The 274,059-nt window shown below is 43.6% G+C and overlaps 9 protein-coding genes, 1 long non-coding RNA gene and 1 pseudogene across 18 annotated transcripts; 5 read left to right on the plus strand and 6 right to left on the minus strand.

Moving 5' to 3' along the window:
* Nucleotides 1-215: 215 nt before the first annotated feature.
* Nucleotides 216-5,295, minus strand: LOC143444044 (uncharacterized). The gene is made up of 3 exons (XR_013113558.1): nucleotides 5,171-5,295; nucleotides 1,260-1,337; nucleotides 216-1,152 (listed from the first exon to the last, which is right to left on the minus strand). It is a non-coding gene; the product is annotated as an uncharacterized LOC143444044 (long non-coding RNA).
* Pigz (phosphatidylinositol glycan anchor biosynthesis class Z (Gwada blood group)) lies at nucleotides 4,002-15,730 on the plus strand. 3 transcript variants are annotated; one of them, XM_076942789.1, is made up of 3 exons: nucleotides 4,002-4,098; nucleotides 11,720-11,913; nucleotides 13,902-15,730. In XM_076942789.1, the coding sequence occupies exons 2-3, from the start codon at nucleotides 11,796-11,798 to the stop codon at nucleotides 15,458-15,460; spliced, it is 1,677 nt and encodes a 558-aa protein (XP_076798904.1). In that variant the 5' UTR covers nucleotides 4,002-4,098; nucleotides 11,720-11,795; the 3' UTR covers nucleotides 15,461-15,730. The 3 variants fall into 3 exon arrangements, with proteins under 3 accessions (XP_076798904.1, XP_076798903.1, XP_076798902.1); XM_076942788.1 differs by lacking the exon at nucleotides 4,002-4,098 and adding an exon at nucleotides 4,414-5,488 and having other exon boundaries at nucleotides 11,717-11,913; XM_076942787.1 differs by lacking the exon at nucleotides 4,002-4,098 and adding an exon at nucleotides 4,414-5,488.
* A 1,137-nt stretch (nucleotides 15,731-16,867) lies between these two features.
* Ncbp2as2 (NCBP2 antisense 2 (head to head)) lies at nucleotides 16,868-17,722 on the minus strand. Its single transcript, XM_034514976.2, has one exon. It carries the CDS (start codon nucleotides 17,720-17,722, stop codon nucleotides 17,258-17,260), a length of 465 nt encoding a protein of 154 aa, XP_034370867.1. The 3' UTR covers nucleotides 16,868-17,257.
* Nucleotides 17,681-26,553, plus strand: Ncbp2 (nuclear cap binding protein subunit 2). Its single transcript, XM_034514975.2, has 4 exons — nucleotides 17,681-17,821; nucleotides 22,260-22,441; nucleotides 24,366-24,504; nucleotides 25,009-26,553. Exons 1-4 carry the CDS (start codon nucleotides 17,744-17,746, stop codon nucleotides 25,078-25,080), a joined length of 471 nt encoding a protein of 156 aa, XP_034370866.1. The 5' UTR covers nucleotides 17,681-17,743; the 3' UTR covers nucleotides 25,081-26,553.
* A 1,215-nt stretch (nucleotides 26,554-27,768) lies between these two features.
* On the minus strand, nucleotides 27,769-64,288 carry Senp5 (SUMO specific peptidase 5). Of its 3 annotated transcripts, none has more exons than XM_076942786.1 (10): nucleotides 64,058-64,288; nucleotides 54,022-54,500; nucleotides 49,150-49,255; nucleotides 48,885-49,023; nucleotides 48,651-48,698; nucleotides 44,684-44,761; nucleotides 36,280-36,417; nucleotides 33,977-34,060; nucleotides 32,516-32,566; nucleotides 27,769-31,602 (listed from the first exon to the last, which is right to left on the minus strand). In XM_076942786.1, exons 2-10 carry the CDS (start codon nucleotides 54,467-54,469, stop codon nucleotides 31,492-31,494), a joined length of 1,203 nt encoding a protein of 400 aa, XP_076798901.1. In that variant the 5' UTR covers nucleotides 54,470-54,500; nucleotides 64,058-64,288; the 3' UTR covers nucleotides 27,769-31,491. The 3 variants fall into 3 exon arrangements, with proteins under 3 accessions (XP_076798901.1, XP_034370934.1, XP_076798900.1); XM_034515043.2 differs by having other exon boundaries at nucleotides 52,975-54,500; nucleotides 64,058-64,272; XM_076942785.1 differs by lacking the exon at nucleotides 64,058-64,288 and adding an exon at nucleotides 56,418-56,659 and having other exon boundaries at nucleotides 52,975-54,500.
* A 12,522-nt stretch (nucleotides 64,289-76,810) lies between these two features.
* On the minus strand, nucleotides 76,811-140,064 carry Pak2 (p21 (RAC1) activated kinase 2). Of its 2 annotated transcripts, none has more exons than XM_034514977.1 (15): nucleotides 139,803-140,064; nucleotides 115,012-115,219; nucleotides 104,853-104,953; nucleotides 102,234-102,381; nucleotides 101,529-101,560; nucleotides 100,449-100,556; nucleotides 98,881-99,013; nucleotides 96,551-96,614; nucleotides 94,033-94,081; nucleotides 93,142-93,254; nucleotides 90,650-90,767; nucleotides 86,555-86,654; nucleotides 83,282-83,478; nucleotides 80,794-80,931; nucleotides 76,811-79,217 (listed from the first exon to the last, which is right to left on the minus strand). In XM_034514977.1, the coding sequence occupies exons 2-15, from the start codon at nucleotides 115,196-115,198 to the stop codon at nucleotides 79,131-79,133; spliced, it is 1,575 nt and encodes a 524-aa protein (XP_034370868.1). In that variant the 5' UTR covers nucleotides 115,199-115,219; nucleotides 139,803-140,064; the 3' UTR covers nucleotides 76,811-79,130. The 2 variants fall into 2 exon arrangements, with proteins under 2 accessions (XP_034370868.1, XP_076798905.1); XM_076942790.1 differs by lacking the exon at nucleotides 139,803-140,064 and adding an exon at nucleotides 139,349-139,368.
* LOC117718325 (small nucleolar RNA SNORA17) lies at nucleotides 127,667-127,786 on the plus strand (annotated as a pseudogene).
* A 3,945-nt stretch (nucleotides 140,065-144,009) lies between the features above and the next one.
* Pigx (phosphatidylinositol glycan anchor biosynthesis class X) lies at nucleotides 144,010-164,198 on the minus strand. The gene is made up of 9 exons (XM_034515268.2): nucleotides 164,029-164,198; nucleotides 163,478-163,640; nucleotides 160,896-161,112; nucleotides 159,058-159,121; nucleotides 155,008-155,149; nucleotides 150,333-150,546; nucleotides 146,713-146,813; nucleotides 145,969-146,108; nucleotides 144,010-144,626 (listed from the first exon to the last, which is right to left on the minus strand). The coding sequence occupies exons 1-9, from the start codon at nucleotides 164,196-164,198 to the stop codon at nucleotides 144,521-144,523; spliced, it is 1,317 nt and encodes a 438-aa protein (XP_034371159.2). The 3' UTR covers nucleotides 144,010-144,520.
* On the plus strand, nucleotides 161,227-171,054 carry Cep19 (centrosomal protein 19). 4 transcript variants are annotated; one of them, XM_034515721.2, is made up of 4 exons: nucleotides 161,227-161,533; nucleotides 164,650-164,727; nucleotides 165,630-165,826; nucleotides 168,958-171,054. In XM_034515721.2, exons 3-4 carry the CDS (start codon nucleotides 165,697-165,699, stop codon nucleotides 169,317-169,319), a joined length of 492 nt encoding a protein of 163 aa, XP_034371612.1. In that variant the 5' UTR covers nucleotides 161,227-161,533; nucleotides 164,650-164,727; nucleotides 165,630-165,696; the 3' UTR covers nucleotides 169,320-171,054. The 4 variants fall into 4 exon arrangements, with proteins under 4 accessions (XP_034371612.1, XP_034371611.1, XP_034371614.1 ...); XM_034515720.2 differs by having other exon boundaries at nucleotides 165,663-165,826; XM_034515723.2 differs by having other exon boundaries at nucleotides 161,227-161,472.
* A 30,593-nt stretch (nucleotides 171,055-201,647) lies between these two features.
* Nrros (negative regulator of reactive oxygen species) lies at nucleotides 201,648-220,079 on the minus strand. Its single transcript, XM_034515322.2, has 3 exons — nucleotides 219,879-220,079; nucleotides 206,590-206,710; nucleotides 201,648-203,858 (listed from the first exon to the last, which is right to left on the minus strand). Exons 2-3 carry the CDS (start codon nucleotides 206,695-206,697, stop codon nucleotides 201,888-201,890), a joined length of 2,079 nt encoding a protein of 692 aa, XP_034371213.1. The 5' UTR covers nucleotides 206,698-206,710; nucleotides 219,879-220,079; the 3' UTR covers nucleotides 201,648-201,887.
* A 21,185-nt stretch (nucleotides 220,080-241,264) lies between these two features.
* Nucleotides 241,265-241,764, plus strand: LOC117717492 (protein BEX4-like). The gene has a single exon (XM_034514702.2). The coding sequence runs from the start codon at nucleotides 241,435-241,437 to the stop codon at nucleotides 241,762-241,764; it is 330 nt and encodes a 109-aa protein (XP_034370593.1). The 5' UTR covers nucleotides 241,265-241,434.
* Nucleotides 241,765-274,059: the final 32,295 nt, after the last annotated feature.

The raw sequence follows: 274,059 nt of genomic DNA on the forward strand, positions 1-274,059 counted from the left end.
TTCTCTGTGTAGCTCTGGCTGTCCTGAACTCACTCTGTAGACCAGGCTGGCCTCGAACTCAGAAATCCTCCTGCCTCTGCCTCCCAAGTGCTGGGATTAAAGGCGTGCGCTACCACTGCCCGGCTTCTCTCTCTAATTTTTAAAAATGCATTTTTTCACATTTCTTTATTGTCCTAGTTAGGGTAAGTATTGACTATTGCTGTGATAAAAGACCATTGACCAAAATCAACTTGGAGAGGAAAGCATTTAATTCCGCTTATAGTGAGTGGTACAGCACAGTCCATCACTGGAGGAAGTCAGGACAGAAACTCAACAGGGCAGGAGCCTGGAGGCAGGAGCTAATGCAGAGGCCATGGAGGGGTGCTGCTTACTGGCTTGCTCCTCATGGCTTGCTCAGCCTGCTTTCTTATAGAGCCCAGGACCACCAGCCCAGGAGTGCTACCACCTACAAATGGTCTGGGTTGTCCCACATCAATCAGGAATTAAAATGTCCCACAGGCTAGCATACGGCCAATCTAGTGGGGATATGTTCTCAACTGGTGTTGTCTCTTCCCAAACAAACCTAGCTGCATGTGTATTTGGGGGTGAAGCATTTGACACAGGGCACAAGCAGAGGGCAGAGGACAACCTGCATGAGTCAGGTCTCTTTTTCCACCATGTAGATTGAACTCAGGTCACCGTCACCTGTTGAGCCATCTTGCTGGCCCTGCCTGCCTTTACCCCTTTCTTTTTGACAGGGTCTCATGCAGCTGATAACATTGAATGCTTCCTGATTCTCCTGCCTTCAGCTCCCAAATGCTGGGATTACTGGTATGCATCTGGCTCATGGTGAAATTTAATCCCCTGTGTAAAGTATTTAATCCCACAAGATTAGTGAGTTATAGAGCCATTAGTAAGAGAATAGAACTCAATAGCAACATCAGGTTCACACACTGCCTGGAACTCACTGTATATCCCAGGCTGGCCTTGAACTTGTAGCAGTCTTCCTGTCTCCAACTTCTGGGATTATGGGTGTGAGCCCGTAAACCACAGATGCCAGTGAGTCTGTAAGGAAATGGCTGAAGCTGGGTTTGGGGATACAAGCCTGCAACCTCAGGGGCAGAGCAGATTGTCACAAATTCACGGCCTCCGAGACTACTGCAGAGTGAGACCCTGTTGCAAGAAACCAAAAAGAAAATAAAAGGAAAAAAGGGACTATTACACCTCCCCCTCCCAATCATCTCTTAATGACATCTGAGGGCATGCACGGTGGCACTCACCTGTAATCTCAGCACTTGTGAGTCTGAAGCAGATAGGCTAGCAAGCTGCAGAGCCGGCCTGAGCCACATAGCCAGACCCTGTCTCAAAAAAAAAAAATACCACTTAGCCCAGATGAAAAGATTCAGTGAGATTAAGCGAGAAACATGCTTGGCCCCTTACTAGTCAGCACGCCTCCTTCTAGTCTCCAGCCTTTGCCTGAAAGGAAAACCTGGCCAAGCCATTGTCCTGTTGATGAAAGCATTTCACCAGCCCTTCATTGCCCCGGATAAAATATACACTTCATAGCAAGACACACCCCACACCCACACAAGTTAACCTACAAGAGCATAAGTCATTGTACTAAGATGCCAACAGGCCTCCCGGCCTCTGGCACAAGTAATAGGTGTCCAGAGGCCATGCCTGGGCTAACAGCGAGGGAGCCTGACAAGGTTTTCGATGTCAGTCAAACAGTAAAAGAAGGTCTTTAAACTGGCAAACTGCATATCCACATAAATAAATGAGACCTGAGATCCGAGTATATGGAGAAGTTGAATCTATCAGAAATCCAGAGTGATAAATTTACTTTAAATTTTCCTAAGTTTTTGTCTGTAATTGGAAATGTTTTATCACTACACACACACACACACTCATGAGCGTACATACATGAGTATACACAGTACATACATGAACACACAAGTGTGTGCACACACACACAAACACCCCCGACCACCCCACATATGTACACGTTCATTTTAAGGGATAAGGGTAGAGTACTTGCCTAGCAGGCTCAGAGTCCTGTGTTCAATCCCAACACCAAACCCACTACGACCCAGAAATGAAAAACAAATTATCTTGGGTGTTTTGCAAAGGGGTATCCCCATGTAGTAGTCCCCAGGCCACTCTCAAGTGTGTATTAACCCCCATCTCTGCTTCCACCTCACAAAGTACTGCAGGTGAGTACCACTATACCCAGCTTGGGAGATTTTTAACAAATTAGATGCTGTCACACCTAGAATCTGGTTTTTTGAGAGTTACTGTTGAGAAGATGCAAAATGGGAGCCTGGGAATGTGTCTCAGTGCTGGGTTGTTTGTCTAGCATGCATGAGTTCCCAGGTCCTGTCTCAAGCACTGAGACTTTTTACACAGGAGAGATGGGGGAGTGAGCTGGGAGTTGAATGCCAGTAACCCTATACTTAGGTGGAGGGAGAGGGGAAGGAGGGAGGGAGGGAGAGAGAGAGATACAGAGGGAGACTCAAGCCAAGCTATAGATTACCACGGACTTTGATGGGAAGAGCAAAACTGCTCTGCAAAACATTTGCAAAAAAAATTGACAGCCTCCTACAGAGGTAGCAAAGGTCTAGCCTGCTCTGGTCTATTGGGCCAAGGCTGTAATTAGGATCACAGGGAGTGCACGAGAGGCTGCAGGATACTAACTCGGTTGAGGCTAGCCTGAGCTACAGAGTTTACATTCAGCCTGGACAACTTGGTGATACCCTGTCTCAAAAGAAAAGTTAAAGGGGCAGAAGTGGAGTAGGTAATAGGTCAGTGACAGAGTCACTGCAGAACTGTGTGTGTCCTTATTCATCCCTCAGCTCCTGAAGCAAACCACACCCTCTCTCAAGCCAGCCCACACACTTCTAGGTACTTTTCCAAAAGAAATGAAAACAGATGTGCACACAGCGGCTTTTATATGCACATGAAAGTCATTTTTATTCATAGTATTCCCAGCTGAAAACAATCCAAATATCCCACCTTGGGGCTCTGAGAGGGTGCCTGGATGCCAGCCCGAAGTGTTTAAATGGATAAGAGTGTGTGGTGTCTCCATGCAGAGGAAAACCCCACTGACAAAGGAGAAAGAATGGAGACACAGTCCAGCAAGGGTTAAAGATTGCATGTTGCCCTGGATCCATTTTGAGTTCAGCGCTGACTTCTTCCAGAGCAAGGCTTAGTCATCTGTGGGTTTCCAGCCCTCTGCCTCTCCAGCAACTTAATACAGTGGTCCAGACATCCAACCCTGCACTGTTCCTGCTTCTTAGCCATTGCACTCAAGCCTGCTTTGTTTAACTAAACAAATCGATTAGACGTCGCCTAGGGATTCTTCTTGGCTCTGGTGAAGGGCTTGGCCTACCTGTCCATGTGTCCTACCTGCCCTGGATCACCTCAGTCCTCCCTGGGATCTATAATACACCAACCATATTCAATGTGTTCCATTGAGCTATCTGCTCTGCAGCTCACACACCTACCACACCAGACCTTTTGTTTTTGTTTTTGTTTTATTTTTAAGGGGGAGCATCAGGTTTCTTCTAGAGAGAGCTGTCTTTCTAGGAATAATTCAGACCCTAACCAGAGAAGAGCACTTGTCAGTATGTTCAAACTTCCTGTGAAGGGGACAAATGGTCACAGGTCATACATATACCTAGGCAGCTGGCTGCCCTCCACTGTCCTGTGGGGGTGGGGGTATTGTAAATATCCTGGCCAAAGTTCCTGGACCTCTGTCAGGCTAAGGCTAGGTATGTAGCTAGTCTCTGTCCTATGACAGAGCTCAACACAGAAGAGCAGACAATGCATCTGTTGTATTCAGCTACTGGGGTGGATTTTAAAGGCATGTGAAAAGAGCCAAGCACAAGAGAACACTGGCTGACTGCTTCTATTTAGACAACATTCTGGGAACCACAGACAACAGTAATAGATATCAGAACAGTCGATATCGGGCAGAGGTCGAAAGGCTGCAAAGAGGACGGGAGAGAACTTGTGGAGGGATGAAAATGTGGATTTTGAGCTGGAGCAGTAGCTCGCCCCGCCTTTTATTTGTCAAAAGCCTCAGGACTCAGAGAATATGAAGAATTTCTGGCATTTATTGTATGTAAATTATACTTCACTACAATCGTTCTTTCGTTTCTTTGCTGGTTTTGTTTGTTTGTTTATTTGTTTAATGTGAACACTGTTGTAGAGCATGAAGGGAGCACAAGTAGGCGACTCTGATCCAGAACCTTCCAAAATCAGGATTTAGAAGAGGCGAGCGGGCCTCCTCCCTGCCAGTTTAGAGTCGGGCTTAGACCTCGTGCCGCCAGGGGGCAGCGTCACAGCCCTCAGGCCGCACGTCTCTCCAGCTGTAGGCGGGGATTCGAGGGACCCGGGAAACAACAGGCTCTGGAGTGGTGCATAGATCTGCGGAGGGGGGCTGTGACGCGTCCCTGCGTGGTGGGCACCGCGCCGCCCGGCTCCCTCTGCTCGGCGCACCGCCCTCCTCGCATAGGGCATCGGTGCTAGTCGCCCCGGAAGCCCCCCGCCCTGCCACGCAGGCGGTGCCAGGACTGCGGCGACCCTTGGCTGGCTCTCTCTCTCTCCAGCCGGCTGTGAAGCAAATCGCCTGTCCCCGCCTGCATCATGCACAAAGGAACAGACAGGACCTGTGTCAGCATAAAAGGCGCTGCCCCTGACAGCTGCCTGGAGGGCTCAGCATCCCCGAAGAACCGAACCAGCTGCAGAAGGGCCACATCCCCACCCCCGCTGTGCATGGAAAGCAGGGCGTGGCCGCCCTTAGGCGGTGGCCGCCCCTGACTCTGGAACCTCAGCGGCTGTCAGTTTGGTTTGGTTTGGTTTGAGTGGCGTTTGCTATTGTTAGGGGCTAAAGAAGAGCGCAGGGCCTCATACATGCTAGGCTAACTCTGTGCCACGGAGTTCACCCCCCAGTCCAGGGTGATTGTTTCGAACGACAAAAGATGTGTGACCAAAAGCTGGTGGCACACGCCTTTTATCCAGCTCTCGGGAAGCTGAGCCGGAGAAAGGCGAGTTCGAGGCCACCTAGCCCCTGTTTCAAAACAAGCAAAACGAAAGGCGAGAAACGCTTTGGCGTTAACTGTGCTAGTACTAAAAAAGGAAGCTTATCGCGCATGGGTTTACAAGGAGGGGCTGCTGACAATGCACTCACAGAAAGGCAAAGTAGAATTAGTCACAGTCCGCCTGGGTCCCTCAGGAGTCCCCACAGCGACCACTGCAGACTGCGGGACTGGGGGCGGGGGCACTCACACTTGTCCCCATCCTTCTCCTCTCCGGGTAGCTAGTTCTGCCTGATCCCTTGGCCTAATTCCCTGGTTGAAGTCCAGAGCCGGCTGTGGAGAGGGAAGGCCATCGCCCCACCCCGCCCTGCAGCCCTCTGTCCGGCAGGCGCAGGGCTTTAGGGCCTCGGATGCAGGCTTTCGCTCCAGGCGACCCCGGTAGCCAGCGCGGCAGGTGCAGCACAGCTCGGGTGAGTGGCTGGGGACGGGATGAGGGCGCAATGAGGCAGGCAATGGTGTCCACCTTTATCTTTGCTCGCAGCCCATGGACCCGCAGGAGAGCTAAGGCTCTCACCCGCAGCTGTCCCCAAACTGCTCTGCAGACTGTAAAAGCAGCGACCGGCAAGGGTCTTGGGGGAGACGGGGACTTGTGATGACATTTTCCAGGGAAGAGAGGCTCAGGGTACTTTCCAATTTAGAGCACTGGCTTTGGGCCCAAACAGAAAAGCCTAGGTTTGTGTCCTCTCCTGGTACCAGACTTTGCCTGGGGTGGTTCCACAGACACACTGGGGCTCGGTGTCCCTGTCTATAACACAGCAGCAAGGTCCCATAAATTTTCAAATGCTGCAAAGTGTGGAAACCGTGTGGAAACCGACTTCTATGTACACCGGGAGATCCCCTAATTTTAGCTAGGGAAGTCAAACCAAGTCTGGTTTTTTGTTTTGGGGTTTTTTTGTTTTGTTTTTTGTTTGTTTGTTTGTTTGTTTGTTTTGGTCTGTCTTTCTTTCTTTCTTTCTTTCTTTCTTTCTTTCTTTCTTTCTTTCTTTCTTTCTTTCGAGGCAGGGTTTCTCTGTGTAGTCCTGGCTATCCTGGAACTCACTCTGTAGACCAGGCTGGCCTCGAACTTAGAAATCCGCTTGCCTCTGCCTCCCAAGTGCTAGGATTAAAGGTGTGCACCACCACCGCCGGGCAGTCAAACCAAGTCTGACTTTCCTGCTGGAAGTATGAGACACAGAGGTCCCATGAGGGCATGGCAAGAGAATGGGGACCCTGTGGGCCAGAGCAAAGCTTCCTTTTTGGTGGTCGTGTAGGTCTTTGCAACATACATTATCCTGACAGGAACAGTTGCTGCTTTCTGTAAAGAGGAGAGCTTCACCATATCCTCAAATGTCACTCATCTCCCAGACACCTTTACCCCAAACTACTGAGAAGCACTGTCAAGACGGCCAGGGCCTTGAGTCTTCCCGGTACAAAGTTGAGTTTCCATTTTATGGCCTGGAACTGTGAGGGTGTGAAGAGTTAAATGGTATGCTCTGGCCAATGGGGACCCATCGCTCTCTTCCACTCTCCTGGTGTGTTTAACGCTGGATGTTGTATTTCCGTGTTAATCAAAGAACAAACATTTCCCTTCTGGCAACCAATAAAGGAGGGAGCTGACCCCAATCTTGCAGCGCTTTAAAGGTAGAGACCCTGCACAGCTCAGTGTAGTCTCGGGCTTAAGGCGAGGGTGAATGAAATGCCAGACAAAAGGAGCAGGGATTTGGGAGAGTTGTTCTCATTCTATGCCCGATATGGATCCTGGAAACGGAGAGATTCCTGGCCTTGATGGGACAGGAGCACAGGATGGTCGTGCTGGAGTCCTCCGGCAGGGCAGCGTTAACAATTCCTCCAGACGCTAGGTCCAGGAGGAGGGAGCCTACGGATCTCCACTCATCCCATTGGCCAGGACCCAGCAGCTCTGTCAGGAAGACGCTTCAGTTTGAAGGTAGGGACTTTTCTTGGGCTGAGCCACACAGGATTGCAGCCCCCTGAGCGGGTATGGCGCTGCACATCATAGTCATCAGAGTCACCAGGAAGCAGACCCAGGCCTCTGACTCAGCTGGCAGTCTCTTGCTTCCTCTCTTCTCCCGTCCCACAGATGTGACCTCTTCCCCAGCCTCTCCCAACCCCTGTGCCACACATTTTGGTTCCTGCTTGCTGTACCCCTGCCACTGACTTGGTCTCTTCCTGCTGCCTGCCCCGCGCCCATCTTCTTGGTTATCACGTTCACTCCCCCGCCCCATAGTCTCATCTCTACATCCTGGGAGCGGTCCCTTTAACCCAACATGTCCTCCCTGCTGGGACATGTCCCAGTCTGAGAGACTCTCAGCCGGGGGACTGCGGATTTGGACCCGAGCAGTTGTGTGTTCAGTTGCGTGAACCAGGAGTCTAACTCCGGTTGGGTGATTTGCCACGCCCCCTGCATTGGCTCCTCCCCTTTGGATGTCTGCTGGAGACCTTTAAGACCACTTCTGTAACCTGTCATTGACAGATTGTAAGAGCCACTGGTCATCAGGAAGCTCACTTACAGCTGAAATATAAATGGGGGTTTTGAGACTGAATGCTGTATCACTCCCAGCAAGTGACAGAGGAGGGACTTGAACCCCAAGTTACCACAGCTTCCTTTAACCTCCATGCTATCGGTGTAACAAATACCGATTGTTTTTTGGCTCTGGGCTGTGCCCAACCTCTGAGTACCTGGACCTGGTCTCTAGCTACAGTGGAGAAGAGGACACAACCAGGGAGAAAGAAGGGAGCAGAGAGGTGAGGGCAAAGAGGTCGCCACAGTCTGCCTTGGCTCATTTCAATATCTTTCTCCTTACACATGACTGTGTGCCGTGGCAAGGCTGAGGTCAGCTACAGGCAACCAATCCTAGGGTTTCAGCCACCCAGAATCCTGCAGAGTCATCTCCAGGGCTGAGGGATGCCGGGCTACAAGCATGAGGCCATTGCTAGATTCAGATGATTCAGCGATGGTGGAATGAAGAATAGGAACCATTTTCGAGGAATGACTAAAGCAAAGTTGGTATGGCGTAGTGAGGGATGGGAAGGGGGAGAGCCAGAGTAGGCTCGTTTAGGGGAAGAGGAGGTATCAGTTAGCTGGCTGTGCCCAAGGGTGGTACAGAGAGCTGGCGGACTGAATACAGGCGCCTCTGGAGTCAACCAGATGTGGTCTATGCCCTTATTTTACCACCTTAACAGTTCTGTTAACTAAGGCTAAAAGCCCGTGGCTTCTCTATAAGACAGGAATGTCAAAGCTGGAGAGATGGCTCAGTGGTTGAGAGCTCTTGTTGTATTTGCTGCTCTTGCAGAAGACCCTGATGGCTCTAAGTTGGATCCCAGTGGATCCTAGTGTGGGATTTCTAGTTGGGGAATATTAGCCCAGCAAGGTAAAGAAATATCTGTGACCAGATAACTACGAAAGTATAGTGTACCCAGCACTCACATGGTGACTCACAACTGTCCATCACTCCAGTTCTGGTAGATCCTGCGCCCTCTTCTGGCCTCCATGGGCACTGCATGCACAAGGTGCACAGATAACACATGAAAGCAAAACATTCATACGTGTTTTTAAAAACACGTATGGATGTTTTTAAAGGGGCACAGAGGATAATAACAGGGCTAAAAACTGTGAGAATGAATGAAATACTGAGCATGGCATGGAGGCATGCATCTGTAGTCCCAGCTAGTTAGACAGATGAAACAGGACTCACAAGAGCCCAGCCTGGACAATATAATGAAACGCCATCTCCTAAAACGAACATAAAAGAGATCATTTAAGACTGGGGGTGGGGGTGGAGAGATTGCTCAGTGGTTAAGATCCGGGTTCAATTCCCAGCACCCACATGACAGCTCCTCATCATCTGTAACTCCAGTTCCAGGGGATTCAACATCCTCACACAGACAACTGTGTAGGCAAAACACCAATGCACATAAAATAACACTAAATACATAATTTTTTTTAAAACCTGTGGTTTGGTTACAGAGAGGTAGCTCAGTAGTTAAGAGCATTGGGTGTAATTCCCATCACCTCATGTCAACTGACAACATCTGTAAATCCAGTTCCGAGACAGACACACGTGCAGGCAAAATATCAATATACATAAACTTAAAGCTAAAAACAGTGGTTACACCTATGTGAATATTTTATTCTAACATATTCATGGATGAACTGTATGGATTATTAACTACATTCCAATAAAGCTGTGTTTAAAAGGAGACTGTCTAGCTGAGCATGGTAACACAGGCCTTTAATCCCAGCACTTGGGAGGCAGAGTCAGGAAGATCTCTGAGTTCAAGGCCAGCCTGGGCTACAGAGAGGGTTCCAGGCCAGCCAGGGCTAAACCCTGTCTCAGGGGAAAATATGAAGGAGGAATCAACTCTCTCTGGGAACTGCAGTTTTAGTTCTGCTAAGGAAGTGCATGCAGCACCCCCTTCCCAACGGGCTGCTCCACAGATCCGTATGTAGCCCGTCCCTATTAATGAGGTCTGTCACAATAAGTCTGAACATGCATTCTCTACTGTTACAATTCTCTATCACAGGACAGATGTGGGGACAGTAGATCTAGAAGAATAGAACTTTGTGGTTCTAGGGTTAAACCCAGGGTCTGTGCCTGCTAGAGAATTGTCCTCTCATGAAGCTACATTGCAAACCCTCAAAAAACATTTGGTTGGAGACAGGGAGGTCATAAGTTGCCCATGATAACCCAGAAATTATTGTGTAGACCTGGCTGGACTCAAATTTTACTTTCCTCCTGCCTCAGCCTTCCAAGTACTTAGGATGACAGTTATGTGCCACCAGGCTCTGCAGAGGGACAGAAGCTTAAGGGTGAGTTTTCTGAATGGGACCTTTGGGGAACTGGTTTTCTTGGTTGACTAGGTTTAAAGGCCATAGTGACTGTAAGCCAGTGCTCTGGAGGCAGGAGGACCATGAGTTCAAGGCAAGCCAGGACTTTCAGCTCCTTCTCCTGCCTGCATGCTACCATGTTTCCCACCATGATGATAATGGACTAAACCTCTGAACTATAAGGCAGCCTCAATTAAATGTTTTTCTTTCTAAGAGTTGCTGTGGTCATGGTGTCTCTTCATAACAATAAAACCATAACTAAGACACTCATCAAACTGAATCCCCAGTTTTGAAGGGTATCTATCTGATGTGAACATCTGAGGGGGCATCTAGTGTGAGTGTGTGAACGCTGATGGTAAAAGGATGGGAACCAGGCATTGGAATATTGACATAGGGGAAGATGTGGGTGCGTAGAAGATAGAAGATGGTTGTGAGTGAGCCATCTTTGCTGGGACTTTCCTCTGTTATACTGGCTTTTGGCCTTTTTTGAGACAGTATCACTATGCATCCCTGGCTGGCCTGGGGTCCACAGCCATGCATCCACACAGTGTAGATCTGTGTAACCACCCACTGCAGTCATGCTCTGGCCTCCACCTCCCATATGCTGGGATTACAAGCCTGTGGCATGCCCATCATGGTGGCACATGCCCTTAATCCCAGCATTTAGGAGGCAGAGGCAGGTGGATCTCTGTGGGTTTGAGGCCAGCCTGGTCTACAGAATGAATTCTAGGACAGCTGAAAACACAAGCTGTATCACCATACTTGGTATGATAGCTATTTCTGATGTCAACTTGACTCCATTTGGAATGAATTACAATCCAGAAATGGAGGACACACCTGAGATCCAGATGTTGAGACTGGAGGACACAGGCTTCTTACTGGGATCTTGACATGGGATGATGACATATGCTTTTGATCCAGATCTTGAGGCATAGTGGCCATGAAAGCTTAGGCCCGGGCAAGGTAAAATATGCCTTTAATCTCAGGAAACTGAGGCAAACAGATCTCTGAGTTCAACACCAGCCTAGAACGGAGCAAGTTCCAAATCCAGGTGTGGTGATACACACCTTTAATCTGAGCCACACTTTCTGCAGCTGAGCATCTGCTAGGGAAAGGATAGTGATGTTTCTGCCTGCTCCTGGAGGTGGGGCTCTTCCTCGGGGTGGCACTTTCTGGGATCCCCCAAGATCCTGCTGGGTAGAGCCCTATTCTTCCTAACTGGCCTGTCTCATACCAGCCTCTTATTTCTCTTCCTCAGTTTACCAGCCTTGCCGTTCTAGCTCCATCTTTCTTTTTTTCTACGTAGGTATTTTATTATTTTAGTGTATGAATGTTTTGCCTGCATGTGCATCATGTGCATGCCTGGTGCCACAGGAAGTCAGAGAGGTTGTTGGTCCCTCTGAAACTGGGGTTATAAGTGGTTGTGAGCCACCATGTGGGTGCTGGCAATCCAACCTTGGTTCTACCCACCCCTAACATTCATTTTAACTGTACTTTCTCCTGATCTGTTTACCTGGGTGCTGAGATTACTAGGTACACAGCCATAATCACGTCTTCTTCTCTTCTTCCTCCTCCTCCCCCTTCTTCCCCCTCCTCCTCTACCTTCTCCTTTTATTTTTTATTTAGTATCCTAGGCTGGCCTGGAACTTGAAATCTTTCTGCATCAACCTATCGACCTCTCAGATGCTGGTGTCCCAGACGTGTACCAATCCGTGTACTAATCACATCTTATCAATACCATTTTTATGTTGAGCGTCTTCAGATAGTGTGTAGTATGGTCTATGTTATAATAACTACTAAATGTCACTCCCAGCAGATGTTGATCTCCAGACTGACACCTGTGAGAACTGTGACAGACTTTTCAGTCCTGTGTCTGACAACGTGATGTGACGATGACGGCCAGGGTGATTTGGGGTAGCCTCAGCCTGCTTCGAGTCTTATGGTGTCTCCTTCCCCAGACTGGCTACATACACCCAGATGAATTCTTTCAGTCACCGGAGGTCATGGCAGGTAAAGCCCCAACCCCCTCACGCTGTTAAAGAGATTGGTAGCAGCAGTCCATATTGGGTGGGGAGGGAAATGCACGTGTGGACGCATGAATAGGCAAAGTTGCAGCCTCTCTGGGATTAGAACTTGAAGTGGAGAATTCAGTTTCCTCTCCTTCTGGATGCCGTTAATGAAATACCAGCCCTTTCCATGTTTCCTGCTTGGGCCAGCAGAACGATGGTTTCATTCAAGATGTGACTGACATAACGGAAGTCTGTAAAGGAATCGTAAAGCTCAGGAAGAAGGGTCTTATCCCTTAAGACTATGTTTATTAGTCACACACATACACTTTTATTCTTTCTTTTTCTTCTTTTTCTGTGTTTTAAGACAGGGTCTCTCTGAAACCTGGGCTGTCCTGAAGGTCATTATGTAGACCAGGCTAGACTCAAACTCAGTGAGATCCTCCTACCTCTGCTTCCTGAGTCCTGCGATTAAGCCTGATGTGATGAGGTACAACCACCATGAAGGCTTGCCCCCTTTTTTGAGACAAGTTTTCATGCAGCCCAGGCTGGCATTGAATTGGCTATCGCCACAAACCCCCGATTCTATGTATGGCTCCAACTTCTGGAGTGCTGTGGTCACTGGCAGGTACTACCATGCTTGGTTTATGTTGAGGAGTGAACCCAGAACTTTTGTTTTGTTTTGTTTTTTTGTTTTTTTGTTTTTTCGAGACAGGGTCTCTGTGTAGCCCTGGCTGTCCTGGAACTCACTCTGTAGACCAGGCTGGCCTCGAACTCAGAAATCCGCCTGCCTCTGCCTCCCAAGTGCTGGGATTAAAGGCGTGCGCCACCACCACCCGGCGTGAACCCAGAACTTTGTGTGCAGTGTGGCAGGCTTTTTTTTTTTTTTTTTTTTTTTTTTTTTTTTTTTTTTTTTTTTTGAGACAGGTCTCCCACTGCAGTCTGGGCTTGCTCTTAAACTCATGACAATCCTCTTAGTAAGCCTCCTGAGTACTGAGGGTTATAGAGCGCACGCGCGCGTACACACACCCCCCCACACACACACCCCCCCCCCACACACACACACCTGGCCCCATTATACACCTCTATCCCACTGGCCAGAAGGTATCACATGATCACATCTAGACACAGAAACAGCTGGGAGATAAAAATCTTTATATTCTGGCAATGTGCTGAGCTAACAGACTAAAGGAGAAAGATTCAAAGACACTTGACTTGTTTTGTTTTTCTTACTCTTTTGAGACAGTACCTCTCTCTACAGCTAAGGCTGGCCTCAAACTCACTGTGTAGCCCAGGCTGACCTCAAACTTTTAGCAGTCCTCCTGACTTAGCAACCCCCCACCCCCAATGTTACAAGTGTCTACCAACACACTCAGCCTGAGGACAGGAAGTACGCATGGGAGACCTCCACCTAACGGCCACAGGGTTCAACAGGTAGATTTGAACTGTCAGTTAAAAAAATTCAGTCTCCTGTATTTATTTTGAGATAAGTCTCTCTCACAACTAGGCTAGTGTAGGCTAGTCACAAATTCACGATATAACCTTAAACTCTTGATCCTCCAACCTCTGCCTCTCGAGCCCTGGGATTCCAGGCATGAGCCATCATACCTGGCTTCCAAGCTCATTCTTGTCGGCAGAATTGAATTCATTTAAGGGAACCGTGTTTGTTCTTTCCTTGCTGTTAGACTTTTCATCCTTAAACCAGCTGAAACACATAAAATCCTTTTCCTGTTTTGTGTCTTTGCCTGTCTCCTCTGCATCCAGGTGGAAGCTCTCTGCGGTTAAAGAGCTGGGGAGAGAGGACAGGCCACCTGAGACTCTCTCACATAAAGTAGCTCAATCAAAGCAGTAACACCCCCCAAGCGGTGCGATGGCAGGGATTGTGCGGGAAGTGTCCACTAGGGGGCCTTGCAATCCTGGTGCTAACACAGAACGCTAACCAGACACAAACCTAAGCTTGGAACTGGCTCACCCCTGCCTCTCTCTCTGCAGAGGACATCCTGGGTGTGCAGGCTTCACGGCCCTGGGAATTTTACCCCAGCAGCTCCTGCCGCACTGTGGTCTTCCCACTGCTGACCTCTGGCTCTACCTTCTGGTTGCTCAGGCTCTGGGAAGAGCTGGGGCTCTGGCCTGGTCTGGTGAGTGGCTACATGCTGCTGGTGGGGCCCCGACTCCTTCTCACTACCCTCTCCTTTGCCCTGGACTGGGCTATATACTATCTGGCCCCGTTTTGGGGGGCAGATCGTTGGAATGCCTTGTGCCTGCTGTCTGGTTCCTATGTTACCCTGGTTTTCTATACAAGAACCTTTTCCAACACCATCGAGGGACTGCTCTTCACCTGGCTGCTGGTGCTGGTGTCCCCTTATGTGACAAGGAGTCCCACATCAAAGAAGCCTACCTCAGGTCTACGGTGGCACAGCTATCTTCTTGGTGCCATCGTGGCTGCTGGCTTCTTCAATCGGCCAACCTTTTTAGCCTTTGCTCTGGCCCCCCTCTCTCTCTGGGCCATCCATAGAGCTTTGGAGCTTGGTGGCATCAAGGCCCTGATCCAGGAGGCCCTGGTGCTGTTGCCAGGGGCTGCTCTTGCTGCAATACTGTTTGTAGCCATGGACAGCTGGTACTTCTCCAGTCTCTCGAGATCCACAGGCGTCGTTCTCACGCCTGTCAACTTCTTGTACTACAACCTGGATCCCCAAAACCTTGCAAGGCATGGCACACATGCACGGCTCACTCACCTGGCAGTCAATGGCTTCCTGCTCTTTGGGGTATTGCATGCTCACGCTCTGCGGGCTGCCTGGCAGCAACTCCACACCTGCCTCTGTGCAGTTCCACAAACAGGCCTCTTGAGGGCGCCGAGCGCCCAGGGTCTGTTGTCTAGCTCCAAGTCTTATCTCCTACTCCTCTACTTCACACCCCTGCTCCTGCTATCCGCCTTTAGCCACCAAGAGGCTAGATTCCTGATTCCCCTCCTAGTCCCTCTAGTCCTCCTGTGCAGTCCACAAACCCAACCAATACCCTGGAAGGGTACCCTGGTCCTCTTCAACGTCCTGGGCTCTCTTATCTTTGGCTGCCTGCATCAGGGAGGTCTGGTACCTGGCCTGAAGTACCTGGAGCAGGTAGTCCATGCACCTGCTCTCTCAGGCACGAACACCCACTATACGCTAATCTTCACACACACTTACATGCCTCCCCGGCACCTCTTACACCTCTCAGGCCTGGGGTCATCTGTGGAGGTGGTAGACATGGGTGGGGCTGAGGACTGGGTCCTGTGTCAAGCCCTGAACAACTTCAGCAGACAACCCGCCTGCCAACTGGTTGGTGGGCCGTGGCCCTGCCGACTCTTTGTGGTAACTCCTGGGACCAATAGGCATGCTCTGGAGAAGTGCCATTTTCCCCTCAAGAATGAGACACTCTTGTTTCCCCACTTGACCCTGGAGGACCCTCCGGCCCTGTCCTCCCTGCTCAGTGGGGCTTGGAGGACGCATCTCAGTCTTCACATCATAGAACTGGAGAAGCCTGTTATGACAAAGCAGCCCAAGATTCAGCCATAGAAACCACTCCACCTTCTACCCAGCAGCGTGGCTGGGACACTGGAACAGGATCCCCGTTGCTGTGTCTTCTGGGCACAGCCAAAGATTGTTTTAGGCTAGCCCACATTCCTTTCCCTCAGATACCAAAGATCCGACCAGTCACAGTTTCAATGCCAAGGTTCCCAAAGTAATCTTGCATAACCACTGGCACCTGTCTGTTTCTATGCCGTTATTTCCGATCACTGTAATGTTTCAAATATATAATAGCACCTGGTTATGAAAGACAATCAACTGCTGATGACATTCCTGAGTGGCCTCCTGCAAACCTCCCACAATGCCTCACTTCTTGCTTCCATGACGATCGTTTGACTTCAAGCTGGCTTTCTAGATAGACAGTGTGGTGAATAGACAGCAGGTGGCTCACATCCAGCTTCAGCCAGTCTTCGACTCACAAACTGTGATTGTAAGAAAGCACCTTCCACTCAGCCAACCTACCACCCAATCTTACAACAGATCAGAGGGTCCAAAGATCAGTGTCATGGCTGGGGCCCACAACACATGTCCCCTAGTTTGATAAACATGTCTCTTTAACTAGGAAGCAGTAGTTGTGTATTTCACGGCACTTTGGTGCCTGTGGACTCAGTGTTTGGCTATTACCAAAACAAGCCATTCCAGACATCGTCTCCCTATCCCCCTCTGCTCCTCATCTTAAATGGTGGTGTTCTCCAGCCATTCTCTCCAAGACTGGGGAAGAGCTCAGTGCAGACTGTCTGTTCAGCATGCTCAAGGCTGTAGGCATGATCCCCAGAACCAAGAAAAAGATAGTCATTCTCCCAGAACAAGACACCTTCTCAGCACTGCTGGAAGGGCCTCGTAGCCTGCCCCAGTGGGAACTGAGAAAAGACTGGTCAGAATCTGGAACCAAGTGCAAAACCTTCCCAACAGCTCCAAGCCTTCTAGATGCTAAGATTAACTGAGTGATCTAAATACAAAGGTCCAGAAATCGGGCTAGGAGTCTCAAAATGACAAGGCAGGATACATGCATGGATCGCAGTTCAGTTAGCTGATCATGATACCCCAAACGGACCCTCAAAATGGGGAAGAAGAATAGAAACACCATGTGCTATAGGATCAGCAGCCTTAATGCTTAGTGGTGGGAGAAAAGGCAGTTCCTGAGTAGGATAAAAGTTGCAAAGTGTAGGGAGTGATCAATAACACAGTACCTGGGCTCACCACACTCTGCAAGGCTTTGGGTTACTTGGAAAGTGGCTTCCATTTCTTCACAGAATGGAATTTTAAGTCACAAGCCAGACAGATCACGAAAGCAAATATCAACACAGACGCTTAACGTGTTAACTATTATTAACTATTATTAACAGTCCCCCGCATTCCACCTTGTCCGAGAAATACCACATTCAGACTCATTAATCAGCTTACACATTTAATGAAAGATTTTGACAGCCTCGGGTTGTCATTCCATTTACAAGCTTCCCTGGCATTCTCCTGCACCAGTGCAGATGCAGCAGCATTTATTCCGCTTCAGTCCCGCTTGCAGAAGGCAGGCTTGCTTTCTGGTTGTTTGTCCATGACTCTCAGTCGTGCTACGTTATGGTCTAGACTCTTTATCACTGGTGGGCTTCGAGGTCTTTACGTCTGTAGGACTACCGGGCGCAAGTCCATTTGACCTGAGGCATCTGTACGTCCGAGTTAGGATTCGAAGCAGCGTGGCGTCCTGGAGATGACTCGTGAATGCTGAGGTCGGCGTAGATCAGTGAAGGGACAGTTCGTGACCTCGGCCCGTGAGAGTCCAGCCCGTGCTTACGCGTTGGCTCCCGGACCCTTCTGCTGCCCTGGACGGTCCCGGATGCTGCGGCGGAGTTCCTCGGTGAAAGTGTCCTTGAACCTCGCGGCGCGGCGACGCAGGGAACCCGGGGGCTTATCCGCGAGGGCGCGCAGACGGCGGGCGGCATCGTGGCCGCGCAGCTGTAGCTGTAGCAGCGCGAAGGCTGTGAGTTGCGCCGCCCGCCGGATGGGCCGCGACTCGGACAGCCGCTCCACTAGCTGCGGGTTGTGCAGCAGGGCCGCCAGCAGCCGCCGGAAAATCATCCTTCTCCGAGCGGCCCGGAACCCGAGGCACGGTGTATTCGCCTTCCGGCCGGCCACGTCTAACGACGGACTAGACGGCGCTGCATGATGACGACACACCTGTACCAGGTTCTGTAGCAGGCCGGTCACATTTCCGTTTCCGCCGCCGCCGCCCGGTTCTCCAGGCCGTGGCCGCATCGTGTTTCGGGTTTCTGCATCATGTCGGGTGGCTTACTGAAGGCGCTGCGCAGCGACTCCTACGTGGAACTCAGCGAGTACCGGGACCAGCACTTCCGGGTGAGGCGGGCTGGGCCACGAGAGGGGCAGCCCTTGGGCTCGAATGCTGAGAAACGGTTTATACTTGTCTTACTGTGTCTTCCATCCTGATTTGCTGGGGCCCAAAATGCGTATGACCCAGCGGTGTTTGGATATCACTGAAGCCACTTTATCTCCCAGGGAATCTGAGACTTACTTTCACAGTTTCTTGCTGCCACTGCGAATACCGGCACCCAGAGAGGTGTGGCGGCGACCCCTGTTTGATGGGCTTGTCTTGCTTGGGAAAGGGAATGGAATGAGGAGGTATCCCTGTGGCAGCTGATCAGACACTAGAGCGGGTTTTGGTTTTATCGTCAGCCAAACACCGCCCTTTGGTACTTCGGTCCTTTCTTCTGTAGGACAGTCCTACAAAAAGTTGGCAGTAAGTGGAAGACTTAGAATTGAAGCCCTGTTTGTGGCTGTCTGACGGGCATCGGGACAAGGCCACACGAGTCGCATAAAGGTTGTCTGGATGGCAAAATCCAGTACAGCCAGTGGCTGAAGAGAAGTCTTGTCACGAAAAACAACCAAAAAAATTCAAGTCAGCCTAATTTAAAAATGTTTGCTGTGTGTCTGGTATGAGTTTCACGTCTATCACTTTTTACAGTTCTCATTACTTTGAACAGTTCAACATCAATAACTAACCAGTTTGAATTTAAAGCACACTGCAAGATTAAAACCAGGGGAGGAGTCATTCATTTGTTGTCAAAAGCCTGTAACTCTCTTCAGACAGTAACAGTTTCTGTCATGTGCATTTCCAGTGTATTCTAAATGCAATATGTCAGTGCTGTGTTAAGTGTGAAATTAAGTTACAGTGAAGTTATAGACTGTATTTTACTTGTATATGAGGAAAAAGCAGAAAAGAGCGGCAGTGCAAAGTGCATCCGATAGCTAGGTGTTGTCTGGACATCTGTAGTCCTAGCAGAAAGATCACAAGTTTGAGATCAGCCTGCACAAAGTTCTAAAACCTTGTTTATTTTTTTAACTCGGTGTCTATTGGTCTGTAGATTTCACCTGTTTAGTCCTGTTGCAGTCGTAAAATGTGCAGTCAGAATAAGGCCAGAGTTTTATTCTGCTGCTGCTGCTGGTGGTGGTTGTGGTGGTTGGAGACAAGGTCTTACTATGTTGCCTTAGCTGCCCTGGAACTCAGCATGTAAACCAGGCTGGCTTTCAGGTCCACCTGCTTCTGCCTCCCAAGTATTGGAATTAAAGGAGTGCACCACCATGCTTAACCCAAGATTAAGTTTGAATTCTGGCTGGAGCTACTGTATAGTGTTCCACTCTAGGTGACTCCATTGTTTTTCTTCATGTGTAAAATGGGAATGATACATAAGGACCTACCTCATATAGTTCTGAGAATGAAATAAAACTCTCACACCTGCAGTCCTTTGTGCTTCCCTGGGGTGAATAAAATTACTATTTTCTTGTGTATAGCTGTATGTCCTTGGGTTTTAAAACTAACTTGGAGGGCTGGAGAGCTGGCTCAGAGGTTAGCACAGGCTGTTCTGGAGGACTTGGAATCGATTCCCAGAACCCAAATGATGGCTCACAACATCTGTAACTCCAATTTCAGGGGATTGGGTTCCTAGAGCATCAGGTGTCTCACAACCAGTTCAGGGACTCTGATGCTCTGGCCACCAAGGGTGTGCATCCCCCCTCCCCCCCACACACAGAGAAATAAACTAACTTTAAAACTACAGAGTCGGAAAGATGGCTTAGTGGTTAAGGGCACATACTACTCTTGAAAGGACCCAAGTTGCCAGGCAGTGGTGGTGCACACCTTTAATCCCAGCACTTGGGAGGCAGAGGCAGGCGGATTTCTGAGTTCGAGGCCAGCCTGGTCTACAGATTGAGTTCCAGGACAGCCAGGGCTACACAGAAAAACCCTGTCTCGAAAAACCAAAAAAAAAAAAAAAAAAAAAAAAAAAAAAGAAAGAAAGAAAGGACGCAAGTTTGGTTCCCAGTGTCCACACCTTTGGCTTAGAATTAATTCTAACTCCAGCTCCAGGGAGACAACCCCGTTGTCTTCTCTGAAGGCACCTGGATTCACATGCACATACCTGAAATGCAAACATAACAACATATGCATTTCATCTGACCCTTCATATTCTATGTTTCTTGCTTCTTTTACTTTGCACTCCATCTTGGAATGGCTCAGAGGTTAAGAGCACATGCTGCTCTTGCAGAGGACCAAGATTTGGTTCCCAGCTGCCACCTGGTGGCTCACAACCATCTATATAGCTCCAGCTTCAACTCCCTCTTACATGTCCATACATATAGGCAAAACACATATTAAATAAGATCCTAAAAGAGAACTCTAGTTCCAGAGTAGCCTGGGAGAAGTTTCTAGACCTGGAAGACTGGGGTTCCAACTGGGACAAGCTGTGGTGAAATACGCCAGGCTATTAAGTTTCTCTTTGGTGTTTCCATTTTTTTTTTTAATCTACTAAATGCGATCAGATAAAGCCTGCTGTCTTGAGTGTGTGCTGAGCATTCAGAGGTGATCAGTGCACTCATCTTCTCAGAATCAGCATTACTTCAGGAGTGCTAAATGAAAACTGGGAGACTGAGGGAGTGCCTGAACATGAGTCCTTTCAGCTACTCTCTAGGCTGGATTCCATCAGCTGGTTAATGTCCGTGCCCTCACTTTTACCCTCTGATACACTAGAGTAAAAGTATCATCAGCTGGCAGGTCTGTTTAATCACATCTGTACATTTGTGTCCTTTCCAGTGGAAATACTAAAAGCCATCTAAAATACCATGCTAACAGTGTGGTGATTCATTTGTGTAATTACAGCACCAGGAGGCTGAAACAGGATGCTCAAAGATCAAGACCAGTCTAGGCTACAATCTAAGGCCCTAAAGAAAAGGAGGGTGGGAGGAGAGGGGGCCTAGGGCTGGGGATGTTATTCGGCATGCTACCTTGAGTTTGTTCTCCATCACCACAATCAGATACCATGTCCCTGAAGATTGTCAGGTGTGTTCGTTGAAACCCACTTAAACTCTCATCTCCAGCTCTTTGGCTTCATCCTGTCTTTTAAAGAAAGTGACTTCCTGGACTTGGTGGTGCACACCTCTAGTCCCATCACTCAGAACCCTTGAGGCAGTTGAGTCTCTGAGTTCTAGACTAGCCAAAGCTACACAGTCCTCTTAGTAATCACTAACCCCTCTCTTACACAGAACAGAAACATAAGCATGAAAATCATCTCCAGGGGAGTATTACAAGGGTTACCTTGTGTTATATAGGGTAAGGGGCCTTTCTGATATGTTCTGTCAAAGGTGTAGAATTTAAACTTGGGCCATTAGAGAAGGGTCCAAGGCTGAGGGCGTGGACTGTGCAAGAAAAGGGTATGCCACTCCCGTATAGGAGGTATGGGAGGAGTTACATGCTTTGCCTCTCAATTAAAAGCAGTCTGAGCTGGGCGGTGGTGGCACACGTCTTTAATCCCAGCACTTGGGAGGCAGAGGCAGGCAGATTTCTGAGTTCGAGGCCAGCCTGGTCTACAGAGTGAGTTCTAGGACAGCCGGGGCTACACAGAGAAACCCTGTCTCAAAAAAAAAAAAAAAAAAGGCAGTCTGAACCTTACATAATTTAGAATGAAAATACTTCCAGGCTGGTAGAGTTCTTACCTAACAATCACATCCTGGTTCAATCTCCAACACCACCCAAAACAAACAAAAGAAATATCCACACTTTAAAAAATAGGTATTTTTATTTTATACATATGAACATTTGCTTGCATGTATGGTTTTATACCACGCACATGCCTGGTGAACAACCACAGAAACAAAAAGAGGGCATTGAATCCCCTAGGACTGGAGTTACTGACACTTAAAAGCTGCTAGGTGGGTAATGGGAATTGAACCAGTGTCCTCTGGAATAGTCGGCCTCTTAGCCTATGAGTCATCTTTCCATCCACCCCCACCGCCAAAAACAACACCTGAGGCACAGAAGAATGTGTCAGGAATTAGGATGAGAGTCTTTAATTTCCAAATCAGAATCATTATCTTAATTAGACTTTAAGCGGGGCTGTACATTGTTAGTTTTCAGATTTGTTCATTTGCTCTTGTAATGCTTGTTACACTACAAGAGGAGGGCACAGAAAACTTGAGAAATGGTTCTTTTAACCTCTCTGAGGATTTACTCATGCTTCTGCTCTGCACTGTGTACTCTAGGCTAGGCTGGCGCTCAGCCTTCCGGGAGATTCTCCCATCTCTCCGTCCTGACTCCTGTAGGAGTGCTGGGATTCCAGGTGTATGCCATCAAACCCAGCTTCTTGTGGATTGCAGGGATCAAACTCGAGTTGACAGGCTTGCACAACTAGTGCCTTTAGTGGCTAAGAATCCTCTATCTCCAGCCCTAAGCAAATCTCTTCTTTTAGGCTGCAGTGTTTAACTTAGTCTCTATTTGAATTTCTAGGGTGACAATGAAGAACAAGAAAAGTTACTGAAGAAAAGCTGTACACTGTATGTTGGAAATCTTTCCTTTTATACAACTGAAGAACAGATTTATGAACTCTTCAGCAAAAGTGGTGATATAAAGAAGATCATCATGGGTCTGGATAAAATGAAGAAAACAGCGTGTGGGTTCTGTTTTGTGGAGTATCCTTCTTGGGCATCTGATCTAATGTAGCTGTTGGGCCAGGACACAACTCAAGGGCCTTTTTGAGACAGGGTTTCACTGCATGGCCCTGGCTAGCCTGAACTCTAGCCATCCATCTCCATGTTTCTGCCTCCTGGTGTTAGGACTGAAGGTGTAACGTCTGTGCCACTGCACCCCCACTTGTTTTGTTAAGGTCTTACCTTGTTACAGTCTCTGTAGCTTTCTCTTACTCTTTTCTATGAGCCTGTGCACATACCTTTAATCCTAGCACTCAAGGCACAGGGAGATCTCTAGGGTTTGAGCTCAGTCTGATCTAGGTAGTAATTTCCACAACAGCCAGAGCTACATAGTGAGAATACTATCTGAGTAAGTAGGAAGTGCAGGCAGCAGCTTCTAAGACTAAGAATTAATGAGACATCTATCTGCCCTGGACAGTTCCCATTATTCTCTAAAACATTGGAGCATCATCTTCAGCCTTCTGGTCCAGAATATCTGATAGGCCTTATATGAATTGGGAATTATGAAGGAGAGACTCTGTAAAAAAAAAAAAAAAAAAAAAAAAAAAAAAAGGTGGACTCTCCTGTTGCTCCGACTAGGTCTAAACTCTTGGGCTCAGTCCCCTAGCAGCAGACCGATGCCATCACAATTTTGGTGTCTAGAGTCAAAAACACTTCCTTCATTTCTCCCCTAGACATAAAGGACCAACCAGATTTTCCAAAGTCTTGAATCCTAGGAGCAGTGGCATGAAAGAGCTCACAGGGGACACCGGGAGAACAATAAAAAGCCCCATAAGAACCAGAGTGTTTCCATTTTCCTTGCAAGTCACAGACCAACGTTCATGATAAGTGCACAAAAATGTCTCCCAGTGCTCAGTGATTCTGCTCTGTTACGCATATGGACCGGGCGGTGGGGGCGCACGCCTTCAATCCCAGCACTAGGGAGGCAGAGGCAGGCGGATATCTGAGTTCGAGGCCAGCCTGGTCTACAGAGTGAGTTCCAGGACAGCCAGGGCTACACAGAGAAACCCTGTCTCAAAAAAAAATAAAAAAAATAAAAAAAGTCAAGTACCTACTGCTTACTAGGCACCGTCTGTGTGTTGGATACTGTGCAACTGTAATTTCACCAAATGTTTCCCTGTCTAAAGACAAAGAAGAATCTAGACCAGCAAGTTCAGCTGCTAATTATAATTGCTTAAGTCAGTAATTAAGATTTAGTTTTATTTATATATGTATAAGCATGTCTCTGTTTATGCATGTATATGGGCAAGGTTTTCTTTTTTCTTTTTTTTTTTTTGTGGTGGTGGTGGTTCTTAAATTTACTTGTGTGTGTATCTGTGCACCTTGTACATACCACTAACTGTGGACTAGCACATAGGTTCTGGGAATGGAGTCCAGGTCCTCTGAAAAGCAGGTGCTCTTAACCACTGAGCCATCTCTCCAGCCCCATTTGGGTTTGTTGTTGTTTTGTTTTGAAATAAAATACAGAGTCTTGGTATTTAGTCCAGACTGTCTGTCAAACTCGCAGCAATCCTCCTGCTTCAGCCTCCTGAGTGCTAGGAGTATAACCTGAGCCACTATGTTCAACATGTTCTTGCATAATAAGTTTGTGGTCTAATATGCTGACCATATTTTCTATTTGCAAATCAAAACATGGGCCAAATAATTATTAGCAGGGATATATCTAGGGAATCATGACTGACTCCGGCCTGGACAAATGTTATCTACCTGTCCTTACTGCCCATAAGTATTGTTGGACCAACTTTAAACTGACTTCTACAAAATGAAGTTCTATGTAAATAATCTGGTTAGGTTAGCTTTTCTACTTTTATTTATTTATTTTAATCATGCATTGTATAGGTATATTGCTTCCTGTCTCCAAAATGTTTGAAGAAATGTTAGTGTTCCTTAATATTTATACTCTAAGATACTATTCAAGAGCAGATGCAGAGAATGCAATGCGGTACATAAATGGAACTCGTCTGGATGACCGGATCATACGGACAGACTGGGATGCAGGCTTTAAGGAGGGCAGGCAGTATGGACGTGGACGGTCTGGGGGCCAGGTATGCTACATGGGCACCTGAGCTGAATCTCTGCTTGGGATTCCAGTTACAATATATGTCTTTGCTCATTTTGTGGTTATTCTTTTGTAAGGAGCTCGTATTTGTTAGTTTTGACAGGGTTTGGGGTGGGGGACTTCCTGAAACAAGATCTTGTCGTGTAACCAAACTGGCATCACACTTGAGATCAGATCCTCTTGCCTTTGCCTCCTAAATATTGAAATTACAAATGGGTGCACACCAGGCAAGTGATAATAAAATCTGAGAGTTGGAAATAATAATCTGTACATTTCTTTAAGTAGTGTTATAAACTCATGCAGGGCCTTCCCCCTGCAACAATGTCTAGAACAAAAGCAACAGGCACAGAAATGAATTGTGCTCTAATGCTTATGCCCTGGTGGTTTGTGGACAGCTGAAATGGTTTAGCTATGCCTGGCGTGACTGCAGAGGCAGGTCTGTTGCATCAACATGTCCCACAGTGCTGTTTTATGTTTGTTTTCAATTAAGGTTCGGGATGAGTATCGAGAGGACTACGATGCTGGAAGAGGTGGCTATGGAAAACTGGCACAGAAACAGTGAGTGGGGCGAGCCCAAGTACACAGCGCATGGTACATCAGCATCAGCAGTGATGATGCTGGGGAAGGTTGCCCAAGGTCTCATCAGGGTCTCTGCTGTACTGGAAGTACTTCTGGGTTTCCTCTGAAATATTAAAAGACAGAATCCAAAGAATGCCTTTATTTCTAGTCTTATTAGGATGATTTTCTGTTATTAGGTAAAAAACTGTATACCTGGGCCACAGATGCAATCTGTGCTGATTAAACTGTCAGCTGGATACCACACTTTTAGGGAGATTGGACAAAATGTCAGAATTGACTTTACAAGTAGGTTGGTAATCTTCATGGGGACTGAGATGATTTTCTACATCTTAAATTTTCATGTTTCTCACTGGGGTTTTGCTAGTCTCTATAGCTTTGCTCTAAATTAGGAACAGGTGTTTGTCGACTGGATTTGCTTTTTATGTTTCAGTATAGTTGGCACAAAATTCAGCCTTAAATAGGTCTGGGGATGCCACCTGAACTGTGCTTTATGCATCAGGATACTTCAGGACTTTAGCTCACTAAACACATTTCTCAAAAGATGCAAATGTTTTACTGAACGTTTAAAACAAAACAAACCAAGGACTTTGTTATCCAGAGAGCCTCCGATATCCTACGTACAGAGGACACCATCAGTAGGGATGGGATGAGAACTCAAACACTGCCTTGATAGGGAAGCTGAGGTTGGAACCATTCAATTATTTCTTCCCATTTCAAAAGGACCTTAGAACAGAGTGGGCTTTAGACAGGGGCTTCACCAGGGCTGTGATCCCTGCTACTTGGGAGGCTGAAACAAGAGAATCAAAAGTTCAGTACCAGCCTGGGTACCTTGTGAATCTGCCTCATAATAGAAACATAAAGGGGCTGGCGAAGGTACTGGTCATGGAGGCTAAGGACTTCCTTATTGTGTAAGTGCCCCGGCTTAATCCTTGGGATTAAACAATAAAAGAGTCTGAAAATTGGGAGAGTATTTAACAACAGAAAGGCTCCTCTAGGAATGTCTGTTACAAGTGTTACAAATATTTTAGTCTTTTTTCCCTGAACTTGTTTACTGAGGTCCATGTATTAAGAGTAAGCTAGAGGTTAGTTTCTACAGGAGTCTAGAGATCTTTTTTTCTTTCTTTTTTTTTTCCATTTTCTTTGTATTATATGTAACTTTTTTGATACAAGAGAAGGAAATCTTCATGTTACTTTGTTACTAAAGCATCTTCTAATTCTTACTAGTTTTCCCAGGTTGGGGCAGAGCATCTTTGATGCTGTTTTAAGTGTGGTTCTCTTGAGAGCTGTAACAACTAGAATGCTTAGGAAGCCCACTTGCAAGCACCCAGTGAGGAGACACTTAAGTGTTAAAATAAAGCTTTTTTATACTGTTTATCATACATTCTTTTGTAGTAAAATATAAGTCAGTGGGAATTTTATCTTCTGTAACAAGTTTCAATAAAGTTAGACCAACTAGTGTCTGTGTATATTCCCTCGCCTATAAAGTGGGACATGCTCTGGTGCCATTGAGAAAACGACACACTAAGCAACCAGCGAACGAGTGGAGCAGAAGAGGCCAGACAGACTGCAGGTGATGGAGGGAGATGGGGCTGAGTTAAGAGGTGTGTCTTGGGCTTAAGGATGCTGATTTTTGTTATGCCCCTCTTTCCTATGTCAGAGTATCTGAACTACATCTCACTTTAATCAAAGAAAGTAAGATCTCAGGGAGAATATGTCAAGTTGGGTGTGATGACACATGCTGGTAATCCCAACGCTTGGGAAGCCAGGGGAAAAGATGGTAGGTTGCCAAGGTTACACAGCCAGCAAGAACCTATCTCAAAAGGTATAACCCATCTCTAGCCCAAAGAACAACAAAAACTACAAAGAAAAAAGAGCCAACAGAGATATGTAGGCTAAAATGTGTGAATGAAGAGTAAGAATAGCCATCTGGCATCTCTAAGATTACTAGCTTCCTATACTGTAAGCTAAAGTATAAATGTTGACACTTGGTTTAGAGCTCTGCCAACCAATATTGTGGCCAGACACCACAAATGGCTACTTAAAAATAATAAAATTGGGGGCTGGGGCTAGAGCAATGGCGTAGTGGTCCTTGCTGTCTCCCAGAGGACCTGGTTTACTTCCCAGCACTCATGTGGTAGCTCTCAACTCTGTAACTCTAGTTCTCTGGGATCCAATGTCTTATGAGTACTGCATGCAGCATGGTACATTTACATGCAGAACACTTCTAAGTAAACAGTATCAAATGACTTAGCTGACCTTGGTAGGGCACACTTCTCGTCCATCTAGGGATCACTAGGAGGCAGAAGCAGGAGGTTCTAGAGAATAAGTTCCATGGCAGCCAGAATGACACAAAGAAAAGACAAAACAAATGAACGATTAAGGTGTGCTTTACCACACATGGCAATAAAAAGAAAGCTGAAGCCTGAGTTTGTAGTCACACCAGGCCCATTTTCTACTCAATAGCTGCACATGACAAATGGCTGTGATAGCGGAGGAAGTGGAGCAGGCCCAAGAAGGGAAGGAGCTTTTGTTGCAGCACAGCTCTGTGGGTGGAGCTAGGGAGGGCTTGCAATGGTCACTGGTCTTCAGTGAGCCTTGTCACCACTGGATGACCTTAAGAAATACACTATCCACCACACAATACACGCTATTCAACACAACAGAACACATGTTTATAAAGGCATTTAGTTTTATTTTTCAAAAAAATATTTTGCTAGAAGGGTTGAGTACTGACTAATTTTACATGATCATAATCTTGTAATAAAATCTTTCTGACCAACAGGTATCATTCAAGTGAACAACTTGTCTAGGTCTGTTTTTGTAACCCCCAAATACAATAGCATTTCTTGGATGCTATTCCTCGGATCTTAGATATCTACCAGCCAGGAGGCAGAGCCTAGCACATAGCAAAACTATGTACTTTATAATTGTTGATTAACTTGGTCTCTTAACATAACGAAGCACAGCAGATAAATCAGTGTATTTAATTGACACTATTAACTCATGGTCTCTGACCCACTCAGACCCCCAATGGCTCCTAAGGCAGGGAAGAAGCAGTGAGCCCCAGCTGCAGAGGAAAGGGACAAGTCACATCAGACTAGTACCGGCTGTGTCCCTAGTTAGCTCTGTTACTGTTGCATTCCAACCATAAACTCACGATGACCATGTTACTCATGTTCAATAGTAAACAGAGAATACAGTGCAAAGCCAAAAATGTGCTGTGAAGTTACTGGCAGCAACTTTTCTCTTTCTTGAGAGGCCAAATGAAAGTTAAATCTCCATGATGCCTAAGGAAACTGAAAGATGAATTAAGTCTATGTTGATTGCTAGAGGCTTAACAAAAGGAAATGCTACTGGAAGACGCAACTACAGCCAGGTTAAGTTTGCCCATGAGGACTGGGCAGCTTGCTGAAGGCTCTTCATACATATATGAATAGCTCTAAGTCTGTGCAAGGCTTACATTCATCCCCAGTGACATAAAGTCTGTAGTACTTTATGGGTATCAAAATTCAGTGCCAAGCCAGTGACAGTAAAGCATTACTGCAAACATCAAAAGATTCTGCAATCTAGGATTTGAAAGCTAAACAGAGGTTTACATGTAATTACAAGAAGAGAAAGAACAATTGTGTGATGAAACCACGTCTAACTAATAACAGAAACAGGTATAGAACATACTGAAAACCCCCAGCATGGAGGCTAAGGCAAGCTGAATAGTACAACTGAAGGTGTCCTATCATGCTAGACAGGAAAGAGTGAACCTGGATGGCTTGAGTCTGTTCATTCCTGCATACCTCACAGCTGATATATCAGACAGCTTCTCAGACTAGAGAAGTGGCAACTCAGGCTTGGGGCATGATGACTGTCCCAGGCATTGGTCATGCTGATGCACCAAGTAATCTAAACATCTGGAACGCTGAGGCAAAGGGACTGCAAGTATGAGGCCAGCCTGGGCTAAACAAAAGACCCTGTTTAAACAAGAATCTCAAAGGAACACAACTGTAACTTGTGCACGAATTGTCTGACTGGGGAAGTGAGATACTTCCTTAAGACATTTGAATCAGTCATCTTACTATTGGCTATTTCAGTATAGGGACACCAACAAAATTCCACAGTAGCGTCTTACACATAAATTTTGAAGAAGCTCATGCTGGTATAATTATGTCTGAAAGTCTTAAGACTTCATCCTTAGGTGGGCATGGTGACAGAGACCTATAATCCTAGCACCTGGGAGAGGACTAGGAAATTAAGGACATCTTCAGCTTCACGGTGAGTTTTTTTTTTTTTTTTTTTTTTTTGAGGCTGTCTGACACAGAAGACCCTTCTCCCCAAACCCCTTCCCCAAACATCTTCAAACAGCCTGGCCTGTAATCCTAGTTACTTGGGTAACAGGAATATAGACTGAAAACCAGGCTCAGCCACTGAGCAAACTCGAGGCCAGCCTAGGCAATATCATGAGACCATGTCTCAAAATACAAATATATAAAGAAGGCTAAACTTGTAGGCCAGTGGTGGTGGGGCACTTGCCTAACATACAAACAGGCTGTGTCCACTCCCCAGTGTCCACTCTACAGAGACAAAGACATCTTCCCCTATCTAAATTCTCATCTTCCCTGGTGGTGACACAACCTTAACCTGTAGCAACATAAAGTGCCTCTACCTCAGTCTTTATAATGACCTGAAGCACAAAAAAATGCTGATCTGGTTTTATGCTAAGAACTCAGTCTGGCTAACTGAGGAGAGAAGAGTGCTATGGCTACTGCCCTGTGTCCGTGCTGCTGCTGAGAATCCTGCATGTAAACCTAGGTGATCCAGCCCTACTCACTGCCCCAGGCAGTAAGCCCTACTCAGCCATTTTGCCTTTTCTGTTTTACAAACATCTCATGCCTAACTAAGCTGTTACTCTTGTCATGTACTTGGTAGTTTTCTACTCAAGTTTCTTATGCTTCCCTCCAATTCTGGGAGAAAGAAAAATGGTTTGGCTTAATATGCATCTTACATTCCTTTCAAACATATCACAAAAGGCCAGATTAAAGATGCAAGCTCTACCACTTCAGTCCTAGTCCACAGGACAGGACTACGGTACAGCCTGTTCAATCAACAGGGCAGTTCTTGAGTACAGGATTCAGATTGTTCTTGTGGAAGCCAAAAGATCCCCCTGGGAGACTGAACCACCAGAGAAGACTGGAGAGAACATCCCTCGCCACTGTTCTCCCAGGGACCTCAGTGCTGCTTCCCTCCCCTCTTCTCCCACCATCTGCAAAAGACCATATGCCAGTCTTCTACTTTGAATGTTTGTATTTTATATGCCTTGAAGTAGGAACATTTTTGGTAAATCTTAAATGCCTTGGAGTACATGGGCAGTAACACAGAGAGATGATAACTAGCAAATTACTTCCATGAAAAGCCAAATTCTCATTTATTTAACTATGAGTTTGATGGATGCTAAGTTTTCTTTTACAAGTCAAACCCAGAAAAAAAAAAATATCCAAGAAAATTCAATGTCTCAGGAAAAGCCTTTATGAGATTTAATCTACATATTATAATTCTTAAAACCAAAATGGGAATCGTACTGTAGAGTGTATTGGTATGTACCTATATTACCAGCACTGGGGAGACAGACAGGTTTAGCTTGAGTTTGTGGCCAGCCTAGCTACTGTAAGCTCCAGAACAGCTTGGGCTACATAGTGAGACTCTGTCTCAAAACAAAACAACCCTCCCCCAGATTTTTAAAAAATAAGGTAACTGGCACCCAGGACACTGCCTTTTTTCCCCTCATACCTTCACTCTTCTCAAATCAGCACTGTGCTTGCAAGCACCATATCCCTAAGCAAAACAGCCCCTCTCACCTTCAGAAGGAATATGTCTCATGGTGGAGACTCTGAGGACTATCAGCAAAGCTGCTGCTGGTATAAATGAAATGTGACTGGCTTTCCACAGCACCCCTAGCTACCCTTTATGCCATAGGGAACATCTACTCTGAGCTATGCTGTATCAAAAACATCTTGCATTTTTAGGTTCTGGGGTTAACTTTTAAACCGGTATTCAGTTCATATCTAACTATGTTTCAAAAGCTGCACCAAATCTACTAGGCTTTTTTTTTTTTGTAATACTCTTTACTGCATGCTCTGTCTATATGCATGCGTTTGGATAATAAATATTAAATATGGGAGGGACATATGGAATCCATAAAGTTAAAAATGAAACTAAATTGAACATTTAAAAAAAGTACATGATAGCAGGAGAAATGAAGGGCAAAAATAAATCTGAGGTAACAATAAGTGGCCCAATACCACCAATCTGAAATATCTGTAAAGATTCAGTAAGTGTCTGGAGATTCAAGTAACAAACCATCTGCTCCAACATGGCGCCTTCTGGAGTCCCTGCTGAGTGAGTCTCAGTCCAGGAGCCGACACTCACACAACTCCTTATAGATCCTCTTCCGCACACGAGGCATATCTTCTTGAGAAAACTGAAAAGGCTGCTCTAGGGCGAGGCACTTGCAGTACTGCAAAAAAAGGAAAAAAAAAAAAAAAAAATACTGTCCCAGAGATACCTGAGAGGCATGCACAGCCCCACCCCACCCACGACCTTTCAGACACACACACAACCTAACAGTCTAAAACTGCAGAATAACATTTATGGGTCTCGGTGCTCAGCGGTTAAGAGCACTGACTGTTCTTCCTGAGGTCCTGAGTTCAATTCCCAGCAACCACATGGTGGCTCACAACCATCTATAATGGGCTCTTATGCCCTCTTCTGGTGTGTCTGAAGAGAATGACTGTGTACTCACATACATTAAATAATAAATAAACCTTAAAAAAAATTATGGGTCTTGTAAAATCATAGTGTTGTTTTTAATACAGGGCTTCTCTGTGTACCGGCCCTGACTGTACTGGAATTCGCTTTGTAGACCAGGCTGGCCTCAAATTCACAGACATCTACTGTCGCTTAAAGGAGTGCACCACTGTTTTAGAGCAATGACTTCCAAATGAGAAGTAGCTTTCCAGACAAGTGACTAGCTAGGTATCCTTCCATTCTCCCCAAGGGCACCTTGCTGAGCCTGCACCTAGAGACCTCACAGGGAGAGTAACATTCATGAGGCATGAGGTGTACAGTGGGGTGACCTTCCAAGATCTTTGTAAATCTCTTTTGAGTTCAAGTGTAAAATTATTTTCCCATAAATACATGTACTTCTCTGATGCACTCAGAATAACCTCCCTTAAGACATGGATAAGACCCCCTGTCCATTCTTGTCCCAGAAAGGCAGTTCTTCCTAGTGATTACATCTGCAAATACAGAAACCAGAGTATCCTAGCAACAAAGGGAAAGTGTTGTTTAATACTGTATACACACAGGACTATCATTTATTGTCTTGAAATAAAACAACCAACTCACACACTGTCAGAAGTAGTATTTACCTGGAGCACAAAGACTCCACAGTCACTGTCATTTTTCTGTTGTGGAATACACTGACGGGAAAAATAAGATGACCGTTAAAATAGATCGAGTATCTCTTCACAGAAGAAAACTGTCTCCATGAGTAAATGAGCAAGAGATGAGAAACTCCTCTGTCCCAGACAGCTTGTTTGTACCTCCAGTATTTAAATACCTTACCAAGGGAAGCCTATGGCCACATGAAAGCATCTTTCAAGTGGCAACCACAATTTAAATGTGGGAAACAAGAAAAGCAAATTATAAAACCTCTTACAACCTAATTAGTTGGGCTGATCATGGAAACAAGGGCCCCGTGGATCAGAAGGCATATGCTTGGACACATCGCTCACTCCTCTGTGCTTCCTGGCACAGCAGTGAGCAGCAGCTTCATGCCTCTGCTGCCATGCATCCCCACCATGACAGATGGCTCAGACTCTGAGCCACAGGAAGACCGTTCTCCCTTCATTTGTTAAGTATTTTGTCACAGCAATGAAAAAAATTACCTCATAAAGTTCTTGGAAGCCTTAACATTTCACCTCAGATTAAACAATTTTGTTTTATTCTTTGAAGTAACTCATAAAGACAAAGAAATGTTTCCCAAAGAACTGGTATCTAGACAGAAATATGAAAGACCCTGGAGGGGTGCAGAATACCTGAATGTGCTAGAGGAGAAATCAGTAAATCAGACAATTAAAAAATAAAGTTCCTTTCTGATGTGAACTAGTATGCAGGTGGTTAGAAACATAAAACAATGGCTCAATTTTAAAGTATTAATATTCAGCTCAGTTCAAAGGGGAACTAATATTGATCTTTTGGCCTAGGGTTTAACGTTTGTTTCAAGACCCTGCCTAGAGCATTGGGTCAATAATCTAGCAGACTTGAGTTCAAGGACCAGCCTCTAACAATAGTTCCAACGTCCAGTTTTGTTGTCTATAAAATAAAGATGTGGCTTATCCCTAAGGACCTGCCTGACACACAGGTTATGAGGGACAAGTGAGATCCTTACCAGGAAACAGAACAACGGGAGGGACTATGCATGACTGGGCCCTCTACCAAACAACACAGTGGGTCTGACCTATGTTCTTGGAAAGTAGCCCCCATCTTGGTCCCTTTGTGGACCCAGATAGGCATTTAGCACATGTCTGAGTCTATATGGATCATATGGAAATTACAACTACAAGGTAAGATGCCACTCTCCACCAAAACTCTGTTCTCCATAGAACACCAATGATTACTAATTATACCAAGTTACATGATGCTACCTGCTATCAGCAAGTGCTAGGACGCTGAGCCTGAAGATGAGAAGTGCTAAACAGGTTTGTTCTGAGTTACCTAGAGCCTCCTGGAGGCTCTCCTCATCCCATCTTCAAGCGTCCCAGCAGGCACCCACTCTTGGATCACTGCCTCCCATGCACAGGCTGGAGCTTCATTTGGACCATTCTTACCTTTGTGACAGCAGTCTGCCAACCCTGAAGAAATTCAGGTCTATTTTTTTCTCTGGCTTCAGTCAGCAAATACTTTCTTATATTCTGGTTAAAAAAAAAAAAAAAAAAAAAAAAAAAACCACAACACATATGTTGTTCTCTATTAGTTGGTGACAACATGGACCCTGTCCACCACCAATTAGGAGGTCTGTACAAGTGGGTGACGTCTATATTTGAGAGCTTCCAGCTGGAACTTTACTTCTGAGCTTTCCCTCATGCCTGTCCAGTGTCACTCAAGACTAAACACTGGATTAGAACACCTTACCAGTCAACTTCCTACATTTGAAACCTTGTATCTAAAGACAGAAAGCGAGCATAGCGGAAATCATTAGTAACAAGTTAAGTGAAGAACATCCCAGCTCTCTGTCCATTTCTCAGGCCCTTTCCCAGCCCTTACTCAGTTGTAGAGATTCAGTTAATTAAATATCACAAACATTTTTTTCAAGTCCATCACTTACCCGCTAACTTTATGACCTGTAGTTATTTCTTTAATGGCGGTGCAGATCACCATGTATATGGTAAACCTGGACTGGACCACTGAGCTACAGCTCCAAATCTGACACTAACAGATTTTATGATACATTTACATTTATCAAGCTGTTCCTTAGTGTTTTTTTCTTCTTCTCTGTAAGAAGGCCTTCCCTACTCTGTGAATGAATAAAACGCCAAAATGTAACCAGGTTTTCATGGTTTGTTTTTCTTTTGAGATAAGGTCTCACTATGTAGCCCTCACTGGGTAGAATTCATAGATCTTGTATCTGCCTCCTGACTGCTGGGATTAAAGGCATGTACCACCAAGGCCAGCATGTTAATGTTTTTTTTTATCTGTTCTTATAATTAATATAATGCAAGCCTATAACTTTTAAATATAAATATAATTTTATATTTATATAAATAACATTTTAATTGTAAACTTTTCATAACATGCCTTGACATCTAACAGATGAGTCTGCCTTCACTGTTTCAAGTTCATGCTCATAGTTCTGCAGTGTGAATTCTAGGAGAAGCTCATTGGGCCTTTCAAAGTCCTGTTAGTGGGCTGGGGATGCAGCTCAGTGGGTAAAGTGCTTGCCTAGCATGCACAAAGCCCTGGATTCAACCCAACACCATGTAAAGCAGGTATGGTGACACACACCTGACATCTCAGCACTTAGGTGGTAAGGGCAGGAAGACCAGGAGTTCAAAGATATCCTTGGCTACATAGCAAGTTGACAGTCAGCCTGGGCTATATATTAGACTTGGTCTCAACACCAAGCATGGTATTGTAAACTGTAATTCTAGGACTTGGGAGGCTGTAGGCAGGATGATTATATGTTTGATGCCAGTATGGGCTACATAGGAGACCTTTAATCAATAGAATAAAAAAAAATCTTGGCAAACTGATGTGATGAAAACTGCAATTTTTGTTTGGTGAGAACTGAACTCTTCTTAACATTGAGTCTGCTTGATTCTCCAAATAATTAAAGCTCTAAAGTCTTCACCCTAAAGGCTTTTTTGCACATCCCTACTACAGTACACCCAGATGACAGGCTCCATTACTTTAGTAAATAAATTCTTCTCCCCCGCCCCCTTTTTTTTGTTTGTTTTGCTTTCAGGGTTTCTCTGTGTAGCTCTGACTGACCTGGAGCTCACTCTGTAGTCCAGGCTGTCTTTGAACTCAGGGATCTGCCTGCCTCTGCCTCCCAAGTGCTGGAACAAAAGGTGTGCACCCCCATGCTTGACATAAGGCATACTCTTCATTATGCAGAAAACCCAGGAAAGCTGAATGTGCCTCCCATCTTGCTACACTCTTGCTGGTATCAGCTGAACTCTACAGGGTGTGAGGATGTAGAACTGTAATCCCAGCATTTGGGAAGCAGAGGCAAAACACCAACAAGTTCAAAGTTATCTGGCCAGTTTGAGAACAACCTGGGCTATGTAAGATCATGTCTTTACCTGAACTCTTTAGTATTTTGTGTTAACATATTTAGAAGATTTGAAGTAATATTAGCTCTAAAAGAAATGAAGAAAAAATAGTTTCTAAGCATACTCAAGCATTTTTTTAGGGAAAGGAAAAATTGTATTTTTCTGCATTTCCTTAAAAAATGCTGACCCCAAATAGAGCACACCTCTCCAAAGGGGGCCTCAGCCCAGACAGCTCAGTCGCCCTGCCCTGAACACTGTCCCCTAGTCACCCTCAGAGCAGCTGCTAACTTCTACTGCTATCTAGAGCTTTATCATTATCAACCACAGATAAAAATAAAACCAGCAGAATATTAACTTACCTCTACACAAAATTTAAAATGAATGCCTTGGGAATCATAAAATGAAATAATCCGACTGGAGAGTGTCACGGTAATGAGAGACCAGTGGACCTCCAGGTGGATGGGAATCAACAGGAGACTCTTTTTAAACAAGTCCACCTGGTTAAGAGAAAGAAAAGAAATAGAGCCATCACTACAGAACCAACAATGGTGTTCACATATTGCCCTTTGACCTGCTAAAATCATAAAGTGGGGAAGTGGTGAAACAGAACTTGAATCTATGTCTCACTTTTTTTCCCCTTGCTTTTGGTTTTTCAAGACAGAGTTTCTTTGTGTAGCCCTTGCTGTCCTAGAACTTGCTCTGAAGACCAAGCTGGCCTCAGACTCACATAGATCCTTCTGCCTCTGCTTCCCAAGTGCTAGGATTAAACGTGTGCACCACCAGCAAAATCATCAAGTTTCTTATGTCTCAATTTAAAGCCCATGTTGTAATTACTAAGTTAAAATATTAAAAAGAGGAGTGGAATAGAAAAGCATTACTTCTATTTTTAATCAACCCACAGAACCGAGGCTTGTCAACTGTTGGAAACGACTCAGCATAATTCTTATTCATATGTGGATGTGCATGCATAATATGTGTGTGTTCAGAGAACAACTCTGTGAAGTTGGTTCTTCCACCTTTATGGGGTTCTGTTTGTTTGTTTAAAACTATTTGCTTTAATAAAACATGCAATCTTATGTAAATCTGAAATTCAAAGTTTGGTTCTTCTACTTCTGTTTTGTCAGTTTTGTTTCTCCTTTTATGCCCTGATTTCCTAGAGTATAACATGTAGAAAACATGTTTCCTTATACAGTTCTAAATAGGAAGAAAACATGAAGCCAGGAGGTGATGGTGCCTGCCTTTAATCTCAGCACTCAGTCGGCAGACGCAGGTGGATCTCTGTTGAGTTGGAGTCCAGTTTTGTCTATAGAGTTAGATCCAGGACAACCAAGGCTATACAGAGAACCTGTCTCAAAGAGACAGAGACAGACAGATATGAAAACTCATACAAATGTGCTTCAGCATACTTTAGCCAGTCTTGGCTATTATTATCATTCCCACGTGTTCAATATTAAAATGGAGAGAATGTTCTTGATAATAATATATGCCCTTTAGCTCAAATATATCCTTAAAATCCTAGCATGCCCTTATTTCATAAAACATGTCTTCTCAATTTTCAAAAGGTTCTTTGAACTCCACACCTGTATCATGGCATTTGGGTATCCACACACTGACACACAATAAATAAATCGATAATTAAAAATTCCAAAGGATCAAAACAAAACAAAAGAATTAAAAAAATTTTCCAAAGGATAACAAACTTTAAAAACACTTGTAAAAAATGAGTTAGCTGGGCATCATAGCACTTCCATGTGATTCCAGCATTTGGGAGGTAATAGCAAGAGTTGTGGTTCAAGGTCATCCTGTGATACAGGCAGAGTTCAAGGAAAAGTGGACTGCAGGAGACCCTATCTAAAAGGCAGTGAATAAAAAGCCTGGCACGGTAGCTCATGTCTATAGTAAAAGAACTATGCATTCAAGGGATGTCTGTTTAACTCCATACAATCCTATCTTAAAGTAAAAGTTTCGGGGCCATAAAGATGCTCGCTGTGCCTGATGACAAGTTCTGATCCCTGAGAACCCACCTAAAAGTAGGAGAAGAAAACCTAGTCTACAAAGTTGTCCTAGGACCTTGCTGTGTGTGCTGTAACATGCAGGCACCTGCATACAGACCAACTAACACACTGAAACACATAAAGAAATACAATTTTAAAACTTAAAATGCTCTTTCATATTTTGTTATTACTTTTATTGTCGTCTTTTCCCCTATTTGTATCTTTTGTTAACTTATTTGCTTTCTGGAATTGCATTTGGTGACTACTTAGTAATAATGAGATTTGAAGACATTAGTTTTTTTCTCTTCTGTATTTGGGAAAAACCTTGAACTCACTGTGTAAATTCCTTGGATCCTCCTGCTTCTACCTCCTTAGAGTCAGGATTATTAGGTGTGACCCTACAAGGCTCCTTCAAAGCTTCAGTTGTCTTTTTGAAATTCATGTGATCTGTGTCTCAGCACATGTGTCTGTGTACACGTTGTATACAGAGCAGGGGCTCAGCCATGCGCACAGAGGTCCAGCATCAGCTGTCTTTCTTCCATTGCTTCTGACTGTGTGAGACAGAGTCTCTTCCTGAATCTGAAGCTCTGTAAAAGTCCCCATGCCTGCACTGTAGGGAACTTATCCACGCAGCCTCCCTGGCTGCCACCCTTGATCTTCTGGTCCTTAATTTTCAATTGGATTCATAGTAAGAGGAGAATGTTTCCACAACTTTCTAGTGGACAAGTATAAGATCAGTTCATACAAATGTCCCTTAGGTACAAAAAAGTAAACAGATGCAGCTGGGCTGGAAACAAGTTCAAGGCTAGCTTGGGTCCATACATACCGTGAATCTATATGGGAAATAAAGGGGAACCAGAGAAAAACATAGATTCTGTCTTTAAAAAAAACAAACAAACAAACAAAAAAAAAAAACAAACAAAAAAAACCCAAAAACTTTAAAAAATGTTTCTCCTTTTGTTCTGATTTTTGGAGCAGGGTCTCTATGTAGTCCTGGCTGTCTTGGAACTCAATACACACTCCATCTGCCTCAGCCTCCCCAGGGCTGGGATTACATGTGTTCTGGCACACCTGATGGCTTTTGCACTTTAAAATATGTATTTTTGTGTGCACAGACAGTGCATGTCACAGGACATGGTCAGAGGACATCCTGTGAGTCAGTTTTTTGCTTCAACAACATGGGGTCCAAGGACTGAACTCGGGTCCAAGTGTCAGGGCTGAGGATAACCATGTTACCAGCTGAGCCATCTCACTTTTTAGGGTATAATGTTCTACAGTGTGGCAATGCAATCATATGGAATGCTTATGTGTTGTCTACTAGGTTATTCAATGGGAGATGTCATTATATACACTTTATGTTTATTAGTGTGTTTCTGAAGGTGCTGTGTATACAAGCATGTAAGTGTAGCTGTCTGAAAGGGTCAGAAGAGGGCACTATGTAGACCAGGCTACCCTTGAACTCTCAGATTCACATGTCTCTCAGTTTGGAGCGATGGGATTGAAGGCATGTACCAGCACAGCAGCTTCACTTCGGTTGGCTTTGCACTTTAGTTAAGTATCAATTTATTTTCAAGCACCCATTTTCATATTATTTTGTTAGTTTCTTAGCATTTAACACATGGTTGGAATTTTTTTTTTTTTTTAGTTATCCTAATTTGAGAATCTAGAGAATAGAATAATTTATTTTCATTTAACAAAGTATATAAACAAATATATATTTTTCAAATACTTCCCATGAACATATGCTTTTTCCACCAAGAAAACCATTTATTCTGTTTATAGCATTTGCTCACCTCTATCTTCCAGAGCTGTGTAAAATTTCCAGCTGAAATACATCCACATATATGTGATATGCAATATATACATAAATACACATATGCTCTGTTGGGACAGAACCCAGAGCCTCCCACGTAGTAGCATGTCCTTTACTACTGAGCTGTATCCCAGGCCCCTGCATCTGTACTTTTAGTTCTACCAAATCCTAAACAGTGGGCTGCCCACCACAGCTCCTCTAGTGAGAACTCCTTCACACTTGCTCTCCTTCAGCCACACAGAGGACACCATCAAAGTGTGTGCACTTCACCCACATCACATTTATCTGTTCATGTCTTACACCTGTCCTGCTATCACTCTAGGTCCTACAAGCATCCCCACCCCCATCTTACCCCCATCAAGTCTGATATTCTTCAGGGTTCCTGGAACAAACACTGAATCTCACCCAGAGCTCTTTAAAAGATTCCTACTCCATTTACGGGAAAGTAAACAATGCAGCCTGGAAAGCTGAGGCAGAAAGATGGTTAGAGGCCAGCCTGGGCTATATAGTGAGAGAGAAAGTAAAGAATGGCAAGGGGGAAGAGAAGAAGAAAAGAGGGGAGAGAGAAAGAGAGAGAGAGAGAGAGAGAGAGAGAGAGAGAGAGAGAGAGAGAGAGAGAGAGAGAGAGAGAGAGAGAGAGAGAGAGAGAGACAGAGAGAGACAGACAGTATTGGGGTGGGGTAGGGGTGGGGAAATCAGAGAAGCAGCAAAAATGAAAGAGAACTAAATGCACTGGACTTAAGTTAATGAGGTAATTTAGGGGAAAGCCCAAAGGAGATGGGGACTGATTGCCAGGGAAACCACCTATGGCCAAACAGTAAGGACTCTCAATCCCAACCTTCTACTTCAGGAGCCAGGGAAGGGAGAATGAACAAAGTGAGAGGGTCACCAATGGCTAATGGTCTCTAAGCAATCATGCCTACATAGTGACCTTAGAGTTAGTAGTGTTTGGGAGCCAGGCATTATCCCAGCACTCCCTCAGGAGGCAGAGAGGGGCAGAGGCAGTGCTGCACAGAGGCAGAGAAGCAGAGAAGACAGAGAGGCAGATCTCTCAAGTTTGAGGCCAGCCTGGTCTACAGAGCTAGTTCCAAGACAGCCAAGGACATATATGTCTAAAAACAAACAAACCAAAGCCATACTCCCCTTCCTTCTTTCTGTTCCGCAGTCTTCACAAGCAAGCTCCATGAAGCATTCTCTCATTAGCTTTCATTTACTGGGCCATGAGACAGAGCAAAGCTGTCTTCCTCAGCTACCACCTAGAAAAGTGCTCAGCAAACCTCAGCTAGGGAAGGGCTCAGTGGTCACATGTTTGCTCTGGACTGATCCCCAGGCTAGAATGTAAAAAGCTGGGTGTGTAGGCACAGCTACAATCCCAGCTCAGGAGAGACTAAAATAGTTATATTCCTAGAGCATGCTGGCCAAACAGTCCAGCTTACATGTCAAAATCCAGGGCAGTAATAGACCCTGTTTCAAAACACAAAGTGGGCTAGGAACAAACATGCTTTTAATCCCAACACTGAGAGGTAGAGGCAAGTGGATCTCTACATACTGAGTTCCAGGACATCCAAGGTTATGTATAAACCCTGCCTCAAAAATAAACAAGCCAAAAAGCAATATAGATGGCTCCCTAGAAGAACAATACCCAAAACTGTCCTCAGGTCTCTACATACATGCGCGCACGCACGCACACACGCACGCGCACACACACACACACACACCCCAAAGGTAGGGGAATTTATTAAATGTTTAAAACCTGAATTTACTCTAAAACCAACTGAATTCCACAATATGGTTAGAACTAGAAACAGTACTAGAACAATAAGATCTTAGGTCTTATTTTTTGAGACATGATCCAGAAATCCTGGCTGGCATTGCATTTACACCACTCTTACACCTTGGCCTTCTGCATGCTAGGATTACAGATCCATGGCCTCCACACCCAGGTTCCTAGAGTGTGCTGTCCCCGTGTCTAGGTGTCTACCTTCACACCCTCACAGTCATTCACTGCTCTGGAATTACTCTATAAAAACAATGCCTCTCAAGAAAAGTTCACCCCAGTAGAGAGAAGGGACAAAAAATACATTCTACAAACCAGACAGTGAAGTATACTGGGAAGCAGAAAAAATAAAGGGTAAGAGGGGCCAGGAGCAATGGGACAGTTCTGTCCCATCATGGGACATGCACTGGGGAGCCAAGCCAAGATAATGATGAGTTCCAAGACCAAACTGGGCTACACACAAAGACCCTAGGTTTGCAGAAGAGAAAAGAAAACAAAAAAATAAGTGAGAGAGTGATTATAGAGAGGATATCATAATGCACACAGGAAATATGAGAGAGAGAAGAGAGAGAGACAGAGAGAGAAGAGAGACAGAGAGAGAGAGACAGAGAGAGAGACAGAGACAGACAGAGACAGAGAGAGAGAGAGGAAAAGAGAGGGAGAGAGAGAGGGAGAAATTATAGAGAAAGAGTATACTGCGCACAGGAACTTGGGTGTTGCAAGAAAGCAAACACACAGCAGCATATAACTGAAGGAGGGACAAATGGGGTGTGGTTTAACCTTTGGTTTTCAAATGATCAATCCCAGAAACATAACTATTGCCGTTCAACTCTGAGAAAGCTTAATAGAAGCTGGAGCTGAGCAGTGCTCTTGAACGCCTTTAGTCCCAGCACTCAGGCAGAGGCAGGCAGATCTCTGAGTTCAAGGCCAACCTGGTTACACAGCAAATTTGAGGACAACCAAGGCGACACTGAGAAACCCATCTCAGAAAAACCAGCACCAACACGGCGGTTGTAATGTGACTAGAGGGCAGGGACAGGAGCCACTTCTGCACAGCATCCACAGGGCGGATCATGACCACCTTACCTCCACCTCCAGAGCATCTTTGTTTTTATTAATTTGTTCATTCTTATTTTATGTGCTGAGCGTTTTACCTGCATAATGTAAATATTCTACATCTATTCCCAGTGCCCCAGGAACTGGGGTCACAGATGGTTGTAAGCAATCACGGGGATGCTAGAAACCAAGCCTGGGTCCTCTGCAAGAGCAGCCAGTGCTCTTAACCAGAGCCAGCATCACTCTAGCACCATTAAAAATATTAATAGAATTAAATTAAAATTCAGCCAGGCAGTGGTGGCGCACGCCTTTAATCCCAGCACTTGGGAGGCAGAGGCAGGCGGATTTCTGAGTTCGAGGCCAGCCTGGTCTACAGAGTGAGTTCCAGGACAGCCAGGGCTACACAGAGAAACCCTGTCTCAAAAAAAAACAAAAATAAATAAATAAATAAAAATTAAAAATCTTTAAGAAATTAAAAGCATGTCTTTAATTTTTGGCATTGTTAATATTTTATCAGTTTAAAATATATTTACTACAAGAAATAGTAACTAAAACCCATAAGGCTTATTATCAATGGCTTAAAATTCCACCTAGCTGAGGTATCAATTTATATAAAAGCTTAATTTTACTAAAATTAGCAATCTCATGAGCATCTTCTTACAAATCTTTCTTTTTCCAGGTTTCTTTAAAAAAAAAAAAAGAACCTGGTGATTGGATCATCAAAAACTGAAATGCATGCTTGGTGAGTTTCAATGTAAATCATGACAATTAGCATTTTACTATGTGTTTTAAAATATATTTAGTGGCTTGCTAAATATAATCTAATTTTTCTTCCAACAAAGTAAAGACCACAGGTCTCTTGTACAGAGAAGGGTTGACTTTCAGAATAATTAGGATGTTTGCTCAAGATATAGCTAGTTAAGTCACCAAACTAGCCAATGAACTCTAGGATTTGCAGATAGAGTCATTTCTAGGTGATATGGCTCACTTGATAAAGTGTTTACCTCAATCCACAAAGCCCTGGACTGGATCCCTAGTACTACATAAATCAGGCATCCTGCTCCTCATTCTGGTAATCCCAGAGTCCCATGTAGAGGCAGAGGGATCAGAACTCAAGGTTGCTCTCAGCTAGGAAGTGAATTTCAGGCCAGCCTGGGATGTCTATGAAGAAATGAACCTCATCCATTGACTTAAAAATTACCCTTGTTTTGGTTGGTTGGTTGGTTGGTTGGTTGGTTTGAGACAGGATCTTACTATAAAGCCCTGACTGGCCTGGAACTTGCTATGTAGGTCAGGCTTGGCCTTGAATTCACAGCAATCTACCTGCCTCTACCTCCTGAGTGCTAGGATTAAAGGCAAGTGGCACCTTGCCCAGCATCTTCTTAAAATAACATAAAACAGAAAGAGTTTCACATAGCCCGACCTGCCTTACACTTCTGCCCTTCCTACCTCTTCATAGGCTTACAGAGTCGAGCTAAGACTCAACTTCTCCAATCCTCCCAGCCACCTGGAAAAGTGAGAAGTATGCTAGCTGCTGCCTACCCAGTGCTCCAGGTCAACACAGGGAACATACTGAGTATGACAGCAGCCTGAGCTACAGGAGTCTGAGACCTTTTAAAACAAACAAAAACCAAAATTATTTCTACATTTATTATTTGAATTTGAGTTTATTGGTAATTCTGTCAAAATACCAAAAAAAAATTGACTCTAAGTCACTTGGGAGGCTGAGCAGGAGCACTGCAAGTTAGAGACCAGTCTGAGCTACATTAACATCTGTAGCTCAGTGATAAAAGCATTTGCAAAGCAAAGGTTCTCAGAGTGAGGGGACTTTAACTACTTGAGCATTGTATTACACCAGTCAGCAATTTAAAACAACTTGAATGTCTTGTCCAAGTGCCAGCAGGCGAATAGTAATGCTACAATCATCAACTCCTAGACTGGTGCTCCCTCCTTACAGTGTGTTCTAACCCACAGAGTTTACTAGTCTTAATTTCCAAATATTAAGACAGAAAATATTAAACACTCTCATGAAAGTTCTAACTGACACCATAATGTCAGTAAGTTTCATTCCTCCCATTAGTAGGTTATCCATTTCAAATGCAGTACAAAAGGAAACAGAATACCTTCTTAGTCCATCTCTTAACTCCATTATAGCCTTTGGTTACCAGCTGTCTATGGAAAAAGCTGTTGAAGAAGTGGACCTAGAACAAAGAGCAAACACAGTCAGCCAGATCACATGATGCTGCACCCACATTCAACTTCACAAGAAAATGGAAAGAGGAACCAAAAGTTTTTGTTGGTTTGTTTCTTATTTTTGAGATAATATTTCTCTGTGCAGCCCTGTCTGTCCTGGAACTCCCTCTGTAGACCATGGCTGGCCTCAAACTCAGAGATCTGCCTACCTCATGAGTGCTGGAATTAAAGGCATGAAGCACTATGCCTGGTGTTTTTTTAACATGTAACTTAGACTGACCTCAACCTCTACTATAGCTAAAGATGGTATTGACTTTCTGATCCTCTTGTCTCTACTTCCCAAGTGTTTACAGGTGTGTGCTGCCCTACCCAGTTTTTGTATGGCCTAAGGGATCAAATCAGGGGTTTGTACCTATGAGGCAAGTACTCTTCTAACTAATCTACATTCCTAGGCCGGTTTCATCCTCATTTGGTTTGTTTGTTTGTTTGTTTGTTTGTTTGTTTTTTGAGACAGGATCTTTCTATGCAGCCTTTGGGTATCATTCTGTAGATCAGGCTGGCCTCCAGCTCACAGAGATCCACCTGACTGTTCCTCCTGACTGCTAGGATTAAAGACATTCATTCACCCATATCTGGCCAGGCCTAGATTTTTAATTAAAAAAACAAAACAAAACAAAACAAAAAACCCAAAAACAACTTATTATTTAAAAAAAAAAAAAAAAGGGTGGGGTGGGGAGCTGGAAAGATGGCTCAGCAGTTAAGAGCACTGGCTGCTCTTCCAGAGGTCCTGAGTCCAATTCCCAGCAACTTCATGGGGACTCACAAACATCTTGTAGAGGATCTGCTTCTCTTCAGAGCATTCAGCCAGGCAGTGGTGGCGCACGCCTTTAATCCCAGCACTTGGGAGGCAGAGGCAGGCAGATTTCTGAGTTCGAGGCCAGCCTGGTCTACAGAGTGAGTTCCAGGACAGCCAAGGCTACACAGAGAAACCCTGTCTCGAAAAACCAAAAAAAAAAAAAAAAAAAAAAAAAAAAAGAAAGAAAGAAAGAAAGAAAACAGGGCATTCATATACATTAAATAAATAAATCTTAAAAAAAAAAAAAAAAGTGTGTGTGGCTAGAGAAATGGCTCAGCAAATGAGAATACTGCTGCTCTTCCAGAGGAACCAGGTTCAATTCCTAGCAACCACACGACAGCTCACAACTGTCTGTAACTCTAACTTCAGGAGATCCAACACCTTTACAAAGACACACATCCAGAAAAACACAAATTCACTTAAAATAAAAATTGAAAAAAAAATTTAAAAAAATATAGAAGAAGAAAGGAGGGAGGGAGGTCAAGAGAAAGAAAATACATTATACAGTTAACAGGAGATTCTGTTTCAGAGTTTCATTGGCATTATTAGCATGTCTTTAATTCCAGTACTCCAGAAGCAGAGGCAGGTAGATGAGTTTACAGGATGAGTTCTAGGACAACCAGGGCTACATAGAGAAACCCTGTTTTGAAAACCAAAAAAGGAAAGAAAAAGAAATGATTGTGCTTTTTCATGGTTGTTAAAGAGGAGAGAGTCTCCAAATTCACACCCTTCAGACTAGGTTAGTTTTACAATTCCTACCCTGGAGTTTAAGAGAATCATTAATTCATTTTTTCCTCTTCTTTTTGCTTTTTATTTTTTAAGACAGGTTTCTCTGTGTAGCCCTGGCTGTCCTGGAACTAGCCCTCTTGACCAGGCTGACCTTGAACTCACAGAGATGCACCTGCTTATGTCTCTTGAGTGCTAGGATTAAAGGTATTCGCCACCATTGCCTGGTTTGTATAATCATTTCTATCTATAAAAATTACCTTGGCCAAAAGAAACCTCAGGTCTTACATCCGAAGCTTAGATGTCTTGGTTTTATCTGTCATCTGACTTAGTGCTCCTATCGTTGCCACTTATCAGTGCTAGAGACTGCACACGGGTTCTTAGTCAGTGCTAGAGACTGCACATGGGTTCTTTCATAGAGTAGACAAGAACTCTAGTCCCACAGAGCATTCCCTCTAACTTTGACTCTCTTCAAGCATAAAACTTGTATTCCCTTGGTGCTTGTAAATCTCAGCTGTAGTCACCAGACCAGAATAACAACATCATCTAGGAATATAAAAATCAAAATTCTCATGTTCCCCACCCTCCTCCCACCCCCACCACAAGACCTAGCTAGTAAAGCTAGCAACCTGCTTGTATATGCCCTCAAGTAAGTCTAAAGCAAATTCTTTTAAGAACTATGTAACCTGCCATCGTAGCATTTGTCTTTAATCCCATCACTGGAGAAAATGAGGCAGGAGGATCCCAAATCCAAGGCCAATCTGGGATACATAATACACACTGTTTACAAAAGAGCTAGGAACCCAGTACTTGGGAAGCGGATACAGATGGATCTCTGAGTCTTCGGCCAGCCTGGCCTATGTAGTAAAACCCTATCTCAAACAAACAAACAACCCCAAAGAGCTGAGTGTAGTGGGCTACACCTCTAACCCTAGCATTTCCACTGGAGCAGGAAGCTGGCCTTAAGTTCAATGCCAGCTGACCTACAGCAGTGAGTTCCAGCACAGCCAGAGCTCTACAGAAGAGGCCCTGTCAAAAAAAAAAAAAAAAAAAAAAAAAAAATAAAAAAATAAGAATTGTGCTTATTATTGGAATTAATCAATTAATTTCATCTTTCAATCTCTGGCCTCCTGAGTGCTGGGATTAAAGGTGTTCACTGCCATGCCCAGCCACAACTGTTTTCTTAAGAGAATGATAAAGGGCTTTAATTCCAACACTCAGGACAAAGAGGCAGAAAGATCTCTGTAAGTTCAAAGACATCCTAGTCTACATAGCGAGTTCCAACAAAGTCGGGACTACATAGAGAGACTTTGTCTTAAGAAAGCAATAAAAACAAAATTAAAGTAAATTAAATTACTTCAAAGTTAAAGGGTCTAAATTTAAATCAAATACTCAAGGGTTTTCTTCACTTTTTTTTTTTTTTAAATTCAGGCACAAGTACAGGTGCCACAGTAAGCCAGTAGAAGCCAGAAAGCATGTAGTCTCAGGGATTGAACTCAGATTGTCAGGTCTTTGGAGCCATCTTGTTTAAAAAAAAAAAAGACAGTCTGGGGCTGGAGAGACAGCTCAGAGGTTAAGAGCACTGGCTACTCTTCCAGAGGTCCTGAGTTCTTAGCAACCACATAGAGGCTCACAACCATCTGTAATGGGATCTGATGCCCTCTTCTGGTCTCTCTAGCCCTAAGATTAAGTTTTATTTAAAAATCTGTAACACATCTTGTAAAAAAAAAAAAAGTAAGTTCTGTAAAAATAAACACAACTAAGTAAAGAAGAAAATATGAGCACTGTGATTTTTTTGATCAAAAAATGGATTTTTTGGTTTTTTGAAAACCAAAAAACCCTGTTCTTGAAACAGGGTCTCTTGTAGCCCATGCTGTCTGGCATTAAGCCCTTGCTATGTAGCCAAGAATCCTCACGCCTCATGCCTCCCAAAGTGCTAGGATAAAAGGGATATGCAACCGCATTCTGCTTCAACAGAAGTGATTTGATAGAAAACATAGCAGACTCTAATGCAGTCAAGACATAATCCAACCCATTTAATCTAAAGAATGTCAAATAATTAACATAGTGTTTAAAAGCAAATCAAACAAAAGAATAAAAACCACAAAAATCTAAGCACCACTTACTATCAATACAATATTATAATACAATATAATTATTGTATTATAATATATATTATATACTATAATTATATATTATATATTATATATTATAATATGTATATATAATATAATATAATATAATATATATTATATATAATTATATTGTATTATATAATATAATACAAGGATGCTCATCAAGAAGCTCCCACTTACCTTGTCTGGGACTGCATCCATTATCAGCTCGCCATACATATTAATAACCTGTAACAAGTAAAACCAGCTGATGAATCCTGCACACTTCAGAACACTCCAGCAGGATGAGGAGTAGATTGAATATAGTGAAGGTAATAAGACCTTGTTTCTAAAGATAAACGGAAAGCCAGCCCAAAAATATTATTGGCCAACACCATGTGCCAAGTTCTACCCTGAGAGCCCACATGCACTGACCTGGTCATTCAACCAGTTCTGCCCGTCCAAAGTCGCCAGGTCATCCATATCCAGCATGTGCTTGTTGTAGAAGATTCGGAAGTTACACTTTGGATGTCTGGCCCGGTAGTTTGTTATTTCCCTATTGATAAATGGTTTTCTAAAACAGATTTTGAAAGGAAAAGTTAAAATGAAATGCATTTTATTCAATGTATAATTAATTATCTCTTTTCTTTTAAGGGGAAAGTCATGTATGGCAGTAATATCTTTAGCATCACTGACATACCTATTAGAAAAGTCTTCATTAAAGACATCTTTTAATCTCCCAAGGACATCTTTTTCACTGAGTGGGACCAGACTTCCATACTTTTTCATAACCTCATCTAGGAATCCTTACATAAAGGAAAAAAAAAAAACATGGAAATTCTTTTCAGCAAAGTTGTTTTCATAACTTACATTTATTACAGAGAGCATAGAACCATAATCTGTAAAAAAAAAAAAAAAAAAAAAAAAAAAAAAAAAAAAAAAGTAACATCATTTTTAAAAAAATAGGTATTTTGAACCTTCATCATTGTAACCCATGAAGAAATGTTCACAGCACTTTTTGCTGTTTCAGTTGATCTTAGCCAAAAGCTGGGCAAGCAATTAGGGGGCATCAGAGGAGGGTGTTTGTGTGTGTGCGTGTGCATGTGTGTATAGACTGAGTCTAGTCTAGTCAGCTTCCTATACTCTGACATTACAGGTGTGTGCCACCATGCCTAGATCACAGTATTTTTAAACTACTGACACACTCCAAAGTGGCTAGTCACGAGTACTATTTCCATAGTGGGACCTTGAAGAAAAAACCTCTCCTTAGGAACTCCTAAAAACCCAAGCATAGTGCTAAACTCCTGTGCTTCCAGCTATTGGAGAGGCCGAGGCCAAGGATCACTTGGGCACAGGAATTCTGGGCTAGCAGGTGTGGTTTAAGAATGGTCCCTACAGCTGGGCAGTGGTGGCGCACGACTTTAATCCCAGCACTTGGGAGGCAGAGACAGGCGGATCTCTGAGTCCAGCCTGGTCTACAGAGTGAGTTCCAGGACAGCCAGGGCTACACAGAGAAACCCTGTCTCAAAAACAAATCAAACAAACAAACAAACAAAAAAGAAAAAAAGAATGGCCCCTTCAGGCTATTTGTTGGAGGAAGTGTGTCACTGTGGGTCTGAGGTTTCTAAAGCCTATTCCAAGCCCAGTGTCTCTCTGCCTGCAGCCTTCAGATAGGGGTGTAGAGCTCTCAGCTCCTTTCCAGCACCATGTATGCCTGCATGCCACCTTGCTGCCTGTAATGATGACAATGGACTAAACCTCTAACCCTGTCAGCCGCAGTAAGTGCTTCCGTTTATAAGAGTTACTTTGGCCATGGTCTCACTTCACACCAATAGAACAGTGACTAAGATACCAGGGGAACAGCAAAATGTTACCTCTTAGACAGGATGGGGGAGAAGATGAGCACTGATCATATAGTTAAATGTCTTTCCTTCCCCCAGTAGTTAAAAGAGTAGTTTCTTTATTAAAAAATAAAAGTAAAATTGGTAAGATTGTTATTGTATTATTGCAACTTGACTATTTTGTTTGTTTAGTTTTTTGAGACAGGGTTTCTCTGTGTAGCTTTGGCTGTCCAGGAACTAGCTCTGTAGATCAGGCCAGCCTCAAAAGATCTGATCTGCCTCTGCCTCTTAAGTGCTGGGATTAAAGGCATTCAACTCGACCACTACTCAGCAGCAATCTGATCAGCTCAGTGCACAGGCCTGTAATCCCAGCACTCAGGAGGCCAGTTTCATGACACAGTGAATCCCAGACTAATGGTGAGACCTTATCTCCAAACAAACAGTAAACCTACTAATGTCCCTCGTGACACTGACCCTGTGAGCTAACTGGTAACAGGGAGCAAGGCCTTTCCCCTCCATGCTGCCTAAGATGGCCTTATGGACCAGGTCCAGCTCTAGAGAGGCCTCTTTTAAAATTGGGAATAAAAATTTAAAAATAATTTTTATTGTTTATTTAGTTGTGGTACAAGAGATCAAATCCTGGGCCTGATACATAGTGGGCAGAGTTCTACCATTTGAGATATGTATGTATGTATGTATGTATGTATGTATGTATGTATGTGTATACACACACAGAGACACACACATATATTTGAGCCAAGAAGAGCAGAATTTCTAATGAGACCTTTCAGCCTGATTGAAGGCAGTCTTCAAGTCAACTTATGAATATAGTGATTTAGTGGTCTCCATGATGACCCACTAAGCAAAAGTCCCCAGGAAACAAACCCCAACATTATTTCTAAATAGTAACAAAGAAAGCAAATGCCTTAACAACAACTGAAACACCATTTGGGGATGATGCTGCAGAGTGAGACCAGCAGCCTATGAAGCTGACAAATGACTCTGGGCTACTACAGGAAACTCGCGACCAGTTCCTTCTGTGGCTCCACCAATGGTTTCTGCCAGGCCAGCAATTCAGAGTACTCTGTTGTACTGAGAGAGTTAAACTCCCATCAGAGGCTCCCAACTCTCTGTAATGCTGGGAACCCAAGTCAGGGCCCCAAACATGCTGGACAAACCACAGACTTGCCCCCCCAGCCCTTTATTATTTTATTTTGATTACATTCACTCATGGTGTATGTGCAGTGAAGTACACATGGAAACAGCATACAGACAGAGGCCAGAGGCCAGCATGAGGGAGATGGTGCTCTCCTTCCAGAGACTGGACGCAGGCTGTCAGGCTGGCCAGTAAGCGTCTGTACCCTTTACCCACTGCACCATTTCCACAGCCCAGCCCTAGGATTTTTGAAATCATTATCTCTGATGTTCCACCCAAGTCTACTTGGAGGTTCTAAGCTAAGAACAAAACACATAACATTTTTAAAAATTTTTATTATTTTATGTGTACGGTGTTTTGTCTGCATGTATGTCTGTATACCACATGTATGCCTGATGCCCACTGAGGTCAGAAGAGGGCATGAGAACCTCTGGAACTAGAGTTAACAGATGTTCCTGAGCTGTCATGTGGGTACTAGGAACTGATCCTGGATCCTCTGCATGGCCATCCAGGGCTGTCAACCTCAAAGCTATTTCTCCAGCTCCAAGGGTATACATTTTTGCCATATTCCCAGCCTTTACAGCTTAATAGTTATCTTGTTTCTATATGGTGGTCTTATTGACCATGAAAAAATGGCCCCAACAGAAGTCATGAAACCTTAACATTTGAAAAGACTACATTTAAGGGAGAAATTAAATATAGGCGGAAAAATACTGACTGTACAAAGTTGCCCTCTGATCTTCACATGGGCATGGTGACATGCACACCCACCCAGAAACGTCATGCATGTACATACAATAATAAAATTAAATTAAAATTTTAAATTGTTTTAAAATGTAATAAGGTTGAAGAGCTGGCTCAGATACCCAATCGTTTCTTGTTTTTTTGTTTGGTTTTTTTCAAGACAGGGTTTCTCTGTGTAGTCCTGGCTGTCCTGGAACTCACTCTGTAGACCAGGCTGGCCTCGAACTTCAGAAATCCACCTGCCTCTGCCTCCCAAGTGCTGGGATTAAAGGCACGCGCCACCACTGCCCGGCTCAGATACCCAATCTTAAAACCCAAAAGCATAAGATTCTCATTTGTAATCTGTAAGCCTGGTAAAACTTAAGTTTAAACCAGTTCTTCTTGAAAGGTAATTTGACCATCTTCTTAAAATGTTTTTTTAATTTATTTATTTTTATATATTTTTTATTGGATATTTTATTTACATTTCAGATGTTATCCCCTTACCCCATGCTCCTCCCTTAAAATGTTTAAGTACCAATATTCTTTTAGCAGCAATTTGAATGGTAATTTAACTTACAGGAACAACTGCATAAGAGGGTTCATTGCACCCTTACAGCAAAATCAATGCAAGTGTCTATCAGCAAACTGAGCAGAGAGCTAAGCAACAGCTATATATGGAGCAGTGTAAAAGGCATCATGACAGCTAACGATTTCAAGGAAAGCCATCTGTAGGAGATAAACCCAAGACTCTTCTGGAAAGGACAGCATATAGCAAGTGTGGGCAACAAAGAACAGTGCATACCAGAAAGGCAGGTCGAGAGCTGCTCATCATCCACTGGAGACGCTGTCTGGCTGCTCCTGCCACCTGCCATTTGGCTTTCTACTTTGAGGTCACTGCATACCAAGGGAGCGTCCAGTGGACTTTTACAGTAAGGGTGGTCCAGCAGCTTAGAACTAAGAATGTTCTGCTTGAGAGACCCATCCTCCTCCATTTGGAAGTTCTCATTCTGATCAGGCTCCTCAGACACAGGCCCATCTACACTACTCACAGATCTGTCTGCTCCAGACACTGACAGTTTCACTCTGTCGTCGCTGACAGCACTTGTCCCACTTTCCTGACCCAGAGTCATAAGTGCTCTTTCAGTTTCCGGAGTGAATTTGTCACTAGGATGTTCCATCAAAGGGATCTCATGAATCTGTTCTGTACACTCCCACTTAGGAGAAGAGGATGCCTGGTCCCAAGTGTATGTGGCACTGCCATTCTGCTGGTCAGGGAATGCTTCATCTAAACCATGCTCCTTGTCCAAGACAGGGCTTTCTTTAGTGTGGCCATCAGGCACATGACAGTTTTTTCCCTTCACCACAGCACTGCTGTCCATGTCTGGAAAGTATGGCTGACACCGACAAGGGTCTTTAGGTTCTAGGGAAGGAACTGAGCTGCAATTGCCACCCTCAGTGTTAATATCCCTAAGGTTCTCTTGATGGTCCCCAGTGACCTTCTGCACCCAGCTTCGCTGGGCTTTTCTTAGCTTGCAAACTCTGCTTTTCGTTCTGAAGTGCTGGGATCTGAAAATCCTATACCGAAATCTAATCATGGATAATTTCTCATACATCATAAGAGACACTTTGACTCTTCGATGTTGGTTAAGTTGGAACTTTTTTGGAATCAGGGGTCTCCTGTTCCTGTGGTGCTCTAGCCCTTGGTAGCAGCCATAACAAACTTGCTTTCTATGTTTGTTCAAGACCACAGTCTTGCCACTGTCACCTGGACTTTGGCTCTCCCCATTGAACTTCATGGGAAAGTCTGAAGCTTGTGGGTCTGTGCTAGGTTTGTGACCATTGGCCTTACCTAAAACAGTATTTGCTGACAAGCCAGTAACTGCCTTCAGAAGGCTTTTCTCTCTACAGTATTCATGGTCCAAGTTCTTTGTTGAAGACAGTAATTTATCTGTTTGGAATTTCAGGAGACTCCTTGAGGAGGAAATGAAGTGTTTAGTGTCCTTTCCTTTCACTTTGGGGAACAAAGTACTAACATTTTGAGTAGCCACTCCAGACTTCGTCTTTGAACAAAGTGGTACATCCTGGGTCCATGTTTTCTGGATGTGAAAACCCTTCTTATTACACTGGAAATGCTTCAACTGCCGATGCCAAACAACTGGCCTTCCCAGTTTAGCTTTCAGAAAGCACAAGTTTTGGGGAAAATAGAACTTCTTAAAGCTTCCAAACCCCGCATTCCATTTCTCAGAAAAGGCTAAGTGAATTCCTTTCTTCCATAGAATTTTCTTCTGTTTTTTCATTTTTCTGATGCATAATGAGAACTAGATGTACCTTTGAAAGAAAAAAAAAGTATAAAGAAAATTTAAATTTCAATGTAAGTATAATGTCATAAAGACATATAGCAATTAAGATCAAAAACTGAAAGAGAACCTGTGCACTTCAATTTATTCTGTCAGCTCTAAGGACATCCTACCTGACTGAGGTTCCCATTGCAAGGTCTGGGAAGAAGGAAGGCATGAACATTTATCACACCCCATTTTCTCTATTCTTGGTTCTGGTGGAGATGTTTCTAGAATCATTTCTGGCAAGGTGTGGTCACACATGCCTTTATCCCAGCATTCAGGAGGCCGAGGCTAGGTAAACCTCAATCTTTGTGAGTTCCATATCAGCCTATTCTATGGAGTAAGTTCCACGTCAGCCAGACACCTTGTAACAAAAAACTTTTCTTAATTCTGGGAATTTTTTTTTGTATGTACATGAATATATTTCACCTGCATGTATATAGGCTCACCACTTTTAAGTGTCTACTGCCTGTGGAGGCCAGAAGAGGATGTTGTACTCCTGGAACTGTAACTATGAATAGCTGTGAACTGCCATGTGGATGCTAGGAACTGAACCTAGGTCCTCTGCAAAAAGCAACACGTTAACTGCTAAGCCATCTCTTTAACCCACTGTATCAGTTTCTAATAGAACACGCAAGGCAAAAAACAAAAAACAAAAAAACAACAACAAAAAACAGAAGAGAATTTCTGGGGTCTTAGTACTTGAGCTACCTTGCCAGCCACAGAATTTCTAGCATTCACTCTGTGTTCTCAATTGTAAAGTGAAAGAAGAGGAATCAAATACCCCTCCAGAGGAATTTCATATCTACTAATTGGTCCATAGTCATCACCCTTAAGGAGACCAGGTTCCATTCCACTTTTACAGTCAGAGTCTGAGTGTCTATAAAGGAACAGGACTTCAACAGGTGCTCTTATATAAGGACCACAGACAACACAAGTACACACAGAATTTCAGGAATAGCCGATAGAGATAAAAGATGAGAAAGAATAAATGAAAATTAGACATGAAGTTGAAGGTGTAGTCAATGCCAGCCCTAGCATGCACAGGTCCTATGTTCAATATATTGACAAGATGGGGCTGGAGACAGATTATTTGCCTCGAATACATAAAGCCTTAGATTCAATCCTCAGCATAAAACCAATGATGAAGGTGCACACACATGCACACACACACTCTCTCTCTGCTCTCTCTCACTCTCTCAATCCCAACACTTGGGGAATGAAGAAGAAAGATCAGAAGTTCAAGGCCTTGGGGCTGGAGAGATGACTCAGTGGTTAAGAGCACTAACTGCTCTTCCAGAGGTCCTGAGTTCAATTCCCAGCAACCACATGGTGGCTCACAACCATCTGTAATGAAATCCAATGTCCTCTTCTGGTGTGTCTGAAGACAGCTACAGTGTACTCATACATAAAATAAACAAATCTTTAAAGAAGAAGACAAAGAAGAAGAAGAAGAAGTAGTAATAGTTGTTGTTCAAGGCCTGTGGGAGAAGGGTCATTAACAGTCTTACCCAGATATGACTCCTTCAAGCTACAACCTACTAGGCAAGATGTGCCCACTGGAGCAATAATGGCACAAAAGTTATGAGGACACCGAACAATTCCCAGTGAGGTTAAACCTGGTCAAAACTCCATGACTGGGAGGTGACAGGCCCTACAGGTAGCCAGACTTGGTGGTATACACCTTTAATCTCAGCAGAGGCTGGAAGATCTCACAGTTCAAATTGCTAATGAGCTCAAGGCCAGCCAGCTCTACATAGCAAGTTCCAAATCTGCTTAAGCTACATAGTGAGACCTTGTTTCAAAAAAATAAAAAGATCAATGAGTAACACACTTAACAGGTCAAAAAAGCTAAAACATAAGCTACATGACGTCAGAAAGGTCCTAAATTAGAAGTAACGAATACCTCTGATGGTTAGGAATATGGATGGCGCTGAGAAAGGGAGGTCATCAGAAAATCCGAACAACACCCCACACACGATATCCACCTCCTACCCCGAGAGAGAACCTGCTCTCTTTCTTGGCCAGGATGAGTCAGGAGTCACACCAGTAGGAAAACACAGTGGAGGGCAGGCCGAGATGAGTGAATTCCTCCAGGAAACTAACCCTCTCACCTTATAAGGATACGCTGCTAATGAGGAACCATTCCTTCAGGATGAGAGAAGGGCATATAAGAAGATTATAGATACTTAACACTCCCCAAAAAGGCTGAACAATTACTCCTCAGGGTGTTCTGAAGTCAGAGAAATGTCTTAGGCTCTGGATCCTAATCACACCGCCCCTTCCTTCCACCAGGGACTCTTAGGACAGTCTGAAGGAGAATGCTATACTCAATGAGACACACTTTTTGTTTATTTTTTTCCAGACAGGGTTTCTCTGTATAGCCCTGGCTGTCCTCAAACTCAGAGAGCTGCCTGCCTCTGCCTCACAAGCGCTGGGATTAAAGGCATGAACCACCCACCCCCAGCAAAACATACTTTTTTTTTCCAACTCACCCTCTTGAGATTGTGGCAATCTCTGATTCATCCTCTAAAATAGTTGATTAGTTTGTGTAAAAAAAAAAAAGCCATAAACATATACAGATATTCCCCCACAATGGCCTTGCATGGCCCATAGTGTACCCAAATTTGACAAGTCTCATGTATTCAAGATTTCCCATAGCATTTTAGTGCACACTGTTTGGGGCTGAACCCCAGACCTCATACTGGATAAAGATGTTCACCCACACACCTGCAGCCGCCCAATTCTAAAAATCAACAATCACCAGGTTATGGTGCCACCTCAGCACTCAGGCAGGTGGATCTCTGTGAGTTCAAGGCCAGCCTGGTCTACATAGCGAGCCCCTGTCCCTCCCCCAACTCTACCCCACCCCACCCTCACACAAAAAGGATTAACTACCAAGAATCACCAGACCTCTGAGGAAGGAAAGTAAACCAAAACAACGTTGCAGGAAAAAGCAAGATCCACAGACAGAGGGCAATGTGATCAGTGAACGAGCTACCGCATGCAGGAAGGGGTGCAGGCAGCCATCCAAAACTACTGCATGCAAGCAGGAGTGCAAGCAGGAGTGCAGGCAGCCATCCAAAACTACAGAAAGCAAACAGCTTCTCCCCAAGCACCTTCAAAGAGAACACCCTTATTTTGACTCAGTAAGACTAATTTTGAACTTAAGACCTCCATATCTGTGAAAAGGAAAAAAAGTTCTACTGTTTCCAAAAAAAGAAAGAAAGAAAGAAAGAAAGAAAGAAAGAAAGAAAGAAAGAAAGAAAGAAAGAAAGCAAGCAAGCGAGGGAGCTGGAGAGCTCAGTTAGTGGTTAACAGCACTCCGCTCTTGTCAGGGACCCAGGTTCAGATCCCAGCATCCATGATGGCTTACAACCACCCGTAACTCCAATTCCAGAGGGTCCAATACCCCTTTTGATGCCTCAAGACTTATGTACAGATGAGATGCACATACACCCAAGCATACATACATAAAATAAGTTTAAACAATCATTTTTTTTAAAAAGAAAAAACAAACCAAAACCTTGTGACTGGCTCAAACCAAAGAGTCATACATAGTTGCATACTCTAATCCCAGTACTTAGAAGATAAATGTAGGGAACTAGGGCTTTGCCTGGGGACATGAGACTCTTGTCTTAAAAACAAAATAACAAGAGTCAGACTGGTGGTTCTTACCTATCGTTCTAGCTCAAGAGACAGAGGCAGAATTACTCCAAGTTTGGATCCAGCCCAGTCTACATAGTGAATTATTGGCCAGCCAGAGCTACAAAGGAGATTCTGTACTGTCTCAAAGTAAAGGAACAGTAGCTGAAGTCTATGGCTTGTGCAGGAAGCCCTAAGGCAGTGGTTCTCAGCTGTCCTCACCTGGCAACCCTTGACTGCAGTCCCTCACATTGTACTGACCCCCAACCATAAAATCATTTTGTTGCTACTTCATAACTGAAATTTTGCTACTGTTATCAATTGTAATGTAAATATCTGTGTTTTTTTTCAAATGGTTTTAGGCAACTCCTGTGAAAGGGTCATTAGACCCCCCCCCAAGGGGTTCACAACCCACAGGTTGAGAACCACTGCCCTAGATCCAAACAAACAAACAAAAAAACCTCCACCAGAAACACAAAACTAAGAGGGATTGAGAGAGATTCTCTTTCTTCAGTGGGTCCAGAACTGCAGTCTGGAAGCTGAAAAGGTTCTGAAGACACAGTGTGGTGACTGCTACACTGCATGAGTGCACTCAACAGCTCTGCACTGGAAACCCAAGACAGCTGGGCTGTGGCAGACATTTGGGAGCTGAGGCAGGAAGACACAAGTTTAACTAAATAAGATTTTTGCTTAGAAAAACAAAAAAGTTAAATAGGCCAGGGGTGGGAGGAACAGCTCAGTGGTCCTGCACATGCCCAGCATAGACAAGGTCCTCGGTTTGATCCTAGTACCTCCAAATAGAGGAGGAAAGGCAGAGTGCACAATGAAATAGTACAAAACATACTCTGACAAAAATGAAGCAAGATATGTTTTATTTATTTTTTAAAAGAACAGCCAAGGGCCGGAGATGGCTCCAGAGAACTCACATTTGGTTTCCAGTACCCGTGTCTAACAGTTTACAACTGTCTATAACAGAAGCTCTAGAGGATCCAACACCTTTTCTCTGCTGGCACCTGCACTTATGTACACATAAACACACACACAAACAGTTTTTAAGTGAACAATCAAGAGACTGGAAGAGATGGCTCAGCAGCTAAAAGCACTTGCTATTCTTGCAGCGAACCCAGTTCAGTTCCCAAGACCCATTGGCAGCTTGCAAGCACCCCTAACTCCAGCTCTAGAAAATCCAAGGCCCTTTTCTGGCCTCTGCAGGCACCAGGCATGTATGTAGTGCACATGCATACATGCTGGCCAAAAAACCCTCATACATTTAGAATAAAAATAAATATATTTTTTAAAAAATGAACAAACATCTGAGTTTGAGGCCAGCCTGGTCTACGGAGCAAGTTCCAAGGCAGTGAAGGCTGCACAGAAAAACCCTATTTCAATAAACAAACAAACCCAACAAACAAAAAATAAAAGCTTGATAGCCTAATGAGAAAAATCCATAAGGAGGCAATTCACAAATATTTCCAAATAACTCTTAAACATAAAAAAATGTTCAACTTCACTCCCCCCACCAGGGTTTCTTTCTGCAGCCCTATCTATCATGGAACTCACTTTGCAGACCAGGCTAACCTGGAACTCAAAAATTTGCCTACCATGCCTCCCTACTGCTGGAATCAAAGGCATGTACCACCACCAGCCAGCTCACCTTCACTCTTAAGGAAAGAGGTCAATGGTCTAGGGTTATGCTCAAAGATAGTGTTAATTGCATGTGTCAAAGTCCTAGGTTTAATCAGCACTGCCAAAGAAAAAGAAAAGCTATAACATTCTGCTTCAGAAGGGAAGTTACTTTCTAACAGTTGAGCATATCATCCTGCCAACCAAAAGTTACTTTCTTCCTGTTCTGAAGGTATCACTCTGTAGACCAAACCTACCTCAAATTAAAAATCCTCCGGCCTCTGCCACCTAATTGAAAAAGGTATTTTCATACTTTGCTGATAGAATTCCAAACTGATGTAATCATCTTGGAAGAGAATTTGGGAAGATTTTATAATAACCACAAATTATTTATCTAAACTGGCAGCTCCACTTTAAGCAATTTAAACTAGAGACACAGCTGTGATACTAATGAAAAGGCTATCTGTTGAAACATTGTTTATAATAGCAAATACTCAACCAATGCCCACAGACAAGAGCATGGCTGAATAAACTATTTATCTATGTGATGAATGAAGCTTCACTGGATCGAGGATTCTCTAGCACCCAGCACAGTGATTTACAGAAGGCATCCTTAGAGGAAGAGAGCAAAGTTCACAGGTGGAAAGGTGGAATGAGGAGGGAGGGGAGGGACACTTCTCTGAATGTTCTTTTCCTACTGGTCTGGCCTTAGGACCAAGCTAATACTTCACATACTTTAAATGAACCTGGCATGCTTGCTTTCTTTTCCTTTTTGCAGTACTGAAGAATTAAACTGGGACTTTGTGAATGCCCAGCAAGTGCTCTACTGCTGAGCTACATCTCTTAGCCCCTGAATTTCAAATGACTAACACAATCATACATGAAAGCAGAAAATTAACAATTTTAGAAAACAATATTCTGACTACATGCTCAAGAGCTAAAGTCAAAGACTATATATAGGTATTGTACAATGCATAGAAAATCTGCTTTTTCATAGGAGTCAATTCTGATATTATCGGTATTCTAAAGTTGAGCAAATAAGTAAAATGTGTGGTGGATAATTAAAGCTAGACTTTCCACCAATAGAGAAACAATGAATCATGAATAATGATGATGATGAGGAGGAGGAGGGACAAAACTGGAGGTACCACTATGAACTCAGTGTACATATACATACATATTTTTGACTGTCAGTGAAGCAACACAATTCCAGTAAAAAGTGAACACACTAACAACCAGACCTTAATCTCTAAATATAATTGTCTACTGAAAGAAATTGCTAAACTCAGCATGGTGACTCAAGCTTGAAATCCCAGAGCTCTAGAGGCTGAGACAGGAACATAGGAAATCAACATCATCACTGGTTACGTAGCCCAATGGAGGGCCAGTCCGAACTACAGGAGATTGTCTCAAAAACAAAAACAAAATAAAAACCCAGAACTGGGAAGAGAAAGCAAAAGAAAGATGATCCTAAAATGTCATTGTGATGCCAGAACATACAGTGAGACTCAAAAATAATGTCATGTCAAAAAGACATACCAACGTGAAATCTCACGATGCCCAAATCCACTAAGCAACCAAATACGTGGCAGTTAGAATCCAAAAATATAATAAATACCCTGTGTGTACGTGTGTGTCTGTGTGTTTGAGACAGAGAGAGAGAGAGAGAGAGAGAGAGAGAGAGAGAGAGAGAGAGAGACTGACTCACTATATAACCTTGGCTTGCCTAGAACTTCCTATGTAGACCACAGTGATCCTAAACTCAGAGATTAGCTTGTTTCTGCCTCTGGAGTGCTGGGATTAAAGGAATGTATCACTATGCCAGGTATAATTTTGAAGGGTAGCAAAACAGGCAGTAGAAACATTCCTTACATAAAATTTCAAATAAAAATATACAGAATGAATTTAAGAAAAAGAAAAAAAAAATAAGAACCACAACATCTCTTATAAGTAACAGATGCAGCCAGGTGTGGCCACACTCCTGAAATCCATGTGGGTAGGAGGCTGGCACAGGACTATCACTAAGTAGCCAGACTCTTAGGGGAAAAGCAAGAGGAGGGAATATGTCTAGGAGACTCCTCAGTGGGAGAAATGCTTGCTGCACAAACATGAAGACCTGATTGTGGGTCCCCAGGACCCACATAAACACCCAGCACAGCAACATATTCTTATAATCCCAGGACCAGGTAGGGATAACTCATAGGGCTTGATCATCAACCAGCCAGCCAAATGGGTGAGTTCCAAGTTTAATGAGATTCTGTCTCAAAAAAAAGGCTGGAGAATTCCCACCATGCACTTCCACACAGGCAAGTATGCCCCTCTACACACAAGTGGAAATTAGAAAACAGTGGGGGAATATCTTTGAAGTTCTGAGGGAAAATTATTTTCAACAAGAGAATTTTAGCCCCACCTAAAAACTCATGAAAACAGAAAAAGGCTTTTCAGACAGGTGGTTTATCAAAGTACATACTTCCCATATACCCTTCTAAGAGCCACAAGACAAGTACCATGACAAAATGAGGGAGTGAATGTGTACACTCCACAGCACTTAAGATAGTAATAAAAGGTGGGAAGAAAGGCCAAAAAACCTAAAACCAAAGACAGGCATGGGGCCTGACTGCTAACAGAAACAAAAGTGGGCATGCTCAGGGATGGCTTGGGGGGAGGGGGTTAAGAGTACCTGCTCTATTACCAAACTTATAAAACCTTTGGTTAACATTAAAAAATTGTATAAAAGCAAAAATAAGATTGGTGCATGGGATAGGGGTTTTCTTGTTTTCTTTTTGGTTTTTTTTCGAGACAGGGTTTCTCTGTGTAGCCTTGGCTGTCCTGGAACTCACTCTGTAGACCAGGCTGGCCTCGAACTCAGAAATCCGCCTGCCTCTGCCTCCCAAGTGCTGGGATTAAAGGCGTGTGCCACCACCGCCTGGCAGAATAGGGGTTTTCTAGGGAGGGGAAATGGGGAAAGGGGATGGCATCTGAAATGTAAATAAAATATCCAATAAAAAATAAATTAAAAAAAAAAAGAAAGAAAGAAAAAAGAGTACCTGCTCTATTCTCTGCACACACACGGTGGGTGCTCACACCCATTCGTACCATCCAGGGGACCCCACACCCTCTCCTGATCCCCACAGGCACCAGACAAGTGGAGCACAAACATACAGGCAAAATATGCATGCACTTTCGAGGCCAAGACAAGGAGATCATTGCAAGTTCAAAGCCAGCCTAAGCTACACAGCAAACTGCCAACCTGAGCTACACAAGAAATGTTTTAGAAGCAGAGTACGGGATTCTGAGACATAGGTGCAAAGGCCTCCTAAATGGGACGTGACATAAATCAAGCGTCTCCCAGGCAGATGCTTTTCTAAAGGCTTAGCACACAAATACCATCTCATAACAAGAGAAACTGGGAAGTTACCCTTCTTATATCAGTGTTTTATCAATAAGCACAAAGCATCTGAGTGACTAGGTTTCTTGGATGCTGCACCCTCAAAGCACAGATTGCAGTTAAGTTCCAACTACACAGGATTTCGCTATCTCTCCTGGCAGCCTTCTCCATACCAAGCTTATTCTGGACAAAAGGCAAAAGCATAATTAGGAATGCGCCATGTGTCCTGAATATTCTTAAATGGCGTTTTAACCAGATCCTCAAAAAATTTCATTCAGTTATTTCAACTAATTTGTATTGGTATAAGAATATGCCTACTTCCAGGTAATGAACTAAAAACAAATACCAAACGGCAGGCTAGAGCTTCAACTCAGCTTCTCCGGACTCTTAAGTACAAACTCCCATGACCTTTCTGCATCCCACTTCTCCCAACGGAATGGCCCCACAGTGGGTTAATTAATCTCAGAATGGGGTTAATACTACCCAGCACGGACAGAATAAAAAAGTAGCTTCCCATCATCCTAAAGCCCAAGGGTACCATGTATAAGCAGGGTGGGAAGGAGCCAAAGGAAGGCGCAAGCAAGCAGAGCTGTCGGATCAACTCAAACCCCTCCACTTCCGACTCCACAGGAGCTGGGAGCCTGACAGCGATCTTCATGCAAAGCTTTCCCTGGCTTCGGAAGGAACGGCCCGGGGAGGGGGTTTCTGGCTGTCTGGATCTCAAGGCTCCTGCTGCAGAGGAAGAAGAAGGGCTGCGGTCCCTGGAGACCAGCGCCCACTAGGCGGCCTGCGTGCGGGCCTCAGGCGGCGCTGAGCTGGCGCGGGGAAGGGCTGGTCAGCAGTGCTGCGGCCGTCTCCTGGCCTGGGCTGCCCTGCTCCCGCTTACTTACGTTCTTTGCTCCCGGCACCTAACCTTCTGCCTGGACGAACGCTGCAGCGGCCCGGACCGCTGCCTCGCCCTCGCCCTCGCCCACGCCCACGCCCACACCCGGAGAAGCCAGGCCAGCGACCGGGGTTCCGGCCTGCTTTCGGCCGGCGAGGCGGCCGAGCTTCCTCCCAGCGGTAGCGCGACACGGGCGCCTGCTTTTCGCGTCACCTCCTTCCTTGCCCTTCCGCCAGAAGCTCCGCCCACGCCTTGTGGGAAGGGCGTGACTAGGGCGTTAACCTCTAGGCGCTGGGTGCACTACGGTTCCTAAATTCCTGGATGTACAAGGACAGGTATAGGGAAACTGCAATCTTGAGCGGCTCAGGGGGCCACAAAACAGGTTTCGGACTTCCGGTCATCAGCTCTCCTTAAGCTTTAACCGTCAGAAAGGCTAAAATTGACCACAGCTGATGTACGATCCACTGAGCCCTCACATTCCTGCTCTGGACTACAGTTTAAGGTCAGACCCACGCCACTTTCCCATTTGATCTTACCCCTTAGTAATGTAATTTACTTCTTTAATATTTTCCCAGGAGGATAGAGCCTTCGTCTGGACCGTAACTGGCCTACCCGACCTCAGGAAGTCTTCTCCTTCTGTTAGGGCACTTCAGCATCCATCCAGTGAGCTATTTGTTTAAAGACAAGGTCTCACTATATAGCACTGACTAGCCTCAAACTTAGATCCTCCTGCCTCAGCCTCCTGAGAGTTGGGGTTACCTACTGGTGTGCACATGCAACTCAATAAAACAGTTTCGGGAATCTTTCTAGAATAAGCACTCCCAACACCACTGAGAGAGGAAAAGGAGAGAAGTCCTCGGTGAACCTAAGCCAGGACAGCTCCTGAAAGGTTTTCATCCTAGGTCCAGTTTGTATACTCACTTTATACTCTAAAAACACAGGCTAGAAAGCAAGAAATGGCAGTCAGCAAAGCAGGTTCTTAGGGTGAGTTCTGCGACAGCCAGGACTACATAGAGAAGTCCTGTCTTGAAAAAAAAAAACAAAACAAAAGAAGGAAAGAAAGAGCCGGGCCTTTAATCCCAGCACTTGGGAGGCAGAGGCAGGCGGATTTCTGAGTTCGCGGCCAGCCTGGTCTACAGAGTGAGTTCCAGGACAGCCAGGGCTACACAGAGAAACCCTGTCTCGAAAAACCAAAAAAAAAAAAAAAAAGAAAAGAAAAACAATGAAAGAAACAAGATGTCAATCCAGATACCAAAGACATTTAGTACACCAAACAAACAAGACCAAAATAGAGCTTCCCTTCATCGTGTTACAATTAAAACATTAACTATACAGAACAAGGAAAGTATATAAAGTGGGAAGAGAAAAACACCAATTCACAAGTAAACCCTGTCCATCACAATAATACAAGATTATTTATCTGAAACTTAAAAGCCAGTATTTCAAGTTCTGAAAGCTAACAATTGGGGCTAGATAGTTGATTCAGTGGTTAATAGTATGTGTTGCTGTCACAAAGGACTCAGGTTCAATGCTCAGCACCAAAATGAAGGTTCACACGCAACCATCTGCAACTCCAGACCCAAGAGATCTGGTGCCCTCTTTTGACCTTCTCAGTCACCAGATACTCATGTGGTGCACACATATACCTGTGAGCAAAATACTCATACACACAAAACAATGGGGTAAGTAAATCTAAAAAAAAATTAATAAAATAACTGCCAACCTAGACTTAATATATCCAGCAACACTGTCATACTGAAGAGAAATAGAGACGTTCTGCAGTAAGTAGACTAAAGGAATGTATAACCAATAAACCAGTTATACAGAATATACTTGAGTGAATCCTTAGGACTAAAGAGAAAATCAGATTCATCTATGAGGCCACAGGAAAAAACAACCTATAGAAGAACATGAGTTAAAGGAAGACAGAAAAAAACCAAACAGGGCCAGCTCAACAAAATGGCAGGAATGAATAACCAGCTTTCAGTTATAACATGTACATTGATGGTCTCCACTCCCAATCAAAAGATTCTGACTAGTACATTGGATCACAGGGAAGGAACCATCTCTTTCTTTCTTCAAGAAACTCAACACACCACCAAACACACACACAAGACACACAGAGACACAGATGTACAAGGATGGAAAAAGATGTTCAAAGTAAAATGGATCTGGGAAACAAGCAGGTGTCACTGTTTGTTGCAGGATATTTGATCACATTGTGAACTGTAAGAATCTATGTCTAATTGTAGCTCAGCCTTTGATCCCAGAGCTTTCTGTTTACTGTAAACAAGTAGTTGTGGTGTGGCTCTGCCTTAGCACACACCTTCAATCCAAGCAACCAGCTGATAAGTAACAGAAAGGAGGGCCTTTGAGTTGAAGGTTATTTAAGACATCTTGGAGAAGGAGAAGGAGAAGGAGCTCCTTCCTTCTGGGACATCTGTGGAGTAGGAAGGTCAGCTGGGTGCTTTTTCTGCCTCAGCAGATTTTTACTCCAGCATCTGGCCCTGAGTCGTCATTGGTAAAATTAAATGGCCAGGATATTTGTTTTTTAAAACAACTGTTCTTTTTTGGTTTTTCGAGACAGGGCTTCTCTGTGTAGCTCTGGCTGTCCTGGACCTCACTCTGTAGACCAGGCTAGCCTCGAACTCAGAAATCCGCCTGCCTCTGCCTCCCGAGTGCTGGGATTAAAGGCGTGCCCGGCACAACTGTTCTTTCAAATACCTTAAAGTATAATTCTCAAAGCAAAGCTAGTAAGATGGGGTAAAGAAGGTCACTTTGTACTAATTACAGGCACGAGCCAATAAAAGAATACTAATATTCTAAGACCATATGGCCCAAACATAGGTGTGCCCAATGTCATAAAACAAATATTACTAAAGTCACAGGTTAACCCCAGCACAATAGCAGTGGGTTACTTCAGTAGATCTAAATAAGTCTAGGAAAGTTGGAATGATTCCAGGTATACTCTCTGATTGCAATGGAATAAATCTACCAGTCAATAGCAAGAGAGGCTGGAGCATAGAAACCTCAGGGAGATTAAACAGCACACTGATGAACAAATGTGTCCTTGACAGAATCAAGGAGACTTAAGTCATAGAATCAAACAAAAATATATCAAACCCATTGCATATGATGAAAGCAGTCCAAAGAGGGAGGCTCCAAGTGCCTACCTTAGGTAATCAGATAAATCTCAAGTAATTCAATGATACAATGTAACGCCCTGGAAACAGAACAAATGAGACCCCAAAACAGTAGAGGAAAAGAAAACATTTAGATCAGGGCACAGAAGCCAGGCGCACACCTTTAGTCCTGGTACTCAGGAGGCTGTGGCAGGTAGATCTCTGAGTTTGAGGCTAACCTGGTCTACAGAGTAAGTTCCAGGACAGCCAAGGCTACACAGAGAAACCATGTGTCAAAAACAAACAAACAAACAAAACCAACAAAACCTTAGTTTGATTCCTAGTACCCACATCAGGTAGTTCACAACCACCTGCAGCCCAAGCACAAAGGGACCCAGTGGCCTCTCCTCCCCCCAAGGGCATATCTTATGCACACACATAAGATGTACACTTATATAGACACATACATAGAAGTTTAAAAAAATCTTTAAAAAAAAAAAAAAGGTTAAGAGGAAGACAGCTCCAAGAGCATTGGAGACTTTTGAGTGCTAAGCATTAAGACTAGACCAGTCCTTTGATACTAAAAGTATTTGGACATGCAGGCTATCCCTTGGACATGCAGGCTATCCCTTGGACATGCAGGCTATCCCTTGGACATGCAGGCTATCCCTTGGACATGAAAGGCATTGTTTGGCCATGTAGGTATTGCTTGGAATGTCTCTCTGTAGAACTAAGAGAAGACCAAGGCTAGGTTATGGGAGGAATGTAAAAACAGGGTGAAAGATTGAGAGGGCTCTAGAATCTTTGGTGCTGTAGCAGTCAGAAGGGCTGCTTTGATCTTGGGGAGGGATGGTTGGCTAGATTAGGAGGCTCCAAAGATTCTGTAAGATGACCATGAGTAGCTTGGTTAAAAAGTTTGGGTAAGACTTCAAATTTGGGAAACCACACACAAAGATAATTTACTAAGCCAAGGAAGAGAAGAAGGTGCTGTTTAGTTTTTGTTTGTTTGTGGAGGGTATATCCTGGATTAGAGATTTGCAGTTTTGATATATGGGTGGGAAGCAAGGTGAGCCCAAGGTCACTTACACTCCGGAATGCTATTTGGACCTTAGGAGGGAATGCCAAGTATTCCAGGTCATCAGAAAATTAAGGGCAGTGGAAGTGTGTGTAGAGACAGTTTAAAGAGAGGCAATAAAAAAAAGGAGGCCCTCTACATTTTGGGGAACAGTGCTGGGTACAGGCGGCTTTGCAGGTAGCCCACAAGAATCTGGTCCCTAGAGCTGCTCCCTCCTTCTCCTCCTCCCCTTCCTCCTCCTCCTTTTCTTCCTCTTCCCTGCCCTCCTTCTCCCTTTCCTTCTCTCTGCATGACCACTTTCTCTTTCTACCCCTGCCCTCTCTCCCTTCCCATTATAACTTCTCTGGCCTCCTTCCTTGAGGCCAGGAACTCACCCACCTAAAAGCAGCTTCCCAATAAACTTGTGTACACACACACACTCACACTAATCTGGCTTGAATTGTCTCATTTCACCAGCAGAGAAATAACTTATCAGGTTTGAATGTCATCAGTCTCAGCTATTTACCCTTGTAGGACATTTTTAGGGTCCCTTTGAATTTGGAAGCCAAGTGTACCTCCTCTGACCAGTAGTCAGGGTATACTCATTGTCAAGGGTATACTGTGACTATGAAGTATTACAGTAGAACTTTAGCTATTAGCCAGGCAGTGGTGGCGCACGCCTTTAATCCCTAATCCCAGCACTTGGGAGGCAGAGGCAGGTGGATTTCTGAGTTTGAGGCCAGGCCAGCCTGGTCTACAGAGTGAGTTCCAGGACAGCTAGGGCTACACAGAGAAACCCTGTCTTGAAAAACCAAAAAAAAAAAAAAGAACTTGAGCTATTTTGACGTAATCGAGCCTTAGGCCTGTGGAAGATATTTCTGTGAGGAAACATGCCAAGACAGTTCCTAAGCATATTAGAGAGAGGTTTTGGTCCATGGCTGTGAAGATGGAATAGAAAGGAGATATTTCCTAGCAGGAGGTGGGCCAAAAGGAAAGGGCATCCTAGCTGGGCATGGTGGCACACATATTTAATTTCAGAACTCAGGAAGCAGAGGCAAGAGGATCTCTGTGAGTTCAAGGCCAGCCTCACCCACAGAGCTAGATCCAGGACCCTGTCTTGGAAAAAAAAATTAAATTTAAAAAGGACATCCACACCTCTGCTTGATGAGATGCCCACTGACAGGAGGGATGTGTCCCTGAGAAAAGGAGCAGCATGTCAGGGGAATTTCGGTTTGGCACCAAGGATTCAGAGCTGGCTACCTGGTGGGTGACTACCATGGTGAGTCACTGCTGGAGCTGCCTAAGGAAGGCATATGGGGCGCCAGGAAAGGATGGAGGAGGAGTGGAGGGTCCCCATGGGGGCCACCACGTGAAAGGGCAATTATCTCAGACAGTGGAGTGTTAGCCCCTCAGGGCAGGCAGCCCAGGCCCAGGCCAGATGCAGGAAGACCTGCACACTGGGCCTCCAGCATGCAGCCCAGGGCAGGGAGTAGCTGCAGGGCAGAGAGAAAAGGAAGTGGAAAGAGGACTAACTACCCCCATCTCTTTTTCTCTCTTCCCCCTCCCCCCATGGCTGGTATTGCTAGGGGTATCCAGGGAACCAAGATGAGCAGTGGGTTAAAGAATGTCAGGTAATAGACAAACATCTTCCCTGGGGAAGAATCTGGACAAACGAGTTACTGTAGTTTTGAGAAATGTCATTGTTTAATCAAAATGGAGGCACTTTACAAAATGGTGTTATTATGGCACAAGGGCATGAGCGAGCTCGAGTGCTCACACACGCATGCACAGATATACAGGGGTGGGGAATAAATTCTCTTTGTCAGTAAGTTTTCAGCCATCTTGTCACTGAGGGCAGGGGTCCTGAAACGTTTACAAGCTTTTGCCAAGCAGCACTGGTTACTTGTGCCAAAAAGCTAACTAAAGGTTGAAGGCAAGTTTAGCACATCTGTCCTTTGTTTTGGTCTGTTACTTTGACGGAGGCACAGAGGTCAGTTTCTTCTTGAGTCATTTTTAATTCCATGAGGAACAAAACCTTACAGAACAGGCTCACCTCCCTACCTAGATGAAAACAGCAGTTCTCACACTTCTAACGCTGCAACCTTTAATACAGCTCCTTATGTTGTGCTGACCTCCAACCATAAAATTATTTTCATTGAAACTTCCTAACTGTAATTTTGCCACTGTTATTAATTGTAACGCAAATATCTGTTTTCCGATGGTCTTAGGGGACCCCTGTGAAAGGGTTGTTTAACCCCAAGGTTGAGAACCAGTGATCTCAGAGGTTAGCACTGCCCCCTCACAGACTGATAAACAGGCAATTGAGCAATGGATCAGAGCACCTTGCAGGCAAGACAGGATCTGACAATAACAACTTTGGGATAGCCTCGATCCCACCTTGGCCTGGACTGTTTAGTTATGGCCTTGGACGATGAATGCTGGACTCTCCACTAACAGATGTGGGGTCACTGGGCTCCATTTATTTCTTACTGGCTACAGTAAGTCTCCTCTGCTTTTCACCACCCTACACCTCTGTAATTGGTGTACTGGAGACTGGAGGAATAGCCTAGCATTGAGGGGCTGCCCAGGCAAGATTTTGTCCTAAAAACTCCAGTCTTGGTCCCTTTTACAAGATCTTTGTGTCACAGACAAAAGATACTCAGAAGGAAAGTCAGGAAGGACAATTTTATTGCACATGGTGATACACACCTGTATACAATCCCAGATGGAAGCAGAAGCAGAAAGATCTAGAGCTTAAGGCCAGCCTATGCTACATAAGACCCTATCTAAAAAGGAAAGAAAAGGAAGAGAGAGAGGAAGAGAGAGAGAGAGAGAGAGAGAGAGAGAGAGAGAGAGACAGAGAGAGAGAGACAGAGAGACGATAGCAAGAGTTACTAACAGGAGTGTGGGTGAGGGGTTACTTACAGGAGCAGAAAAGACTTAAAGGCAGCTGTATCACCAGAGCCAGCCAGCATGGGTGACGACAGCTCATGAAAACTGGAAACCTGGAGCTCACTGCACAGCCTGCAGGCAGCCTGACAGGTTGCAGTGTCTCTTTTCAGGCAGCTCTGATCTGATGGTCTGAGCGTGTCTCTCAGCAGTCCTCTTTGCTTATATAAGTGTGGGCAAGGTGAAGCCTGACACGGCTGGCTGAATTGGATTTTTGTGGTATCCTTACTTTGGTCTGTCCCTGGTTACCGATCTGGGGGGAGGGGGGCAGTATATGTTTAGTCACATCTCTTTGGGAATGTGGTGACACATGTGCATATATACACACACCATCCTGGTTAGCATTGTTAACTTGACACAGTTTAGAGTCATCACAGAGGAGATGCTTAAATCGAGGAATTAATTACCTTCATTAGATTCGATTGTGGGTTATGTTCGTGAGGATTGTCTGATTGTTGATGAAGAGGGGTACAGCCCACTCCGAGTGGCACCATCCCTTAACAAGGGGGTCCTGGGCTGTATAAGAAAGCTAGCAGAGTATGTGTGCATCAGCAAGCAGTGTTACTCAGTAGTTTTTGTTGTACCTCCTTGGATTCTATAAGAAAGCAGGCTGAGCAAGACAGTAAGCAGTACCCCTCCATGGCCTCTGGCCTCCATGGCTCCTCCAGATGCTTTCCCTGTTAGAGTTCCCACCCTGACTTCCTTAGATGATGAGCCATAGTTGTGAAATGTAAGCCAAATAAGCCCTTTTCTCCACAACTTGATTTTGGTCATGTGTGTTTAATCACAGCAATAGAAACCATAACATGTTTGGCTACATTGACTGAGACCAGCCTAGGATACAAGTGATCTGAGAGTGAAGGAGAGGGGAGAGAGAAAGTAAAAGTCAAAACTCGTCAGACTAGATTCCCTCACACATCTAGAAGTCAATAGCAAAAGCACTCACCCAGTCTGTCTGACAGTCCTTGGTCAGCTTCTAGGTCCTCCTAGTCCTCTGCCTATATCCTCTCTGAAAGTCCAGTTGAGGCCAAGAAAATGGAGGCCTAGATTCTGTTACCTTTAAAGATGGCATCATGTAACTATAACTATGGTACCAGAGTTTGTGTTGCTTGTCACCACAGTAAGTCAGGAATTGAATCCCTGAGTTGTTCCTTTTTCATAGAGCTGGCGATTTGAGAAAGTGACACATAACATCTTTAAAACACTGCCTTATCTCGGACTAGCTCTGGGTAGAGCGCCCTCACAGTAAGTACACAGGAGGCTCTGGACTGGATCACTAGCACTACCAAAAACGCCAGGTGCAGTGGTGCACACATGTATGGCACCCAGAATTTGGGCAGTGGAAGCAAGAGATCAGGAGTTCAAGTTGTACTCAGCTACTTACTATGGTTATGGCCACCCCGGGCTCTATCAGACCTGCCTCAGAAACAATTGAAACCTTGAATGTTTCATAAGGATGGGAGCAAAGGCCGGCAGTCATGCCAAAGTTCCATCTGTCCCTCTGGTCGTGTAGTCAGCCTTGTCTCCGAGATTCTTGATGTTCACGTCCCTATTATCTTCTACGCCTTATCATAATGGTCTCTGCCAAAGAGTCTGCAGGCTCCCCGGGGCTCCAATTTTCTTGATGGTATGTGCACACATGAACACATTATTCCCCCCCCCCCCGCAAATAAAAGATCTGGTAAATTAGGAAGTCATTAGTAATGTTGGCAAGGGTGGTTTTGTGGAGAACAGAGGGGTAGATGTGACATTGAGAAGCACACAGTAAGTGATAAAATAGTTGCTATCAACCACTGAGGCACTTCTCAACTGTTCTAAGGCAAATGCATTGAGAGGTTTAAGAAGCTGGGCATGGTATGCTGTGTCTATGGCCCTGGCTAAGCAGAGTTAAGGGCTTACGGCCAGTCTGGGGAGCACAAAAAAGACCTTGCTTCAAGAAAAACAAAAGAAACAACAACAACAACAACAAAAAACCCAAAACTTTAGAATACAGAATTATATATGTACTCATGTATGTAAACAAGACTCATTAGTGCCCCCACCTCCAGGACTTGCAGTTAATGTTTGGTGAGGGAGACATTTTCTTCACGGTATAGCCACTTGGGCAAGATGCCCACGATCCTATAAGCAACCCTAATCAAGCTCATTAGGGCCCCCCCACCCCCCAATAAAACTAAACATGAACTAGAAGAGGGACATGAGAGAAGGTAATGGGGTATGTGTGACTAGGACCAAAGAGATTATACATATTAAAAAATATAATATATAAAATATAAAAATATAATAAAGCCATTATATATAGTATATGCTATACATGTGTGTGAGCTGTCATGTGGTACTGAGAAACCCAGATCATCTGGAAGAGCAGCCAGTGCTCTTAACTGCTGAGCCATCTCTTTAGGCCCCAAATAATGTACCCTTAAGTTCTTTGTGCTTGACAGAGATTCTGGCTAGATGCTTATCACCAAACCAACCAGGTTAGTTTCTGAGGTTCCAAACAGGTTTGAAGTGCTTCCCTCCAGCACAGGACAGTGTGTTACGTGAAGGCCACACGTGCATCAGGATGCAGAGGCTGACGTGGTTGTCTTCTGCAGCTACTCTTCACCTTGTATTTCCAGGGAGAGTGTCACTCCTGGATCTGGAGCTTACTTGAACTGGCTAGACTGGATGGCCAGTGAGGCCCTGGATCTGCCCACCTCTACACAACTTCATTGCTGGGGTTATACGTGCATGGCACCACACCCAGCTCTTTATGTGGGCACTAGGAGCTGAACTCCGTCCTCACGGTTGTTTGCCAAGTACTTTACTGACTGAACTGCTAGCTCAGCTAGGAGTAATTTAACAAGGTTGCTCTGAATCAAATTTACAACAGAGAAGAGTTGTGCTTTCTGCCCCAACCTTAGTTTATTTTTTTTAGAATTTTATGTTCATGAGTGTTTTGCTTACATGTGTATGTCTGGTGCAGAAGGATGTCAAAAGAAGGCATCAGATCTCCTGGAACTAGAGTTACAAATGGTTTGAGTCACTGTGTGGGTACTGGGAATTGAACCTGGATGCTCTGCAAGATTTAAGTACTCTTAACCCTCAAGCCATCTCTCTGTCCCCCTGCCTCAGCTTTATAGAACCTTTTTAAATTTGGAGCTTTGGTATAGAGTATGGCAGCACAGCTTGTACTCTCAGCACTTGGAAGGTGGAAGCCGGGGGATCAGAAGTTCAAGACAAACATTGGCTATGTATCAGATTCAAAGCCAGCTTGGGCTACATGAGACTATTTTAAAAAACAAATATGATACCGTGATACTATTTAACAGGTTTAAAACCCTTATCCTTTAAAATACTAGCAAACAGAGTGGGGGTATAGCTCAGTGAGTGAAGTACTTGCCCACCACTGTGAAATCCAGGGTGTGAGCATCTGTACTGCGTGGAACTGGATATGGTGGTGTGTGTGAGTGCAACCTTAGCAGCTGGGAATGGGAGGCAGGGAAGTTTGTCATCCCAGGCTGTACAGAAAATCTGAAGTCAGCCTGAGCTATGTGGAACCCTGTCCCTCCTGCCCCCTTCAAAATACTAGTATTTTCTTTGAAAACCTTGGTTTTTTTTTTTTTTTTTTTTTTTTTTAAAAGAACATCCTTTATTGTATGTGCACTGGTATTTTGTCTGCATGTATGTCTGTAGAGGGTGCTGGATCTTCTGCAACTTGAGTTACAGATGGTTAGAGCTGCCATGTGGGTGCTGGAATTTGAGCTCAGGACCTCTGAAAAAGCAGCCATTGATCTTAACCACTGAGCGGTCTCTCCAGCTTCCCTTTTATTTTCAGGATAGGTTTCTGTGTAACCTTGGCTGTCCTGGAACTCTGGAGATCAGGCTAGCCTCTGCCTCCCAAAGTGCTGGTATTAACGGTGTGCGCCACCAGCACCTGGCTGAAAATCCGTTATGACTTTGAAATATTTATGCTTTTATACTATTCTGACAAAAATGGAAATTTAAGAAAAGAAAATAGAAATGAAAGTTTATTTCTAGCCCTGAAAGAACAAAATTATTCAGTCATCAAATACAGCAGTTAATAGCAAAGTACAAATTGATTGTGTTAGATTAAATTAAAAAATAGAAGGCAATATAAAATTTGAAAACAATACAGAAACAGGCTACTTTTATCCAACTCAACTTCTACCTACCAAAACAAGGAAAGCCAAACAACAACAAAAAATAAATTAATTAAAAAGCGACTACTTTCCAAACAAATACTTAACTTCAACCGATTCTTTTTCTTGACACAGAATGAGCATGTTTGACAAGGTTATTTTTTTTTTCCCCCCCTGCTCTTCAGGTAGCACAGAGCATCGAATGAGAAAGACTTGAGTTCTTCCCAGGCCAGGCAGGCCAGTGCTTTAATCTGTTCCTAACTCTAACACCATCCAACACAGCATCTTTGCCAGAGCGGTCAGCGAAGGTACTGACAAGAGAGGGAATGTGTGTGGATGTTTCTTACACACACGCTAAAGAAAAACGACTTAAATATCTATCATAGAATAGTGGTGGGAGACCAATCTGTTTTGTATAGTGCTATGAGATTCTGTTAGAAAAACCAAAAAGAAATATTTAACAAGATTTTAGCAATTGTTTTTAATTCGAAATTATACAATACTACCAAGTAGTAGCCTATATACTTTGTATTTTTAGAGCAAGCAATCAAGCTTGGGGCTTTGTGTGTGATAGGCATGTGATTCACCACTGAGCTACACCCCTGGTCCCATTAACTACAGTCTGAATCTTTATTAGAAAAAAATTTAAACATAAGACACAATGGTGCATACCTTTAATTCCACTACTTGGGCAGCAGAGGCAGGAAGATAGCTGTGAGTTCCAGGCTAGACTCATCTAAACTAGCCAGGCCTATATAGCAAGACCCTGTCTCAGAAAAGAGCGAAAAAATTTGTTATCTATGAGACTGTGTGTATGTGGGAGTGTACATTGAGGTCAGAAGCCAACGAGAAGGATCAGTTCTCTCACTTTAGTGGCTAGGCTCAGCAGACAGTGCCCTTGTCCACTGCTCACTGGTCCCGTAACATTCTGACAATTTACTGATTACAGATCTCAGTATGCTTCTAAGATTTCCATATTCAAAACTGGATGCGGACTGTTTCAACACCCACCTTCTAATAACCGCGGTCTAATAAGGTCTGAAAGCATCCATGCAACAACACAGTACACACACAGGAGCCCATGGGGAAATATTTCTTGGCAGCTTATAGCTGCCTGTCAAGGCCCAGCCCTTTAGGACTGGTGGTCACGAGACATGTCAAGCAGCGTAATGTTCTCTGTGGAAGGGAATACAATGTGCTAGTCGTGGTGCAGCAGGCTGCACTCGTGCTTCTTTCCACTGTTCTAGGTGGGTATGGTGTTCTGTAAATGCAGCAGAGAAGATACCTTTGCAACCACCACAAAGTCTGTAATGTAATAAATAAGCAGTAAGGCAAACAGTTCCTAAGGACACAAGCGGACGACTAAGGGAGGCGCTGACGGGATCCTTACTCTAAGAGATGGCAAAAGAGGGAATACAGAGGTAATTACTAAAAAAAAAAAAAAAAAAAAAAAAAAAAAAAAAAAAAAAAAAAAAGAATCTCAATTCATACACTTGTCTTTCAACAAGATCTCAACATTTTAATTTAAAATTAACTAATAAATCACATTTCTATATTGCTTTAAAGATTATTTTGTTTAAAAATGACACATCTCAAAATTAACCGTTACTATTAGCTATTCCAGGTTAGTTTATCCAGGTCAGGAGAGAATAAACCACAGTGCAGCTCCCTTAACCTTGGAGTCAGGCTTGAATGACAGAGTCCGTCGCCAGCAATGGACATGCAAATAACCATCCAAGAAACTGTAAATACAAACCCCAGACTGCTTCTGTTGTGTAAAAGCCCTTGTGGAGTCACAGCATAAGTAGGGGCAGTGGCATGTGTCCCCTGTGCTCTCTATGACGTAGGATGGAGCACCTTCTTGAGCAGTCCCACCATGTAGCTGGCTTTCCACTGCACTGGCAGCACTGCCATCACTGCCATCACAATCTATGCAGACAGCTGCTTACAAACAAGGCTCACAGCCAGAACTCGAGGCAGCACAGCTTCCCACCACAAACCAACCAGGTTGTTCCTTTAATCGAGTGACAGGTGTAGGAAAATATAGTCCAGAGGAGAAAGAACTCACATGGACAACAGGCCAGTAAGTGCTCTAGATGTTGACTCGCTGAAATCTTTCTCTATCAAAAACCCTAGTGGTCTCTTCTTATCCCCAAATTCTAATGGGAACAACAGGAAATGAAACCCTGCCCCTTTCCCCAACCCAAAGAGCAAACTTAATTCATTCATGATTTGTACTCTGCAGAATGGCAAGCATGTGTCAAGTTCTTTGAAAGGGGATGGTGGGGACAAACCTGCACCAACCACAGAGATTTCTTTTCTATGGCTGCAGGACCGTAGAATAGACAGCAATACCTCTTCCACAGGCAAAACAACAAAGCAATACAGAGAAGCAAAGAACAGAAAAGACAGGAGGGGAGAGAGGGCAGCTAACAGCTAATACTATAGGTCACAGACCTTTTATTAAATCTTTAAAATAAAAAGTATTCCTAACAGTACAAACACTGCAGTTTTCTGACTCCAGTTTTTTACAATGAATACCCTACTCATTTGGAAACCAAACACTACAGTACCCACACCTCAAATGATCCATCAAGTACTGTGCCACTTCATCTTTCATGGACAGTAAAACATTGATCATGGGCTGGGAACACTGACGGTTAGATGAGTCTTTACAGTTCACTGCCATAAGCTTCACCTCTACAATATTGACATTTCATTATTGCAACTAGCCTAGAACTCTCCAAAGTTCAAATCTCACTTGGTTTCTGCTAGTCCCAAATATTTTTCCTTTTAAATAGGAAAAGCCTTAACTTTAAAATTTTGAAAATTCAATGGTTATTACTTGTCCTAGAGGGTGGAGGGGGTGTATGTGAAATAAGGGTTGATTCAAACAAAGAAGGGTTGACTCAAAACTGACACCTAAAATCATAACATATACAGACACTCATTTCCAAGGAAACACAGGGAAGGGAGCGGCACCAAAGTTAAAGCCTGCGAGAACAGCATCACTTTGGTTCCTAAAGCCAAATACAAGGAGAAACAGGCAGGAAAGAAGACAAAACAGTGAGAACATACAGTCAGTGGGATTTTTTTCTCTGTATCAATGATTTAGTTATAAATATAGATTATTAGTCCTCTTTCTATACATGTAACAAATGTCAAACTCACTACCATGAAATTTCTAAAGCTGACTCTTTCACATTTGTTAAAAAAGGTAAAAATCACATACTTTCCCCCTTTCAGTTTAAGCTCTGAACTGAAATACTACACGTACAACAGCTGGTCCTAACTTCTATAAAAAGTTAAAACATTTCAAGCTCCTTTCCCAATATAAAGAGCTACATAATTTTTATCACATCTGCCTTGAATTTAGGCGTAAGAAAAACTCAAAGCGACAACTCAAAAGGAATGGGTTAGAGGAAGGAGAGAGAAGACCAGCAGATGAAATACTCAGAAAAACTCGAATCTGACATTCAAGTATGGGAAATACCCCAAAGGAGACAATGGACAGGATCTACATACTAAGAGTCATCAAAACAGCATGCAAGCGTCACGCGCTGTCTGCTGGAAAATAAATGTAAGGCTAGCGATGCAGTCCACGATTCCTTTTGGACCCTAAAGCAGGGGCTCATTTCAAAGTCAACTCTCTTACTGCAATTTTCTCTTGGTCATCTTTAGAAAATAATAAGTTGCTTGTTTTTCTCCATGTGATTCACACTTGTCTCTTTACACCCTTCAGAGTAACAATTTCATGTATTAAAAGACTTCTTTTAGAAAATGAATAGGGAACAGGAGGCTTCGGTGACGACATTAGCGATTACTCTTCATTGCTTCTTTAGCTGCCAGGATCAGTGGCGTCAAGCTAGATAATGGTTTGGCCAGTTTCAGGAAAGGATGCTGCCAAATGGAAGGGAGAAAGGAAGCTTAGAAGTGTTACTCAGTTAGAAACTAAAGCCCCCAAATTACCTCTGAATCATCATTTAACAAACTAACCCCCCCCCACACACACACTCAGCACGTCACTTTTATAGCTCCAAGGAGGGGTGGCTGGTGTGGGGTGTGTGAGCTTATTTGTGTCTGTGCACTGCCATCCTATCTGTGTGCATCTGTGGAGGCCAGAGGTCAGTGTCAGGAGCTCTCCTCTGTCACTCTTCCCCTTATTTCCCTCAGCTCCAGGGTTTACAGACATACACAGCCACATGCAGCTACTTATGTGGGTGCTAGGGGTCAGAACTCAGGTCCTCATGCTGTGCAGCAGGCACCTCATCAACTGAGACGTCTACCAGTCTGGTTTTGGCTTTCTGAGCTAAGGTCTATAAAGCTTATCCTGGCCTCAAACTCATAGCAATCTTCTTGCCTACTACTTAAGAAGTCACCCTCTTTTTCTCCCTCCTCCTCTTCTTTTCCCTCCCAACTTTCTTCCCCCCTTCTTTACTTTTCTGTTTTTTGAGATAAAGTTTCTCTGTGTAGCACTGGCTATCCTTGAACTAAAAGATCCTTGAAGTGCGGGATTAAAGGTATGTACCATTACACCTGGATCCTTTTTATCTTCTTAAGTTACATTGATTTAGTGTGCAACTGTGTGTGTGTGTTCTAGGGATCAAGCTTAGGCATTTAGGCCTGGTGGCAAGTGCTTTTACCCAGACAACCATTTAACCAACACCAAATAAGTTTTGCTAACTGTTTAACATCTACAGATTTAAGGGGCCAGAGAGATAGCTCAGAAGGCAGAGTGCTTGCCTTATATGCATAAAAGCCTGGGTTCAAACCCTAGTACTGTATAGGCAGGATGCTCAAGATTATTCCCCATTTTTAAGCACATTAGTGAGCTGTAGGCCAGCTTGGATCACATATATAGAAATGAATAAAGAAATAAAAATTAAGCCAGGCGGTGGTGGCACACGCCTTTAATCCCAGCACTTGGGAGGCAGAGGCAGGCGGATTTCTGAGTTCGAGGCCAGCCTGGTCTACAGAGTGAGTTCCAGGATAGCCAGGGCTACACAGAGAAACCCTGTTTCGAAAAACCTAAATAAATAAATAAATAAATAAATAAATAAATAAATAAATATTAGTTCTTCAGAGTTAATAGTCATAAATATACTCATGATAAAAATGAACAGGTCCAAGAATTGATTAATTATTGAAACTTACTACTATGATAAAAAATTATGGAATTAAACATTCTTTTTAAGCGCCAAAGAGATGGTTCAGCAGATAAAGGCACTTGCTAACAAGTCTGATGACCTGCCTCTCTTCCCTGAGACCTACTTGGTGGAAGGAGAACACCAACTCTTGCAAGTCTCTTTCATGCATGTCTGTATGCACACACATACACACAATTAAATTTGGAAACAAACTTTACTAACAGAAATCAAAGCCTAAAATGCAGCCACAGCTGGACTCTTGGCAAGTAAATAGGGAAACAGGAACACCACCAAATTCATCTCCCAACAGTTACCTTCACCAAACTTACCTGTAACAGTTCTTTGGCTGAACCCCTTTTCTCCACATCCATTTCTAAACACCGATTTAAGAAATCCCGAAATATTGGGGAGAGTTTTTCTGGATTCTGAAGCTCAGGAGTTCCATTTGTTGCTATCAGGTATAATGCCTAAAAACACAACATTCTGGCATATTAAGGTCTCTCACAAAATGACAGTGCATCAAGTTTCACACTCTGGCCTCTAAAAGCCTGCACTCTCCAGAGGCAGTTTTTCTCTGTTCATACTCAGAGTGTTAGGCTCCTGGCTGTTCTTCAAGACCTTTAGCACCCGCCTAACTCATGAGCCTAACAGCCAGTATATGCCTCCTTTCTTGTTTCAGTGCCAAGGACATGCAGACGACTCTTCCTCACTCTGTCACTAGAGCTCTTTGCGCTGGGATCTCTAATGCGACTCCTGTCCCGATTTGTGAAGCAGTCACATTCCCCAACCTGTTCTCCCGATGCTTCTGCAGACATGCTTCCGGGCACTCTCCCTTCCTCTGTCAGGACGGTAGCTGCAGTAACAGATGTACTCTGCAGTTCATCCTTTTCACCTGTAGTGCCCCGACACCAGCAACTCTGGGACCCTGATCCTCCCAGTGTCTGTCATTTCTGTGTGTGTGTGTGTGTGTGTGTGTAGACCAGGCCTTGTTGCGCTTTCCACTGAGCATCACTGTCAGCTCATGTTACTTCTATGTTACTTCTTCACCTTCTTTACTTTCACAGTATTCTCTTGGATCAATGTGATTAAAGTTCTTACCACTTCTTCCCTAAGTCTATGCAGCTAAGTATGGTGATAGAAAAGGCAAAATCATACTGGCTAACATCTCTTAAAACTGACATCTGCTTAAACTGGGCATGAAATCTCAGCATTCCAGAGGCAGGAGAATTAGTTGGTCTCTGCATAGCAAGTTCTAAGTCAAGTAGGGCTTCACAGTGACTTACCACCAAGAAACAAAATAAAACCACAGCCCGAATAAATCATTACCTCATATGGGTTTAGTGTTTCCAACAACCACAAAAAATTTCCCTATTCCCATTCTCCCTTTCCTTTTGTGTGTGTGTGTGTGTGTGTGTGTGTGTGTGTGTGTGTGTGTGTGGTAAAAATTCAAGACAGTTTTTCTGTGTAGCCCTGTCTATTCTGGAACTCACTCTGTAGACCAGGCTAGCCTTAAACTCAAGAGATCCATCCGCCTCTGCCTCAAAGTGCTGGGATTAAAGGCATGTGCCACCACTGCCCAGCCTCTCCTTGTCTCTTGAGACAGCATTTTGGCTTTGTAGCTCTGACTGGCCTGGTACTCACTGTGTAGCTGACACTGGTCTCAAACTTGTAGGTCATCCTCCAGCCTTAACCTCTTGGTGCTACATTACAGGTCTGAGCTACTGTAAGGAAGTTTAAAGGAAGGAGTGGTAGAATCTCATCCTCTCAGCTGCTGGAATACTCAGTTCAATCTGTGCTTTTGTGTGAATACAGGCTTTAACATTACCATTTAGGCATATTATCTAAAGGATCTAACCTTTCTTCTATTCTTGGAACATAGGGGCCAAGGTTCATGGGTGAGAATCTTCTTGCTATACACAGGATACCTAAATGTGCAGGAAAAGGCACCAAATGGGCTGGTATGTGAATAAACTTCCTTCGCACTTATGATGCCGTGGGTTCAGTCTTAGCACCACAGACAACTGTGTGGCGGTGGTACACATCTCTATTTCCAGTACTTGGGAAGAAGAGGTAGGTAGGAAAATCAGAAATTCAAGATCATTTACAGCTAATAAGCAACCCCCGCACACTGTAACCAAAAAGAAAAAAAGAAAAAAAGAAAAAAAAAAAAAACCCAAAACCAACACCTATTTAGGGTACTTCTTTAGGCAATTAGATTTACAGACACACAAAACTATATAACTCACTACCCCAAATCTACAAATTTTGAACTCTCTACTCTGTGACTCAGAAGCAATGCTTAAATATAGAAAAAGAAAGATTAGATTTCATCAATCTAATATATTCAAATTCTTGTACAATAGTTGACACAACCAAGTGCAAAGTATGTTTTGAAGAGAAAAACTTTTTCTGGGTCCTGAGTAATGGCTGCCAAGCAGGACAACTTGAGTTAAACCCAAAAACTGACAAGGTAAAGGGAGAAACTACTCTGACACTTTTCCCCTGGCCTCTGTACATGTGCTGTGGGAAACAGAGATGCAAAACATTTTTTTAAAGAAGAAAGCAGGGGGCTGGAGAGATGGCTCAGCGGTTAAGAGCACTGACTGCTCTTCCAGATGTCCTGAGTTCAATTCCCAGCAACCACATGGTGGCTCACAACCATCTGTAATGGGATCTGATGCCCTCTTCTGGTGTGTCTGAAGAGAGCAATGGTGTACTCATATGCATAAAATAAATAAATAAATAAATAAATAAATAAATCTTTAAAGAAGAAAGCAAATTATTTCTTACAGTGAGACAGTGTTTTTTCAGTCTTACCCGTAAAGGATTCTCATTGAGGTATGGAGGCTCTCCTTCAACCATCTCGATGGCCATGATGCCCAGAGACCATATGTCAACTTTGGGACCATAGGCTTTCCGTGTAACCACCTCTGGTGCCATCCAGTACGGCGTTCCAACCATAGTACTGCGTTTGCTCTGTTCAGGGGTGATCTGGGCACAGAAGCCAAAATCAGCTACAGAAAAAGCAAAGCAGCAGGATTAATGGCTTCACGGGAACGTCCACATATCCCCTTCACAATAAAGCAAAGCCCCAGGATTAACAGGTGACGCGTCCACATATCCACATCAGCAGACATGGCTGTGCTTTCATCATTCAACCTCTTCTCTGTAAAAAATGTGAATATAAAGCAAAGCAGGCTAAGTTTAAAGTTTTTGAGGTTCTGATTTACTAATAATTTTCACATTCACTTTTCACAACAACATATAAATTATCAGGCTTTTATCTTCTGAGTAACTTAATTCTTTTTTTTTTTTTTTTTATTTTTAAAGAATTATTTATTTTATGTATGTGAGTACACTGTAGCTGTCTTCAGACACACCAGAAGAGGGCATCAGATCTCATTACAGATGGTTGTGAGCCACCATGTGGTTGCTGGGAATTGAACTCAGGACATCTGGAAGAGCAGTCAGTGCTCTTAACCACTGAGCCATCTCTCCAGCCCGAGTAACTTAATTCTTAAGAGTTAAAATTTGAAAGAGGTCTAAAAAATTATCTAAGGTGAACAATAAAACTAAATGCAGTGATTAAATCTCAACATGTTCAGAACATGGAAACTACATTTCTTTCTTTCTTTTTGGTTGGTTGTTGGTTTTTAATACTTTCTTTTAACATTTATTTTGTGTATGTAGGATGCATGTCTGAGTTTAAAGGACAATTTTCAAAAGTTCATTTTTTTCTCACTGTGTGAGTTCTGAGAACTGAACTCAGGTTGGCGGTCTTGATAGCAAATGTGTTTACTGGCTGAACCACTTGGCCAGCAGAAACTTACATTTGAGTAAAATAACCAAAGCCAGAATCACTATGCATCTAACTTAGCAGAGGCTTAGAAAAGACCACACTTAGCTGTAACTGCACAGAAGGTGCTCCAACATCTTACTTACATTCAAGGGACAATAGGACCTGATGCTGGCTGGGATGAGAAGTTACAATTTTTCCTTTCCTTCTGATGTTAAACCCATTTAACTCATTTTACTGTTTAGATTTTCTTCAGACAATTTCATGAACTCAAGACATACTCAAGAAAGACCCTGAAGGTCAGACATGGTGGCACATGCTATTAATTCCAGTGATTGACAGGGAAGCAGAAGCAGGCCTGTGCATTTGAGGCTGGTTTCACAGTGAGTGCCAAGACAGCTAGAAATACATAGTAAGTGAGACCTTGTCTCAAAACAAAAATAACAACAAAAACAAAACCCAAAAAAGAAAGACCTCGATCCAACTCTGGAGCCTCCAAACTCGAGCTTCTGAGTCCTAGGATGTGCTACCATGTCAATCTGGCATCTACTGACTCCTTCTGTAACCTGTTAACCAGTGTGGCCTTATAACCCTTAGACATTAATTATACATTTACTATTTATAAATAATATTGATTAACTGCTTGTTTTATTTTGTAACTTGTTTTTAAAAACTTTATTTTCGCCGGGCAGTGGTGGTGCACGCCTTTAATCCCAGCACTTGGGAGGCAGAGGCAGGCGGATTTCTGAGTTCGAGGCCAGCCTGGTCTACAGAGTGAGTTCCAGGACAGCCAGGGCTACACAGAGAAAACCTTTCTCGAAAAAACAAAACAAACAAACAAACAAACAAAAAACAACAACAACAACAACAACAACAACAACAAAAAACAACAAAAAAAAACCTTTATTTTCTTTATTTTGGAGATAGGGTCTTACTGTGTAATTAGATTGGCCTTGAACTCACTGGAATTAAAGGCATGTGCCACCAGAGTTGGCTTTATTTCTGGCTTTGGGAAGATAGGGTCTCCTACTATAGTCCTCAAATTAGCTAACCTCAAATTAGCAGCAATCCTTCTGCCTCAGCTTCTTGAGTGTAGGGATTATAGGCATGTCCCATTCCAAATTACTTTTAGATTATCTTTTCATTTTAGTATATTATCAGTTGAATTCTTAAAATTAAAAATACTAAATATCAATGTTCTGCTCAACACATTTAGTTTTCCCTTATAATGTTCTGGGACTCTTTCATACATCTATTCAGTAATTCTATAAATGAGACTATTAAAAGTATAACTGTTGGGTACACTAGCATTTATAGTGAGAATGAGCACTTATCATAAGCCAGGGACATCCCAAGTAATCTTTAAAAAGTTATTTAGTATGTGTAGGAGAGAGAAAAATGAATACACACACACACACACACACACACACACACACATCTTGAGGCTAGAGGAGACACAGGATACTGTCTCAAACACAAAGGGGAGTGCACAGCTTAGTAATCTAGGTTTAATCCTCAAACTGTATAAAACTGGGTGTGGTGGGACATCTTTAACTTGAGAGGCAAAAGGCAGGACTAGTGCAGGTTCATGGCCAGCCTAGACTGCACAGCAAGCCCCACAGCAAAAGAATAGCAATTTCTGATTATTAAATAACATTTTAGAAAACACAGCTGAGAAAGGAGGGTGGGGGTTGGGAGCAGGCCCTTTTAGCAGACCAGATTTAAAATAATCTTGGTTTCTTGCTTCACTGCTTTGAGTTTTAAAACTAGAGAATTCTTGGGTCTTGAGGAGTCCTCACTCCAGAGGGTTTTGTGGGATTATGGCTCTAGAGGAAACATGTCTGGCTGTTTCATGACCTTCCTGCATCTGACAGGTAAGGAGGGAGATTGTTTTCCACGTATCCCTGAGGTCAAGGTCATGCGGTCTTCCTCTAATTAGACTGTCTCCACAAAATTCTAAGAAGGTGAAGGGGGTGGCTGAGAAAAATACTCCAAGTAATTACAGACACCTAGTCACATTTCTCCTATAAGCAGAATCAGTATCAAGGTAGCCCAGACGTCCTCTGAATATTACTTGGTTTTAATCTCAAAAGTAATTCCCAACACTATTATTTTCCTTATTGTACATTTGCAAAAACAGACAAAAAAAGATCAAGTAACTTGCTCAAAATATTCATCAAGCAGTAGCTTTGCTATGAACACAAGTTGCCCAGTTCACAATGCACATTTAACAAGCCACCGACCTTTACACAATCACAGATATATTAATAAAACATCACTTCATTGCTACTCACTAAGTTTAACTGAGCCTTCCATTCCCAAAAGCACGTTGTCACTTTTGATGTCTCTGTGGATCACTTGATTAGCGTGTAAAAACTCCAACGCCTGTAAACACTGAATGAAGAGAGAAAACAGCTATCAATGAAACAGCTGAACAAGTCAAAGGGAGTCACATAGAGCTGCAATAGCCCGAGAACTGCTCTACATAGTAGGAGACTCTCCAAGAATTAACATTTGTAGAGAAAAGATAGCCTCTCATCTGCAAAGTTAAGAAATACAAACACACAACCTTGTGTGGACATGATGCAACGTTACTATAATCTAAGCAATGGGAGGCTCCAGGGCTGTACAAAGCAACACTATTCAAAAAAAAAAAAAAAAAAAAAAAAAAGCGCCTCAAAACCAAGATTTTCTTCCACAGTCTGCCCTTGAACTCTACTGTGTAGCAAAAGATGACCGGAGCTCCTGATCCTCCTGCTTCAACTTCCACAGTGCTGGTATTATAGGATGGGCTACTACACCAGGCTTATCAAATAATGCCTCATTTACTTTCTTGGTCACTGCTTTTGGAGGTCGGGGTAGGTAGGGTTTTTTCCTATACCTTAAGCTGGCTTGGAGAGCCTAGTAATCCTTTGCTTCAGTCTCACAAAGTACTGGGACTACAGATACAAGTCACTGAACCTGCAGATGGGTTCCCCACCCATTAAAAAAAAAAGCATTTTATTTTAATTGTGTGTGGGAAGGGTAATTTTGCACTCAAGTTCATTTCTTTCAGAAGCCAGAAGAGGAAAAGGGATCCCCTGTAGTTGGGAGTTCTAAGTAGTTGAAAGCAGCCAGATATGAGTGCTGGGAACCAAACCCTGGTCCTCTTAAGAGCAGGAAGCATTCTTAACCACAGAGCCATCTTTACAACCTCCACTTCCAACTGATTTTCAAAATGTAGTTTTGAAATGTAGTTTTCAGTGGCTTCACTTATAAAATGTTGACTGGGCCTATTTAACTTCTAGGTCTTTTCAGGGTTAAATGACTAAAGCTACACTGCACTTGGTAAATATACACAGGTTCCTGAGAAATTATGTCAACTAAAGTGCACTTGTGACCAGGCATACGGTAAGTGCACATCTTTAATCCCAGCACTCAGGAGGCAGAGGAAGGAAGGAAGGAGCATTTTTATGAGGCCAGACAGAGTTTCATAGTAAGACCTTGGCACACAGATATAAGAATGAATTATGATCATTCTCATTAGAAACTGAGATCCTTCAAAGTCTAATGTAAGCCATGGAACAAGTAGGTAAGATCTGGGTAGTTTGGCTCTGGTTCAAGGCTTCACTGTGTAAGCTGACACTCTCATACTTCCACTATTCGCACGGTCTGATGAGGGGAGGGCTGGCCACAGGGCTCAGTGGCACAGCACTGGCACACAGGGGGCTCTGGGGCTCAATGCCAGCACAAAAAGACAACTAAGAGCCCTTAGTATAAAAGAGTAGCTCTGCCCTGATGCCTCACACCAGAAAGCACTGAGTAAAAAAGACTAGGTTTTTCCCTTCCTTAAATACAAAAGGAGGGCTGGAGAAAGATGGCTCAGCTGTTAAGAGCACTGACTGCTCTTCCAGAGGTCCTGAGTTCAATTCCCAGCAACCACATGGTGGCTTACAGCCATCTGAAATGAGATTTGATGCCCTCTTCTGGTGCGTCTGAAGATAGCTACAGTGGACTCACATACATGAAATAAATAAATAAATCTTTAAAAAATAAAGTAAATATAAAAGGAGATTTTAGGAGGACTGGAGAGATGGCTCAGAAGTTAAGAGCACTGGCCACTTTTCCGGAGGTCTTATTGTCACAGGGGCTTCAGTCCAAGGGGAATCCAATGCCCTCTTCTGACCTTCTAAGGTACTGCATGCTCACAGTACACTGACACATGCATATAAAATGCCCATAAATACATCTCAACAAAACAAAACTGTTTGGTCCATTGCTCTTAAATGTCAGAGAAGATTGTAAACTGTGAATCTGAGAAAAGTCAGTTGTATTTTTTTTTAAATTGTTTCTATCAGAGTGGAACAAAATCTGCACACCATTTTTAACAACTAAAAGTCTTATTCCAAATATTCAACTCCTCACTTAAGGGGAAAAAGAAAAACCAGACACCCTGATTAGGCTCTCAAGAAAGGATAAAGAGTAGGAAAACGCGTCTACAAATGTTACAGTTCTAAAATGCTGGTACGCCGGGCGGTGGTGGTGCACGCCTTTAATCCCAGCACTTGGGAGGCAGAGGCAGGCGCATTTCTGAGTTCGAGGCCAGCCTGGTCTACAGAGTGAGTTCCAGGACAGCCAGGGCTACACAGAGAAACCCTGTCTCCAAAAACCAAAAAAAAAAAAAATGCTGGTACATGAAGATAAAGTGAATGGATGACAGCACTTCTTACACCTACTGTTCGATCAACTGAGAACTGCTGGGAAAAAAAACAACAACTAAACAAACACTTAAATTTTAGCCAGCTTTTAAGTGACCAAGCATAAACATGCTCTTAAAGGGATGTTGCTGTGTGGACTAGGAAAGAGCTTTGTTGGTAGGGTGCTGGCCAAGAATGGATAAGGTCCTGGGTAAGTCTCCAGTACTGTGTCACACTGGATGGTGGTGCATGCCTGTAATCCCAGCGCTCAGGAGGTGGACGGACTACATGAGGCCTTATCTTACATAGCAGTTGGTTAATATTTCCTAAGAATCATGTTTTAAACACCTTTAATAAAAGCTGAAAAAGAACAACCTTATGTATACAATGTTTCCAATTCATATATGCATTACTGTAGTTGCTGAAAGCTAAAGCCAAATCACAGAGAGCACAGAACGGTCCTGTGAACTTAGCACTTTTGCTTAAGCAAACAGCAGCCCAGACACTCATTAGTAAATATGAAGTGCAGGCCAGTGAGGTGGCTCAGCAGTATGTATGGGCCAAACCTAAAGATTTGAGTTCAGTTCCTCAGACACACATGGTGAAGGGCAAGAACAGACTCCCACAAATTTTTCTGTGACTTCCATGTATGTGTCATGATATGCACATGCTCACACATATGCATACACATACAAGTAAAAATGTAGTAAAAATTTTAAAATATACAAGAAAACAGTCTTTTTACTGTCAGTGGTCTTTCACTAGAGCCAAGGGCAATGCACAGATACTTAAGCAAATATTTCTTGTTTATCACACTGGCTCTACTTTTCACTACTGAATTACATATTTAAAAAAAATTTATTTATATGAGTACACTGTAGCTGTCTTCAGACACACCAGAAGAGGGCATCAGATCCCATTACAGATGGTTGTGAGCCACCATATGGTTGCTGGGAATTGAACTCAGGACCTCTGGAAGAGCAGCAGCTGTCTTAACTGAGCCATCTCTCCAGGCCTGAATTACACATTTTCTTTCTTTCTTTCTTTCTTTCTTTCTTTCTTTCTTTCTTTCTTTCTTTCTTTCTTTCTTTCTCTCTCTCTCTCTCTCTCTCTCTCTCTCTCTCTCTCTCTCTCTCTCTCTCTTTCTTTCTTTCCACATTTTCTTCCTTCCTTCCTTCCTTCCTTCCTTCCTTCCTTCCTTCCTTCATTTATTTATTTGGTTTTTTCGAGACAGGGTTTCTCTGTGTAGCCCTGGCTGTCCTGGAACTCACTCTGTAGACCAGGCTGGCCTTGAACTCAGAAATCCGCCTGCCTCTGCCTTCCAAGTGCTGGGATTAAAGGCGCGTGCCACCACCGGCCGACAAATTACACATTTTTAATGCTATCATATTTTGGAGAGTATCCTATCTGGATGATATAAACCATAATAGTCATGCTGCTAAAGTCTGCTTGTGACTTCCGTACCTCACAGAACTAAATCTTGTTCCACTGGAAAGAAAGGGCTAAGGTTCTTTTTATTTTGACTGGGGACAGGGTCACACTACGAAGTCCCGGCTGGACTCCATGACTAGCAGGCTCAACCTCTTATCTGATGAAATGATAGAGGAAAACCTTCCAGTCTATAAAGAAAAATTCTCTACCCACAAAACCCTTCCTTTTTTCATCCTTGCTAAGCACACATCTCCCTAATGTCCAAAAGGGAGGCAAACCCACCTCTCTGCATACAGCAGCAATCTGCGCTTCATCCATGCAGGTTTCTGTTACAACATCAGTGAGGGACCCACCAGCAAGGTACTCCATTACCACAAACAACTCATCTCCTACCAGGTAACTGAAAAAAAAAAAAAACGTATGAAATACACACGGCTTCTTAATTTTTTCTAAGAACATGGCTCTCTGCATTGTGGAATTAAAATGCCAAGCACAATAATAATAAAACCAAAGAGCCAACAGTTTGAGAACCTTGAACAGCACTTGACAGTCAGAAAAGCACAAACTAAGATATCCTTATCTGGGTGTAGTGGTGTGTACCTTTAAACCCAGTGTTTGGGAGGCATCAAGCCAGGCGGATCTTTGTGAGTTTAAGGCCAGCCTGGTCTACACAGTGAGTTCCCGAACAGCCAGAGCTACATGGTGAGACCCTGTCTAGAAAAAAAAACCAAAACAGAGTAAGATAAAAACAAACAAACAAAAAAATTAAGATGCTCTCAGCTGGGCGAGGACAATACCAACACTTGGGAAACAATTAAAAAGATCATTCTGAATTAGAGGCCAGCAGGGTAGGATACTTGTCTCAAACAAAGCAAAAAAAAAAAAAAAAAAAAAAAAAGCCCCCTCACCCACCCCCACCCCAAAATCTACCAGGCAGTGGTGGCGCATGCCTTTAATCCCAGCACTTGGGAGGCAGAGGCAGGCAGATTTCTCAGTTCGAGGCCAGCCTGGTCTACAGAGTGAGTTCCAGGATAGCCAGGACCACACAGAGAAACCCTGTCTCGAAAAACAACAACAACAACAAAATCAGTATCATTTTAAAGTTATTTGACTGATGAGTATATGTGTTACTGCAATTAGAATAATTCAAGGAAAACAGTATTTTATTTACAGTCACTTATGTGTGTGAGTGTTTGCCTGTGTATATATGTATGCACCAATGTGCATGCCTAAAGGCAGACAGCGAGTACTGGATCCCCTGGGACTGCAAACAGAGTTCTGAGCCACTTTGTGAGTGATTAGAAATGAACTCCAGTCCTCTGTAAGAGTAGCTAGTGCTCTTAACCACTAAGCCACCCTTCCAGCACTGTGAAATTAATATAGAAGACAAGAAAACGAGTAGCTGGAGAGATGATTCAGTGTTAGGAGAACTCCTGCCTTTTCAGAGGTCTGAGTCTGGTTCCCGGCATCCATACTGCAAGGTTCAAAAACACTTGTAACTCCAGTTCTAGGGTTCCGACCTACTCCTCTGGCCTCTACAGGCACTGTTATGCCAACTGGTGCATACACAGACAAGCAGACGCATACATACGCATCAGTAAAAAACATTCTTAAAAGGGGAAGAGTAAATGATGTAACCATATTATATATAATTAAAAAAAAAAATAAAGAAGATTCCAAAAGGAAAGCAAGGAAACAGACCTGAAAAATTTGTTTCTTTGAATATAGTCCTCACAAATAAGGCTTAAAGTCTCAAAATATATTATCTTTCCCCTATTCTAAGCAATTTAAATATAGAAAATCATCAGTAATCTATTATAGCCAATATAATCTGTCATTATTCACTAAAGTAAATGTGATTCCTTCTTTAAAATGTCATTTGTAATACACACAATTTTATATTCTGCCTTCTGTGGTTTTAACACAATACCTAAGCTCAGAGACCTTTTGAGAGCAACCTGAGGTAGAGACATGGAATGTAACATCTGCAATAGAACCAGCTGGGCAGGCATGGTGGCACAAGCTCTGTCCCTAGCCTCCCAAGAGGCCAGGAAGCTATGTAAAATAAAAACTAATCTCAGAGTTTAAAAACTGGGTGGCTGGTCATCTCTTGAGATCACGGCATGTATCACAGCCAGCCATTCCTTCCTGGTTCTGCTCTGATCATTTTAGTGAGTACGAGCACCACCAGCAGTCCTTCGGGGAGAGCCCTTTCTTTCACCTTCAAGTGAGATCCTTGAGAAAGGCCCTCAGTGCAGGAGACTGTTTCACCCCTGACTTCTCAGCACTGCCGTTCTAATCTCAAGTGCTATGCTTGTACCAAATACTCAAACCGCACATTTCTGCACTTTCTGGATGCTGGGACCACCCTGTGTCCTCTCACAGACTCTCAACTCAGCATCTCTCCAGCCCAACAGTTCCGTATTTTCATTCTAGTGTATGTTTGTTTCCTTTTTCACTTATTTATGACTTTTCATGCATTTTGCCTAGTGAGTTTATGTGTACATGTGAGTGTTAGCAGAAGCCAAAGCAGGCATGGCCCTTCTGCAGCTGGCTTGCAGGAAGGTGAGAGCTGCCCTGTGGGTGCTGACCTCTCCAGCTCTACTGTCTCATTTTTTTACTTTCTTTTATTCATTCTCATTTTTAAAGACAGGCCCTCATCAGGCCCATTCTGAACTCTCAATCCTCCTGTCTCAACCTCCAAGGCTGGGATTACAGTGCTGACTCACCACTCCTCAGTTGATCTCACTGTTAAAGAAAATACTCATATTTACCTGTCCAAGAAGTTAACTATGTTGGGATTCTTTAACTCTTTCATCACCAGAATTTCATTAATGATCAATTCCTTCTTTGGTTGTTTCTGTAAATTAATCTGCTTGATAGCAACCTATAATAAACATATTTGAAACATCAAGACAGCATTCCTAATTCCCTAACAAAATTACAAGCACCGATTAGTAATTCGCCATGTACAGCTCACTGAAGGCACAGCCTTGCTCATATAGATGTTTCTACATGTATATAAGTTACACAAAATGTTTGGTGATACAGATTTTAAATTATGCTTCAATTCGTACTTCAAACATTTTTTAAATGCTATTTTGCCTGTTTTACACGTGTGGGCTGCACATGTGCCATGGCTGCACGTGCTGAAACAGAGGGAATCAGCTCAGAAGAATGAGTGCCCTTTCCCACGAAGCCATCTCACCGACCAACCCTACATTCATCTTCAGGTTTACTAACTAACATAAGGTCAGTCTAAATCCAAAACTGGTAAATATTTAAAAAGGATTTCTTTATTCATGATACTAAACATACTCATTCTTTGTTCACCTAACATAATACCTGCTGTTAAGACTTAACAGATTAATTCTTATACTACATCTAGGGCTAGGGAGACAGCTCAGCTGGTAAAGCTCTTCTAACCATCAAGACCTGAGTTCCTTCCACCCCAAACCCTGCTGTGGTGGTATGTACTTATAAAACCCAGGGCTAGGGAGGTGCACACAGGCAGATGTGTTGGCTTCCTGGACAGCCAGCTTCAGTTATCTGGTGAAGACTGCCTCTGGTTACTACACATCCATGTATATAGAAGCAAGCTTTCATTTTCCTTTTACCTATACAAAGAACTAACATGCAAACATGCAGACTTGAGCAGTAGTTACCTCTTGTCCCAGGGCCACATCAGTTGCAGTAAAAACTGTTCCAGAAGCCCTGCAGGAAAAAAAGATAGAATGAAATCCGAGTTCTTATCAATTACAGAATTTACACAATTCAAAGACTTCAGACTTTGAAAATTAAAACAAGATTTAACATGTTAGACTCAAGAGTAATGAAAAACAAAGAAAAAATGAAAAAAGAGGAAAATGAAGAGGCAATCCTTATGGCCAAGATTTACATATGAAGTATTTCAGACCTATAGAAATATAGAAAAGCAGCACACACTCACAAATTTACTTCTGTGCTTAAGAAAAAAAAGAAGTGGCATGGTGTGGTGGTGCACACCTTTAAGCCCAGTGCTCATGGGGTGGAGAGAGGGAGTCTGAGGCCAGCCTGGTCTATATAGTCTATACAGTGAGTTCCAGGACAGCCAGGGCTATGCAGACAAAGTCCCTGTCACACAGAGAAACCAAAACCACAAGAAAAAATAATGAAACCAGAAAAAAAAATCCAAAATAGAAAACAAACAAACAAAAATAACCTTTTCTCTGCAAACAAAGAAATACGCAAGGTATACATGTCTATGACCCTGCTTAGAGTGCAAGGCAGGAGGCTGATGCTGACTCAATGCTAGTTTGGATGTCAGAGAGTTTGTCTTAAGAAAGCAAAACTCAAGCCAGGCGGTGGTGGTGCACGCCTTTAATCCCAGCACTTGGGAGGCAGAGGCATGCGGATTTCTGAGTTCGAGGCCAGCCTGGTCTACAGAGTGAGTTCCAGGACAGCCAGGACTACACAGAGAAACCTTGTCTCGAAAAACCTAAAAAACAAAAAACAAAAACAAAACAAACAAACAAAGAAAGCAAAACTCAAACCAACTTCAACTCAAACCAAATTCAAACAATGAACTATGACAAACTTCAAGGCAGGCTACTTCCTAGCCTTTGTAACAAGACCCTCTGGTCTCTGTTCTGTGTGTATCCTGGGTCTAGAAAGAATATCTATGTCTGTACAGATGTAGCACCTAACAACAATAAATTTGCTTAGGCAAGAAACAGAAGGTGGGACATCCTGGAGGAAAAAGAATTCTGGGATAGATCCAGGCAGGAGATTCACCTGGGAAGATGTGAGGAGACAGACGCATGTTATCTGAACACAGGTAACCAGCCATGTGACAAAATATAGGTTAAAATAACTGGGTTATCCAAGTTAAGATCTAGTCAGAGTAGAGCCTGGATATATGGTCAAGGAATTTGTAAATAAATTTTGAGTCTGAATCTTTTTCTGGGAGCATGGGGCTGGGAGGAAGAACCAGGCCTAATTTTATAGATGTGTACCATTCCTAAACATTTTTCTGAACTTCTAATCACAAAGACATGGGTATGTTTCTCAAGAAAATATATTTGACTTTATTTTTAAACTTTACAATGTTTTGTCTCTGCAATTTCAACACTGGATTTATGATTGTCATTCATACACATAACAATTATTCTAGTTCATTCATCATCATTATTATGTAACTATCTATTATTATCCAAAAATACAAAGGTTAAAAAAGGCTGGAGAGATGACTCAGCGGTTAAGAGCACTGACTGCTCTACCAGAGGACCTGGGTTCAATTCCCAGCAACCCCGTGGTGACTCACAACCATTTGTAATGGAATTCGATGCCTTCTTCTGGTGTGTCTGAAGACAGCTATAGAGTACTCATATACATAAAATAAATAAATAATTCTTAAAAAAACAAAAACAAAAAAAGGCTGGAGAAGTAGCTCAGTAGAAGAGCTCCTGCCTGGATACACAAAGCTCTAGGTTTAATCCTTAACACTGAAAAAAAAAAAAAAAAGGATGACTTTCGTTTTTTTGTTATTAAAACCAGTGCTACAAATAAGATTTGAAGAGAGAATAAAACAAAAACCCAATACTACCAAAAGCCTGCAATAAATATGTTAATTCTCTTTAAAATACATTTGAGTGTAATTTTTCTATCTGATCCCTCACCACCTATGGGAAATGACATATAGCAAAAAGCAACAAAACCTACACATAGTGACACACAGCTGTAGTCCTAGCACCAGGGAAACTGGACGGAGGATCACTAAGATTTGAATTACACAGTGCATATGGGGCCAGCCTGAACTACATAGGGAACCCTTATTAAAGAAGATGATGACGCAGAAAGTGAAAAGGAGAACAGGGTGAGGGAAAGAGGGAGACAGGGGGAGGGAGGACAGACAATGTAAAGCTACTATTAACCAGTGATTACGTTTATTTTTTTGAGACAGGTCTCACTATGAGCTAATAAGGCTATTCTCCAACCTGTAGCAATCCAGCCTCAGCATCTCAGGTGATAGGTTTACAAGTGTGTATCATTACAGCTAACTTAGAAGTGCAGTTTTATTTTAACATACATACATTATATACATAACAACTGTGTTATGTATTTACAATCTGCAGAACAGCTCTGTGCTTAGTGTCAGAGGGAAGTGTCATAATGAATATGATGTCAGAAGAGAGCAGCACTTACCCTTGACCAATTTTTTCATATCTTGTGTATTTTTTCTTAGGGTCACCTATGCTCACAATAGTTCCTGTTTTAAACAAAAAATCAGAAATCAGTCAAGCAAACTAAATGCAAACAAAATTTGACAATTATTCTTTTTAATATCTACACTGATTATAAAAGTGCTTTTCCATATGCTTTTCCATATTTTCCAAGCTTCAAAAATAAGTTGTTTTAAATAGTCAAAATTAAAAAAAAAAAAAAAAAAGTAGGAGCTGGAGAAATATCTCAATGGTTGAAAACACAGGATCTGGGTTCAGTTCCCTGCACCCATGTAGTGGTTCACATCTACCCATAACTCCAGTTCCAAGGGATCAAACCCCCACCTCTGACTTCTGCTGGCACCAGGTATGCACTCAGTACACACACAGGCAAAAGGTTTAATACACAAAATTTTAAAGCTGAAAAGAAATAAAAAAGAATAAGCAATAAAAGGTGGTTGCACGTTTCCATCAGTTATCTTTGTTTGTTTGCTTTTTGAGACAGGGTTTCTTTGTGTAGCCCTGGCTGTCCTGAAACTCCCTCTGTAGACCAGGCTGGCCTTAAACTCAGAGATCTGCCTGCCTTTGTCTCTTGAGTGCTGGGATTAAAGGTGTGAGTCACCATGCATGACCAGGTTAGACTTCTTAATCACCTTCTTAGAAATCATAACATTTTAGTATAACCAATTGTCTCAGTGAGCCTAAAACTCATGGGGTCCTCGGAATGTAGGACTATAACACTACTAAATTAAAAACCAAAACCAAAACCAAAACAAAACAGGGACTCATCTATCCCAGGCTAGCCTGGAACTCACTATGTAGCTGAAGATAATCTTGAACTTTTGACCTTCTTGCTTCTACCTCACAAGTGCTGGGATGCAAGTATCCAGCATCCTACCCTACCTCTGTAAATCTGGGATCTAACCTCTTAGTGCATGCTAGGCAAGCACGCTACCAACTGAGCTCCTCAGCTCTTTTCTTAGACTATTATTTGTTTGAGATATCCATGACTAACTCAGAACCTACTTTGTAGCCTAGGCTAGCCTTGAAGTCATACCAACATTCTGGCACAGCCTCCCAAGTACTGAGATTTCTGATAAGAGTTACCATGCCCATCTAGGACTTTGATAATCTATGAAATGACTATCAGACTAAATAATAAATAAATAGCTGAATAATCCTTAAGTGGCTGTTCAAATGCTTCTAGTCCATCCTGTACTTTCCTGTATCCTTATAAAAAAACTAAGTATACTAGAAAGAAAAAAACTTCAATATGCTAAGAGATAGTAAGTTCAGGAAATTGCGGAAAAGTCATAAATTAAACCCATATTTACTATTAGGTCAAATGTGAGAAAATGACACAGTACTGTCACTTGCTCAAGGTAAGACATGAACATGTGACATGCAGTCAGAGTAGTCTATACAAGTCCCCACCACAAGGCAGCCACTTCACTCTGAGCTACACAACACAGTAAGAGGAAGCTGCAGAGAATCACAGCAAAGAGGACGGGATCACTGAGCCGTAGCTTGATGGCGGCACCACTGCACTGGCTTACTGCTTGAAGTAGCAGCTTTCCTAAGAAAAGGACGATTATGTATTTCTACAAAATTCCAGAGTAAAAGCAGGTTCACACTTTAAAGTATTGAGGAGTAAGAGCAGTAACTAGAGCTTGAACACTATCTACACGGAATCTTTCCCTAACTACCCCTCCCTCATGACTACTATGACCATCATGACCATCATGACCACCATGACCACCACCACCATGACCACCACCACCACCACCACCACCACAACCAGCTCCTCCTCCTCCCCCTCCTCCACGCCAGTGCTCTTTGAAGCTGCTGAAGATTTGCAAGTAGATATTGTTACCTTTCAATGCTTGACCTAAACCAACAGTGGTGGGTTGTGGGTTAAAAGGAAAGAAAAGACCCTACTCCTACAGACTTTATGCTGACATCCAGTACACAAGGTCACTTTTTTTAGGAACATTCGTGTTTACTGTGCTGTCTTTGGAGGTCAGAACACTTTGGGAGTGGTTCTTCCCTTTCTACATTTAGATCCTAGGGATGGAACTCAGGTCCTCAGACGGTGCTGTGTCCTTTCTCACGGAACTGTCTTGCCAGTCCATAAGAGACATTTTACAGGGTTGTACTGAGACACTGGAAATGCACACACTAACACACAAACCCCTTTGACAGAGTCGTGTCCTTCTGAAATGGCTGGCAGGGGTCAGTGTTGCTCCCAAGTGAGCAACAACTCTCCCCAGCTCTGGGTCAAAGGGTTTTAAACAATAAAGTAAGACTGCATACTTAATTTCTCCATAATCTCTTCATCCGTCATCTTGGCTTTCTTTTTCTGTTTGTCTGAAGACTTGGCACCACTGTCAACATTAGAATCACCAACTGGAGCAGGAACAGGGTCGATGACAGACCGTGTGTAAATCTGCAGATATAGGTCGTTGATGAGACTTCAAAAATTTTTTTCAGATGATTTTAGTAGCAGAAAATTCCTTGTTTCCCCCCACCCCCTTTTTGCAAAGCTAAGTTCTCTCTCCCACTGTTTTAAAAAATGGCAACAGTACAGTCACACAAGGAATACACAGCTAACAGGCACAGTGTTGCAACAGGTGTAATGTGGTGCACAGATATACACATCCATACACATAAAATAAAAATACTAGAAGAGCAAGCTTGCAGCTAGGCATGATCGCATACACCTGTATCAGGTGCTTGAGAGGCAGAGACAAAGGTCAGGAAATCCAGGCCAGCATCAGTTACACAGTGAGTTTGAAGCCAGCCTAGACTACATAAGACCCTTGGCTCAAAAGAAGAACAAAACGAACCCCAACACAAGTTACTAGAGAAAAGAATAAGGGTCTCGACATTGAAATAACTATAACTACCTGCCCTGTAAATTTTACACAAATTTTCCTTTTCTTTCAAACAGCCCATCCTAACTCATAAAGAACACAGTTTCAGACCTGTCTGCCAAGCCTGCTTAGAGTCCTGTGGTAGCATCAATCTGTGCGTTCGCACTCTCTTTACTCTACCCCTTTCCCCGCCCCCTCTCTCCACAGTGGAAGGGCAAGGCTGGAACAGTTTCTTACTGCCTGGAGCCACATAAGCCCCTACTCTTAAAATTCTCTTAGTTGGTGTGTAGTTTCAGTCTAAACTACTTCTTCATTAGACATACAGCCTTTTGAGAACAAGATTAAAATATATAATCCAGGGAACAGCAATGATCTAAGTTTCAGATATAATAGTGACCTATACTGAGAAAGCTAAAGAAGTACATCCTCTTTAGAATGGGGTTAAAAAAATCTAGAAAGGAAAGCCTCATAAGCTAAGTATTTTAACTCTTGAAGAAGCTGTTACTTTTCTTTTCTGTTTGTTATTTGAGAGATAGGGTCTAGCGCATTAGTGTGCAGCTCTAGCTGGCCTGGAACTCTCTAAAGTAGCCAGCCTCCAACTCACAGAGACTACCTGCCATGCTGGGACTAAAGTTGTACACCACCACACACACTCAGGACATTAAGTTTCAAAGTAGTTTTTTATGGATTTTAATTTACTTATTGTGTGTGTGTGCACACATGCCATAATGTGCATGTAGCAGTCAAAGGACAACTTGCAGGAGTGAGTTCTCTCCTTATACCATATGTGCCCCAGGGACTGGATGCAAGCTGTCAGGCTTGGTGGCAAGCACCTTTACCTGCTGAGTCACTTCATTGGCTCCGAAAAGCAGGTTCTGAAAAATAACTAAGTTTCTCCACAATACAGTATTTTAAGCTTGAAGGCCTTTTAACATTTTGACTGCAAGTCAAACACAGACCAATGTTTTCAAAAGACACACAGTTTCAGGCCATCAGTCTGTCACTCACTGATTTGGTGTGATCTGGCCGAGGGGCAATGACGGGAGGAGCAGCATCGTCATCATCATCATCTTCCTCTGTCACCACAGCTGTTGTCTCTGACCCCTTGGTGTTCAGCTGCACTCATCACAGCAGCAAGAGGAGGATAAACCAATGACATCCAAGGTTAAAATGGGGCTCCCTATAACAATAATCTTCAAAGTTCATTTCCTAATATAAAAACCACCAACTTCACTGGCTCCAACACAACCAATTAAAAAGTAAATGAATACATATGGTGAGCATCCTTTCAGGAGGGAGGGGACTCTGCTAAGGACTGAACCTGAGGCTCCTGTGATGTGACTGCTCTACCCTGAGCTACGTTTGGAGCTCCCAAGTATACTGGGGCACTATTCCTGCCCTTTACACAAGCACACACGGTGCTCTGTGAAGTAAGCACTCTTCTTCTTAGGACCAGACTGAAGGTTCTCTGGACTCTGTAGACATAAACCTCATTTTGAGGAATTTAAGAGATCCAGATTCACCAGTTAACAAAGCAAAAAAAGGAGCTGACAAGTGTTTTAACTATTTAGAATGTAACACAGTTTACCACACTCAGAACGGTACTGGTAGGAGATCTGGGGAGGAGAGAATATGCCATCTAGTTCACCATACTCAGGTTCAATATGGCAACACTGGAAAAGTAGTTAAATTGCTCTGGAAGCCATTACGAATATTAGTTACGTTAAACTGCCCAACAACCAGATCCTGTTTACTTAATATGGTTTCTTCAATTAATCAAATGGCTTTTAAAAAAATAAAAAGAAATATATATTCATTTAATTTTTTTAAAAGATGTATTTATTATGAATACACTGTTGCTGTCTTCAGACACACCAGAAGAGGGCACCAGACCCCATTACAGTTGGTTGTGAGCCACCATGTGGTTGCTGGGAATTGAACTTAGGACCTCTGGAAGAGCGCCAGTGCTCTTAACTGCTGAGCAATCTCTCTAGCCCCCATTCTTATATATTTACCAAGCAAAATAAAAATAGACTTGTTCTAAGCAACCTAAATTAGAACAGAAACTATAATAAATTATTAACTTACTGCTGGTGTTCCAGAAGGGAAGCCATCTTTCTCTGAATGTGAAACAGAAAAAATATTACCAATTTGAGAAAGAAAACTGGGAAATGACTGGGGGCAGGGCAAACAGGCAGGGTTTTGCTACATAGCTGTGGCTAGCCAGATGTCTGCTATATAGTCCCTGCTAGTCACTGCTTCTCCCCCAGACCCCATTTTAGATTTCATTTATGTTAGGTGTATCCTTGGCTGGTGTGAAGCTCCCAATGCAGACCAGTATGGCTTTGAACTCACAGAGATCTACCTACCTCAGATGAGTCGAGCAGCACTTCAATGTCAAATCCTGTCATTTCTGTATAGTCTGTCCCTCCCACTCTAGCCCACTCACAGCCATCTCTAGCTGACTTGTCTATATATTTAGACACTCTGCCTTCTACTGCCAGCAGCCATTTAATGGCATCAAAGAGGAAACGATTAAATAGGTGGAAAGCCCAAACATTGACCAGCTCTATTTCTGGCAAAATGATGAGGTTAATATAATCTCCAGACTCTCAGTCATGCTCTGGGCCAACTTCATCACTCTCTAAAGGGCAGATTTATGCAGGAGAGAAGGAGCGACAACAGTTATACTTTCATCTTGCATTTTCCCAGGAGGAATCTTTTATCTAGTCTACTCTTTTTCTTTTGCACTCTGCATTCGGTCCAGCCTCTGACCACTGCCTGAGGTCTTACCAGGAGGAGTGAAACTCAGGTACTTCTGTTTCACAGTGTTGGAGTCATAGAACTTCAAGACATCCAGCACGGCCTGAGGGTTCTTCTTCTGCTCGAGCTTGGTGATGTTGGAGGTCTGCAATAGGCGTGCCCACTGTTCTGGCATGCCCTAACCAAAAGAAATCTACAATTAGTTATGGTTTAATGCTCTAATAAAAACCATTTCACAGACCAATGACAACACCTGCCCACCATGTTATGGAAGACTGGGAGTTTTATGTGTGGGTGCTGGGACTGAACAAATGCTCCTAACTACTAAGCCAGCTCTACAGCCCATACATACTTATTTTTGAAACAAAGTTTCAACTATGTAGCTCAGCCAGGCCTGGAAACCAAAATATTTTGAGTTCCAGTTGCCTTACTGTTGGGATTACAAAAGTACAGTGGTTTTTATTTTGTTTTTTTGAGACAGAGTTTCTCTGTGTAACCCCAGCTGTCCTGGGACACTCACTTACTCTGTAGACAATGCTTGGCCTCAAATTTAGAGATCTGCCTACCTTCCAAGTGCTAGGATTAAAGGTGTATGCCACCATGTCCTGCCAAAAGTCTAGGACTATGTGATCAAAGGACAGACTCTCGTGTGGTCCTCCAGTACCTTCAAAATCTTGTTTGAGATAGGATCTTCTACTGTCCTAAAATGCTACCAAATAGATTGGGAGTGCAGGGTCACACCACAGCAGAGGTTGGGAGTACAGGGTCACACCACAGCATTTGGCTTTTTATGTGAGTTTTAAGGACCTGAATTCAGATCTTTTCATACTTGTAAAGATAAGCATTTTCCCAACTGAGCCATCATCCTATCCCTATCCATTTCTCTGTGTCTTAGGCTTTTACCACTGTGAACAGACACCAGGACTAAGGCAACTCTTATAAAGACAACATTTAACTGGGGCTGGATTATAGGTTCAGAGGTTCAGTCCATTATCAAGGTAGGAACAAAGCAGCATCTAGGCAGGCTTGGAGCAGGAGGAGCTGAGAGTTCTATATCTTCAGCTGAAGGCTGCTACCAGAATACTGACTTCCATGAAGCTAGGATGAGGGTCTTAAAGCCCACACCCACAGTGACACACCTACCCCAACGGGACCACACCTTCTAATAATGCCATTCCCTGGGCCAAGCATATACAAACCATACTCTGTATCTGCTTTTCCTAACTATAATTGATAGGCTTGGCTCTCTAGAGAAAAAGGTCATCCAATTACTAATTTCTTTGAAGTTTATTTTATGTGAGTATTTTGCCTGCATGTATGTGGATATCCACCTGTACATAGGACCTATATGCATCATGCACTCAGAGGTCAGAAACAGGCATCAAATACACCGGAACTGGAGTTGTGAGTGGTTGCAAGCCACATGTCGGTACTGGAAATGGAACCCAGATCCTCTGCCAGAACAAGTATTTTAAATTTCTGAGCCACCTTTCCAGCCCCAATCACTAATATTTTTCTGACAAGCAAAAACCAGTAAGATTTGACAACTAACTCTAATCATTGTAGTCAGTATATAGCCCCACACTCTGATGCCTAAAAGCAGGATTTAGAGTTCCAGGTTTTACTGGAACATAGTGAGACTTTGCTTTAAACAAACAAACAAACAAAAAAAAAAGAAGAAGAAGAAAAAAAAAAAGAAAGAAAACGAAGAAAAAAGAACTGATAATCCAATGGAATAGAAAAAGTTCAACACTAGTCATGTGAGCCCATAGTTATCACCCTAGCACATGGTCGGCAGAGACAGGAGGACTAAATTCAAGACCAGCCTTAACTACAAAATGAGTTTGTGGGAGGCCAGCCTGGGCTACATAAAAGTTTTGTCTCAAAAAACCAGAGAGAAGCCGGGTGGTGGTGGCACACGCCTTTAATCCCAGCACTTGGGAGGCAGAGGCAGGCGGATTTCTGAGTTCGAGGACAGCCTGGTCTACAAAGTGAGTTCCAGGACAGCCAGGACTACACAGAGAAACCCTGTCTCGAAAAACCAAAAAAAACAACAACAAAAAAAAAAAAACAAAAAACAAACAAACAAAAAAAAACAACCCCCCCCCCAAAAAAAAAAAACACAACGACAACAACAACAAAAAACCCAGAGAGAAAAATTGATTTGAAACCCAACATTGAAGAAAATGCTTGAGTACCTTTTTTGGTTTCTTATTTTCAGAGGTCAGAGAATCACCTCAGGCATGGCTGTCTTCCTCCTTGAGACAGGTCTCTTGCTCTCACTACCTCTAACCACCTCATGAGCATGCTGTCTCTGGTCCCCAGTACACAGCAGGAGCACTACAATCACTATTGTCTGCTTATGCACCCTGGAGATTTGAACTCAAGTCCTCATACTTGCATAGTAGGTACCTCTCTTTTTCTTTCTTTTTGGAGACAGGGTTTCTCCATGCAGCCTTCACTGTCCTGGAACTATGTAGACCAAACTAGTCCTGAAGTTAGAGATCCACCTGCCTCTGCCTCCCCAGTGCTGGGATTAAAGGCATGCTGCTACTACCCAGACAGTAAGTGCTTCTTCCCACCGAGCTATTCACCAACCCTTTTAGCCCTGCTTTAATGTCATAAACAAACCTCATTAGGTAAACTTACAGTGAACTCTCCCGTAACAGCATCAAAGCCAACATGGATGGTGTGCTCAAAATCAGATGGGGGAGAAATCTCTGGTCGTTCTTTTTCTTTCTTTTTACTTCCTGGGAGATTGGGGAGAAAATTATCTCTTTAAACAAGGCTAATTATGACATTTATTACTGTGTTTGTATTTTCCTGAAACCAACTAGGAATGAAACTATGATAGAAAACTGGTACACACAACATGCACCCTGCTGGAGGGTGCCTCCAACGACACAATTTACAGATGCCACTTGTGAAAGCCGATTTCTTCCTTCTTTCCCTCCCTCCTCCTCCAACTTTCTTTTCTGAGACAGGGCCTCATTCTCCAGCCCATACTGGCCTCAAATTCATGGCAATTCTCCTGTGTAGCCTAAGAATATTAAGTTTGAATGCGTGAGTTACCATACCTGGCTTACATTTTCCTTTTTATTACAGTTTGTAAATATTACATCTTTAAATTACTCAACTATCTTATAGTTGCACTGTAAAAAAAAATTATTGCAACATTCTTGCAACATCAGTAACATTTTTTGCACATTCAAACACATCAATTCCTTCTCCCCAGTCCTCCTCCTTTAATCTGTGGCTCTTAAAACCATGGATCTATTTCTGGATACTCTGCTCTCTTAAAATCATCTGTCTATCATTATGCCAATCCTGTCTCCCTTGATTACTGTCATCCTTATAACAAACATCAAAAGTACAGTCTAAGTCCTCTGTTTACTTTTTTCAAATCTGCTGGGATTTCAGGACCTCTACATTTCTATATGAAATTAACGATGCTTTACATTTTTACAAAGGCCTTCTAGGGCTGTGACAGGAATCGGATTAATCTATAAATCAACTTAGAATTTATACACAAATTACATTCTGATCCACGGCCAACAACAAATCTCTATGAATTAGGTGTTTAATTTCTCTCAATAATGTTTGCTAGTTATTGGGAGACAGAATACTGACCCTACCATTACTTTCATATTTCTGTAAAGGAATACTTACTTTTGATGCTACTAAAAAAGACAGTTTTGGGGTTGGGAATATAGCTAAGAGGTAGCTTGCTTGCTTAGCATGATTGAGCCTGGGGTTCAGCCCCACCAGAAAACACAAAATAAGCCTCATTCTTTAGGCCTAACTTTTGGACACTTTTACTTACTTTTAACATTTCTGTAGGCATCACAGGATTTTCTATAAGTAATATGCTATGGTGAACTAAAGGAGAGGCTGCCATATCCTTCCTAATTTGGGTAATTTACTCATTCATTCATTTCACCTTACTGAATTACCTAGCCCCTAGAACATGGTTAAGTGAAGATGCTAATAGGTATTTTTGTGTTTTTACTGAAACAGGATATGAAAACAGTCACTGTTTTTTTTAGTTTAATAAACAGTCAATGTTTCTAACATGCTCTTTATCAAATTTATTACATTTCCTTCGATTTCAAGTTTGTTCAACACTTTTTTTTTTTTTCCCCCCGGAGACAGGGTTTCTCTGTGTAGTCCTGGCTCTCCTGGAACTCACTCTGTAGCCCAGGCTGGCCTCGAACTCAGAAATCCGCCTGCCTCTGCCTCCCAAGTGCTGGGATTAAAGGCGTGCGCCACCACCGCCCGGCTAAGTTTGTTCAACACTTATGCCAGAAACAAATATTGAATTATGTCAAATGTCTTTTCTACATCAACTTATATGACCATACGGCTTATCCTAAGTTACACCAGTTTCCAAATGTTTAACTGGCCTTACAGTCATAAAATAAACTCTACTTGGTTCTGATTGATTGCTCTTCTTATACAATGCTGGATTATCACCGTTAAAACTTTGCCAACTTCAAGAAAAATATAGCTCTCTTTCTTTTGTAAAGTTTGGTTTGGGCAAAGTCACCAAATGTATCAAAAAACATCTCATATTCTATTTTCTGGAAATTATATAGAATTGTTTTATTTTTTCCTTAAATACTTCATTGATTCACTAATGATGGCAGGCAGGTCTTACAATTTTCTTTGTAGAAAATGTTTTAGCTATAAACTAAACTTTTTAAGAACATACACAGTCTTTAATCTTTTTTTTTTTTTTTTTTAAAGTAAACTTTGGAAATCTGTATAATTTACAAACTAAATCATTTTCCATAACTTGAGTTTATCAGTACATACTTGTACACAACATTTCATTGTGTCTTAGTGGAGACTGAATCTGGACCTGCATGTGTTAACCGTATGCTCTGCCCTGACTTTCACTCCCAATTTCAGCAAACCTTTTATTATAACCTACAAGCAATTTTATGTATTAAAAAAAAAAGCTTCATATATACAGGCGGTAGTGGCACTTGCCTTTATCCTAGCACTCAGGAGGCAGAGGCAGAGATAGGCAGATCTCTGAGTTCAAAGCCAGCCTGGTCCACAGAGCAAATTTCAGGACAGCCAGAGCTATATAGCAAAACCTCATCTTGAAAAACAAAACAAAATAACAAAAATAAGAAAAAAACATCCCAAATAACAAACCAACAAAATCCCAACTTCATATACAAAAGTAGAAACTATAGGTTATAGTTTTGGCTCTTTTATTGATCATTTTTGCAATCATCTGAATCTAGTTTTATTATTCTTTTCCATCTATGCTCTATTTACCTTTTTAAGTTACAATCCAATGAGGTTTACTATACTCATTATCTCACACTCATTATCACCATATAACTCGCATGTTTTATCAACCCCTAAAGAAATCTTTTCTTAATTAGCAGTCCCTCATTCTATTCTAACCCTTCATCAAATAATAGTGTCCTTTCAGTTTCTTACTTATTTTTATGTGTATGTATCTGTATGAGTACATGTACATTATTTGTGTGCACATATCTTCACAGGCCAAAGGAAGCCATCAGATGCCCTAGAACTGTTTTCCTCTGACAAGAATTTGTCTTCTTTTCTCAAAGATTATGCTGTATATATATGTATGTTGGCTGAATTATTTGGCTTGTTGGTTTTCTGCTTTAAGTGGAATGCTTCTTTTAAAATTTCTATTTAATAGCGGTTATATCTAGGTTGGGTAGTGGGTTACACCTCTGATTGAACAATACCAAACTTATAAAGCCTATGATTAACATTTTTAAAAAAAATGTATAAATGCAAAAAGGAAAAGGGGGCATGGGATAGGGGTTTTCTAAGGGGGAGGGAATGGGGAAAGGGGATGCCATCTGAAGTGTAAATAAAATATCTAATAAAAAATTTCTATTTAATAAAATTACAGATTTTTGGAGACAGGGTATGTAGCTTTGGCTAGACTTTGGCTAGGCTTTATTGTACTTATTAGTCCAATAATTAGCTGGCTTCACAGGCATGTGTCATCTGGTACTCCCTGTTGCTCTGGGCTCTCCTGTCTATGTGTTTTCTTCAGATGTCTGGTGACTCTTTGTTGTTCATTTTTACTGAAAAACATTACACAACTAAGTGGGAGACAAGCTAGATCAAAGATGAGGACAGGGTTCAGTGTCAGAAGTACTTTCCCCAGAACATTCTGTTTATACAGAGAAACCTTCCAGTGTCTGGTCTGAGGGCCTGGTCAGGCAGAAAGTACTCTGAAAGCAAGGCAGGCAAAAGAAGTTTTGTGTGATGACTTGGACCAAATCTTTACTTTTATTCTGATGCTTCAACTTTTCAGATTTCCCAATGAGAACATACGTGTGGCTTGCTAATGGAGTGAGATAGTGAATCCTGACGCGTGTACTAGATAGGTTCCCATGTAGATTTAAGTACTTCTCACTTCACCACAAACAGTACTCTCCTCTCCATACAGTTTCTAAATTCCGAGCCAAAGATTGATTCTTAGATGAGAAAATGGTTCCCTTCTCTTTCACTCCATTTTGCAATTGCTGTCTGTCCACTTAGGCAGGTGTGGTCTTTACACTGCACACCTCAGTGCATACTGAGAATTCCTGGGCCCTAGTGCCTCTCTTCCTTTTCTTTACCCTTACAGTGACCTGAAAAACAAATGCCTTGTGAATTATCATTTTAGTTGGGTTTGTGGGTTTGGCATGCACAAGCTTGTATACACACACACACACACACACACACACACACACTGAAAGTATTTTAAAATAAAATACTTTGGCTAGACTTTGGCTAGACTTTGTTACTTAGTAGTCCAGGCTGGCCTCACAGGCATGTGTCATCTGGCATCTGTATATTTTAATATCTCAATACCCAAACCTATTTAATTCCACTTGTTTCTCACAAGGACTTGTCTTATTTAGTCATCCCAGGGGGAAGAGCAAAGCGTTTTTTATATAGAATCTGAATAATTAAAAATGTGGTCCACATGTCACATTTAACCAAAAGATACTACTGCACAGCTGTTTAATAAATCTGTATATAAGGTAAACATGCTAGGACCTGTTTTTCTTTGCTCACAAAGACACCACTAATCTAGCACTCACAGGAAACAATACCAGTTTTTGACCAGTAATGACACATTTCTGAAAAATGTCCATACTTCCTCTAGATCCTCTAGGTACATATATTTATCAACAGGAGCTGTGGCAAGAAGGCAGTCACATCAATTGTGGAAAGGAGCAGAGGGAGGGCAATTATTAAGTTTGCATACAATTTTGTTGTCTTTACTAAAACACACAATTACACCTACCATATGCAACCTTTCATTTTCCACCAGACTGACTTGAGTAATCTGAGGTTAGAACTTGTAGTTCTCTTTATGTCCCTGTACTTCTAAGTCATACTGCAAACAGAAGAAAGTATTTGCTGGCTATGAACTAACAGTTTCATTTGTATACTGTTTTTGTAGAAATAACAGAGAAACAAAACCCTGTGTATTGAAAAAAACATTTTTTTAAAAATTCTCTCCAGAGGCTTTTCTCCTGTTGGATAACAGGAGAACTTCTTCACCATTTCCCAATGTATATTATTGGGAAAGATGCCATTTTTTTATATGACCTTGATCATGGATACCTAGTCCAACGTGGGCATCAACTTCAAGCTACATCAACCACAGCTGTCCCCCACTGACCTAACGTTCCAGCCAGCTGTTTCACAGCTGAGTTCCAGAAAATCACCATAGTTCTGGTGACCAGATTATAAGGAAGGCCAGCTGGTGTCAACAGAACATTTCATAAATGTTAGAGATATAAAAGAAAATGTTACAGGAAGACATGAATGTGACTAAGCAGCCCCGAGATGTACCAATATATATTAGTCCACTCAAATGAAAACAATGGGCGAGCAAGGTGCCTCAGTGGGTAAAGATGCCTGCTGCCAAGCCCGACAACCTAAGCTCAATCTCCTAGACATGCATGGTAGAAGGAAAGAAGCAGCTCTTACAAGGTGTCCTTTGACTTCTACACATGCACCATGATTTGCAGGCTCATGCACACACACAAGCTCAGTTAATGTAAACTTTTTTGTTTGTTTGTCTGGTTTGAGACAGAACCTCTCACCATATCTTGCTTTTGCTATTTCGGAACTGACAAAGATCTTCCTGTCTCTACTTCCTGAATGCTAGGACTCCACTCTTGGCCTAATAATTTTTTTTATTTTATTTTTTTAGATCCAGTTTCTCTGTATATCTCTGGCTGCTATGGAATGTTCTCTGTAAATCAGGCTGGCCTTAAACTCAAAGATCTACCTGCCTCTGCCTCCTGAGTGTTGGGATTAAAGGTATGCATTACCACCACTGGCCAAAAATAAATAAATAAATAAAATTAAAAAATAAAAGGAGGATGAAAAGGAAGAGGAAGAAGAAATCTCTAATTAAAAAAAATTATGCAAGACACCCTAGCTTTAGAGAAGAAATATATTCATGTTTAAAAATATTAAGTCCATTTCTCATTTTTGCTTGTCACACATAAAAACCTATATCTACAGGCAACCAATCATTTGATGGAAAATAATGGACCATGGAGACTTCTTGAATCACTTCTGAAACCTATTAAATAACCAAACAGCAGCAGTAGGTAGAAGCAGTAAAATCCCAAGCCACATGTTGACATGAAATTCTAAGGCCTGGCTGGAGAGATGGCTCAGTGGTTAAGAGCATCCTCTGCTCTTCCAGAGGTCCTGAGTTCAATTCCCAGCAACCACATGGTGGCTCACAACCATCTATAAAGGGATCCAATGCCCTCTTCTAGTGTCTGAAGACAGATACAGTGTACTCATATAAATAAAATAAACAAATCTTTTAAAAGAAAGAAAGAAAGAAAGAGAGAGAGAGAGAGAGAGAGAGAGAGAGAGAGAAGCTGCTGATAATGTGACCCCACTGCCTTGTTTGGAAAAAAAAAAAAAGAAAGAAAAAGCAAAAGCTAAGGCCACTGCCGTTGTCTACATGTCACCTAGCTGAAGTCACAGGAACAGTCCCATCTCAAGTTGAGCCTGGTATCCCAGCACTTGACAGAAGGAGCTGGAAGACTGTTGTGAATTCCAGAACAGAAGAGAGGAAGAAAGAAAACATTTATCTGTTTAAACAGAAGACTCTTCTTGTGATTTAGAATAGCTTCAACTGAGAGAAACTAATCTTGTTCTGTCACACATTTATTCTCAGGGAAGTAGGTGAAATATAAACTAGTATTAATATTAATACTGGATTTCTAGACAAGAAAGATGTTCACACATCATCTTTGTAACTCCTCGGATATGAATCTCACACAGGCTGAATTGTGGAGTGTAAAGCTGCCTCAGTTGATGACTGCACCACCAACTCAACACTTGCTATCTGACTAAGCCAAGACAAAGGCTCATTGCTGTTTACATTATTAAAACTACTAAATTGGCTAAGGGCTACTGCAAAAGCCTGACAGTTTCCAAGGCAGTCAGTCTTAGACCTCCAATAAAACCTTGTTTCTATATGGCTATTACCAGTACTTCAAATAGAAACATGGCCGGCTCTTGTCCTGACTTAAATTCTGCAATGGTACCCCAGGAAACAAAAAACCTCTCAACTCCATACCACAGAATACCAGGCCCTTTGTGACCAGATCTTTTCCACCGTTTCTGCTGTGTGCAGTTCTGTGTGATTATCATACTTGGCTGTTATTATCAGGTGCTCTGTTGTTAAATCACATTCGCCTGCAGTAAGTCCCTTGAGTGCACATGATCCTGTGGCCTGGCCATTAACAGCTTTTCTCTAGGCACAGAATACACTAGGATTGTCACTTCATTCCTAGTCTTTAGTCTCAGGCTGTTTTCATTTCTGTAGGAAGCCTTCTCAAATACTCAAATTAGTCAGATATCTTACACTAGCACTGTTACTTTTCACAGTTCACAATTACAAGGTGCATTTCCCCACCCTGCTGAAATGAACTTAGGGCCTCCTAACATGCTAGCCACTATGTAATCCATGAGTTATATAGTCCAGCTCTACTAGCTTTTGGACTAGTATCAAAGGGTAGGGGCCATCTGCTTTGCTTATCATTTTATTCCTGGTGACTCAAACAGAGTATGCAAACATTAATAGGCAACCAAAAAGGAATCCTTCATCAATTGTTATAAGAGGTGTAATTCCATGGGATTGTGTCAAACTGACAAGCTTTTCTAATCCAAAAGTCAACAGAGTGAAAGAACAACCTGCTGAGAGAAAATATTCAAACTATTTAATCAACAAGGGATCAATATCCAGAGTATACGAGGAACTCAACAAGTAAAAATAAACAAACATCCTGAGAAAAAAATTGGTAGGTGATCTGACAGACTTTTTCTTTTGGGGAGGAGAGTGTCTCACCCTGAAGCCTTGGCTGGGTAGCTTAAAACTCAGAGACCTGCCCACCTCTTCCTCTCTTAGTGTTGGGACTATGGGACTAAGGATGTGTGTCACTACTTTTAGCCCTGACAGTTTTCTGTTTTTGAGACAGGGTTTCTCTGCATATCCCTGGCTGTCCTGGAACTCACTCTGTAGACCAGGCTGATTTTGGAACTCAATAGAACTGCCTGTCTCTGCCTCTGGCAGTTCTTAAAAGAAGAAATGTAGAGGCTGCATCAATTCCTTCTGACTATAACAAGACATAGGACAAAATGTTATATTACAACTGGAAAATAAGAAAAATTCTTAATTTCTAATCACAACTGATGATGGACTTCAGAAAACTGCAGTCCCTATACTGTCATTTGTTTATGTGTATGTCTGTCTATAGTGTATGCATGTGAGTGTACCTTGGAGGTCAGAGGTCTACGTTGTCCTTTTCTATTGTCCTTATTTTCTGAGACAGTGTTTCTTATTGACTGGCTAGACAGTGAACCCTTGGAATGTGCCTGACCACACCCTCCCAATGCTGTGGTTACAGGTACACCTGGCTTTTTATATAGGTGCTGCGGTTAGAACTCAGACCTTCAGGCTTCCAGAATAAGCACTTTACCCACCAAACACTGCCCCATATTGCCTTTTTTTTCCTAATGTGTGTTTAAGTAAGAGGACCATTTGTGGGAGTTGGTTCTCTTTCATTATGTGGGTGTTGGGGCTTCATTCATATTTCATTTCTTATATTAGCTGTGTCTTAGTTTCATTTTCTCCCACTGTCACATTGTACCTGTAACCAGGAACCAAGAAAGATGAATGCTTCTTCTTTTCACTCAGCTCCCTTTTCCTACTTAGACAATCCAGGATTCCAGCCAGGGAATATGCTACCCACAGTGGGCACGTGTTCCCATCTGGATTACAGATCAAGCTGACAACTGAGGTTAACCATTATAAGCAGGTACCCTCAAATATCACTACAATAGTTTAGCTATATGTTCATATGCTGGAGGCTTGAACCCAGTCTGTAGTATAGAAAAGAACGGGGCATGGTTCTGCATGCCTGGAATCATTCCTGTTCTTTGAGAGGTGGAAGCAGGAAGACCAGCAGGCACAAGACCTGTCTCAGCTATAGGACATACAGAGATCGATGCCAGCCTCAGCTATAGGAGACTATCTAAACAAAACAAAACAACTCAAAACAACAACAAAAAACGGTATAGAAAAGTAGCTGAAACTTTAAGGGGAAGGAGCTCACAGAAGGTACCTGGGTCATGACCACCTGGATTAATGTTGGTGTCACAGAGCACAATGACTTCTGAATGAGTACATTCTGACAAAAGCCTGCTTCTGGATTTGAACATTCTTACAGGCTCCTCTTCTGAATCTTCACCATGCTGTGATACTGTCCTCATCAGACACTGGGGCTATGCTGTTTGCAGGTTCTAGTTTCTAGCCACCGGAAGCACAGGCCGAATGAAGAGCCTTTTTTGGGGGGAGTGGAGTAAGGGCTGAGACAGGGTTTTACTTATATACATTGGATGACCTGGAGCTTAATATGTAACCCAAGCTGGTCTCAAACTCATGAAGACCCACCGGCCTCTGCCTTCTGAGTACTGGGATGAAAGGAGTACACCACCACCCCTACATAAAGTACCCAGTCTTAGATACTTTATTAAAGCCACACAGGATAAACTAGGAAAATCAAAAATCTCATTAATGTTAGAAAGCTGTAAAAAGGTCTCAGAAAATGAAGTGCAGAAATTCACCATCTGCAGCAAGCAATTAAACAATTAATCACAGTTTGATAAGGTAATCTTGCTAGGTATGGCAACACATATCTGCAGCCAGGAGAATCAACAGCTTGGGCTACATGGGAATGAATGAATGAATGAATGAATGAATGAGTTTGTTTGCTTTTGTTTTGTTTTGTTGTATCTCTAAATACCTCTAGGCTGGCTTTAAATTCTTGAGCTCAAGTGATCCTCCTGTCTTGGTCTCCCACGTTCTAAGTAAGGGGTGTGCCATGAGATTCTGTTAATAGTGCCTGTTATCAGCATTGAGGTTTTTTTATTCTTTATTTTAAAGATTTGTTAATTTTTACTTTATATGTATGAGTGTATGCCTGCATGTATATATGTGCACCAGGTGCACGTCTAGTGTAGGTGGTGCCGACAGAGGCCAGAAAAGGGTGTTGGATCCTCAGAAGCTGGAGTTACAGACTGGTAAACTGTCTTGTGGGTGCTAGAAATCAAACCTAGGTCATCCTCTGCAAGAGCAGCCAGTGCTCTTAACTGCTGACATCTCTCCAGCCTCTCCAGTTTTCTTAGACTTGTAATTCGTCGTGAAGATATCAAGATGGACAACAGACGTATCATAAGCCAATGTGAGACTTCTGAATTTATAGCAGCTGTTTACCTTTTTCTGTGCCTGAGAATATGGAGATGATTTTGTTCCTGGGTTTTTTTTCCTCTGGAACAGAAGGCAAAGGTTTCAAACTGTGATTGGCTGATAAAGGATCTTTTCCTCCGGTGCTAAAAATGGTACTGCTCATTCGCACTGGAGGTGCTGGGGGCTTGTCTTCTAGCTCTCCGTTATCAGACATGATTCCCAATTATGAAATGGCCTAAAAGAGACAACCCCAAAGCATTTGATTAATTACAAGGTTAAAGACAGCACAGACAGCAATTACCCCCACCACAGATGCAAATTAGAAAGATGCGAAATTTGGATAAATGATAAAAGATAAAACAAATTTCATAAAACCAATCTCCACTGAATAGCCACAGAAATGTTTGAAGAACATATTCACATTAACTCATTACAAGCAATTTACCTAATGATTCTGAAATGACTCCAATATATAGAAGAAATGTTTGTGTGTTGCCTCATTTTCGTCACAAAATTATACAAACTAAAATCACCTGGGAAAAAGAACAACCCTTAGCTGAGAACTGCCTCCACCAGACTGGCCTGCAGATAAATCTCTGGGTGGTTTCTTGGCTAATGACTGATGTGGAAGGGCCTAGTCCAATGTTGACAATGCCACCCCTGGGTGGTCCTGGGTCATATAAGCAAGGAAGCTGTGCAAGGCATGGGGTAGGAACAAGCTAATAAGTAGCATTCCTCGTGGTTTCTACTGCAAGCTCTTGCCTTGGCTTTCCCTGATAATAGACTGCAATCTGTAAGTCAAATTAACATTTTCCTTCCCCAGGTTGGTTTTAGTCAGTGTTTGGATTTTTGTTTATTTTAAAATTGTCATGTAATATCAGTGTTTTAACACAGCATTAGAGAAGCAAATTAGAACAGTTTGAATTTTTTATGATTTATTTATATTGTATGTGCTGTGTTTTGCCTGTGTGTGTATGTGTATGTGTGCACTGAAGTTGCAGACAGCTGTGAACTGCCATGTGGCTACTGGAAATCAAACCCAGGTCCTCTCCACCAGCCACTGATCTTATGCACCAAGCCATCTCTCCAGCCCATTTGTTCTTAAGGAATCAGACCTAATCTTGTAGGGCTCCTCCTGCCTTATAAATGCTACGATTACAGGAATGGCACACCACATAATATGGAATCTTAAGAAAAACAGATTTCTGAAGAGGAACACTATGTCTCTTGAGCAGCTACACCGGATATCTCTGCTAGGTCAACTGTTGGAAGTAGAGATGACTGAATGCCTGGCTCCCCTTTATACATGTATTTACGTACACATACATACAGGAAGACCAGAAGCTGATAAAGGTGTCTTCCTCAATCACTCTAGACCTTGAATTTTTCAGAGTTTCTTATTGAAGCTTGAACTCAACAACTGCCTTGACTGGATGGCTAAGCAAGTCCCAAGGAGCCTCCTATTTCTACCTCCCTTGTGTTGTGATTATAACACCTAGTTTTTTTATATAGGTGCTGAGGACCCAAGTTCAGGCTGTTATTTTACAACACTTTGTTGACTGAGCCATCTCCCCAGATCCAGTTCTTTAGCTCACTATTTATTTTTAGAGCACTGATTGGTGTTTCACCTGCATGTATGTTTGTGCGAGAGTGTCAGAATATGTTACAAACTAATCATGTGGGTGCTGGGAACGAATTCTCTTAACCTTTGACCACTGAGCCATCTCTCTAGACCCTAGTTCCTCAGCTCTTAAACCTGACAGGGATGCACAAGAGCCTTGTGATTGATTTTAATTTAGTCTTTCAAATGAACATTCCTAAAAGAATGTGCCACTAATTGAAATTGATGAAATGGAAATGAAAATACAAAGAATCAATGAAATGAAAATTTGGTTGTTCTCTTTTGAGTAGGATGACCAATAAACTCTTAGCCAAACTAACAAAAAAAAGTTTAAAATTAAAAGACAAAAAGACATTATAACAAAGATCAATGAAATTCAGAAAATCATAAGGACATACCTTAAAAACTTAAATTCCACTAAATTGTAAAATCTAAAAGAAATGACAAATTTCTAGATGCAGATAGCCTACTATAATTAAACCAAGATAAGTAGATCTGTAATAAGCAATGATATTGAACAAAACCCTCCTAACTAAGCAAAGTTCAGGCCCAGATCAGAATTAAAGACATCTTCTTTCTCTGCTTGAATTTTAATAGCACTTCAAGTCTTAGCTAGAGACAAGAGATCAGTAGTTTTCCCACAGGTTGACAGTAAACATTCTGAGAAAGCAGGGAAATGGCCCCACAACTGCACACTGCCTCAAAATCAAAACAAAACACACAGTGGAATAAATACAACCAAAGAAGTAACAGACCTCTAAAATGAAACCTTTAAAACATCAAAGACATTGAAGACATTAGAAGATGGAAAAAACCTACTACACTTCTGAATTAGTACAATTCATATTATAAAATGGCCACCTTACCAAAAGCAATCTGCTGATTCAAGGCAATCATCAGAATTCCAATGCCACTCCTAACAGAAATAGGTAAAAGAATCTTAAAGTTAACAAGGAAGCACAAAAGTCCCAGGTAGCCAAAGCAATCCTTAGCAAAACTAAGAATGCTGAAGGTAACACCATACCTGACTTCAGTTTACACTCAAAAGCCATGGTAACAATGACAGCATGCTACTGGCACAAAAACAGACATCCAGACCAGCTGAACAGAAGATTCAGATATGAAACCACACAGCTACAAATACCTGATTTTTGACAAAGATGTTAAGAATATACATTGGGAAAAAGATAGCCTCTTCAACAAATGGTGCTAGAAAAACCGGATGTCCATATATAGAATTAGATACTTATGTCTCACAAAAACCAACTTGAAATAGATCTAAGATCTTACTGTAAGATCAAAATTCTGAAACTGCTAGAGGGAAAACGACATAAAACACTGGCATAGGCAAGGAGACTCTTAACAGGGCCCTTAAATTCTGAAACTGCTAGAGGAAAAACTAGGGCAAACACTTAACACTGTTCTGAATGAACCCCTCTCACTCAGGAAATAAGGTCAACAAACGACAAATGGGACATCATGAAATTAAAGCTTCTGTACAATAAAGGAAATAGTTAATCAAGTGAGAGGCAACCAGATAATAAGGGGAAACCTTGGCTAGCTACATAGCTGGGAGAGGTTTAATATCACACAAGTGTATTCAGCCTTCACTCTTGCAACACAGTATCATCTACGAAGGAAACAACTAAATCACATACAAAGACAAAAAAAAAAAAAAAAAAAAAAAAAAACCCTCATAATATTTGAACTAAGTTTAATATTTTGTTTTGGGTCTCTTTCTATCCATGTAGCCCATGAACTGCAGGCTGGACACACCTGACAGAATAAAGAACTAAACAAACAAACACCAAAAAAGCAAAAACAAAAATCTAAATAACAACAAAAAAAAATAAATCAAGCAACAAATTAATGGGCTGATGAAATTAACAGACAGTTCTCAAAACAAAACAAAACAAAAAACCCTGAAGGGTGGGTGGCTCAGTAGGTAGTGGCGCTTACATCCAGGCCTGACAGCACTTTGATAGACTCCTATAAGGCGACAGGAAGAGAACTGAACTCTAAAATTCCAACCTTGCCCTCTGACACTATGGCATTCACAAATACATGGACACAAAACAAATCTGAAATACAAACAGCAATAAACACATACAGAATGCCCAATCTCAATAAACCATCAGGGAAATGCAAATCAAAGCTAGGCTGAGATTCCAGCTTAATGGTAGTCAGAATGGCAGTCACTAAGGGAACAAGTAACAATAAATGCTATTAAGGAGTCCAAAGAGAATGCTAAGCATTGCTGGTGGGGCCAGGCAGTGGTGGCGCACACCTTTAATCCCAGCACTTGGGAGGCAGAGGCAGGCGGATTTCTGAGTTCGAGGCCAGCCTGGTCTACAGAGTGAGTTCCAGGACAGCCAAGGCTATACAGAGAAACCCTGTCTCGAAAAACAAAAACAAAAAAACAAAACAAAACAAAAAAGCATTGCTGGTGGGAGTGTAAACTAGTTCAGTTATTATGAAAGTAGTGGTAGAGGTTCCCCAAAAACCTAAAACAAGAACTTCTGTAAGCCCCAGCTATATCACTGATGGTTCTGCCAATAGACTCTTAAGTCAACATGTCACAGAGACACTAAAAGGCCAGAGCTCAACTGCAGCACTATTCAAAGGAACTACACTATGGCATGGACCGTAGACATCCAACAAGAGAATCAGGAAAGTCTGAGATATCTGATTTGGAAGAATAAGTGTGTAAAGGGACAAAAGGAACCAACAGGAAAGGCAAGAAAGAGGGAGCACAGGGCATTGTAGGAGTCAAAGACTCAAATATAACAATACTCTTGCACTAAAACTTACAGGATGTGCTATGGATACAAGAGTCAGTCTCTGAAAATCTGAAACAGGAAATGACTGGCTTCTGAGTACAGTGATAAAGTTAAATGTATAGCATACCCAAGAATCAGTGTGGCTGTAATGCCAAGACTCTTGTCACTTTTTAATGCCCTGCTCAGATAGACAGGTGACATCTCTCTCATAGCTAACTTGGTGGACATTTTAACTCCACTTGCATACATGTATAGATATATATTCTGTCTTTTAAACTTAAAAATAAATTGTGTGTGCGCGCCTGCCTGTATGAGTATATTCTGCCTGTGTGGGAATGTCTGAGGTGGCCTAAAGAAGACATCTGTTCTACTGGAGCTGGGGTTACTAGAGGTTGTGAGTTACCTCATTTACTGCTGTGCATGGCAGGCTATCTGGCTCATGAGTTTCTGAGGAATTCCCCTGTTTCTGTCTCCCATCTTCTTACAGGAACACTAGGAATATGTGTATTCTATCTGGCTTTACATGAATTCTGGGGATCCAAGCTCAGGTCCTGACACCAGCTTGGTGTGTTTTACCTGCCAAACCATCTTTCCAGCCCTATTTTTGCTTTTAAATCATCCATCCATCCATCCGTCCGTCCGTCCGTCCGTCCGTCCAGGATGCACATGAAGGAGTGTGTGTAGGTTAGAAAACAAGTTGAGACAGTGAATTTGCTCTTTTCTGTGTGGGTCCTAAGGACCAGACTCAGGTCATCAGGCTTGGAGGCAGCTACCCTGACCAGATGAGCTCTAGTCTGTCTTATAAAACCCATGGAGTACAGCAGCAGATTTCCACCTTACATAAATTCTCATGTAAAAGTATGTATAAGAACCAAACAACTCCTCAGTAAACAAGGTATTGAATAGTAATTGGATCTTCATTTTTTGTGAGAAAACTTATCTACAATAAAAATGAGGCCAACAAAATCCACACAAAATTTAAAATAATCTTTATTTTTTCCAAGTTAGCTCAAATTCTAGGACTTGGAGAAAAGCAGTTCCAATCTGAGAACAACTGAGAGATGCCAACATTATTACTTCCCTCTGAATCTTGCAGCTTTCTTTCTTTCTTTCAGAGAGCACATCACACATGCTACCTGTTCTGGTGCATTACTCTGACATACATTATCTGCCACATTTGATAGGCAAGTATCAAAAAGTAAGAGACTTACCTAAAATATGCACACAGATCTAAAACTAGTACCAGACCCCAAGTCTATAAAAACCGTGGAGTACAGCAACAGAAGATCCTTACTGTACACAAATTCTGATATAAAATTATGTATGTTAGAAAACCAACATTCGCCGGGCGGTGGCGGCGCTCGCCTTTAATCCCTGCACTTGGGAGGCAGAGGCAGGCGAATTTCTGAGTTTGAGGCCAGCCTGAGTTCCAGGACAGCCAGGGCTACACGGACAAACCCTGTCTCGAAAAACCAAAAAAAAAAAAAAAAAAAAGAAAAAAGAAAAAGAAAAAGAAAACCAACATTCTTCATGCTTTTCCCTACACTAATCCGTGTGCTGGATGACTTCTGGCACTGAATCATAACTGTGACAATTAGTCAGTGACTTATGTCACTTTCCTCCCCAAGTTCACTTAGCCCAAAGGGGAAGGACTGTGCATATCTTAGACAGGACTGCTGACTGACTTGTGTTAACCATGCTCTAGTCCCCAGTGAAGCCTATCCTTCCTGAATGTAGCAGTCATTTTCTCACACAGCAGTTCACTGGACACAGATAAAGCGTGCCATATTAGCAGGATTACCTTGGAAAAGCTTTGTACTTGCCACTCACAGCTGACTTATGACCTCAGTCTCTTTCCCACAAAGCAGCTTTTTGTGCACTGCTTCTATAGACAGTGTTAAGTGTCTGAAAAGAGCCTAATAAGGTCCCAATGAAACTCTTTAATCTCATATTTTAGACAAGAATAGACATAAAAACAATTCACAGGACTGGAGACGTAGCTTCATTGGTAGAGAGTGCTTGCTTAGTGTGCAAAACCCTGAGTTCAATCCCTAGTACTTACTATACTAAACCGGACAAGGGGGTGCGTGTATCCTACGACAGAGAGGTTGGAGGCAAGAAGTTCAAAGTCATACTTGGATACATAAAAAGTTGAAAACAGCCTGAGATACATGAGACCCTGTCCCCAAACCAAGTCAAACAAACTTCATAGTAAAATGATAATGTAGCCTATATTCTATGTTACCACCACTCAGAAACGCTGTATGAAAGTAGTGTCTCTCTACAATCTGTTCACTCTTTGATACTTTTCAGTAACAAACAAGTAGGCAAAACAAAAAGTGTGCCCAAAACACACTGTACTCTTTAACAGGTCCATTGTTTAATTGTGATGAGCCTCAAACACAAACAATTCCTCAATTGTGTACTGAAGAAGACCAGAGGTAGCTAAATACACAACAGAAATAAAGAAGTGGTGTCTGGAATCAGTCAGTGAATCCAAAAACAAAGTGAAAATAGATTCTCTCAAGAGCAAGAGGGTCATTTATTAGAGCCCACTGATTTTCAACCATGTTTGACTAAGCCTACTATACTTCTACTTTGATGGGAGCCAGAAGGGATAAGCAACAAAAGCAGATTCTGCCCAAGTCTGAAAGCTACACTCTAAGTCCCTTTCACATTAAGGGGATCTAAAAAGCTATACTCTACAGGGACAAATCAAAAATAAATCTCTCTGGGAAAAGAAACCCCCCCCAAAAAAACCCCAAACAAACAAACAAACAAACAAACAAAAAAAAACCTTAACTAGTGAGCCTCGTCATAGTAAAAGGGGGGAAAAAAAAATTCCTAACCTCAAGGATCCTAACCCTCAAAGGAGGGTTCCTTTGCTTGCTGCGTGGTCAAGGCTGGCCTTGAACTTGTGCTCTTCCTGAACACTGAGGATGCAGAGGTGAACCACCACACTCAGCTCTAAATGCATTTTAATAGTGTAAACTCAACCTGTGGAATATATTTCATTTGGAAGTATTCTCTGAGTCAAAAAAAAAAAAAAAAAAAAAAAAAACTAAACAAAAAACAACAACCAAAAGTAACAACAACAAACCAAAACCAAAACCAAAACCAACCTAGTATAAAGCCTTTTCCGGAAACATGAGCTTTAACAACTCTTACCAACTAATACTCAGGGACACAACACACACCTTTGGCAACAGTGTCTGGTGTGGCCCAGGCTCACATGAAACTTTCTGTTTGTGAAGGATGATTTAGCTCTCAAAGTAAAGTGCTGGGATTAAAGGCACAGCCAACAAGCCTGGCAACTTCAAACTTCTGTCTTCCTGCCTCCATCTTCCAAGTCCTGGAATTACAGGTGTGCTTGACCATGGCTACTTTTTAAGGTTTATTTTCTGTGATAAACGTTTGGCTGCATGTATATGTATGTGTGCCCCATACATGCCTAATAATAGTGGAGGTCAAGGGGGCACGAGATCCCCTGGACCTGGAGTTACAGACAGACCATTCGTTGTGAGCTGCCATGTAGGTGGCAGGAACTGAAATGGGTGAGGATGAACAAAACTGACTTGAATAGTGACTGCTAACTTTCACCCTGTCTTTACACATTCAATGATAACTACAATGGGAACTTTCTGCATTGCATATTAAACATACTGACCAAATTATGCCATCGCCACTACATTACGTAATATGATATATCCTGTTTCCTCTCCTGAGCTCTACTCCCTGTGGGAAGACACTAACTTTATAGGTTTGTAGAGGGAGGATGGAAAGGCACCCAACATAGTCCAGGGTGGACCTGAACTTTCCACCAGCCTGCCTCAGCCTACAGATTGTGTGTACCATCATGTCTGGCATATTTTTTCTGCATTATCTGAAAGTACATAGCAAGGTATAACACAGACAACAAAACCTAAAAATGTTTTTCAAATAAACAATGCTAGCCAACTTAAGCAAACTGCTGCCATTTGTTCAAGTTGTATCTTGAAAACAAAGTAAACCTTTTTGTCCAGATCCTTCCTTCAGTCACCAGCAAACTGATTAACGTTGTGAATTGTCTATTCTTTCACAAAGGTAGGGTGGGTGCAAAGTACTTTGAAGTTTCACCAGCTACTTTTCTTGTTGCTGTAATAAAATACCTGACAAAAACAGCTTACAGAAGAAAGGTTTGTTTTGGCGTATAGTTTGAGTGTACAGACCATTATGGTGGGGAAGGCGTGGGGGCAGGAAATGAGGCTGTTGGCCACACTGCAGTCACATTAAGGAGGCAGAGACAAAGTGCTAGTTCTCAGCTGTCTCCTTTTTATTCAGTCTAGGATCCTAGCCCATGGAATGGTGGTATCCAGAGTTAGGATGGGTCTTCCCACAACACACCCAATCCAGACACACACACCCCCACACACACACACAGAGTCACAATCCTGTCAGGGTCACAACCAATGTTAACTATCACACCATCTAAATTTCTATTACCAAATTCTTTTGTCTCCAAGTAAGTGTTACTGATCACAAATGATTACCTACAAAATTCAAGTAAAGGTTAAAAATTATCATTGATTGATTGGTTTTTTCCCCCCAAGACAGGGTTTCTCTCTGTAGCCCTGGCTGTCCTGGAACTCACTCTGTTGACCAGGCTGGCCTCAAACTCAGAGATCCGCCTGTTTCCACTCCCTAGTGTGCACCACCACCACCACCACCTGGCTGAGACTAGCTTAGCTGAAACTATCATTTATAATAACATTAAAAATATAAAGTTCTTAGGACACATTCTCAGTTCACTGTATCCCTCTAATCTCAGATTAACTCCTGCATGGTACCCCAACACCAAAAGAAAAATGTTTAACCATGTCATCTCTTTATTGAACTGGTTGAAACAATTTCATCTGCCATTTCAAATAAGGTAGTACTTATTCGAAGAACTCTTACATGTAAGTTGAGAGAAAATGATACTTTGAATGGGTAACATCATTCAATGGACACTGCAATTTTCCGAGCCCCTGACTGAGCCACCCTGACTCTTACTACACATTGACTGTCATCAGTCCAGCTCAACAGCAACTTCACTAAGCTGGACATCAAATATATTACAACTCTATGTTGAAGCTAGTCTTCCTGGAACTAGAAGCCCGCTGAGACCAATACACTTTGTTCACTGTTTAACTTTAAAATTTAAAAAGACTCCATGGTGCCTATGAACTTAGTGGAGTGCCCTGGAGTCTACCCATGGCTTGGGAACTGTGGGCTTACAACATGTCTAAAAGAGAAAAATGTACTTCAAAACATTAAAGCTCTAGGTGGAAAGAGATATTCATGTTTATGAATTTACTCAAAATTGTAAAGAGTCAACATCTCTCAAACTAATCTACAGATTCATTACAATCTTCATCAATTCTACGATGCCTTTGTGAAACAACAGGACCAATTCTTCTTTTTTTGTTTTGTTTTGTTTTGTTTTGTTTTGTTTTTTTCGAGACAGGGTTTCTCTGTGTAGCCCTGGCTGTCCTGGAGCTCACTCTGTAGACCAGGCTGGCCTTTGTTTTGTTTTGTTTTGTTTTTTTCGAGACAGGGTTTCTCTGTGTAGCCCTGGCTGTCCTGGAGCTCACTCTGTAGACCAGGCTGGCCTTGAACTCAGAAATCTGCCCGCCTCTGCCTCCCAAGTACTGGCATTAAAGGCGTGCGCCACCACCACCTGGCTCAGGACCAATTCTAAAACATGGAAGATCAAAGGCCCAGTATGCCTTGGAAGAATAATTATATAGATATATAATTATGTTTACCTCACCCTAATAGGAAAACATTTTATATTATAAAATTAGTTTCTGATGCTGCACTACTTGTAGCTTTTCAGATCCTCTGGGCTCATCTTGTTCAAGCTATTACCCCAGCGAACAGCTTTTTGTTGAGGTCAGGTACAGCATAGTAACAATTCACAACACTGCCATGTTATGCTGCACCCACACGTACAGAATCTAGTAGCATACATTGTGTTGGATGGGACAATGCAGGAGCTACCAGTTACACTTCCCTTTAGCCCCTATTACTCCTTCCAGGCTTCACTTCCCTTTCCCTACACATCTGTTCTCTGGGAATCTACTTCCTAATAAGGTAAACTTACATAAGCCATCTGTCTCACTCTCTGCTTAGAGGGATCCAGGCAAAGGAACAGGTATACATATACATACACACAAACACACAAACACTCACTCTCTCTTTCTCTCTCTCTCTCTATATATATATCTATATGTATATATCTATATATTTATTTAAATCTCTCTTTATATATCTATATGTATATCTATAGATCTATAGATATATATACACATAAATATACACATAAACACATATACATATGTGTGTATGTATAAATACTTCAAGCTAAAGACTGAATGTGACAGTCAAAATTCTTTAAATGATTATAGACTATCTTTACATAGGATACTGTTAACACAGAGAGCACTTCCTAGAAAATTAATGTACAGTCTCCACAATCAAAGCAGCAAGCTAGTTGATATTTAAAAGAAAGATTTTTAAAATATACTTTGGGCTTAAAAAAAGAGCGACATAAAAGAAAAGAATCTAAGAAATGGGGCTGGAGAAATCTGAAAAATGGCTCAGCAGTAAGAACACTGGGTATGACTCCCAGCACCCACTTGGCAGCTCACAACTACCTGTGACTCCAATTTCAGGGCATCCAATTACCCACTCCTCGGGCCTCCTAGGATATCAGGCACACACTTGGTATGCACACACACATGCAGGAATTCATGCAGACATATAAAACAAAAACAAATAAATCCAATAAATAATAAGCAAACAAGTAAATATGACCAACCTCAGACATTACGGAAATGTAAATAGGCCACCAGCAGATACTACTTTATGCTGTCAATATTGGCAAGAATAAGAAGACTAACTGAGGTAGGAGTGGTGGCACATGCTTCTAACTCTAGCAGTTGTTAAGTGGAGGCAGGGGTATCAGAACTCAAGGCCAAGTTCAGCTACACAGCAAGCTGAGAGACAATATAAGACAACAAGTGGTAGGAGTCTGCTTGAGGCAGAGGAGGGGGAATCTCAGTAAGTTCAAGGCCAGCCTCATCTACATAGTCAGTTTCAGAACAGCCAGAACAGTGTGACCCTGTCTCAAAAGAAAAACAAAACTTTGAGACATTACAGTGGTAAAGTTGATCAAGGGCATTTTGAGGCACTTTCTACCTCTGGTGTTCATACAACATATTTTACATACCTTCACTGACAGATTTTCACAGATAAAACAAGACATTATTTTCATCTTCTTCGGGTGACCATTATATTTTCTAAAGCCAGGCACAGTGGAGCATGCCTGTAGTGCCAACTGCTTCAGAAGCTAAAGCAGGTGGATTACAAGTTCCAGGTCAGCAATGATTCATTGCAATGAACATTTGCAAGTGAAGATGTATAGACAGGGTGTATACATGGGACATACTATAGCTTCCATGACGAGATGTTTTCTGTGCTTATTTTATTTGCATGTGTATGTGTGTTATTTTAGGGAGAAAGTAGCAAGGGTGGAGGGCTGATATGAGGGACAAGGGGATGAGTGGGTCTGGGCTATATAATGTGAAACTCACAAAACAAGACAAAAACAATCAAGCAAGCAAACAAACAAACAAAAAACAAGTTTCAGGTCAGCCTGAGCTACATAACAAGACACCTGTTTTCTTAAACCATTTTTTTTTTTTTAGATTTATTTATTTATTTTATGTATTGGAGTACACTGTTGCTCTCTTTGAACACACCAGTAGAGGGTATTGATCCTATTACAGATGGTTGTGAGCCACCATGTGGTTGCTGGGAATTGAACTCAGGACCTCTGGAAGAGCAGTCGGTGCTCTTAACCGCTAAGCCATCTCTCAAGCCCAATACACCTGTTTTCATTTTGCCATTCTTATTATTTTATTTCTTTGCCCAAAGGTGTGCACCACTATACCTGAAATAATAATAATAGTTGTTGTTATTGTTATTATTATTATGGAGAAGAGAGCTAGAGAGATAGCTGATGGTTAAGAGCACAAGCTGCTCTCCCAGAGAGGTTGATTCAAGTTCCCCATCCACATGAGTAACTCCAGTTTTAGGGAATCACATGCCCTTCCTCTGGTCTCCATGGGCACAGCAATGCACAGACATCTATGCAAGAAAAACACCATACATATAAAATAAAAATTCTTTTATGATAAAATGACTAGGCTCTGCAGAATATACCAGTATTTCTAAAACAATTTTTAAAAGTTCTAACTCTGTCCCTAGAGGCATTGCAGGTGTGGTGCTGTGTCACATGTGTGTCAGTAGGTGACAGAGAGGAGAAAGGCTATGTCTACACTCAGTAGAACATCTGCATGATTACTTGCCTAACATTTCCTGACAAAACTGAGCCTGAGATGACTATCCTGTGCCAGGGGACATGGACAGGGAGTCTGCCTGAGATGACCTCTAATCCGGTGCTGGGCAGGCCTTGGGAGGGCAAGCCATATCCAAGATAATCCCTGCCTATTACCAATGCATGGGCAGGGAGTAGCACTCCTGAGACAACCCCAGACACTCAAGAGACCCCAGGTACTACTAAGAGGAGCAAGTAGGCAGTGGAGAAATGGAAGAGAAAGAAAAACAGAAGGATGTAGGTACAATGAAGAGAGGCAGAACTAGAGCCTTGAGGGCGGTGAGGAACAGCCTGACATTGAGTAGCTGGTGATGCCACCTGAGACCATAGTGGGGGCCTAGCCTGTCCTGCCACTAGGGGCCATATCTGGGTCCATGGCCCTGCAGCAGCAGAGGTCTGTTACCACCAAAAGCCAGGCTCATGTCCCTGGTCTGGGTTGTTGCTTGAGGGCAAGCTGATGTCTGAAGGCTGGGCAGAACTGACCCCACCCCTCATCTGGGTATCATGGGAGAGTTGGCTAGGGGATGAGAACAGAAGAGCTGACCCTGCTCCTAGCCAGCTGTAATACTGGGGAGAGCAGGCTCTAAACATTTTGGGAGCTGAAGGTGGACTGACTCATGCGAGAGCTGGCCTGGCCACTGGTCCCCCATGTTGTGGCATGGACAAGGAAGAGATACCTTCCTACCCTCTCTCCCCCTTCCACCAGTAGCAGGTGGGAGACCTGGGCCTGTTATTATGAGATGAGGCCCTGCCCCTCACCAACTGTAGCACTTGAAATAGCAAGCCCTGTACCTTTCCTGGGTAGTACAGAGAGTTGACCCTGGTGTGTTTGGGAGGAGACATAAGTGTAGGAGAGCTAGCTGCAGTGTGGTGACATGGGCAAGGGAGAGATGCCATCTACCCCTTGCCACCTAAGATCATTCATTAGGAGAGCTCATCAGAGTGGGAGAGCGGGCCCTGTCCTCCACCTGCTGTAGCACTGGGAAGAGCACTCACCTGGGTAGCACAGTAGAGCTGGCCCTGGACTTGAAGATTATAGGACAGCTAACACTGAGGGTAGGAGAGCAGGAGACCCAGCCCTACCTCTTGTCTGCTGGGTGGTGGTGCAGATGAGGGAGAGATGCCCCAGGGTCATGAGAGTGGGAGAACTGGCCATGGTCCTCACCAACTATAACATTCAGGAAAGTGGACCCTGTATCTCACCTGGGCAGCAGGGCAGAGCTGGTTCTGGTTGGGGGAGGGGATATGCTAGTGAGCCTGCCTGCAGGGAAGCAGGGGACCAGGAGAGCAGAGCCAGTAGGCTGACCAGCTCAGATACCTCTCAGACCCAGATCCAGAGCTTTGAGTTGGCCTGCCCCAACATCTACCCCACTGAGTAACTGCTGGAGTATATGAAGTGCTCGGCCCTACAGATCCAAAACTATAGGAGCTCCATGATACGGAACAACAAACAACAGGATATCCTTAAGGACTCCTCTCGGAGGAGTCTGAGTGAGATTCTAGTATTAACAGACTAGCAGAAGCCAAAGGCCTCGTACCAGACCAGTGAGTCATTGCAAAAAGCCATTCTTGTGAGAAAAGAAATATGGACAAAAGGTTATACTGTAGGACACACTGTAGCTTCCACAACAGATATTTTTCTCTGTGGGGGGGGTAGTTTGCAAGGGTGGAGGGTGGGTACAAGGAGAGGGAGAGATGAGTGGGATGGGGTGCACGATGTGAAACTCACAAAGAACCATTAAAAAGCTTTTTTAAAGTTCTAAAAGTGATTTGAATGATGGAAGCATCACTGGGACAAGCACACAGCTTTGGAGAGTGGCTACTTTAGAAAGTGACAGTACCACTTACAGATTCTACAATGATCTAGAAAAGAGTCATTTTTATGATTTTATCTCTCTTTTTTCTTTGAGACATGGTCTGACCATGTAGCTCTGGCTGTTTTAAGATCACTACATAGACCAGGCTGGCCTTAAATTCATAGAGATACACCTGCCTCTGCTTCCCGAGTGTTGGGATTAAAGTTGTGCACCAACACCATACCAGGCTGCTGTCATAGTTCTTTGTACAAAGTATATGTGTCTAGTAACTAGTGACAAAAATCATTAAAGTAAAAATATGGGGCTGGAGAGATGACTCAGTGGTTAAGAGCACTGACTGCTCTTCCAGAGGTCCTGAGTTCAATTCCCAGCAACCACATGGTGGCTCACAACCATCTATAATGGGATCTGATGTCCTCTTCTGGTGTGTCTGAAGAGAGCTACAGTGTATTCATGTAAGTAAAAGAAATAAATATTTAAAAAATAAAATAAAGTAAGAATACTTAGATTTTTTTCTATTTTAAGAAATTAACATTTTAGAAGATGACTTTTAAAATCATCTGAGTTTTCACACCTCACTCCTATTTTCCATTCCCAAACTCTCCATACCTTTCAAAATAGATTTCTCAGTTCACTCTATCACTTACTCACTGCTACCAACTATCCTCAAGTTTACTCTTCACTCTCAGACTCCCAGAATCTATCCCTCACAAGGCAGGTAGTTAACTGACTTTACAAACATTACATGCTTTTGGTTCACTTTATAAAAGCCTTTCAAGGGGTTTGGGATAAAGCCCAATGATATCTTCAGGACCAGGCTGCTTCTCTGTCCATAGGCATGCCTTTTTAGTCTCTCTCTCTCTAAGCTTTAAGTATATCCATTCTTTAGTTCTTCTACCAGCCCCCTCAAACATTTACATGTGACCTTCCCGGAAAGGCTTTCTGATTCCCTCCTCAAGAACCAAGGAAATTCCTGGGTCAAAGGACTTGTTAAAGTCAGAGGCCCCAGGGCAAACTAGGATGAGCTGATCACCTTACTCTCCAATACTATTCAGTAAGCACCCATTCTAAGGTCTGGCCTAACTGACACATTCCCCAGGAAACTACCAACCACACCCATGGCATTAATTTTCTTCTAACTTAATACTGCTGTGAATGAATTTTTCCCCTCTTACTTATAAGTCCCATAAGCACAGATCCAGTGAGTCATCTGATTAACTAACCAGACAGTTCACTCAGACTTAGCACTGTCTTTAGCCCACTTCAGGTAATAGATAGTCTCTGTTAGGCTGGACAGATGGCTCAGGTGAAAGCACCTGTTTACCAAGCCTGATGACCTGAGTTCAACTCCCAAGATTCACAAGGTAGGGGAGCACTATGGCTCGTGTACCCTCAAGCATACAAAGACGGACGGACAAACAAACGGACATGGACACACACACACTCACACACACACATTCACACACATACACACACAGAGTAAAAAAATTAATTACCTGTAAAGTAAATATGCATAAAAGAATTTATATATTCAGTGGTATTAGAGTCGAATAAAGGGCTTTTTTTTGTTCTTTAGAATCATAAAGATCCAAATATTAGAAGACATATCACTATTATTTAAGGTAATATTCTAGAAAACCAAGAAAATAAGAAATGTCATTATCTTGATCCTAACAATTAATCAAACAGATCAGAAGTCCCACACTTTCTCACCACTTCACGTTCAAGACAAAACCCAGGATGATAATGCTCTAGTTTTGCTTGGATGTTAACTTACTCATCCAAGCAGCAAGCAGAAAAAAGATGGGATTTAGGTAAGAAGAACAAGTATGATGTAGCTCATGAGACAGTAAGGTCAGAAGGCACACGGTAGTGGCAGGTGGTGGGAAGGAAAGCTACATCTGCAGTTCCTGGGCAATAGGAAACACCTACAAGTTTGTGAGGGATTGACTTTAATAGTGTTTTATTCTGAAAATAAAAGCAGTATATGATCATTCATTACAAAAACTCAAAACACTACAATGTGGTCTTACAGACCACACCCGTGTCCTGGGCAAGTCTTCCTGAACACCCATCCCTCTTTCTCTTAATCCTTTTAGGCCTATTTAACTTGTCTAAAAATAACCCCTCAATCTGGAATAAAGTCTGAAATAAAAATAAAGAATACTCATTATCCTACTTTCTAGAAATAACCCATTTTTTAAATATTTTCACACTAGAAGTTAAATGACACTACTTAAGAATAAAAGTCTCGATTCATTCACTGGACACCGTGGCTCATATCTTTAATATCAGCACTTGGGAGACACAAGCAGGTGGGTCTTTTTTTTTTTTTTGGGGGGGGGGGGGAGTGTTTCAAGACAGGGTTTCTCTGTGTAGCTCTGGCTGTCCTGGAACTCACTCTGTAGACCAGGCTAGCCCCGAACTCAGAAATCCGACTGTTTCTGCCTCCCCAAGTGCTGGGACTAAAGGCGTCCAGCAAGCAGGTGGGTCTTACTGAGTTCAAAGCCAGTTCCTGGTTTATAAGGGTTCCAGACTAGACAGAGTTACATGTTAAGACTGTTTTAAAAACAGTAAGACACTAGTGCATTTATTTAGTGCACAAATTTGCTTGATATTAGAGAGTGAAGAAAGATTTAGTCCTGGTTTTGAGCACAGACCATGGGAAAATAGTAGCATGTTGTACCATGGCAAGGCTAACAGGGGCCAGTGAACACAGATGGAGAAAGGCTCCTGATTGTATACACATTAGCCAGAAGTCACACTTGGCTTTTAAAAATAAAGAAAGAATGTTCCAGGTATGCAGAGGAAACAGCAAGTGTAAATACATTCTGTAATCCACACTGTGACACTGTCTTTCCTCCTTGGCCTTCATCCAAGCTCCATCCTCTCAGAATAAAACATGACCAACACTGACATTAAGTGAGAACACACGAGCAACAAAGATTACTAAAAACTATAAAATGAACAAAACACTTTGAAATCTAGTTTTCCTTAAGTTTGGTCAAACTCTAAATGACAATTCAAATATGGGAAAGGAAAAAACCAACACACACATAACAAAAGGTAGAAGGGGCAGTGAATACCCAAGCACAGCTTCACTCAATAGCAAAGAGGAGCAAACTGGGACAACAGTTTGATTCTTTCCTATCAAAGGAATTCCCACACAGTCTAAAACAAAGTATTGTTTAGTGAAGAATGAAGGTCAAGCCTGAGTTAACTAAGTAGCAACATGTCTTTCTTCCTTTCTTTTGAGACTAGAACTCCCAATCTCTCACTTCAGCCTCTGGGGTGCTGGGATTACAGGTTCATTCTACCACTCCTGGTGTATACTGTATCTTAAAAATCCAGAATAAGATGGAGGGATGGCTCAATGGTTCAAATGCTGGGAATGCTAGCATGAGGACCAGAGTCCAGATACCTAGAATATACATAAATGCCAGGTGAGGTGTTGACTTGCTAGAAATCCCAGCTCCTAAGAAGGTGGACACACACTGTGGGATCCCAGGAGCAAGCTAGTTTACCAGACTAGCCCTATTGGCAAGTTGTGGGGTTCAGCTAGAGACACTGACTTAACGAATAACATAGAGGGACCAAGGACCCCATGTCAACGTGGGACCTCCATACACATGCAAGCACGTACTGCTACTACATGTTTTTAAAAAGTTAAAATCCAGAAGCTTGCAAGCATGTGAAATGAAAGAAAATAAAGCTTCGAAAACTGTACTGAAGTTTCTCATGAAATTAAATATATCACTGCCACAATCTAGCTCCATAATTTAACCCCCTCAGTAGAAGAGTTAAGCCCTCAGAAAAACTAACCTGTAAAGAGCTGATCTGACAAAACTTCAAAGTTAATAAATGACAACAAATACACGAAAGACATTCAATGTCTTCAAGGAGATACATCATACACAGTAAGATGGCTACTATTAAAAAACTTAAACACAGGGCTGGAGAGATGGCTCAGCAGTTAAGAGCATCTGAGCACTAGAGGCCCTGAGTTCAATTCCCAGCAACCACATGGTGGCTCACAACTGTAATGGGATCTGATGCCCTCTTCTGGTGTGTCTGAAGAGAATAATGGTGTACTCATATACATAATATAAATAAATCTTAAAAAAAAAAAAAAAAAACCTTAAACACAGCCAGAGGTGGTTGTGGTGGTGATGTACATCTTTAATCCTAGCATTCAGGAGGCAGAAGCAGGTAGATCTGAGTTCAAGGTCAGCCTGGTCTACAGAGTGAGTTCCAGGACAGGCAGGACTATACAGAGAAACCCTGTCTCCAAAACCAAAAAGATGGGGTATGTGTGGGGGTTTGGGGGGAGGTAAAAGGTGCCTGCTGGGGCTTGAGAGATGGCTCAGCTGTTAAGAGCACTGGTTGTTCTCCCAGAGGTCCTGAGTTCAATTCCCAGCAACCACATCACATGGTAACTCATGACTATCTATAATGGGATCCAATGCCTTCTTCTGGCGTGTCTAAAGACAGCTATCATGTGCTCATATATATAAAATAAATAAATCTTTTTTAAAAAGTGCCTGCTGCCAAGCCTGATAACCTGATTCAATACAACCCACACGGAAGGAGAGAACACAGGAAAGAACAGAGTCCTACAATTTGCCCTCTGACCTTCACATGTTCCTCCCCACAATGTATATAAAATATTTTTTTAATTTTAATAATAAAAAACATGTAATCTGCTTAGAGGAAACACATACACGTGCAGATACATGGAAGCTCAATAAGGCTCTCAAGGCTCAGAATTATAAAATCATACATGAGCACCGATAAGAGTACCATCTAATGGGGTAGCTCATAACTGTTAAGAAGACAAAGCATCACCATATTATGTACATGGAAATCAATATAAAGGGTTCTCTTTTTTTGTTGTTGTTGTTTTTTGTTGTTGTTGTTTTTTTGAGACAAGGTTTCTCTGTGTAGTCCTAATATAAAGGGTTCTTATTTCACAATTTTAACATCAAGGTAAACAGGTCATTGTAGCTCAATCTATAATCCTAGCACTTGAATGGCTCTAAAAAGGGGGATCACCATGAGTTCAAGGCTACATACTCAGATTTTCTCAAGAACAACAAACAAAAGAATTAAAATCAAGTAAAAAATACACGCCCTAAACAGAGGCTTACTTCTAACTTCTTATTAAATAACTTAACAATGAGGAACTGGAGAGATGGCTCAGCAATTAAAAGCACTGAGTGCTCCTCCAAAGGACTAGGGTTCAATCCCCATCTCCCCCATGGCACCTCACAACTCTCTGCAACTCAAGTCCTCTTCTGGCCTCTGAGGGCACCAAGCACAGACATACATACAGGGAACACTAAGACATATAAAATGAAATTAGGAAAAATGTAAAACTGTTAACAATGGCTAGGGGTGGATACATCAAAGGAATGGAGCTAGAATGTGAGGAAATAGCAATTTTTACCTTTTACACTAAATAATCAAATTACTTGAACCTTTATGTACTACTTTCAGAACCTATTTTTAAGATAAGAAAATCTATTCTATGCTGTTATGGTGGTTACTTCTGACAGCTGAGACTAAAGTAATTTTTGTACTGCTTAATAGTGTCCACTACTTTACACATTCTATATGAGAAATTTGTATACCTTTTATATTTAAGTTTTTGTTTTTGTTTTTTTTTAAATCTAGCTAGGTGGCGGTGATGGTGCACAACTTTAATCTCTGGTTGTGTGAACCAACTTCCCCTAGAAAGCCATTTTTGAAGCAGGGTTTAAGTAGCCCAGGATGAACTCAAACTCAAAACTCTTCTGTTAGCCTCCTGTATGCTAAGATATCAGACTTTTGACATACTTGGCCAGAAAACAAGTTTTAAAGTCTTGTATTTTTATCTTTTGGCAGAGCAGAATCTCCTGTATTTGGGCTGACTGAATTTCCCATAAATTAAGGAACAGGGAATGAACTGCATATCTCAAGTGCTGTGACTACAGGTATGGACTATCACAGGTGTGGTTGCTATTACCACCATGCCCAGTTTAGAAAACAAATCTTAAGTTTTAAAGTATCTGTAAGATCAAACTAAAAACTGTGTGCTGTTCACTGGAAACCTCCCCTCCACCTGCTCGAGATTGTATTATCTCATTTGATCTAAACAGCTCCATGAAATTGGCATTTACAGTACTATTTTTACATCCAATAGATAAGAAAGCAAAATTAGTATCTTCGGCCAGCCTTATCAATAGTTACTCATGGATCTGGGAGAGGCTGAGGTGACGCCCTATACAATCCTGACAAACTATTGGCTACTGGTGGATTTTTAAGAGAGGCACCATCAGTATTCAGTTGTGTATCACTGTGCCCACCAGGCTCCAATGTGGAGACCCACACTGCTGAAATATTTTTGTCAACTTGATGTAGTCACTTGAGAAGAGGGGATCTTAACCGAGGATTCTCCATCAAATTGAGGTGGAGGCATTTTCCTTTAATGATTGATGAGGGAGGGCCCGCTCCACTGTGGGCAATGCCGCTCCTGGGCAGGTAGTACTGTGTTATACAAAAAGCACGTTGAGCTAGCCATGGACAGCAAGCTGGTAAGCATTGCTCCTCCATGGTCTGTGCTTCAGTTCTTGCTTGAGTTCTTCCCTGACTTTCCTCAATGATGCACTGACTATAAACGACTCTAAGATGAAATAAACTGGTTTTGGTCATGGTGTTTATCACAGCAATAGAAAACAAACAGAGACACAAAGCCATGATCAAACAGACAGAGAACCTGGCTAAACTTAATGGATTAAAAAAAAAACCATATATATCATAACATACATATGATATATATGTAGTAAAGAGATTTGTAAGGAAGGGAGTCTTATGGGTGGGAAGTTAAGGGTTACAATAATTAGAATTCCCTTCCTATATACATGTATGAAATTGACTCAAAGAACAAACTCAAAAAACAAAAACAAAACAAACAAAAAAAAAACGGTATCTTGCCCAAGATCAATTAGAACAGCCAGGTCTCCAGCTCTTGGAACACACAGAGTAAGTTTCATTACACAAGACAGGAAAGAACTTTACAATACTGAATGAATGTCCAAGCTAATAACCAAACCAGGAAGTGGTGGTACACACCTTTAATCCCAGCACTCAGGAGGCAGAAACAGGTGGATCTAAGTTTGAGGCCAGCCTCATCTACAGAGTGAGTTCCAGGACAGCCAGGGCTACAGAGAGAAACCTTGTCTAAAACAAACAAAAAAGAAAAGAAAAAAGAAAGAAAGGAAAGGAAGCAGTGATCCTACTTTTGATCATAGAAAGCAGTATTTCTTGATTATAATTAGGGCCATTTTAACCTTCTCTCTCTGCTTCTACAGAGGCTTAAAAAAATAAAAAGGGCAGGAAAGATGGCTCAGTTCAGCACCTAGCACCCTTGGCAGCTCACAACTGTCTGTAACTCCAGTTCCAGGAATCTGACACCCTATACTGCCTTCAAAGACATCCATGTGATACATATACACACATGCAAACAAAACACACATACATGTTAAAAAAATACTTAAAAAATTAGAAATTTCACATACAAGAACTCAGAAACACAGTTTGCAAGTAACAACCTACCTCTAATTAGACAACAATCAGTTAATTCTGTAACTAGAAGTGCTTGAGGAAAGACCTGATCTAGTCTCAAGACTTGAACACAGTCCAATGTGAACCAAATCCAGAAAACAGAACTGTATACTGAACATTATTACTGTAATAATACTTCAGTACTGATGAAGATAGTAAGGATTCAGCCATGGCTACTTGTTTTATACTTGGCAACTTATTCAAGCTCCTGCATTTTATGAAAGTATAATTCAGAGTTTATCCTTAGCTAACCAAAACAAGTTTTAAGTTCCTTCATTTAAAACATGTAAAACTAGCCTTCATCATGTCTACTTGGAAACCTGCCTATCATAAAGATCAAAGAAACATGAGAACCCTTTATCAGACATATATCAACTAAAAACTATCACTTTGTGAATTTAGGTTCAGAGCTGGTATCACAAAGACCAGAAGAATTAATCTCTTTCTCTCAAAAGGTAAATTTGGAATCAAGGCCCCAAGAAAAGTGAAATACCCAAGAATTCTTTTTTTAAAAACATGTCTGTTTGCCCAACACAATGGTGCACATCTGTAATCTCACTTACTAGGATTCTGATGCAGATCTTAAGTCCAGAAATTTGAAATAAACCTGGGTATCATAGAAAGAACCAGTCTCAAAAGAAAAATAAACACCTGCTTTTGGAAAGAAATGAGATATTCTGTGGGCACAGGTTTGCAATCCCAGCTACTAGGGAGGTGAAGAACAAACACCAATCCAAGGCTTACCTGGTTGAGAGGTATAGCAGCCTGGGAAACTAAGTGAGACTGTCTCAAAAGTGACGAGAGGGCTGGGGTTGTAGCTCAGTGACGGACTGCTTGCATCACAGGGAGGTCTGTGGTTCAATCCAGTACAGGGGTTAAAAAACAAAGAAATAGCAGAATCTAACTTCAAGGTATTTTTTCATTCCCTGATATTTCTACACCTAAATCCCTAGTGCCAAGACAACTCATTAACCTAAGAACAATTATAGTACCAAAGGATAGCAGTACTTTATACTAATCTATTTCCCTCCACAGCCTGGTAGAGGGATAGGTAATAATAGACTAGTAAAACAAGAACAAAACATTTTAAATTTAGGGCAACATCTTTTACCAAAACCCAAAAGTTAACATTATCTATCTATCTATCTATCTATCTATCTAAGAAACAATATAAAATTCAGTTTCCCTGATGTAAATGTATAATATCGTTCCTGGCTAATTAATCTCTAAAAAGATCTAAAAACAGAGGCTGCCAACTATGTTGGCTAACAAGTGTAATCTAGCACATAAGGCCGAGACAGGAAGAGTGTTACAACAGCCTGAGCTGGAATGAAGCCCTGTCTAGAAAAGGCAGAGGATAAATGTAAAAGTACATGAAACAGACATAGACAGACAGACAGACAGACAGACACACACACACACACACACCCCAACTGAAGAACTGGGTAGAGACAAGCAAGAATGTTCTACAAATGCCACAGAGCTTCTGGCAAGGTTGACATGCCCTAACCTGCTTTAAAAATTACTATTCAGTGCCTTCATCCCAACCTAATTTTATTCATACTGTTCTTTTGGATAGCTCTACAAAACAAAACAAAAAACAAAATCCCTAGAGCAAATTCTTGTGTATTTATTTCAATATCCTGCCTACTTATAAGAGCGGAAGAGTCGAACACAGCAGGGGAAAAACGTGACGTGCACAACCTTCATCCAAAACACAGCTCGTCGTTGTCTAATTTTGGGCCTAACCGGTTTGGCTGTATTTTTTTTTTTTTTTTTTTTAACGTTAGAAATGAAAAGCTAGAAAATCTACAGGTCACTTGTAAAGAAGAACCTGGCAGCTATCGATGGGAGTCGGTGATTTGTCAAAGAGGAAACCAATCTCACCTCCACTCTATTTCTACTAAGACAGGGGATGGGGAGAACCTCCCATCAAGCCACAATGGCAATTATTTTACACACTTCTGTCTTGGATGACTTGATCTAGAACTAATCAAAACGCCGAGTCCACTAAGTTATTTGCAGCAACTTTTTTGTGAGTGAGGGCGCGCGTGTTTCAGACAACCAAACATGGTGAAAAGCCAACCTCAGCCCAAGTTAACCTTAAGAAGCAAATATTCACCTCCTGGCTGAAGATCAAGCAAAAACTTTAAGATCCTTAAGTTCTGTTCTTAAGCACAGGCTCCCGGAGCCCTGCAAAACTTTCTCCTAATGTGAAGAATGAGGAAGAGTTTACAGACTGAACTTAAGGGGCTCGCGACAGGACTCCCGAGCGACGAGGTTGCAGAGAACGCAGCTGGTAAAGGAGGGAACATCCAGGAACAAACCCGAGTCGTCCGGTGCAGCGCCGGCCGGAGAGAAGGGCAAGGGCGGCCGGAGTGGAGAGGGTCCCCACAGCCCAGCAAGCTTCCTCTCGGCCGAAGCTGAGGAGAGCCAAGGCGCAGACAATGAGCCACCGCCCGGAGTCGCGGGCCCACCCGCCCGCAGGTGCCCGCGTCCCGGGCCTCTGGGCCCAGGCCGCGGAGGCGGGAGGAGGGCGGCGGCTCGGCCCGGCCCGGGCGAGCGTCCGCACTTACCAGAGAGGAAAGGTCTCCGCCCGACCCAGGGCGAGCTGCCGGGCCGACGCGGGCGAGCACTGCACTGGGGAGCAGAGAGGGAGGAGGGCAGGGCGGAGGGGAGAGGCGCGGGGCGCGGCCGTCGCTACCGAGGCCGTGAGGCGCTGAACCCCTTGGGCCAGGGAGGGGAGGGCAGGAGCCTTCGGCAATGGCGACGGCCCGGGCCGGAGGGGAAGCGGAACAACCGCTGCTGCTGCGCGTGGCCACAACCCTGGGGGAGGGCGGCGGCGGGGCGCGGGGCGGGGCCGTAAGATAGCCCCGCCCCGAAAGTGGCGTCATGTCCCGAGGGGCGGGATCTCACAGGGCTGCTGGGAACCGTAGTCTAGTCACCTGCTGGGGAGACCCAGGACAGTGGGCATTACAGAGCAAACCTGTCCCTCATTTAATTCAGCATTCTGCATTGCCTGCAGTTACGTTTTACCTACTGAAGATGCTGACGGAGAACAGCTGATCCATACATGTTTGTGTGTACAGGGTCTTTGTTTCTGAGAATTTATCCATTCACCACTTGGCTTTTTGGGAGAGGGGCGGGTTTTCGACAAGGGTTTCTCTGTGTAGTCCTCTCTGTAGTCCGTTGACTTTGAACTAGAGATCCACCTGCTTCTGCCTCCTGAGTGCTGGGAACCACTGTCCAGCTCACTTTACTTTTTTTAACCTACAATTTTAATCAGATTATGCTGCTAAATTAGGTCCTCCCTCTTTGCAAACAAAGATTTTTTTTCCTGTATTTTATCAATGGAGGAGTTAATCTATGTATTCTTATTCCATAACTATGTCAATAGCTAATATCTACAAAAGACCATTAGGCACCAGAGATTTAGGATGGGCATGCTTCACCTAGTCTTTGTAAAAGTTAAAAATATGAAAACATAATAATCAAAACATTGATACCTGTTACAAGGGGGAAAGCTAAGGGATTACTGTGGACAGAGTGGGCAGAGAAGGTGGCATTTAAAGAGAAAACAGAAAAAGAACCTCGGAAGAACTGAGGGGAAAGGATTACAAGTAGGAAGAGGAATGCCATGGTCAGTGAAGAAGACCCATGCAGGGCTGGAGAGATGTCTCAGCCATTGAAGGCTATGCTCACAACCCAAACCACAAGAAGGCTTGTGTAGCCACAGCTTGGTATAAGATGGGTATATTAGAAAGTACTGCAGTACAAGATATGACGAAGCGAACCTGTAATTCCAGCAATTGGGTGGCTGAGGTAAGATGAGGAATATGAGTAGTGGGAGGGAGAGGCAGGGTAGGGGGGGGTGGATAAGGAGTTCAATGGTTACATAGTGAGTTGGAGGTCAGAGGAACTACATGACACCCTATTCTCTGCAGCCCATCAAATCCTACATTCATCCACCTGCTAGTAACATAGGATGCATGCTTGAGTAACATAGGACTGTATGTCTCTTTACATGGATGTTGGCTGCTTAACACCAATTCTATTTTCCTATAATTAGCATTGAACATGGATTATCAAAATAAGTAGCTTTCCTAGAATAATCCCTAAATCCATTATATTCCAATTCATTGGAGCTGCAAAAGAACATTTTAGTTCCTAAAGCATGCAGCACTCTCCAAAATAACTAGCTAACATAAATATGCTTGGAAAGTGACTGAGATGCACATTAATACATACGTGCATCCCTATCACCACCCCTAGTTGAGGTGAGCTCTTTTTCTGTTTTCTGCATCCAAAAGAAACTAACACAACCCTTTAAGATAAATAAATCATAGAATGAAACAAATCCTAGGAGATAATAAATGGGACAACAATATCCAAATATCCATTCTCTTGACCTGAAAGAAAAAGGACCACACACAGAATTGCAAAACTGATTGAAGATATCGAACACCTACTTAGTGTCAATGAAGGACAGTGATATAAAGCAGCCAAACTCAGATACATATCACCTACTGAACAGGCAACAAGACTCCTATCAAAGTTGGTGTCATTCATGTTTCTCTTGTATTTCTCAACACCCCCATAAATAAATATAGCACTGGATTATATAAGACACAGTCTTAAACATTAACTTTATGTTTAAAGACTGATAAAATTTGGTTCAATTCTTTTATGTGTGTGTGTGTTCACACACTGACACACATGCATACATATGCACTCATGTATGCAGGAACATGAATGAGTACACACGCATACCCATACTTAAGCAAAGGTGGACTTTAAAGAAAAAAAAAGGGGGTTGAGGGTCGCTGGAGAGATGGCTCAGCAGTTAAGAGCACTGGCTGCTCTTCCAGAGGACCTGAGTTCGATTCCCAGCTCCTACATGGCAGCTCACAACCATCTGTAACTGTTTCAGGAGATCCAATGCCTTCACAGGTACTAGACACATGTGGTGCACATATATTCATGTAGGCAAAAAACTCAAAACACATAATAAACTAGAAACAGTCTTAATGCAGTTTGAATCTCTACAGAATAGAGGAATAAGTAATAGGATCTAGTTTTTTAATCTGACTAGATTTTTCTCTGCCTTGGTTTTATTTTTAAATCTTCCTTTCCCTTCCTTGTGTACACACAACAACTCAGAAGCCAGTTCTCTCCTGCCACTTTGGGGGATGCAGAAATCCAACCCAGCAGAGTCAGGCCTGTGCCCAAGTGCCTCTACTGACACATCATCTCAATGCCCATGCCTTGTTTCTTTTGAGCTTCAGAATACAAAAGAGGTTGGGAGGCAGAGGCAGGCAGATCTCTGAGTTCAAGGCCAGCCTGGTCTACAGAGTGAGTTCCAGGACAGCCAGGGCTACACAGAGAAACCCTGTCTCGAAAAACAAAACAAAACAAAAACAAAAACAAACAAAAGAATACAAATCAGGCAGTGCTAAGCTGTGGGAGGAGCCTAGAGCAGTGGCCCTCAACCTTCCTGATGCTGAGACCCCTCAGTACAGTTCCTCAGTGCTGACCCTCCCGCAACCTTCCTGATGCTGAGACCCTCAGTACAGTTCCTCAGTGCTGACCCTCCGTTAAGTTCATCGCTACTTCATAACTGGAATTTTGCACTGCTATGAATTGTAATGCAAATATCTGTGGGTCTTTCTAATTGTCTTTGGGAGTTGCGACCCACGAGTTGAGAACCACTGCTCTAAAGACCACAACAAAAATCACAGCAAGCCAGTGTACAATTCCCTCCACTCACCAACACCCGAAATCTAGGGTAACCATCTGTGGATGAGCTCAGCTGCTGCTGAGAGCAGTGCAGCTGTCCCAGAGTACCTCACTGCAAAGGTATCTGAAGTGGCAGGAAATGCAACAAAGGCATAGTACCCCACATCACTTAGAACTTGTTACTTGTAGAGATGAGGAACTGGACTCTCTATCAAGACTACAAGTGTTTGGGCTGGAGAGATGGCTCAGTGGTTAAGAGCACTGACTGCTCTTCCAGAGGTCCTGAGTTCAGTTCCCGGCAACCACATGGTGGCTCACAACCATCTATAATGGGATCTGATACCTTCTTCTGCTTTGTCTGAAGATAGCAACAGTGTACTCATATACATAAAATAAATAAGTAATTCTTTTTTAAAAAGAAACAAAAAGACTACAAGTGCTACTGGCACTGGCACCCTGCACTACCACAAGTCTGTGACTACGATAAAAGGACAGCAGATCTCTTCAAGTGCTGAGATTACAGGTTTGAGCCATCACCACCAGCCTGTTCCCCACTCTCAATAGCTTGTTTTGTGTGTGTGTGTGTGTGTGTGTGTGTGTGTGTGTGTGTGTGTGTGTATGTGTGTGGTTTTTTTTTTTTTTTTGGCGGGGATGGGGGTGAGGAGGGCTCATTAAATACAAACACACTAAATAAACACACAGAACCCTGGCTGTCCTAGAACTCAGTCTGTAGACCAGGCTGACTTTGAATTCATAGATTCGCCTGCCTTTGCCTCTGGAATACTGGAATTTAAAGGCATGAGCCACTATGCCTAGCTCTAAAAATTCCTGATGGTTGTCCAACACTGCTGAGTCTAGTGGCCTCTGCCTCTGCGAAGACATAGCTGGGCCTTTCTGTGATTCTATTTGAGCAAGCTGGAAGCTTAATTAGCTTTCCAACCAACCAACCAACCAACCAAGTTTCTGCATTCAATTCTTAAATCCTATTTAAGTATTACTGTGGCTTTAAAGGAACAGTTGATTCTGAAGTAATGGGTTGTGACTGAGTTTGCTAATTTAGAAAAAATTTTAATTTTAATTGCGAAATGGGAGTTATAGTAAGAAACATTTAGACATGTTTATAGACATTTCCGCTCCAGTAAATAAACAAGAATATCATCAGTCCAAATAAAAAAAAGAAAAAGAAAAAGTACCCATTCTAAGGTCACATTATTAATCTCAGTTAATGCTTATAAAACAAAATTATTCTTTTTCATATATTAATATCTATGTATTTCATGTATTTAAATATATTTTATATGTATTTGAAATACAAACATACACACAAATTTTTTTTTTTTATAAATTTGAAACAGAGCCTTGCTATGTTGTTCAGATTATCTTCAAAGTCCTGATTCTCTTTTTGTCTTAGACTCCACAGTAGAAAACTATAGCCAGGTGCTACCACACCCAGTTTGGAATTCTTTCCTTTTCTTTTTCTTTAAAAATTTATTTATTTTATGTATATGAGTGCACTGTCACTGTCTCCAGACACACCAGAAGAGGGCATCAGATCCCATTACAGATGTTGTGAGCCACCATGTGGTTGTTGGGAATTGAATTCAGGATCTCTGGAAGAGGAGTCAGTGCTCTTAACCGCTGAGCCATCCCTCCAGCCTGGAATTCTTATATAAAAACACAAAATAGGTATGGGACTCAATTAGTTTAAAACTTTATTGTCATCTTAAAGATTTTTGATGGTGGCACACACTTTTAATCTCAAGATCTGAGAGGCAGAGGCAGAGGCAAAAGCAGGAGAAACCCTGTCTAAAAAAAAAAAAGCAAGATAAAAAAATGGTACTGGGTTGCCTCTTCTAATATTTAAATCAATAAGGATTGTTGTGGCAAATAGAATTTTATATGTAAAATTATGAATGATTTATTCTCATAAAAACACTAAAAGACTTTAGCGGAGTAAGAAGCTGTAAGTATGTGAAGAGTTATCAGCTCCCATTACTCAACATAAAACAATGTCAATACACTCTGACTCCTGCCTCTGCCTCCCAAGGGTTGGATCAAAGGCTGTACCACATTGGGCCAACATTCTTATTCTAAAGGGATCTATGTGTGCATGCGTGCATGTCTGTAAGGCCAGAAGTCAATTTTGGGTGGGTGTTCCCAGGAGTTTTTAAGTTTTTGTTTTTGAGCCAAGTCTCTCCCTGGAACCTGGGGCTCACCAGTCAGTCTAGGAAGATCCTGGGATCTTCCTGTTCTCAGCCCCCCACATCCCCCACCTCCATACCATTATGCATGCATATGCACTCCAGGGCTGGAACTGTAAACATTCACCATGCACAGTGTTTTACATGCTTATGTGGTGAGCGCTTCACTTACTGAACTATCTCCCTTAGCTGGGGAGTGTGTTGTAGCATTTCTGTCCCTATTTTTGTTCCACCAAGTGTAACACTAAATCAAGAAAAGGTTTCTTTTTCTTTTCTTTTTTTTAAATCATTTGAGGATAGCATTTTTCATAAGTAATCATCTAAATTACTTTATTCTTAATTATAAAGGTGTCTCCATGTTTAGTGTAAATTAAAAGGCTCTACTTACAAAATGAGAATAATTTGACACTAATAATGAACTCATTTTTCTATACCAAATGAAGATAGTCACTTCTAAGTATTAATTTAACACAATGAAGCCTTCTCTATTAGACCACCAAAGAGCACTTGAAGGTTAGATAATAGAACTCTAAAATTTTCAATGATCTAACAATGACCCAAAATTTCCTCTGGGAAACAAAACATTTTTGTCATTTGTTTTTCCAGACAGTGTCTCACAATATAGACCATGCTGGCCATGAACTGACAGAGATCTGCCTGGCAAACACATATGTAATCAGCAAACACAGTTTTAACCATAAATAAAGACAAAATAACCAGTTAATTCTTAAAAGAGCACTCTTGTCATAAATGAATAGGTCTCATTTATTAGATTCATAGAAAACATTAACTGTACAAAACTTACAGAGAAAAATGGCCATATTTGAAAACAGCTAAAAGGATCAAAGTAGAACACAGAATCGTAATGAGCAGCGTCACAGAACACACCAAAGAGGTGTGTATAGTCAGTCCCACTGGAACCTGCACTGTCAAATTCTTAAGTATCTGTGGAGAGAGGGGAACAGAAAATTAGAGACATCCAGGTGCTCAACTATAGGCAGGTCGTCTACATCAAGCTCCTGCCAATCAAGGCTCTAAGAACTTCTCACAAGAGGGGCAGAAAGTTTAAGAGCCAGACGATGTGGAAGTCAGCTGTAAAATGCACACTTCTGGACATGCTGTGGCTGCTACCTCAGCTCCCAGCAGCTGGAGTTTCCTCTATAGCCTCCGCTAATGAAGGAGCCCTAGGCAGTGGATGGTCGCTAAGTGAGGAAGAATCACTCTCCTGGGCTCCAACTCACTTAAACTTCTGGTCTTTCTGCTGAAGGAAATCGAATAGATTTGCACTGCTTCTCCTTGCCATTGTACACCTTTAAAAGGGTGCCAGCTACGTTGTACTCTGAACCAATGAGGCATGGCACTGCCCTACTCCAACAGCTCCCAATTTAAATGATACTGACTTTACCTACTGTGGCCATCAGTAGCAAAGAAACAACATTAAAACAGCCAAAGTGCTCTGTGTTAGAATACGGCACGATGACCCTTTAAATACAGCAGACAGATTTAGAAATGAGGTGGTGCTGTTTAAGAGCGCCGTAAAGCATCTTACTGATTTGTACTGCATGTTTTTCCACTGGCAGATCTCCTCACTCTTCAAAGCACAAGGAGCCGCTACTTCTGACTGAGCCCAGCATTTCAAAATTGGAAACTCTGAAAAAAAGGGGGTGAGGTGGGGACAAGAGGTCAGAAAACTTGTATTTAGATTCAAGGCTATAGCTGTCTTGCACTTCACCAGGAGTCATTCGTGCTAGGCTATGAGAATCCAAACATTTCAGCACACACTGGACATGGTTCAGACCCATCTGTCAGAGGCTGGTATGCTGGCGTCCTTTCGTACGAGGATGCCTAAGACATGAAGTTGCAACGGTGATCACAGAATGGAAACATGGTTTGTTAACAAATTCCACTAAAAATGTAATGTTACTTCTTTTTGAAGGATCACTCCAGGAAAAAAAAAAAAAAAAAAAAAAACCTATTGTTTCAAAAACCTGTTCTGAAGTATCTGAATTTTATTCAAAAAAAATAAGTATACATCTTTAGTGTACAGCCTGATAAATTTCCATATCAAACACCCCTATGAAGAACACTCAGATCAAAGCAAATAGTATCAGAATTCTGTGTTTTCTCAGGAGAAAAACTTCTTCAAAGTTTATTTAGATAAGTAATGGTGTCATTAAAAGGAACAGAAAACATGACTGGATAAAGAAAGTGAGCAGAGTGAAAAGTCTTAATGCTCACATCAGAGAAAACATAAGATTAAAATCCCCTCTGGTAGTTAATAGTAACGACACTGCTGGAAACCAGGAAAAATCAAAACCTCAAAGAGCTTTTCAAACTAAAGGAAAGGCCTCTTTTCTAAGGCTCTATGAATAAGTAATCAAAGAAGAGGACTTTAGTTTTATTCTGACAACTTCACGTAGCCTAAATTGTCTTGGAACTCACTACAGTGCCAACCAAAGAAGGTCTTCAACTCCTGATCCCCGCTGGTTCCACATACCAAGTTCTACATGCATACAAACACCTGGCTTTTTCTCCCTTGTATTTTTGAGACAGGGCCTCAGACACATTGAAACTCTTGATCCTTCTATCTCAGACACCGGGATTAGAGGTATGCACCACCAAGTCCAGCAAGAATTGTTTTGGAATTTACCCAAATCTCCACATAAAACAGAACTCTAGAGTGAGCCCCAAAGCTCATGAACAACATCTGTCACCAATGTAGGTGAGCAAGCACCCTACAAACAGTACCCCACAAATATAGTGCCCCACAAACACAGCACATGACAGAGGAAACAAGGCACAAAAGTCTCAAAGCCCTGTAAGCCATTGTAAAAACAGATAGCAGGACTGGATTCTGTAGTTAAGAGCATTCGCTCTTCTTAAAAAGGACCCAGGTTCAGTTCCCAGCATCCGTCACAATATGTACCACATCCATAGGCAAGTATGTGGTACATATACATACATGAAGGCAAACACTCATACACAAAATAAATCTAAAAACCAAGCAGAAAGCAGCAAAGGGGAAATAGACCACTATAAAAGGAGACCCCATCAGAGTACAGCAAGGCCACCACTCAGGAGTCTGAGGCAAGAGATCAAGACTGTCAAGGCTGGGCTGTAGCTACAAAGCAAGTTTAAGGCAAGAGTGGCCTACATAGGAAGACTTAGCTCATTCCTTTCCCCTAAAAAGAGAAATGACCAGTTATTTCATGTCTACTCGTAGTAACATAATGTTATCTATGGTATTGTCAAAGGAGCCAATGAGTGAATCTGATCACACTCTGGAGTCATCGGCCACTTCCAGGAAATAATTACATGAGCTCAATCAGAAAAGCCAGAACACATCTTCACATCCATCTGCCTCCAAAGGAGCTTCAAAGCAAAAAAGTGCCCCGGGCATGGTGGTGCACGCCTTTAATCCCAGCACTCAGGAGGCAGAGGCAGGCCAATCTCTGAGTTCAAGGCCAGCCTGGTCTACAAAGCAAGTTCCAAGGCAGTCAGAGCTACACAGAGAAGCCCTCTTTTGGTAAAAAGCAACAACAACAACAACAAAGAAGAAGAAGGAAAAAAAAAAGAGAGAGAGAAGGGAACCGTACACTAAAGAGAGATAGAAACAACACAGAGGGGTTTTTGTTGGTTTTCTGGTTTTTTTTTTTTTTTTTTGGGAGGGGTGTTCTTCTTTTTTCTTTTTCTTTTTTTCAAGACAGGGTTTCTCTGTATAGCCATGGCTATCCTGGAACTTACTCTGTAGGCTAGGCTGGCCTCAAACTCAGAAATCTGCCTGCCTCTGCCTCCCAAGTGCTGGGATTAAAGGCGTGCACCACCACTGCCCGGTGGTTGTTTTGTTTTTTAATGGACAGACTAAATTACAGTATTTAGGAATAGTGCCCATTCAGCTAGGGGTGGCGGGTGGTAGTGCAGTATGACTTTAATTCCAGAACTTCGGAGGCAAAAGCAGGCAGATTCCTGACTTCCAGGACAGCCACCACTACACTGAGAAACCTTTTCTCAAAAACACCAGTAAAAAGTTATACCCATTAAAAATTGAGGGCTGGGGGGCTGGAGAGATGGTTCAGAGGTTAAGAGTACTGTCTGCTCTTCTAGAGGTCCTGAGTTCAATTCCCAGCAACCACATGGTGGCTCACAACCATCTGTAATGAATATGATGCCCTCTTCTGGTATCTGAAAACAGATACAGTATAATCATGTATATACAATAAATAAATCTAAAAAGAAATTAAATAAACAAAACAATTGAGGACTGGGGATGGAGAGAAGGAAGGCTCAGAGGTTAAGAGCATTTCCTGCTCTTCCAGAGAATCTGAGTTTGTTTCTAGCACGCATGGTGGGTGGCTCACAACTGCCTTTAATGGCAGCAGCTCCTCCAGGAAATGCAGCACCAATTTTGGGTGCTGTACTCTGAGACACACACACACACATACACACACACACACACACACACACACACACACTTTAAAACATCTTAGAATAAGAGAAGAAGCAAGTGTCAGCGTGAGTAAGTGAGCTCGTCCTGGAGCACAGAGGCATATGTGACAGAGAACACATGGAATAGGTACGGGGTGGGAGTGGGGTGAAGTGTGTGTGTGTGTGGGGGGGGGGGCTCTGTTTATCATTAAATACAAAATAAAAATTAGAGCAGGGCAGTGGTGGTGCACACCTTTTGTCCCAGCATCTGGAAGGCAGAGGCAGGCTGATCTCTAAGTTCGAGGCCAGCCTGGTTTAAATTGAGTTCTAGGACAGCCAGGGCTGTTACACAGAGAAACTCTGTCTCAAAAACAAAACAAAACAACACATTATTGCATTGTGTATGTGTGTGTACATGTGCACCATGCACAATGTAGAGGTCAGAGGGGAATTTGCAGGAGTTGGTCTCTCCTTCTATCACGTGGGTCTTGGGCAACCATGCAGGTGGTCAGGCCTACCAACAAGTATCTTACCTGCTGAGCTATCTTACAGGCCTATGAAGTTTTAATTCCTGACCTGGGTGGTACTTATAGGCCTCTGCCTACAATTCACTACATCACACGTATGTGTGTGGTTTTCTATATGACTTTAAAATTGTAACAAACAAGTCACAGAGGAAGATGCATTTGCCGTCACCATCCTTGACTAGGCCCGCACACCCTTCTGCTCGCTTTCAACCCTCACCTTGGTCACAGTACATCAGTAAGTCGGGGTTATTGACCACAATGAGGGTGTCTCCATCTTTCCTGTGTGGCCGGTGGTATCGATAGTGCACAGGTAAAAAGGCCTGGAAGCAGTCGATGCACTGCGTGTCCTGCCGGGCATAAATGAGGACTGCAGACTCATTCGACAAATAGTTGGGCGCTTCTATATTAAAACTTTCTGATACCATCACTGCCTGTGGGAGAGAAAACAAATATCAATCAAGGAAAAAAAAATATGAATGAAGAAAAATAAAAAAGACAAAAAGTAAACCCGAAGACTGCTCTACAGATAGGCAGAGGCATCAGCTGTCCCCTGCCTGCCACAGGCCATTCCTCAATTGTATGTAGAGAATACAGGATATGACGCAGGAATAATAAAAGTAGACCAGGGAACAACTATTGACAAAAACCAACCAACCTGTGTTAGGTTAAAATGACTGGTCCCATCCCAGCCATTTCCTGTTTTTTGGTGAAGTAAGGTACTGAGTAAGACAGAGTAGCGCAGGCAGGAAGCCAAGCAAAGGTCAGCGACTTTCTAGGGTGTGTATAGAGTGGAAATGTGAGAAACAATTTATTTTTGAGGTGCTGAGGCTCAAGACCAGGGCTTTATACACTCCAGGCAAGGGATTCCCACCAAGCAGCATTTAACTATTTTCAACAAATTGCACTTTCTCTCTCTTTCCTCCCTCCCTCCCCCCACCACAAGAGTGTCCACTGTTTAGCTAAGGCTGGATTAGAACTTACTCTGCAGCTCATGCTGGCCTTTAACCTGCAATTCTCCTGCCTCACCCTTCCAAGTGCTAAAATTTTAAGTATGCACCAAACAGGAAATGACTTTTTTCTTTTTAAACTCAGAGATGGTTCCACAGATAAAGGACTTGCTAAGCAAGTCTGACAACTTGACTTCAAACTCTGGCATATAGGGTGGAAGGAGTCAGCTGACTCCACAGTTTCCTGCTGGGCTAGAGAGAAGGTTTAGTGGTTAAGAGCATCTGCTTCTGTATCTTGTAGACCATCATTTAAATCCTAGCTTCCAGCTAGGTCTAGAGAGTGAGTTCCAGGACAGGCAGGGCTACACAGAGAAACCCTGTCTTGAAAAACCAAATAAATAAATAAATAAGCTAAGAGTCCAGCCTGGTAATGTACACCTTTAATCTCAGCACCTGGGAGGTAGAAGCAGGCAGTGGATTTCTATGAGTTCATGGCTAACCTGGTCTACATAATGAGTTCCAGGCCATCCACGGTTACACAGTAAGACCCTATCTCAAGAAACAAAACTAACCAAACAAACAAAAAAAATGTGTTTAGAACCATTTTAAAATAAATATCCAAAGCTAAGCAAGGTGCACCATACCTAATCCCAGCATTTAAGAAGCTGGGCTGAGATTGTGGCAAGTTCAAAGTTACCCAGGGCACCTCATGAGCAAACTCCAGGTCAATTTAGACTACTGTTTCAAAAAAAAAAAAAAAATTGACATATTCTACACTAAGAGAGAAACTACAGAGATGCAGAGGTTTGTTATACTGGAAATCTGCATACACATATATATTTCTGGCTGGCCTGGAACTTTACATAGACTAGGCTGCCTTCTAACTCACAGATATCAGCTGCCTCTTCGTCCTGAGTGTTGGGCCTTAAGGCATGTGTTACCACAGCTGGCTGTGGCTGTATTCTGATATTTGAAAATCTGTAGTATACAATAGGAAACAGAACTATTGCAGCTATCATAAGCAAGAAAAAGTAGTGAAACTGTGTTATAATGTATTTCTTTAGCAATATTTATTTGACATATATATTCACATATATACCCACATATACATCCAGGGATACTGTACGGAATGTGTATATGGATGTATGCACATAAGTGCACATACACATGCTCATGTACTCCTCCCTTCTCTTAGATTTTCTATGCAAAGCTCTGATACACTTCAGAGAAACCAGTAGCATTAACTCCTTGTCGCAGCAAGCATTATAATTTTCCTATTTGGCTGTGACAGCAAGCCCTATATGCTTTTGACATGTTCTTTCCCTCCTACCCACAGGAATAACAACCCACTAGCAAATGACACAGTTATATACAGACATGAATCATTAAGGGACCTTGGAAGTGACCACATTAAACCACTGTGTCATGCAAGGGATTTACCAAGTATTCAGCCACTATTTCAATGCTTTAATGGCCACACGGGAGCTCATTACTTTAAAGCGCATTCTACCTACTGTTAAAAGGGTATTTGTTTTCCTAAGTGGGAAATATGTACTGGCCTATAATGCCAGTTGTTCTTGCTTATGAATATGTTCTTGCAATAGTTCTGTTCCCTATTATACAGGCATCAGATCCTCTAGGAGCTGGAGCTGCGAACTGGAAACCAAAGGAATCAGTTACCACTAAGCAATTTCTTAGCCTCTTCATTTGCTCTTCTTTAAAAAGCCTAGCTGAGCTAGCTAGCTAGCTAGCTCGCTCTCTCTCTCTCTCTCTCTCTCTCTCTCTCTCTCTCTGTGTGTGTGTGTGTGTGTGTGTGTGTGTGTGTGTGTGTGTGTGTGTGTGTGTATACACATTTGGGTACCAAGAGAACAACCTCAGATGTCAGCCTTTGTCTTTCAACTTATTTGGAACACTGCTGTGCCTGTCTAGCTGGACTGAGGGCTTCTGGGAATCACCTTCAATCCTCTTCTGTCTGTCTCCTTTCTCCTCAGAGAAGCACAGGGATTACAGACATTTGCTCTTCAGTACCTGGATTTTACATGAGTTGTGGGGACTTGAACTCAGGTCTTCATGCTTGTGGAGCAAGTGATTCCACCCACTGAACCTTCTCTCCAGACCCTTATTTAGTTGAGATCTTTCTTCTTTCTGTTGGGGGCCGACTTTTAGCAGAAAGCGGCTATCAGCTTTGCAGCCATCTTGAGCCATATACCCTGACATGAGACTTGGATTACAATAGCCTACAACAGCTGAGCACACTCTGATAATCTTGGTTTAGATACCTTGGGTGTGTGAGATTAAAGGTGTGTGAGATTAAAGGTGTGTAATTTAAGAGTATGACTTAGAAGTGTAGAGATCAGATTTAGAGACAAGACCTAAGGGCATGATTATAGGTGTGACCAAAAGGCATGGCTTAGAAGTGAGACATCTAAAAGGCAGAGGCAGAAGGTAGAGAATCAGACATTAGGGAGACACAGCAGATAGAGGAGACAGAGAAGCAGGCACTTGGGAGAGAACTTGGAAGAAGTAACTTGGAACTTGGAGGCACTAGGGACTAGGCACTAGTGACTAGGAACTAGGGACTAGGAACTTAGGACTTGAGACACTTAGAGGAAGAGAGACTAAAGAATAAACGGGATTGAAACGCATTCTGTCTGGTCTCCATTCTTCGAGTCCGGCCTCACACACTCTCTCTCTTGCTGAACCACGACCCGAGGACCGGAGCGGCAGCTTGGACAGGGATACAGTGGCCGCCAAACTCGGGGCAGCCCGGGCCTCAACATTTTGCTCGGGCGGAGACATTTTTTGCCCGCCCGAATGTGGGACTAGTGCGGTTCCCAACATTTTTTGGCCGCCCAAAGTGGGCCGGCTTAGGCCTCAACACCTTCTTATGTAGTCATTTAGTACTATGAATTTCTTCCTAAGTAGTTTTAGCCGCAACCTACTAACTGTGATGTTGTATTTTTACTTTTCTTTAATACACTATTTTTCATTTCCCCTAGAAATATGTTATTAATTCCCAAATACTTGAGGTCTGGAAGATGCCTCAATGTGTAAAATACTCACTGAGCAAACTTGAGGACCTGAGTTCAGCTTTCTAGAACCCATATAAAAGCTAGACCAGTCCTGCTATCTTTGACCCTAGAGCTGGTGAGGGATGGGAGGGGAAGACAGGTAGACTCTGGCCTGGTTGCCAGCTAGTCTAACCAAAAGGGACCATGCCCCATGCTCAGTGAGAGATCCTGTGGTAGAACTAGCAGGTGTGTCCCTATTGAAGGAGGCAGGGGTCACAGGGGTCACAAGGGATGCACCACCACTGCCCAGTGGCTTTTAGGTTTCAAAAGCCTCCACAAACCCTAGGGAGTGCTCTGCCTCCTGCTTGTGGATGTGCCCTCAGCCCTCAGCAGCCTGCCATAGATTCTGGAACTGTAACCCCGGTTAAATTTATAAGTTGTCTTGGTAATAGTGCTTTATCACGGCAATAGGAAAGTAATAGAGACCCAGCCACAAACATAAGAAGGGAAGATAGAGGAACACATCGTATTTCAACTGTGGCCTTCACACATGTACATACGGGGCATTCACAAATGCAAGTACAGGTACACAGCCAACACGAAAGCAAAATGCCAGCGTCTTTCCTACTACCAAAGCTGATCACTGTTTATTAACCTTCATCTTCTCAGAGGCTGAGACACACGTGTATACATTAACTTCCTTAGTCACTGACCTATGAACTATACCCTGAAAAGCATTTAACTACCTGGGGTTTGTTGGCTTAGTCCTGACAACTGTCACTCATTTATTGAAGAATATGCCTACTATGTTACTGCAAAAGAGTACCTTAAAAACTTAAACAAAACTACAATGTTGCTTTTCTACCATCTTACCTTAATCCACATCATATGTTCCTTTATTTATTTCTCTTTAAAAATTCCCCAGTATCTGTACCTCTGTTATGTTTCTTTCTCGTAGTGAAGCCAACTCATAGGGATCCACGAAGAGTCCTGTTGGAATGTAATGTTTAATTAAGAGCCGGCAGGTCTGTAAGTCCTCAATGCTTTCTCCAAATTTCACTTTTATTAAAAGGTCTCTGTAAGACAAGAATATTTAAAGTAAATTTTCTCACTCAGTTATTAAATAAAAGTTTTATATTACAGTCATAACAGCATAGACACTATATTTCAAATTCATTTTCTAAAAGTAGATTATCATGTCAAATGAAATACTTACACAAGAGATCACTCATTAAATGTTTCATAACTCATGCCATAAAGCCATAGCACAGCACAAGTGTGAAAACAGATGAAGACCAATGTGAAGGCATAAAGTCCAGAAGTAGTCACACTTATGTTAATATTTCCGAAGGAAGAACCAATATGATTTGATGGGGAAAGCAGTGTCTTTGAACGATGGTACCGACACTGGTTATCTATGTAGGAGAAGACTGATTACTTCATAAGCACCTACAAGAATTCACTTAGGTCTGGGGATGTCTCAGTGCTTAAGAGAGTGCTGCTCTTGCAGAGGACCTGAGTTCAGTTTCATACCCATGTCAGGTTGCTCACACGGCCTGTAACTCTAGCTCCAAGAGATTAGACACCTCTCTTCAGGCACCTACATCACACATACACACAGGTCCACATATTCCTGCACTCATGTACACATACCTACAGCTGCACACACTTACCCACAGGTACACATGTATGTATACCCACAGCTACACACACCTGTATCCATGTACACACACCTACATGTATTCACACACATACATATGCATACACTCACACACCTATCTGGACTCATGTATACCTACCCACAGTAACTCATACACACACACACACACACACACACACACACACACACACACACGCAATAAAGTCTTTTTGCTTGTTTTTTGTTTTTCAAGACAGGGGTTCTCTGTGTAGCCCTGGCTGTCTGAGAACTCACTCTGTAGACCAGGCTGGCCTGCCTCTGCCTCCTGAGTGCTGGGATTAAAGGCAGGCATTATCATTTTTGGCTAAAATAATCCTCTTTAAAAATCAGTTTAAGCCAGGCAGTGGTGGCGCACGCCTTTAGTCCCAGCACTTGGGAGGCAGAGGCAGGTGGATTTCTGAGTTCGAGGCCAGCCTGGTCTACAGAGTGAGTTCCAGGACAGCCAGGGCTACACAGAGAAACCCTGTCTCGAAAAAACAACAACAACAAAAAAAATCAGTTTAAGCCAGGAGGTATCTCGAAAAACAAAAACAAAATTAAAAAATAATTAATAAAAAATAATAAAAATTAGTTTAAAACAGGTTACAAATTGGGGGAGGAGAGTACACACCTATAATCTTGGCACTAACGACAATGCAGAGTATCTTTGAAATTTTAAACCCAGTTTAGGCTATTTGATGAGAACTTATCTCAAAACAAGCAAAACACCAACATAAATAAGGTGTGTAAGAGGCAAACTCTGGACTACAGTGCAGAGAAGATCCAAGCACAGCATGGTGCTTTGCTTAAGGAAACAGCAAAACCGGTTGCTAGAGACTGGAGTGGCTGGAAGTCACAGAACTGAGTCTCAAAAAAGAGCTTATATGGTTAGGCAGTGGTGGCCCACGCCTTTAGTCCCAGCACTTGGGAGGCAGAGGCAGGCGGATTTCTGAGTTCGAGGCCAGCCTGGTCTACAGAGTGAGTTCCAGGACAGCCAGGAATACACGGAGAAACCCTGTCTCGAAAAACCAAAAAAAAAAAAAAAAAAAAAAAAAAAAAAAAATGCTTATATTAAAAACAAATAAATAAATAAATAAAATTCCAAAATCCAATTAGAAGTTCCTGAATGCCAAAATGAAAGTTCAGAAGACTGAGCAAAAAAGTGAACAAGTAGCAAGTTTCCAAAGTTTCATTCTGACCAGTCAACACATAAAACACAAGCATTCATTACAGATCCCAATGGGATAAAGTCTTAGATAAGTCAGCCTCCAAGCAAAGACTTCCATAACTTTGTAACTAAATAAACAAAGGTTATAGGACAAAGCGGACAAATGAAACCTTAACTGACAGCAGGAAGAGCCCAAGAGTCTTTAAAGGAAGAAACAGGAGCTACAAACATCAACATTCATCACACCCTCCTGAACACGTAAAGACTCAAGACAATATGAGCACCAGCAGGAATAATACCAGTCACCAGAGAGGCTGGCACAGACTGATGCTTCTGTCTCCTCAGGTGAATGTCCAATACTACCTTTGATCTAATCAGCAAGAAAGTCACTACCAGGTGTGGCTTCTTGGGTGGGTTAGGAATTTTGTTTTGTTTTTATTATTTATTATCTATTTGTCTACTTAACACAAACTAGAGCCACATGGGAGGAGGCAACTTCAACTGAGAAAAATGCCTTCATGAGACTGGGGAGCTTTCCTAACTGATGACTGATGTCAGAGGCCCAGCCTACTGTGGGTGGTGCCACCCCTGGCCAGCTGTACAAGACAGCAAAATGTGCAAGCCACGTGGCACAAGCCAGTAAGCAGCACTCTTCTATGGTCTCTGCTTCAGTTCCTGCCTCCAGGTTCTTGCACTGACGTCCCTCAGTGGTGGACTATGACCTGGGAGTTCTAAGATGAAATAAACCCTTTCCTTCCCATGTGGCTTTTGGTTCATAGTGTTTATCACGGCACTAGAAACCCTAACGTAAGACATACGTCAACCTTATACCTCCAGAAACAGGAGCCAAAGCAAACCTCTTTTCTTTGAGATGTTATGAAATGGAATGGTAAGTGGCCCTTTAAAAGCCTTTCTATGGGACTGAAGATGTGACTCATAGATTAAGAGCATTTGTTGCTCGTACAGAGGACCAGGGTTTGGTTCTCAGTACCCACGTGGTGGCTCATGACTGTCTGCGACTCCGGTTCCAGAGTATCCAACGCCATCCATTTTCTGTCCTCCATGGGTATCAAGCATGCATGTGGTACACACATACACATACATGCAGGCAAAACATAAATAAAATGAATAAATCTAATAAATTTAAAGTATCTGTAAATATACCTAATATATTCAAAGATTTAAAGATAAGCTTTTGAGGGAAAGGGAAGTGTTTTTAATAATTATTTATTTTGTGTGTGGGGGGGGGGCATGTACTTGCCATGGTTAACATGTGGCAGTCACAGGACAACATGTGGGAGTCAATTCTCTCCTTCCACCATGTTAGTCCTGGGCCAAGCACCTTTACCTACTGAGCCATCTCATTGCCCAAGTCTGTGTGGTTTTAATTTTTAAAGATGTAAAATTTCTGAATGCCTAATTAAAAGCAATTAAAGCCTGACTAATGAGAGACCAAGGAGTCGGAGGCAGCAGCAGCAGAGTATGAAAGCTGGAGCATAAAAAGAAGAAAAGCCAACAAAAAGAAGAAAAGACTGACAGTGAAGAAGAAACAAGCAGTGAACTCAAAGTAAGAGCACACAATCTAGTTGGATGGCTAAGTTGGATCAACATAAGTTTCAAGCCAATTTGAACTACACAGCAATACTTTGTCTCAAGAAAGAAAAATAAATAAATAAATGAAATGAAATAAAATTACATATATATATATATGTACACAGCAAGCAACTATTTCTCCGTTGATATTTTAATCACCTAATCATTTCAAAGTATGAACCACATGTGACAAATCTGTTACTCTGTAACTTTAAGAAAGCCAGGCTCAGTGGCGTACATCTGTAATCCCAACCTTTGAGTGGATGAACAGGAGGATCAAGAGTTTGAGGTTATCCCAAGCTATATGGCCAGTTTGAGGTCAGTCTGGACTATAGGAGACCTTGTCTCAAAACAAACAAGCAAAAAAAAAAAAAAAAAAAGTACCAAATTTTCAGTTTATCCATATTTTAACTATCAACCAAAACAAACAAGCAAAAAAAAAAAAAGTACCAAATTTTCAGTTTATCCATATTTTAACTATCAATTTCTTGCTGTAAATTATGAGACAATAGTGTAATATAAGTAGAAATCAGAGGACAACCTACCTGTGGAAACCATCTTTCAAAAATTCTTGCCTCAAAATAATTTCAGAACAAGTGGGCCTTACACCTATAAAAATCAAGACGTTAAAAATGAAAATACGCACGGGAAAAGAAATCTTAAATAACTACTGTAGTAGGCTTTACTTGCTAGAAAAGTCTAACCACCTAACAGTCCAAGGTAAAAAAAAAATTATTATTATTATTATTTTTTTTTTTTTTTTGGTTTTTTGAGACAGGCTTTCTCTGTATAGCCCTGGCTGTCCTGGAACTCACTCTGTAGACCAGGCTGGCCTCGAACTCAGAAATCTGCCTGCCTCTGCCTCCAAAGTGCTGGGGGTAAAATTTTTAAATGTACACAGTCTGAGCTACTAACTATTTCCAGGAGTGCATCACTGAGGTTGAAAATCACCACTGGAGTTGGCTTGTCTGTTTTCCATCTTTTAATAGCTGTGTCTTTGAGTAGAACCAGTCTTCTCTGTGGCTGCCTAGGCATTTAATACATGTAGAAGCAGTCAGAAATGTGCTCCATACACAAAGGACTCTGTTCATGTGATCTCAAGACATTATCCTGGCTAAGCAAATCATGCTTAATACATGATACAGCAACTTCTGTATTCTGATGTCCATGTCTGCAAGTCTTGGAAGATTGTACACGGATACTTTGTGAAGATGTTGGGAGAGTTTGAAAAAAAAAAAGGCAAGAAAATGAGGGGCACGTGAAGATTCAAAGACTTCACTTATACATACTTGGAATAAACAGAAATCTTCAGAAACTGATTCCATGGTTATTTTGGTCACTAAAACTATTACTCAGTGACTAAAAATTTAAGACTGGAAAGATGGCACACACCTTTGGTCCCATTACTCAACATGATCAACATACCAAGTTCCAAGAGAGGCTTTCTCAAATATCAAAAATGAAGAAACAAACAAAAAACAAAAACAAAACCCCTAAAGATTCAGTAGCCAGGTACCGTGCTATAAAACATTAGTCAGAAATGTGTGGGAAGAATATTAAAACAGTGTGAATCACTGATAAACCTGTCACTCAGTAAGGTGAAGCCAGGAGAATAAACAGTTGGGAGATGCTTGCGGGTCCTATTGTGGGTCCCACCAACAATATAAAAGGGAGTCAACAGTTGTGGGGGGCAACTGCAGAGAAAAAGAGATGTGGTGGGCGGGGGGGGGGGGGGGGACGACTCATGTTAGGATTGAAGACCTGTCTGGAAGTGGCTTAGTGAGCTCCAGGGTTGCAGTTTTCCGGAGTCACCCATTTTTGTCTTTCTAGTGATGCAACTTCTTTTGAGTTATCCCTTCTCCTAGTAAGCAACCCCTCATCTATATTCCTACTAGTAACACCAATAAAAAATAGTCATTGGTTTACCAGACTGGACACTGGTACAAAGGTTACCTTTCTGGAATGAGTAGGTTGTGTGCGTGCGTGCGTGCGTGCGTGTGTGTGTGTGTGTTTCTCTGGGAAGTGTGTCATACAACACACCACCTCATCCCTTCTATACACGCTGTTTGGGCAGTCTCACACTTCGCTGGACGCCGAGAGTTTGCTGCCTCTCAGCCAGCACAACGCATCTTCAAAGGTACCAAAAGCATCTCAAGATGCTTCCTGGCTGGCTGTACTTTGTTTACTCCTTTAGTCACAGCGCGGCCAGTCGGCCTCGGAAAGACAAAGCCCGGCTCTGAAGCCCAGGATGGAACACCGGAGCAAAGATCACATAGGGCCTTTGTTGCTAACCTCCTCCGGCCTCCGGTACCCCAGACGCCGCGGGTGCTCCCCCACCTCCGCCCCAGCTCGGCAAACACTCTCTCAGGCCCCTGATCTTTACCAGAGCTGAAGGGGGCGTCGCTGAAGTCCGCGGCGAGCCTGTCGACCAGCCCAGCTGCCCAGAGGAGCAGCCAGGCCACGGCGCTGGCAGCCAGGACGCCGGGGCTCGACGCCCGCCCGAGAAGGGCGCGCGGGGCGAGCTGCGATCTCGGGAGGAATCTGAGCACGCTGAACGTGCTCCCACCTTCCCCGGTGACCGGGACAGAACGCTGCTTGCACTACCACCCCAGGAGCCCCTATAACTCCAGGTTCCCAAGAGGCCTGCCCCTGGCCCCGCCCCTCAGCCCAGTCGGGGCGGGGCGAGAGGCTGCGCATGCGCAATCTGCGCGCCCCGCTGTTGCCTAGGCAACGATCCTTGGGGCGCCCTGGCGGGCCTCTGTACCTGGCGAGCTGCCTATGGACAGCACTCGCTGCCCTCAGCCCGGCTTCCTGTCTAAAACCGGATGCGTGCGGGCTGGGCCCCCTGCCTCTGAGTTCACCCCATGGTTACTCCTGTAGGCTATAGCTGTCGCCGCTTTCTGCAGCGTCAGGCTCCACCTCGCCTCAAAATCGATCTAAGTGCTCCTCTGTGCAATGAGGTAGGATGGAAACCACCCCCTCACTGCTGTTCAGATTTGCACTTCCTGCTCTTCTTCGAGGGTAAGAAGGGTCGTGGAGGGTAGGAAGGGTCGCCGTGCATTGGTAAGGACTTAAATCGGGAACTCTGTATCCCCTTAGGTGCTGTGGGGAACAAATCCCTGGTTAAAAAACAAGTATTTCAGGTAAAAGTTTATCAGGTAAATGTGATGTCATTCCTCCCAACTGCAGAATGTGTTAGCTGGCTTAGAGAGTGCTGGTGCTGAACTGCAGATCAGAAGGCTATGAGGTCTCAAAAATGGGAAGATAGTGTAATATAGCACCACAAAAACAGTCTATTAAGAAATATGGACCACCGGGCAGTAGTGGCGCACGCCTTTAATCCCAGCACTTGGGAGGCAGAGACAGATGGATTTCTGAGTTCGAGGCCACCCTGGTCTACAGAGTGAGTTCTGGTCTACAGAGTGAGTTCCAGGACAGCCAGGGCTACTAAAACAAACAAACAAACAAAAAAAAAAAAAAAAAGAAAAAGAAAAGAAAAGAAAGAAAGAAAACAGAAAAAAAGAAATATGGACAAAAAAGAAAAGAAAGAAAAGAATAAATATGGACAAAGAAGAGGAAGAAGAAGAGGAGGAGGAGGAGGCGGCAGCAGCAGCAGCACCACTACTCTGAAAACAAAGGCAGTCAGATCTCTGAGTTTGAGACCAGCCTGGTCTACAGAGTGAGTCCAGGACAGACAGAGCTACACAGAGAAATCCTGTCTTGAAACAACAACAATAATAATAATAACTTACAAGACCTTACGTTATTATCGACTCTACTGACAAGTGTGGCCGTTTGCTTGTGTTTGTAGACCATATAGTGTCTAGAACGTTTACTAACATCACACATTAGTGAGGTGAACTCGGACCAAAGGCAAAGAAAGCACAGCAAAACAGCTCTTTATCTGACTAACTTCATAGGAGTAAAAATCTCACATCAGTAGGAGTGAGAATACAGATTATGATCCTATATGATAAATCTACCTGGCAATCATAAAATTTGCATTTTAGTACAGGAAACTAATGTATGTTATAAAACTAAACTGTAGTTTATGTATTTATATTTATGCATATATGTATGTATACATACAGCTAGAAAAAAGGTAATAGAGGTTAGGTAAATAGTTCATTTTCTCCTTTTATCCCTGTTTTTCTATAATGAACAAATATAATGTTCGTTTCTTATACAGTGTACCTATAGTTGGCCTCCAACTATAGATTATATATAATATCTCTAATATAACTAAGATTATAGAGATATTATTACCTTATGCTACCTTACCTTAACAATTTCAACATTTGCAAATCATAGTCACCATGTAATTGTAAGAATCTAAGCAATTCTTGTAATTGAGTGTACTTTGTCACTGAGGGTAAAGAAGAAAAGAGAGAGCAGAAAGTATTAATCTGAAAATATGCGGGTTTCTTATACTTGGAAAAATACCTTAGTAGGACAAATGAGCTGAAGTAAGCACCACATAAACATTACTGTTTTGAATATGGAGAGGCTGATTATCAACACACACTCACACACATCCTTTTTTTTTTCTTGAGAGGTAAGGGAACAGAGTTCTCAAACAGCTGTCCTGGGACTCAGGGCAATCCTACTTTTTTAGCCTGCTGAGTTCTGGGATTACAGGCATAAAGCACCATGCCTGTTCAGATCTGTCATTTTAACTATTGATGCTTAGGTTGTCACCAGCCAGCTGGCTGGGGTCGTTTTGCTCTAGCTGGATAGAAATCATGAGTAGGAGAAGTTCCCAGGCCCTTGAGTGTCCAAGGCCGGGACTAGCAGTCTAGATGATTAGGGACTTAGTGCTCCTGATTTAGAAGCTAGTGACGCGTGGCTCTGGGTACGCGGGTTGGATGCTGTTGGTATCTGTCTGGCAAGCATTTACCGGATACCGAAATGCTCTGCACCCAACAGCTGTGAGTGACGCCAGCAGGCAATATCTGCTGTACTTACGGCTCCTGGGGCCCTTGAATGTTGAAACATTCCATTTCTACAATGGCTAGGGGACCCCCAGGCCTGCTCCGGCTGTCCCCAGGACCTCAGACTGTGTTTCCTCATCCCCGAAGCGGTGTCCCGCGGTGTTTTCTCATAGCCTGACATCTGCCCGGGGTAAACCCTGTGTTAGGTAAGCCAGTGTGGAGTAATCACAGTAAAAACTCCCGTGTCCCACCTCGAAGAACAGCCTATGGCGGATCAGACGGGAGACCCATTTAACCCTACAGGCTAGTAGTATCGCGTAAGGCCCGTTAGCCTCCTGAAACTCTTCAGCACCTAGTTCTCATAGCTTCTGCTGCCTCTACTCCAGTGTTTCCACTTTGGTTACTTGCTCCCTGGAACCTTCTCCTGCCTTCTTGGGCCTTCAACTGCTACTGTCAGGACGGAAGCTGCTACCCAGTATGCCATTTTTACCATGTCTTCCTTGTGCTGACAGCTCAGCCTGGTCTGCTAATACCAACAGTCAAAAGCAGGAGAGAAAAGGCCACTGGAAAAGCCTTTTAACGAGCCTAATGTAACGTGTAACACCTGGAGCAGCACACTGAGGGCGTGTCCGGGTGACTCCGGAAGTGAGCTGCCAGATGGATGTGAGGCAAGGATGCTTGCAGCAATCAGGATACAACCCTTCATGCAAAGGAATTCGGTGATCTGTATCACAGGCCCGCTGCAGAGCCACCATGACGACTGCCCCGTGATGTCTTGGCTGAAAGTAGAAGGATTACTAATGCTGGCTGAGGCTTCTGCTCAGCATGCTGCTTTCTAAGGCCCGTGCCGGCTGGTGGAGTGCTCGTGGTGATGTCTGCCTTCAGCTGCGCTTCTGTAGTATCCTCAGAGAAACAGAAATAAAGAAAGGAAGGAAATCAGAGTCTGGACAGTTACGAGTAAGGGGCTGAGAGTTCTACCTCAGCCTGCTAGGTGTAAGAGAAGGGCCTTTAAAAATGTTGCCCTTCATGGTCTTAAAGAGGCCTCAACACCAACTAACAATTCTAGTAACAGTTAACAGTGCTTCGTATTATTTAACAATGTGTAACAGCATTTAACTCCTGCCCCGGTGCCCTAGGATAATATATATGAACCCTGCTTGTATTAATACACAGCACTGAACAAGCTTTACCCTTATTATGTTCCAGACATGTACTAAGAGCTTAATGAAAATGGACACACTTCCTGCCTTCCTAGAGCAAACAGACTAACAGGGAGGATACATGGTAAGTAGAAATAAATCTTGATGAATAAAAGAATCAGTGTGGGGTAGGCAGTGGTGGTGCATGCCTTTAATCCCAGCACTCGGGAGGCAGGCAGATCTCTGAGTTCAAGGACAGCCTGGTCTACAGAGTTCCAAGACAGCCAGAGTTACACAGAGAAACACTATCTTGAAAAAGAAAGAAAGGGAGAGGGAAAGAGAGAAAGGAAAGAAGGAAGGGAGGGAGGGAGGAAGGAAGGAAGGAAGGAAGGAAGCAAGCAAGCAAGCATTTGGAAGGCACAAAGCAATTAGATCTGGTCTAGTGGACTTCTCAGTACCAAATGTTTATAAAATAAAAAGTGCCGGAGATGTAGGGTAACTGGTAGAATGCTTGTCTACTGTGCACAAAGTCCTGGGTTCCATCTTGAGCAACCCACAAACCAAGCTTAGTAGCACATGCTGTAATTCTACCACTGGGAAGTAGAGACAGGAGGATTAGACATTCAGGGTCATCCTCCACTACATAACAAGTTCAAGGCCAGTCTGGGCTACAGGTGACACTCTTAAAAAAAGGAAAAAGTTTAAAAGAACATATACATAGAGGGTGAAACATCAGTTAAAGAAATCCTTTAACTGAAACATCAAACTTCTGAAGGCCACCCGGTCAGTTCTTGGGCTCCCAGGAGATTCATGCGTAATCTCTGGTACCAATGCAGCACACTAAGGGGTCCAGACTGAATGGCATTACCTACTCAGAGATCCAATGAACTGAGACTAGCCTGGACCAAACTGAACTTTCAGGGGTAGCCCTCAAAGTCTCGAACTTCATAAGCATACAGTCCTGGGGCTAGTCCACAGCCAGATCCACTGAGGAGAAGGGGAAAAGATTTATTCAACACCTAGCCCGATTTGGTTGTCCTATTTCAGGAAATTGTTGTACAGCTGTCCTGTTTGTATCAGATTTCCTCCAGTTTACCCTGAATTACACAAGAAGATGAAATACATTGCCAAGAAATGTGGAGTTAGGTTCCAGCCTCCAGCTATGATCTTGATTTATGAGGATGAAACCGAAGGAAAGAGCCGCCAGCGCATCATGCCAGTCCGGAACTTTTCCAAGTTCTCAGGTACCCCTTGTTTTATCTCGCCTCCTGTCTAGTTTTCAGTTTATTTTTAGTTATGTATATGTGTCCATGTGAGTGGGTGTTTACAGAGACTAGAAGAGGGCATCAGATTCCCTGTAGTTACAAGCTGAAGTTGGGAACCCTGCAAGCGCTCCTAACCATTGAGCCATCTCTCTGGCCCTTGCCTCCTGTCTTACATATTCTTAAGTCACTTAATAAAAATTACCTGACATCATCAGGTATGGTGACATACACCTATAGCCCAAGCAATGTAAGCGGCTAAAGCAGGAAAATTGCAAATGCAAAATATGTCTGGATAACTTGAGATAACCTATCTCAAAATTAAAGCAAAAAACAAAACGTGGGTTGGGGAGGGGATATAACTCAGTGGTGGAACACTGACCTAGTGTGTGCAGGTTCCTGGATCCAGTCCCACTGAGAGGGAGAAGGAAGAGGAGGGAGGGAGGGAAGGAAGGAGGGAGGGAGAGAAAGGGTAGGAACAGGGGGAGATAGAGAGGATATTTTAATTTTGTGCAGTGGAATGACAGGTTCCTCAGAATTAAGCAACCCTGGATGGGTGTAAATCATCAGGACTGGCCTGTGATCTTTGTGAAATCACTTATTGTTCACAGACTTCAGTTTCTGTGCTGATATTTTTAGGTCAACCTAACACAGGCTAGAGTCATTTAGGAAGAGGGAGTGTCAGTGGAGAAAATGCCCCCAACAGATTGATCTGTAGCAGACCTGTGGTCCATTTTCTTGATTGATTACTGAGGTGGGAGGGCCCAGTCCACTGTGGTGGGGCCACTTCAGGCTGATAAGGAAGCAGGTTGAGCAAGCCATGGGGAGCAAGCCAGTAATCAGCACTCCTTCGTGGCCTCTGCATCAGCTCCTGCCTCCAGATTCCTGCCCTGCCTGAGGTCCTGCTTTGGGCTTACTCTGTGATAAGCTGTGATATGAAGGCGTAAGTGAAATAACCCTTTCCTTCCCAAGCTGCTTTTGATAATGGTGTTTTATCACAGCAGTAGAAGCCCTAATTAAGACAATTTTCCAATCTATATTTTTTAACAGTTACAGAATTGGTGATTTAATATTTTAGAATAATTATATGAGTTAAATGATACACTACTGTTTAATGATACTAAATTTCCTTCTCTGAATATTTTTTATTTGAGGATAAATTTATTATTTATTAGTGTCACACAGCTGCCTTTTACGAGCTATGCCTTTTTTTTTTTTTTTTCCTCTTTTTTTTTGGCAGGAGGGATGGGGAAGCTTTAGTCCCAGCATTCAAAAGACAGAGGCAGGTGGATCTCTGTGAGTTTGAGGCCAAACCTGGTCACACTTAGTGAGCTCTAGCCCAGCAAAGGCCACACAGTCTCTAAAACAAATAAAACCACGCCATATTTTATCTTTAGACATTTTCTTCAGTTGAAAGTTTTTTAACATCTCTACTAAGTAATTTTAGGTTAAGAAAGTAAAAAAGAAAAAAAAATCCATCCTTTTCTCTCCACACCAAAGTTAGATTTGTTTGTTTGTTTGTCTGTTTGTTTAAAATGTTTTTATTGAGGCTGGAGAGATGGTTCAGCAGTTAAGAGTACTTGCTGTTGCAGTGGTGGCGGCGCACGCCTTTAATCCCAGCACTTGGGAGGCAGAGGCAGGTGGATTTCTGAGTTCGAGGCCAGCCTGGTCTACAGAGTGAGTTCTAGGACAGCCCAGGCTACACAGAGAAACCCTGTTTAGAAAAAAAAAAAAGTACTTGCTGTTCTTTCAAAGGACCAGAGTTCAATTCCCAGCACCCACATGGCAGCTCACAACCAGCTTCTAAATCCAGTTCCAGGGGATCTACCACCCTCTACTGGTTGCTGCCAGCACTGCACACATGGTTCACGTAAATACATTTAGGCAAACACTCAGCATATAAAGTCAAAATAGATTCTTTTAAAACTGTTAGATAGATAGATAGATAGATAGATAGATAGATAGATAGATAGATAGACTGACAGACAATGGCTGGCCAAGAACTCATGAGTATCCTCTTGCTTCAGCCTCTTTTTTTTTTTTGGTTTTTCAAGACAGGGTTTTTCTGTATAGCCTTGGCTGTCCTGGAACTCACTCTGTAGACCAGGCTGGCCTCGAACTCAGAAATCCGCCTGCCTCTGCCTCCCAAGTGCTGGGATTAAAGGCGTGTGCCACCACTGCCTGGCTCTTCAGCCTCTTAATGCTGGGATGAGAAACAATTATAAACCTGTACCACCAAACTCAGCCTGTTATATTTTTTGCTTTTTTAGTTAAGTAGTTAAGTTTAGTTAAGTAGTTTTTTAGTTAAGTAGTCCAGGCTAGCCTCAAACATTCTATCCTCCCAACTCTTCCAGATGCTAGGATTACAGGCATGTGTGTGCTGTATGACAAAATTCTCCTAGGTTGAAACAACATATATGTGTTTCAACATATGTGTATTTATCCCAGATAGTGAGCCCATGACCAAAGTGTGAATACCATTGAAGTTCAATTTGATAAACCAACAAGCATTATTGGGGTTACTTACAGGAATATGAGTAAGGGGTTACTCACAGGACCAGAAGTGACTCGAAAACAGCTGTATCACCAAGGCCCACCACAGCATCTGTGACAGCCACAAAGCTGGGAACCTGGAGCTCACTGCTTGGCCTGCAGGCAGCTCAAGAGGATGGAGAGTGTCTTTGTTTCTTTTAGGTTGCTTGGCAGGTCCCTGGAGTCTTTTGTGTAGCTTAGCTTAGCTTAGCTCCTTTGAGCGTGACCCTCAGCAGTCTTTATTGTGTTTCCTCAGGAAAGGAGGGACCTAGTGAATTTGATCAGTTTTGGGGACTTCCTGGAGTTATTTTGAATTGTTTAGTTCTTGTCTGAAGGAACTTCTCTGTAGGGTGGAATGTTTTAATGTGGGAGGGCTGCCGGTAACAGCATGTGTAACAGAGAAGTGTTAAAACTCAATTAATTCTAAAAGAACAGTTGTCAAGCATAATTGATTTAATAAACCCTTTTAGCCAGTGGGCTACCTTGGAGCTAGTGATCTCAGGGTTTTGGTCTGCTTTAGTCCTTGTAATAGTTTGTGATGGGTGTGATGTGTGGAGTACATACAATTTTCTTCCTCCTAGACTGTACCAGAGCTGCTGAACAGTTAAAGAATAACCCCCGGCACAGGAGTTACCTGGAGCAGGTGCCCCTGAAGCAACTGGAGAAACTGTTTGTGTTCTTACGAGGTTCCTTGCAGGGCCAGAGCTTGGCAGAAACAATGGAACAGATTCGGCGGGAAACAACCATCGATCCCGAGGAAGACCTGAACAAACTGGATGACAAAGAGCTCGCCAAAAGGAAGAGCATCATGGATGAGCTTTTCGAGAAAAATCAGAAGAGGAAGGACGACCCCAGTTTTGTGTATGACGTTGAGGTTGAGTTCCCTCGGGAGGAACAGCTGCTGTCCTGCAGCTGGGACACAGCATCAGTCGATGAGTTCTAAGACCTACTACTCCATGTTTCCACAAAGAACAAAGATCAGTTCTAGAAAATGCTGAAACGCTAACGATATCTAAAACCAAGACACTTATGTGCTACATAGGCCTATGAGAAACACAGAGATACAGGATAGGAATCTGCCTTCAAGGAGTTGGCAATCTAAAGAGAAGGGAACTCAAGAACTTGTGAAAAGATGTTTTAATAGTATTACTCAGGAAAAAGATAGGAGTCAGATATTTGGCTGTAGAAGGGTCAGAACCCGGGCTCCTCAGGGTGCACTGGGAAGACTTTCCCTCAGCAGAAAGGGGGCCATGCTTGGCTCTGAAATACTACAGATGTTTTTATAGAAATCAAGATGAAGCAAAGGGGGAAGGGGAAAGAAAGAGACAAGAAATAGGAAAAATCCGAGAAAGGGTGAGTAATTATAGTTTGACAAGATTGGAATTAACCTGTGTTCTTCATCAGGACTGTGTGCATTAACTCTGGGATAGACAGGAACGCCTGTAAATGCAACATGTCTTACAGATGCAAGTACATGTGGCAGAAGACAGGCAATTCTACTCCTCCATCAGGAAATATATTCTAACGTTACTCTGAAACCCAGAACCACTTCCTGTGAAAGGCTGGTTTGTACAGTGGGAAGTCCGCCCACAATGAGTGATAGGTACTGCTGTTCAGACCTATTCATGAGCTTAGATGTACAAAGATCTTGGCCTCACAAGGCCACTGTGTGCAGATGTGTTTGTTCTTACTAGAATATTATCTGATTGATAAAAATCCTACGTTTTCTACAGGGAAACTATTATACATTGAATAAACCTGTGAAAGTAAGTGTTAAGTCTTACCGGGTTTTTGGTTTTTGTTTTTTTTTTGTTTGTTTGTTTGTTTTTTGTTTTTGTTTTTGTTTTTTTTCGAGACAGGGTTTCTCTGTGTAGCCCTGGCTGTCCTGGAACTGACTCTGTAGACCAGGTTGGCCTCGAACTCAGAAATGCGCCTGCCTCTGCCTCCCAAGTGCTGGGATTAAAGGCGTGCGCCACTACCGCCCGGCTTGCTTGGGTTATTTTTTGTTGTTGTTGTTGATGATGATTTGTTTGTTTGTTTGCAGAAGCCTGTCCTGGAACTCAGTTTGTTGACCAGGCTGGCATCAAATTCATAAAGATCCTCCTGCCTCTGCCTTCTGAGTGCTGGGACTAAAGGTGTGCGCTGCCTCCACTGCCTCCACCACCACCTGGCTTCCTTTCTTATACAGCCCAGGACACCTGCCCAGAAGTGGCCCCACCCACACCGGGAGTTGTTAAACCTTAATTGAAAAGATGCTTCAAAGACTTGCTAGTAGGTCAGTCTAATAGAAGCATTTTCTCAGTTGAGGGTCTCTGCTCACAGGTACTACTAGCTTGGGTCAAGCTGGCAAAAAACAAACCAGCACTTTCCTGTTTGTCCTCTTCTTATCTCACTGCTGTAGCTGAGATTTCAAGCAGAATGAGCACCCTTGTCTCATTGCTGATTTAGAAGAAATGCTTTACATTTTTCCTCATTTAGAATTATGTTGTCAGGCTAGAGAGATGGCTCGGTGGTTAAGAGCACTGATTGTTCTTCCAGAGGTCCTGAGTTCACTTCCCAGCAACCACATGGTGGCTTACAACCATCTGCAATGGGATCCAATGCCTTCTTGTGGTGTGTCTGAACACAGCTACAGTGTACTCATATAGATAAAATAAATAAATAAATCTTTAGAATTATGTTGTTTGTAGGTTTGTCGTATGGACCCTTATTTTTTTTTTTAATAGCCAATATTTACTTCAGCAGGTGAAAAGCCAAATGCAGACAGCTTTTCATTGTGGTTATACCTTAGTGCTTGATTTCATTGCTTGTTATGGATGTATTTAAGTTGTTTATATCTTCTGGATTTAATTTTGCTATGTCATCTATATCTTAGGATTTATCCATTTTCTCTAGATTTTCTAGTTTTTTGGGGGGCGAATTTTCAGTACTCTGTAATGGTCTGCATTGGTTGTACATGTTCAAGACAGAAGGAAGGTTCTTCAGATAAGATGAACTTTACTTATTAGACACCTGACCTAGGAAACTTTCATGAGAATACATTACCACATTTGATTGCTAATTCCTCATTGCCCATGACCTTGTTAATTGCAGCTTGGTTATATGCCTCTTGGCTTAGAAGGAAATTTTAACCAAAGCCAAGAAATCTGATTGCTACTATTAAACATTTCTTAATTATATTTTCTCACCCTGATTATATGCTAGGCGCTAGAGAATTTTCCTAGTTTGATCAGTCCAACATTGCTTTAGCATGGTGGCACATGCCTGTGACTGAAGCGCTCTGCACTAAGGCAGGAGGATTGGAGTTCAAGACAAGCCTGCCCTACACACTGAAATCTTGTCTTCAACAAGACAAATGGATCTTTTGTTTCTGATAATGAAGTACAGAAATAGAGGAGATAAATTAAAATTTCAAAATAATACCACACTGATATGAAGACTTGTGTGTGCTTATGTATCAGTTGTTTACAAAAATAAAATTGATTTTTTGACAGACATGATAATGCCTATAGTCCCAGTGTTTGTGAGGCAAAGGCAGGCCAGCTACAGCTAGAGAAATAGTTTAAATGAGAACAAGTTGGGGAAGAGAATAAATCTTAATATAATCCTCAAGGTTCATTGTATCCAAACCCTCTAATCTCCCCCCATTCCTCCTTTCCCATCCCCCTTCACCACATACAACAGACCCTAAAAGTGGGACTACCAGCTAGTAAGGAAAGAAACTGTATCCACTTGTAGCAACTGTACCAGCGAGGCAAGAGGGAAGGCCAGTGTCATCCCAACAGTATACTACAGCATGCTTGGAAGTTACACAAGGATCTTTTCTCCAGAGCTGAAGACAGAACCCAGGGGCCCTGTGCTTGCCGGACAAGTGCTTGCTCTACAGCACTCACCTAAGTCCCCAGCTCTGATCTGGGAAATAACTGGTTAGCTTTGCTTTGCTACCTGTTTTTTATTAGAGCCTACATAGTGTGCGCTCTTGTGTGAACTTGAAGGTCTCTGCCCAATAAAGATGTTAACCATGGAGAGTGTGGTTTATGTTTCTATCACCAGTAACCACTTCCATATCTAACCTAAACATAACTTCAACCTCTTTCTATGAATGTCTGTGACTCCTCAGCTCTTCACAATTATCTGACTCAAAAAGGAGGAAGGGAGGAAGCACATAGAGCTGAGAGGGAAGGAAAGAGTTAAAGGGGAGGGATAGACGGTAGATTGTTCCAAACACACACATGCGCATGCATGAATATTAAATAAAACACATGAGGCAGGCTGGCCTCTTATCCTCTTTATTAATGAGTTAATACTTCTTAATATGTTTTTGTTTTTCGAGACAGGGTTTCTCTGTGTAGTCCTGGCTGTCCTGGGACTCACTCTGTAGACCAGGCTGGCCTCGAACTCAGAAATCCGCCTGCTTCTGCCTCCCAAGTGCTGAGATTAAAGGTGTGTGCCACCACTGCCCGGCATACTTCTTAATATGTATTCACTTCATGTCTATATGAGTTCTTTTTTTTAAATTGCAGTGTGTGTGTATGTGTGTGTGTGTGTGTGTGTGTGCGTGTGTGTGTGCGTGTGCGTGTGTGTGTGTGTGCGTGTGCGTGTATGTGCGTGCATGCACATGCAGTACTTAAAGTCAGAAGACAACTTGCAGGAGTCCTTTTCTTCAATCATATGGGTCTTGGATCAAACTTAAGTCATGAGGCTTGGTGGCATGCTCCTTTCTCACTAGGCCATCCCAATCATACATTATGGGTCTGTGGTATTCAGGCTAAACTGGTCTGGAATAGCTGGGCTCAGACAGTCCTCCTTCAGTCTCCCAAGGATCTGGGATTACAGGCTTGCATGACTTCAATCAACCTGAGTGTTCATCTTGTTCTTTTGTGACATAGTCTCATGTAGCCCAGGCTGGTTTGAAACTCACTATGTAGTCAAGGCTGGCCTCGAACTCCTGATCCTCCTACTTTAACCTCCTGATTACAGCTAAGCACCACCACACCTAGCTTAGAGTTTCTTTTATCTGTAGAGATCAGAGGACAGCTAATGACAGTTCTCTCCTGCCACTATGTGGGTCCTGGACTCTGAGATCTGGTCATTAAGCTTGACATAACCATCTTGCATACCCCTTTTTAACTACAAATTTTAAAAGATTTATTTATTTTATGTATATGAATGCACTGTAGCTATCTTCAGACACACCAGAAGAGGGCATCAGATCCCATTACAGATGGTTGTGAGCCACCATGTGGTTGCTTGGAATTAAACTCAGGACCTCAGGAAGAGCAGTCAGTGCTCTTTAACTGCTGAGCCATTCTCCAGCCCTTTAACTACAATTTTTAAAAACATAGTTATTTGATTATTCAGTGTGCCTGAGTGCATGAGTGCCTACATGTGAACTACATGTGTGTCTTGTGCCCTTGGAGATCTAAAGAGGGCTTTGGGACTGGAGTTCCAGACAGTTGTGATCCATCATGTGTATGCTGGGAATTGAACTCAGGTCCTCTGTAAGGGACCACTGGGCCATCTCTCCAGCCTCCTTTTTTGAGACAGCATCCCACTCTACCTACCTCAAGCTGTCCTCAGTAGGCCTCATGTCTCAGCCTCCCAGCTGCTGGAAGCTGGGAACCACAATACCCACTATAGTTTCATCCTAAGAAAAGCAGGATGTGAGGCTGGAGAGATGGCTCAGAAGTTAAGAGCTCGGGGGCTGGAGAGATGGCTCAGTGGTTAAGAGCACTGACTCTTCTACCAGAAGTCCTGAGTTCAATTCCCAGCAACCACATAGTGGCTTATAACCTTCTGTAATGGGATCCGATATACACTAAATAAATAAATAAATAAATAAATAAATAAATAAATAAAATAAGTTAAGAGCTCTGGCTCCTGAGTTCAATTTCCAGCAACCACGTGGTGGCTCACAACCATCTGTAATGGGATCTGATGCCCTCTTCTGGCCTTTAGGTACACACGCAGACAGAATGCTGTATACATAATAAAATAAGTAAATAAATAAATAAATAAATAAAGGATGTAAGCCAAGCGGTGGTGGCGCACGCCTTTAATCCCAGCACTGGGGAGGCAGAGACAGGCAGATTTCTGAGTTTGAGGCTAGCCTGGTCTACAGAGTGAGTTCCAAAATATCCAACTACACTCTGTCTCAAAAACCCAAAACCAACCAAACAAAAAACAACCACCACCCAAAGCAGGATGTTTACTGCTGCTAAGACAAACCGTGAAAGAAAAATAACCTACCATCAGAGGGCAGTATTCGTTTTTTATCAAAGTGTACCTTTCATCTGGTAGCTGTAATCAATCTGTTTGATGACATAAGCAAGGTGCCTTGCTTGACATCCATGGGGAGCCTTGCTCAATCTCTAGATGGCTTTTCATAATCTGAGTTAGAGTCGTTTTTTATTCATGTAATCATTTCAAGCACTAAGATGCCAAGTACTGTCCCCGTTAATGTGGACACAGAGGACAAGACAGTTCACATTTCAGTAGGGAGGACTGTCCATAAAATTACCAGACTGTGGCAGACAAAGTGGGTGAGGCGAGGTCAGTCTTCACTGACGTCACCGCTGACGTCACCACCGACGCCATCACCCACCTCCGATCCTGAAAGATCGAGGAGAAAGTGCAAGCCCAGAGGAGCCCCTGTATGCAAATTAGTTTCATACACTGTATGACCAAGTCACATTTTATAGAAATTTATGTTCAAACCAAGCTTGGAGGCACATGTTTGTTATCTCAGCACTTAGAAGGCAGAGGCAGGTGGATCTCTGATTTCAAGGACGGGACTACACAGAAAAACCTGTCTCAAAAACAGAAAAAAGAAGAAAAAGAAAAAAGAAATTTATGCTCAATAGCTTTATGGTAAAATCCAACTTTATCCTCGGAGTTCCTTCCCTCTGACTACATTTTATTCTCAAGGCTGAAAACCTGTCACCCTACAGAGAAGGCTCCAGCAGTTCTGCTTTCCCTCATTCCAAATCCTAGGCCTTGGTCTGTCTGCCACTGAGCCTGGCACCTCCTCCTGTGACACTGCAGGCTGCGGCTCCAGCATCCACATCCATATGCTTGGTCATCCCTGAGACTGGTGGCAAAAAACAAAACACCTCAGAATACTCGCCAGCTCTTGCATGAGTAACAGTTGTATTTTTAATTAAAAACTATTAATTCTGGGGATGGAGATGACCATGTGCCTGGTGCACCGTGGACGTCAGAGGACCACTCTCAGGTCTCAGGTCTCTCCTTCTCAGGTGGATTTCATGCATCAGACTCGAATCAGCTTGGCAGTGGGTCCCCTACCCACCGAGTCGTCTCCCTCGGGCTTGCTAGTGCAGAGAGTGGAAGAGTCACAGCCGTTATCGACTTGTTTCACATCTTCTGAGACTTCTGAGTACAAAACAGACAGCTTTATCAAGACACAACCTTCAAGCCTCTAACTCAAGCTAGTGGATTTCAATCTTGAGGATGGTCAGACTCACCCAATCACAACACAGATAGATCCCTGTCTCAGAGATTTGGATTCAGGAGCCTGGGGGGGGGGGAAGGGGGGGTTGGACTGAGAATCTGCCAATCTAATAGTTCCCCCAGAACACACTTTGAGAACCACTGTGCTAGGCTTTTGTTCTTCAGTTTGGAAACCCACAATCCACCATTTTCTTTTGTTCCTGTTAACTCCACCACAGTTCCACTGTGGCTCTCTGCTCAAGAAACACGCATTAATAATTAATATTAATTAATAGATTAATTCTACTAGGTCCAAGTTACCTTCCATTCAAACCTCCTCACAGCCACAGCCCTTGGACATTGTGGCTCCCTGGTTCACTCTTTTGGAGGAATGTAGAAGGCATTGTCACTAAAGAGATTCATCCCACAGAGGGAAGGACTGCTGTGGGCTAAAGCAACTGAGACACTTTAAAATTTGGACCAGGTTGGGCCAGGAGGTTGTGATACACGCCTTTAATTCTAGCACTTGGGACACAGAGTCAGGTGGATCTCAAGAGTTCAAGGCCAGCCTGGTCTACAGAGTGAGTTCTAGGACAGCCAGGGCCACACAGAGAAGCCCTGACTAGGTTCTCAAAGGTAAATTCATCTGTTTAGAATGCAGAGGAATGAGCATTGAAGAGGAATGAGTATCGCTGACACAGGAATCATGTGACCCCAGAAAACAGGAGGATATACTGGGCCAGCAACAAGGCAGTAAATTATTCCGTGGGAGGGCCCTATCTGCTGCCAGAAGCACTAGTACAACCAAGCTGCACTTAAGCCTGAGTACTACCGAGTACTACTGGGTGAGGCAGTGCGCAGCCACCCGGGGAACGGGTGTGTTTACTTTGGCCCCGGCCAGATTAATCTACTTCTTCTTTCTGTGGAAAAAACTGCTCACCCCTGCAGGGCGCGGCAAGAACTGACCCGAGGAGGAAGCTTTGCTCAATAGGAAGCGAGCTGCAGTGCTAAAATGAGGAAGCGCTGCTTCTCTCAAGCTTGCGGATTCTGAGCTGAAAAAGAGTAAGAAGTGGACACGGCTGGGGGCCCCCTGGAAACAACCCACGTGTCAGCCAGGAAGACAGCGCGAAATCCACGGTGGAGCATCTGCGCTGTGGCATACTGGATCAGTTTCATCTCTATTCCTTCGACAAGGTGTCCTTACAAAAGCAATCTAGGGGAGAGTTTATTCTAGCTCACAACCTCAGACTACAGTCCATGGAGGACCCAGTGGCAGAGGCTGGTCGCATGATAACCAGAACAAGTGCGCGCACACTTCTCAGCTCAGTCCTTACTGTCTGGCGCTCAGCCCATGAAATGATACTGTCCAGATTGGAAGAGAGTCTTCTATCTCAATTAAGAAAATTTCTCGGGCTAGAGAAATGGCTCAGTGGTTAAGAGCATTGACCCAGGACCCAGAGGTCCTGAGTTCAATTCCCAGCAACCACATGGTGGCTCATAACCATTTGCAATGGGATTGGATACCCTCTTCTGGTGTGTTCAGATATCAACAGTGTACTCATATACAATCAATCAATCAATCAATCAATAGGAAAATCTATCACAGACACTCTTGAGGGCCAACTTATCTAGACAGCTCCCCCTTCAGACTCCCTTCCTAAGTGATTCTAGATTGGGTCAAATTGACAAATTTTAATCCCTGCACTTGGGAGGGGGAGGCTGAGGCAAGCAGATCTCAGCGAGTTCGAGTACAGAATGAATCCCAGGACAGCCAGGGATATACAGAGAAACCCTGTCTTGAAAACAAAGATTAACCATCCATCACATATGACCTGGAGACCCTAGCAAAGGGGGGAAAAGCCAGAGGTGACCTGGAAAGAACTTGGGATGGGATCCATGACTAACTGTGAAAAGCAAGTTGCTTTTCAAACAGAGAGCAGATTTAAAATCCATCCCACCCACCCCACCCCACCCCACCCCACCCCCTCACAAGTCCCAGGACGGCAGCCAGCTGCAGATGGACTGAGCCAGAGGAGGGCTTCAGCACCTAAATGCAAAGACTTGGCCCCCACCCTTTCTTTTTACCTAAATCCCTTCTCCAGACCTTTGCTTTACTTCTGTCCCTCCCTTATTTGCTTCCCTCTCCCACTCCAACCCCACGCTCCCATACACAAGCCAAATACTGGACTTTTGAGAAGTGTCCTACCAACGGGGTTGGAGTTGCAATGCCCTTCCCCTGAGTGCAATGGAAAGTCTAATTCTTCAAGGTCCTTGCCACTCAGCACCTGACACAGAACTGTCTTTCCCCTTGATTAAAGGCAGTTAATCAATTTACAGCTTTGTTCAAACTTGAATTCTTTCCCTTGCTTGTGCCCCCGTAGGCCAGCTCATAAAAATTGCTGTTGGCTGGATTTCGTACCTCTCCCAAGGCTTGGAATTTATCATATCCCCTAATGACAGGAAGATGTGGACATGTTCCACAGATTAAAGTTCACTAAAAGAATAAAAAATAAAAAAAGAAAGCAGCGGAACTGCAATTCCTGTGAGTAGGTGGGAGGCTTCTGATACTTCCTGCAGGGTGTAGTGGACACTGATGGACAGGAAACACCGGGGAGGCAAGAAAATTAACCATTTATTTCGTGGTTTTCTTTCCATGGTTTTCACATATCTCCCCCAAACCCCTCGCGCGAGCGCCTCCCGCCTTGTCCATGCAGTTCCGAACACTGCCACCAGGAGGCAGTAGTGTTCCGGTGACTCTGTCTTAACCTGCCGGGCTTGGGCTTTCCGTGAGCTCCTTCTGAAGAATTTCTAGTACTGTTAGAAACAACTTGGGAGTGAGTGAAGTAAACTGTAGGTGACTTAGCATTTGGGAAACGTCAGAGGCGGGGCTCATCCGTGGTTAAGGGTCTTTAGAGATCACTGGAATTTATAACTCATTTCTGCATTTTCTGCAAACCCCTCCTACTAAAGGCAAGAGTGCATTAAGAAAACATCAGACAATGTTACTGCAACTCTTTCTTTCCTGATTTATTTCATTTATGTGATTGTGTCCATGTGTGTGAGGTTATTCCAGAAGCCCAGCAGAGGACATTAAATCACCTGGAACTGGAGTTACTGGTAGTTGTGAACTGACAGATACGGGCATTGGGAACTCAACCCAGTCCTCTGCAATAGCAGCCAGTGCTCTTAACCACTGAGCCATCTCTCTAGCTGTCCACTGTCCCCTCCACCCTTAGAGAGACTCCTGTGTACCCCAAGCTGCCCTCAACTTCACTACATAGCTGAAAATAACTTTCACCTTCTGCTCCTCCTGTCTCCCCTTTTCCTGCGGGATTGTAAGTGGGGAGCACCTGTGATAATAGTTTTATTTGGTGCTGGGATGAAACCCAGGGCTTCATGCACGCTGGGCAAGTACCCTACCGAGAAAGCCATATCCCAGCCAAGGTTTTATCATTTCCAATACTAGCTACTCAGTACTGAATATCAAAGAGAGAGGCTTAGCCACATCCACTAACCTTGACATTATGTCTTCCACTGAGAAATCATTTCCACGGTGGTGTTTATGCTGTTGTTACAACTTTCTTCTAAAACACCACCAGGATCCACCAGCTATAAGTGAGTGCATTCCTTAGATTCGATCTCTATGCTGAGCTGGCTTGATGCCCTAAGCCAGTGAGCATGCTCTGGGAGTGGTTAGCCAGGCAGGTCACCACATGCTTCAGAGAGCTCTGGGACCAGCATGGTGGATGTGAGAGATTTTTTTTTTTAACTGGGGAAGTTGGTAGTGTCTAAGATTTGCGGTTTCTCTGGAAATACTGGAGACCATTCCCTGCCAAGCAGGGTCACAGACCTGTTACCCACATGCTGTTCTAAATGGTCCTGCAATTCACTGCTGGCTCAGAAAGACTGTTTTAATCTTGGCCCTAATTAGGATTTGATAGGATGACAACCTCCTCTTCATGGAAGAAAGGGGAGGGGGCGGTGGACAGGGGGTGCCTGGAAAGACAGAGGCCTGAGGCTTCGTAAGTCCACAAAACATGTCTTATGATGATTTCATTATGTATCTGATATCGAACACTGTACACGTGACCGGATTTGGACTGTTCACTTTCCTTGTGTCATCAAGGTGGTGGGTCAGCAGACATGATAGATGGCCGATTCACCATAGGCTGTTTCACAGCACCTGGTTCACACAAAACTCTTCCTAATAAATATATCTTCCGGGAGAGAGAGGTCTTCATGTTCTAGTAAGAGGAAGCCTTTCTCTTTTATCTACTGTTTGAAGGACCATTTTCTACAGTTTGCTTTATAAACGAGGTGTGTTCAATAATTGAATAGCCCTTTGGCAAGTTTCCCTAAGCTAAATGGTGTAATACTTCGGTAATTTTTTTCTTTCCTTTCTATTTTTTATTGTTGTTTTATTTTTTGACATAGGGTACATAAGATGTCACTACATAACCCTGGCTGGCCTAAAATTACTACATAGACCAGGCTGTCCCTTGAATTCAGAGATCCCCTTGCCTCTTCCTCCAAGAGCTAGAGTAAAGGTGTGTTCCACCATCCCCCGCCTTTTGTTGTTTTTGGCTTTTGAGGCAGTGTTTCATTGGGTAGCCCTAGCTAACCTGGGACTCATTATGTAGACCAAGCTGGCCACGAACTCATAGCACCCTTCTGTTTTGGGCACCCAAGTCCTGGGATAACAGGCATACAACTCACTGTTTGAAGAGCGTGTCTATCAAAAAGTTAAAGGATCAATGTTCCTTAATATGTAAGGTAAAATGGCAAAGATGGTGCATTTGTGTACTCATCAGAGGAGGGCTGGTTTTAGCCCTTTCTTTTTCTCTAGGGTGACATTCTTGTGGCTTCCTCCAAGTGGCTTTTCCCCAAGCATCAGTCTCATGAACTGTGACTCCTTCCCTCACCCTATGTCTATGTTCTAGTAAGAGGAAGCATTTCTCTTTTATCTGCTGTTTGAAGGACCATTCTCTACAGCATGCTTTATAAACGAGGTGTGTTCAATAATTGCTTCCTAGTCTATGGTCTACTTCCCAGTTCTCCACCGTTGCTATCCCATAGTCCTTTTCATTTTATGGAAGTACAACAAGGTGCACCTGCTTTAAATATCCAGCCCAACAAAAGTACACCTGTGGGATCACCTCACAGCTGTACCTGACAGGTGCTTTGCCTCCTCTCAGCAAAGTCTAGTGCCCCAAAGACAGCAGCCAATCTGCCCACATTGTTTCCATCTTAAACATCACTGGCTCTGGCAATGCATTCTCTGGCAGCCGACAGCTTTGCTCAACACAGGACAGTGAGACTCGGAGTCACTGACACTTTACTATTTTGAATTGGTGCATAGCATCCCGTTGGTGACTTCGTTACAATTTGGTCATCTTTTTATCTGTGTCTGCCATGTGAGGTCAGGTGCCCTTAGCGGCCAGAAAAGGATACAGGATACCTTGGAGTTGGGAGGTTACAAGTGGCTGTGAGCTTCTCCATGTGGTTGCTGGGTGCCAAATCTGGATCTTCTGGAAGAGCAGCCAAGAGCATTTAAATGCCAATCATCTCTCCAGCTCCGGTGTCCAGCTGAGAGTGGTGAACAGATTTTGGGTTGCCAGTTTAGGGTTATTATGAAAAATGTTAAATGTTCATAGAAATGTCTTTGTCAAGCTTTTTTTTCTTGCATAGTAGAATGGAATTGCTGGTCTATAGGATATATACAAATGTATATGCATATTTGCTGAGATGGTTTGTATATGCTTGGCCCAGGGAGTGGCACTATTAGAAGGTGTGGCCCTGGTTGGAGTGGGTTCGACCTTGTTGGAGTAGGCGTGGCACTGTAGGTGTGGGCTTTAAGACCTTATCCTAGCTACCTGGAAGTCAGTCTTCCACTAGCAGCCTTCAGATGAAGATGTGGAACTCTCAGCTCCTCCTGCACCATGCCTGCCTGGATGCTGCCATGTTCCTGCCTTGATGATAATGGACTAAACCTCTAAACCTGCAAGCCAGCCCCAATTAAATGTTGTCCTTAGAAGACTTGCCTTGGTCCTAGCATCTGTTCACAGCAGTAAAACCCTAACAAAGATTCGCTTTAGTAGATATCATAAAACTTCCACACACTGCTTCAATTTGCCTTCCTATCAGACATGAGTGGTTCCATATCCTCAAGAAATTGGTATCACCAGTGTTTTTAAGCCCTTTCTTGTAGGTGTATGTTAGTAAATTAGTCTGAGGTTGAATCTGCATCTTTTCCCGATTTTGACCCTCTTGTTTGTTTTTCAGTCAATTTGGTACCCTGTTTTTGAGACACGGCCCTGGCTGACCTCAAACCTGCAGCAATCCTCTTGTATCTGTCTCCCTGTTGAGCGCTGGGCTTACAGCCGTGAGCCACCACACTCAGCTGACCACTGGAGCTGGAGAGATACTAGGCATTCAAATGTTCTTCCCGAGGACCCAGATTAGACACCCAGCACCAACATGGGGAAGCTCACAGCCACCTTCAACTCCAGCTCCAAGGGACCCTGCACCCTCTTCTGGCTGCCAGAGTACCTGACCTCACATGGCAGACAGTCACAGATCAATGAGTAAACATTAGGGTGGTTTTTTGTTTTGTTTTGATTTTTTTTTTTTTTTTTTGAGACAGGGTTTCTCTGTGTAGCCCTGGCTGTCCTGGAACTCACTCTGTAGACCAGGCTGGCCTCGAACTCAGAAATCCTCCTGCATCTGCCTCCCAAGTGTTGGGACTAAAGGTGTGCGCCACCACTGCCCGGCTAACATTAGGGTGTTTTATTGACTTTTGTTGTCCTTGTATTGATTATATAAGTTCTCTGTATGTGCAGACAGTGATTCCTCCATTGGGTACAGGTTATGAATCTCTTCTCCCATGTCAAGGCTTGTCTTTTCACTTTTTAAATAGTGTCTTTAATAAATAATTTCAATTACTTATTTGTTTTTAGTTTCGGAGACAGTCTCACCCGACTCCAGAGCCCAGGCTTGCCTGAATTTTGTGGTATAGCCCAGAGTGACCTTGAACTCAAAATCCTCTGCTTTATTCTTCCAATTTGTTCTTCCAATCTCACTTTTCTTGTGAAGACTTGTGCACATGGAGGCCATGGGAAAACTTCAGGAATGCTGTCCACCTTCTTTGAGACAGTCTATCATTGGCCAGGAGCCCACCAATTAGACCTAATTGAATGACTAGTGAGCCCCAAGAATCCTCCTGTGTCCACTGCCCCAGCCCCAGGGTGATCTGGACATGGCTTTGGGCCCGTGCTTGCAGGGCAAACGCTCTCCAGGCCCCATCCCTGTTTACTGCATCCTGACTCTGGTGTTTTTGTTTGCTTGTTTGTTTTTTTACTTTCTGAGCTAGGGTAGCCCTGGCGGTCCTGGGACTCCTGAGCTATGGGGTTAAAGGCGTGTGCTAGCGCTGCCTGCCTCATGTTCCTTCTGCCTCTTCCCTCTGTAGTCTCTCATACCCTTCTGGGTTCTGGCACAGTTTTTGTTAGATTTATTCCTAGATATTTAACCAGTTTGGTTTAGTTTGGTTTAGTTTAGTTTAGTTTTGAGACAAGGTCTCTTTACCTAGCCTTGGCTTTCCTGGAACTCTCTCTGTAGACCAGGCTGGCCTCCAGCTCCCTGAGATCCATTTGCCTCTGCCTCCTGAATGCTGGGAATAAAGATGGGAAAAACCAAGCCGGGCTTTTATTTAGCCGTCTTTAAAATATTGTTTTACTTGCTATTGATTACCGAAATGTGTAGACATACAGTTTGCTTTTTAGCCTTCTGTCTAGCAACCTTGTTAAATTCATACATGGATTCTAATACTTTATTTGCTGGTTGTTTCAGAATATTTATGTATGTCATCATGTTATGAATGTTCCTGTTTCTCTCACTCCTGAAACAGAGCAGTACTGTGTTGAACCATCAAACATTGAAGGGCTTGGGGGCTGGAGTTTAAGTTTGATATCTGGTGGGCTTACAACCACTTGTAACTCCAGTCCCAGCAGGCGGGACACCCTCTTCTGGCCTCCTCAGGCACTGCATGCACGTGATGCACAGGCACACATGAAGAAAACACACACAAAGTTTAAAAAAGCAAGAAGAAAATCTGAGACACCCAAACAATTCTCCTGCCTCAGCAGCCTGAGTCAGTAGGGCTTCAGGCTCATGCTAGCCTCATTTAGCTGCAGATTTTGTGCATTTATCTCCAGATTGTTGTGCTTTATGTATAATAGTCCCTTGGGCCTCCAATACACACACTATGGTCTTACTATCATGTTTTTGATATCAGGGCACTGAAATGATATTTCAGTATTAATGTATTAAGTTTGGTGCCGCCGGGCGGTGGTGGCGCACGCCTTTAATCCCAGCACTTGGGAGGCAGAGGCAGGTGGATTTCTGAGTTCGAGGCCAGCCTGGTCTACAGAGTGAGTTCCAGGACAGCCAGGACTACACAGAGAAACCCTGTCTCGAAAAACCAAAAAAAAAAAAAAAAAAAAAAAAAAAAGTTTGGTGCCTATAGGCTTTTAAGAGATGCATGTAACTTGTTAGAGAAAATTCTACAAAGCAATATTACATAAACAAATGTTGCATTGTATCCAATGCCCCTGACACACTGAGATAGCTACAGCTATCCTCCACTAGCCTGCTAATGTTAAATTTGTATTCTCTGGTTTTGGAATGATACATTAGTCTTTCATTCCTTGGATAAACCTGGCTAATCAAGGTTTTGTGTCTTTTTTTTTTTTTTTTTTTTGTATAATTCTGGATTTGATTTGTTAGCATTTATTTAGGGTTGTATGGGGGCTCATTAAAGGTATCATTCAATAACTTCTTGCCTTTGAAATGTCCTATGTAGGTCTTATATTAGGACTATGCTTATCTCAAAACAAGTTGGGTGAGGCATGGTACATACCTTTAGTTTCAGCACTAGGTAGGCAGAGGCAAGTGAATCTCTCTCTGAGTCCGAGACTAGCCTGGTCTACATAGTGAGTTCCAAGACAACCAAGGCTGTATAGAGCAACCCTATCTCAAACAAAAATGTTAGACTAGGCATGATGCTACATAATCCCAACTCTTGGGAGGCTGGGGCAGGAGAATTTCAAGTTAGAGGACAATCTAGGCCACATAGTAAGTATTTCTTTCTCCACTATTATTTAAATTTTTTTTGAAGAATATGTTTCTTTCTTAAGTACCTTGGGTAGCGGCAAAGCCATCTGGACACGGAATTTTCTTTGTGGGAAGTTTTCATTACAGATTCAGTTTACAGCGACATCTAGGTGGTTTTGTTTTCTCCTTGTATCCGTTTTATTTACTTGTATTCTCCAAAGAACCTGTTAATTTCATCCTATATTGTCCAAAGATTTCTTGAGCCCAGAATTTCTGAGCCAGTCTAAGAAACACAGCAAGAATCTCTGTCTGTCTGTCTGTCTGTCTGTCTGTCTGTCTGTTTTTTTCCCTCTCACCCTCTCTCCCTCCCCTTCTGTTCCCTCCTTACAATGTAGGCCAGGCTGGCCTCAGGCCCATAGAGATCTCTCTTCCTCTGGCTCCTTATAGAAAAGTCGTGAGGGTAGTACAGAACATTCCTGTGTATTCCTTACCCAGTTTGTTTCTGTAATACATTTGTCAAATCTGAAAAACAGCATCCACATACTGTTAACTCCATTGGATAACTCCAGATGAACCAGATTTTACCAGAGTTTCACCAGGGAATTGTTCAAGAATCTAATCCAAAATCCTTCATTACATTTAGTTTAGTTTCTATCTTTCCTTGTTCTTTATGACCATGGTAAGTTTAAGAACTATTGGTCTGACAGTTTGTAGAATACCTCAGTTTGGAGTTGCTTTATGTTTTCTTATGATTGTGTTAGAAATCAGAAGTGCTGGGCAGTGGTCTCATATACCTTTGATCCCAGAACTCAGGAGGCAAAGGCAGATCCCAGAACTTTGAGTTCTAGGCCAGCCTGATCTACAGAGTGACTTCCATGACATCCAAGGCTACACAAAGAAACCCTGACTTATGAAAACAAAACACTCCTAAAAAATTTCTTTTTATTATTTATTTTTGTCTCTCTGTGTGTGTTCGTGTGTGTGTGTGTGTGTGTGTGTGTGTGTGTGTGTGTACCTGTGCAGGCCAGAAGAGGGCAGGAGATCCCCTGGAACTGGAATTACAGGCTGTTGAGAGGTGCCCAGGTGTGGGTACTAAGAATCTGACTCAAGGGGCCCTGGAAGAGCAGGATGCACTCAGCTACAGAGCTGGCCCTCTAGTGCCTGCTTTTCTCTTTTAATATTCTGTTCTTTTGAAATGAGTCATCAACTCCAACCCGTTCTTAGGAAACTGAGGACGCTGGGTGGGGGAGGGAGCCGGGTGAGGGAGGGAGCCGGGTGGGGGAGGGAGCTGGGTGAGGGAGGGGGTGGGAAGGCGTCAAACTTCACCTCAAGGGCATTTGTCTATGTTACTGAAATTCTGTGAAGAAGATTTCCCCCTCCACTTTAAAAACTTACTTATGTAATACAAATGGGCACAGGGGAGTGAAGACCAGGTCTAAAGGTGAAGTGGCTGTGGCCTGGTATCAGGGTTAAACTGATATTGTTTAATTTCTTTATGATTCAGAGAGGAGAGCTTGGACTCATATACCTGTGGGATGACTAAATCTGTGACAATTTGGTATTCTGTGTCACCCAGCTTTGGAACTGAAAATAAAAAGAGGCAACTGTGTTACATTACGAAGCAAATGCACAGGTCACACAGGAACTGAAACTGACTCCTCTCCTGGGACCTCACTGATTAAGAAATCTCAAGGGACGGAAGAGGGAAGATATTACTACACACACCCTCCCCACTGTTGCCCACATATGACAGAGTACCTCAGCCGGCACTACTCAGTTCTCAGCTCTCAAGGATGCTGAGAGTCAAACAGTGCAGACGAGGAGACAGGATTTATAAGTGACAACCAATAAGAAAAACAAACGGATAAAGCCCCAAACCCAAGCTGTATGTATTCCCAGAGCTAAGTAGAACCTGGCACAGAGCTAGGGGACTGTAGATGTTTCCTGAGTGGATGAGTGACCATTTCCTCCTTGGCAAACACTGAAGGGCAAGGGATCAAGAGTACAGTGTTTCTGTGTGTTCACACATGAAATAAGCCAAAATAACGAATGCACGCTCCTAAAGGTTGACGTGCCTCAGGTTCATGACACTGAAATCACAGGAGACCCTGAGCTACATGCAGCTCTTGGGTTTGAGGATGCTCGGGTGGGCTGACAAAGCTATTTCTCTAAAACACCACTTGACCAATACCAAGAAATCTGTGGGCAGGCCTCCGGGGAGTACCCTTTGTCATGCTCAGTAACTTCTAATCTTTCTGTAGCCCTGTCCTCTCCATTTGGTGTCTGATGATTTGGGAACTGGGGAAGGGGAATTCCAGCCCCATCTGGGGGGCACTTAAGATGGGGGTTCCATTGTAAAAAAAAAATCCGTTTTTCTACTCCTAGCCTCTTAGTCCTGGAATGGCGACTCTGAGACTAATTATTTATAATTAACTGCCTTTGCCACTAGCATTGGCTTACTCAGAGTAGCTCATAACTTAGTGAGCCCATTCAAACTATTCTATGTCTTCCACATGGTTAGCTATCTCTCCTTCAGTCCCAACCTGCTTCTTCCTTGGTGTCTCGCCCACAGTGTCTCTCTCAAATCTCTCCTTCAGTGTCTCTCCATGAGACCCCTTTTATTCTCTCACTATTTTCCAGAATCGTCTCTCTTCCTGCCAGTTTCCCACTTCCTGTTTCCTGTCTCAGCTCATTGGCCGTCAGCTTTTTTTTTAATTGACAGGTGTTGTTTATAAGAGATTCTCTCTACACTCCACCCCGGTGATTCTGTCTCAGATGGATCCTGGAACTCTCATAGAAGGGCCAGACCCAGACCCAGTGGTCTTAAGTTTACTGGACTTTTCAGTGGAACCCAGTTTCATGTTGAGCTAGGTAAAAACTCTTAAGAAGAAGTTTGAGAAGCAAGATCATCCAGGTGCTCCCACACACCTGGAAGCTCACATTATGTACAAGAAGATGAAAACGGTGAGTATAGACAGTTAGACCAGCCAGGTATGCTGGCTACAGCTGTATTCCCAGCATCTAGCAAGCTGAGGCAGGAAGACTGCTGCCTGTCAAGGCTATAACAATTCCAGACTAGCCTGAGCTAAAGTGTGCAATCCTGTTATTTGGTTATTTGGTTGGTTATTTGTCAACGTGACACAAGCTAGAGTCATTTGAGGAGAAGGAATCTCAATGGAGAAACTGCCCCCAGCAGACTTGTCTGTGGGCAAACCTGTGGTACATTTTCTTGATTGGTAATAGATAAGGTGGGGCCCAGCCCACTGTGGGGTATGGTGCCGTCCTTGGGTTGGTGGTCCTGGGTGCTATAAGAAAGCAGGCTGAGCAAGCCAGTAAGCAACATTCCTTCAGGGCCTTTGCATCAGCTCCTGCCTCCAGGCTCCTGCCCTGCTTGAGTTCCTGTCCTGACTTCCCAAAGTTATAGACTGTGCTCTGGAAGTATGAGCTGAAATAAACCTTGTCCTCCCCATGTCACCTTTGGTCATGATGTTTTATTACAATAATAGAAACCGAAATAAAGACAGATCCTGTCTCAAAAACAAAAGCCAGGGATAGAGAGATGGCTCAGTGGTTAAAGTGTTAGTCCAGCAAATCTGAGGGCCTGGGTTGGGATCTCCAGCACTGCATCAAAGGCAGGCATGGTAGTGTATTCCCATGAGACTTGTCTAAGGGGGTTGATGCAGGGGGATGGCTGGGTTCTGTGTAAGACCTTGTCTCAAAAAAAAAAAAAAAAAAAAAAAAAAGTAAAGGATCACAGGTAAAAGCAGTTGCTACTCTATTGTGATGGCCTGAGTTGATCCCCAGAACCCATAGTGGAAGGAGAGAGCTGAGTTCTGAAAGTTGTTCACCAGGTACAAACATGGCTGCACTCATGTGCACAACACACACACACACCAACAACAGCAATAATAATAAAAATTACTCTTTAAATATTAAGAAGGAAAGTAGTTGAAGAAGTTAAGAGACTACCCCTGGTCTCCAAGCATACACAGGAACACACACACACACACACACACACACACACACACACACACACACATATAAAATAAAAACAAGGTAGCCTGCACATTGGAAAATCAAGACCGCCTAGAGGCAATATCATCTTGTCATGAACTCACAAGAACACAATTAGGAAGAACATCTACATACAAGAAAAGGGAGACCAAGTGTGCTTCAGGGACAGGATCTGTGGGTGTAGAAGCAATATGAAGGACCAAGCCAAGCACCACAGGCATACAGACTGTTTGAGCTGGACTTTAGCTCATGAGCGGAAGCCAAATAGACAGACCAGGCTACTCTCTGAAAAGGACGTTTGGTTTGCTGGAATGACTTAATTTAATAGCTGGAAATTTTCCACAGGGCAAAGATGCTTAACCTTTGCGTGCAAACATCCTGGCTTGTAGTTTATAGGCAGACCCACTGTCCCAGGGCTGCTGGGTTTCCCTTGCAGCTGGCACCATCTTCCTGCATAAACATTCTGTCCAGGCAGTTCCATTTGGGCCTTTCCCCTCACTCTTCCTTTTATTTTATGGGTGTGGGTGTCTTGCCTACATGTATGCCATGTGCATTCCTGGTGCTCACTAACCTGCAGAAGAGGGCTTTGAACTGTCTGGAACTGGAGTTAAAGACAGTTTGGAGTTGTTCTTTGAGTGCTAGGAATTGAACCCATGTCCTCTGGACAAGGAGCCAGTGCTCTTAACTGTTAAGCCATTTTTCCAGCCCTGTCTCTTGGACAATGGACCATGCCAGGATACTTGGTAAGGTTGAGTGGATCTGAGACCCTGGCACCCAGGTACCCACCTAAGAAGGTAGGGGGTCTCTCTGCTCCCTACTAGATTCCTGGTCTGGAACACGGGCCACATTTCCCATGTAGGAAAGGAGATCTGTGATCACATAGCCCAGAACAGAGTTCTCCATGCTAATGAGGTATCTAGAGACCCTGAGGGTTTAGCCAATAGCTTCCTTTCATAAACATTCCTCTCTCCAAATGGAATTTATTTATTTATTTATTTTTTGGTTTTTCGAGACAGGGTTTCTCTGTGTAGCCTTGGCTGTTCTGGAACTCACTCTGTAGACCAGGCTGGCCTCAAACTCAGAAATCCACCTGCCTCTGCCTCCCAAGTGCTGGGATTAAAGGCGTGCGCCACCACTGCCCGGCGACCCAAATGGAATTTAATCTCTGGTCCATCCTGAGAAGGTGATGTGCACCTGCTTTCTACAATGAGCAGTCAATAGTTTGAAGCCAAGGACTGTCTTTTTCATCAACAACTGCGGTGCGGAGCATGAAGAAGGTCTTTGCCTACCGAGCTGCACTGCCTGAGTCTCCTGCAGAAGGCCTCTCTGTGCTCCCAGACAACCCTCGGTAAGCTAAGGACTCAGCACTACAGCAGCAAAAGGAAAACGTAGTCCCACACCCCAACATCAGGGCAAAACTGGGACCCGCACCTGTCTGGAGCTTATCTTGAACAGTTTTAGACAGTTGGGCTGCAGCTGCTGACAGATCCTGAGGATGAAGTAGGAGTGACAGCTCACCAGTTCCTGTGAAGGCTCAGTCTACAGACCGAGGAAACTCTGACACAAAGGCTAAGGCAGCCAAGGAGATAGGCACAGTGTGAAGACGGTGGTGTCTAGCTTTCTGCCTCGTTCCTGTCAACTATGAGATATCTGATGGGTAATATTAGATATCAGAACCAGTGCTTCAACTGAAAGGGACCCTTGGGTCACATCGTGTTGATTAGTTACACGCTGAGACCTAATAGATATTACAGAGCATTTGACAAACTTCCATTAATGTTAGTCCAGAAGTTAATGAAATACAGTTGGTATTTCTGGCTTAAAAAAAAAAAAGGAAGAGGAGGAAGGGGGAGGGGAGAAGGACAAAACTGCAGGGGCTGATGGGAAGGCTCAAATGAGGAGTGGGTTCTCGGCACCCAAGTCAGGAGGCTCACAAGTGCCTGTAACTCCAGCTGCAGGAGATCCAAGGATTTATTCTGGCCTCTGTGGGCACTCACACCTACATGGCACTCAAATGCGCACTCACGCGCGCGTGCACACACACACACACACACACACACACACACAAATCAGTCAATCAATCAATACACAAATATTAAAATCTTAATAAAAAATATAAGCCCCCTTAGCCAGACATGATGGCACATGCATTTAATCCCATCACTCTGGAGGCAGAGGCAGGATGATCTCTGCATTTAAGGCCAGCCTGGTCTACAGAGTAAGTTCCAGGACTACATAGAGAAACCCTGTTTGGGGAGGGGGATCCCTTAAAAAGGAGAGAGATAAAATCTCAATGTGACTGGATGAGGAAGCAGAAAGGCAAAGCATGGTGCTTCTGGAAAGTTAGAAATCTAGAGGGCGTTTTCTTCTCTAATGGAGCATTAAGATGGAAGCAGGATTTTCATTTTGCTGTCTCTTCAGAGAAAGGATGCTCTACTCCCTGAAACAGAAACTAGAAGAATATTACTCTAGATCTAGTTCAAGAAAGCCAGGGTTGGCCTGAAAGCAAGCGTGAAGCTTCCTGTACGCTCCAAATGTTAGGGGCAGTGACCCCAGGGTGAAAGGTCTCCCACAGCGTTAAGAGGAGAGCAGGAACCAGACATGTGGCCAGCCAACATCTTAGAGGGGAAAAGGTGAGTTTTGAAGAATAAGATACCAGAGAAGGGGGCTGGAGAGATGGCTCAGTGGTTAGGAGCACTTGCTGCTCTTCTGGAGGTCCTGGGTTCAATTCCCAGCACCCACATGGTAGCTCACAACCATCTGTAATGGCAGTACTGAGAGATACTATGTCTTATTCCGGCCTACACACACACACACACACACACACACACACACACACACACACACACACACTGCATGCAGGCAAACACATAAAATAAAAATAAATTCATCTTAAAAAAAAAAAAGATACCAGAGAAAAGCTAGACACAAGCAGGCTCTTCTGGAAGGGGCAGGATGACAGTACTGTGTGAAAGAAAGGTATTTGGTTTGGCTTTCATGATAAAAGCAAACATCTAAATATCCTGCCACCCACCAGCAGCGCCTGTGGACTTGCACCCAGAGGTTAGAATGCTGCCCTGCTAAATCCTACGAAACAGCTCATGGAAGAAAATGTTTCCTTCCAAGGATGAGAAGCAGAACCTGATATTAAAGTGATTCTTTCCACCTCTGCAGGGCGTTGGAGGTGGAACGGAAAGGGTGAAGGAGAGAATAGAGGCTTTGAGGATTTCTTGGACAGTCTCGCCCTTTACGTATGTCTTCATTCTTAAGTTCTCCAACTGTGCAGTCCATTCGGCTGCTTTTCAAGGTGGAGAAATTATCTTCTGGTTCCCGATTGACCTGGGGATCTGGCACAGGGACGGTGCCACTTCCTCTACATCTCCTGGGAAAAAGCCAGCTGTTTTCTTCTGGAGCCTGGCATCTGGACCTAGCCAGCGCTTTCCATTTCCTCCCTCTCCCCCATTTTTCTTCACTTACTGTTTGCATTTTGCAGTAGCATTGGTAAGAACAGGAAGTGGCAGGTTTCCTTTCCAGGACTTCTGTAGAAGGGGTGTGCTTACCACATCGAAAACACCAGCCGGAAAGAGAAATGCACACACCCTCTAGAAAGCATGGCCCTCTCTGACCACCCTACCCCCTCTATACCCATACACCCGTTCTGTGCCCTCCCATGCTGACCCCACCCCACCCCCAAGAGCCTCAGAGCCATAGGTGTACCATAGTTTGGGAGATGGCAACATTCAAGCCAGTTTAACCCCACTGAAAACTGGTTTGATGTTTATAATCTCAGCATTCATGTTAGGCTTTAGGGGATTGGTTAGATGGTTTAGTTTATGGGTTGTGTGCTTGCCAGCAAACTTGATAGCCAGAGTTCAATCCCTGGAGCAGGAAACTACTCCACAAGTTGTCCTCTGACTTCCACACACATCACACACACACATGCATGCACGCAAACACATACACAAATTAAACATACTTTTTTAAATGGAGGAGACCAATGCATGGTGTCACTAGCTGTATGTAATCCCAGCACTTAGGAGCCAGGAGTTAGGGAAGATCAGAGATGAGTTTGAAGCCAACCTGGGTTAGGTGGGAACACCATCAAGCAAACAAACAAAGAGATAAAGAACTAGAGAAACTGACTGGCTGTAAACTCCCTCCAGGCTGTCTCCATGTTGTGACAGTGCCTCTGGAGTCCTAGTTGCAGTAGGTGACAACTGCTATTCTAAGCCTCCTTACCTCTGCCCCATATGAACCTTCTCCTTAATTGACATTTAATCAGTAAACGTCTGTTTTTCAGGGACCACTATTTTGATATACAGGGCCGACAGTCTGATATACTTGATAAAGATGTCAAGGGGCTGAAACTGCTTTCTGTAGCACATTGATAATATCTCAACCTTAATTCCATGTGATCTGCAAATCTTATCTGTTCTTAGGCAAGGGTTTCCTTCAGATGAAGAAAAATTATAAAAAACATTAGTACAAAAGAAGTGTGTGAAAACTGCTGGTGGTAACGGAGGACCAGATGACTAGTGGGGAGTTTTTTTTAGTTGCTGTTAGTTTAATGGAGTCGCCTATTTAGTTTTGTCCTGAATTTCCCACTGCATGCCAACCTTGCTGTCATCACTGACTCCACAGCAGTGAGATCTCTGTGTGGAAGCCCCTCCAAGAGCTCCTTGGAATACACAAGGCCATGCTGTGGAGTCAGGCTGCTGTGAACAATAGTATTGTCCTCGTTAAAAAGAAAATGCTTTTTAAAAAATATTTTTATGTTTTTTGCTTTCTCTTTTTCTGTAAATAATATTTTTGCTCGAGATACAGTCACTGTTGGCATTCCCTGTAGGCTCCGCCCAACAGTTACCTGGCAAGAGCCAGGTAGGCCTGGCTGGCATTAAAAGGGGCTGTTTGGCTCCATCTCACTCTCTCTGCCCCTTCTCTCCCTGACCCCTTTTTCCTCTCTTTCCTTCCCCCTCCCTCTCTCTCTCCACATATTCCCAGCAGGCCTCTCTCTCTTTCCTCTCTCTTTTCTCTTCTTCTTCTTCCTCTTCCTCATCCTCTTCTTCCTCCTCTCCACCCTCCCCCTCCTATCCTCCCCCTCTCTCCCCTTCTTCTTCTTCTTCTTCTTCTTCTTCTTCTTCTTCTTCTTCTTCTTCTTCTTCTTCTCTCTCTCTCTCTCTCTCTCTCTCTCTCTCTCTCTCTCTCTCTCCCCCCCCCTCCCTTCTCAACTCCCCTTCCCATGCCCTAAATAAACTCTATTCTACACTATACCCATTGTATAGCTGGTACTTCAGGGGGAAGGGATGCCTCAGCATGGGCCCACCGAGGACTTCTTCCCACCTCACCATACCGAGCTCTACAAAGCATATCCCTGGCTTTTACAAGATACAAAATTTGGTGCTGAGACTTGGATTTAGAAACTCACAGCTTCGCATTTCCTTCCGCTCGGATTTACAAACTTGCAGGTTCATATTTCCCAATGCCACATGGACTTCATGGACTTTCCAGCCATTGGATTGGTAAGCTTCCATGCCACTGGTCAGTGTAAATGGACCCTGGTTCCAAGGGAGGGCTGTTGAGCTCGAAGCCACCTTCTGGTGTCCTTGAGGACGGAGTTATTCACAGTCATGACTGGCCTTCTTGATGACCCTTCATTCAAGGACATCTTCCCTTGGATGAGATTTTTCTCTCTCCTCGAGGATTTTTCTTTCTCACTGCTGGGAAATCCTAGGCCTAGGTAAACTATTCTTCTCTTCACAGCTCAGCACCAGACAAGCTCAGCCCCTAGTTCATCACATGACGACCTGATGATCTGGCTTGGCTGCCGACAGTCCTGGCTACCACAGGTATCCTCAGGACACTGGTAGGGATAACTGATAGCTTCTACTCTCAGTCCAAAGGAAATGTCTTCACTGCTACTTCCAGACTCCCTACTGGGACTTCTTCCAGTCTTAAAGGCTTCTGAATTCACAAGCTAAATTTGGCCTCAATACCCACTAAACAATAACTCTAAATGGCAGCTCAATGGTGCTTTAAAAAGAAAACTTTCCAACTCTTGCCGTTGATTAAAAAAAAAAAAAAAAAAAAAAAAAAAAAAAGGAAGGAAGAATTTCCATGTTAGGCTTTCCCCACCTTTGCTCCCAGCTACTTCATTCCTTCACGATCTGCTCCAGCTGCTTGCTCTAGCGGGCAGTCTTGATATGACAGCGTAATACCTCCTATCCACCAGACAAACTGTCTCTGCTGATCCACCATCTTTGTTATGGGCAGGTAAAGTTTCCATGTGCTATCACTCCAGCGCCATTTTAGCTAAGGGCAGTGATATGGCTGGCTGTGGCTTCAATGCCATCGTTCTTATAGGCAGTCTCATGACTACCCATCCATGTTATGGGCAGTTCCCACCTCACTGTCTTCCCACCTTAGAACAGCCTGACTTAAGGTCTCCAAAGACATTTCAATTAGATAAGGTTTTCATGTGATTTCTATCCTGCCTTGATAAAAAATAATTTTAATATTAATTTAAAGATTTACAAGGGTGAAAAGGTTAAAGGTCACTGCCTTAAAGATATGTCTAGCCTTGTTTTTGCTACTGTCATTAAGTTACAATGTACTCTCTTTATTTGTTAGATATAATCTAGAACAAATAATTAAACAAACACAGATTGTCTAGCTCAGATATACTTAATAGACACTGGCTCCCAATCTTGTCAGAAATCTGCCAAATATAATGTTAAAAGTTTAAGCTTACTATGACAGACAGAGACTCCCAAATCCTAACAGTAAGCCCCCAACGTCTCGGAAAGGATATGGGACAGCATAAGAGACTACCTGAATTTGATATGATAACCACTGAGAAACACTGCTCTGTTGCCTTGTCCACCACCAGAGCACGGCCTAACCTGTAGACAAACAGAGAATTTAATGTCTCGGATTGCCTAAGAAAAGGTGCGTCATTTCTCCCACATTCCTGCCTCACAGGAAAATGCTTCTCATCCCCTGAGCCTGAGGGCTAGACCACTTCTGTCCCAGTTGCCATGGAGACCACAGGGACCTGGGAAAAATGTTTAGGTAGTGAACTACAGACCAACCTCTGTCATTTTAATCACTATATGACATCTAGATTATAATTTATTCTTCTCAGATTTCTGATTACATTGACAGCTAAGCTAACTACAGCTTGACAGCTAGAAAACAGACCCTAAACTCCTTACCTCAAGGTAATCCACCACTATATTACCTCCTTAGTCAATCTGCTAACTAGTTAAGACTACCAGATCTCTTATCAAAAAAGACAGATGGGTTTGCTTTGCTCACAGGCTTCATGATAAAAGATACACAAGTTTCGATGTAAGCTTTCACAGATGTGACCTTCTGTTACTTCCTTATCTAAGCACAGTTTCCAGGGACCAAATGCTTCATACTTCCTCCCCTTGCTATGTCACTGTCCTAACAGAAACCAACAGAAGTCTTGTAAATTAGCCTAACTCTATTAAAACACTCTATTATACAGTCCAACTTTTATAATCACAAGTTCAAATTTTAAGTTTCCTTTGATTGTCTTTTAACTATAGACTTAAGGTATTTCTCATGCTAAATCTATATGATCAACTATCATATTCACAAGGTCAAGGTTCTGAGTTTCCTTTAATTGTCTTTTAAATGTAAACTTAGAAATGTTTCTCATTATGCTAAATTTATATCCATTCATTCTTCTAGACAGAGGGAAAAGGCCCTTCTTGCTCCTTCTGCTCCACAAACGTTTTTTTTTTTTTTTTTTTTTTTTTTTTTTTTTCCCTAAGTTCATCTTAAAGACTGTTCATGCTGTTAACAACTTTATCTCATTTATAAACTTATAAGCTCCAGGAAATCCACTCAGATCCATCTCTCATGGACCAAACAGACACCAACTGGATAAGTACACCTGCCATTCAATAGCCTAAGTTTCTGCCTATCAGCTATTCCATAGCATGAGATTCCTCTCTTGTTCCCTGGGATGGGGACTCCCCTCACCCCAGGCATCAAGATCTAAGGGTTTCGAATGTACACCTAAGTAAAAGGTTTTCTCCCAAACCTAATAAACTTTATTCTCGCTATTTCATAATGTGTGTGTGTGTGTGTGTGTGTGTGTGTGTGTGTGTGTGTGTGTGTGCCTGCCTGTGTGCATGTGCTCATGGAGGTTAGGGTATTGAATCCTCTAGACCAAGGGAGTTGTGAGCTGCCGCTCTTAACCACAGAACCCTTGTTAGGTCTTAGGAAGCACACATGTGTCATAAATGACAGTCTTGTCTTACAAGTCAAACTGGACTGTAGAAGGCTTTCTGGTGGTTAGATAAAAGCCAGCATCCCTCAGGAAGTGTGACACAGCTTTTCTGTCCACCAAAAGGAGTAATTTCCCTTGCCTCCAGCAAAAGGAACATGGCTTTCCATGGACACATCCCCGTGGTTTGCATACTCAAGCCCATGCTGGTCTCTAGGCTCCCTCAGTCCCTACTCACAAGTACTGTTCTATATCTCAAAGCCAACACTGACATCCTGGCCCTTCTCACCTTCTCCTGCTCCAGTTCACAGGTTCCCCTCCCTGCAGCTGTTCATCCCCCCTTATAACCTGAATGATTTCCCCACACCCTCCTCCCCTCCCTAGCCCTGTCCATGTACAATTTGCTTCTTTTGCTCTTGACTCTGGACTCTTCCAGTCACCTCTGGATGCTCTCTCTTTCTTATCTACAATAAAACTCTGGCCTTTGGGTTGTTTCTTTACTGTATCACTCACATAAACCACCTCTCCAGACACATGTTGTATTTTTCAGTAACACCTGTTTGGTTTCAGACCCCGGGACAAGGGACTGAGGTGCATATTTTATATATCAAAACAGACCTGCCCTCCAGGTCATCCCAGCATTCCTACCTGACATATCCTGCCCCCAACCCTGAGCTTTCCAGCCCTTGGACTGCCCTTCCCCCAGAGGCTCTTCTCTACATAATTCAGACATTTTGGTCTCTCGATGTCTCTCTCTTATTCTCCTTCTACTTCTTCTCTTTCTCCTCCTCTTCTTCCTCCTCCTCTCTGTTCCCTTTTCTGTGATTTGTTTTTGTTTTGTTTTGTTGAGACAGGGTTTCTGTGTATAGCCCTGGCTGTCCTGGAACTCACTCTGTAGACCAGAACTCACTCTGTAGACCAGGGTGGCCTCGAACTCAGAAATCCACCTGCCTCTGCCTCCCAAGAGCTGGGATTAAAGGCATGTGCCACCACTGGCCATATGTACCCTTTTCTAAGAGTATACAATAACATTCACTCAGTACACTGGAGACAGGAGAACCTTAGAACCTGTTACTAGAGTTCTCTGGTGGGACCCAAATGGCTGTTTGCCTGAGATATCCTACATAGCCAGACTGTAGGTGGGAAGTTGCCACATGCCAGAATACTTAGATGCAAGAACATTCAGAATACAGGAGAAAATGGAAGGCTTATTCATTGGCACAATTCACAGTCATTCAGATTTTGACAATCAGTCACAACACCAAAGCTGGAGGTCTTCCTAGAAGTACAGAGTAAGTTATTAGAGATCCACTAAGGTCTAACAGACCCTGGTTGCAAGGAATTGTATGGCCCTTAGTTTGACTCCATCCGGTCATCTATCCATTCACAGCCCACTTTTTGTTTACTCAGTGTGCCAGATAATTTCCTCTGCAACTCCAGCTCTGTAGTGTAACCCACCTGGGAGGCTGATTTGGCTAAATAGGAGTGTCAGCAGCTTGGAGGGGAGACTTGGGAGGGCGGGGACTTCCAGACTTCTCCCTGTGAATGTACTTTGGCTACACACTTCTCTCAGGGTGGTCTGTTAAACTCACATCTCTGCCTGGCATCCAGGCCCCACTGGCTCTCCTGGTCCCTACCCCATGGGCTTAGGGATGAGTAGGGTTCTGTGTCACCAGCCCCATGTATGTGCCTTGTCCTTCTGGGATGCCTTTCCCTAACTGCCACCTTGTAAACCCTCCCTTTACAGGGGAGTACCTTGGGGCCAGCTTGAATGTACTATCTGTTTTTTATGGTACCCCAAGTGGTAAAGTTCCTTACTTAGTAATACCAGCTACAATCTGCATCCAAAAGCCACAGAATGCTAAGAAGACAAGGCAGAGCCAGGAAGGCCAACCCTGAGGGTGGCTTCCCTCTGACTCATATGAGGAGACTTGATGGAGAAGGCGGCTGTGAATAGTTGGCATATCTCATCACATTACAAATTGACTTAAATATTACCCAAATTTATCATGGGAGATGTTTCTAGCCAAAAGAGTGTGGGTGTTTCGATGGCTAAGGGGAGTGGACAGTGGGGCTAAGGAAAGGGTGTTGATAGGTTATTTGTCCTCCGCTGCAGTAAGATGAGCCAATTAAAACCAGATTAGATTATATTAAAGGCGGGCTTATTAGGAAGCTGCTCTCAGACGAGTTCACTGGCCCCACAGACTGAGACCAGGAGAGTTGCTATGGGGATGGAGAGAGGGGGAAGAGAAAGAGAGAGAAGGTGTATTGCTCCTGTGGAAGACTGGGGTTTGGTTCCCAGAAGCCTCGTCAGGTGGCTCACAACCACCTGCAACACTAGCTCCAGGGGGTCTAAGACTTCTATCTTCTTTCTATCCTGCTCCTCTCCTCTCTCTCTCTCTCTCTCTCTCTCTCTCTCACACACACACACACACACACACACACGATTAAAATTACAATTATTCTCTGTTGAAAATCCCCGGCACTAACCAAATTTCATGAAAGAAGCCTTCAGACAGTGACAGTCTTCTGAAGTCACAGACAGCAATAGAGATCCCAAATTCTGAAACTGCGCTTCTGCCAGGCTGGTTCCTAAGAATTAGTGGTTACATGGTATGACTTAAGGAGCCTCAAAGGGCCTCACAGACCCCAAATGTCTCCCCAAAGGATGGAAATTCCCTTCAAAGTTTCCATTACTTGAATCAATCTCTTACGCTAAGACCCCTCTTCTAGAAGCCTTCTGCTAAAATGTACATGCTTGCCTAAAAATGTGAGATGCTTCTTGGCTCCTCTTCCAGTCTTTATAGCATCTTTCTTCTTTCCTATGTTTGGAGAGTCTGTCCGATATGGGCATCTTCAAGAAGCCCAGACCATTGTTGGCAAAACATCCCACCTAGAGGTATCATGTGTTCAGTGCACATCCTGTTGGCAGCCAGTCATGGGACCTATGGTCAGTTAACCATGCACTTGCTCCAGGCTGTGTATCAGCTGGTGGTACAGGAGAATTTATGGAACATTTATTAGACAGTAGCTGGTGGCTGTGACAATGGCCCTGTGACAGTAGTGTGAACTATGGATCCAAGATTAAGGGATGGCTTCAGCCAACATTCTCAGAACCATTGCTTTTACCATGGTGGCACCAACGGTAACACACCCTCCTCTGCCCCCGCCCACCCCCTCACACCAATTCTCAGGCTCCCCAGAGCATGCAGAACTTCCAAGGATCCTGTTGCTTAATTTCTCATGATGCTTTAATCAGGTAGGATCAACCATTCGTTGAGATCCTCAAAGCACCAACTGACTAAAGCCTGGCATACTAATAACTCAAGACCAATCACAGATTAAGTTCCTTTGTCTAAGAAGCTAGTTATCACTCTGGAAAATATCAGGGAATGGGTCTTATGAGCAGGGAGATTAGAAGAGCTTGGTTTTGTGAGCAGTGGCTGACACAGCAGCCTAGCAGGGCTGGACAGAGGCTTCAAAGGCAGCGTGCGGGGCATGAAGCCCTAGGCAAGGGTTGTTCGTGCAGGATGATGGGAAAGGTGGGTGACTAGAAGGGCAAAGTCTAACGCCATCTAAGGGCTGCCGTGATGTGTGAAATGCGGTGCCTTTTGGAAACAGCTGTGAAGAGCATTCAAGGGACACTTCTGCTTTGCCAAGTTAAGACCATCCATCGGTTTATCTTTGATTTGCCTTAACTCCACTGTTGACATTAGTCTACACAGTGATAGAAATCACTCTGAAGGGTTCCTGACCTCTTTTTATTTCATATAATTCTTGTGTGACGAAAAGAGTGGAGATGAGAAGCAATGACCATGTAAACTCAAAATTACCAAAAGGGTGGTGACTGTGTCTTTACATTTTCCCCCAGAGAGGAACACAAGAATGTTCTGCTTTTCTTGGAAGAATGAAAGGACTTCAGGAACCTGGTGAGTACAGGGGCTGAACATTGCTAACGTGGGTGATGTGGAGTGGGGAGGACCACAGGGAGGAGGCTTGGGTCTCCTTCCTTCCTGAATATTCCTGTTTTTCCTCAGAGAAAGCACAGCCTGTAGGTCACAGACAGGACAAACTCAGGCTGAGTTACTCTTCACTTAGCTTGTCCATGGAAGCATTATGTCTGTCTGTTAGAGACTCCAGATGTGAACCCAGAGCATCTGGAAAGGGTCCTACCGTAGCCCTTTCTCAGTGTTGTGGCAATCGGCCATCACCACCGTGGGGAGTTCACATCCGATGCCACACCCTTCAGCAGTACCTTGAGATTTTTGTCCTGGGTAAATCTCCAGGATGCCAGCACTCACCCTCCTGGGACATGCAGTAGGAGGTGTATTTGTTGCCTGATGGCATCAGACTGTCCACCCTTTGCCTGCATGGATGTCACTAAAGGAAGATCATTAAAAAATAACCCAAGAGAAACCACTGAAAACCATTACACAAGATGCATTTGATTTTTAAACTATTTATGAGATGCACCCTTTATTCTCACAGAACGTCATTTAATAAATATTTTACCAGGACAATGAGGATAAATCACAAGGATGGGAGAAGTTAATGGGACTGAGGATGGAGCTCTTTCAAATTTTAGTTTAACCTTCAACACATCGAACACAACCCCTGGAGAAAGATCCAGTGGAGAGAAGCATCCTAGAGACACAAACCAAGTCTCTAGCCTTGGCACACGGGTCAGTATATGGAGGACCAGTGACAGCGGCTCTTGATAACCTGAAGCAAAGGCTTCTTAAAAGTGAGGAAGATGACAGTGCAGGCCACCAGCAGGGTGAGGCAGCTGGGAAGAATGAGCACAAGGTAGAATAGACCAGTGTCCACCTGCCCCCACTTACAGTCCTGAGGCATGCCTTCCGGCAGCTCTACCACACGAATGATCTTGGAAGAGAGGTTGCAAGTGACCATGGACAAGTCAGCAACAGTCCTGAAGTGCTGCAGGGACCCCCATCCCTCCACCCCACAGCAGTCATAAGGGTTCTGGCTGAGGTAGATGGTCTGCAGACCCCTCAGGGGCTGCTCAGACACAACCCTCTGAGGAAGGGCTGTGAGAGAGTTTCTGCGGAGGTCGAGAGTCCGCAGGGCCAAACTGCCCTTGAACCTCGGGAAGCTGGTCAGGGAATTTCCTGAGAGATCCAACTCCCTCAGATTCCCAAATGCAGAGAAATCCATCTCTGCAGAGCCAGAACCAAGGCCCACGTCCCTGAGAGACAGGACCTGTAATGTAGGGGCAATAGCCGAGAGAGGGCTGATGCTGCCATTCAGAATCCCCCAGTTGCTAGACAGGTCTAAATGGGTGAGGGAGGTCCCCTGGAATGGGCAGTCTTGTAATGCCTTCAGCCCACAGCCATCCAGAGAAAGGCTCCTCAAAGAGGCCATATTTCTGAAATCCACACAACTGGAGGACCCCTCCCAGTCTAAGGGCACCATCTGGGGACAAAGTGAGATCTGATTGTGACTCATGTCGATTGTAGTGATGCTGCTGGCATTGTCAAAAAGGCCAGTGGGGACTCCCAGGAGCTGGTTGGAGCTCAGGTTGAACACTCGGAGGTTCTTGAGCGAGCCAGTGAGCCCTGGAGCCAGGTGCAGCTCTGCCAGCTGGTTGTGGCTCAGATCCAGCTCGGTGAGTGCTCCTGGTGGCTCGTGCTCCCGGATGTGGAGCTTCTTCAGGCAATTTTGGTTGAGGTTCAGGTGGGAAAGGGAAGGTGTTTTCTTCAGGAAACCATCCGGCAGGTGCCGAAACTGGTTTTGGCTCATGTCCAGGAAGCGAAGCGCTGACAGGTCGCTGGAGGAAAACTCCTCCCAGAGGTTGACAGTTGTGATATTAGTCACATTGCCATCCACAAGAAGGAACTGGGCCACCATCTCCTGGGGGGAGGAGGCGTTGTAAAGCTCCCTGTAGAAGCCCATGTTGTTGTCCTGTAGCAGGAGGGTGTGCAGCTTGCCACACTGAGGCAGGAGTGGGAAAAAGAGCAGCTGGTTGTGAGACAGATCCAGCATCTCCAGTTCAAAGGCCACCTCCTCCCTGGCTGCCAGGAACCACTCCAGGATGTTATAACTGACATTGAGGAACCGTAACTGGGTGAGGCTGAAGTCCACGATGCAGGGGAGGTTGTTGTAGGCAAGGTTGAGACGCCGCAGCTCCGTCAAGCCATCAAACGCACCGCCCTCAATCTCAAAGATGTAGTTTCTCTGCAAATCCAGTTCCATGAGGTGCTCCAGGCCCTCAAAGACAGAGTCGTCGAGCCTCATGAGGGTATTCCTTGCCAAGGACACAACCTCCAGTGAGGAGAGGTTCTGAAGCATGAGAGCCGCCATGTCTTCAGTCAGGGAGTTTCCAGACAAGTCCAGTCTTCGAAGTCCCAGCAGGGTGTGGAGAGCTGCAGCTGACTCCTTGTAGTTCTCAGAGAGGCGGTTGTCAGCCAGAACCAGGTTTCGTAAGTGGCCTTGCTCTTGGAAGGCGTAGTGGCTGATAAGGTCCAGGTGACAGCTGTGCAGGCTGAGGTTCTCCAGGCGTGGGTAGGCCTGGAGGGAATGATTCCACAGGACCTTGAGAGGGTTGGCATCCAGAATGAGCATCCGGGAATGGGATGGAAGTCCACTGGGCACTGAAGCCAGGTTCAGACCCCGGCAGTCAGCGACTCTGTCGACCTAGGTCCAAAAGACATGAGGTTTGTGCACAGAAATGTTTGCAAAAGCAATCAACTAGCCAAAAGGTGTTGGTTAGGTGTCCAGAAGAAAGAACATTAAGAAAAACAATGCTATCACTTTTTACAGGCTGGTCAGGAGAACAAGGCCAGCGAGTACCAAATGGCCCATCTCCAAGACAAAATGGAATGAAGAGACAAATCCCCCCAAAAGGAAGATGCCCAGGTTTGGAGATAGCACTCAATTTGAACTTCTACTCTGCAGTATGTTAATTTGACCCTGAGCAAGAAACCAACTAACCTCTTGCAGTTTCAAATTCTTTATCTGTTTTTTTTTTTTTTTTCAAATAAAACATCCCTCTTGCAAATTCAAATTCTTTATCTGGTTGTTAAAACGAAACCTAATAACTAAAAAGTTGGTACTATACTGAAATATAAAAAAAAAAAAAAATAGACAAAAGAAACTGGGCATAGTGGCACAAGCCTTTAATCCCAGGACCTCATGGAGATAGAGGCAGGAGGATCTCTGGGAGTTTGAGGCCATCTGGACTACATAGAGAGTTCTGGACCAGCCAGGACTATATAGGGAGACCCTGTCTCAAACAAAACAAAACAAAACAAAACAGAAAGAAAAGAAAGAGCGACCCTCAGATAATCTCAGCCTCCCTCTCAGAGAAAAGTCACTAACCATTATGCTTGCAATTTTCTCACAGAATTTTTTTTCAAGGATTGAGTATGATTACATATGAAAATCACACTTACTGTGGCTAATAAGTGTTAGCAGTCAGCTGTAATTACCAGCATGTGCTAATTAATTAAGCTGTTCATTGTTGAACACTTGAGGGTTTTTGTAATTTCAGCATAGACATTAAAATGATTTTTTCAGGTTCCTTCCCACCTCCCCTCCCCCTCCCAGGCCTCCCGCATTAACATCGGGATTGGATCAATGTGTGGAGAATAATAAATTTAATAAATTGAATCTCTGCACTGAGAGACAGGTGTATCTCTTTATTTTCCTGAGGCCTCTCTGGAGATCACGGTGTTTAGAGGCTTGCCTCAGCTGCAGTGGAGCCTGTTCCTCCACAGTCACTGTAGTCAAAGGGGGATCAGACCTTTGTAATTCCCACCGATCCACCAAAGTGTTGCAAAGGACAGCGTGGCCACCGAGCACACGGACAACTTTACCACGCCCATTTTATGCGAAGGTTGGATGGCTCATGTAATGAAGAACAAAGGAGACTGATGCCTGAACTTCCAGACTCCTCAAATCATAAGAGTCAGAGGAAACCCATTGTTTGACCTCTTTGATGGTCAAGTCCCTACCACGTTCCCACAGACAGAGTCCTGACTGAGCCCTGAGATGTGGCTGAATAACTCACACTTCACTCCCTTCTCTTCCTATGTGACACCCAAATAGCTACTGTGAAGTTAAGCCAGTTGTTGCCTCTGTAAGGGAATAGTGGCAGTCACACAGGACTGGGCTGACAGTGACAATAACATATTAATGATCTTGATATAACACATGGCACTCACTACATATCAGGCATCACTGTGATTGCTTGTTATAAATACATTCAATCACTACAACAACCCAGTGCCATGATACCATTAGTAGAAATCATTATTGTCATCACCATCGTCGTCGTCATTATTGATACAGACTCACCTAGCCCAGACTGGCCTCAAACTTGAAATGTAACTGAGACTGGCTTTAAACTCTTGACCCTCCTGTCAAGTATCTCGGCTTCCTGAGTACTGAGTTGCCAGGTATGTGTCATCATGACCAGCAGGTATTATTATTACTTCTATTTAAAGATGAGGAAATTGGCCCAGAGTGACTTTGTATCCCCAGCTAAGCAGTAGGGGGGCTAGGATTTAAATCCAGGCAGAATGGTTGGTGACCCTTACATCATACTGGAGTAGCCTCAAGCACAGTGGCTACTGGTTACCACAAGCAGGTTAGAACCACGATAGCCACCATCTTTAAGATTAATCAACTTTAAGAACAGTTTCTTTACCTAGCATCAAATATCCTGAAAGAGATCTTGAATATAAATATTAACTCTGGTGTCCAATTTGCCTTTCCAGTTCTTGGGCTTGAGGAAATGTCTTAATAGGCATGTGTTTCTCAAGCAGACATTTGCTATCTTTCATTTGTAGGCAAATTTCTAGAGTCAGCCTCAGTGATGAACTAAATCTACCTCTGTGTGCAGACAAGAAGCCTTCAAAAGGCTCAGGACGCCCGCACTGCGGGGTTTTCAGAGGCTTAAGCTTGGCTATGAGTGTTTGCTCTGCAGTACCATTTGGGTACATGTTCTCTGCAGGGCTGCTGAAGCCATCTTTGTTGGCTCACACACGACCTTAAAGGCAGGACTTCTCTGATGCTGGTGTGTTTCCCTCAGTGGCTCTGGGAGCATTAATGGAGTTCAGTCATCCAGAGGCTTAGCCAAGTGTTCTTGCTCTTGGTAGTTGACCTAAGCCTGTTTCTGGGGCCTATGTCTTCAGTACATAGGAAACAGTGGGGCAGGGACTTCCAGTCCTTCCCAAGAGCCATTCTGAAAAAAATCACCTGCCAATGAGCAGTAAGGACACCGTGTACTGGGCAGACACACACTGGGTCTGACTCATTCACTCCATGTCCCCTTCAATCGACAAGGCATCTGCTTTCCAAGAAGACCAGGCTCATCAGGACAGGGGCAAGCAAAGGAGAGATCAGAACCCAAGAAGAAACTCACCACCTTGCAGCCTCCTTGGGAAGCTGCCGTGACTGTCCCTCGTCCGCTCCTCCATTCCACAATCAAGAAGTGAAAACCCAGGCAAAGCCAAAGGGGCAGGAACTCCATCTCAGGCTCAGCTCTGTGGGGGAAGACCAGGAAGAACTAAGTAAGACAGATTAGCCAAGAGGGCTGCTCAACACAGGGCAGAAGGAGCCAGCTAGCCCCCACAAGCGTCTGGTCTTAAAGGCACACAACTACAAGGAGGTGGAAAACCACAGATTATTTAAATTTCTCAGTTCAGCCAGCAGAGTCAACCTTTCGCTGACACCACTGGTAAGAACTCATTTTGTTTTGCCTATGCCATTTAATGGGCAGGCGGGTGACCTCTGAAACCCCAAAGGGGCAGCACAGGGGATACAAAGGACTTGAGTGCCAGAGCTGAGGTCACAGAGTTTCCTGTGCTTTGCTGCTCTGCAGTCATCTTCTCTGAAACTCATCTCTACCTGATGCATACGTGAGCTGGAGATATACGCCATGAATGAATGAGGGAATGAGTGAATGAATGAATAGACAAAAAGAAGGAGAAACTAGGATAGAAATACTGACTGTAGCTTCTGGACTCATAAACATAGAAATTATCTTGCTGAAAGAAGGCTTTCAGGCCAGGAAGTAGAGGCGCACACCTTTAATCATAACACTCAGGAGGCAGAGGCAGGCAGATGTCTGAGTTTGAGGCCAACCTGGTCTACAGAGTGAGTTTCTGGACATCCAGGGCTACACAGAGAAAACCTGTCTTGAAAAAGGAGGAGGAGGAGGGAGGGAGGGAGTTAGAGGAGGAAGAGAAGAAGAAAGAAGAGGAGAAGGAGGCAGAGACAGAGAAGATGGATTTCAGAAGTATGTCTATCACATTGGTTAACTCTTTTAAATATGGCTCTTCAAAAAAAAAATAATAATAATGTTGCCGGGTGGTGGTGGCGCACGCCTTTAATCCCAGCACTTGGGAGGCAGAGGCAGGTGGATTTCTGAGTTCGAGGGCAGCCTGGTCTACAGAGTGAGTTCCAGGACAGCCAGGGCTATACAGAGAAGCCCTGTCTCGAAAAACCTAAATAAATAAATAAATAAATATTCATGTTTTCACTCAGATAAGAAAAAAATCCTGAGAAAATTAAAAAAGCAGTCTTTGGATGGATTAGAAAAAAATCGGAAGTGCAGTTGTAGGCTTAGGAAGGCTTGAAATGATACATCTAACAACAGAAGTCTCCAATGAAGAGGTAACAGCACCACCTTCACAAAGTCCAGAGGAATAAGGGTCCAGGGATGATGCTGGTGTATCCAGGGTTCCAAATGGACCAAGTACCAAGGGCTGAGAGTGGCCCAGGTCTCCCTTTCCGAGCTCCATAGTGGGTAACTGGGGGAATTGTCTCCCCTGTCGACGTAATTGCATGGACAACCCTCCAAGTGTGAGATCTAACAGCCCAGGGGCTCTCCTGCCCTCCTTTACCGTCATTGGAAGGAAGCAAGCACCTGCTCCAGGTCCATCTGCCTCGTCCTTGCCTGGATACTCCCAGGAAGGACCACAGGGCAGCTCTTCAGTCTCTTCCTAGGTCAGCCACACCTTGTTAACAAGAACCTCCTCACCTTCCATGACACTTACAGACCTTTCCGCTGACACACACAGGCTACCTTTGGTCCCTCCTCTTTGCTTTTCTTCTAGCATGTCTACCCATCCTGAAGGGTAATTTAACATCCTGGACAGATACGAATGCTCACCAGAAAAAAACAGACTATCAGAAAAAACTAAACAAAACAACACAAATCAGCCTGAGCCATCACTGGAGGCCAGGTCAGCCCCCTATTCCACAGAAACAATCTGGGATCAGTCCTCGCTGCCTCTGGAAATCCTGCCCAGGGCCCTCTTTCCACTTCTGCCTGTGTGCAGGAATTATCATGCCATGGCCAGCACAGGGCACAGATGGCATATGCAGAGCCATCTGGACTCCTTGTCCTCACACCTCCCGGCACCCTCCCACACATACACAAGCACCCCTGAAACTTTGGGATCCCCGCCCATCCTGAGAGAAGGTTGCCAAACTTACTAAATGCCAAGGACACTAAAGAACCACTCACTCACGTTCTCATCTCACTGAACATCCTGCGGCTCACAGAGGAGAGATGGGGAAACGGGAATTATCAGCACAGTAAATCTTCTTCACTTCCTGTCATGCGTGGGCTGTTACGTGCTGCCGTACCCTGAATACTGACAAACTAAATCTCAATGTGTGCAGGCCAAGAGTACAGCTCTCCAGGGCTGCAGCACAGCACTTCAGACTAGCATCCCATTTGTGAAATACCAAAATGTTTACAAAATTTAAATGTATTCTCTCCTCCTAAACTCAGCAAACTAGCCTAGAATACATACATACATACATGCATGCATGCATACATACATACATACATACAAGAATAAATCTTGCCACGCCTATAAGGGCAACATCTAGCATTAAGTAACAGAATGTCCTAGAAAGATGATAGAGTTTGGAACCTGACAGTCCGCAGTTTAAATTCTCCCTCTACTCTCTATCATAGGTATGGAGTCTCCAAGACTTAGATAATCCTCTCGCAAAACAGGAGCAATGATATCCACGCACAGACTTTTATGTGAGCCTCAGAGGATGGTATATGTGAAAGTGCTTCATTAACCATGAAAGCCACTAATAACCTAATTATTATTTATGAATTGCAAATAGCACCGAGCAGCTTGGGTGGTTGCTGTTCTTATGTATCATCTCTGTGACAGTACAGAAAAAAAAAGACAGCTAGGGGGATGATTGCACCGCTATACCAATTAAATACGGAACATCTATCCAGGAAGGCTGGATTTAAAGGTCTATATTAACAATCGAGACAAGGGGCTGGAGAGACGGCTCAGCAGTTAATCGTGCTCACTGCGTTTGCAGAGGACCGGAGTTTGGTTGCCAGTACCCATGTCATGTAGCTCACAACCTCCTACAGTCCCAGCTCCAGGAGAGCCAACGCTTCTGGCCTCACAGGATACGTGTGTGTGTGTGTGTGTGTGTGTGTGTGCACACACGCACACACACACACACACACACACACACACACATGTGTTTATACTCACACACATGCATATAACTAAAAAAAATATTTTTTAAAGAAAATAATAGGATGATCCATGGACACACTGCTGGCTGCTGAATGGAAGAATGATGACTTCCCCTTGCCATACTCTGCTCCCTGTGACAAGCTCTGAAGCCTCTGCTTGCTCCCCAAGCCCTGGTAGCAGGCGGCCCATAGCATGTTTGAGTATTGGGAGCACTTCTGGGAAGATAGCAGGCAGGAAAGTGGAGAATGCATAATATCTCTCCCCTTCCCTCTCCCCTTGAACTTTTCCTGAGGACCACAGACTCTGGGACCAGCATCCTCCCTTCCTCCCTCCTATCTAGGGTACAGATTCCTGCATGGGAAAGAGGCTACTGTTTGGCTTCTTAGCCTCTTCCAATATTCTCTCTCTCTCTCTCTCTCTCTCTCTCTCTCTCTCTCTCTCTCTCTCTCTCTCTCTCTCTCTATTTGTCTTTTTGAGACAGGGTTTCTCTGTGTAGACCTGTCTGTCCTGGAACTCACTCTGTAGACCAAGCTGGCCTCGAACTCAGCAATCCGCCTGCCTCTGCCTCCCAAGTGCTGGGATTAAAGGCGTGCACCACCACCGCCTGGCGATAGTTTTCTGACAGTCTCCTGCATGACATTTCCCATTTGAAGCAGTCTAGGTGACCTCTGCATCCTTTCTGATATCTAATGATGTAAATGAAAATGGCCTTGACGCAGTATCCCATAAACGGGTAGAATCAGAGGTGATGGTTTCTGCTCTGAATTCCAGTCAACTTGGGTGGCTGAGGCAGAAGGATCACAACTTTGAGGCCAGTCTGATCAACTTTCTGAGATTTTCAAAATGAAAGAGATAAAAAGGGCAGGTGTTCCCAGACTGGGGTGTAGCTCATAAATAGCAAGCAGCAGACAAGCATGTGTGTGAGGTCCTGTGTGCAAGGCATGAAATGATGGAGAAAAAGTAAAAGACTTTAAAAATAGCAGCTTTTCAGGCTGGGAACACTCTTCTAGACTACACATCTGCAGAAAGCTCCCAAGAGACACTTCACTGCAGGAACCAGGAAAAACAGTGCAGTTATCATATCTCACTAGAAAATCCCAGGAGCCTTCTCCCTACCCAGGATGACAGGATGGCATCCTCACCTCCCCACCCCTCCAACTGGTACTGCTGTACCAGCTGCTGCCAGGAAAGGGGCTGCAATCTTCTTGCTAAAGGAGCTGTTAGCAAGTGTCATACATACATTACCACGTAATTAAGAGCTTTCTCCTCAAATAATCAGAGAAGCTTTTTTTTTTTAAGGTTTATTTATTTTTATGTATGCGAGTACACTATAGTTGTCTTCAGATACACCAGAAGAGGGCATTGGATCTCATTACAGATGGTTGTGAGCCACCATGTGGTTGCTGGGAATTGAACTCAGGAACTCTGGAAGAACAGTCAGTGCTCTTAACCACTAAGCCATAAAATTCTTTTTTTTTTTTTTTAAATTTTTTTTTGTTTTGAGTTTTTTTGTTTTGTTTTTCCAGACAAGGTTTCTCTGTGTAGCCCTGGCTGCCCTGGAACTCACTCTGTAGACCAGGCTGGCCTCAAACTCAGAAATCTGCCTGCCTCTGCCTCCCAAGTGTTAGGATTAAAGATGTGCGTCACCACTGCCTGGCTCAGAGAAGCTTTTAAAAAGCCTTAAAGAATGGGGCTTTGTGGCAAAGGCAGGCAGCTGTCAGAGGTATTTTGTATTAGAGATAAGAAGTTATGGATTGGGGGACAGGGAGCATCAGAAACAGGTTGCAGCATCACATGTGAAGGTGACACTCTGAACACACAGAAGGTATAACTACATAGCAGAGAAAGGGCTCTGAGAGAAAGTAAGTCTACCTTTGTGTAAAAGCAAAGGGCAGCTGCCATCTAGGATTTTGGAAGCAAGCGGAGAGCAAGCTGGTCACAGACCACAGCACACAGAGCGTTAGCGTCTCCACTGTGACTACTTCAAACAGCCCCAGGAAGCAGGGAAAGCTCCGTGCAGGCAGGTTTGTTCCCTTGGATTCTTAGCACAAGACTAGTGGGACTCCAGCCTTCAGCAAAATTCAGATCTAGAAACTCCCATGGTGAGTGGTCCTGGTGCTCTGAACTTTGGAAGTGGTGCAGTCCCCTGTCCTTGAAGCCCCCAAGTGCAAGGGCATGCCCTGAGCCCAGTCTTGATGAAACCCAGATGGATCCTGGCTGCACTGCCCTACAAAACAACTGACTTCGAGTCTTCAAGGGTCAAAGTCTTGTCCAGTATAGTGATGTGCAACTATTATCCCACAAGGCTGAGACAGGAGGACTGCCATGAGTTCTAGGCACTCTGGTTATAGACTAAGACCCCCCCTCAAAAAAAAAAAACAAACAAAAATAGTATTATTGACTGTCAGTTATATACACATACATATACACATCTACACACACATATAAAATCCTATATTCAATGGCTTGGTCAGGGTAAAAGCAAAATACTCCTTAAATTAGTCAACTAATTACTCAATTTAACATTGTGCTTTTAAAAAATTATTTTACATTTATTTAACCTTTCTATAGCTTGAAATTTTTCAAAATCAAAAAATAAAATATATGTTTTATTTATTTCCCTGACCGCATAGGGGTTAATGTCAAAAGTATCCCCTCTCCAGAAAAAGACATCGGGATGGGTATGGCCCTCATGCCTCACTGAACAACGACAGGAAGACTGGAGCCATTACAAGGTCCCCTTTAATTACTGGAGGTCAGGCCTCTATCCCCACCTTGGCAAGATTAGAATCGCCACAGCCCTTCTATACTTGGAGAAGGGAGGAGATGTCAGGGGCAGCCCTGCTTATACACTGAAAGCCTAAAATCAGCCATAAGCCTAAAATCAGCTATAGGCCTGACATACATGCCTGCTAACACAAAGTCTTGGGTCTCTATGGAAAAACACTGAAATAGAGGGCTATGAACTATTGTAAACAGGCAGCTTTTGTTGAAATCTATCAGCCTGAGTAGTCATTGACCTTGTAAATAGGCAGCCTCGGTGGATAGTACCAAATTAGATAAGGACAAGTGAATCATAGGCAGAGTCATAGTGACCTGACCCCTGAACCTTCACCCAGCGGATACCCTGTTCTGAAAGATATCTGTACTCCCCCTGAACACCTATGCTCCTGTGTCATCCCTTTCCCCACATCTTGCATTTTTGTGTTTATAACCCCCATGTTAAAAAGTAAAAATTATGATTTGATAAAAAAAAAAAAAAAAAAAAAACACAGTGTACCCCTGGTTCTGCTGACTTAGCTCCTGACAATCTATTTTCTTGTTCTCAGAAATACTTTGAATTATAAAACATTATTGTGGTTTTTGTTAGTATGCTGGGTAAAATAATTTTTATTGGTCTCATTTTAAACTTCAAAGTTTGTAGTGAGTTAAAATGTCCTTTAACATAATTATGGGTCATATTTATTTTCATATTGTAAAATGCTAGTTAATCTGTTGGACATTTTAAAAAACTGGATTCCTTTTTGAGAATTTTATATATGAACACTGTATTTGCATAGTTTTCCCCTTTCTCTCCTTCCTCTCACTTTTCCCAACCCCCCATGCTTTTAAAATGCATTTTATTATTTAATTATTGTTTATATATGTATACATATATGAGTATATATGTTTATACAAATATTGATAAATAAAGTGATAAAAAAATAAAGAATATGGGATTAAAAACTTCTAAAAGACAACTTCCACAATTCATTCTTCATAATACAATAATTCTGATTCTAATTACATATTAATTAATTCATAATTCTAATAAGTTTATTCTCCAATAAAGTAAGACCATCAGTGGGTGCAGGTGTTACTAGATTAAGTTTTTTTTTAAAGACTTATTTATCCTTATTTGTATGAGTACACACACTGTAGCCAGAAGAGGGCATTGGATCCCATTACAGATGGTTGTGAGCCACCATGTGGTTGCTGGGAATTGAACTCAGGACCTCTGGAAGAGCAGTCCAGTGCTCTTAACCACTGAGCCATCTCATCTCTCTAGCCCATATTTAAGTTTTAAAAGAATGTTTAGTAAGTAGCATCATGACGGCCCCTCACAAACTGTTAAAAGAATTGTACTCAACATATCTAGAGAAGGACAGCTTCTTCAAAAGTAGATGATTGTCCTACTGGGTCCTGCTATGTTGGTCTCAGGGACACAGGCTGGACAAGCAGGTAAGGAGTGGAAGCATTTGAAATCACTGGAATACTGCCCCTTGAACATAGTGCATTTCTTCTGCATGAAGAAAGGAAGATTGTTTGCACGTGGCCTCTTCTGGCAAATAAACTTTTATTCAAAGTTTGGAGTTGGCCACCCTTTTGAGAAAAAGTAACATTTCTGTCCTGGCTAGGTTTCTAACTAAAAAACTCGACATTTCGGTGTAGACAGCATAGCCAAAATCGACTCAAGAGGAAAGGGCTTGTTTTAAGATAGAAACCTGGAGATAAGGACTGAAGCAGAAACCACAGAGGGGTGCTGCTTACTGGCCTGTTCCCCATGGCTTTCTTGACTTGTTTTTTCCTTCTTTCCTTTCTTCCTTCCTTCCTTCCTTTTAAAAAAATTAATTTTTTTTTTTTTTTTTATTTTTAGAAACAGGGTTTCTCTGTGTTGCATTGGCTGTCCTAGAGCTAGCTCTGTTGATCAGGCTGGTCTTGAACTCACAGAGATCCACCTGCCTCTGCCTCTTGAGTGCTGGGATTAAAGTTGTATGTCACCACTGCCTGGCTCAACTTGTTTTCTTATGGTACCCAGTACAATTGCCCAGGTGTTTCCACAGTAGCCTGAGTCCTCCCACACCAACCATTAATCAAGGAGATGTCCCCCAAGCTTGCTTACAGGCGATCTGGTGGAGGCATTTTCTCAACTGAGGTTCCTCTCCCACATGATCTTAGCTTGTGTCAGGTTGAGCAAAATCTGACCAGCACAATTTCCCAAGGGCCCACTCAGGTCTCTTTGTAGAACTGGAAATCCTAACAAAACAATGGACCAGAGCGGGCAGCCAGCCTGAGGAATTCTGTGAAATGGCACCAAAACACTTGTCAAATACAGAGTTCAAGATGTCTCCTGAGCAAATGTGTCAGGTCTGGCCAGGCTCTACCCTAGCCTCCTCTTGAATAGAGGCTTAAGGGCTACAGCAGTATTCCCCATGACCCCAAACTGAGCTCTTCCCATAGGGACTACTTCAAGCACTTACTACCTGCTCAAACGCCCCTTCCACGGGGCCACAGATGAGTAAATTTGACTCCTCGTGTGGTCAGGGCTAGCCCATCCAAACCAAGAGTGGTCAGCTCACTTTGTCCCTTCCATGGCCACAGAATGCATCTAGCCGCAGATCGTCAAATATGCAAGTGTGTTCCCACTGACAGATAACAGCTGGCTCTTGTGTGTCTTGCTGTGGCTGGCAATGTGTCCCCCTTTGTATATGGGAAGATGCATAATCTCTTCAGAGGCCCACTCTGCATTGCATTAGTTTCTCTGTTCCTTTCACAGGTTCATTCCCACTGGTAACTTCTGCAAGAGTAAGGGTCAGCCACCACGCTTCTTCAAGAGGAAGCAGGACTACCACAAACACGGGACAGCCTTCAGCAGCGGCCCCCCCTCAGGGGGCAGACACATGCCTTGGTTAACCAATGGGAAGCAGAGGTCTTCAGGGCTAAGGAGTCAGTGTGGAGAAAAAGTAAGATGAAGGAGCCATACCCTCTCCTTCCATTCCTGGCAATGCCCATGAATCTTGGACTTCCCTGGAGGAGGTGACTACCCAGAGTCTGTAGGGCACCATACGCAGAGACCACAGAGATTACCTGAGGTTAATTTTAGCCTGAAGTCAGAATGAAAATACCAACTCTCCAACACAGTTTCTTGGAGAAGGCACAAAGGATGACTACCTGACAGGGACTCCTACCAATTGCACAGTTTAGTGGAAATGCTGGTGTCCCTGTGGACCCTGAGGCTCACTGAGGTGTAGCTGAGTGTCTGGAGAACGGGAGAGTTTCAACTCACACTCAGGCCTCTGAGTTCTGCATCAACTCCACCCCAACAACCCAAACTCCAAGCCACCGTGGGACGCATGAGGTCCCCAACTGAATCACACATTTCAGGAGCTGGTTCCTCTGCAGGAAAGACCCTTTCTGGGGTCTTCTCTTACCAAATTCCTATTTATCCCCCATGGAGCTCCCTCCCGATTCTAAGCATAATGGTTCAGCTGAAGGACAACCTATAGTAACACATTGCAAGGGTTTTCTTATTATTTTAATTTTATATTTATGAGAAGCAATTTGAGTAGTTACTAATTACTGGCAACTTAACTTTCCTCCAACATTTACACATAAAGAAAAAACTTTAGCATAGAGCCAAATTGAAAAAGGTCTGTCATCAGTGACCACTGTGTCATCCACCACCTTCTGCTTATAACATTTTGCTGTACTTATTTTTATCATGTTTTTATTTATCCTTCAATTCATTGTGTTATTGTTTTATTCATTTTTTGGTTTTTCAAGAGTTTCTCTGTGTAATAGCCCTGTGATGTCCAGGAACTCACTCTGTAGACCAGTCTGGTCTGGACCTCACAGATATTCCCCTCTTTCTGCCTCCCAAGTCCTAAGATTAAAGGTGTGTGCCACTACTCCTCAGTTCATTTATTATCAGTAGTAGTAGTAATAGTAGTAGTCTATTTAAAAGTAGATGTCAAAGAACACCTACATCTGGTGGCTCCCAACATCTCCAGCTCCAGAGGTTTCAATGATTCCTGTCTCTATAGGCTCCTGCATTCCCATGCAGGCTCACACACAGACACACAAACAATTAAAAAGCAATATAAATCAATCTTAAACAAACAAACAAAAACACCAGCACAAATAGATAGGGTCAGAGAGATGCTTCACTGGTTGAGAGGGCTTGCTGTTCTTGCAGAGGACGTAGGTTCAGTTCCCAGCACCCATATGGGGACCTCATGACTGTATGTAAATTCAGTTCCACACGATTTGATGCTCTCTTCTGAGATTATGAATTCCTGCATGAATTTGGTGCACACACATACACTCACACACATGCAACAAATACAGGTAAAATTAAATATTTTTTTAAAAAAAATATCAATAGCTGGGCCTGGTGGAACATATCTGTTTTGTTTTATTTTGTTTTGTTTTTTTGGGTTTTTTTTTTTTTTTTTTTTTTTTTTTTTTGGTTTTTTCGAGACAGGGTTTCTCTGTGTAGCCTTGGCTGTCCTGGAACTCACTCTGTAGACCAGGCTGGCCTCGAACTCAGAAATCCACCTGCCTCTGCCTCCCAAGTGCTGGGATTAAAGGCGTGCACCACCACTGCCCGGCCTGGAACATATCTGTAATCCCAGTATTCAGGAGGCTAAGACAGAAAGATGGTGAGTTTGAGGCCAGCCTGTGCAATTTCATGACCTTCTCTCAAAACAAAACTTAAAGAGTGGGAGGCAGAACAGGGGAAGAGCTCTGACCTGGCGCCCGAGGACCTGGCTCAGTCATCAACAGCAAACAAATAAACAAACACCATGGCCACCAGCAAATCTCTTCCGAAATACTTCAGAGTGCGTATAAAACAATGGAACTCTTTAAACATTCCTGTAAGTGGGGGCTGGAGAGATGGCTCAGCAGTTAAGAGCACTGGCTGCTCTTCCAGAGGTCCTGAGTTCAATTCCCAGCAACCACATGGCAGCTCACAACCAGTGTTAACTCTAGTCCCATTGGATCCCAGGGGATCCAATGACATCTTCTGGCCTTTGGACAATCACATTAGTTAAGTAAACACAAAGTTTTAAAAACCTGTCAGACCAACACTGAGGAGGCTGAGGCGTGAGGACAGTCCCATATGGAAGTTTCAAGTGCCTTGGCAGGTGCTTACAAGGGCCATTAACTTGCCTAAAGCTGAAACATGTGGTCCCAGGCTAGGCAGGGAGGGAGAGAGCTGACATCTGAGGGTCAGTGCTCAGTCTTAGCACCCAAGGGAGACAAGGAAAACCAGGAGAGACCAGGGCTACCAGAGATATCTAGGGCTCACTGAGCAGAGGCAGTGTGAAAGAAAAGTCAGAGCCTCAAATGCTGTCTCCTGAGGAGAAATCCCCTCCAGATTGTTATCTTTCTTAGAGGTAGGAGCAGGCAGGCAGTAGCACCGAAGTCAAGCCCACAGACAGTGCCTGAGGGTGGTAAATGTGGAGGCCGGGGCTGAAGGAGGGGAGTCCCCGGGGACCTCACAGAACTTTGTGGCCACACTGAACACATCGCTGGTCCCAGCCTTGTTCTGTGTACCCACCTCACTGGTGAGAACCAGGGCAAAGTTCCTCCTTCCTCCTTCGTACCCTCTGCTGAGGCTAAAGTCACACACTGAAGACACAAAATGTTGGGTCTCCACTGGATTCTATTTGTCCTGGAAAGTCTGTCCAGCAATTTCATTTCTCCTGCTTCTGGTAACAATTGCTTGGTTGCTTTTTGGAGGAAAACACACACACTCTCTCTCTCCCTCCCACCCTTCCTTCCTCTGTTTTATCATGTAACAATATCACTTAGCCATTTTCAGACCTGCAGCTGTGTTGAGTACATTTTCTGTTCAACCAAACCATGCCCCTCCCCCTTTTTAAGATTTATGTATTTACCTTATGTATGTGAGTACACTGTCGCTGTCTTCAGAAGAGGGTATAGGATCCCATTACAGATGGTTGTGAACCACCATGTGATTGCTGGGAATTGAACTCGGGACCTCTGGAAGATCAGTCAGTGCTCTTAACCATTGAGCCATCTCGCCAGCCCCCAAACCATGCCTCCTTAAGAAATCCAGATTTTGTTTCTTTTGAGTTTTGATTTTTCTTTTGGTCTGATCCCAACTCCTGACTGCAGTCAGAGGGACTATGACGAAGGCTGGTCCCGTTACAACCTTCTGTGTCCCTAGCTTCTATTAGACACAATACAGAAGCCAGTTCCCCGAGAATCTATCCAGGGACAGTTCTATCATTAAGGAGAAAGAGCTTTTCTCAAGTTTTTCACAAGTCACACCAGTGGGGATTAGCTTAGAAGCTAACGAGTTCCAGGACAGCCAGGTGGAGTGTGTGCCATTGTACAGAGTTCTCTCGAGGGACCAGTCAAATGACAGCACCTTCTCTGTGAGGCTGTTTGGTTTTGATTTTAACCTAAGCGCATTGAGGGTTTTTTCAGGAACTCTGAGGCTCACATATAGAGCCTATGGGGGGGTGTCCCCAGGCCTCAAACACCTGCAGCCGTGAAAACAGTCTGTACCTCAGTCAGTAGCAGAAAGAGACACTGGAAAACCTTCCTTAGTCTGCTCCAATCCTAGTTACCGTGGGGCACGTGTTCATCGCCACAGAGTAATGTTGAGCTAGCTAGCAACTGCTGGGAGAGCATTGTTTTTTCCTGCCCAGCTCCTGGGTGCGTGCGTGCATGCGTGCGTGCGGGTTCGTGGATGTGTTTCTGTGCAGGGAGAGGCTAAGAGGACTACAGCAGAGCACTGGACAGGAGTCAGGAGAATTTGGCTCTAATCTCGCACTGACACTTGAGTAGCTGTGGACCGAATAACACCCCAGTACAAGTTACACAGGACAAAGGCTCTAGGAGAAGGGCTTTTGCTGTCTTCTGGCTGAACACACACAGCGACCCTGGGAAGATCCCGGTTAAGTACGTGCAACTGTAGATGGGTTTCCGTGCCTTTGCCTGTGTAATAGTGGCTCTTAATTTATGTTGAGGGTCACAGGAGTCGATGCGAACACCGGTATGCGGAGTGTTCACAGCGTTCTCCCATTACGTCCGGTCACTCAGACTAGGCAAGGAGCACTAACCATTGTGCAGATGAGAAAACCAGGAGGCTCAGAAAAGTTCCCTAACCTGTTCACATTCTCCCTGAAGAGCCAGGAATCAAACCATAGCTGGTTGTAAAGCCCTACATGCGTCTCCCACACCACACCTCCTCTCTTAGCTGTAAGAGTTCCTAAGACTTCCACCTACACCAAAGGTGTAGCCCCCAAATCCAACCCAGAGGCGGGGAGTCTGGATACCGCAAACCCAGCTTCACAATGAGCCTGAGCATGAGTGCGGGGTGGGGTGGGGTAGGGTGGGGGACTGCCGCCTGACCTCCCACCACCCAACCCGGTCCCAGCTCGCCCACCTCTTGTAGCCCGGCGATGCTCGGCGGTGAACCCACGCACGAAAAACTCACTGCTCCCGCAGGCCCAGGCGGCTCCACGGGGCGCATCGTCTCCAGGGCCCCGGCCTCCTGGACAGCAGTTGCCGCTGCCGCGCTGCCTACTCGCTCTGGGGCATCAGATTATTTTAGCACTTGCGGAAGGAACCGACGGAAACTGAAGTCACATGGAGAGCTTGCCTCTCAGCGACTCAGCACTCAGAGGGCGTCTTAGAAGGAACTGCCACCGCGGGGGGAGGAGAGGGAGCGTGGAGGTGGGGGAGGGACGAGGACGCAGGTGGCACATGGCCCCTTGAGGACCAGCAGGGTTGTCACCATACAGGTGCAGCCTGCCAAGCTCTGTTGGGTCGCTAAACATGCTCCTGTAGCTCCTGCTTTGGTGGGTGCACATGGGAGCTGGGCGTCCTGGCTTGTAGACTGATCTTCCAGGAACTCTTCAACACGCCTCTATCCAAGGACCAGCTTGAGGCAGAATTTAGTGAAGGGCAACACAAGTTTGTTTAATTGGAAAGGTGGACGAGTCTGCCATTTAGAAGGGTCATCCATCCAGTAACCTGTTTTCATCTGCTCAGCCAGTCTTTATAAATCATCTTTTATGGGCACCATGTTTCTTTTTAAAAAAAAAAAATTAAGTAAATAAATAAGGCGGAAAAAAAAAGTCGGTCATGGCGGCACACACCTGTGATCCCAACCTTGGAGAGGCTGAAGCAAGAGGATTGAGTACAGGGACATCCTGGCCCAAATAGCAGGTTTGAGGCTGTCCTGGGATTCCTCAGACCTGTCACAAACAAATAAACAAGAAGGCCTGGTGGAAGAAAACAAAGGTTTTGTCTGCTTGTTTTTTTTAACTGAATGTGCATTGTGGACTGTCAGTACCATGAACTTCTTGGCTCTATTGAGTCGGGGTGTTCACAGCGTTGTTTTGATTTGATGTGTAGAAAGTTCACTGTCGACTATGGCAGCATGCCTAGCGCCTGCACAGATCCAGACCAGACCTGGTTCCAGCGCGAAGATGGAGAAATGAACATGAGCTCCCATCCCCAACCATCCACGAAGGAAAAAATCATCTCACTAAGGGAATCTCACTGGGTAAATACAAAGCACACACAAGGCAGGCTCCATGCCCAACAGTAGATGGCAACACAAAAGAAAGCCACAGGGGGTTTTGGAGATTTTTTTCCTTCAAAAAAAAAAAGAATTATGTAAATTAATTATACAGCCTTTAAAAATTTTTTGAGATTAAAATATAATTCTATCATTTCCCCCTCCTCTTTTCTCCCTCTAACATTCCCACATACCCCAACCTGTTCTCTTCCAAATTCATGACCTCTTCCACTTTAACTGTTTTTACATACATACATACATACATACATGCATGTACTTATGTAAAGGTAGTAACGATGGCACCATTGAAGAAAAAAACAAGTATAAAGAAAATTGTAAAACACTGAGGTTTCTGACTCAAACTTTTCCCTCTCTGCCAGATGCATGTTCTCTACCCATTTCATGTCTACCAGTATGTGGCTATCTCTTATCTCTAGCACCAAGCTTCTCTTCAACAAAGGGCTTGTATTCGTATTTAAAGCATGTGTATGTATGTATTATGTATGTATGTATGTATGTATGTATGTATGTATTTATTGAGACAGGATCTATCTACATAGTCTTGGCTTTCCAAGAACTCACTATATAGATGAGGCTGGCCTCAAATTGATAAAGATCCACCAGCCTCTACCTCCTGAAGATTAAAGGTATGTGCCACCACACCTGGCTATATTTTATTTATTTTTTATTTTACAGGTAGGATCAGCCTCCCAAGTGCTGGGATGTTCTCTTTCTGTCTCTCTCTCTCTCTCTCTCTCTCTCTCTCTCTCTCTCTTCTCTTCTCTTCTCTTTCCTTCTTTCTTTCTTTCTTTCTTTCTTTTAAAACATAGTTTTATCTTTATAAGTGAGTGTGTGCATGTGTATTTTTCTGTAAGTGGATGTGGATACCCAAGGATACCAGAAGAGGGTGTCAGAGCCCCTGGAACTAGAGTTACGGTGATTGTGAACCACCAGACATCATGGCTGGGAGAGAACTCAGGATCCTCTGAGAGAGCACTGGATGCTTTTAACCACTGAGTCATCTCTTCTGTCTTAGGAATGATTCTTGAATCTGATTGTTGTGTGAATTTTCTTGGGGAGATCTGGACAGTTATTCACCCAAACCTAGTTGTCACTGGTGACAGATCAAAGAACCAATTCCACCCAAATCTAGGTTAGAAAGCCAGTTAGTTTCCTGGGGTTATTTATAAGAACATGGTGATTCACCAAGAAACCCAGCCTAGCATAAATGACAACTCACAAAATTGTACTCCTAGAGACTCCTGCACCCACAGGCAGCTCCCCACTACATTCTCTCTATAGATTACTGTGTTATGAGCTTGGAGAAGGGGATCTTATGAATCTTGCAAGTTTCAGGAGCTTCCTGGGCTGCTTTTGTTTACTTCCTAAATTGTATAAGCCTTTTTCCTTCTTCCAAGGGTCTAGTTCTCACTAACTCATGTCTGGATGATTTCAATAACTTCCTTAGTTGGTTACCTGTCCCAGATCTTGTCTATCTCCAAGTTAGACTCCACCATCTTAGTCATGAGGCTAAAATGTGTGGGGATCAGTTTGTTTCGCGCTTAGGGCCTTTATGGCCAGCCATTGCTCCCATTTACCTGGGCCAGTGTTTAAATCCTGGTTCAGCCAGTTTAAGAATCACTGATGCCTGAGTTCTAATATCCTCATCCACTTTACTTCCTCTTTGCTTATTATAAGACACAGTCTCAGTCAGTTGGCCTGGAAGTCACAGTTGGCCCTGCTCTGATCCCCCTGCCTCCATTTCCCGAGTGCTTTTACATATGTACCACCACACCTGGATCGTCCACATGTATATGCTTTACCCATTGGCAATCTCGGCAAGATTTCTTTCAAGGAAACTTAGAAACTGGCCATCTTAAAAGCTGTTGAGAAACAAGGCTATAGTTGGCTAGAAAATAGCACAGGTTGCTCTTCTATAGTAGCAGCAGAAGGACCCAAAGACTTCCAAAGAGAAACTAGGGCAGAGCTGAAAAACAGGACATTCCTCACACCAGCAGGTCTGTATGCCTGAGTGTCCAGCCAGAATTCTCCTACTCAGCTGGATACTCTAGGCTTCCTCCCAAGATTCAGGAGATCAGAGTCCTTGGTCTCCAACAACCAAAGAGGTCCTGGTCAGACACATTCTTCTCCTCTCAGCATAGCTTTATGTCTCTTTCTTGGCCTTATGGAGTTTGTTCTGGCTTCTGTTCAACAATGCAGGTTTTGTGTTATAGTAGCTTCTTGTCTTGTTGCCATGACGATCTATAACCCAAGCGACTTATGGAAGGAAAGGTTTATTTTGGTTCACAGTTCTGGACTCCATTGTAGTGTGGAAGTCATGGCGGTATGAGTCTAAGACAGCTGGTCATGTTGTATCCACGGTCAGGAAACAGGAAGGAGATGAATGCTGGCCTTCAGCTCCACTTCTCCACCTCACCCAGCGGAGGACCCAGTCCAGGAAATGATGGGGTTCACAGTTAAGACCCTCTAATCTAGATGAGCCTTGACAAGCACGAGGCTTGTCTTTATGGTAAATCTTGTCAAGTTGGCAATCAAGATTAACACCATCACACAGTCACGAAGCACTCGTACATCCCCATGCAATCTCAATGAGGAGAGAGGCCAATGCCTGGCTCAGGCTCCCAGAATCCACTCTGCTCAGTGTGCATTTCCTGGAACACACGCCATTTTCCCTCTGTCCAGAGACCTCCTTGGCTGGAAAGATCTCCTTCCTGCCTTTCCATCTTAATGGCAGGGTAGGGGCTCCGCCTCCTCCAGGAAGCTTTTTCCCACCTCGGGAGCCACTTTCTTTACACACTTCATATACAATTCCCCCTGCACTGTAAACTTGTGAGGGTAGCAACCCTGCGCTACTCTACAAACCATACTGCCTGATTTGCATAAACATTTGCTCAAAGAAGAGAGGAGGAAAGGAAAGGAGGGAGATAGGCAATAAATAAACAAATCTGTCTTGTCTGCCATTCTCCAGTTACTGACTTTTTTATTTTTTGGTTTTTTGAGACAATATTCCTCTTGTAACAATCCTGGCTGTCCTGGAACTCACTCTGTAAACCAGGCTGGCCTTGAACTCACATAGCTCTGCCAGCCTCTGTCTCCCAAGTGTTGGGGTTAAAGGCATGCACCAACACACCCAGCCAGTTACTGACTTCTGAGAGTTGTTTTAGGGTTGTGATGGTTTAAATGAAAGTGATCCCATGGAGTCATATGTTTGAAGACTTGTGCAGCAAATTTCTCTGGGACTGAAACATTTCATCCTGCAGGGAACCTCCTTAAACCAGAAAGTAAACTCAAAACAGCTTCAGAAAGTCCCCGAATCTGCTGCTCCCTTCCAGAGAAAGCAATAAGGACTCCTGAGGGTCACTCTCAGACAAGCCAAGCTGCAAAGAAGATCTTAGACTAGATCAGCAGCCTGGGAGAAGTAGAAACCAGCCAAGCTGCCCAGAAGCTTGTGACCAGGCTGAGTCACTTGGAAAGGGCACTCTCCAACCCGTTGAGCTGCCTGCATGCATGCTGTACAGTGTTTCCAGCTTCAATGAGCTGTCACCAGTTCTGGGGTGGGCTTTGGTGATGCAGCTGTCTTTGAGTCATTTCTGCTGCTGTGAGTAACCCCTCACCCACACTCCTGTAAGTGACCTGTGGTGGTTTATATGAGAATGCGCCCCCCCCCCCTCCAATAGACTCATACATTTGAACCCTTAGTTACCAGGATGTGGGATGATCTGAGAAGGATTAGAAGGATTAGGAGTGGTGGCCCTACTGGAGTAAGTGTGTCACTTGGGGTGGACTTTGAAGTTTCAGAAGCTCACACCAGGTCAGAGTCTCTCTGCCTGCCTATCAACCTGTGAAATCAGGATGTTGTTCTCAGCTGCTTCTCCAGCACCATGCTTGGCTATGCTTCCTGTCATGATGGATGCTATTGGACTACCCTCTGAATTTATAAGCAATCCCCCAATTAAATGCTTTCTTTTATAAGAGTTACCTTGGTCACAGGTCTTGTATAACACTTGGTCTCTAGTTTACGGCTAGACTAAACTAGCCGTGGAGGACTAGGAGGTAAGGGTTTTACTGAAGGAAGTGTGATACTGGGGGCCGGCTTTGAGGTTTCAAAGGATTTATGCTATTTTGAGTTAACTCTCTCTGCCTCCTACTTGTGAATCAAGATGTGAGATCTCAGTTGTTTCTGCCACTATGGCTTTGGACTGCTATAATGGACTCTATCCCTCTGAAACCATAAGCCCAATTAAATGGTCTTTTATAATTGCTTTGGTCATAGTTTTTCGTTGCAACAATAGAAAAAAATAACTAAAGCAAGTATTTGTGTGTGTGTTTTGTTTCTTTCTTTTCTTTTCTAATTTGAGACAGGATTTTTCTACACAGCCCTGGCTATCCTGAGACTTACTTACTACATACACCAAGCTGGCCTCAAACTCAAAGAGATCCACCTTCCTCTGTCTCTCAAGTGCTGAGAATATACGTGTCATCACACCTATTCTTTTTCTATTTCTTTCTCTCTTTTAAAAAAATAATTATTCATTTTTATTTTATGTGTGTTGGTGTTTTGCCTGCATGTATGCTTGTGTAAGGGTGTCAGGTCCCCTGGAACCGGAGCCACAGACAGCTGTGAGCCACCAGGTGAGTGCTGGGAACTGAACCTGGGTCCTCTGGAAGCACAGTCAATGCTCCCAACTGCTGAGCCAGCCCTCCAGCCCCCTTTCTATTCTTTAAAACTAAGCTTCCTAATAGCTTATCACTTGTGGGCCATCTCAATCTCCCAAAGAGATCAAAAGGAATTTTGATTTTGTTTGATGACAACTAAATGTTCTTCAGGACCAGTATCAGGAGATGCTTACAGTGGAGACTGAATGGTCACATATCTGAGTCGGAGCAGAATGTATAACAGGTCTGCTAGGAGAAAAGGGACCAACTTCCCTCTGCAGAAGGGTCCATGGGAAAGAGGAGACAGTGCATGCAACCTAGCCATGGAGTAGCAAGAACTAGGCCTAAGAGGTCACCTCAGGCCAGGGGCTGTTAGTTGCCTTCACCTCTGGTGTTTTCCACCTGCAATGGGCTCTCATCCTCTCTCCAGAGACAGAGCAACTTTCCTATCCTGCTCTTTCAGTGTGGCGGCTGGGCCTGGCCAAGCAGTGAGCTGGTACATGCTGTACTCCTCCCAGCCTTGGCACATGACAGGGAGGGGATTTCCTTTGAGGCCTTAACTTGGAATTGTCCTCTTGCCCCACGTCAACTGGTTGCTGCAGGACACTCTTCAATAGTTTCATTTCCCTCATTTGGAATAAAGTTTTTAAGAACCAAAAATCCAAACCAGAGAGAGATGAGGCCACTGCCCACACTGGCACCTCGTGATGCCAACCCTGAGAAGGCTTGAGGCTAGTGTAAAGACCCCTAAGCTTGGTGGAGTGTCACACAGGTTGCCACTGGGTCCTTCTCAGCACCTTACTCTTCTTTAGCCGTCTGGAGGATGAGGTTGGTCTCAAATCCTGAGGTCATCTCCTCAGGTCCTGGTCTTCCTCAGCACTAACTGCAGTGACTTGAGTCTATAGGCACACCACCTCTTCCTGTTTTTGGAGACACTGACAATATCAACACATAACCCAAGATCTCATGCTGTACAAAGATAATGAATGGTCATTGAGGTCTCCTGTCCTGCAGAACTTGACAGAGAGTGGGGAGGAAGGTGGGGCCTCGCAGCTGACAGGCATGATGGACAGGAGGAATCAGGCGTTTGAGCCTTGGTGCGGGTGGGGGAGAAAGCGTAACTACAGAAGACCTCAAGCAAGCTGTTCTGGGATATCTGAGTTGTAACTTGTGTGGGTCAGAGACCGATAGGATGAGGAGAACCTTCAATAAGGCCAAGGCTGAAAGAAGCTACTATGGGAAAGAAGGGGCCTTATCCATGGATCCATCCAATGCTGAAGGGGGATCAGTCATCTGTTGTGGTTCTCCACATTCTCAGGGGCCCTGACCCCTGAAATGCTGGGCTCTGATTTGGTCCTGTTTATGTTTCCTTGGCCTAAGCATCTTGCAGGGTCTGTGCAAATGTTTCTTAACCAAACGAAAGTTGGCGTCATTTCCTCTACAGCAGTGGGAGAGGTTGAGGACTTGGGAAATCACTCATTGGTGACTTCAAAAGCACTTTTGCAGCCAGGCAGTGGTGGTACTCATCTGTGAGTTTGAGGCCAGCCTGGTCTACAGAGTGAGTTCCAGGACAGCCAGGGCTACACAGAAAAACCTTGTCCAAAAAAAAAAAAAAAAAGCACTTTTCGTTTTAGAATATTTTTTTAGATTGGATCCTCTGGAACTGGGATTACAGATAGTTATGAGGTACCATATGGACGGTGAGAAACAAAATTGGGTTCTCTGCAAGAACAACAAGTGCCCCTAACCACTGAGCCACCTCTCCAGTCCCTGAGAAGGAGTTTTCATAGCTAATGAATGAAAACCTCAGAATCCTTGCCAGAGGCTTCTCTCACTTCATCTTGTCACTTCCAAGCTTAGTCACTCCACTGAAACAAAGTCTTCCTTGCAGCCCAGTCCCCATAATAGACAACCAGAATTCTGTCTGGGGCCAGTGAAATGGCTCGGTGAGTAAGCTTGCCTTCAAGCCTGAGGATCTAAATTCAACCCCCAAGACCCACTTGGTAAGATGGAGAGAAGCAACATCTTCAAGGTGTCCTCTGACCTCCAAAAGCATGCCACGGTAGGTACACACCTATGTATGTATGCATATATTCTCTCTAAATAAATAAATAAATAAGTAAATTCTACCATGGCAGCTGGTCATGGTAGCACATGTTTGTAATCCCAGCATCCCAGAAGCAGATGAACCTCTCTGAGTTCAAGGCCAGCTTGGTTTACATAACAGCTATTGTAGCCAGTTCCAGACCAGTCAAGGCTATATACTAAGACCCTGTCTCAAAAATACAAAATAAAAAAAAAAAAAAAAAAAAAAAAAAAAAAAAAAAACATATAAAAGTGAGATGCCAAATCTTTTCAATTCAGACTCCATTTTAGAGAACCTGACCTAAGTTTGAATTTAGTAAACTAACAGGCTGGTACCTAGCATTAGTTTCCAAGTTGACCCCCCAAAAAAAACTTGAGCCTAGCTCCAGGCTCTAGGCTAATCTACAACAAGACTAGCATCTCTAGGTTACATCCTCAATAATACCAGCGTCTCCAAGTTTTTCCACCCAACAAACCTGCACCCCCAGCTTATAAGCCCATCCCCTGCCTAACACTCACCAATGCAGAGGAGAGCAGCAGTTACGTTTAGGATACGACTCCCGGCACCAGCCAATTATGTAAAAGGCCACAGTAGCTTTCCAATTAGATGCTTGCACACTTATCCCCAGTTGCTGCTTACTATAAAGCCTTGCCCCCGTAGATATTCAGGCCTCCCCACCATCAAAACCATGATGGCGGTGCATGGGGGCGGGGGAGAGCTAGCTGGAATAGAATAAAGACTCTGCTATGAGTTATATCAGATTGGATCCTGTCTGGCTTTTGCAGGATTACTAACATTTCCCTGACACTACAAAACTAAGAGGCAGGAGAGATGGCTCAGTGGTTAAGAGCACTTGCTGCTCTTCCAAAGAACCTGGTTTCAGTTCCTAGTACCCACATGGCAGCTCACAACTGTCTCTAACTCCAGTTTCAGGGGATCTGACCCCTCCACAGGCACCAGGCACCAATGTGGTACATTGATATACATGCAGGCAAAGCATCCTTGCATATGAAATACAAAATTTAAAGAATTCTGCCTTGGGGCATTCACCTTTTTTTTTTTCCTTAAGTCTAAAATGTTCTTAGGCCCCTATGTACCATATACCCAAATAGTTCATGTCTTAATTTCTTTTGGGTACCACTTATTCAAAGAGGGATCCTCAGGCTTGAAGGCAAGCACCTGTAGTCACACTATTTAAATACCAACTCCCTGTGAAGCAGTGGACCATGCTAGAAAACTTGGTAAGGTCAAGTGGATTCAGATCCCTGCTTCCCAGCCCCTTACCCTCATGCCTGAGGACTGTAGGTGTTTGTTCCATCTACTCCCAACCAGATTCCTGTCGTAGAACACGTGACCATGACACCCCAAATAAAGAACACAAAGTTCTCCATGCTAATGAGGTATCTAGATGGGACCTGAGGGTTTAGCCAATCAGCTCCCCTTCCCGAACATTCCTTCCTGCAAAAGGTATTTAATCTCTGGTTCACCCTGAGGAAGTTGTATGATGAAGGTTGTTTTCCACGATAAACAACAAGTAAACAGTTTGAACAAACAAGAACTGTCTCTCTCATCAAGAACCATGGTGGGTGCTGTAGGGAAAGCCTTTGTCATTATACAGAGCCACACAGCTAAGTCTCCCTCAGAAGGCTCCTCTGTGCTCCCAGACATCCACCTCATCACTCAGCCCCACCCTCATTCCGTTTAGAACTCCTGGGACTTCCCAGCAGTGTTTGAGTATTCAAGAGTAAGGGAACCCCCAGCATTGGCATCAGGCTGCATTTTTTTCTCACCGGGGCTGGGGTCCCCATCTTAGGCTCTGTTCTCCCACCCACTGAACTTCCTACAAGCCCAAACCTGATGGCAGGCAAGGGTAAAATGCAGCCCAATCCCTAGCATTTTGTCAGCCTGAGTTCACACAACCCAGCAAGGAGGCAGAATGCCAAGAGGGAACCCCTAGTCACACCATTTAAATACCAACCCCTTGTCTCTTTCTTTTCCATAACTTTGCTTTTCTTCACAGTATATTTATGTCACTGTACAATGCTTTATTATACACAAACTTACTAATTAATTTCTCCCAATCACCAACTAGATTAAGTGCTCCTGGGGGAAACACCATCTGTTAACTCACTGCGGTACACCAAGGCTTACCACAGACAGAGCATGGCACATACGGGGTGCTCATGAATTCCTGTGGATGTGAATGAGTGACTGAATAAAGAATCATATACGCAGAAGCTTCAGTTGAGAGATGGGGCCAGCAATCAGGTGGCACACGTTGTTAAATCAGTGAACTGGGGCATTGGGCAAAACAGGAAAGGACATTGTTCCTTCAGAGGACCTGAGCTTGGTTCCCAGCATCCACTGTTGCAGAATATTTGATCACATCGTGAACCCCTAGATTGTGAACTGTAAGAATGTGTTTGTAACTGTGGCTCAGCCTTGGATCCTAGAGGTTTCTGTTTACTGTAAACAAGTAGTTGTTGCCAGGCAGTGGTGGCGCACGCCTTTAATCCCAGCACTTGGGAGGTAGAGGCAGGTGGATTTCTGAGTTCAAGGCCAGCCTGGTCTACAGAGTGAGTTCCAGGACAGCCAAGGCTATACAGAAAAACCCTGTCTCGAAAAACAAAACAAAAACCTAAGTAGTTGTGGTGTGGCTCTGCCTTAGTACACACCTTTGGTTTTTGTTTGTTTTGTTTTTGTTTTCGAGACAGGGTTTCTCTGTGTAGCCCTGGCTGTCCTGGAACTCACTCTGTACACCAGGCTGGCCTCGAACTCAGAAATCCGCCTGCCTCTGCCTCCCAAGTGCAGGGATTAAAGGCCAGTGTCACTACTGTCAGGCAGCACACACCTTTAATTCAAGAGCTGAATAGGGTCAACCCTAGGTCAAGAGGTGGAGCAAGCAACCAGCCTACAGGAAGTGAACATAAGTAGACAGAAAGGAGTCTTTGAGTTGAAGGGTATCTGAGACTCTGTGGAGAAGGAGATAAAGCTCTTTTTTCCTGGGATGTCAGTGGAGTAGGAAGGTCAGCTGGGTGCTTTCTCTGCCTCTCTGAGCCAGCAGGTTTTCACCCCAGCATCTGGCTCCTGAGTCTTCATTTGGTAAAACTGAATGGCTGGGATTTAGTTTCTTAAAACTACTATCCACATCTGGTGACTCAAAACTACCATTAACTTCAGCTCTGGGAGATTTAGTGCCCTCTTCTGGTCTCTGCAGCATATCCACTCACATACACTCACATGCTTGCACACACACACACATGAATAATAACATGAATCTTTGAAAGTGGGAAGTTATTATATAAATATCATATATAAGTTATCACATAATGCCCTATTTTCCCTGACAAAACAGATCAGTGAATGTGTAAGTACGGGTGGGACCTTGTGTCCATAAAATATGGCTTAGCTTTGACAAAAATTAAGATCGTCTGCATATGGTGACACAATCAGAGTAGAGGGAAGAAACCTGAACCACCTGTTGAGCATCAGCAAAGACACACCTGGAAAAACAGGTGAGGGCATGAGAGAGACAGCTGTTTTTTTGGGGGGTGGGGGGGTGGGAACCAAACTCAGGCCATCTGCATCTTAACCACTGAGCCATCTCTCTGGTGCCCATCAACTAGTCTTTTGGTAATTTTGACTGTTTATTAGCTGGGGACTGGAACAATGGCTTGGTGGTTAAGGGCACTTACAGCACTTGTGGATTGATTCCCTGAGACCAGTTCCCAGCACCCACATGGCAGCTCATAACTGTCCATAACTCCAGTTCCAAGGGATCTAACACCTTCTTTTGATTTCCATGGGCATCAGGCACATATGTGATATATATATATATATTATATATATATATATATATATATATATATATATATATATATATGGAATGTTCATACACATAAAAAATAAAATAAAAATTTTTGAACTGGGATGTGGTGACACATGCCTTTAATCCCAGCACTTGGGAGGCAGAGGCCTGCAGATCCTCAAAACTCTGGAAGCTACAACTGACCCTTCATCCCCACCCCCTCCCCTGCCCCACCCTCTCCCACCCACAGTCCCACATCCTCCCTGTTCTAGGAATTCACCTCCTGTTCTGTTCCTTCTACCCATGGGTATTCCCTTCACTGGGTCACCATGTCCAGGATGATTCTGAATTCTAAAAAGCACTGATGGTTTGAGGCCAGCCTGGTCTACAGAGTGAGTTCCAGGACAGCTAGAGCTACACAGAGAAACCCTGTCTCAAAAAACCAAAAGAAATATATATTTTTATATATTTTATATATACATATATATATGTACATATATACATATATATGTATATACACACACATATATAAAGTATTTTTTCTGAGACTGCTAAAGCAAGGCAAAAATAAGAAAAAGCCTATTAACCTACTGCTAACATATGGCCTTTCAAACTTCCCCTATGCATGTGCAATTATATATAATTATATATAGTATTATTATATATCTAACATTTGTATTATATTCTGCATGCTTCTTGTAAATTATAATTTATAATTTATACCAGTGGGGTTGTCTTTTCACGTCTCTACTATCCAATCCTCCTTTGCGTGACACCTTAGCTTTGGTATAAATCCCTCACCCTAAATTCTGGGGGCCAAAAGAATGCCAAAGATCACAGTGTCTCATAATTTAGAGCCATGACACTGTTGGTGACATAATTTCTTCAACTAGGTTTAGGACCACGATGCCAAATCAATACAGAGATATTTTTGGCAACAAATGCGAAGTTCACAATCACTGGGCGATAGAGAAACTCAACAAAAAGCTTTTTGCCACTTACGGCTACACAACCAAAACAGCACTTGGGTTTTTAGAGCTTTTTAAGAGTTCAGAATCATGACCCATGGAAGGGAATATCCATGGTCAGAGAGAACAAAATGGGAGGTGAATTCCTAGAACAGGGAGGATGCAGGGCTGGGAGTGGGGGTGGGGCGGAAGGTCAGCTGCAGCTTCCGGAGCTGTGAGGAAATGCAGAAGCTAAGAGGAAGTCCTTGACAGCCCAGAAGACGCTCAGGCAGTAGGGCAAGGTGCACCTACCACAGAGGCTCCCAGCTCAAGTTCACACCACAGCACCTCTCACCAGGAGCTATACACTCAAGGCAAGACCCCACCGAGGAGCCCTTGTGGAGGTCCACGAGGAAGGAAAGCCCAGTGCTACTTCCCAGAGTGGTGCAATAACCTGGTTCTTCCTGCTACAAGTATGGTTTATTGGGGAGTGCTAACAGATTTTCCCCGCCACGGGGGGAGGTGAAGGCAGAAGCCCGGAGAGAACAGAACACATTGCCCTGTGGTGAACACAGTGATTGACTAAAGCCCCTTTGAGCTGAAGTGCAGGGTGAATGGAAGGAACTGAGACTTCTGAGCCATGCAAGGCATACTGGGAAATGTGGGTTTTAATTGGCAGTTGGGCAGTTTAGCCACAAGTGGGGGCAGGGTGGGGTCGGTAAAGAAGAGGGGCCACTGAGGCGGAAACAGGGAAACTTTTTTTTTTCTCACACCAATAAACCAGAGGAAGATGAACCCCAGAAGCAGTTACCAGCTTAGCGCTGAGCTCAAAGGCTTAAATTCAGACCCCCAACCCTTTAGAAAAGCACTTTTCCTCACCGTGAGTCACATAGTAGCAACAAGAGCCTATAGTAGCTACAAGAGTACGTTCATGCTCATCAAAGACATGATTTCCATTGCTATCCTGAAGACAGGCGCTCAGCTGCTACTGCCTGCTTCCCCAGCATCCTGGCTCCACCCCACCCCACCTCTGTGCCCCTCTTCTCGGGCCCCCTCTCCTTCCCAAGTTCCTCTAAGATTCTTCTATCATCATTCTTTCTCTTTGCTTTCTTGAGGATTCCACAAATGCCTCTCCTACACTTGTCCCACGTGTATACGATCATTTCCACACTACTCAAGCTATCTCCACTTGCAGAAGATGCTTCTTAATTCTTCCAGAATCCAGCCGTCTGACAACTGTAATCGCTGGATAGCTACAATCGCCAAATCCTAGCAGGGAACTCTCAGAACAAGATGCCTTGTTTGAGAAGCCGAGTGGCCTGTCAGCCTTAGCTTCTTCCTAGAGCAGTGGTTCTCAACGTGTGGGTCGTGACCCTTTAGGGTCAACCCTTCCACAGGGGTCACCTGAGACCGTTGGGAAACACAGATATTTGCATTACAATTCCCAACAGTAGCAAAATTACAGTTATGGTTGGGAGTTGTTGGCTACTCAAGCCAATTTAAGCAGCAGGGAAGGCATGGACTGACTCCTTTTGTAAAGTTTGTATACTTTGTAAACCCTCAATGCTTCCAAGTGGCCCCACCTGAGGAGCTCCAGAAGTCAGGCAGGGAAGGCTAAAACAGATGCAACTTAAGGCTGGAAACCAGCCAGCCAACCACCACCAGCCCCTTCCCCCACTCCCAGACCATCCTTTTGACACTGTAGTCATTCCCAGTACCAAAGCAGAAGAGTAGCCAGGCCCTGCCCTATAAGAAAAAAAAAAAAAAAAAAAAAATCCCTGAGCTTGCCCCAAAGATCAGGCTACATAATCCCTCCAATCCCAGACCACCCTGGAAAGCTCTGCCCACTAAGAAACCCCATAAACTCTGTGTTCTGCCCAGTTCTCTGCTGCACCCCAGCAGAGGCAGCCAGTTTCACTCCTGGGAGATTGAAATTCATGTGTGTTCACTGCATGGAAACAAATGATCTGTTGTCTGCTCAGGGGATAAAACACGGGGCAATCGCTCCTCCATTTATTTAGATGATTCACTCCAAGGCATCAGCATCCTTGGAAAGTCAAGTTCCTCAGATAAAATGGTGTTGTAGTGGCCAGCATGGTAGAAGGAAAGAACTGACACCCACAAGTTTTTAGATTTTTAAATTACGTTTATTATTATGTGTGCACATACATGTGTTTGTGCATGTTTGTCAGAAGACAACTTGCAAGAGTCAGTTATAGCCTGCTGTTTGGATCCTAGGGCTTACACTCAGGTTATCAGGCTTGGCAGCAAACACCTTTACCCACTGAACCGACTCACCAGCCCCTCCTGTGTACTTTAAATCATTTCCAATACATTCTGGTACTTCTATGCTATTTTATTCTAAAACTATTTTACACTGTTCTATACAGTTCTATTCTACACTTCTGTACTATACCTAATACACTGTAAGTGTGCAAATGGTTCTTACACTGTATTCTTTAGGGATATGGCAAAAAAAAAATCTAACCTTAGTGAATATTTATGTATTTTTTAAATTAATTTTTACTTTAGTAGACAACATAATGGCATCTTCATAAATATGTATCACTATACTTTGTCAGGCATAATTTCTTATTTTATTTTGCTTTAGGACAGTTTTTAAAAATCTTTTTATTTTTTTAGAGACAGGATTTCTCAGCATAGCCCTGGCTGTCTTGAAACTCACTCTATAGACAGGGCTAACCTTGAACTCAGAAATCCTCCTGCCTCAGAGATCCTCAAGTGCTAGGATTAAAGGAGTGTGCCACCACCTTCCAGCTAGACAGTTTCCTGTAGCCCAGGCTGGCCTCAAATTTGCCATGCAGCTGAGCATGACCTTGAGCTGTCTTCCAGGCTGTACCCTCCAAGTGCAGGTATTCTAGCCGTGTGTCCGTGCTAGTAAGGGCTTGGGGAAAGAGGAACCTTTGTACAGAGCTAGTGGGGACGTAAACTAGTGCAGCCTCTGTGGAGACCAGTGTGGAATTTCCTCAAAAAACTAAAAATAGAACTACCAGTTACACCACTACCTAGCTATACCACTTCTGAGTTTACACCCAAAGGAATCTAAATCCACATACCTACCCCAGAGATACTTGTCCGTCCATACTTACTGATGCCAGACTTACAATAGCCAAGATATGCAGTCAGCTGGAGGCTCAACAGGTGAAGAGATTTTTAAAAGTGATATACACACAATGGAAGTCTGTTGAGCAATAAAGAACAAAATCATAACATTTACAAGGAATAGACTGAATGAAAGATCGTTATGTTAAATGAAATAATTCAGACTCAGCATGAAAGCATAAAGGGCCCGGGCGGTGGTGGCCCACACCTTTAATCCCAGCATTTGGGAGGCAGAGGCAGGTGGATTTCTGAGTTCGAGGCCAGCCTGGTCTACAGAGTGAGTTCCAGGACAGCCAGGACTACACAGAGAAACCCTGTCTCAAAAAAAAAAAAAAAAAAAAAAAAAAAAAAAGCATAAAAGGGAAAAGGGATGGGAGGGGACAAAAGAGGGTGTTAGAAAATATGTGGCATGAAAGCAGCCAGACTGTTGGGGAAGAGGACAAAGACAAGAGGTGGGTGACAAGGGGGTAGATAAGAACCAAGTACAATCACACACACACAATGTCACAATCACACACTCAATGTCACAATTACATACATTCAATGTCACAGTTACATATTCAGTGTCACAATCACACACTCAATGTCACAATTACACACAGTGTCACAATGACACCCATTACTTTGTATGCTGTCTAAAATTTTTTAATTAAATAGTTTTTGAGAGATATGTGTCTATGTTTTATTTTATTTATTTGTGTGTAGGGGAGACAGTATGTATGCCATGGTATAAGTGTGGAGGTCAGAAGACTACTCTGTAAAATCTGTTCTCTCCTTCCGATTTCCTTGGGTTCCAGAGATCAAACTGAGGTCATCAGGATTGTGCAGTAAATGTTTTTACCTGGTAAGCCATGTCCCTGGCCTCAAAATTAAATGTTTGTAAAAATAACAAAAATATTGTTTTCATTCATGAGTGGTTGAATCTGTGGATGCAGAATCTTTAAACACACAGTGCCAATTGTAGAGCCACTTGATGGGATAAGCGCTTACCATTGAGAGGACAGAGTGAGGACTGGGGCAGTGGCTCAGCAAGAGGGTTTGCTGTGCAGGCCTGAGGTCCCCGTTCAGATCCCTGACACCCAGGTGAAACAAGGCACCTATGGAGCACAGCTGTAATTCTGGTGCCAGAAGGGCAGAGCCAGATCCCTGGCCCTCTGGCCAACCTGGCTGAACTGGTGCGACCCAGATTCAGTGAGAGACCATGTCTCAAGATATAAAGTGGAGAAAGACTGAGGAACTCACCACAGTCATCAAGCCCTGGCCCCTGCACACGCGCACAATGCACACATACATGCACATACACTGTGCACTTACACATATACAAAGAGTACTGATACATACTGAAAATGGACACATTGAAACCATTACAATGAGTGAAAGGAGGCAAAGACAAAAGATTGTATGCTTGTGTCTGAAACATCTAGAGTAGGTGAACAGAAAGAGAAAGCTCTGCGGTCACCTAGATTTAGCTCTGTAAAAACCGGAGTAGCTGCTGCTGACCGTGGGGTTTCACTGTGGGATGATGGAAATATTCTCAAGTACTGAGAGTTTTACCACTCTGTGAATACGTTGAGAAGAATGTTGCCTAGGATACCTTAAATGGGTGACTTCTGTGATGTGTAAGTTACATTTGATTAAAACGTTAAACATTACCAGATATAACTAAGCAGTCAGCAAGAACAGAATTCTGCACCCTTCATGTCTTGATTATAAAATATGGGGAAAAATTGTGTAAAGATTTAAAATTGGTTTTCACTAAGGTTTCCCCTCTCCCCCATTTGCTGAGACCAGACAAGGTTTTTTTTTTTTTTTTTTTTTTTTTTTGTGTGTGTGTGTGTGTGTGTGTAGCCCTGGTGTCCTGGAACTCAGTCTGTAGACCAGGCTGGCCTTGAACTTAGAGATTCACTTGCCTCTGCTTCCCAAGTGCTGGGATTAAAGGTGTTCACCACCACCACCTGACAGGATTTTTTTAAATCTTAATAAAAAATCAGAATGTAACAGAAAGAAAATGTAACATTGATATACTTTCCAGTTATCAAGGGAATCTATTTTTTACAATTTAAAAATATTTTAATTATATGTGCAGGTGTGTGTGTGTGTGTGTGTACCTGAATGTGAACTTGTGCACATGAGCACAACATGCATTGAGACCAGAAGAGGACATCAGATCCCTTGGAGTTGGGTTTGTAGCTGGTTATGGACTGCCGATGGTGGCGCTGAGACTGGAACTCAGGTCCTCTGTAAGAATAGCAAGTTGTCTTGACTGTCATCTCTCCAGCCCCTCAGGAAAATACATGTGTATAAATCACTTTGTTTTTCAACTGCTAGGATGTAAGTTAAATGGGATATTAAAGTGACTAGCAACACCTTGAGCCTGGTTGGATGGCAACAGCATTCTGGCCTGGTGTTAAAGCTGCAGAGTATCTCCTGAGAGCTATGGAGTGTTTCATAAGTATTTGGCTTCTGTGCTGGTTAACTTTTTTTTTTTTTCCGGTTTTTTGGTTTTTTGGTTTTTTGAGACAGGGTTTCTCTGTGTAGCCCTGGCTGTCCTGGAACTCACTCTGTAGACCAGGCTGGCCTCAAACTCAGAAATCTGCCTGCCTCTGCCTCCCAAGTGCTGGGATTAAAGGCATACGCCCCCACTTCCTGGCCTAACTTTTTCTTAATTTGTCACAAACTAGGGTTGTCTGAGAAGAGGAAACTTCACTTGAAACAATGTATCCTTCAGGTTGGCCTGTAGACAAGGCTTTGGGTATTTTTTTTTTAAATTAATGATTAATGCGGGAAACCCACTTCAAGTAGCACCACACCTGGGCTGGTGGTACCTGGGTTGTACGAAAAAAAAACAGGCTGAGAAAACGATAGAGCACAAGCCAGTAAGCAGCGTCACGATTTTGCTTCAGTTCCTGCCCCGGCTCCTGCCTTGAGTTCCTGCCCTGACTTCCTTCCATAATATGATAAAATGAAATGAACTTCTTTTCCTCCAAAGTTGATCTTGGTCATGGTGTTTATTACAGCCTTAGAAAGCAAACTAAGACAGTTTCTTAAAGTAAGAATATTTCACAGCTATTTAACATCTGCTTAAATGTTTTTAAGTGTTATGTTTTGAAGGTTTGATGTGTAATGGATAATTCCTTGTTGTCAACTTGACTATATCTGGAATGAACTGCAATCCAGAATTGGAGGGCTCACCTGTGATCCAGATCTTGAGGCTGGGAGATACAAGATTCTGACCTGGATCTTGGCATGAAGATCTTGTGCCATAGTGGCCATGAAAAGCTTAGGCCCAGGCAAGGTAGTACACGCCTTTAATCCCAGGAGACTAAGGCGAGGAGATCTCTGAGTTCAAGGTCAGCCTGGGACAAAACAAGTCCCTTATGGAGGCTTGGTGGTGTACACCTTTAATCTGGGCCACACCTTCTGCAGGAGACCTACATAAGGTGGAAAAAAGACGATTCACTCTTCTCCCCGCTTGCATTCACTTGACAGCACTGCTGTTGGAATCTACAGAAGACCAGCTGAAAACAACTAGCCTCATGAGACAGAGTTCCAGATTCTTGGACTTCACGTCTACAGCTGCCCATTGTTGGGTTAGTTGAATTACAAACTGTAAGTCACAACAAATTCCCTTAATATAGAGAGACAGTCACTAAGTTCTGTGACTCTAGAAAACCCTAACTAATACATGATGCTATAGATTTATTGAAATACAGTTATCTTTAGTTCTATGTTGGAGGTGGTCATTAAGAAGACCATTAATATGTCAATTACATTATTTTACGATAGCAAAGTAAATATTTTAGTGTGATATACTAAATGTGAGTATAGAATAGAACAGATATTTATAAATTAGTATAATTTGAATACATAAATTGATTACATATTGTTATAGGTCCAAAAAATCCAGGAAATTGGTTTTGTTTTTGTTTCTTGAGACAGGGTTTCTCTGTGTAGCCTTGGCTGTTCTGGAACTCACTCTGTAGACCAGGCTGGCCTCAAACTCAGAGATCTGCCTGCCTCTGCCTCCCAAGTGCTGGATAGTCTTTGTTAAGAAGGAAGGGACACTTATCCCTTTAAGAAAAAGTTATTCCCCCCTCCCATTAAGAAGAGAGGGTTATGTCCCTAGAGTTGGGTCTAGAATAATCCTTATTTGATGAGATTTTGAAGGGTGACTGCACCCAGACTCCTTTATGGTTCAGGAAATCATTTCATTTCATAGTCTCAAGAAACAGAGCCATGCCCCTAGGAAATTAGAGAATTAAAACAAGGTTGGCTAATCCAGGCTCTGTTCCTCCCTGTGAGTCATGCAGAACCCAGAAGCCTGGAGCTCGGAGTTAGAGGACTCTGCCAGATGCAGCAGAGACCTCTGATGTCTCCCAAGGTGACAGCCATGCCAGAGGCAATGCTCAGTGTCACAGTGACAAAGACTTCCAAGCTGTTCCCCTGGTGTGGTGACTAAGTTGTGCTCACAGCTGTCCACTTCCCCTGAATCTGCCTGGCTCCTCTTCTGGATCCCTAGCCTTCATTCATTCTGGGGTCTACCCACTGTCTTTCCCATAAATCCTCTCTGGCAGCTGTACACAGTCATCTTCTGCTTAGAGTCCTGAACCCTGACTCGTGTGGAACAACTACAAACTGCTTGAAGCAAGAAAGATGTTTCAGAAGAGAGGTGGGAAGGAAGGCAGTACCAGGATCTGGAAATTAAAATTAAGCTTACTCCTTAGCCAGGCGTAGTGGCATACCTTTAGTCCAGCACTTGGGAGGCAGACACAGATCTAAATTCCAGGCCAGCCTGGTCTACAGAACGAATTTCAGGCTACACAGGGAAACCCCATCTTCTTGAAAAATGGGGGTTGGGGAGAGGGGGAGCTTCCTCCTGAAGTAGCCAGAAAGTAGGAATAGCTTCTAGTCTTCTGAGAGTAAAATCATATTGCCTGGAGCTCTTTGGAAGCCCTAGAACCGCCCACCTCCACTGCCCCCAGGGAAACCGGTGCTGTAGTTCAGTTAGAAATGAAAAATGGCAGTCAGCTGCCTGCTCCAGGGGAAACCAAGTCACCTTAGAGAATGAGAGAATTTTCCTAGCAAAGGATGCATCTATTATGCTTGGCTGCTTCCCTGGGGGATACTTTAGGGCAAGTAAGGCCTGAAGATACCTAAGAAGTTTAATGTTACCTCAAACTAAATGATAATATAGGCAGGATTTACATAATCAATGCATGCCCAGAATATAAGCAGAATTAGCAGGTAGAAAGTGCATTTACAAAGGATGTGGTCACAGAGCAAACTCAAAAAATAAGAGTGGGGGTGGGGGGCTGAAAAAAATGAGTGAACAGAATGGATCATAACCAATTACGAGAAAGGCATATTTGTAGTTTTGGTTCTAATTACCACTGAAGCCATTCTGAAATTACAACTCTATATCATTGTAACACTGAACATGATCATTGGAATTATTAATAAGAATACAGTATTGGGCTTATAATAGTTTGTAGACTCAATTTGATAATAGTAAATTTTAGTGAGATAATATTTTCCACCGAAAAGTCCCCTAAAATAACATTAATTCATTGAAAATAATTAACAAAGCATTCTCTCCAGCCCGTCATCCCTAACGGAGGCACCTGTTCCTGGTGGCGCAGCTCCTGGTGGCCGGCACAGTGCCTGGGGAAGGCAGCAGCAGGAGGAGGAGTGGAGCAGGTCTGAGAAGTAAAAGCTTTCGGCTCACCTGGTGGTGAGCTTTGCTAGGAAGAGGAGGCAAGGATCGGCCCAGGAGTAATGGCGTCCAAAATCAAACAAGTCATACTGGATTTCAAGAAAGGTGGGAAGGCCTCCAGACAAAGTGAAGAAGAATCCCACCTTCTGGAAGAAGTTGAAGACAAGAAGCCTGAGGAAGCGATCAGAAGGAAAGTCAGGCGATTTGTGTGTAACTTTCAATGGACCATACCTAATAGACATGTTGATCACGATGAAAGGGGAGAGGATGTTGGAAGATTTGTAGGGCAGGGGATGAAAGCCAAGAAGAGTAAGGAGCAGCAGATGAGGCCTTACGAGTGGTTCCTAACACCGGGACCTGACAATCATTATGACTTTTGCCTCATACCTTGAAATCTAAGATTTTCTGAGCTTATAAAATGGCTACTGTTTTACAAGCTTGTATCTAGTGGGCTATTTTTTTGTTTTCTGTAAACTTTTGGTGCTTTCACTTAACGTTTCTACTAACCATTGTTTAATTGTTGCATTTCATTCTATACATTCCTGTCAGCATGGCAATTTAACCCATTTTAGGAAAAAAAATCTTTTTCATAATTTGAAATTAATAAAGCAATTTTAAAAGAAAAAAAAAAGAAAGGAATTAACAGCAAGCTTGTTGGGGGAGCTGACAGGTTTGTATAGACTTTGTTCTGTGTTAGGCCCATATTCAGCAGTTGTCTGTAGAACTTCCGCGATGGCTTCCCATAGAACTGTGAGGCTCCATCCTTGTTGGCTTCTCTGTGCTGCAGGCCACATTTCTAAGGCAGTTGATAGTAGATAGTAAAACATACTTCACAGAAACATTAAGAAAATGAAATGTTAGCCAGGCAGTGGTGCTTCACTCCCTTAATCCCAGCAGAGGCAGGTAGATTTGAGTTCAAGGCCAGCCTGGTCTACAGAGTGAGTTCCAGGACAACCAGGGCTACACAGAGAAACCCCATCTCGAAAAACAAAACAAAACAAAATAACAACAACAACAAAAAAAAAAAAAAAAACAAGAAAATAAAATGTTGCCACTGTAGGCCCTCATAACTCAGTGGCCATTAGCTGTTTGGATCATGACCAGTGGGATTTGGTTACTTGGCATGAATCCATTGTATTCTGAGTTGCTACAAAAGCCAGAGCCTTCCTTACCCATAGATAAACTGCTGGCCAATAAGGGGACAGTATGTGGTGGGTGCTTAGTTAAAAAGTAGGTTGTATGTTTGTTTGAGTTAGTGCTGCAAAATGAATTATAGAATGAGTTTCTAAACCAAAAATTTTTTTTAAATATTTCATAAAAGGACAAAAAAATGTTGCATCAAAATGGAGCTTGAGAAAAGGTGGGGGGGAGGTGAAGGGGAGGAGGAGGGTGAAGGGGAGGAGAAGGAATAGGTGGGAGAAGAGGAGGAAGAAAAGAAAAATAAAAGCAAAGACAAAGAATGAACGGAGAAATACTGTGTTGGGAGCCGGCTTGTAGCAGAAAGCGGCTATCAGCTTTGCAGCCATCTTGAGCCATATACCCTGACATGAGACTTGGTTTTCAACAGCCTACAAACAGCTGAGCACACTCTGATAAATATCTTGTTTATCCCACATACCTTGTTTTGCTGTTTAGTGCCCACAGCTGCAAGACACACAGTGCACATGCTATCCACTCCATACATGTCTGTAAGGCTTACGTCATATCCACACCTGCAAGGCACGTGGTATCCACATGCCTACAAGGCATTTGACAAAGTGTATAAATACCCTGGACTTCAAAGAGAGAGACAACAGAGAGAGACAATGGAGAGAAATGAAGAGAGACAATAAACGAGAAACTGGACTTGATCATACACCCTGTCTTGTCTCCATTCTTCGCGTCTCTTGCTAGGCTCTGACCCGCGGACTGGAGCGGCAGAGCGGTCTACAACACAGTGGCCACCAGGCCGGGCAGTACGGGCCTCAACAATACTGGAAGGAGGCTTCTGGGAAGATTAGTGGAGATCATGGAGCCAGAGTTAGGACCACAAACCCCCCCCCCCCCCACTTCCCCACGGCAAAAGTAACCAAGGCAGAGAGATTCTCACACAGATCTGCGTGTTCTCACAGTGCTGCAAGTCTTCTGTAGAGGACACAAGGTTCTTGTGCTCACAGACAAACACTAGGGGAAACAGGAATGTTATATACACACACACACACACACACACATAAATGCCTGGAGTTGTCTCTTCCTAGATTCCTCCTCCCTGTACCTTTGAGCATTTTCCCCCTCAGTCAATAGAACCCATTTTTATAGAAGATGACATGTGTACTTTGAAAAGACTTTCAGTCTAATCAAGTCTTAAGCTTTGTTGTACGCTTGAGATTGAGTTAGCTACCACCAGAAACCTTTTTTTCCCAAATTGTGCTGGGCTTACATATACCTAAAGTAAACTGCCCCGAGTCAGACTCTGAAAGTTTGAACCAACTGAGTCCTGTTAAACTAGATTCCCTTCATACCTCGAGTGGATTGTTACTCTGACCGCCCCGGCCCCCGGCCCCATTATCTATCCACACTGATACTCAACACAGGAGCCTGTGTTTAGCTTCTGTCCGAGCCTGGCTGCAACGGCTCCACCACTTGCTATGGATGGTCTAGAGCAAGTTGCTTGGCTTCCCTTTGCCTCTACGTCCTGTGGGGAGTGCCTCACACACACCAGAGCTCAGGAGATCTCAGCTCTTCTTACTGCTGACTGACAGTTTCATCTTCCACAGAGCCCGAGGAAGTGATGAGTGGAACTGCCACTCTGTGCCTAAATTTGGCCAGAAGGAGGAATTGGGTGGCAGAGAGGAAATGACAGGGAGCTTGGAAGAAAGCAGCTGTGCTTTCGTGTGTGACAGTGTGGTGACACATGTCTTTGCTAGAACTTTGACAAAGAATGCAAAGAGATCAGAAGTTCAAGCTATCTTTGGCAACTCAGTCTTCCCAAACTGGGCTGTTCGAGCCCCTGACTCCGAAAACAAAGTTAAATAAGGGGGTCTGAGAGACAGCTTAACAGTTCAGAGCACTTTCTGTTCTTGCGGAGAACCTGGGTTCAGTCCCCAGCACCCACATCATGGCTCCACAACCATCTGTAACTTTTCAGGGTCTGCAGGCACCTGCAGGCATGGGGGTCAACACATCTATATAGTAGACTGTGGTACACACATAAAATAATTACATCTTTTAAAAATGAGAAGAATATACTACGGCTTGAGAAAATACCACCTTTGGAGAAAGCAAAAGATTTTCATAACCACTTGGGAGGAGGGGCTGTCAAACCACTAGGGACCGACCCCAGGGCCTTGCACAATCTAAGCAAGTGGTCTACCACTGAGCTACACCCCAGCCCCAGTAAGGCTTTAAGATCATTCCCTTGACCTGTGAGACCTCAAGTGTAGTTTCCAAAGGGAAGGGCTTTGAGAAGCCTCTTGATTCCAACCGTTTCTCCAACTGTGGGAGAAAGCCAGGTAGAGTAAGGCAAGGGAGGGCGACCACAGCCGAAGGTGAGAGGAAGGAGAGAACAAGTCCTCTGGGAAAGTGAAAGCCACACAGGAAGAAGGCCTCCCAGGGCTTTATAAGGCAAGAAAGGAACAGGCTGCCTGTGGTCAGTACTGTCCTGTTGGCGGTGACAGAAAGCAGAACTCCTCACGATGTGTCCTATGTGTCCTTTGCTTCCGTCTTCTCTGTCATAGGGAGCGTTCTGAGAACCGAGCCGCCCAGAGTCAATGTCAACCCGAGATGGGAAAACATACTGCAACACATTGCTCTGGGGTCGCTATGTGGACTCGAGGGATCTGACCAAGTAAATTACTGTCCAGTGTGGGGAGGGGCTGCACGGATTATCCCCCTGGTGTTGTCTTTGGAGCAGACAGAGGTCTGGAGGCAGACACTGTAATTTTCAAAATTAGAGGAAATTTAATTCCAAGAACTGTAAGTCTTATGGTCATGGAGACCAGACTAAATGGATAATTAATAAACTTTGTATGCACCTCAAACTTATGGGGTCTCACTGCCTAATGAGAGGGGCTAGACATTTCTATTCTGGTCATTTTTGTCCTCAGGGAGGGTCTTGGCCCCTCTCCCTCTCGGTCTTTGAGACAGGCCAACCTTGAACCGAACCTCTGCCTGTTCTGACCTCCCAAGTACTGTGATGACAGGCCCAATACCCGAGTACCCCAAACATTTCAGATGAATTATACCAGCATTAATTATTTACATCAGAACTGCATTTTCTAGAACAAACTCTCCTTTTTAAAAAAGTGTAATTTTTCATTGTCTTTCTGTAACACTTGTTTGTGATGTTTCTTTTTCTTTTTTGACAAGGTCTCACTATGTAGCCTTGGCTAGCCTGGTACTCACTATGTAGAGAAATCAGGCTAGCCCTTAGCCCACAGAGAGATCTGCCTGCTTCATGTCCAAGTGCTGGGATTAAAGGCACATGTGCCGGACCACATCTGGCTGGTATTTACATTTTTATTTATTTTTTAATTCTTACCCAAACGAAATCTTTTTTTTTTTTTTTTTTTTTTTTTGAGACAGGGTTTCTCTGTATAGCCTTGGCTGTCCTAGAACTCACTCTGTAGACCAGACTGGCCTCGAACTCAGAAATCCACCTGCGTTTGCCTCCCAAGTGCTGGGATTACAGGCGTGAAATCTTTTTTTTTTAATTGGAAACAATTGTTTTTCTTTGACATGGTGGACCATAACTATCTGAAACTCTAATTCCAGGACATCTGAAGGCCTCTTCTGAACTCCATGGGCACCAGGCATGCACATGGTAACAAACACATACATGCAAGCAAAAAACCCATATACATAAAATAAAATAATCTGAAAATAAACTGGACTTGTAATGATCCACAAATTCATGAGGTAAAGCAAGTCACAGGGATTCAGGTCCAGCTAGAGCAGTATAGTGAGTTCAAAGCCAGCCTGAGCTACATAATGAGGTCTTGTCTTAAAAGGCCAAGGGCCACTGGGAAGTGGGGGTGTGTGCCTTTAAATGCAGCAAAGGGGAGGCAGAGGTAGGTGTATCTCTGTGAGTTCAAGGCCAGCCTGGTCTAAAGAGTGAATTCCAGGACTGCCAGGGCTACAAAAAAAAAATCTTGTCTTGAAAAATAAAATACACACACACACCACACAGAGCCAAGGGCCAGAGATGAAGCTTGTCTGGTATGTGCAGGTGCCTGGGGTTCCCCCTTAAGCACCACCAAAAAATCAAGGGCATATCCAGGTGTGGTCTTTATAACTTTCTTTCTTTCTTTCTTTCTTTCTTTCTTTCTTTCTTTCTTTCTTTCTTTCTTTCGTTTTGTTTTTTGTTTTTTTGAGACAGGGTTTCTCTGTGTAGTCCTGGATGTCCTGGAACTCACTTTGTAGACCAGGCTGGTCTTGAAATCCGCCTGCCTCTGCCTCCCAAGTGCTGGGATTAAAGGCTTGTACCACCACAGCCCGGCTCTTTATAACTTTCTATGCTGTGGTCAGATGTTGAGGCCCACATTCTGCCTCAACACTTTGCCTCAACACTTTTGGGGCTAAGTGCTCTGGTCAAGAGAGAGTGTGGCTCTTGGGGCAAGAGACTCGAAGAATGGAGACAAGACAGGGTGTGATTCAGTCTCTTCTAATTTTCTCAAGTCTCTCTTATGAAGGGAATTCTGAGGTATTTATATACACAAGCAGGAGAACACAGGTGAAAACACTTTACCACGTGCACCATACAGCTGAGGTCACTAAACAGCAAAACAAGCTATGTGGGATAAACAAGATATTTATCAGAGTGTGCTTCAGCTGTTATAGGCTTTTGACAACCAAGTCTCTCATCAGGGTATATGGTTCCAGATGGCTGCAAAGTTGATCTAGCCGCTTTCTACTAAAGTCGGCTCCCAACAGTCAGATATGTATGTTGTCTATTCAAAGATCCTGCTCTGGCACCACGTCCCAGTGTGTCCCACGTGACTCTTCCTACTCAGTCCCCACCTCCCTGTCACTTTGTTCTCCTCAGACACTACCCGACCTGCCTATAGTTTCCTGTGTCTCAGTAACCACAATCCTGTGCAACTTTCCAGTGTGGACACAGGATATGTACTACACAGCATAGTACGCTGTTACGCTATAGGGAGGAGGTGGTGTGGGTAAACTGGGCAACTTGAGGGTTTCCTGCAGGGACTGGTACAAAGATGACACAGGAATTCAGGAAGCCAAGATTAACCTACCATGTCACTGCGTATGAAGAGAGTTCTAATCAGAAGGTAAGAGAGAGAGAGAGTCCACAGGTGACTCACAGTTCCTGCAGGAGTCCTTGCTAGGGCTCCCTGCTAAGGGTCCCACCAGGAAGCCCAAGGACACCAACAACAGCTGAGATAGTCATGCAGGTCAGAGAGGCGGTGAGGAGGTACATGCAGAGGACAACCCAGAGACCCCCAGCATGGCGCGGCTTCCTGCAGCGAAGGGGCGGGCTGCCAAGTTCTCTGTTTTGCCTCTTCTGTACCTTACTAAGGCGCCATGGCAACAGTAGCATCTTTGTGTAATATAGTCTTTTTTATTCCTATTTTTATGAGTATGGATGTTTTGCCTGCCTGTATGTCTGTGCATCATGTGTGCCTGGCACCCAAGGAGGCAAGGAAGTGTTGGATTCCCTAGAACTGGAAGTACAGATAGTTGTGAAACACCATGTGTGTGCTGGGAACCAAACCCAGGTCCTCTTCAAGAGCAGCCAATGCTCTGAACTACTGAGCCAAACTACTGGGCATGATGGTGCATACCTTTTTTTTTGGGGGGGGTACCATTTTTAATTAATTAATTAATTAATGTATGTGATTACACTTCAGACACACCAGAAGAGGGCAGCCGATCCCATTACAGATGGTTATGAGCCACCATGTGGTTGCTGGGAATTGAACTCAGGACCTCTGGAAGAGCAGTCAGTCTCTTAACGCTGAGCCATCTCTCCAGCCCTGATGGTGCATACCTTTAATCCCAGCAATTTAGGGGCAGAGACAGGTGGATGTCTGTGACTTTGAGAGGAGCCTGGTCTAAAAGCAAGTTACAGGAAAGCCAGGGCTTTCATACAGAGAAACCCTGTCTCAGGAAAAAAAAATCTAACCACTGAGCCATCACTCCAGCCCTCCCTTGTACAATACATTTTTTTTTCCATGACACGTGGGAGGAGACGCGCGGGATTCAAACCCTCGGGTCAGAGAGAGAGCACAGAGGGCCCCGTGCCCTCTGCAGACCAACGCCTTACAGGCTGCGCCACACCATAGAATACATTCTTAAAGACCTTACATAGTTCTCTTCCCTTCCTTGCAATGTGTCATGAACAGAATATAAATTATTTCTTAAATGCATTACCAGATATTCACTTACATTAATGTTTAACTGCAGTCGCATTTCTTTGCTTGTTTGTTTGTTTGTTTCCTTTAGATGGGATCTTGTTCTGTGGCTTTGGATAATCTGGAACAAGTATTTGCTTTGTAGCTCAAACTGTCCTTCAACTCACGGAAATCCTCCTGTTTCAGCTCCTTGAGAATTGAGAGTGCAGGTGTACACCACCACACCTGACTCTGAGCTAGCTTTTCCTATTCTTATCATGACCAGATGCCAGTTTGCAACAGGAGGCTGTGGAAATCATTAGCACAGTGCCCCAGTTTGATTCCCAGGCAAAACGGAAAGAGAGCAAGGAAGAGAGAGAAAAAGAAAAGGAGGGAGAGAGGAAGGGAAAGAAAAGAAAAAGGAAAGAGAAAAAGAAATGCTGAACAGCCAGGTGGTGGTGCATGCCTTTAATCCCAGCATTCAGGATGCAGAGGCAGGGAGATCTCTCTGAGTTCGAGGCCAGCCTGGTTTACAGAGTGAGTTTCAGACAGCCAGCACAGAGAAACCTTGTCTCAAAACCCAAAAACCAAACCAAGACAAAACAAACAAGAAAACAAGTGTATATGGGCCAGAGAAATAGCTTAGCACTTAAGAGTACTGGTTCTTCCAGAGGACCCAGGTTCAATTCCCAGCATCTGCATTATAGCTTACAATTGTCTGTAACTTCAGGTCCAGGGAACCCAACTCTTATACAGACATATGTACCAAGAAAACAAATAAAAATAAACTTAAGGTTAAAAAACAAGCCAAACAAAAAACAATACTGGTTGCTCTTCCAGAGGACCTGGGTTTGATCCCAGAATCCAGGTGGGTGACTCACAGTTGTCTGAGGTAACTCCAGATCCAGAGCATTCGATGTCATCTCTTGGCCTCTGAGAGCAGTGCATGCTCTTAGGGCACAAAGACCCACAAACAGGCAAAAATGTTCACATACATTAAGTGAGCCAGTCAAACAGCCCAAGGGATAAAGACCCTCACCACCAAGTTTCACCACCAAGCCTGGCAACTTGAATTTGATCCCTAGTACTCATGGTGGAAGACAGAACCAACTTGCACAAGCTATCCTCTGACTTCCGTGTGCATGTTGTGGAATGCATGCCCTCCCCACCTGCCCTCTCCCTGCAAAACACAAATAAACACTCATATCTGATAATATCCAGTATGTATAAATAACTCCTATAAAACAACAACAACACACACACACACACACCACACACACAATAAAGTTGTTTAACATCACTAATCATGAGGGAAACATAAATCAAAATCACAATTAAACACGACCTTACACCCATCAGGATATGTTATGTATCTTTTGCCACAAATGAAAAGATGTTCGAAGCCGGAAGGAACTTGAGAGATCTCTCTGTCCAAACCTTTTATTTCTAGAGTGGAAAGCACAGTCCATGAGTGTCACTTTACTCATGATGATGAGTACAGGGGGACTTCCATCTTGTTCAGCTCTGCTGAACATGTTCATTTGAACGGGTCCACAGTGCCCAGGTGTGTGCTCAGTCAGACACTATTCTGCGAAGTGTATATAAGTGAGATCAGCATTAAATGTGGACTTTAAGCAAAGCAGTTTGCCAAGAGCCTCGAGCTGGTACAGGCCAGAAAGGCTGGCCTCCCAGAGAGTGAGGCGATGAGATGTCCCCCCTTTCCTCCGCCTCCTACACAGAAGAGCCTTACGTCTTGGATCAGACTCTGGCTTGATACAAAGCAATAGCAGAGAACATTTGGGGGATAACTGTAGATGTTTTGAATATAGACGAAGTATCAACGTTAGAAAATCATAGTTAATCTTGTTTGCTTACGTTTTCAGGTTCTGTGATGTGGCACTCTCATGCTATAAATGCTTATACTGAAATACTTTAAAAGTCTGTTTAAAGGCACCATGATAATCCAATCCACTTTTAAAGTATTTCAACAAAAAGTTTCAACGAAAAGCAAGTAAAGGATCTGAGTGTGTTGACATACCCCTGTGATTCCCAGCACTCTGGAGGCTGAGGCAGGAGGATCTAAGTCCACCTTGGTTACACAGTGTGGATACCAGGTCAGCCAGAGCTACACAAGAAGACTATCACAAACAAATGAGTATTAAAGTAAGGGTAGCCTCGCTTGTCCCATAGGGCACCTGGCACGCAGGAGAGAGCGGCAGTTCCATTGTGATAAATGCCTAGGTTACACTACCACAGGGACCTGAGAGGAAGGGCTCTCACTGCTTCTCATTTCCTTCCTGCTTAGCATCCCCTTCCTGACTCCTCTTTGGGTTTGTAAGTTTCTGAGAAACTCTTGCTTTCAAGGGGCATCCTCAGGGGGGTGAGCTAGAAACAGGAGTCTCCAGGGATGTTCCATGGGGCAGAGGGGTCCGCCTGGACCTCTGCAGGCAGACTACAGGGTAACAAAAGACCAAATGATCTTCTGGAGAGGCAGCAAAATCCCATCTCTGGAAACGTGAACCCCAGAGAGAAGGAGTATCAGGAGTGAACGGGAGCAAAGAGGAAGCTTTCAAGACCTTTCAAGCCCTTTAGAATCCCAGATGCCAGCCCCCAGGCAAACACAGTGAAGTCGGACATGGCAGGGAAAATGGAGACGCCAAAAGGGAGGGTTGGGGGCAGAGTTCATTCCTGCTTTCTGGTTTCCCTAGAGGGCCCTAGCTTCTCAGCCTGCTTCTGTCAATTTCCTTCAGTGTCCATTTCACTTGACAAGGAAGCAGGGGGATGGGGAGGGAGCCTCACCAGGCTCCCCAGGGAACAGTGATGGCCCTGAAGCAGGAACAGGTGCTGGATGTCAACTCTTCCCGCCCCATCCTGGTCCACACCACAGACAGTAGGGAGATTTAACAGGAGAGAAACCACAAGCCTAATTAAAGCATGGGTTGTTTTGAACTCTGCAAATAGAGCATGTAAAGCAGACAAAGAACCCCGGCCAGCATATTTCCGAGTTCCAGAGAAAGAAGAACAATACAGTCAGGTCAACAACGGGACCCTAGGGCCACTTTGTCCTGGACAGGATATAAAGATGAATAGCTTCTTTTCTTACCCTCAAAATACTCCCGGGCTTCAATTGTACCAGAAAGCTAAACAACAAATAATAAGGAACGTCACTGTAAAACATGCTTTGTCTTGCGTTACCAGAAGACGATGTGGAATCTCCCTGGAAATTGCAAGCAAACAGACTATATCCCATATCCGTTCACCCCTTCAGTGTGGTTTAGATGCAGAAACCGACTAGTGTGGGGTTATGGGCAGGCTTCTGCTCCTCCATTGGGCACAGCCGCTTGGGGAGGCAGAGTGCAGGGAGTTTGACTGTGCTTACCCCCACTTCACTGGGGTGGGTGTTGTGCTGTAGGGAAGCACAGAGGGGTGGCGGGGAGCACAGTCTGAGACATGGGAAAGCTTGAGCTGGCTCAGTAATCCTGGGCCTGCAACCAGGCCGGGGCCCTGGGGTTCTGAGGCTCTTGGACATCCAGGCACCGCTGGGAGACATAGAACAGAGTTGGGGGCCAAAGGCTGCATCTAGCCTGGGTGGAGAGAAGTGGGGGAAGGGGAGCTTCGGCTGGTTCCACAGAGGATAGTCCTTGGCTTCACTGCAGTAGGCCTGGTGGCTGGGAGTGCAGAGAGCCCTTCTATGGGAGATTAGGTTGTGGCTCTGTAGGGGAAGGCCTCCTTCATGGCTCCCCATGCCGGATCTTGGTAAAAAGAGCCATGGTTCCAAACCAGTTTATTGTCATGGCAGGAAGTAGATGCGTAAAACCATACTCCACTTCTCAGGGTGGGCCTGAGATTACATACCTTTTGCAGGGAGAAATGTCTGGGAAGGGAAGCTGCCCTCCCAGCTTCTAGGCACCTCATTAGCATGGAGAACTCTATTTGAGCCTATGTGACTGTGATCACGTCTCTTTTCCTGTTATCAGTCTAAGATGTTAGGGATGCCTCATCTATGTGGGCATTGCCCTTATGTGACTAAAGGCCACAAGTCTTTGGGAGCTATAGCTACGTGACAGGGGCCTGGTATCGGGAGCACGAAAAGCTCTTACCATCTCTTTAGGGTCTCTGGGGCTTCAAGCCTTTAGCTGGACCTTACCAGGCTTCCTCTCATGATCCACGGCCCCACGTATTAGTCTGCCATGGCCCAAGAAAAGAAAGAGCTAAAAACTAAATCAATCAAAAACTAAATCAATCAATCAATCAACCTCTCCCCACTGCCAGCCCACCCCCACCCCCCCCCCACCCCTGCTGAGGCATATTTTCTAGCCCTTGCTGTCTTGGAATTCACTCTGTAGACCACACTGGCCTCAAACTCAGAAATCCTCCTGCCTCTGCCTCTTGTGTGTGCATGTCTTTTTTTACCTTCCATTTCTAGCCAGGCTGTGGTGGACCAGGGACAGGTGATGTCCCTGTGTCTGCTCAGAGGTGTGGGGACACCAGGGAGGAAACCTCAGATCTCTCATAGACATCTCCATTTGTCTCTCCCCAACATCTAGACCAATACCTACCAAGCCATCCTCTCCACAGATGGGAGCAGGTCCTACGCCCTGTTTCTCTACCAGAGCAGTGGCATGAGGTGGGATGTGACCCAGGGACCGTACAACCGAGTGCTGATTGGCTTCTCCAGGTGAGACAGGATCCACTCACTGTCAGCACTGGACTGTGAAGGCTGTGTGCCCTGGTCACATTCCCATCTCATCCTTGAACATGCAGCTCTTCCTGAAGAAAAAGCCCCCATTCGTCCTGGCACCACAGCCTGGCTAGAAATGGAATGTAAAACACTCCATCACATATGACACCGTCTTCCATTAGTACCTCAGTCATGTGAGGGGTTGGGAATGTGTTGTTACTAGTCAATCACAGACCAGACAGCTGAGATTCAGAAAGGGAAAGTGATTTACCTGAAATCCAGCAGGTAAAATTGAAAGATAGAAAAATCTAAGTTGAACCCCTGAACCCTACTCTTAAAAGCAAAGACCTAAAAACCTGTAAGTCAAACCTGTAAGTCAAACCTGTGGCGCCTCAGTCCCAGGAAATTAGCTGACCTTTCAAACAGATGGCCCTAACTAAACAGGCTCTGAGATTAATGGTGTCAGGATGCAATGGGCCCGAGATAAGCCTGGCCATGCTTCGAACTAACAGCCCTGAGACAATTGGTGACAGGATGCTGAAAGTTTGAGATGAGCCTGACCCCTTTGAACTAGAACTCATGATAAATAGTATGAAGCTAGTCCGAAATAGCCAATTATAAAGTGACTCACCATCCATCTTAAGAATTTGAGATCAAATATATCGATGACCTAGTGACCTGTTCCCCCTCCTCCCCCCTTCCCTAATTCCACCCCAACCTGGTTTGTAGATTCTCCTTAAAAAGCTGTAAAAATCTGTCACTGGCTGCTGAATTCCTCTACCCCTTCGTGGGATACGTGGAAGGAGGCCCTAGCTAGCTAGTTTTTTGAGTAAACCTCTTGCAATTGCATCAAGCTATGTTTCTCATGAGTGATTTGGGTGCGTCTGCAGTTCTCCACAGATTGTGAGGTCCTTTTCATTTGGGCTTTACAAAATCACACAAGTGACTGATGACTTAGGCAACCAGTTGAGAGACAGTATTCTCCACAACGCCTCTACTGTGACATTGGTGTGGAAAGGTTATTTAGGGCGCTGTGCCTGTGGGCTTTGGTGAAAAACAGATGGTCCTAGAAACACATTCTCTGGGGATCTCTGCAGAATTCTTCATTACCTCTATATTTTGATACCCAACTATGCATGTCCTGTTCCCTGGCACCTTCCCCGTGGCATCCACGTGTGCACAAAGTTACCTGCCTGACTGCAGGTGGAGCCCATGCCCTCCTAATCTGTCAACCAAAGATCCAGCAATGAGAAACTGGAGAAGCCCTTGCCTTCCAGGTGATTGGAGGTAAACATGATGGATTTAGGACAAACGTGCTAGTCCATGCTGTGTCTCTAAGTTCCATGGATTGGATAGTAATTGTATGGATGGATTAATCCACACTCCTGACAGTCAGGGGAAAATGGAGAAAATATCAGAAATGAATGATGTCAACTTGACAGAATCCAGGATTCACCTGGGAAATGGGCCGCTGGGCATGACTTTGGGGGATGATCTTGGTTACCTTAGTGGAAGTGGGAAGTCCTGCCCACTGGGGGCAGCATCATTCCCCAGGCAGGAGAAAGTGAAATGATCACCAGCATGTGTACATTCCTTGTCTCTGCGACTGGCCCTCAAGCTCAAGAGGTTTTGAAATCCCTGCTGTGACCCCTTCTCTCTTAAGTTGCTTTTGCCAGGTCATCTTATAGCAAGAGGAAAATAAATCACCACATAAGGTAAGAGGAGCAGCAAGAGAGAAACTAGAACTTTCTTGGCCAAAAATTGTAATGAATTAGGTAAAAACCAAAGAACAAAAAGCCAGGTCCTCAAAAGGATTGAGCCAATCCTCCTCCTTCAGAAGACTCCTTGCTTTTCGCAGAAAATATGGACAGAACTCACCACAGGGTGTAGGTCAGGCTGGGAACTAGAAGTGAGGAACTAGTTAGCTTTCCCCACTTTGTGGGTTTCCTCCTGCAAGCTCCTCCCTAGCGCCCCAACCTACCCCATCCTCAAATGTGTTGCTGCTGCCCCCTGCTGGACAAACCCTGTCAGACCCCCCACTGGAAGGCCGCCATTTTCCACATGCAGGCAGGAGCTGTAGGAGGCAGGCAGTAAAATAGTACTTAAATATAGCCAGAGACCAAAATAAATCTGTTCTGGAAAAGCCTGGAACCTCTGGCTAGACCAATAAACAAGCTTGTGAAAGGCGCAGAGCGAGAGAGAATGGAGCAGGAAGCCACCTGGAGAGGGAGGCTTAAAGGCCGCAGCTGCCTGCCTTCTGCCTTGGGTCCATCGGAAATATACACCCCTCCCCAAAGACAGTGCTAAAAAAAAAAGTCAGGGAGGTTTGCACAGGCTACATGGCTACGAGAATAACTTTCAAGCTCTTCAGCAATCCTTTCTTTCCTCTTATTCCAGAGACTCCAGACTAAGTCGTTACCTCTTGAGTTAGCCTTGCTTCCCACGCCCCCTCCTCTCCCCGCCTGTGCTCCCACTCAACTGAACTTTTCATAGTGCCCACGTTCTCCCTCCTCACCCCCACTGTCGCTCTAGCGTCCCTGTTCTCTCCTACTCACACCCCAACACTTACCAATCTGTTAACAGCATCTGTGTGTGTGTCTCCATATAGAGAGATGAAACAAAACTTAACAAAAATTAAATAAGATATATATATATATATATATATATATATATATATATATATATATAGAGAGAGAGAGAGAGAGAGAGAGAGAGAGAGAGAGGGGTTTCAGGGGTTTCATTGTATAGCCCTGGCTGTCCTGGAACTCACTCTGTAGACCAGGCTGGCCTCAGACTCACAGAGATCCACCTGTCTCTGCCTCCAGAGAAAGTTGGGATTAAAGGCGTATACTACTGTACCTGGCCAGAAGACGTAAATTATTTAAGCCAATAATTTCTTCACTGTACTTTGTATCTTTTGAATCCTGAACTATGTAACCACAACTCATATTCAAAAAATATATTTTGTTAGTTTTTTTGAGATAGGGTCTCACGTAGCCTAGGCTGGCCTCAGATTTGATATGTAGGCAAAGATACCTAACCTTGAACTCCTGATCTTCTTGCCTCCACCTCACACGTTCGGATTACAGGTATCCATCACCAAGTCCAGCTTTGGGCAATTCTGGGAGCAAGGCTTCCTACATAGGCAATCACCTTCCCACCAGCTGAGGCATGTCTTCAGCCCTTACTGGGTTTACTTTCAGTCAGAAGTAGATGAGAAATTTTGGGAACATTGTGTGTGTGTGTGTGTGTGTGTGTGTGTGTGTGTGTGTGTGTATTCATGTGCTTTTATCCCTGACACTCAAAAAGCAGGCAGATCTCTTAAACTTCAAGCCAGCTTGGTCTACAAAGGGAGTTCCAAGACAGCCAGGGCTATAGAGAAAGATCTTTTCTCAAACAACAACAAATTAAATAGTTGTACACCCCAAAAGGACCCTATCACCCTGCAATATATAAATGCATCTTAATGCCAGAAAGACAGCTGCCCACTTTAACAACAGGAACGACTTTAAACAGACTCATTTCATTTGGTTTTTCCAGGCAGGGTTTCTCTGTGTACCCTGGCTGTCCTGGAACTCACTCTGTAGACCAGGCTGGCCTCAAACTCAGAGATCCGCCTGCCTCTGCTTCCCTAGTGCTAGGATTAAAGGTATTCCATACAAGACAGGCATTTTAAATGTGCTCTAATATACTACAAAATCCATGTTCAGTGTTGTTTATAAGGATGGCTAGAATTGTAAAGGGAGGAGAGGAAGAAGAGAGACAGGAGGGAGACGTGTAGATAAAGATGGAGAAAGATGGAAACTGTCCTGCACCACTGGAGGGATGGGGCTGCTGTGGAAATGGGTCCTCATAGACTTACTGTGTAGACCACTAATTCTCCTCCTCAATAGCTCTACGCAGAGAGATTTAAAACATTTAAATATAGTTATGCAATGCTGTGTATAAACTTCATAGCAGTGCTGTTGGTAATGTCAAAAATTGTAACTAGGGGACTGAAGAGATGACTCAGTGGTTAAAAGTGCACTCACAAACACTTGTAACTTGCCAGGTGTGGTGGCTCACACCTTTAGTTCCAGCACTTGGGAGGCAGAGGTGAGTGGATTGCTGGGAGTTTGAGGTCATCCTGGTCTACATAGTGAGTTCCAAGACAGCTAGAACTACACAATAGAGAGAACTTGCTTCAAAAACAAAACAAAAAACTACCTGTAACTCTAGGTCCAGAGGCTCCAACACCCTATTCTGGCCTCCTAGGACCCCCAAATAAACATGGCATATACACAAATACACACACATACATATATCTGAACATATGGATAAACTTAAAAAACATAAATAGCCCAAATGCCTGTCAACTGATGCATAAGTAAACAAAACATGGTATAAATTCAATAGAATATTATCAAACCATAAAAAGGAATCAGTTACTAGCACAAGCTATAACATATATGAATCCTGGAAAGGGGTTTAATGAAAGAAGTCATACACGAGACGCCACATGTAGTACGATTCAGTTTGTATGGAAACCTTCTTTACATTTTTCGGGTGGAGGGGACATGTGGATGTCAGAGGTTACACTGAGGGATTCAGTTCTCTTCTTCCACTGTGGGGGTCCCAGGCACCAAATTCCAGCCATCAGGCTTGGTGGCAAGCGCCTTTACCTGCTGAGCCAACATGCCGGCTCTCTATATGAAAGTTCTAGAATAACTCTATTAACACAGAAAGCAGGTTAGGGGGTTCCAGGGTGTGCAGAGGAAAGACAGGGAGCAGTGGCGACAGGTAGAGGGTTCTACTGATTATTGATTACAAAGTGCTTATGGCTGTGAGCTTTGTGAGTGCACAGAGTTTAGGAATTAGACACTTGGATGGCAGATTTCATGGCCTGTGGAACCTATCTCAATAAAGCTACAAAAGTTAAAATGGTGCCGGGCAGTGGTGGCACAGGCCTTTAATCCTAGGACTTGAGAGGCAAAGGCAGGTGGATTTCTGAGTTTGAGGCCAGCCTGGTCTACAGAGTGAGTTCCAGGACAGCCAGGGATACACAGAGAAACCCTGTCTCAAAAAACAAACAAACAAACAAACAAAAAAGTTAAAATGGCTGAAATTGCCCTAGAATGTAAGAAAAACATGATGCCTCATATTAAAAAGCATATACTGACTTCTAAGCAGGAGAAATATAAGTACAGCAGACCCTGGTGTGTTGAAGTAAAGTGTCAATTGTAGACCAGACAAATAAACAAACAAAAACACCCTACCAAGTTCAGTGGGGTATGCCTGTAAGCCTAGGTTGAGACAGAAGGATTTCTGTGAGTTCAAGGCAAGCCTGGGCTACAGAACAAGACTCCAAGGAGAGAGGAAAAAACAATCCATTCCAAGTGTAGGTCCGGGAAAGTGAGATGAATCTTAGGACAACTTCTTTTGCATCTGTAATAAGAAAAGGCTGGAAACCCACAAATAGGGACAGCGTGAAGATGGTCATGAATACAATGCACTGGCTGACAACGCCTCAGCCGAAGGTTCCTGTGGGCATATACAGTGCCCGGAGCAGAGTGGGGCTACACACACATCTAGACCTGTGAACTCAAGCAGGTGGCCTTGCCTCTCTATGGACCCAGCTTCCCCATGCAAAAGAGGAACACCAGAGGCTGGAGAGACGACTCAGTGGCTAAGAACACTGACTGCTCTTGCAGAGAACCTGGGTTCAGTGTCCATATCTGATGGCTTGCAGTCACCTGTAACTCCAGTTGCAGGGGAAACCATTTTCTGACCTCTGAGGGCAGCTGCATTAATGCGATGCACAGAAACCAACATGCATCACAACTAACTAATTCTCTCTCTCTCTCTCTCTCTCTCTCTCTCTCTCTCTCTCGCACGCACACACACACACACACACACACACACTCATTTAGAAAAATAAAAATAAAGTTGAAAAATCTAAAATCAGAACAGAAATAATACCCATCTCATCAAGTTGCTCTATGATTTTTGAAAATTATATAAAAATAGATATGCCAGTAAATTTTGTACACACTCATAGTAGCAGATGAGAAGACATAATAAAAAATTAAATCTTTGCCAGGCAGTGACACACCTCAGGCAGATATCTGAGTTTGAGGCCAGCCTGGTCTATGCAGTGAATTCCAGGACAGTCTCTACACAGAGAGACCCTGTCTCAAAAAAAAAAAAAAAAAAAAAAGTAAATAAATCTTATTCTCAATTTAAAAAACCAATAGCAACTGGGTGGTGATGGCACACGCCTTTAATCCCAGCACTTGGGAGGCAGAGGCAGGCAGATTTCTGAGTTCGAGGCCAGCCTGGTCTACAGAGTGAGTTCCAGGACAGCCAGGGCTATACAGAGAAACCCTGCCTCGAAAAACTAAATAAATAAATAAATAAATACCAATGGCAATCAACTTAGATGCCATGAGGAAAGCAACTTTTCATCTCTTAAATGGACTCCAATAGGCCGATTATTCATCTCTCTTTTGTTCCCTGGAGGACACAGTGACTCCAAGCTGTACATTTATGAAGACTGATCTGGGCACACTGGTATCACATTAGCTTTCCTCTGGGGGTACATAACTGCTGCTTGTGTCCTGACTGGAGATATGATATCCCCACTGGCATGCTTGTGTAATGTGTGTGGCTTCATCTGCTAGGCTCTTACTGACCTGTAAGCCTACATCCTGCCCTCTGTCAGCACTGAAGGCTGGATTTTGCCACACGATACTGCTCCCTTATTTCTCAGTGAGTTCTAAACTTAAATGGGAAGCTCTGTGCTATCTGGGCCCTCAGACAATATTAGCAGATACAGATGACGGTGATGATTATAGGTGAGAAGGTATTTGTCATAAAGACATCAAAACTTCGCAAATCTATTCATTCAACATGTGCATTGATTTGTGGCTTATATTTTCAATTTTCAGTGAGCTTGACAAGCTCAGTTTAAAATCTGTATGGAGGGCTGTATGGGGTACATGCCTTAATCTCAGCACTCAGGTGGCAGAGGCGGGTGGACCTCTGTGAGTTCCAGGTCAGCCAAGACTCTCTAGAGAGATACTATCTCAATCAATCAACCAATCACATCTATACAGTGAAGCAGAAGGCTAAGAATGACCAGAGGAGTGTTAAAAAGTAAACTTGAAGGGCTGTCAAGATGGCTCAATGGTTAAGAGCATCTGCTGTTCTGACAGAGGACCCAGGTTCCGTTTGCAGCACCCGCATTGCATTGCGGTTCACACATCACCTGTAACTCCTGTCCTTAGAGGATCCAATGCCCTCTTCTGACCTCCAAGGGCACTAGGCAGACACACAGTGCACAGACATACAGAAAGTAAAATCCCGATATACAGAAAATAAAATAAATAAAATCTTTAAAAAAAAAAAAATTAACAGCCGGGCAGTGGTGGCGCACGCCCTTAATCCCAGCACTTGGGAGACAGAGTCAGGCGGATTTCTGAGTTCAAGGCCAGCCTGGTCTACAGAGTGAGTTCCAGGACAGCCAGGGCCACACAGGGAAACCCTGTCTCGAAAAACAAGCAAACAAACAAAAACAAAACAAAACAAAAAAAACAAAACAAAAAAAAAAAAAAAGAAAGAAAGAAAGAAAGAAAGAAAGAAAAAAAAAAAAAAAAAAAAAAGATTAACGGGCTGGAGATGGCTCAGTGGTTAAGAGCACTGACTGCTCTTCCAGAGGTCCGGAGTTCAATTCCCAGCAACCACGTGATGGCCCACAACCATCTGCAATGGGGTCTGATACCCTCTTCTGGTGTGTCTGAAAAGAGCAATAGTGTATTCATAAACATAAAATAAATAAATAAATCGTTTTTAAAAATTGATTAACTTGCTTGTTCCCAAATTAGGACTGAGTCGGGCATGGGGCATGCATCTGGAACCCCAGCACTCAGGGAGCTGAAGCAGGAATATCCAGAGTTCCAGGCCAGCAAGACTTTGCCCAAACCTGGCACGTGGTGAAGGAGGGATTTGCCCCTTGACAGAGGAAACAGGAACTGCTGTAACAACCAGGCTGGGCTACTGCAGTGATTTGATGGAGACTATTTCCCCCTACACCACCAGGAGGCTCATGGACTTGGTCGCCAGTTGGTGGTGCTGTGTGTGTGTGGGAGGTTATGGATCAGTCAGGGCTCTGAGCCTGGCTGAAGGAAACATGTCACTGGCAATGGCCCTGTGAGTTTATAACTGTGGTGGTTTACCTGAGAACCCCTGCCTCCACTCCAATAGGCTCAGATGTTTCAATACTTGGTCCTCAGTAGGTTGCACCGTTTGTGTAGGCAAGTGAAGCCTTCCTGGAAGTACTTCACTGGAAGTGGTCTTTGAGGTTTCAAAGCCTCACACCATTCCCAAAGCTCCTTCTCTGCTTGGTGTTTGTGGTTCCAGATGTGAGCTCTCTGCATCCAGTCGCTGCCACCATGAATTTTATGGTCTGTTCCTGAAGCTGGTGTCTTGTGGTCTTTTTGAAATCAGGCCTGATCCTTAAATAGTGACAAGTGGGGTTTATGTTGTTTTTTCAATGCCTGCTGCTTGCTACCACGTATTCCTGCCACAACAGACTTCTCCCTCAGGAACTGTAAGGCAAATGAACCCTTCCTCCTATAAGTTGGTTTGGTTGTGGTTTTACATCACACTAGAAAAGCAAACTAACACAATAGCCTTGCCGCCTTCCAGTTCACTCTCTACTCACTGCTTCCTGTATATGGCTGACGCGTGATCACTTAGTGTCCTGGTCCAGATGCCTGCTGCCTGCTGCCATGCCTTTGTCACCTCTGGAACCTTAAGCCAAAATGAACTCTTGCTTCTGTAAGCTGCTTTGGGTCATGCCATTTTTGTTACCACAACAAAAAGCAACTAATGGAACTGGCAAGTTAGAAACCTATATAAAAAAATTAAAAAATAAGCACTTTTTTTCCTGTACATTACACATAAGGACAAGAAGCCACCAGGTGCCTCTTATGCATTTGGTGGCCTGTGGTGCAAAGAGTCACAGTGCTGTCAACTGAAAACATGCCCAGGGTCATGAGGCTTCGATTTAATATGACCCCCAAGGCCAGAAGTGTGATACAGACTCAAACCGGTTGTCAGCTAGATGATGTCTGGGAATGTCTGTCAGGCAGCCCAGCGGGGAGTTGGCTCTTCCAGGGCTGCAAAACTATAATGTATGTATGGGATGCCCTTTGGGTCAGCAGGTTGTTTCTAAACTGTTTCTCAGTTCAGAAAGATGGAGACTTTCATCACAAAGCCAGATGCTCTCTCATCCCATCACGTTCCTCTATAAATGTAAAAAGCAACAGAATACTCATCCCCTCTCCCGGTACACAGATGCAGCATGGCTGACTGCACACAGCCTAGCCACCGGTCCATAGAGAATACATCTTCTCCTGCCTGCAGTGCACACCTGTACCATTACGTCATCTGTCCTCACCCTCAATTCATAAACAGAACTATTGCCAGTGGGAGAAAGGGGAGTGGCTCGGGTATTGTGATGAACAACTTTATTTTTATCAGTGTAAGTGAGTGTGTGTGTGTGTGTGTGTGTGAATGCCATGTGTATGTGGGTTCCCCCTTGGATGCCAGAAGAGGATGTTGGATGCCCCAGAGCTGGACCTAAAGGTAAGTGTGAGCTACCAGACCTGGTGCTGGGAACTTAAGTGAGGTGGGTCCTATGTAACGGCAGCAGCCATGTTTATCAACTGAGCCATCGCTCTAGCCCAGCCCCACTCCGGTTTTGTGTATAGTAACAAAAACTTGAAACAATGGAAATGGTGATCAGTGGAAAAACAGGTGGCATGTATGTGGTATATATTGGTATTGCTGTTGGTAGTATGTATTAGTATTGGTATATATTGGCGGTGTATTGGTATGATGGGGGACAGGAGTGATTTAACAATGTTACTTGTTCTATAAATAGAGGAACATCAGCGACATTATGGCACGTGCATGTACACACAGTCATGTCATTTACATGCTTAGAAATATACCATTAAGTGACTTCATCACTGCGTGGCTAATATAGGGTGTACTTATACAAATGTAAATAGAATCACCTACCACAGGCCATAACTATATACTATAGCCCTTTCCTCCTAAGCTACCAACTTGTTCAGCCGGTTACTGTATGAAACTTACCACTGGAGTGCAATGGTAAGCACTTGTGCATCTAAATGTATCTAAACATAGTACAATAAAAGTCCTGGTGAAGGGAGCATCTCCCATAATCTTGGGGACCACATTATGTATGTGGTCACTTTGTGGCTCATGGCTGTGTATACACATGGTGGTTTGGTAATATACAAAGCCTTTCCTTATGGAGTCATTCCTATGTAGAAAAGCATAAAACCAGACACAGTAATGACAAGTGTCACACTCTGGAGAGGAGGGAGGGACTGGAATTGCAGGCTCTGGGAGCGCAGGCTGCAACTGTATTAGCAGGCAGTGCTTTGCTTTTGAGTTATCTGAAGCCAGTGTGTAAAACTATAACATGTCAAAGCTGAACAGGGGAAGATGAGTGTGTGCTGTTGCTCTCTTTACACATATGCCTGTTTCAATCATGTCAAGAGCGGCACACGTGTGGCCCTGAGTTCAGTGCCAGCAACACGCAGGGCTAATGATTTAAAGTGTGTGTCTGTCTGTCTGTCTGTCTGTCTGTCTCTCTCTCTCTCTCTCTCTCTCTTTCTCTCTCTGCCTCTCTGTGTGTTTGTGTCTCTGTGTGTATGTGTCTGTCTGGTGTGTTTGTCTGTGTCTCTGTATATATCTGTGTCTCTGTGTGTGTCTCTGTGTGTGTCTCTGTGTGTATGTGTCTGTCTGGTGTGTTTGTCTGTGTCTCTGTATATATCTGTGTCTCTGTGTGTGTCTCTGTGTGTGTTTGTGTGTCTGTGTCTCTGTGTGTGTCTCTGTGTGTGTTTGTGTGTGTGTGTCTATGTCTCTAGGTATGTGTGACTGTGTTTGTGTGTCTGTGTGTCTCTCTGTGTGTGTCTGTGTGTATGTTCATGTTCATATGCATGTACCTGTGCAGATGCATGAGCCCCATAGCACATGGATGGAGGTCAGAGGCCAGCTCCAACTTCTCTGTGGGATCCAGGGATAAGTTGAGGTTGTAAGGCCTGAATGGGGCTTCTCTATCCACTCAGCCATCTTGCCAGCCCCTATAAACTGAAAAGGACAGTCATAGACTTAGCGGGACAGAAAGAAAAAAAGAAAATGAAGCAGATATCTGCAGTATATGCTGGGGAATGGGGACCTGAGCCAAGGAGTGACAGAGGAGTCCCAAGGAGGCAACAACATGGGTTGGAACTTGCCTGGAAGACAGAAAAACACCTGGTGGTGTTTGTAACAATTGGGACATGAATATCACCTGCAATCAAAAGCATGGAACCAGAGCTGGAGAGACAGCTCAGAACTTAAGAAGACTTGTTCTTGCAGAGAACTGTGTTCAGTTCTGAGCACATCCCTGGTGGCTCACAATGGCTTCCAGGGGTTCTTGCCCTCTCTCTGACTCCTTGGGAACCAGGAATGTACATAATATACAAACATACATGCAGGCAAGACACCCACTACATAGCGTAAATAAACTTACAAAAATAAAAATACATAAAAAAGACTATCCGGAAACTTAGGTGAGAAATAAATGGCTATAAATTCAGATGATACTTAGAAGAATAAAACATGGAACAAAACTGATCAATTGCTATTAACAAAGTTGCATTTCCGAATTTACTTTGCATGTTGATACATGTTTAAATACTATTTTCCTCTTTGAGGTTTTACTCAAATGATGCCTCCTGCACAAAGCCACTTGGACTGAATCCCTGCCCCACTCCAACACCCCCATCTCACAGCATTTGACCTACAGTCCCCTGGGCCCCTCATTTTCTCTCTGTCCTACTACTACTTAAATAGGCCTTGGCATCCTTGCTGGGTTGTCAGATCCTGCAGACACAGGCTCACTTGCCTTTGCCTGCTTAAAGGTGCGGTGCTCTTGGAAGGTGCTTAATTAGAATATAAAAGGAAAGACCTTGTTGAGGAGAGAGGCGGATAACTGGAATAGTCCAGCATGCCACCGGTTCCACTGTGACATCTGCTGCTGTGCACCAGGAGCAGAAGCACCTTGGGGCAGAAAGGGTTTATTTCAGCTTACAGCTAAAGTTCACCACAGAGGGAAGCCAGGGCAGGAACTTTGGAGGCAAGAACTGAAACATGCACCTGAGAAATGCTGCTTACTGGATTGCTTCTTCCAGATTTCTCACCCTGCTTTCATACACAGCCCAGAACCATTTGCACAGGGGTGGCACCTCCCACGGGGAGTGGGCCCTTCTGCATCAAGTGAAGAAAATGCCCTACAGACACACCCATAGGTCCACCTGTTAGAGACAGAGCTTCACCTGAGGGTCCCTCTTGCCAGGTTTATCAAGTTGACAACTAACCGAAGCTAATTCTGGCTTGGCAGGGCCGCACACGTTTGCCGCTTTGGGTTCTCTCTCTGAATCATGTTCTCTGTCAGTTTCTTATCACTAGGCTCAGCCCCAAGATGCTGCTGCTGTGCGATCAAGCAGTCGTTTTCAGAAGCATCGAGGAAAAATTTTGCCTGGAGCTCTGCTCAGCAACTGGATTCAGGTTCAGCTCCAGGTCTGGGGTAAATATAGCGGCAGGTAGAGATGGCTGGGTGGGGACCAGGAGCCCAGAATCAGGATTCCACACAAGAAAGCTTGAGGTACCCAGAGTCAGGCTGCTGAGGATTGGTCTGGACCAGCAGGCAGTCAGGCTGCACTTTAAGGTTGCTACATCAGTGAATAAAAATAAAAGGATGTCCTTTCACCCCACCTTTATCAATGTGGCAGTTAAAGCAAAACAAAACAACAGGAAAACAAAACAAACAAACAAACAAAAAGCAACCCCAACAACAAAAGAGAAAATAGCAAGTATCTTCCAGGATGCGAAGCAATTTGAATCCCTTGAGCACTGTTGCTAAAAGTGTACAGTTGTGCAGCCACTTTAGAAAACGGTGTGGCTGTTCTTCAAACAGTTAAATATAGAGCGCCATGGCGCGCAGCCACTCCATTTCTGGGAAACGTTCGGAAGAGTCTTGAAGTGGTGTGTGCACACCCAGCTCTCAGCGGCATTATTTGCAGTAGCCAGAAAAAAAAAAAAAAAAAAGGGGGGGGGGAGAGCACCCATGACTGGGGTCGGGGAATGAACTCAGCTCACAGTGGCATTATTCACAATAGTCAAAACGAGGGAGCACCCACATCCTAGGAGGTGAGGGATGAAGATGAAAATGTGGTGCATAAGGGACTAGGACTCGGTCTCTAACAGAAAGAAAGGCTGGGGTGCCCCTGTTGATAAAGCGCTGGTCCTGTGAGTGCGAAGAAGACCTCAGTCTGGTCTCCAGAACACACAGAGAAATGCTGGGCGCGGTATTGGGTGCTTATAAACCTGGGGTTGGGAGAGTGGAGACAGGAGAAGGCCTAGGGCATGTAGCCAGCTAATTGGTGGGTTTGGGGCCAATGAGAGACCCTGGGCAGACTTCCTGAAGGTGATACCTGGGGTAGTCCTCTACCGCCCGACCCTTACCCCCTCCCCCCCCGCCCCCCACTCCCGCCTACCTACACACAGTTTTGTTGTTGTTGTTGTTGTTTAAGGGAAGGAAAGGTTCATCTATGAGAAGATGAACCTTGGGAACCTTATGCCATGTGGAAATAAGCCAGTTAACAAAGGACTGCGCCTATAAAATGTGAATACCACTACAGTACTGTGATAAATGGGATCAAGTAGGGAGAGCACATAGTAGGTGGCTAGGAATATGAAGTGCAGTGGCTTTGCACACCTAGAATGAAGGGACCTGTTGCTATAACTACCAGCATCATCTATGCTCTAGGGAGGCGCTCTTGGGTAGATAAATGGACCGAGGGAGGATATGCACTCTGTGTGACTTTGTATGGCTCTGTATGACTCTGTGTGACCCCGCCTCCTAATGCTCCATCCTTGCTATTAGCCAGGGTCCTGGTGGAGGCATAAGACCTCATTCACACATTTTCCACTGCCAGCCTCTGAGATGGCCTGAAAGAGGAATGTAAAGGAGATAATCTCTTGAATACTCTTGCTATAGCCAGTGTGTTCTCATGAGCAAGACAACATGGAAAAACCTTTCATCTCACCGGGTCCCTAAGTCACAGAATTGGGGTAAGGATGACAGAACAATTGGCCAGGGAACTGGAGAACACAAACAGGCAGGCTCATGAGAACCCACATGTGTCCCTTAAGAGCATCTTTCCACCTCTAAACTTGTGACTCAAACTCAAGGCAGTCCTCCTGCCTCAGCTTCCTCCATGCAGAGATTATAGGCATAAGCCACCACACCTGGCCATTTGATATGTTTGAGATCCCCTAAACACATTATTATTTTCATAGCCAAATTTTGAAGGGGGAACCTGTTTCAGTGTCTCTCACCTACCAATCCCCCATCTCCTCCCCACTCTTTGATCACAATGGCCTCCTAGATACTATGAATCTGCTCCCACCCCGTGTTTGGACTAACAAGTTCCCTATCTTGGGCACTTAACCTACCAGAATCCAGTCTCATCCTAGGTTGATCTATCTTGTAGGGAAAATGTGTGTGTGTGTGTGTGTGTGTGTGTGTGTGTGTATGAGAGAGAGAGAGAGAGAGAGAGAGAGAGAGAGAGAGAGAGAGAGGTGGTATGTGGGGTGTGTGTGTGTGTGTGTGTGTGTATGTCAGAGAGAGAGAACTCAACATGGTACATGCTTGGGTTCTAGGGATGGAATTCAGGTCCTTGAGATTGGCAGCAACTACTTTACCAACTGACCCATCTTGCCTTCTGGTCTCTTGAATGGAGGAGAAAGGTATGTAAGCATTATGTTCACAGGAAAGAGCAACTTTTTTGAAAGATTTATTTATTTTATTTATATGAGTATACTGTGTGTCTTCAGACACACCAGAAGAGGGCATCAGATCCCATTACAGATGGTTGTGAGCCACCAAGTGGTTGCTGGGAATTGAACTCTGAACCTCTGGAAGAGCAGTCAGTGCTCTTAACTGCTGAGCCATCTCTCCAGCCCAGGGAGCAATATATCAACAACATATATAATTACCCTCACCAATAACTGCAGCTCAAGTGGTACTCCAAGTTCCTGATAGCTTTCCTCTGCTTTATTCAAGTCTCATTATGAAATCCAAATGCATCCCTGGCGTTGGGTTTGTTTTGAGATACATGTCCCAGGCTGGCCTCAAACTTGCTGTGTAGCTGAGGATAGCCCTGAACTCCTGATCCTGCTGCCACCACAGCTTAAGACTGGAACACACCTATGCCAACCCAGGGAAGTGGGTGGGCTAAGAATTCAGCAGGACGATCTGTCCTGTTCTGGGCTGCTGCAGAGAGCTTGAGCTGAGAGGTGCTGGGAGCCCCTGCTGTGCAAAGACACAGGCTTATTGAAGGCAGGGAGAAGCAGATCTTAGAGGCTACTTGCCTCCTACAATCAGATAAATAAAAGACAGAGATAAATGAATAAGAATTGATTTAGTTGTTTTTAAGGATAAAAGGGATATATAGTAGTAATTGGTTAAGTGTTGTTAAGTATACATGGAATAAAGAAATCCAGGCCTTTGGTCTCAAATGTAGGAAACAAAGGCATGGAGATAGAAAGAAACCCTATCTCAACAAATAATAATAGGGAGATATTAATCTCCATGGAAGGGAGAATGAATGAAAACCGATTTAATTGTTTTTAAGGATAGAAAGGAGATAAATGCTTTAAAGGAAAGTTGAAAAGATCTATGCCAGGGCAGGCAGCTGGGTTCTTTGAATGTGGGCTACACAGGAATTCTGGGATTGCTTAGCCTGGTATGACAAATTAATAGCCTGGAAATAGGCTCACACAGAAATATAGAAGGGAATTTAATTGAAGTTAAATACATAGGAAAGGATGTTAATTCAAGTTATATAAAGAAAAAGGGGACATATATATATGTATATATATACATACATATATATGTATGTATGTATATATATATAACCACAGAGATATTAACCTCCATAGAAGGGAAAAATTATGTATGCATAGATGAATAAATAAATTTAGACCTTAATCTCACTTTTAAAAATTAATGGTGTAAGAACAAGGCAGGGGATAGCAGAGGAGCACTGTGTCAATGGATAATGGTAATTGTTTAGATTGATTTGACTGTTTTGGATTGTTTTAATTATCAAAATGTATGTGGTTATAAGTTTGGTGGTTATGATATTAAGAATCCTCTGGGAGAGAGGTCAAAATAGAGCAGGCCTGAAGAGAAAGGAGGCTGCTAAATCGAATCAATCTATGCCTTTGAAGATTTTGAGTTACTAGATCAAGGACATGCTATTCTGGAAGACAGGCTCTGCATCTCTGTTAATAGGAAAGAAGAAAAGGCTTTGGACCACTTCCAGAGTGATATGGATCAGATATGTCAGGGGAAGACCTCCTGAAGATCTTGGCTACAGACAAGAAAAATTCAAGAAAGTCAAACAGGACAGCTTCCTGCCTCCTGATGCTGTTTCCAGGGACATGCTTCCAGAATAGCTTCAGGAATAGCTGCTGATTCCAGATGGACTCGGTTCATCCAGCCTTTCAGACAGATCCAGCCAGAACTTCAGGCAAGCCTTGAGCCTTCTAAGCATACAGAGTCTGGATAACAGATGCTAAAGCTGGCTTTCTTAAGTCTAACCAATTTTTCCAATTTTCCTACCTCCCTTGAGCCCTTAAATAAAAGGTATCACCCCAATTCAGCAGGAAGAATCCATGGAGAGTTGTCATCCAGATTCCTTGAGTTTGGGTATCTGGCTATGGTTATTTTATAAATTATAGATAGGTTTCATTTTAAGGGATAATGGTATGATGGTCATAATTTTAAACAGGGAGGAAATATATGGGATGGATTACTCAATGTATTCTTTTTTTTATTTATTTATTTTTTTTATTTTTATTTTATTTATTTATTTATTTATTTTATTTATTTATTTATTTTTTTTGTTTTGTTTTTCGAGACAGGGTTTCTCTGTGTAGTCCTGGCTGTCCTGGAACTCACTTTGTAGACCAGGCTGGCCTCAAACTCAGAAATCAGCCTGCCTCTGCCTCCCAAGTGCTGGGATTAAAGGTGTGCACCACCACCACCCGGCTACTCAATGTATTCTTAAACCAAACATTGTATAGCCATAATATTACATTGGTAGAAAACTTTATAAATTGATGTAAAATTGAAGTTATAATTTCTTACATTAGTACAGAATTTATGTATTGATACAGATTTAAGGTTTTCATTGGTATAAGTTTTTTATACTGATACAGAATTTGAAATTAATATTGTTACTCCTAGACAAGCATTGTGCCTATGCAATGCATTTAAGAATACAAAGCTTAGACGCAGTCCTTTTAATAGCTGCTATTACAAACTGTTTAGGATGATTAAGTAATGCAAGTTAAGGGCTAGATAGTAAACTCACGGTTATATTAGATTCTGATTTAATTATAATAAGGTGCTTTCAATATTATTCAAATAGAAATAGCTAAGAGTAGTCAAGGTTTAACAGTTCAGATATTCTTTATATAGCTAGTCTTCAAAATCATCAGATAATCCACAGAATATGACATTTAAAATAATTTCATTATTAATAGAAATGCTGACTAAGAGACATGTCGGTTCCTGGCAGTACCCCATTCATGGTTCAGAGAAGATATTGTGCATCATAACCTCCATATAGAGTTGCTCCAGTTGTGACAAGGTAGCCACTGGGCAAGAATTGCCCTAATTCATCTACAGACAAAAAATACTGTCCAGGAAAGGACACACGATGTGGGATAGTCAACAGCTTAGCTCTGCCAAGACAGGGTAAGCTAGTCCTTCATAGTTCCTGCTTCACTTAAGGTCTGTCGGATGGTTCTGGGCCAGAAGGCTGAAGACAGATGCTCCAACATTTTGAGGAATGGGGGACTGTCCCAGTAGCCAACTATCTCTACAAATTGGTTAAGTTTTGGAAGCTATATTTTTGTGCTTCCTATATATTCAGGTAATATTTAATTCATTCTCAGATCTCTGACAGGGTTGAAGACTAGTTATCGCCTCATAATCAAACTTAAGTTATTTAGCATTGAGGAAGATGATGTAGATTTGAAAGGATGGTTTTCAGATGGTAATGCAAGCTAAAATCAAAACATAATTCAGGTATGAAATTGTAAACTCTAAGTTAGGATAGATGTTAGAGTAATGTATCTAAATTGACAAAATTGATGGATTGGATGTTATTAGTGTATATCATATTTTATAGTTTACAGAACTGTTATAACTATGTTCAATGTATACCTGAGAGAAAAGGCCTTTTTAATGGACAAAAAGTGGGAGATATTGTGGATTTGATTTAACGCTTATATTATGTTAATTGAGTTCCCCCAAAATTACTTGGGAATCCTGCAGGTATGACACCATAGGTCCCTGCCCCTAGTTGGTTCTAATTGGTAAATAAAGTTGCTGGTAGCCAATGGCTGGACAGGGAGACAGAGGCAGGACTTTAGATTTCGCAGGCAAGGGAATCAAAGGAAGAAGGATTTAGTACCACCATGCCAGGGAGCAGAAGGATCAGGCTTGAGAGCTGCAGGAGAGAGAACTTACAATCATGTAAGAGCCAGGGAAGAGCAGCCCCAGGGGGCCCCCCTGACTGGGTCTGGGGTGGCAGAGATGGAATATAGATTTTAGTAAGTAATAATTCAGGAGTATTGGAGGGGAGGCATTAGCAATGTGGAGGTTTGGGAGTGGCCCAGTAATTGAGCTGATTAAGGCATATTAGATATAAGGCTGTGTGTGTGTGTCTTTCATTAGAGAATTCAGTGCATTGGGGCAGGTAGTGAGGAACTCAGGTCGCTGCCACTGAAGAGATTAGAGTGAATTAGTCACCTAAAGCAATAGCTCACCCTGTAAAGTCATTTGCCACCAAGCCTAAAGGCCTGAGTTTGATCCCCAAAAGCCACATAAGAGGAAAAGACACAACTCCTAAACGTTGTCCTCTGACCTCCACATGTGTGTAGGGGACTTGCATGTGACTCACCACATAATAAATAAATAAATAAATAAATAAATAAATAAATATGAAAAACAGCCAGCACTGTCTCCCATCTCAGTGCATATATCAGGGGAACAGCACAGAACGATCAAATACCATGTCTAAGTAGTAACTAGTTTGCACTGGGGTTTGCATACTGTACAGGTTGGTTTCGTGTCAACTTGACAAAAGATGGAGTTATCACAGGGAAAGGAACTTTAGTTGAGGAAATGCCTCCATGAGATCCAGCTGTAAGGCATTTTCTCATTTAGTGATCAAGGGGAGAGGGTCCACTGTGAGTGGTGCATCCCTAGGCTGGTAGTCTTAGGTTCTATAAGAAAGCAGGCTGAGCAAGCCAGGGGAAGGAAGCCAGTAAGTAACATCCCTCCATGGCCTCTGCATCAGCTCCTGCTTCCTGACCTGCTTGAGTTCCAGTCCTGACTTCCTTTGGTGATGAACAGCAATGTGGAAGTGTAAGCTGAATAAACCCTTTCCTCCCCTGCTTGCTTCTTGGTCATAATGTTTGTGCAGGAGTAGAAACCCTGGCTAAGACACATACAAACAGCCTCCATTGCAGAATCCACTCCACCATGGATTTTACAACACTGGGCTACAAATGCAACCCAGCAAGGGACCTCCCAGCAACCCTACATTACCCCTAAAGCTATTGGTGGTCTTTGTTTTAGTAGATCACCAAACGTGACATCAAAGTTCCCTCCAGAGGGAAAAAGCAAAACTGACAAAAATCTTACCACAGAGCTGCTCCAGCAAAGTATCACAAAGTGGACGGTAACAATGTCGTTGTGTCACTATTCTAAAAGATAAAACCCAGATCCAGGGCCAGGGCCAGAGTGTCACACCTGAAGGCTAGGAAAAGGAAAGGAAAAGGCAGTCCCCTAGTTTCTGGGGGTGTCTTGGCTTCTGTTGGGTCACCCAGTCCACATTTTTATATTCTTAAGAAATTTATCTGTATTCATGTCTTGCATAAGTGTCTCCTTTTCAAAGGACATTGGCCATAGTAGATTAGGGAACCCTAATAGATAGATATAGATAGATAGAACCATAGAGATAGAACCTAATATAGAGATATAGAGATAGAATCATCCCAGTATGGCCTCATGCAATCTAATTGCATCAGAAATGGTCCTGTCTCCAAAAGGATACATTCTGAAGTTTTTTGTAACCTGAGGGTTACAAATTTATGGACTGAAGAGACAGCTCTTGCTGCTCTTGCAGAGGTTTGTTTCCCAGTACTATTCGGTGGTTCACAACCACCTGTAATCCCAGTTCTAGATCCAGTGCCCTCTTCTGACCTCTGTGGCTCCTACACACGTGTTACACACACACACACACACACACACACACACACACACACACACAGTGAAATATTTTTAAATTTTAATATCTAACATATCATTAGGCTGATTTCCTTCCTTTAGCAATTTTTCAACAATTAAATCCGCTTGTCAAGCGAGTAGATGTTGGCTTCTCAGATATGACCGACAGCAGCTGCAGAATCTTAACTTTGGTTTAGCACCCAAATTTTATTGCCACTCTCCTTCAAGAAGGACCAACTTCAAG

The sequence above is a fragment of the Arvicanthis niloticus genome, chromosome 12 (assembly GCF_011762505.2).
Source record: "Arvicanthis niloticus isolate mArvNil1 chromosome 12, mArvNil1.pat.X, whole genome shotgun sequence".
In the NCBI taxonomy this organism is placed as follows: Eukaryota; Metazoa; Chordata; class Mammalia; order Rodentia; family Muridae; genus Arvicanthis; species Arvicanthis niloticus.

What these genes read in the sequence shown, in the direction of transcription:
- Pigz (XM_076942789.1), top strand. Translation starts at nt 11,796, where the DNA reads ATGACGGCCAGGGTGATTTGGGGTAGCCTCAGCCTGCTTCGAGTCTTA. An exon ending in GTCACCGGAGGTCATGGCAG is followed by an intron (nt 11,914 to 13,901) that starts GTAAAGCCCCAA and finishes CTCTCTCTGCAG; the next exon opens with AGGACATCCTGGGTGTGCAG.
- Ncbp2as2 (XM_034514976.2), bottom strand. Translation starts at nt 17,722, where the DNA reads ATGCGGCCACGGCCTGGAGAACCGGGCGGCGGCGGCGGAAACGGAAAT.
- Ncbp2 (XM_034514975.2), top strand. Translation starts at nt 17,744, where the DNA reads ATGTCGGGTGGCTTACTGAAGGCGCTGCGCAGCGACTCCTACGTGGAA. An exon ending in ACCGGGACCAGCACTTCCGG is followed by an intron (nt 17,822 to 22,259) that starts GTGAGGCGGGCT and finishes TTGAATTTCTAG; the next exon opens with GGTGACAATGAAGAACAAGA. An exon ending in TGTGGGTTCTGTTTTGTGGA is followed by an intron (nt 22,442 to 24,365) that starts GTATCCTTCTTG and finishes TTATACTCTAAG; the next exon opens with ATACTATTCAAGAGCAGATG.
- Senp5 (XM_034515043.2), bottom strand. Translation starts at nt 54,469, where the DNA reads ATGAAAAAACAGAAGAAAATTCTATGGAAGAAAGGAATTCACTTAGCC. An exon ending in AGAACTGGTTGAATGACCAG is followed by an intron (nt 48,699 to 48,884) that starts GTCAGTGCATGT and finishes TACTTGTTACAG; the next exon opens with GTTATTAATATGTATGGCGA. An exon ending in TGGATGCAGTCCCAGACAAG is followed by an intron (nt 44,762 to 48,650) that starts GTAAGTGGGAGC and finishes TCTTTGTTCTAG; the next exon opens with GTCCACTTCTTCAACAGCTT.
- Pak2 (XM_034514977.1), bottom strand. Translation starts at nt 115,198, where the DNA reads ATGTCTGATAACGGAGAGCTAGAAGACAAGCCCCCAGCACCTCCAGTG. An exon ending in TCCCTTCTGGAACACCAGCA is followed by an intron (nt 100,557 to 101,528) that starts GTAAGTTAATAA and finishes TGATGAGTGCAG; the next exon opens with CTGAACACCAAGGGGTCAGA. An exon ending in TCAATGAGAATCCTTTACGG is followed by an intron (nt 80,932 to 83,281) that starts GTAAGACTGAAA and finishes TTGTGTTTTTAG; the next exon opens with GCATTATACCTGATAGCAAC.
- Pigx (XM_034515268.2), bottom strand. Translation starts at nt 164,198, where the DNA reads ATGGTGGCTCTGCAGCGGGCCTGTGATACAGATCACCGAATTCCTTTG. An exon ending in CGACGCCCCCTTCAGCTCTG is followed by an intron (nt 159,122 to 160,895) that starts GTAAAGATCAGG and finishes TGATTTTTATAG; the next exon opens with GTGTAAGGCCCACTTGTTCT. An exon ending in AAAACATGCAGTACAAATCA is followed by an intron (nt 146,109 to 146,712) that starts GTAAGATGCTTT and finishes CTCTCTCCACAG; the next exon opens with ATACTTAAGAATTTGACAGT.
- Cep19 (XM_034515721.2), top strand. Translation starts at nt 165,697, where the DNA reads ATGAAATACATTGCCAAGAAATGTGGAGTTAGGTTCCAGCCTCCAGCT. An exon ending in GAACTTTTCCAAGTTCTCAG is followed by an intron (nt 165,827 to 168,957) that starts GTACCCCTTGTT and finishes TCTTCCTCCTAG; the next exon opens with ACTGTACCAGAGCTGCTGAA.
- Nrros (XM_034515322.2), bottom strand. Translation starts at nt 206,697, where the DNA reads ATGGAGTTCCTGCCCCTTTGGCTTTGCCTGGGTTTTCACTTCTTGATT. An exon ending in CCCAAGGAGGCTGCAAGGTG is followed by an intron (nt 203,859 to 206,589) that starts GTGAGTTTCTTC and finishes TTTTGGACCTAG; the next exon opens with GTCGACAGAGTCGCTGACTG.
- LOC117717492 (XM_034514702.2), top strand. Translation starts at nt 241,435, where the DNA reads ATGGCGTCCAAAATCAAACAAGTCATACTGGATTTCAAGAAAGGTGGG.